Source organism: Canis lupus, chromosome 16 (genome assembly GCF_048164855.1).
Source record: "Canis lupus baileyi chromosome 16, mCanLup2.hap1, whole genome shotgun sequence".
In the NCBI taxonomy this organism is placed as follows: Eukaryota; Metazoa; Chordata; class Mammalia; order Carnivora; family Canidae; genus Canis; species Canis lupus.
Genome location: NC_132853.1, coordinates 18,228,193 through 18,444,136, shown reverse-complemented (window position 1 = coordinate 18,444,136; position 215,944 = coordinate 18,228,193). Strand labels below are relative to the sequence as shown.

General features: G+C 48.3%; 11 protein-coding genes, 2 long non-coding RNA genes and 1 other non-coding gene across 46 annotated transcripts; 5 read left to right on the top strand and 9 right to left on the bottom strand.

Annotated features, from left to right (window-relative positions):
- The first annotated feature begins 506 nt into the window (after positions 1-506).
- Positions 507-24,640, top strand: SLC13A2 (solute carrier family 13 member 2). Its single transcript, XM_072779350.1, has 12 exons — positions 507-841; positions 15,851-15,979; positions 16,794-16,930; positions 17,042-17,241; positions 18,129-18,309; positions 18,427-18,549; positions 20,226-20,444; positions 20,678-20,766; positions 21,050-21,171; positions 22,499-22,660; positions 23,282-23,419; positions 23,932-24,640. Exons 1-12 carry the CDS (start codon positions 740-742, stop codon positions 24,103-24,105), a joined length of 1,776 nt encoding a protein of 591 aa, XP_072635451.1. The 5' UTR covers positions 507-739; the 3' UTR covers positions 24,106-24,640.
- An 8,207-nt stretch (positions 24,641-32,847) lies between these two features.
- FOXN1 (forkhead box N1) lies at positions 32,848-61,342 on the top strand. Its single transcript, XM_072779349.1, has 9 exons — positions 32,848-33,004; positions 47,112-47,263; positions 47,652-48,110; positions 50,405-50,518; positions 52,268-52,398; positions 53,919-54,015; positions 57,432-57,639; positions 57,871-58,362; positions 59,806-61,342. Exons 2-9 carry the CDS (start codon positions 47,141-47,143, stop codon positions 60,114-60,116), a joined length of 1,935 nt encoding a protein of 644 aa, XP_072635450.1. The 5' UTR covers positions 32,848-33,004; positions 47,112-47,140; the 3' UTR covers positions 60,117-61,342.
- Positions 42,487-52,212, bottom strand: LOC140606228 (uncharacterized). The gene is made up of 3 exons (XR_012008599.1): positions 52,004-52,212; positions 48,991-49,066; positions 42,487-42,663 (listed from the first exon to the last, which is right to left on the bottom strand). It is a non-coding gene; the product is annotated as an uncharacterized lncRNA (long non-coding RNA).
- A 4,736-nt stretch (positions 61,343-66,078) lies between the features above and the next one.
- UNC119 (unc-119 lipid binding chaperone) lies at positions 66,079-71,850 on the bottom strand. 3 transcript variants are annotated; one of them, XM_072779348.1, is made up of 5 exons: positions 71,546-71,850; positions 68,007-68,120; positions 67,439-67,541; positions 67,081-67,136; positions 66,079-66,792 (listed from the first exon to the last, which is right to left on the bottom strand). In XM_072779348.1, exons 1-5 carry the CDS (start codon positions 71,769-71,771, stop codon positions 66,680-66,682), a joined length of 612 nt encoding a protein of 203 aa, XP_072635449.1. In that variant the 5' UTR covers positions 71,772-71,850; the 3' UTR covers positions 66,079-66,679. The 3 variants fall into 3 exon arrangements, with proteins under 3 accessions (XP_072635449.1, XP_072635446.1, XP_072635448.1); XM_072779345.1 differs by having other exon boundaries at positions 67,081-67,253; positions 71,546-71,846; XM_072779347.1 differs by having other exon boundaries at positions 67,081-67,253; positions 71,766-71,789.
- Positions 71,851-72,677: 827 nt separating this feature from the next.
- On the bottom strand, positions 72,678-88,033 carry PIGS (phosphatidylinositol glycan anchor biosynthesis class S). 2 transcript variants are annotated; one of them, XM_072779340.1, is made up of 12 exons: positions 87,905-88,033; positions 87,486-87,625; positions 87,289-87,400; positions 81,155-81,244; positions 80,782-80,873; positions 79,224-79,431; positions 78,818-78,960; positions 77,719-77,833; positions 75,918-76,069; positions 75,247-75,347; positions 74,078-74,288; positions 72,678-73,752 (listed from the first exon to the last, which is right to left on the bottom strand). In XM_072779340.1, exons 1-12 carry the CDS (start codon positions 87,936-87,938, stop codon positions 73,477-73,479), a joined length of 1,674 nt encoding a protein of 557 aa, XP_072635441.1. In that variant the 5' UTR covers positions 87,939-88,033; the 3' UTR covers positions 72,678-73,476. The 2 variants fall into 2 exon arrangements, with proteins under 2 accessions (XP_072635441.1, XP_072635442.1); XM_072779341.1 differs by having other exon boundaries at positions 75,924-76,069.
- LOC140607646 (small nucleolar RNA SNORA1) lies at positions 83,517-83,651 on the top strand. Its single transcript, XR_012009605.1, has one exon. It is a non-coding gene; the product is annotated as a small nucleolar RNA SNORA1 (small nucleolar RNA).
- A 1,907-nt stretch (positions 88,034-89,940) lies between the features above and the next one.
- On the bottom strand, positions 89,941-94,323 carry ALDOC (aldolase, fructose-bisphosphate C). 3 transcript variants are annotated; one of them, XM_072779344.1, is made up of 10 exons: positions 94,085-94,323; positions 93,633-93,726; positions 92,445-92,566; positions 92,146-92,357; positions 91,963-92,017; positions 91,506-91,666; positions 91,301-91,384; positions 90,900-91,074; positions 90,575-90,774; positions 89,941-90,429 (listed from the first exon to the last, which is right to left on the bottom strand). In XM_072779344.1, exons 3-10 carry the CDS (start codon positions 92,554-92,556, stop codon positions 90,334-90,336), a joined length of 1,095 nt encoding a protein of 364 aa, XP_072635445.1. In that variant the 5' UTR covers positions 92,557-92,566; positions 93,633-93,726; positions 94,085-94,323; the 3' UTR covers positions 89,941-90,333. The 3 variants fall into 3 exon arrangements, with proteins under 3 accessions (XP_072635445.1, XP_072635444.1, XP_072635443.1); XM_072779343.1 differs by having other exon boundaries at positions 93,633-93,738; positions 94,085-94,322; XM_072779342.1 differs by lacking the exon at positions 94,085-94,323 and having other exon boundaries at positions 93,633-93,785.
- Positions 94,324-94,511: 188 nt separating this feature from the next.
- SPAG5 (sperm associated antigen 5) lies at positions 94,512-115,479 on the bottom strand. Of its 2 annotated transcripts, none has more exons than XM_072779338.1 (24): positions 115,309-115,479; positions 114,927-115,052; positions 110,141-111,231; positions 109,852-110,029; positions 104,327-104,401; positions 103,989-104,081; positions 103,680-103,814; positions 103,376-103,495; positions 103,158-103,250; positions 102,942-103,055; positions 102,478-102,571; positions 102,165-102,312; positions 101,983-102,085; positions 101,641-101,774; positions 101,051-101,189; positions 97,069-97,180; positions 96,815-96,901; positions 96,430-96,550; positions 96,201-96,312; positions 95,731-95,811; positions 95,286-95,441; positions 95,124-95,198; positions 94,912-94,992; positions 94,512-94,710 (listed from the first exon to the last, which is right to left on the bottom strand). In XM_072779338.1, the coding sequence occupies exons 1-24, from the start codon at positions 115,357-115,359 to the stop codon at positions 94,639-94,641; spliced, it is 3,591 nt and encodes a 1,196-aa protein (XP_072635439.1). In that variant the 5' UTR covers positions 115,360-115,479; the 3' UTR covers positions 94,512-94,638. The 2 variants fall into 2 exon arrangements, with proteins under 2 accessions (XP_072635439.1, XP_072635440.1); XM_072779339.1 differs by having other exon boundaries at positions 103,989-104,078.
- Positions 115,480-115,559: 80 nt separating this feature from the next.
- Positions 115,560-132,073, top strand: LOC140606222 (uncharacterized). Of its 4 annotated transcripts, XR_012008596.1 has the most exons (6): positions 115,560-116,310; positions 116,764-116,837; positions 124,562-124,638; positions 125,333-125,438; positions 125,904-126,433; positions 128,169-132,073. It is a non-coding gene; the product is annotated as an uncharacterized lncRNA (long non-coding RNA). The 4 variants fall into 4 exon arrangements; XR_012008597.1 differs by having other exon boundaries at positions 115,560-115,885; positions 125,904-132,073; XR_012008598.1 differs by having other exon boundaries at positions 125,379-125,438; positions 125,904-132,073.
- Positions 117,952-127,978, bottom strand: RSKR (ribosomal protein S6 kinase related). 13 transcript variants are annotated; one of them, XR_012008594.1, is made up of 13 exons: positions 127,663-127,978; positions 127,024-127,272; positions 126,840-126,935; positions 126,670-126,738; positions 126,243-126,312; positions 125,900-126,022; positions 125,684-125,724; positions 125,397-125,424; positions 125,196-125,285; positions 125,023-125,111; positions 124,788-124,898; positions 124,552-124,627; positions 124,219-124,352 (listed from the first exon to the last, which is right to left on the bottom strand). XR_012008594.1 is itself a non-coding variant. In XM_072779332.1 (12 exons), the coding sequence occupies exons 1-12, from the start codon at positions 127,717-127,719 to the stop codon at positions 119,491-119,493; spliced, it is 1,134 nt and encodes a 377-aa protein (XP_072635433.1). In that variant the 5' UTR covers positions 127,720-127,978; the 3' UTR covers positions 117,952-119,490. The 13 variants fall into 13 exon arrangements, 12 of the variants coding, with proteins under 12 accessions (XP_072635433.1, XP_072635425.1, XP_072635428.1 ...); XM_072779332.1 differs by lacking the exons at positions 124,219-124,352; positions 124,552-124,627 and adding an exon at positions 117,952-119,601; XM_072779324.1 differs by lacking the exon at positions 124,552-124,627 and having other exon boundaries at positions 119,783-124,352.
- On the bottom strand, positions 128,123-158,079 carry BLTP2 (bridge-like lipid transfer protein family member 2). 3 transcript variants are annotated; one of them, XM_072779322.1, is made up of 39 exons: positions 157,924-158,079; positions 156,948-157,071; positions 156,398-156,447; positions 155,956-156,103; positions 155,660-155,778; positions 155,363-155,423; positions 154,998-155,181; positions 154,334-154,457; positions 154,045-154,169; positions 153,532-153,599; positions 153,271-153,416; positions 151,406-151,524; positions 151,134-151,297; positions 150,720-150,978; positions 149,997-150,202; positions 147,335-148,427; positions 146,718-146,909; positions 146,389-146,591; positions 146,123-146,241; positions 145,781-146,001; positions 145,086-145,276; positions 144,871-144,970; positions 144,531-144,733; positions 142,234-142,528; positions 139,306-139,463; positions 138,821-139,027; positions 135,381-135,480; positions 134,793-134,975; positions 134,316-134,437; positions 133,673-133,828; positions 133,469-133,590; positions 132,202-132,382; positions 131,074-131,164; positions 130,548-130,654; positions 130,277-130,412; positions 130,042-130,172; positions 129,767-129,868; positions 129,327-129,461; positions 128,123-128,917 (listed from the first exon to the last, which is right to left on the bottom strand). In XM_072779322.1, the coding sequence occupies exons 1-39, from the start codon at positions 157,986-157,988 to the stop codon at positions 128,735-128,737; spliced, it is 6,693 nt and encodes a 2,230-aa protein (XP_072635423.1). In that variant the 5' UTR covers positions 157,989-158,079; the 3' UTR covers positions 128,123-128,734. The 3 variants fall into 3 exon arrangements, 2 of the variants coding, with proteins under 2 accessions (XP_072635423.1, XP_072635424.1); XM_072779323.1 differs by having other exon boundaries at positions 130,548-130,658; positions 131,078-131,164; XR_012008593.1 differs by lacking the exons at positions 128,123-128,917; positions 129,327-129,461; positions 129,767-129,868 and having other exon boundaries at positions 130,277-130,428.
- Positions 158,080-160,376: 2,297 nt separating this feature from the next.
- SDF2 (stromal cell derived factor 2) lies at positions 160,377-169,649 on the bottom strand. Its single transcript, XM_072779321.1, has 3 exons — positions 169,436-169,649; positions 164,956-165,152; positions 160,377-161,051 (listed from the first exon to the last, which is right to left on the bottom strand). The coding sequence occupies exons 1-3, from the start codon at positions 169,584-169,586 to the stop codon at positions 160,764-160,766; spliced, it is 636 nt and encodes a 211-aa protein (XP_072635422.1). The 5' UTR covers positions 169,587-169,649; the 3' UTR covers positions 160,377-160,763.
- On the top strand, positions 169,648-206,440 carry SUPT6H (SPT6 homolog, histone chaperone and transcription elongation factor). 2 transcript variants are annotated; one of them, XM_072779308.1, is made up of 37 exons: positions 169,648-170,057; positions 181,990-182,131; positions 182,911-183,069; positions 183,166-183,242; positions 183,602-183,794; positions 184,222-184,306; positions 184,941-185,214; positions 185,591-185,692; positions 185,941-186,057; positions 186,655-186,744; positions 186,945-187,087; positions 187,768-187,916; positions 188,068-188,166; positions 189,273-189,402; positions 189,487-189,637; positions 189,813-189,967; positions 190,149-190,344; positions 190,730-190,869; positions 190,985-191,102; positions 192,045-192,121; positions 192,371-192,506; positions 192,806-192,943; positions 193,022-193,189; positions 194,789-194,916; positions 196,050-196,257; positions 197,070-197,217; positions 197,838-197,980; positions 198,908-199,048; positions 200,305-200,500; positions 200,905-201,143; positions 201,726-201,839; positions 202,010-202,134; positions 204,044-204,156; positions 204,432-204,509; positions 204,606-204,772; positions 205,147-205,334; positions 205,636-206,440. In XM_072779308.1, the coding sequence occupies exons 2-37, from the start codon at positions 182,023-182,025 to the stop codon at positions 205,820-205,822; spliced, it is 5,181 nt and encodes a 1,726-aa protein (XP_072635409.1). In that variant the 5' UTR covers positions 169,648-170,057; positions 181,990-182,022; the 3' UTR covers positions 205,823-206,440. The 2 variants fall into 2 exon arrangements, with proteins under 2 accessions (XP_072635409.1, XP_072635411.1); XM_072779310.1 differs by having other exon boundaries at positions 169,674-170,053.
- Positions 206,441-207,739: 1,299 nt separating this feature from the next.
- Positions 207,740-215,668, bottom strand: PROCA1 (protein interacting with cyclin A1). 9 transcript variants are annotated; one of them, XM_072779311.1, is made up of 5 exons: positions 215,213-215,668; positions 210,980-211,066; positions 208,997-209,132; positions 208,555-208,713; positions 207,740-208,458 (listed from the first exon to the last, which is right to left on the bottom strand). In XM_072779311.1, exons 1-5 carry the CDS (start codon positions 215,298-215,300, stop codon positions 207,789-207,791), a joined length of 1,140 nt encoding a protein of 379 aa, XP_072635412.1. In that variant the 5' UTR covers positions 215,301-215,668; the 3' UTR covers positions 207,740-207,788. The 9 variants fall into 9 exon arrangements, with proteins under 9 accessions (XP_072635412.1, XP_072635414.1, XP_072635415.1 ...); XM_072779313.1 differs by having other exon boundaries at positions 210,980-211,150; positions 215,213-215,337; XM_072779314.1 differs by lacking the exon at positions 215,213-215,668 and adding an exon at positions 214,549-214,707.
- Between the last annotated feature and the right edge of the window lie 276 nt (positions 215,669-215,944).

Sequence of the window (215,944 nt, the reverse complement as noted above, 5' to 3'; positions counted from 1 at the left end):
CTTTATGATCAACATACCAGAGGTTGTCTAATTTATGCCTCCTAATGGGAAGATATTTCAGCAGAACAAGGAAGTAGTTATTCAGAGAGGTTTAGTCAATGGATCAACGTCACACAGTGAATAAGAGATAGTCAGGACCAGTAACTTTGACAATTTCCTTGATACTTGGAAGGAAGAGGAGGACTTGCTTCAAACTGGCTGCCTTCAATCTTAGACTGGAAACTCCTGGAGGGCCGAGTGTCTCTGGAGGCAGGGCTGCCTCTCTGGAACCAGTATGAACTGCTCCGTGGATAACTGGCTTCGGAGGAATAACAGGAAAGAAGGGAGACTGAGCTGAGGAGGGGGCCGGGGTCTTGCCCCGCAGAGGCCGGCGGTGGGGCTTCCCAGACACCCTGCCTTCCCAGCTCCTCCAGAGGCAGCCCTTCGCAGCCTCCATGCACAGAAGGAGTTAACTTTGGGCTTAACTTCTTGAAAGCACCTGAAACTTTTATTCCTTGATCTTTCCTGCTCCCTTTCTTTGCAAAGTCTTCCTGATCTTCACGCAGGTCCTTCCAGGTCCCTCCTCCTTACTCTCACCTCCTGGACTCCAAAACAGTTTGATTGCCAGGGTGGGTCAATGGTTAACACTCCACCAGCTTTATATAAGCTTGCCCTGGCTGGCCGCCTACCTGCTGCATCGTTCCTCCAGCTCCCTAGATCCCAGAGGCAGTGGCTTGAGCAACCCCCGTAGGTCCACACGATGGCCACCTGCTGGCAGGGCCTGTGGGCCTACCGCTCCTACCTGATTGTGCTACTCCTGCCCATTCTACTGCTGCCCCTGCCCATCCTCATCCCCACCAAGGTAAGCACTTGGGATTTGGCTCCAAAGGAGCGGGGGAAGGACAAGGGAGGACAGTCTGGATGAGGGCTGGGCATCCTTAGGACCAGCACAGTTTTCTCATCCCTCCATATCCTGGAAAGGAGGCTATGACCTCCTGGTCCTCCTGAGACTGGGGGTTAAGAGGTCGGTCACAGGGGGCTTTTGCTTGGCACCCAGGAGCAGCAGCCCAGTGTGAATTGCTTAGATGCATTAGAAATCTATGGCCTTGGGAGATAGGAAGCCAGTTCCATAGAGGGGGTGCAGGTGGAGGCAGCTGGGGTCATCAGCCTAACTGTGTGCTCACCCAGCCCTATGGGTTAGTATGGCATGAGCAGGGCTGACTGCCAGAGAGGAGTGGAAAGGGAGTAGGAGGAAGCTGGCTTCGTTTAAGCAGTTTGTGCTTTTAAGAGTGTAAACAGAATGAGGAAGAGCTCACTTTTGATCCCAAGGGCTAAGTCAGCTGAGGGAGAGGGGTGGGAATTGGACATCGGGACCCAGCCAGTGGGTACAACAGACACCATACCGTGGATGGAGGGAGAGGTGCCACAGCCTCCTGTCTCCCTCCACCAAGCAGCAGGAGCCATAGCTCTGGCTCCCATTTATTGGAGCCCCCACCCTATGCCCTGTACTGTGCACCCAGTAACCCCTCCTCTCATCTTTCCCCTTCCCCTGAAAGACCCATCCTCTCATCTTAAGAGGCAAGACTGACTGTCCCATTTTACAGATGGGAAAAGTGAGGTGAAGTCACTTACCCAAATCCCAAGGCAGATTCTGGTTTCATGGAGCTTGGTTATTATACACTTTTGTAAGCAAAAGAACATAAAATTATGGGGCCTTGGGAAGGGTCAGTTCAGGAGGAGGGTCTTGAAGCTCAGGCTTCGACATACAAATCCCTCTGGCAGGTCATACGGAGAGTGGCAAGGCCGGGGGTGTGGTCTAGCTCCAAAGCTCTATCTTCTTTCTCCCCTGCTGCGGCCTCCTGAAGGCTGAGACTGAATGCTGGCCTGGCCCCACCCCTATAGCCCCAGGACTGTCCATTGAGCCATTTCTTCTGTCACAGATAGGGAAATTGAGGCAGGCTTTTTGTCCATGCCATCCCAAAGGGGTGAGAGATTGGGGATGTAGTGGCATAGCTCCTGAGCCTCTGATACTTGGTAAGTGACAAGGCCTGGCTGATCTTTAAGAGGCCCCTCATCTCTGGCCAAAGCCAGTGACAGCTCTGTGTTGGGGACCCATCAGATGGGTTTTCAGACAGGTCGGGCCAAATGTGCCAACAGCAGGAGGAATGGACAGACAGGGACAATCATTCCCACTTTTCTCCTCAAGAAAGCACAGCCCAGAAAGATTCAGGAACTTGCCCAAGGTCACACAGGAAAGCCTGAGTCAGAAGGAGAAGGCCTCCCAGCGGGAATGATAGGTGTCAGGAGCCCCTGTTTGCTCTGTGTCGCACCCAGCCCTGCTGCCTGCTTTGGCCTCACAGATGCTGCCGGCCCTGTCCTGCCTCCAGTATGGAGTCCAGCCCTTCCACTGAGGCCCTGGAAACCGGCTCCTCTCAAGGACTTTGCTCCCATAATCATCCCCTCTCCAGCCTCATTCATTTTTTCCTCTCCTCCTAATCTCTCCCATCAGCACACAAAACGTGCTGCAATCTCTCTCACGGAATAAACAAACCCACATTCCCTTCACAGAGGCTTGCTTTCTCTGTCTTTTTCAGGATGGAAGGCCTTAAAATCTGTCTGCATGATCTTTCCTTAAGACAGCTCCAGGGGTGCCTGGTGGCTCAGTGGTTAAGCATCTGCTTTGGGCTCAGGTCATGATCCTGGGTTCCTGGGATCGAGTCCCGCATCAGGTTCCCTGCAGCGAGCTCACTTCTCCCTCTCCCTATGTCTCTGCTTCTCTCTGTGTGTCTCTAATAAATGAATAAAACCTTAAAAAAAAAAAAAAAAAAAAAGACAGCTCCAGTCTCCAAGATGCTTTACCTTCCAGCCCCAACTTCACCTCCTGGCTACTCTCTCCCCTGGCCACTTTTCCTGGCCCCCTCTCTGTCCCCACTCTCTTCCTAGATGACCTTCTGCTGTCTCCATGCTGACCACTCCCCAATCTTAACCCCAGCCCTAACCTCTAAACCCTAGTATTACCAAACTAGTACTGGACACTTGCTCCTGAATCTTCTCTTTATAAATAACACACGCTTCTACACTTGCACATCCAAAACAGAACGCTGCTTGCTCATCTTTTCCAGCTGGCTCTTCCTGCCATCTTACCAAGATGTGGCTCAGCTTTCTACTTCTGAGACATTCCTTTAAAAGAAAAAAAAATTTTTTTTTATTTTTAAGTAATCTCTACACTCAACATGGGGCTGGAACTCACAACCCCGAGATCAAGAATTGCAGGCTCTACGCACTGAGCCAGCCAGGCGCCTCTAGAGACATTCCTGATTCCTCTTTATCCTTCATTTCCGTGTGCACCAGTGGATCCAGCTGACTCAACATCTACAAAACACTCTCAATGGAACTGCTTGCCACTGCCTCCTAAGTGGGTCTAGGCTACCATCATTTCTCTCCTCTTCCTGTCCCTCCCCAGACCATTCTTCACCCAATCAATACCTCGTGGAAGCCCTTACACAGGCTTCTCATCAAACTTGAAATTAAACCCAAACCTCTTAGGGTAGCCAGGAGTCACCAGGGCTCTACCCCGGGAGACGCCACAGTCTCTAAAGCCTCATATCCTACTTCTCTCTCATCCACTCTTCTCCAGCCTCACCAGCTTTTTCTCTGTACTCCTCAAATTGCTCATCTCTCTGTCCAGAATGTTCTTTCCCAGATGACTGCTTCTCATTTCTTAGGCTTCAGCCTAAATCCACCTCCTCATAAAAAGCGTTCTCTGACCTCTGCCAGTCATCTGGCATTTGTCTAATACAAAACACTGTTGCTGTATTGAAAGGTCTTTCACTCTCTGAAATGATGTATTTGTTTAGTTTCTATTTATTCTCTGACTCCCTACACTAGAATGTAGGCTTCATGAAGGCGGAGACTTTGTCTTTTTCCCGCAGAATCTCTGGTACCTGGCACATAGTAGGTGCTCAACAAACATCTGTTGAATGAATGCATGCACGTGGACAAAGAGGACCCTGTGTTGAGTCCCAGCTGTCTGTAGTGAACCCCCACGTTTACCTCCATGCCCCCAGCTCCTGAAATGGGAAGGGAGAGCCCCAGACAGGGCTCAGACTGAGCATTGGATATTTTTTATGTGCTAGTTCTTGTGCCAAGCACTTCAAAGTACTAACCCATTTATTTCTCACAATAACCTCTGAGTTACTGTGAGAGCACTACTATTATCTCATTTTACAGACATATAAATTGAGGCCCAGAGTAGTAAAGTAATTTGTCTAAAGTCCCAGCTAGAGAAAGACGAAGTCCAAATTGGAACCTGGCCTTGGGGTCTCTGCTCAAGGCTGTCCAGGTGCATTCCAGGGTTGTGACCCCATTGTGAGTCACCTCTTGAGCCATCTACCCTCACATCCATCCAGCCATCAGCTGGTCCTCCCACTGTGGTGAGGTCAGAGATGTCTCTTGAGCTCCTGCTCTGTGCTAGGGAGTCACTGAAAAGGAGCACATGGTTCTGTGTGTTTACACAGAGGTAGAGCCAGAAGGCTGAGGAGCTCAGAGGAGGGAGGAAATTCTTCCAACTGAGTCAGGGGAGACTCCAAAGCAGGTAGCGTTTGAGTTGGGCCTTGAAGGCTGAATGAGATGCCAATAGTCAGAGACATCCGTAGATGACAGGCTGGGTGAAGGCAAAGGAGCAACAGTGTAAGAGCTGGAATTATAGGGTGCATTCCAGGAATAGCAACAGAATCCTTGAAATGCTCTGGTGGTCCCAGGGGATGAGGGACAGTAGGGCCTGAGGGCTCTTCACTGCTTCCCCAATTCTGCAACCAGACAGCAAAGAAGCACTATCAGTGTGCTCCAAACCTTACACTCATTCATTCATTCACCCACGTGCTCACCCATCAGGGAACACGTACTATGTCAAAGGGGCTGTTCAGGTGCAGGGGGGCAGGGCTGGAAAGAAGCATATGCTGGGAAAACCGTATGGCAGCCTGTGACTATGGCTTAGGGACAGGCTGCTCTAGATGGGGTAGTCAGGGAAGGCTTCCCAGAGTAATGATATTTACCCTAGGACCTGAATGGCAAGTAAGAGGCAGCCAAGCACAGTTCTGGGCTTAAGAGTTGTCTAGGCAGCACACGCGGTGCAAAGGCCCAAGGCCAGGAATGAATTTGGCAAGGTGCAGGCTTAAATGAGGCCAGCGTGGCATGGGGAACGGAGTGAAGAAAAGATGGGATAAATTCAGTTAGAGAGACAGGGGGAGGTCAGCCCATGCTGTCAGCCCTGCAAAGCCAGGGGAAGGAGTGAAGATTTTTAGGATCAAAAATGCAAGTGTTCCCTCACCCCACCATCCCCATCCCAACCCCAGGACCTGATGGGACCACCTGTAAAAACAGTCTCCTAGCAGCACAATGTTTGCCAGGACAGAGCTTAGCTAAAATCCATATTGTATTTACAGAATTTCTTAATCTGAGTCAGCTGCACTCCTAGAATATAAGAACCATACATTGTATACCTTCTTTAAAATCTGTGTAATGAAAATACCCTGACCCAAAGCTATTCCTGAACCCCAGAGATGGAACAGGACTCAGATGATTCACTGTGTTCAGCATGAAGACTGAACATGGAATCTGGACTTCAGTTCTGGGGTCCACCTCCATCTTTTGAGACTTCCTGGCTCTTGGTCAAGAAGGCAGAGTCCAGGGAACAACACAGGGATATTAAATTCAGAGAGAGAGACACCTGGGTGGCTCAGTGGTTAAGTGTCTGGCTTCAGTTCAGGGCGTGATACTGGAGTCCCGGGATCGAGTCCCACATCGGGATCCCTGCATGGAGCCTGCTTCTCCCTCTGCCTATGTCTCTGCCTCTCTCTCTCTCTCTGTGTCTCTTATGAATAAATAAATAAAATATTTACAATAAATAAATAAATCTTTAAAAAATAAAAAATAAAGTCAGAGAGATGTAGGTCCAAATCTACTCTGCAGTGTGTACAGCTGTGTGACCTCACCAACCCTCTCCTCTCTAAGGGGCTGCATGAAGATAAAATAAGAGAACCTGTGTGCATAGAGCCCTGGTGCCCAGGGCTCGGTATGCAGTGGTTCCCTGCGCCCTCTGCCTCTCGTTTGAATTCCTAGCCTCTGGAAAACACAACTAGCCCCGGGCACTGCCTGGACACCTGACTTCTTTTCCAGAGATGACTTCCGTTCATATGAGCTATTGCCCTGACCAGGAGGCCCCAGTATCCCCATTTGTGAATCAGGAAGGTGAGGTGCAGCCGGTCCCCCTCACGAGAGCAGCGAGGTATAGTCCCTAAGTGTCGCCACCACCTGGAGACAGGTTTTCTGGCCTCTAGGGGGCCTGGGAGTAGGATGTGAAGGACCCAGCCTCCAGGGCCAGGGGGATCCCTGGAGGAGAGAGAAGTTTCCCCAGTTTGGACTTTGTTCTCAAATGATCAAATTATGTCCATGCCTGTCAGCACCTGCTAGGGGAAGGTCAGGAATGGGAAAGCAATCCCAAGCACCTGGCTGGCTCAGTCAGTAGAAGATGAGATTCTTGATCTCAGGGTTGTGAATTCAAGCAACGTGTTGGCTGTGGAGCCTACGTAAGAAAAAAAAATGAAAAAGGAACCTATGCAGGGGTGCCTGGGTAGCTCAGTTGGTGAAGCAACTGCCTTTGGCTCAGGTCATGATCCTGGCGTCCTGGGATGGAGCCTGACTCAGGCTCCCTATTCAGCGGGGAGCCTGCTTCTCACTCTCCCTCTTCCAGTCCCCCTGCTTGTGCTCATTCTCTCTCTCTCTCACTCTCTCTTTCTCTCTCTCTCTCTCTTTCGAATAAATAGGGAATGAGAAAGCAGTAGAATCTTCAACAGTCCAGTTTCCTGGATAGAACCCAGCAGCAAAGCCTGGTCTGTTGTAGGGATTGAACCCAAAGAGTGTGAAAATGCTTTGCTCATAGTCACTGCTGCCTGTTTTGCCCTTCAGGAGACACAGGCAGACCTGGCCCCGGTCCAAACTGTGAGTTCAGGACTCTTCCCCAGACATCTGTCTTCTCTGACACTCAGAAACCCATTGTTTCCCTTTGGCCTCTAACTACAGAAGATGATACAACAAATTCATTCACGTTATGGTGCAGAAATAAACAAAGGATCTCCTGAAAGAGATCAGGCAAAGCATAGGAAGGGAGTCAGCCACCACCACTTGCTTTTAGCAGAGCCTCAAAGGTGGGCGGAGGTCGGAATGCTCTGGAGCCGGAAAGGGGAGGCTTCAGGTGCGCCCTGGCTGGAGGCTGTTGCCAGGGGGGCTGGAGGGGCTCCGAGAAGACGGCCATCCCGAGTGGTTGGTGAGGGATACATATTTGGCTTTCATTAGTCTAGAGTTAGAAGTGGGGGTAGAGAGAGGGGGCAAAAATGAGGAAAGCTGGCAGTCATTGAGTAAATCCAGACTGGGCCAAATGCTGTAGAGGTTGTGGTTTCGCTACCCAGACTGGTTCCTGCAGAGACTATAGAAAATATTTTTATACATGGACTGGCCATTGCTCCCTTTGCATATTCAGTCTTCTGAAAAGATTAGGTATTTAGGAGCCTATTATTCCTGGAAAGAATATCACACACCCCAGCCTACTTTGCACCTCCTTCCCCAAGTCCCTTCAGCCCGCCTCCTCTCTTTATGGTCCCTACCATCTAGACACCCAGGGCAGGCACCTGGCGGTGTTCTCCCACTCCTCCTATCCAAGCCATCAGCCGTCACCCAAACCCTGTCTTCTCCTAACATCTCTGGAGTCTGTCCTTCCTTCTCTACTACCATGACCTGCTCTGAGCCCCTGACATCCGCCCATTGGACACGCAGCACGACCTCGTAGGGTCTTCTGGGGCCTCCCGACCTCCCATCTCCTGTCTTCCAATTCACTGGCTACAGTGTAGCAGGTGTAAGCTCCCTATTTCATGTTTATTTTTATTTTTTTTTTAATTTTTATTTATTTATGATAGTCACACAGAGAGAGAGAGAGAGAGGCGGAGACATAGGCAGAGGGAGAAGCAGGCTCCATGCACTGGGAGCCTGATGTGGGATTTGATCCCGGGTCTCCAGGATCACACCCTGGGCCAAAGGCAGGCGCTAAACCGCTGCACCACCCAGGGATCCCTATTTTCATGTTTAGATGAAGTATTTGTTTAATTACATGGCACACTCACATTGTATGAAATTTGACAGTATGAAAGAGTGAAATGGAGGGGTCCTCCTCCCACCCTCCACCCTCATGCCCATCCAGAGGGCAGTCTCATGGGCCAGCATGGTGGATATCCTCCAGAGCAGGGACTCTTCATCCTTGGGAATTTGTGGGGAAAATTCAGGAGATCTGTGAACTTGGATGGAAAAAACCCTATACTTTATCATCAACAACCTCTAAGAAAATTTAGTACTTCCTAACTAAGAAAATTTAGTACTTCCTTCTGTTATGAATGTAGATAACAAGCCACAATAGCATTAACCATATCTTTGGCTTTGCCACCAATAAAAACCACAGATATTATCACATTCATTAGTGCTGTTGCAGGTACCTTGAAATACTGTTTGTGTTCATCATGACTGCAATTACAGTAACCATTAGCCAGTGAAGTTCTTACTAGCTAAGAAGGAGTAACATATATCATTATCTCGCCTATTTTTCATATTTTAACAACTGCATATTAATATAATTAGTTTCCTTTATAATTCTATGTATTTTTCTATGTATTTAAAAACATTATTCTAAGGAGTTGGAAGGCCTTATCAGGCTGCCAAGGGACCCTGGTACAGAAACCCTGAATCAGAGATTTTTCCCATGTACATACAAACACTCGTGCACATATTTTTAAAAATCACATAGGTGGGACATCTGGGTGGCTCAGTGGTTGAGAATCTGCCTTCGGCTCAGGGCGTGATCCCAGAGTCCCAGGATCGAGTCCCATATCGGACTCCTTGCATGGAGCCCGCTTCTCCTGTCTTTGCCTCTCTCTCTGCCTCTCTCTGTGTATCTCATGAATAAATAAAATCTTATAAGTAAGTAAATAAAATCACATAGGATAAGGGGCACCTGGGTGGTTCAGTCAGTTAAGGTCTGACTCTTGGTTTCAGCTCAGGTCATGATCTCAGTGTTGTGAGATGGAGGCCTAGGTTGGCTCCACGCTCAGTAGGGAGTCTGCTCCTCCCTCTCCCTCTGCTTGTGCTCTCTCACTCACTCTTTTTCTCTCTCAAATAAATAAATAAAGTCTTTTTAAAAATCCCATAGAGTAGTAGCATTAATGTAACCTTACTGTTATCACTCTCTCTAAAAATCCTTTAGGGGCCTCACTTTTCACTACTGTCTTCCAGATAAAGTTCTAGATCTCCACCAGGGAAGACAAGGTCTTTTCCAAGCATTACACCCCTCCAAGAATGTATCAAAAAGATCCCTTATGCTTCTTTCTGTTCCCTCTCTATTCACTCCCTTACCTCAACACCTTTTGCCCACCCACCCATCAAACTCCTATTCATTCCTCAGCACCTATTGAGGGTCCCCTCTGGAAGTCGTCCTCAGCCTAGGCAGATGGAGGCTCAGCGAAGGGCTTCTTCTCCTGTGGGGTCCCACTCTGGCCTCACCTTTGCCATGGTTCTTGGCAGGCTGCCACCCAGTATCTCACCTCATTCCCAGAGCCAGTAGTGCTCACCGCCAGCAGCATCTCTACTTACCAGGGCATAGGGGCAGTGGGAAGGACTCACTGTGTGCCAAGCCATCCCCCACCCCTAGGTTAACCTTCAATCACCAGAAGGAATAAGTCATGATACCTCTGAGACTACAGACATATTTGAGCCATGGGCTGCTCCGTGCCTGTCATGCGTAAAGGCCATGATGCCCGCAGGTCGTACACCTTGCCCACACCCTGGGTCCAGAGTCTGCCCAAGAGTCTCTGGCACTTTCGTCTCCACATATGCCTTGTGAATCCACCCTGGTTCCCCAGGAGCCCAGGAGCACGTTCGTCTCCCAACACCAACCCTACCATCTGCTCACTGCCATCCTCTGTCCTTTATGACATATTCACATCCTTTATCCTTATAACAACCCAGGGAGGCAGGTGTTTCTTTCATTCCCACTTGTAGATAAGAAAACTACAAAAATGAGATAAATGTGTGTACAGCTGGAAATGATCACTATTGCTGACAAGAAATAGTCTGAGAGAGATGAAGTAACTTTCTCAAGGACACAGCCATAAAGCCAGGCCTGGGCACATAGATTTTCTGACCTCTGACCTTTGTTTCCTATTACAAAAGAAGCAAGCTGCCAACTTCAGGCTTTGGAAACCCTCTGAGCATCTATCTCTTCTGTCCACTGCTGGCTTTGCAGGGTAGCCTGCCCACCATGACCCTAGGGGCCAGCCTACATGGGGGCACTCAGAGTCCCAAAGGGCCGGAGCTGGGCCTGACTCATGTCTATATCCCTAGTGCCTAGTGCTCTCTCATTCATGTATTCAGAGTGTCACCTCCATAAAGATACCTGATGGGATGGGCCGAAACAGACTTGAGCCTAGCTCCCTAGAGAGTACAGTATGATGAAAAAGTTGATGTTCACCAAGAAATCCATGAAACACAGTGTTTAATGATAGCGTATGATGAGTGCTATGCAGAAGAGGTACAGGGGTTTTGAAATGGGGAATATAACCAAGCCTGGAACCCATGAAGGATTCACTGAAAAGGGAATCCTTGAGTTGAGTAGACATCAACTGGGTGAAGTGGGAAGAGAGGAAATTATGAGCAAAGGCCCTGTGGCTGGGAGGAGGCTGGTGTATTTGAGGAACTGGAAGAGGGCTAGTGTGGCTGGAGCAGAGAGCAAGGAGAGGCTTGAATCAGCCTCGAACTTCTCCTGAGAGCAATGGGATCCTCTGAAGGGATTTGATCTGTTTTGAGGTGAGTGCGTCCGTCCGTGTTGGAGGATTGAGGTGGATTAAATAGATTTGTGACTCAAGATCACTTTGCCTGCAGCAAGAAGAGATTTCAGGGACAAGAGAGGAAGAGAGGTGAATGAGGAGGTGTTATAGAGGTCTTGGTGACAGATGCTGGGGCTTGGACGAGGCGGGTGACTGAGAACTGGAGAGAAGTCAATGGGGGTATTTGAGGCACAGAACGAACAGGACTGCAGACCTGGAGTGGAGAGACTATTTGTCGAATGAGTGCCTGATGAACAGTTCAGAGGCCCAGGGCTTGCTCCCAAGGGGCTCCCCATAGCAGGGACTTCCTGGGGGTTGAATTCAATGGGCGTCCAAACAAGATGCTTCCTGGGTGTGTCACAAGTGGGGAGAGGAGGATTTCTCATCCAGGCCAGCACCAGCCAAAGAGCCAGGGCTCAGGCATGGAGGTGAAGAGACTCTCTCTGTCCTCAGAAGCCCATAAATGGATACTGAGGAGAAGAGCCAAATCTGTCAGAGATGGGGAACACTTCCCTTGCCGGCCTGGGCAAGGGGGAGGCAGTGACAGAGGGAGAAAGAAGCACTGGCTGCCAGGAAAAAACTCATTCTTGCTGTTATCTGAGCTCCAGGAGGGCCACCGCAGACAGCAGTGCAGGCAATGCATATGAGGTTGGTGTGTGCAGTTGTGCAGTGCCAGCAGCCCAGAGGATCGGCCAGTGGCCAGAGCATAAGCCCACATGGTCCCATACCATATAAGCTGCCAGTTGAGCCTGGCCAGCCCAGGTCCCTTCCCTGCCCCCTCCCCCCCAGCCCCCGCAGTGGCAGTAGGGAGAAACACTGCCCCCTGGAGATATGAGGAGGAAATGAGAGAGAACATAGGTCAGGCACCCACCAAACTATGCATGCCTGACCTCTCTGTCTATTCCTCGCTCTGACTCACGCTGCCTTGCTCAGGCCTTGTAGAGACCCCTGCTCCCACTCAGAGAGAAATTTCACTTGGAGATGGACCTAGAAGCTTAGAAAGTTCCCAAGGTGATTCGGGGAAGCCACAATAGTTAGTGCTAGATCATTTTTTTCTTTCCCTTCACCTTAGGGCAGGGATATAACTGGAGCCCAAAGGTGCAAGAGCACTTGGCCGTGAGGGCCCCAAACAGACCGGGCTGGGCCACTCGCTGCTGACAAAACCCAAAGGCAGAGAGAGGTGGTGGTGAAACAAGAAAAGGATTTATTTCAGTGAGGCCAGCACTGGGAAGACAGGGGATGAGTATCTCGAGGACTGTTTCCAAAGTGCTGAGAATATGTCCAGGTTTATATAAGAAAGAGTGGGCCACAGGAAAGGTCTTGCAGGTAGGCAGGAAAGGTAAGGTTAATAACCATCTTGGGGTCAATCACGAAGGTTCTTGTGGCTGTCAGGGCAGTCCCTATTGCTTGGGGGAGTAGTTACGGTTCCCATCACGAGATGCTTTTTGGGCATCTTTTGCCTGAGATGATAAATAAGCTGGAAAGTGGCACAGTTGGTTGATCATCTGATTCTGTTTCAGCTCAGGTCATGGAATCAAGCCCTGCACTGAGCCACCCATTGAGCTCCACGCTCAGCACAGAGTCTGCTTGGGATTCTCTCTCCCTCTGCCTCTGTCCCTGCCCTCCACCCATGTGCTCATTCTCTCTCTCAATAAATAAATAATTTTTTTTAAAAAAAGGAAGAACTTAATCAATTTGACTTAATCAAATTAGAATGTACAGACTGAGGTCAAAATGGAGGTAGCTGAAAATCTCATTCAGGGATTTTTTTTTTTCTTTAAGATTTATTTATTTATTCTAGAGAGAGAGAGCACAAGAGGAAGGGGCAAGGTGAAAGGGACACTACGTGGAGCCCAACCTGGGGCTCAATCTCAGGACCATGAGATCACGACCTGAGCCAAAACCAAGAGTCGGATGCCTAACCAACTGTGTCACCCAGGTGCCCCTCGTTTGGGGACTCTAACTCATTTCTGAGCTATGAAGCTTCTGCCTGTCTGGTGAAGACTATGGGCCCTTCTCAAAATAGTGCTTTAAAATGCACAAAATAGGGCAGCCGGGGTGGCTCAGCAGTTTAGCACCGCCTTCAGCCCAGTGCATGATCCTGGAGACCCGGGATCGAGTCCCACGTCAGGCTCCCTGCATGGAGCCTGCTTCTCCCTCTGCCTGTGTCTCTGCCTCTCTCTCTCTGTGTCTCTCATGACTAAACAAATAAAATCTTTAAAAAATAAATAAATAAAATGCACAAAATAAAATGTATGGGATTACAAAAGAAACCAGTTACTTTGAAATACAGTAATAAAAATTTGAAAAAGCAAATTACCATTGGGAATTATAGGTGATTATGAATGAATTAAATAAGATCTAGTGTTGGTATAACTACCATAATTTCAAAACTAGGGATGGATAGAGACAATACTTCGAGATACATTTTGAGATAACGGCAACAACTGATCTGTGCACGTATCTGATGGCTGACAGTCACCATCAAGGGCCTTGGGACTAGGGATGCATGGGTGGCTCAGCAGTGGAGCGTCTGCCTTCAGCTCAGGTTGTGATCCCGGGATCCCGGGATCGAGTCCCACATCGGGCTCCTTGCAGGGCGCCTCCTTCTCCTTCTGTCTATGTGTCTGCCTGTTTCTCTCTGTGTATCTCATGAATAAATAAAAATCTTTAAAAGGGGGGGAGGGCTTGGGACCAAATCACCTGTAGTACCATTAGCAGCAGCATGGCTTTGTTGCCTATGTTTAGACCCTTAGATGTTAGCACAGAGATGAAACAGTCTTCCCTCAAATTCCTTGGAATTCCACGCCCCAGTTAAGAACCCTATGACCCAGGAAGAACAGGTCAGCAAGTTATGCTAGAACGGGACAGGACTGCCCAGAAGGGGAGGCTGGAGACACAGGGCCAGGGCCATCAGGGCCACGGGAGGCTCCTGGATGGGACTTTGAAACTGGTTTTGGGTTTGATCCAAAGACAGACAGACGACGAGGAGGAGAGGGACTCAGGAAAGTTGTAGAGGGGTAGGGGAGCCATCGATGGCACATGCACCAGAGCTCACAGGGGAATTTCAATTATTACCAGCTCTCTCTGGAACACAGGAATGGGGTCTCAGAAGGGAAGGAACTCACCCCGAGCTTGGTGGCAGGAAGTGGCAGGCCCCAGGGAAGACAGTCATGTGTGAATTCTGAGCCTTGGCCCATCTCCATGCACCCCACAAGTCACAGCGTACCTGAGGCTGGAGGACACCCCACAACTGTGAGGGATGGAGCTCAGGGGAGAGAGAGAAAGCTGAAGCTCAAAAACCAAATGGCCTGGCTTCTTCACTTGCTAACATGTGCCGCTGAGACATTCACTTCATTTGTTTGTGCCTTTGTTTCTGCATCTGCGGAATGGGAACAGTGGTCATTACCTTGGGACAATCACCTGAAGCATGAAGGGCCCAAAGCCTGGCACGGATTAGCCCTCGGGACACTTCTGCTATCCTTAGCAGTGCTTTCTCCTTGAATCAGCAGTGACCATGCACCCCGGCCCCCTCCTTGTCTCTGACCCAAGAATTCCAGGGGAGTTGTGGGGGGAGGGGCAATGCCAGGGTCCAGAGCCGCTGGCCTGCCCTTAGTCCCCGGGGAGGATGAATAACTGGGCCGGCAGTACTTGCAGGTGAGGAAGCTGTGGAGAACAGCAGCTTCAGCAGAACCAGCCTCCCGCTGAGGGGAAGGAGGGGTGGGTCTCTGGGCGAAGGTCAAGGTGGCCCCACCCCCAGGGCCCAAGAGTTCTCATCCAGGGTGAGAAGGGGTGGTGGAAGTTTCACGATGAGAAGGTGAGCCTGGCATCAGGCTGACCTGGCTCTACAGCGGGGCTGCACAGGCTGCATGCTGTTCCACTTCAGGGGTGCCCTTCCCCTAGAAGACCTGGGAAACGCCCTCGGAGCTCTGCAGTCTAGAGGCTTTGCCTGTGTTCCATCCTGGCTCTGACACACCCCAGTTCTGTGACCTTGAGCAAGCCACTTAGCCTCTCCAAGCTCATCTAGAACCTGGAACACACCCACCTGAAAACACCCAGCTCCTAAAAGCTAATGATTCTCCTACCCTCTCCTTCCGGTGGCCCCGTGACACAGGAGGCTGACTCTCTGACTTCCATTTCTGCTCCAGGTCCCCTCCTAGACTCGAGGACCCTGCAAAAGAAAGGAGAGCTTCTGGCACCCAGACTTGAAAGACTAGGACTCAGGGTTTACTCCCCAATTCCCTGCCCAACTTGGGGCTGGGGAGGAACCTTTCACATATTCTGTAAATGTGTATGGAAGCTCCTGGAACTGTGTGATGCAGTGGTCATGCCAGGCTTGCTGGGAAGGAGATCTCCCACTATTCCAAAACTTCCCAGTGGTTCATTCATTCAGGGATTTGCCTTGAAGCCTGCAGGGTCCTGAGCTCCAAGCACCCAGATGCTGTGCTTGGAGTGACTGACTCTGTCCTCATGAAGCTCACCTTCTAAGAGGGGAAACGAACGATAATAACATTGCCATACGGATTCTTGCAGGCTCTGACAAAGCCAGGGAAGGCCAGGGTGCCGTTCAGGAGTCCATACTGGCCACACCCCAGTCTCATCTAGATGAGCCCCCATCTCATCTAGGGGATCCTCACTTTGGCCCCCTGCAGTCTCCTCGGGCTGAGTGGGGCCTGATACCCGACTCTAGACTCTCCGGTCCCTCCAGTGTGGCTGGATTATAACGTTTGGCCTCCCAAGCTCAAAGACAAGGCGATGAGTACCTTGCTTTGTTTTTTATTTCCGTTTTGCGGTGAGACCTTGGACTTAAAAATCAAAGACTGTGAGTTTCACAGGCTGTCCCTACACTGTTACAAATGGCCTGTTTTCTCTGGGGGCAGGAGGTGACATGACTCTGGAACACCAGGCCTACCCTTCCAACAGCTCTGCTACTCCCCTCCCACCCACAGGAAGCCTACTGTGCCTACTCCATCATCCTCATGGCACTCTTCTGGTGCACCGAGGCTCTGCCTCTGCCTGTCACTGCCCTCTTCCCCATCATCCTGTACCCCATGATGGGCATAATGGATGCCTCTGAGGTAAGCCTCCCCTTTCACAAGAGGAATGGCTTCTCCTATGGAGGGAGTCTGCCCTAAAACACTGGTGATGGAGGAAGTCTCATCACAGGGCAGAGCACACAGAAGAGGAGTCCTTGCCTCTGCTTAACAGGTCAGGGAGCACTAAGTGAGGAGTCAGCTAGAAGAGGACCGGGGAGGGGGTGGGTGAGGGTGCATTCTAGAAATGCTGAGTGCATGGTTGGTGTTGAGAGGTCATTCAAAGTGGAACAGGTGTAAGCCAGGGAGGTAGAAAGGCCTGGTGACCCAAGAAAAGGGGCCTTGAAAGTCAGCTAAGGAACTTGTATTCCCCTGGGTCAATGGCTTTGAGACATGAGCGTGCATGTTTCAGGATCACCTGCAGGGCTGGCTGAAACACAGACGGCTCAGCCCTACCCCCAGAGTTTCTGATGCCATAGATCTGGGGCAGGGCCTGAGCATTTCGTTACTAGCAAGTTCCAGGTCGGAGATGATGCCAGCTTATGGACCACACTTTGTGAACCACTGCTGTAGTTTCTAGAACCTGCGCTAAATTCTCTCCCAGTCAATGGCTTGCAACATGACTGGAATCAGGCTAGATTATCTCCCACTCATTCCTGAGGGGAGAAAGAAGGAGTTTGGCAGGCAGAGAGGGACCTGGTTAATTTTAAATGGAACATAATCCAAAGACCATTTCCACTTGATTCTGAGAGCCCAGGAGACCAACCTGTGTTTGTGGGAATGTCACTGACTGTAGCCTTATAAGCCCAGGGACATGGGGGAGACCCCTTTCTGCCTCTTAGCTGTCCCTGCCTGCCAGGTCTGCATCGAATACTTTAAGGACAGCAACATCCTGTTCGTCGGGGGGCTGCTGATGGCCATTGCCGTGGAGCACTGGAATCTGCACAAACGCATTGCTCTCCGTGTGCTCCTCATCATTGGGGTGCGGCCTGCCCTGTGAGTTCCCACAAACCGGACCAGAGAACCTGGAACGGGTGGTGTGCTGGGGATCTGGTCCCTGAAGGGATGCCAGAACACCAACCAGTGTGTCCATCTGTCTGTCCCTAGACTGCTTTTGGGCTTCATGTTGGTCACAGCCTTCCTGTCCATGTGGATTAGCAACACAGCCACCACAGCCATGATGGTGCCCATCGCACATGCCGTTCTGGAGCAGCTCCACAATACAAGCAAGGATGTAGAGGAGGGCAGCGACAACCCCACCTTTGAACTCCAAGAAGGGAGTCCCCAGAAGGACGTGACCAAACTTGGTGAGAAAGATGAAGCCCGCCCCTGCCCTGCCCCAACCCCCAACTCCTGGGGAGGGTCTGAAGTGATGTCCATGACCAGGGGTGGTCATCTTGGAGCCTTCGGGGAAACAGAGGGGAGGCACGTGGTGACCAACTTGTCCTGGTTTGTCCAAGGCTGTCTCTAGTTTTAAAATGAAAAGTCCAGGCAGCCCCGGTGGCGCAGTGGTTTAGCGCTGCCTGCAGCCGGGGGTATGATCCTGGAGACCCGGGATCGAGTCCCACGGCAGGCTTCCTGCATGGAGCCTGCTTCTCCCTCTGCCTGTGTCTCTGCATCTCTCGCTCTCTCTGAATGAATAAATAAATAAATCTTTAAAAATAAATAAATAAAATAAAATAAAATAAAATAAAATAAAATAAAATAAAATAAAGTAAAATGAAAAGTCCCAGGCACCTGGGTGGCTCAGTGGCCGGGTGTCTGCCTTTGGCTCAGGTTGTGATCCCGGGGTCCTGGGATCAAGTCCTGCATCAGGCTCCCCACAGCGAGCCTGCTTCTCTCTCTGCCTCTCTCTGTGTGTCTGACATGAATAAATAAAATCTTTTAAAAAAAAAAAAAAGAAAGAAAAGAAAAGAAAAAATAAAATAAAATAAAATAAAATGAAAAGTCCCGTGTTCTGAGAATCCCTCGAATGCCCGGCAAAACAAGATGCTGGGTCACCTGGGGAGGCAGAAAGCTGGAGTCTGGGTGTGCTGTAAGGGATGCAGCCACTGCACACCCTCTGCTGCCCTCACCCCTAGCCCAGATGGAGGCTGCTCACTGCCAAGGCACCCTCAGAGGCTGTGGAACTCCAGCCATGCTCCCTGGAAGTGGTCCTGTGGCCACCCTCCACCTGAGCTCTCCTTTTTCCCAGATAACGGGCAGGCCCACCCTGCCCTGCCTGCTTCTTCAGAGTCAACGGTGTGGCAGAAGAGGGAGCAGCTCCGCTTTAGCCAGGGCATGAGCCTGTGCGTGTGCTACTCGGCCAGCATCGGGGGCATCGCCACACTCACTGGCACTACACCTAACCTGGTGCTGCAAGGCCAGGTCAACGCGTGAGTGCCTGGGGGCAGAGGCTGGGGGAGGGGGTCTGCACTCTCACTGGGAGGTGGACTGGGCTGGATGGCCACCAGGCAACTACATGCAACAGCCCAGCCCTCATCTCCCTTCAGGCTCTTCCCCCAAAATGGCAACGTGGTGAACTTTGCCTCCTGGTTTGGCTTTGCCTTCCCCACCATGGCCATCTTGCTGCTGCTCTCCTGGCTGTGGCTGCAGATCCTCTTCCTGGGGTTCAAGTAAGTGGTGGAGGACGTGAGAGAAGCCCAGGGGCTTGCCCTTACCCTCTGGGAGGTTCCAGTTGAGTAAGCAGGGAGCCACTGCGGGAGAGGATATCATCACCGTCCTCTTGAGGCCTCTCCCTCGTTAGGTCTCTTGTGCCCGTGGCCCCCCATTTGAGGGATTTACTGGGTGGAGAGTATTAGCAGAGGGCAAACTGAGGTTCCAAGAGTGGGATACAACCATATTTGTCAATGCTCACATTGCAAACTGGGCCTCCTGATGCCAGGCCAGATCCATTCCATCATGCTCCACGGTCCTCTGGTAAATGCTTAAGGAGCACACACAGTGAGCATGGTCAGTTACAGAAGCATTTGTTGTGCTCTTACTGTGCATCTGGCCCTGTACCAGGCACTGAGGATCCTAGAGAATGTGAGGCATGGGCTCTGTCCTTGGAGTGCACCTTCTAATGGGCGACGGTCAGGTGGAGGCCGCGTCAGAGGAAAGCCCGGGTGCCGTGGAGATCCCAGAAGGCCCCCGGAGGACATGATGCCTGAGCTGAATCTTGTAGAACTCAGCCAGGTAGAGAACAGAGTAAAGGCATTCCAGGGAGCAGGAACAGCTTATCCAAAGGTGCAGAGGCACGAAAGAGCATGTGTGTGGGGAAAGTAGTTCTGTTGGTTGAAACGTAAAGAGCTTGTGTGCCACATAAAGGGCTTGGACCTAGTCCTCGAGGTCAAGAGTAGTAAATAGGTTTTCTTCTTGCTTCCAACCCTGGATTGCTGATAGTGACTAGAGGTCTGAGTTGAAAGATCTTGTGAGCCCTTGCTAGAGGCTAAGTTGGGATTGAGTCTGGAATTGACTGGTGATGTCTACTACCAGGACAGGCTGAGATCAGTGATAAGAGTGGAATTGTGGTAGGAGTTCTCTGCCCCTTCCTGCCCACGTGGGGGCAGGGGTGGAGATGGAAGGGGGGACACTGAAAGTTTTTTAAGTATTGTTGCTGTACTTTGGAAAACTCTTTGGGTGGGTGCAAGGCAGCTGGATCAAGGCTGGTGGCTGGTACAAGGCTAGGTGGTAGTCAAAGGGACCTGCATGTGCAAGGCACCATGGGAGATTCAAAGATGTGTGAGATATGGTCTTTGTCATTGAGGAACTCAAAGTCCATCAGAGGAGTTGAGATTTGCCCCAGTGAAAAGTTAAAAGTCAACCTAAGTTAAGCAAGGGGTATGCGGAAGCGGGTGACAGTCTCCTGTGCCTCTAAGAATGATGTGGGTGGGGCTTGGGCAGGCAGGGGATGCCCAGAAGCAGGTAGGAGAGGGAGGGGAGGATTTCCTGAAAGGTTCCTGGAGGAGGGGGGTGGTGAGTTGGGACCAGAAGGAGTCGTGGGGTCCAGGCCTCTAGGTCCTCCTCGCTCTGGGCGAGGGAGGGCTTAACACAAGAGAATCTCTTGGGGGAGAGGGGGTCAATCCAGAGAAGGCTGCCCCTGGAGCCCCAGCCTTGCCTCTGCTGAATAAGGATATGACCCCTTGAAAGTCTTCTGCTCTTCTTCCAGAACCTTGGGGGGGGAGGGTGCAGGGCCAGGGCCTTCATGTGGCAGCCTTGAGTGGCCTTGGGATATCACTGGTGCTGAGAGGCACTTGCTCCCCTGCCTGGTGTGGGGCCCTCAGAAGCTGCCCCACCCCTCTGCCAATAGCTTCCGGAAGAACTTCGGCTTTGGGGGACAGGCGAAGGAAAGAGAGCAGGCAGCCTTCCACGTCATCCAAACAGAACACAAGCGACTGGGCCCCATGACCTTCGCAGAAAAGGCTGTCTCTGTCCTCTTTATCATCTTGGTGGTGCTATGGTTCACCCGGGAGCCAGGCTTTTTCCTTGGCTGGGGCAACCTGGCTTTTCCCGACAAGGATGGAAACAGGTGAGCATTCTTGGGGAAAGGGGGAATACTTCTGGGGCTTGCCTGGCTAACGGAGGAGGGACATGAGCAGGGCCCTGGTACTGCACAGGAGGTAACACAGTGGGGAGGACTTGCTGGGAGAGCTTGGCACCTCTGGGGTGGGGGGGGTGGGGAGGCTCCTCTCCACTGCCCTTCCACCCTATGACCCAAGCAGCCCTAAGTCACTAAGCCTGCCCTCCTCGCCCTGCCCGCAGCATGGCATCCGATGGGACAGTGGCCATCTTCATTGGAATAATTCTGTTCTTGGTGCCCTCCAAGATCCCAGGGCTGACTCAGGATCCAAGTAAGAACCCGGACTGGGACAGGGAAGGGCCTCTGGGCAGCTCCTGCCTTCCAGCATGGAATGTGCCTTCAACCACACTTGACAGGAATAATAAAAACCCAGAGAGGTTGAGAGGACTTGCCAAGGGTTCAGGGACCCAGGGACCAAGTAAGGATGCTACAGAACTGGGGGCCCCTCTCTCACATGTGTTAAGCTCTGATAGAGACCCGTAGAGAGACCCAAGTGGAGGGGAGGAAAAACCTGGTAGCTCTTGGTGACCCATCCTCCTCTGCTTGGGAAACAGACAAACCAGGGAGGCTGAAGGCCCCTCCTGCCCTCCTCAACTGGAAGACTGTGAATGAGAAGATGCCCTGGAATATTGTGCTCCTGCTGGGTGGTGGCTTTGCCCTGGCCAAGGGCAGCGAGGTGAGAAACCCCTGCCCCCTCCCCAGCCTGTTGGAGGGACACCCTATGGCAAGGAAAGAGGCCCCCTGCTTCTATCCCACACAGGGGATCCCCACTTAGGAGCCTCCTGATGGGGACGCCTGAGTGGCTCAGTGATTGAGCATCTGCCTTTGGCTCAGGTCATGATCCTGGGATCCTGCTTCTCCCTCTGCCTGTGTCTCCGCCTCTCTCTCTCTCTCTCTCTCTCTCTGTGTGTGTCTCTTATGAATAAATAAGTAAAATCTTTAAAAACAATTTTTTAAAAGGCGCCTCCTGGTGGGCAGAGCCTTTGCAGCAGCTGGAGAGACAGGTTAGTGCCCCATCTAAGGGAGGGAGGACACAAGCCATAAGGACCTCTGCGTGTTAGGGTTCTCAAAGCCAAAGGGAAGGCAGGCTTCTCTGGTGGGCAAGGACTGTTTTCAGTGACCACTCCACCTCACCCCACTCCACCCGCCTCACCCTCAGCCAGATGGAGACTGCAATAGCTTTAGCACCAGGGAGTAGCTAGTATGGGGTGGATGAGTTGGCCCGCCGAGGCCACCAGGAGGCGCCATGGTCACACCCAGCCAGGCTATGGGGACCAGGGCATCATTCCCCAGAGGTTCCATCCAAGAGAGAAATCCCTGAATCTGCCTGCGAGCCTCATCCACTGTCCAGATAGGAAGCAGCTTCCCTGGGTCAGGGATCAGTGCCAGGGACTCCTGGATCTGAAGCTAGTTCATCATCAAGTATTCACTGACTGTGCCAAGCACTGTGCCTGGTGCTGGGTGGGCAGCTTTATATGAGATAAAGTCCCGGCGCCCTGGGACTCACAGTCCGGCATTACACATGTGGATGGAGAAAGACCTTGGAGCCCTCATGACCCTGTGGACTGTCCCCCATCTCCTGTCGGCCTCTTCCCCAGCCTCTACCAAGCACCCTTCCCCCTTCTCTCTCCTGGCCAATCTGCTGGGTTGGAGGAGGCAGGGAGAGGGCAAAGGATGGCCAAGGAGCTCCCAAGAGTGGTCGGGAGAACAGGAGTAAATGGAGTTAAAGTCTTTACTCCCACCAAGCCCCAGGCTTCTGAAGAAGGCCCTTTGGCCCCATCTCCTAGCCTCTCATCTGACTTCTCATCACACCCAAATGTGCTTCAAAATCATTAGAGGGGCCTCTTGGTTCTGGCTGGATCTCATCTTCTTTCCCAAGCAGACCTGATGCTGAAGACTCTAGAGAGGTATAGGCTGGAGCAGGACCCTCCCAGAGCCCCAGCAGGGAACCCTGGAGCCCTAGGAACCCCAACCTCTCACATACTATCTTCCTCTACCTACAGAAATCAGGACTGTCTGAGTGGCTGGGGGACAAGCTGACCCCACTACAGAATGTGCCATCTCCCGCCATTGCCTTCATCCTCTGCCTCCTGATTGCTACTTTCACTGAGTGTACCAGCAATGTGGCCACCACCACACTTTTCCTGCCCATTCTGGCCTCCATGGTGAGCTGGTCCTGCAGACACACTTCCAGGCAGCCCACCTGCCCACTCCATGCAGGGGCCCCGCCTGCAGCCCATCTGCACCCCCTCTCACTTCTGGGAGAAGACCCCTAGCTTCCACCCTTCCCCAGACTCTTCAGCGCCTTAGGCCCCAAGGCCCTCTCACCCCTGACTCAATCCATCCCTGGTGATGTCACCCCTTGAGTATCCTGAGGGCCTCATCGGTGGCCTCACCCACCTCCCTGGACCAGCCCCCGTTCTGGTCAGTCCTGAGGTGACAGGTTGAAATTATTCCCTGGAGCGTCCCCAGCCCCTTCCTCCCCTGGCGCGCGTTCCCGCAGCCTTTGATGACACCCTGGAGCCCCTTTGAGATCCGTTTTATGGGCCCCTCCCCTCACCACGCCCTGCTGGTCAGGGCTGCACCCTCATCCCCTCCAGAGAGGTCAAGGGGCCCTTCCCGGGTCACCCAGTGCCTTCTGGCAGAAGTGGTGGGTTCGTGGCCAGAGTGTATGTTGTTGGAGGGGAAGTTGTCCTCCAGAGAGGGGGAGTGGGAGAATTGGGGGGCATGTCTTCCTCTCTGGGCTGGGGACTGAGATCAGTTCTGCCCGCTGTCTCCCCATTCAGGCTCAGGCCATCTGTCTCCACCCTCTGTATGTCATGCTTCCCTGCACGCTGGCCGCCTCCTTGGCCTTCATGCTGCCTGTGGCCACCCCACCCAATGCCATCGTTTTCTCTTTTGGGGGCCTCAAAGTGTCTGATATGGTGAGTAGCAGTGGGGCCTGAATGCTTCAGTGCCCCTCCTTGCTCCATCCTTCGTTTCTGGTGGCCCACAGAGTAGCTTCGAGCCACTGAGGCTCTCAGAGTTAAGAATGAACCCTGTTGGGGGCGAGGGGTACAGTGGAAGAGGTGATCACACTGTGATCCCCAGTAGGAGCGTCTTCAGACCCTGCCAACACCAGGCCACGTGAGAGAGAAGGGAGTGGGTAAGGAATTTAGGGAAGGCTCCAAGGCACTAGGCACCCACCACCAGGGAGGTGGACTCAGGGGGAACAAAGCCTGAGGCCCTGAGAGCTCACGAGGGCTCTCATCCCCTTAGTGCTGGGATGAAAAGCCAGGGGCGGGGGCACTGCCCAGTGCTGCAGGTCAGACCGTGGGAAGACTTCTCAGGGAGAGTTTTGCTAGTAAGAGAGCTCCTGAGTGCTGGTGAACCCCTAAAGGGTAGGTTCTGGCCCAGCTCTGCCACTGGTCACTCAAACTAGCTCTCCTTATACCAGGCCCGGACAGGATTCCTGCTCAACATCATTGGGGTGCTAGTCATCACGCTGGCCATCAACAGCTGGAGCTTCCCCATCTTCAACCTGCACACTTTCCCCTCCTGGGCTTACTCCAACACCACAACCAACTGCATGGCCATCCAGACGAACATCACCACGACACCTAGCCCCTAGACCAGCGCATGATCTGGCCAAGACCAGGAAGACTCACCTGTTCGTATCCCTTTGAGCCAGGAGGGGACACCCAGGCTTCAAGCCAAACATTGAGAGAAAGGAACCTATATATAGAACCTTGTATGTGTGTCTGTAAGGAGTGTGCTCAATCCTGCATTTCTGAGATGTGTGTGTGTGTGTGTGTGTGCGCGCGTGTGTGTGTGTGTGTGGCGTGTCATGTAGCTTGAGGATGCCTGAGAGGGTGTTTCTTGTGTGTGCACATGCTCCTCAGTGTGTGTGCTTGGCAGTGGACATATGTGAGTTCACAGACCATACAACATGCCCCCTCTAGCACTCCGGGTCCTTGTCTCCCCAGCTTGGTGGCTGACCAGACCCCTTTGCACTGTATTTATTGAAACTCGGGGTTGGGTAGCCCGGGGAGCAGGGCCTATGAGGAGTTGCTGGTGGGACCAGCCCAGCTACTGAAGTCTCCCCAGCTTCTCAGGTTTGAGGGGAGAGATAGAATATTAGCCACATTAAACGATTTTTAAGTAGAGTCTCGGCTGGTTTTTCATGGCACTTTCCAGGGCAGGTCCACAATATGGTTCAGACCCCAGGTCGGGGAATATGATGGGAGGGGACTTGGCCTCTGTCCTGTATGGTGACCCCCTTGGCACCTCTCCCACCCAAGGGAGAAGGTAATGGCCAGGAACCCCCGCCAAGGCCGATTGGAGTGGGCGCAGCCACCCAGGAAAGCAGCACTGACATCACCGGCCCCAGCTAATTGGGAGCTGCCAGTCCCTGCGTGTCTTTGGGAAAACCGGCCTCCCGTTCCCAGAGCACTCCCTGGGCATTTACATAAAACCCTTTGCCTCTGCCAATTCCTTGCCACCACCGACCCTTCCTCCAGCTTGAAAAACCAGTCCCACCAGACCAGGGAAGGCAGACTGACCCTGCTACATGTCCAGAAAGATGGACCCTTACCAGAGAGGCAGCCTGCAGCAAGAGGGATACAGGTGAGACTCAAGGGAACAGGTTCAAAACTGGCACGGACATCAGAGTCCAGGACCAGACCACACTTTGGATCTTTCTGCCTCCCGACCTCACTGCCAACCCTCCTCTGCTTCCCCACCTTCATGAACTTCAGAGTTCTCATTTATCTGGCAAGGTGGGGGTAAGAGTGGGGAGTGATGACGCCACACCCATCATCCCTTCTAGGAGCTTCCTGGCTGGAAGTTCTTTTTTGTAGCATGTCAGCCTTGAGTTCTTCTGGAAAGGAGTTTCCAGAAGTCTCCTCTAGTTCCCTCTTGCTGCAGTGGAAGAAAAAAGAGCTATTTATTTACCATCACTCTCATGCCCACTGACAAAGGGCACTGAGTCGTGAAGACAAACCAGGAAGAATTCAGTTCTGGATTCCCACTCAGCTGGGCCGTCACTCCATCCTCCCAGAGCTGGAGGTTCGAGTTATGGATGGGAGGGGGCTGCCACATGTGGGAGAATGTGGCTGTCCCCGGGGGACAAGAGATCCTGACAGGACATGCCAGACATCCAGCAGAATGAGGAGTGTCAGGCAAGTAAGTGGCTCCACCCCCACCCCAGCCCCCCAGGCTGGCATTCCTCACTCATGAAGCACCATCATAAATCATGGCTCCCACCCAGACCCACACAGGAGAGACCCACACTAGACCCCCTAAGGCCCTAGGCAGTAGCACCCCCCAACTGGGAGTGGGCCAACCCCTCTAGAATGATGGGATTTTTCCAGTGACGTACCCACAATCCAGTAGGTTCTTAAGGAGCAACCCCTGCTCGTCTGCAAGGAAGACCCTCTGCTACTACTTTCTTCTGGATTCTAGTTGGGTACCCACAACCCAACCCTAGCTGGGGAAGAGGTAGGTGTGCTTCTTAGGGGCACATGTCCCCACCCACTATGCTTAGCTTTCCTTTATACCTCCCCACTTCCCCCTCAGTCCTGCTCAGAGAGGGCCAGATGGGGGCTGAGGCCACACAGCAATCCCAGCAGATGAGGACTGAACTGGCCCTGTGTTCTCTGGGGACAAGGTGGGCAAAAACTGGCCTGACAGTCGATGGTAGGTGCTCTGGCAGAGCATGGGGGCAGGCCTCCCCCAGGTGCTCAGAAACCATCCTTCTTGGCAGGCAGGAGGGTGGACAGGAGGCAAGTAGCACCTGTCGGCCTAATCACCGTCATTAGCCAGGCAATAAAGTGGCACGGACCAGGCCAACCTTTGAAGGAAGGGCCTGTCAGCCCAGGTCTGGTTTGTGTGGGGAGCCTAGCAGCTCAGCTCCTCTTGCATACACTCGGGGCTGTGGCAGGTGGATGGGGCACTGTAGGGACAAGGGGCTGTACCCTCTCTGCTTGGCACCCACATCCTTTCTCCCATGGCTTCCAGAAAGGTAACAGGGCGGGGGGCGGGGGGGGGGGGGCTCCAGGTATCTCCTCTAGAAGCTGAGTTGGTGCAGTGCCAGGACTCAAAAACTCCTGTGGTAGTGAATTCCCTGTTGCTAGAGAAGATAAGTGATAGGCCAGAAACAACTTAAAGACAGTCTGCCTGATGCAGCTGTGTCCCCAGTTCCTAGCGTGGGGCCTGGCCCAGTGACTATCATATGAATGAGTGAATGTATCAGAAGTATAGGAGGGCTTCTTGCTCCCAGAGGGACATTGGACACACTGCCCTCAAAGCCCCTTTCCAGGCTGCTGTGCATGACCTTGAACCAATGTCACCTTTAGGCTCAGCAGATAGGTCCAGATTTCCAAGCCACCTCTTACCTTTTCCCCTGCCCCTGTCACCTAGGGCCCTGGGAGTGTCCTATTTGCCTCACCCCTCCTCCTGCGGGCCAGCCCCAACCCCAGGGGCAAATGGCACCCAGAGAGTCCAGGGAAGACCTATGAAGCCAAGTTTTCAAAGAGAAACCTAGCAGGGTAGAAAGGAGGCACTAGTTAGAGAGATGGAGAAGGTGGTAGCAGGGTCATTGTGCCCACTTTCTGGGTTCATCTTGCCTCGGGCCTGAGGTCAAGGGCAGCTCTGGGGGTTAGGGTCCTCAAATCCAGAATAGGTCCAGGGCATGACTTCTTTGTCTCCCCAAAGTCTCAGATGGAAAGCTGTTTCTTGGAGACAGCGGGGTGAGCTATGTAGGATGGCAGGTGGATGGGGCACTTTAGGGACAAGGAGTTTTAGGGTAAGGGGTAGGGTAGGACTGGGATGGCTAAGGTTCTGATGGGTGCCAGCCTGAAGAGAGGGCCCCATACAGCCTCCACCCCAGGCTGGGCCCCATTAGTCATGTCAACAGAGCCGTGGGGTTTCACTAGGGGCAGGCAGCCAAAAGGGTAAGCCCTCAACTTTGGGGAGGGAGGGAGTAAGGAGAGGACAAAGGGTGAGGACAAGAGGAGCAGCCTGACTAGCAAAGTCAGGACAGGGGTTCAGAGGGTTGCTCTTGGGACACCTGGGTAGCTCAGTGTCGTGTCTGCCTTTGGCTCAGGGCATGATCCCGGGATCCTGGGATGGAGTCCTGCACCAGGCTCCCCATAGGGAGCCTGCTTCTCCCTCTGCCTATGTCTCTGCCTCTCTCTGTCTCTGCCTATGTCTGTGCCTCTCTCTCATGAATAAACAAATAAAATCTTTTTTTGAAAAGTTGCTTTTAAGGGCAGGTAGACCTACACACATGTATATACAGACCCACAGATTCTTACACATGGGACAACTTACAGACACATACACAGGCTTGAGTACCTGCATACACACAGTTACGCACACACATAGACACTCATGTATGCAGTTACTCACAGCCCTTCAGACACTCAGGCATTTACAGAAACACATAGAGACACAGCTGCAGACATTAGTCTGTACACAACCACACACGCACGCGCGCACAATCAGCGTCAGTCAGGCACCTGCAAAAACACAGATGCTGGTGCACAGTATTGGGCCCAAGTGTTCTCGCAATTACATTCACACACATCAAGACACAGATTGTGCCATGGGCACACCCAATATCACAGTGTAGCTTCACTGACTTAATGCACACTCAGAGTGACACATGTGAGCCTGAGAACATAAATGTAAATACTTGCACGCTCACACACAGGTACACCTGTACTTACACAAACAGATGCCAGTGAACACACACACACACAACCACACACACACATTCTGGAATAAGTCTTCCTAAAGCAGGAGGGATTAAGATTCGCCAGGAGAAGCCTGTCCTTCTCACCCAGCAGGACTCTAGCTGTGTCCCTCCCTCCTGAACCCCCCCGCCCCACCACCAAGCCCTCAGCCTGGAAACTCCCTGAATTTCCCAGAGGGTCAGCCAACCAGAACAGGCTCAGACCTCCCAACCTCGCGCCCCCACCACACGCCCTCCACAACTCTGGCCAGTGCTGGCCCAGACCTCTCCAACTCTTCTTTGATATGGGGTCCTCAGGCCTCAGGGCCTCAGGGCAGCTCCACTTAGGCCCAGTTCCTCTGCAAATGTTCTTAAATGTCTTCCCTGACAATGGAGTGAGACTGGGAAGGCCTGGGAGGTGGCAGGCTCAGTCTTGGAAACCCACTTGGGGAAGACAAGTCCAGCTCACGTGAACAGAAATGGACAGAAGTTGGCTAGTCCTGATGTGGGGGTGCATGGAGAGAGCCCCTCCTCCATCACACTGGGGTACTCAACAGTGGAAACTTGCTCTTCCTTCTCCCTGGGGGTCACCAGCATCTTGCACCAGACTGGAGCATGGTGGACATTGGCATCAGGGATTTCCATCCCCAGTTAGGGCTGATGCCGACTCAAAGCAGCCCAGCCCTGGGCAGAGAACCGGTACTGACCTCCAGTCTCTAGAGAGATGGAGCTTCCCCTGGCCCCTGTTTCAACACCCAGCTACAGTCTATCCAGGCCAGAGCCAGCTCAGCTACATCTCCAGGCCCTGAAATGAGGATGCTGGAGTGTGTGAGACCAAACCTCCAGATTGAAGTCCCTTTCAAGGGGAACAGAGCCAACACTGCAGCATCTAGAATTGAGGTTAGACACCAGGACAAGACTTTCGGGGTCCAGGCAAGAACTCTGAGGGGTTGGTATGATGAGAAGGATGGTCCTGTCTGGAAGTGGAGAATGAGAAAAAAAGACCTCACAAATCCCCTTGTAGTCCGAGAACACTGGGATTCCCAAGGCTCCTTCTTCAACTCCCAGATGGCCTGCAATGAGGAAGTAGTACTTCCCAAAGGAAAGAGGGAGCCATGCCCATTCCCGGGGTAGGGGTGGATCGTGTCTCCCAAGAAAAAGAAGTTCATCTCATCATCAAATCAGAGTTTCACTGTAGGAAGGTGAAAACCACAGTCTCTCCTGGCATCCCCTCAGAGCCCCTCTGGGACCTTTGGCCCCCCAATTAATTTGCATTTCCTTGACTTTTAGTGAAGTTAAAAATCTTTTCATTTGTTTATTGGCCATTTGTATTTTAGCCCTGAATCGCTTACTCATGTCCTTGGCCCATTTTTCTATGATCATTTTACCTGTTTAGAGGAGCTCTTTATATATTATGGATATTAATTCTTTGTCTATTTTATATGTTGCAACACTTTCTTCCAGGCTGGTTTTTTTTTTTTTTTTTTTTTTTTTTTTTAATCTTTTAGCTTTGTTTATGGTATATTTTGTTCTAATGAAATTTGTAACTTTTACTTAGTAAAGTCTATCAACGTATTCGTTCATGGCTTCTGGATTTGATGCCATGCTTTAAAATGTCTTCTTCACTCCATAGTTAATAAAATGTTTTCTACATTTTAAAAATTATCCGTATGGTTCTCATTTTATATTAGGTCTTTCATCTACCTGGATTTTTTTTTTTTTTTTTTTTTTATGATAGTCACACAGAGAGAGATTGGCAGAGACACAGGCAGAGGGAGAAGCAAAGCAGGCTCCATACACCGGGAGCCCGACGTGGGATTTGATCCCAGGTCTCCAGGATCATGCCCTGGGCCAAAGGCAGGTGCCAAACTGCTGCGCCACCCAGGGATCCCTACCTAGATTTTTTTTTAATGAATAGTGTGAGGTAGGATTTAACTTTATCTCTTTCAAATGGAAATCCCATTATCCCAAGTCCATTCATTGAATGTTTTTTTTACACTTTCCTGGTGCTTAGAACACTTGTTATTTTATACCGAATACTCAAAAATCCCCATTTATCCTGGACTCTTATCGTCCATTAATTTATTTGCTAATTTGCACCAAAATCACACTATTTTAAGTGCAGAAGACTCATAGAACATTTCGAAATCTAGAAGGCAAGTTCTCCTTTGTTTCCAAAGATTCTAAGCTGTTCTCACATGTTAACTCTTCCCCAAAGTTTAGAATCAACTTGTCAAGGTCAGGGAGTGAAAAATTAGATTTGATTTGAATTACATCCAGTTTATAGATTATTTAGGGCAGAACTGACACCATTACAATATTATACTGACCTTTCCATTTAGGAACATGATTGCCTTTGTATTTATGTCTATCAATAAAGTTCTATTCTTTTCTTCATGGAAATTTTAAGATTTTTTTCTTACTAAGCTTATTCTTGGGTACTATGTAACTTTCTTACTATTGGGAATGGGATCTTTTGTCTCCTTTTATTTTTCTACCTGGTTCTTCTGGTTGCATAGACATGGATTTTGTTTTTCTAAAGTTAGCATATATTCCAGTACCTTACTAAATTTTCTCATTAGTCCTAATAGCTTTTTAGCTGATTATCTTAGATTTCCTAAGTGAACAATCACATCATTTGTAATTTTTGGAGGTTTTGCCTGTTTTCTTCTCATATCTATGTCTCTTATTTCTTTTTCTTAACTTATTGCACTGGGTAGGACCTTCAGAATAATGTTGATTGATAGCAATGGGGATAATGGGGTAAATAGCAATTTACAGCTTTCATGGTTCTCTGTGCTCAGTGTATCCATATGGAAATACCCATGAGTCTAAAAATAGCAATTAGCCCCATATACACCAGTAAGAGCAATTAGCAAATGCACCAGAAGGTCCCGACACCTGTTCTCTCACTGTGAAGCTCCATTGATTATTAGGTCAAGGGAACGGGGTTTTGATTGCTAACATGAGTCCCAGAGAAAGGTAGATTGAGCCCAGGGCCCCCCTTCTAGCCCCAGAACATAATTCTTATGCCCAAGTGGTCAAACCAGCACATCCTCATTTCTCACCCAGCACCATTGGGCCTGGTGAAGAGAAAGGGGGCACATATTTATAGAACATCTACTGTATACCAGAGACTGTGCTAGGAACTTTAAACATAATCTTAGCTAATCTTCACAACAATTCTGCAAGTGAATAGTATTATTCCCTTTTTAGCAGATGAGGAAACTGAGACTCCAGTTGTTAGTATGGAGGATGACACCGCTAACTGTCACTCACAGATGGGTTCTTTATTATCTGCCCCAGCACTCTCTTTTCGGAAATAATTATTCCCTGCCTAGACCAGGAAGTCTCCAAATGTTTAAGTCTACTCCACACTGGTGCCAGATGACCACCACCATCCCTCAGACAAGGTTAACGTTACCTCCTTTTTTGGAATGAGATAGAGTAAGTGGGGAGGAACTACCCTCTCCATACCCTCAGGCCAGGAGCCAAGTCCCAGGCGTTGCTGGGTAGCAGATCTACCACTAGGTCTCTGCAGCCTTTAGCTCCAGGGAGAGGTACAAGTGGGCTTAGAAACCAGGCCAAATGGGGAAGAAGGACGAGGGAAAGATCAGCCAGGAACAGGAGACACAGGTGGGGCAAAGAAGATGAAAAAGGAAGCAGTGAGAGGGAAGTGGGGGCAGAGAAGGGGAGCAGGGTGGGGGGTTCCAATGGGAGCAGTGGAGACCAATTCTTGTCCACTCTCGGTGGACTCTCAGAGGCTAGAATCAGCACCACAACCATGTGGGTTTCTTTTTCTACCCTCCAGAACATAAAGAGTAGCTATAGGATCATGATACAGAACGAAGGGCCCTCCTCCCCATCTCCACCTGCAAAGACATACAGATACACACACAGAGCAAGATTGCTGACCCAGAGCACAGACAGACCAGATGACCTACGGGAGGACACAGACATAGGACATGGGGTCACAGACCCACACAGAAATATGAGGAAAGACGTAGATGCAGATGCATGCCACTCCAGGAGACAAATGTACAGACACATGGAAAGACTCACGTGCCCACAGACACATGAAGGGAGTCACACACACATACACATGGGTGCCCATGCCCGCACACACCCACACACACAGGGAGACTCCCTGAAGGTATCAGTGGGGCTGGAGAGACAGACAGATGGTTGGACTCCACGGACAGATAGTACCTCGCCCTTGAGGGCTCACAATCATTGCCTTTCACATCAGGCTGCAGAGGACCCTGGGCCACCACAGCAGAGCTGTTCCCCAGAATCCCTTTGCAGGCTCCATGAACATACATGTGGTGGCCCAGCTCTCTTGACATATGTGTACATGTCCCAACAGGCCTATGCCCCACCCATGGAGGCTGACATCTCCTCTCTGGGGTGCAGGTGGGGGCCACGGGAGAACCCCCTCCTCCATAGGCCACAGGCCATGCCCGCTGGCAGAGACTGGGGCTGGGGTTGGTCCAGGAGAAGGGAGGGGTTGGGGGGAGCAGGGGTGCGGCTGGGGCGGGCACAGGAGCCGGTACCTGTCAAACAAGAGCCAAGGAGCAAACTAGCTTCTTAGTCACCTTGCTCTTCTCCCCGTTTTGGCAGCAGCCCCTCGGGGCAAGGGGAAGCTGATATCATAATTATTGGCTCACCCAGCAGCTGCCTCCCCTCACCTGATGTCAGCACAGACCCAGGACGGCCAAGCTGACGGACTGACAGGCGGACGGAGCTCCTGGCCCCCCAGACCCAGGCCCCCACGCCGACCTGCTTCACTGAGCAGGTAAGAGGAGACTGGTCCCAAATCAGCCGTGGAAGCCAGCAGGGCAGGGCCAGAGCATGGGGAGGGGGGTTGCCTTTTTAATGGGCCCTGGGGGAGACCGGGAGCACCTGGGTGCTCCCCATCTTCTCACTGCAGCTGAAGGGAGACTCAGGAAGCGGGGTGAGTGCCTGGAGGCCAAGGAGGACCCCCTCATGTTCCTCCCTCTCATCCCTGTCCCAGGCCGCCTGACGTAGTGGGGCTTGTCGTTCTGAGGTTTGTTGGATTTTGTGTGTGGCTCTGTGGCTATGCTTAGCCACCCCATGCTGGGAGGAAATGAGGACTCAGTAATCTTAGGACAGGAAAACTAGAGCTGAAAGCCTGGGAGGCAGATTCCCAATTTTAGTGGCTTTCTAGAGGAGAAGGGGGAACCCAGCTTCGGGGGCTGGGTGGTGCAAGGGGCTGTGTTGATGGAGAAATCGCTCAACATCTCTGGGCGGCCTAGGCTGGGGTTTAGACACCTGAGGGCTAGGGGGAGGCCTGGAGTGCAGAAAGGAGACGGCACACCTGGTGGAGAAGCAGACAGGTGGCAAGCAGGTGCTGTGGCCAGTGCCGGATGCTGAGCTTAAGGCAGCATCCCCCGGAGGGCTAGGAACACCTCTCTCCCTCAAGATCTCTGGAATCAAGAAGCCTGGTGAGCAGACCTGGGATAGGAAGGTAGCTGTACGACCCTTGAAGCCTAGAATTGGGAGTCTGGGAAGCAAAGGCCCTTAGGGAAATGGCTGGCATGGCAGGAAGCACCCTCTGGCTCCCACAGCTTCTCCCCACCCGCTACCCACCAGGTAAGGTTCTGGCATTCCCCAGGGAGTCCCCCAGGCCCTCCCTAAATGTCCAAAGAAGTAAGTCAGATAAAGCACAGACTCTAACAAGTAGGCGTGTTTGCCTCTTCTCTCTGCACCTACAGACATGGGGGGTATGGTGGTGTGGAGGGTATGTTTGTGTGTGCGTTGTGGCCGGGCACAGCCAGCCAGCAGGAAAGGACCTGGGTGAAGAGGGCGCATCCCAGAGAAGTCACTTCACCCATCTCCTTGACTCTATGCCACTTATTCCCCCTGCCAGGCAGGGCTGCCCTCTTCACTTTGCTAATCCTGCAGGAGGACACTTGGTCAGCTCCCTCGAAGTCATGAAGTCTCCACTGCTGCAGAGTCCAGGTCTGCTTAACCCATCGCCTCGGCCTTCCCCCACTAATGAAAGCCAGCTCCTCTGGGCTGGTCTGAGGGTATAGTGGGTGGATGGCGTTGTACTCCAACCCTGTCCCAATAGGCGCTGGCTCAGGCCCTTTTACCACCTGGGTCGTTGCCTGACCCACAGGACGCAGGCAGTAGAAGGCCATCCCCAACTGAGGGGTTGCAGCACCTCCTGTCCCAGACCCTCTCTCATGTGGTGGGCCAGGCAGGGCCAGAGTCAGGAAGGCTGGGGCTGGGGCGGCTCGGGATCCTTAGGGGCGAAGGTGCCACAAGGAGAGGCTCTTGTCCTCCCAGCTCCCCGCCCGGCCCCGCCCGTGCTGCCTCTGCGGAGCTCAGCTCTGGGCTCCAGGGCCTGCTGAGGCATGCTGCCCCCCCAGGCCCGGCGCCTCACTCACCTCCCAGGGCCAGGAACCTGTTCTCCCGGGAATGCCAGGGAGTTCTCAGAGGACTTTATTTCCCAGGGGCTCAGGAAGCCCCAGAATCCTCTCAATTCTGCTGTCGGGAAAAGGAGGACAAGATGAGGGGGGTTTCCCATCCCCCCAACTTTGTCTCATCCACAAACTGAGCCCACATTGCCCCCTACCAACAGCCTTGGCTGTTCATCATGGGAGGGGGAGGAGGCTTGGCAAACTTAAAGATTAGGGAGAAGCTCACAAGGGACACGTGCCTTCTGGGAGGCTGTCATGTGCCAGCCCCCCCACCTATACCCTGGTCTCAGGGAGGGCCTTTCTTTAGCCCCCATGGGGAGTCCCATCTGCCTTCTAAGAGAGCAACGTAGCACCCCTTCCCATGAGCTCTGACTTCCCAGCCAGGAAGTCCTTCCTGATGTTAGGCTCCCTCCTTCAGCCTGAGTCTTCCTGGATCCGCAGAACACCACTGCCTCCACGAGGCTCGTCAATATAGTGACTGTTACTAAGTCACACTGAAGTGTCCTGAGACCTTACGTACAGGGAAGGGCAGAAGGAAGGCCCCTCTGCCCTTCCATTGGTCTCTCAGCTCCATACTCTACTGAGGTGGGGCGGTTGGGAGCCACTTCTGCCCGTCTCCCCTGACTCCCCAATTACAGAGGGCTGCAGGGACAGGGGTCCCGCAGACATGTCCTCCCCTCTCTGTTTCCTAGTCACAGCCCGCCATCCCTGCTAGGCCTGCAGGGGGAGTCCAGCAAGCTGAGACTGGCTTCTGCAGCAGGAGAGATTGACATTGGGACTTCATGACATGTTTCAGTATCATAAATTGAGTTTGGTTGGACTGTGTGACCACAGGAGGTGGTTTCCTGAGTGCGGAGGCAACCATTGATCTGGGATGGGTGTGGTTGGGCTGGCAACATGCCCAGGAGCAGGGAAATGACAAGATGACCTCTGGGAGAGTGCATCTCAGAAGCATCAAACATCCCTGAATAATTTTGGTCTTTCTGATTTATTGCCCCTTCCTCCATCTCCGTGCTCATCTCCAACCTCAACCCGCAGCCTATCCCTAACCCCTTCACCCCAACCCCATCCCCAACTTCACCCTCATCTCCACAATCCCATCCTTCTCTACCTCACCTCCTCAGCCCCACCTCCATCCTCAGCCCCAAAACCATCTTCCATCCTCACCTCCCCAGAACGGATCTCTCCATTCACCACCAGAGATCTCCCTCAAAGTCCAACACCCCTCATCATCGCCCCAGTCAGGTCCTGCTTTGTCCTCCACACTCTCCCAGTATTTAGAAAAAGCCTAGAGCAATACCACTAGAACAAAAAGGACTGGATGGGGTCATCCCCGGAGAAGCTTTCTACTTCCTGATCCTATCCAGGTCTTAAGGGCTGGACACTGGCCAAACAGCAAAAATGAGATCAAGTGCAACAAGATGAGTTGAGGTCTGATGACCAGGTGGACCTCTCTACATGCAGGTGGGTGGCAGGTAGAAGAGGGAAGACGGAGAAACATGCCCAGAGGAATCCAAAAGTAGGTAGTGGCAACCTTTCTTGGCAGGGGGAGCCACAAGTGTAACCAATTCAATTAAGCATGGCCAGGCCCAAAGGAGGGAGATGGACAGAAGGCCTGCCAGGTTGTTTAGGAATGACTGCTGTCGTGAGCATCCCCCGGTCTCTACCCTCCCTGTGGCTCTTGCTTACTCAGCTCAGATTAATGGGGCCGGGGAGAGAATTAGCTGAATCGTGATCACTCAAGGAATTTGACTCGAGAACGAGCTGTGAGTCACAGAGAAAAGGGAACCCTTGCTCTCATGGCTATTCTGGGAGCTCCAGGGGGTGGGCACCCCTCAAGAACCCCTGGATGCACCAAGAGAGCCCACTGGGGCATCTGACCCTCATTTCCAGCCCCTGTTCATGGGAAGATGCATAATCAGTCAACTTTAAGCCCTGTTCCTCTGGCCTGAAACTACTGCTTCTGACAAACTACAGCCAGCTTGGGCAGCAACACACATGCACACACACACACACACACATACACACACCTAGAATGGGGCGTGTCCCTGGAACTGGATCGCCCGGAGACAGTTGGAGATTCCACCTACACTTGTAAATTCCATAGTCATGTCCCAGACTACACCAGTCCATCAGTCTTGGAAGGCATAGGATGTGCTCAAGGATATGCACGCGTGCGCACACACACACACACACACACACACATAGACACATATCACCACGCTTAGAAAACCCAATGATCAGACTCCACTTAGCAGAGCCAGAGTGATTTTTTTTTTTAAGATTTTATTTATTTATTCATGAGAGGCACAGAGGAGAGAGGCAGAGACACAGACTCCTGCAAGGGAGCCTGATGTGGGACTTGATCCCAGGACCCCAAAATCACAACCTGAGCCAAAAGCAGACACTCAACCTCTGAGCCACCCACGCCAGAGTGATCTTAGCAGAACCAGTGCAGCAGTGTTCACTGCCAGAGATGTCCCCAGCTCCTTCAGAGAGAGGTGACTGGAGCCTACATTGGGCCCCACAGAGCATGTGGTTTTGGAGAGGAGATTCCACCTCTCTGAGCCTTCCCCCTGAGCATGCCCAACCTCTCTGAGGTGAGAAGGGTTTTGGAGAGAGAGTTCTTTGAGATGATAATGCCAAGCCCAGAGGGACCCAGTGATGCTCAGGGAGGAAAGGTAGGGACTGGAGCCCAGAAGCCAGATGGGCTTCTGGTGGACCAGAACGTACCAGATCTTGGTATCCTTCTCAGATGCACAAGGGAATAAGTAGAGACTCAGTCAGCTTCACCCAGATGCCTGCAGGAAGGGCTAGTGCCCAGATCCCTGCATAGCAGAGAGCAATCCCTTCTGGGATCCCTTCAGCTTCCCCACCTGTCAAAGGGAGAGGGACTTGGGTGGGAGGGCCTTCCGGTGCTCTTTTCACTCCAGTTTGGTAAATTCAAGCAGTTGGCTTACTGCCTGTCTGTGCTCACACGTGCTCAGGGTGACATGAGGGGGAGGGGCCACACCAGTGTGTATTTGGTACTAGATCCGCATTATTGGTAGTGGTGGCAGAATCAATACCCATAATAATAGACTGGTAATAATGAGCAGGCCTTCAGAAAATAATATGTACAGAGCACAAGAGACCCCTGGCCCAGGAGATGGGGGGCTCCCAAGTCATCCACTAAGGTGGGCAGGCAAAGAGGGGCCCACCAACTGGATGTGAGCACTCTTGACCTACCCCCTGGGGAACACCCCAGGAAGGGCAGATGGTTGAAGGGGCAGATGTCAGCCACCAACCCTTTCCTGAAATCCCATGGGCCCAGGACCTCAGGGAAGGAGGCAGGAGCATGTTTATCTTCCTCTGACCATTTTGATTCTCACTCAGTCCCCAGAATGGCCAGATGAGGTATATATGACAAATATGATCCCCCATAGCCCATGCTGATGGCAGAGCTAGGAAAGGACGCTTCTGGAGTCCTTGGCCAGAAGGACTCCCTGTAAAGGAACAGGGGGGCTTGGCAGGGCAGCGAGGGGCTTCTGAGATAAATGCCAGGCTAAGGGATGGGATAAAGCAAGGCTCTAGTCATCCCTACTGGTCTCACAGCTCAAATCCTCAGCTGCAAATCACACCACAGCCAATGAGCTCCGTGGCTGATTATGAATGCAGCCCGCAGGAGGTGGGATGGGACCACTGGTTCAGCCAAGTGACTTCTTTACGGGGGACTTCCAGACAGGGGCTATAGAGCTAATGGGTGCTCAGAGGCTAGCAATGTAGTCACATCCCCTGGCCCATTCCTTCACCTTCCTACCGGCTGTGGCATGGCTGTCTTGTTGTAAGGGAGAATGAGGCCAGATTTCACAATCTGTGAAAAATCCTCCTGTTCCTTCCATCACTCCCCACCTCATCATCCACTCTTTGGCCCCTTTCAGAACTGGGCAGACTGAGGTTTAGCAGGAACTTGCTTCTCCGGAAGTCAGTGTCTGGGGCCTCAGACCACTGCTTTCTGTACACTGTCCCCCTGGGAGGATTAAGCAGGAAAGAAGTCCCCACCCTCCAGAAGCTCAGCTGTCTAGTCAAGCCCCCAGTGGTTCAGGGTCATTTTGTCTATACAAGTTCTTCCTCAACCTGTGCTCACCATCAGAACCATCATGCCTTTATTTTATTTTATTTTATTTTTTTTACAATTTTTTTTAAATTTTTATTTATTTATGATAGTCACACACACACAGAGAGAGAGAGAGGCAGAGACACAGGCAGAGGGAGAAGCAGGCTCCATGCCCCGGGAGCCTGACGTGGGATTCGATCCCGGGTCTCCAGGATCGCGCCCTGGGCCAAAGGCAGGCGCCAAACCGCTGCGCCACCCAGGGATCCCCATCATGCCTTTAAAAACCCCTGGGGGAAGGTACAGAGTGAAGGGCCCCTCGGGGGAGTTGCCCATCTAAAAGGCTCATGTTCTTGGAATTGAGAATTTTGCTCTGGCTCTTCCTGGTAACCTTGGAGAGCAAGCTGATCTTGCTTCTGGGAGCAAGATCTGGAGGTGGGCTCACTGCCTCGGAGCCTGGGCTCCAGAGTAGGCAAGAGGGAGGAGAAGGCAGACCATGAATGATCCCTAAGAGTAAGAGCAAAAGATCTCTGGATTGGGATGTTTAGGTCTCTGGAAAGGGGAAGCTAAGGAGCAGAGAGAACCCAGTAGAGCCAATCCCTCAGACTAGATGGACAGTCTTTTCTAGGAGAAAAGGGGTCCTGGTAAGTGTTTCTCAGAAAGGGATGGATGGAAATGTGAGGGGTAGCATTCCTTATTTCCTTAAAACCAAGCATCCCTTCCTTCCCGTCTACCAAATGAACAGACAAGTCAAGGATACCTACCTATCTGTCCCCATCCATTCATCCATCTGTCCATCTGTCCATCTATCCAACTGTCTTGATTTCCATCCAGTCATTAGTCCACCCACCAATCTGTCCATTCATCAATCTGTCCACTCCGTCCATCCATCCATCCATCCATCCATCCATCCATCGTCCATCTATCCAGGAAGGTCAGGCCCCAATTGGTCTCCCCAGGGCTGCTGAGAAGGGCCTGTGGTCCTGTGGCATTTATGGGGCATGTGACCTGCCAGCCTGGCCTGGGGAGGCAACCCCGCCCCAGCCCTCAGGCAGGGGGCCGGTCCAGGCATGTGGGAGTATTTATACCTTGATGGAGGCTCCCTGGGTGTTGCTGGGCTGAATGACTCCCCGAAGCTGTGATGGTGGCCATGGCCCCGAGCCCACTGTGAGTGCTTGGATTCAGCTCTTCTGGGACCAGAGCTGGGTGGCTGGGGCTGGGGCTGGGGCTGGGGCTGGGGCTGGGCTGGGCTGGAGAGATAGGAAGCTGTCCGGAGGTAGCCAGGGGTGGCAGAAAGGAAGGGGTGCAGGGCAAAGGAGAGTGGGAAAATAGGAAGCAGTTGGAGTCAGGCATCCACAGCAGAGCTGGGACCTACCCTGGAGAAGGAATGAGTCCACTGCCATTTACTAGCCTCTGGAGGGTCCCTTGGTGGCTGGCAGGCAGAACAGGGCAGGAGGACTAGATGACAAGGGAGATTAAGGTCAGATATCTGGAAGAACTTCCAGTTCAGCCCCAGACATGGAAGATGGCTCAAGTGCTTTATCAGGATGGGCACACTGAGGGATCGTGTAGGACCAGTCTATTTCCAAAAACAAGGGAATGGCTGAAGTGGCTTCCGGGAGAGCTCTGTTTTAGGGAGATGGGAATGGCTCCGCTGCAGGTGTCTGTGGCTCGGATTTGGGGGACAACTGCTCTTCATTCTTTGCTCTGCTCCATTCTGCCCCCTGCCTGTTTGTCCCTAGCTGCCTCTCAAAGCACTTTAATCAGATCTCAGGGCAGGGGCACCTGACCCTTTTCCTGAAACTGAGGCAGGGTGAAGAGCCAGGGGGGCCAGAACTTTAGCTTTCGAACCCCCAACCTTGATGGGATGAAAGGATCTAGAAGTTCCCTCCTTCTCGGCACACTCAGACTCCCGTATCCTGGGGTGCACAAGGCTCAGGAGCAGCCCCTGGGCCCTTCCCTGCACCCCCAACTAGGTAATTACTGAGCTGCTCCAGGGGGGCCCCTCCCAGCGGCCGGGCAGGCGGAGCCCCGGGTGGGGCCACAGGCAGCACCAGGCCCCGGGCCCCACCCCTCATAAAACATGCTGCCGCAGCCAGTGACAGAAACCATTAAGGCGGAACTGCACCATCTCCACCTCTCTCATAAAGGGCGGGCAGGAGGCTGCCTGGTGGGAGGGAGCGTGCAGGGAGCCCGGTCAGGGCCCTCCGTGTCCTCTGTGACTCAGCTGCCCACAGAGGACCCAGCAACAGACCCTCCCAAGGGAATCTCCCACGTGGTCCCTGACCCACTGCTCTGGCTTCCAGAGGTGTTGCTGAGCTGGGGCTGTGTAGTGTCATGGTTAAGCACCTTGGCTTTGAAGTCTGTCTGAATCCTAGGAGGCAGGCATAGTTTGGTAGCTGGGTGAACTCGGGTAAGTCGGGTTAACCGCGTCTATACAATGAGGATGATAATACTCTTCTGGGACATAAGAATTCACCCAGCTGGTCCTGGTCCCCTCGAGGATGTCCTCAGGGAGGTCCCTCCTAAAGGCAGGGCAAGGGTGAGGGCCCTGCTGACAGCTCTGGGGACATGTACACCTCCGCAGGACCCGTATCAGCAAATTTAGAGGCAAATGGTCCCAGCCCCCATTGTACTTATAAGGGAACAGAGGGGACAGCCCTGGTGGCTCAGCGGTCTAGTGCCACCTTCAGCCCAGGGCCTGATCCTGGAGACCCGAGATCGAGTCCCACGTCAGGCTCCCTGCATGGAGCCTGCTTCTTCTTCTGTCTGTGTTTCTGCCTCTCTCCCACTCTGTGTCTCTCATGAATAAATAAATAAATAAAATATTTAAAAAAAAATAAGGGAACAGAGGAACAGAAAGAGGATGCGACTTGGCCAAGGTCACACAACCAGCAAACAGGGTGTCCCCCAGCCCTCAACCCCAGATGGCCCCTTCTGCCTGAGTCCTAAACACTAGAAGAAGAGTCTCAGAGGTGGGGAGATGTGCTGGGTAGAGGAGCACAGGGCCTGGTTGTTTATGAGAAGGGTACAGAGCAAGGATTCCATAATGCTCTTGGTTGCTTCTGCTGTCATGCTTTCTGGAGAATGTCTTCCCATAGTGCTCCCCAGCCAGGTTAGGGAGCAGGGACTCTGCTCTGACTTCTCTCTGACTCCAGGGAAAACTAAGTCTACTTCTTCCATCCCCATCCCTGCCTTCCAACTCTCCAAGTGTCATGGATGCCAAGTTACTGAAATGGTCTTCAGCTCCTTTTTTGTCAGGGTTGCACTCTGGAATGTGTGTGTTTAGGGGTGTGTTTGGGCTCTGGTGACCTAAGAATCAGGAGATGTGATTTTTAATTTCAGCTGTGTGGCACTGGGCATGTCACTTCCTCTCTCTGGGCCTCAATTTTCTCCTCTGAAAAATGGGGTTAATGACCTTGCTCCCCTACTGGTGGTGTGCTGACCAATGTCCACCAAACAGCTCTCAAAAAAAAAAGGCTCTGATTTGTAGTGTTTACTAATGTCCCTGGGTAAGTATTTACACCATGGCCAGTCCAGACTGATTTGACTGAATGAGGAACTGGAGAGAGGTGGGCCCATGGGCCCAGTTGCTCTTGAAGCCCACAGTAGCTGTCTCCAGCACACCACTGCCTGTTAATCTCTGGGGCAAAGGAAGAACAAATGAGCAGACTTTGTAAACTGCAGAGTGCTTTATAGATGTAGAGTTGTGAGGACGATCGTCCAGACAGTTGAAGGGACCCCAGGGCACAGTCCACCACTGAGAGGCCTAGCCTAGCTCCAGCCCAGGAAGGGGGCAGGCTGTGGGTCGGGGGAGCCATTTCTCATAGCTCCTGGGATCTGAGAAAGGAGAGCTGACTGAACCTCCCATGTGGTTTGCTGTTACTTGCACACACACACATCCCATCACATTCCCTAGAATGAAAGCAGGTAGGATAGAGGTTAGACTTCAAAATTCCTTCTGAATGCGGTTGCCAGCCTTAGGACACTGGAGCCATTAGCAAAGCCTCCTGAGCGATCCAAAGCAATAGAGTAGCCCTCCCTGCCCCTTACCTTCCCTGGGAGTTTCTACGGACACTGGCTTTAACATGAGAATAGCTGGAATTGTGTCTGAGGTCAGAAAGTCAAGAGGAGGGAAGTTTAGCCTCTGCCAGTGCAGGAGGATGATGTCATGGAAACCAAGGGGGGAGTTCTTCCCCCACCCCCAGAGCTCATGCTTTCAATTAACTCTGTCCCACTGCTAATTATTACTAATAGCTACTATTTATTGAGCATGTACTATGCATTAAGCTATTTACAAGCAATATTTCATCTAAGCTTCCAGAGAGGTATGTATTATTAGCCCTCTATTACAGATGAGGAAACTGAGGCCCAGGGAAGGAAGTGAAGCACCTTGCCCAACCAAAGTCACAGTTTCTGGAATTCAAACCCAATCCTGACTCTGGAGCTTCTAAGCCAGATCATCCAACCTCAAGGGCACTGCTGGTTACTCCAGGAAGGGTTCTGGGGCCAAGGCAGCCTCCCCCTTCTCCCTACAGTGAGCTCCTCCCTGTGCTAGACAGGAGCCCCTCATATACATCAGTCAGAGCCCCACTGCTTGGCCCCTTTTGAATGCAGTTGGTAGAGGACCCCCTGTTTCAGGAGCTGTGTGGTCTTAAGCAAGTCACTGCACTTCTTCTCCGGGCCTCCTCTCCTCATTCATAAACCAGAGTTTGGGCTGGGGTGACCAGGGGAGTACCACTGAATCAGGAGTTGCCATCTCTAAAACCAAGCCAGAGGAAACCCTGCTCAGAGGGCCATTCCAGGGCTTCTGCATCCTCAGTGCAAATGGACAGGTGGGCCTCTGAGCTCTGTATAGACTCCCTGGTTTTAATCCTATCCCTGTGGGGCTTGGAAGAGGGGGATGGTAGTTTGGCCGAGTCAAAGTGTAAAAGTCATGTCTGTGTGTGAACTAAAGCCTATGGTGAAGGTCTCTGAGATGCTGGAAGTCAACCAGGGCTCCAGATGATGTCCTGGGACATAGAGGCTGATACAAGAATGGGGGTGAGCCAGAGGCTTCAGGGGGCCCTCACCGAAGGCCAGACCCTCAGCAGGATGTGCAGCCCACGCTGGGACTCAAAGAGGCCTCCTCAGGTTCACCTCTCAGAGAGGCAGAGCTGGGGTCTCAGCCCCCTGAGGCCAGGCTGAGTGAAGGCCAGGCATAGAGGGCAGGGGTAGAAGGGACAGCTGCCACCTGGGGGTCACTGGCCTATCTCCCCAGATCTGCCAGACCCGAAGCTGCAAGACCAGCAGGGAAACTAGAGTCTGGAGTCACAGGCCACAGCCACATTTGGCCAATAAGGCCAATGTATGACATGCGTCCTTGAGCATTTTCTTTTTTTTTTTTTTTTTTAATTTTTATTTATTTATGATAGTCACAGACAGAGAGAGGCAGAGACACAGGCAGAGGGAGAAGCAGGCTCCATGCACCGGGAGCCCGACGTGGGATTCGATCCCGGGTCTCCAGGATCCCGCCCTGGGCCAAAGGCAGGCGCTAAACCGCTGCGCCACCCAGGGATCCCCCTTGAGCATTTTCTATGTGCTGGGCATCCTACACACATTGGCTATCTCTCTCTCTCTCTCTCTCTCTCTCTCTTAAAAGATTTTATTTGTTTATTCATGAGAGACACATGAGAGAGGCAAAGACGCAGGCAGAGGGAGAAGTAGGCTCCCCATGAGGAACTGATGCAAGACTTGATCCCAGGACCCTGCATTGGTTCTCTTAACCTTCATGACGATCTTGTGAGATAGGTCCACAAGCCCTATTTATCAGAGAAGCAAGATACAAAAAATTACACAGTTGCTTCAAAATCACACTGCTAGGGATACCTGGGTGGCTCAGTGTGTGAGCATCTGGCTTTGGCTCAGGTCATGAGGGTCCTGGGATCGAGTCCCACATTGGGCTCCCTGCACCGAGTCTGCTTCTCCCTCTGCCTATGTCTCTCTTTCTCTGTATCTCTCATGAATAAATAAATAATCTTTAAAAGAAAAAAAGAAAAGAAGAGAAAAAAAATCACAGCCAGGAAGTGACACAGTCTGGACTCAAACTCAAGTCAAACCAAATCTGCAACCCTTGCTCTTATCCATATACTATCCTGCCTCCAGAGAGAGGAGCAACTATTGCCTCATGGGTTACAAAGTGTGAGACATGGGGGAAAAGGGCCCCCCGCATTTCCCCTGGAGGTGCTGGAGAAGGCTTGGGAAAGCAGCTCTGGGCCAGATCCAGGCGTGGCAGGCAAGCCCCAGCTGTCCTGGAGCTGTCCGGGGAACAGGGGCCAGGCGGGCAGTCATGCGGAGCCAGAGATGGGCTGCCCCGCACCTCGGGCCCCATGCCTGCTCCCCTGTGGTGTCCAGTTACGGCCAGCTCGGTGCTTCCCTGGTCACGCCACATTTAGCATTGCTGAGTGAGCGGGTGCTGGGACATGGAGAAGGGGCGGTAGAGACTCTTGTAGTGGCAGGAGAGCCTCCGGCCGGGCCCCACCCCCAAACCCCCAGCTACTAGCCCCCCTCCCCCATTGATCCCCTGATGGGCTTTGGGCAAATGCCCTCCCTTCCTTGTCCCCATTACCCCCAAACAAAGGGAGGAGGTAGTTTATTTATCAATGGCGTGCCAACCCCAGGCTGGGCCCCATGGGGTCCCAGGAGAGCTCCTGGGAGAGCAGGGCCTGGGAAATGCATGGTTATCCTGATCTGTTTGGTAGAGAACTCAGGGAGGAGGGGTAAGGGTGAACCTCATGCTTGCCTTATTGCTTGACACCCCAGCTTAGCCCACACCCACTCTGGCCCCCCCACCAAATGAAGAAACCTTAAGGGGGTACAGCCAACAGACCTGGGCTTGAGTCTTGACTCTGTTAAGGATTAGCTATGTGATTTGAGCAGGTCATGCAACCCTGCCGAGCCTCAATTTCCTCAACTATAAAGTGGGGTTAATAATGTATCTTTCTTCCCGGTTTGTTCTGACAAACCAATGAGAAAATTCTCCAAATTGTTCACACAGCAGCCAGCCCAGAGCAGGCCCTCAGCAAATGGAGGTCTTTATCAGAGACTACTTGGCAAAGAGGAGTACATTCAAGAGGAACTGCCCTTTGCAGGTGGTGGAGAAGGAAGGCAGACAGCTGAGGATGATACTAGTAAGGCCGTACTAATAATGATATCAACAACGAGAGCCGGCATCTATTGAGCACTTACCGTGTGCTAGGCGCTGTACAAAATGCTTCCTATGCGTGATTTCATTTACTAGAGCATCCCTATGCGGGAGGCCCTACCTCTCTCCCTGCTCTGTAGATGCTGGTGTCGGAGCTCAGAGAGCTTCCCTAACACAGGTAGCAAGAAAAGGCTTAGAGCTAATTCCTCTCAACCTCTGGGCTGTGCTGGGGACAAAGTTCTGTAATTCTAGAAGATCGGAGCAGAAAGGGCCCTAAGCTATCATCTACCACAAGCCCCCTAGTTTTTCAAATAGTGAAACCAAAGCTCAGAAAAGGCAGTGGCAAAAAAAAAAAAAAAAAAAAAAGAAAGAAAGAAAGAAAAGAAAGGGCAGTGGCCTGGGGGATATCTGGCTGGCTCTGTGGGTAGAGCATGTGACCCTTGATCTCAGGGGTTATGAGCTTAAGCCCCATGGGGGGTGTAGAGATTACTTAAAAAAAATTTTTTTTTAAAAGGTCAGTGGCCTGTACAAGGTCATAGGTACTAGATGCAGTCTGGAGGCGGCAAGAGGCCATGCCAGGCTCACAGGGCCACCAGGCAACCAGGTCCCTTCAAGTCCCCAGTGGCACACTGGTCCCACCAGTTCCTAAAGTGGCACCACAGGCCCAGCCTCTATGGAGAGCTGGGTCCCCTGCAGCATGAGGATAACTCCCACCCTAGGCCTGGGCTTGACCCTCTCTCTCCAGCTCCTCTTCTCTCAGGACCACCCACTTGCTCAGCCACCAAGCAGAGGCTGCTCACCATGGTCACCTAGCCCAGTCCCTCACTGGGGAGATCGGGGCTAGAGGCAGGGTCTCCAGGGAATCATCTGCAGTTGAGCTCCAGAGCAGTCAACTCTCCCTCCTGGGGCTGGGGGCTGATGGGGGAGGGGTGGTGCTCACTCTCCCCACCAGCCTTCTCTCTGTGGTTTCTTCCTCTGTCTCTCATTGTTTATCTGCCTCCTTCTGTCTCTGATGTTTCTCTCACTTTGCCTGTTTATCTGCCTGTCTGTCTGTCTGTCTCTCTGTGCCTCACCAGATGTCTGGCTGGAGTGAAGGTTCCAGCCCAGGGATAGGGTGGGAATGGAGGAGGTGAACTTGGGGTTGGTCACCCCAGGACCCTGGTCCTCACTCTCATCACAGCCGACTTTCTTCGAGGCCAGGACTGGGTGATGGTGTCGCTACTCCCGCCGCAGTCTGACGCCACACTGACCGGCCCCACCAGACTGGAGGGCGAGCCCCAGGGGGACCTCATGCAGGCACCGGGCCTCCCAGGCTCCCCTGCTCCACAGAACGTAAGTACCTGGGTGCCTTGGCCTGAGGACTGCATAGCAGCTGCTGGACCAGTCACCCCCACCCCCAGGGACCTCCTGGGATCTGCCCTGTCACTTCCACCAGTGACCAAGTACTCAGTGACTCCAAGATCCAGCAGTGCTCGGATACAGGCTTCTGCTGATTCCTTCAGTTTGGGGCTAGGGCAGCACTGTGCATCCATCAGACTTGGGGTACCTCAGATCTAGGAGCAGTGTGCCCTCATCAGATTAGGGCTTCCAAGGGTGGTCTATGTCTCCTCGGTTGTTTGGGGGCCCTCCAGAGCTCAGCCGCAGACCCCTTTACCCTAGCACAGAGTAGGGTCCTGGTCCAGCCTCTACTCACAGGCTCTCTACCCTCTATCCATCCCAGAAGCTTGCCGGCTTCAGCTGCTCATCATTTGTGCCCGACGGCCCTCCAGAGAGGGCAGCCTCACTGCCCCCACAGAGCCCCAGCGTCGCATCACCAGGCCCTGAGCAAGTCCACTGCCCAGCCGGCCCTGGCCCGGGCCCCTTCCGGCTCTCGCCCTCAGACAAGTACCCCAGCTTCGGCTTTGAGGAGGGCCCGGCAAGCAGCCCTGGGCGCTTCCTCAAGGGCAGCCATGGGCCTTTCCACCCCTACAAGCGGCATTTCCATGAGGACGTCTTCCCCGAGGCCCAGACTGCCCTGGCCCTCGATGGACACTCCTTTAAGACCCCAGGGGCGCTGGAGGCCTTCGAGGAGATCCCCGTGGATGTTGGGGAGGCTGAGGCCTTCCTGCCTGGCTTCTCAGCAGAGGCCTGGTGCAACGGGCTCCCCTACCCCAGCCAAGAGCACAGCCCCCAAGTCCTGGTGAGTACCAGTGGCTGGTGGGCATCCCATCTACCCCCCAGGGGTCCTAGTTCCCAGAATGAGTCCTTTGAGATCAAACTCCACCTTCCCTTCTCAGACCTTTCACTCAGGGTCAGTGTGCCAGGGAAGTGGCAAGCTCAGAAAGCTGGGGTCTCGACTTCATTCTGGCCTCCAAGTCAGCTGGGGAGGGGATGCTGACTTGCCCCCCCCCCACCGCCCCCCCCCCCCACGAGCATGGACGGGGTGGAGTGGGGGAGGCAGATCAGTCTAAGGAAGCTGGCAGCTTCCCAGAGGCTCCTGAGTCAGGATTCCAGTGTGTGACTTCTCTATTTGTTTAAGTGTCAGAGAATCCCCAGCCAGACCTACCCGCCCATATGTAAATGTGAGAAGAAAAACACATTCCAGAGACCTAGAGAGAGGGTTTAGGGAGGAGCCACAGAGCACAAGGTTCCCTCTCCAGCATCAGCGTACATGGTTGAGAGAGCTTCCAGGCCCCATTCTTTGCCCAGAATGTAGCCTGTGTATATTCATAGAAATACCTTGAAAGCACCTTGGAAGGTCAACATGCCCTTCCACTGCCATACCTACACTGTGTGATCTTGGGCAAGTCACTTAACCTCTCTGAGCCTCATCTGAAAAAATGGTTAAGAGGACCAGCCTCACAGTCTTGTTGCCTTGGGAAGAGGAAAGCTAAAGGGAAGTTTGGAGATCCCTGAGGTAGTGAGCACTGAGCGGGCTCAGCCTGGGTTGTGCCTACTTAAGATGCCCACCAGCTCTCCACACCTCTTGCTTTCACACAGGTTCCCATTCCATCCCCAAGCCACCCCAGACAAAGCCTGATTCCCAGGCTTGGAAGATAAGGAAGGGGTTGGGTACCTACCAGGTGTGACCAAGACAGGGACTCTTGGTACTGGAGTCCTTTGATGGCTTCTCCTCAGGTCCATTGAACATGACAGCTGTTCATGGTGAGGGCACAATCGTATTAGCTGCTGCCTTCCCCAAATGTCCACCCAGTGCCAGTTCCTGAGCACTGTGCCAGATGCTTCCTCTCAAGGACCCCCACTTACTCCTCACAGCAACCCTCAAAAGACTTCCCACTATCCCCATTTTGCAGATGAGGAAACTGAAGTTCCATAGAGGTCAAGTGACTTTCCCAAGGTGTCCCTTGGCCTGTAGGAAGTGAGGCTAAGATTTGAGCTCACTCCCTTCCCCCTGCACAGTGGAAAGGAACTCAGGCCCAGGAAACTGCAGCTGCTAGTCAACTCACTGGGTGACCTTGTACACATCACTTCCCCTCAGTGGGCTCAGCCCCATCATCTTCCAAATGAGGAGGTTGGACAACGGCCCTTCCGGGCCTGAGATTCTATGATGGTGGCTATCTCTGCATCAGCAACCCCAGGGCACATCCAGAAAGAGGTCACTGTTGATTTGACCCTCTGGGCCCAGATGCTGGTTCCCAAGGGCCCTTGGGAACCTCAGGAAGAGTGGTCTACCTCCTTCTTAACCTTCCAGTACCTAGCTGTCCAATCTTTCTGACTAGTGCTAGATTCCAGAGGCTCCATGTGGACCTCATGACCTCAGGAAGCCAGAGTCTGGCCACCTCTGCCAGTAGCAGCTGCAGATTCCCTGTGCCTGGGTGAAATAGTGCCATGGGACTCAAGCAGACCAGCAACTGGGTAGACTCCCTGGATCAGAGAGCAAAGGCCTTTGAGTTGAGGATGACCAGGAGACAAAGTGGAGAGGACTCATCAGCCCCCTCCCAGGAGCCTGCTGGAGCTCCCCTGGGCTTTGCAGAGGAGGAGGTGGCAGGGCTTGGGTCACCAGCTGGGCCAACCAGTCTGACCACTTCCTGTGCTCCCCTTACTGTGGCCCCGCAGTGGGAATTCTAGAACACTAACCTTTTCCAGATGTCCTCCACAGACCTGTTCAGCAGCTCTGAACCAAGTGGGCCCCAGCCAGGTTTGAGTGGGATCAGGCACTATATTCTTGTGCTATTCCAGAGGGATCTCTGACCCTACCCAACCTCACTGTGATCATTGTCAAATCTCCCCCACTCCTCTGGACAGCTCGGCCTCTGCCTCTCACCTGAAGTGAGGTGGAGGGGTAGGGAGTACTGTCGATTCCAGCCCTGGCTCCCCCAGGAAAATCCCTGACCTTCTCTGTTCTCCATTTGTTCTCCAGGACTAAGCTTTGGGGGAGGCAGAGTGGAGGTTGCTTCTGTGTAACTTTCAAGCCACAGAAGAGAGGGAGGAAGAAAATCAAGGTCCCACCTGGTCATCTGTGTTTTTTTCCAGCAGGGGTCAGAAGTCAAGGTCAAGCCCCCAGCTCTGGAGACTGGTCCTGGGATGTACTGTTACCAGCCCCCCTTGCAGCACATGTACTGTCCCTCCCAGCCCCCATTCCACCAGGTGGGTCAGAGGCAGGTGGGCATGCATCCCTGGGGCCTCAGCATATTACGTGGTGTGAGGTGTGTGGGCGTGTACATGACTGTGCACACTTGCAATGGCAGGTAGGGGCAGCCCGAGGTCCAGGATCCACCTAGGGTCGGGGGCCAGGGGATAATGAGGAAGGAAGCAATTTCCCTTCTCTAGAAGTAGGTGGGGTTCATCCAACAGTCTTAGACAGAGAGTCTCAGGAAAGAGAGTGGGGCTGAGATTGGGACAGGGTTCAGACATGAACCAAAAAAGAACAGGAAGAGGAGAGCCAGACAAAGGCAGGGGTGAAGAGAAAAGGAGTGTGTGGGGCGACACACAAGACTGAGCAGAAAGGGAACAACAGGCTCCTGTCTGGGTCAGCCACTGTCTGGCTATGTAGCCTTGGCCCCAAACTTCCCTTTCACCTAGACAGGGTGGGAGCAGGCCTAGAGTGAAGGGGCCTTCCCACCTGGAAGCCTCCAAGACCCCATCATCTTTGGCCCTTTCCCTCTTCTCCACCCCACTGCCCAGCCTCAGCTCCCCTGACATGGACAGGATGCCCAAGTAATCGCCCCGCATTGGCATGGGATGCAGGTTTTTAAAAAGAGAAAGAAAAGAGCCCCAGAGCATCCAGGCAGCTCCCAGGAGTCACTGGGCAAGACAGAGCAAGTGGCTGCCCAGAGCCCAGCTCTATCCACCTGCAGCCTGGCACTGAGACAGGCCCTGCCTGTGGAGCAGGTTCCACTCCCAGCTCTTTAGCCTTGGCCCTGATCTTGGCCCTAGCCAGGGAGGCAGGCACGTGGGGGGGAGTGGGGGAGGTGGTCAGACTGCTTGCTTTGGGGCGGGGGATGGAGGGAACCAGAGGGAGCACGTGAGGCATCATCCTTGCCACCATGAGGAGCCTAGCTGGAATGGCTAAAGCCATCCGGCTCAAGGTCTTGAGGGTGTCCCTGAGGCAGCCTGGCCCATCAGGGCCTGAGCCACAGCAAGGTTAAGGGGCTGCCAGACCTTAAATGGCCTCACCATGCCCAGCCCTGCTTTGATTGTTTTCTGAGTTCTGTACCCCCTACCCACCCCCCGAACAAGATGGCCGCACCCAGGGCTTTATAGAGCCTGCAAAGAGGGTGACTCAGGTACTAAGTGTCTCTCGGGTGACCTGGAAAGAACACTTCAGCCTGGAGCAGATGGGGGAGTCAGAGTCTTCTACCCCCTTTGCCCCCATAAAACACCACCCCTGGCACCGCAGCCACTCCCTTTGCCGTAAAAACACCTCCTACCCCCACCTGCCCACCACCATGACCAGCCCTTTCAAAGAGCCACTGAAACTCATAAAAGGTGGCAGTGCCCAGCAAACGAACGCCCAGGCTGGACACCCCACTTCCGACCCAGCTGCTCCAGGAAATGTGGGGGAGGCCTGGAGCACCTCACACTCTCTAGCCCAGCCAGGATGCTTCCCCATCACCATGGCAACCAGAGTACCTAGATGGCTTGGAAGAAAGGCACTTTGAGGCCTCTGAGATCCCAAATTTGGGAATGTGGATCTCCTCAGAGTCTCTCAGATGTCCACACCCTTAGCCAGCCCCCTCAGATTCAGATGGCTCTGCTTTTGGAGCTCATAACCAGGGAGAGAAGAATCTAGCCTCAGCTCCCCCTCTGGATGTACATGAAGTGGGGGGGGGGGCACCACCATCTTGGGAAAGACTGGTTACCATGGCAACCATTCTGCCCCTTTGACCTCTACAGTACTCACCAGGTGGTGGCAGCTATCCCATACCGTACCTGGGCTCCTCACACTATCCGTACCAGCGGATCGCACCCCAGGCCAGCACTGATGGGCACCAGCCCCTCTTTCCCAAACCCATCTACTCCTACAGGTAAGTTTCTCAGTCCCCCTGGGGTGGATGGAAGAGGGGTAAGAGCACCAGTGGGGAAAATGAGGCATGGAATCCTCAAGGTATATAAGGTGATGGTAGAAAATGGAAGTCATACCCAGTAGGTTTTGAGAGGATGCTGGAGAGGAGATTCCTGCATGGGGGCAGGCAGATGGACTAGATCACATCTGACCTTTTGTCTGACCCTGGGGAGCCAAGTCAGTGGCTCTACCTGGCAGGGGCTGGTGCCCTGTGATGGGTCCCCTAAGCTCTAACCTCCTGGGGCCCAGGGCCTGGGACTGACAGTTTAGGAGGGATGCTCGCCCCCTTCCCCGTCCCTTTCCCCTAGATACAGAGAGAAACCCAACCCCAAAGCTCTGCTGGAAATAAGTGAGGGATGAGGCCTGCAGACACAGCTCAGGGGTCCACCACCTGCAAGATTGGAGCTGGGGTTGTAAGCCCCAAGCCTGCAACACCCAATGCCTCTAAGAGACCTTCCCACCTGAACCCTCATTCATCCAGTTAACAGTGAGGCTTCACCTCCTGTGTGCCAGGCCCCACATGGGGTCAGGTCATTAGCCAGTGCAAGCTCAGGGAAGGAAAAGGAAGGCAAACAGCAGCCAGAAGCATGGAGAAGAGTTTTGGGGGAGGCAGGATGATGATGCACACCCAATCCTTGGAGTCCAACAGAACTGAGTTCAAGTCGAGGTTCTAGAATTCACTAGCTATGGGGGCACCTGGGTGGCTCAGTCAGTTAAGCATCTTCCTTCAGCTCAGGTTATGATCTCAGGGTCCTAGGATTGAGCCCTGCATCAGGCTCGCCTGCTCAGCATAGAGTCTGCTTTTCCCTCTGCCCCTCTCTCAGCTCATTATCTCTCTCCCTCTCTCCCTCTCTCTCTCTCTCTCAAATAAATAAATAAAATCTAAAATTCACTAGCTGTGAAGTCTCAGGCAATCTCTCTGAGCCTCTATTCATCTGTTAAAATAAAAAAAAAAGGAACAGCCATATTCGGGCCTTTGGAAAGATTAAGTGAGAGAATACGCCTGGCACATTGTAGGGGTTCAAGAAAACTTAGTTCCCTTCCTTGCTGTCTGACAGTGTGCAACTGGCTGGGGCCTGGCTGGTAATGATGGCTTCCATTTAACGAGTGTCTTCTATGTTCTAGGCATCATCCTTAATCCTCACAACTCTGAGGTAGCTATTACTTTCCTTACTTCAAAGTTGAGGAAACTGAGGTTCAGAGAGGTTAAGGCACTCACCCAAGGTCACACAGCCAGTGAGTGGCCAAGCCAGTATGACAACCCAGGCCTCTCAGATGCCACAAGACCCTTGTGTATCAGTAATTCCCAACGTCAGTAGACACCTTCTCATCCTTCCTCCTTTCAACCTTATAGAGCCTCTCACCTAAGTCTCCAGCAGTTTATTCCTCCTCAACTACTCCAGCCAGGGCAGGTGGAGTGGGAAGGGGGAGACTTCCGGCCTGCTCAGAAGTCCAAACTCTCAAAGTTTTCTCTGCCTTCAGCATCCTCATCTTCATGGCCCTTAAGAACAGTAAAACTGGGAGCCTTCCTGTCAGCGAGATCTACAATTTCATGACGGAGCACTTTCCCTACTTCAAGGTGAGCCCAAGATCCACCCTAATCTTACCACCCCGAGTCCTGGGCTATCCAGGCCTCTCTGGAGCCAAAGGGTTCAGTTAGAAGGCAGAGCAAGGGTCAGAGTGAAAGCCAGGAGAGGGTTTGCCTCCTCCATGCATCCTCTTGTCTCCACTTCAAAAAGTCCTAGGTCATTCCGCCGAGGTTACACAGCAGTCCAGGAGTCAGATCTATGCTGGTGGAAAGCAGACATGTCGGCCCAGATAGGCTTCAAGAATCATCCACCTATCCCAAGTGGAGAGGAAGAGCTTGGGAAGAACTGAGAGACCATCCCCACCCCTGGCCCCAGGATGCTGTAGGGTTAGAGGAATCTGAGTAAGAGCTAGCCAGCCAGGGTGGCATGGGATCCTGGGACCACAGAACCCGCTGCCTTCCAGGGAGAGATTAAGATCTGCCTCTGTGGGTGGCAGGCTCAGCGGCAGTTCTGCCAGAAAGCGGGGTGTGGGCTTCATGGTCTTCAAGTGTCCCAGGGAACTGGGTGGCTCACTTGACCTTCCCAAGTACAGTATCTAGTTCCTCTCATCCACTGAGGGGGCTTCTGAGGGCTCTACTGGACTAGAGGCAGGAAAGATGCCCTTCTCTCCAGATGGGCAAACACATCAGAAGGGGTGATCCACCTACTCAAGGGCACACAACAGAGGGGATCGGCTGTTGGCTCAAGCTGTTTGGCTTCACACATCAACCGCTTCCCTCCCTTCTCTGCATGCCCCCATACCCTCCAGCACAGACCTCTTCTTTGGGGGTGGGGGCAGAGATCAGAGCTTGTGTGTGAGGAGTGTCTTCTCCAAGGTCCAGACCCTGGTGGAGATAATCTTGCCTGCTAACCAGGCAGGAGGTAGATGCTGAGGCCCAGGTCCAGAACTCATCTCCATCTGCCAGTAGGGGGATTTTGCCCCCACTCTCTTCTCAGTTGTCCTACCTGAGGATAATCTGAAGCTGATACTCAAACAAGTTTGTACTTGCTGCATTGCCATCAAATGAGGAGTGGGCAAGATGACCAGAGTGGTCTGGCCAGGAATGGAAAAGTATGGTCATCTTTCTACCAGTGATTCTGGAAGGGAGAGGAGGAGGGAGGAGAGTTGTCTCTGGGATTTGAGAAGCATCAAAGCCAGCATCCAGGGCTGCCCCTATATCCCAACAGATCTAGAGACGAGACCCTCCCTATGCCCTATAGCTTGTGAAGGGTCCTCTATAGGGCTTCACGGGGCCAGGCCAGAGAGAAGGAAGTGAGGGCCCTGCCCTGTTCCTCTCAGCCATTCCTCCCTGCCAACTCCCGGCCTGGCCCCCAGCCCCTCCCTGCATCTCATCTTCCTGGCTTAATTATTTTTTCTGGGAGCCGTGTAATCCCTGTTTTATGGGGCTGAAGAGTGAAGAGGTCTAACAACTTTTTTTTTTTTTTTGGTTCTAGTTGTTGTTCTTAGCCAATTGCATCACTCCCTCACTCTTGAGTTTACATTTGACTTCAGAGAGAAAGCATCTGTGAGGATGGGACGGGCCCCAATGGGGAAGCCAGCACTATAGGGTGACCTGGGCAGGGCCCTTAATAAGGGGACAGAGCTGGAGTCTGGGCTCTGTCACTGCCTCCTGTGTGATCTAGGGCCAGCCTCTTTCTTCCCTGGACCTCAGTTTCCCAATCTGTAAAATGGTCAGGTTGAACCAGTTGGCACATACATTCCTTCCAACTCAGACGGCTCCCCTCTCACCTACCTAAGGAATTAGTTCAAAGATCCCCTGTCCCCTTTATCACTCACTCTTCATTTGAAGGTCATTTTTCTGGGTAAAAACAGAGTGGACCCTGGGGCAGGTGGCATTCATGCCCAAGGCAGCTGAGGTGGGCGTCCTGTAGCCCCATGAGTCAGGGATGTGGGACTGGGGAAGTGTCCAGCCACTGGACATAATTATTAGTGCTGACCATCCTTCTTCCAAACAGGAAGTGGCTGGGGCGGGGGCTGCCCTGGCATCCCAAAGTCACAGATTTATGGGCCTATAAAAAGGCCCAGTGCACATTAACTCTGCCCATCAGGCGACACTGCCTGGACTTCTAGTAGGAACTGTTGTGGGAGTTGACGGTGAATCCCCAGCTGACCAGTCTGGTGGCTCCAGAATCCCTCCTTATGACCCTGCGAGCCTTGGGGGTCATCTCAACCAGCCCCCAGCCCCAGGCCAGCTGCCCCCTGAGAAAGGCTCCAGCAGCTCCTGCCAGCAACTTGCAGTGACGCTGGCATTGGGACCCAGTTCTGCTGGGCGTGATTCAGCCTGGCTGCTCCCTGGGGCAAGGGAGCTGGGGAGGAGGGAGTGGCCGCCCCTCATTATGCAGAAACTGCAGGCTGAAAGGGAAAAGGGACCAGGGGGTGAGGGTATGGGGGCCCCACTGGCTGGAGCAGATGCTTTGCCCGTAACCCTGCTGGGCCCAGGACTATCACAGAGGCTGGAACAGAGCTGGAAGGGGGGGTGGGGGTACCCACTGGCACCCCTGCCGCCACCTCTCACCCAACTGAGTCAGCCTAATGGTTTTTACAACCCTCCCTGGGTACAATTATTGCACTGGTGGTATGACCAGGCCTCCTAATGGGTGTTTATTCTGTTGGCACGAGCCCCCCCCACTCCCCACCTGAGGGCTGGCCTCCCCACCCGGGCACGCCTCCCAGGCACCCTCATGTGAACATTCACACCCACACACACATGCACAATCGTGGATACCCCCACATACCCAGAGAGACTTTCTCACACACAAACATCCTCACACTCAAATGAATTCACAGACCCACACAGGAGACAAGCTTACACCAAGGAGACATACTCAGGGACACATGCGTACACATACACGTACACATAGGCAAGCTATCCCTCCCCCCCCAACCAAAACACACATATACACACAATATATGAGCAACATGTGCACACATCCAAATACAACCTCATCCATTTTTCTTTTCTCCTGAGTTTGCTCAAGCAGGGATGAGGCAGACCCAGGAAAGGAGCATTCCTCAGCTTCCTCCCATTCCAAAGCTGGCCTTGGGGAGACCTGAGAGTTGTGAGGGGTCCTAGCACAGCCTGAAAACCAGGGGCACTGGTCCAACTCCAGAGGAGGAACCAGCCCTCCCTTTATGAACCATCCCAATAATCCTCTGAAGGGTCAGCCAGAGGTGGGGGTGGCATTGAAGGCAGATTTTAGGTGAAAATAATTTGTAGTCAAGGTTCCTGCCTGCCCCTTCCCCACCACTGAAGGGTACCAAGCATGGGCTGGGTGCTGAGGAGGATGACAAGCCCCAGAAAGGGTGGTGGTTCTGTGTCCAGAGGACAAAGAAGTTTTCTGGAGCCCAGACCTGGCTCAGGCTTGTTGACCCTGGCCTGAACTTTGTCTTGCTCTGCTCTGGCAGACAGCGCCTGACGGCTGGAAGAATTCTGTTCGCCACAACCTGTCTCTTAACAAGTGCTTTGAGAAAGTGGAGAACAAATCAGGCAGTTCCTCTCGCAAAGGCTGCCTGTGGGCCCTCAATCCGGCCAAAATTGACAAGATGCAGGAGGAGCTACAGAAGTGGAAGAGGAAAGACCCTATTGCTGTGCGCAAGAGCATGGCCAAGCCAGGTAAGAGGCTGAGGGGGCAATGCAAGAGAGGGCCCAGGGTGCCCCGGAGCTGAGGGGGGTGCAGGGCGGGGAGGAGGGAGGAATTGGGTGGCAGGGAGGGAGAGAGGGAGAGAAGCTGAGCTAGTGAACTGATTAGTGAGAGTAGCCTGAGTGGTTCCAAGGCTGGGGACAGATTGTGGGGAAAGGGAATTCTCATGGTATCCCTCTCTCTTTTCTCTTGGGCCTTTTCAGAAGAGCTGGACAGCCTCATTGGAGAGAAGAGGGAGAAGCTGGGTTCCCCATTGATGGCCTGCCCACCCCTGGGTCTGGCAGGCTCAGGCCCCATCCGACCCCTGGCCCCTCCAGTGGGGCTCTCCCAGCCACTGCATCCAATCCACCCAGCTTCGGGCCCCATTCCTGGCAAGAACCCCCTGCAGGACCTACTTGGGGGGCACGTCCCCTCTTGCTATGGGCAGACATATTCACACCTCTCACCGGGCCTGGCCCCTCCTGGACCTCCGCAGCCATTGTTCCCACAACCAGATGGGCGCCTTGAGCTGCGGGCCCAGCCAGGCACCCCCCAGGACTCGCCTCTGCCTGCCAACACCCCACCCAGCCACAGTGCCAAGCTGCTGGCTGAGCCTTCCCCGGCCAAGACCATGCATGACACCCTGCTGCCAGATGGAGACCTTGGCACTGACCTGGATGCCATCAACCCCTCGCTCACCGACTTTGACCTCCAGGGTGAGCAGGGCTGAGAAAAGGAAGGTGGGACAGGACTGCACAGATGCATCTGGCAGTGTGGCCCATCCCCTCCAAGGCTCCAGGACATGACCTGCTAGCTGCCAGGTTTCTGATCAATGGAAACAGAAAAATCCTGAGCTGGCAAGGGGTGCCAAGGGGTGAAGAGGAATGTTCTTGCCCTATCTCCCTTCTCCTGGTGCCCCTGAACATGTTCCCACTGACCCCATCGTCTAGCCACTCTCAGCTTTGGGGAGGTGGGAAAGAGCCCAGTGTTATATTCCATATTGGCTGTGAGTGACTGCCAGTCTGAAGTGGTTGCATCTTCTCATTCATCTTTTAATGCAGAAGGAGAGAGATCTTCCCCCAGGAAGAGTGTAAGGCTTCAGAACTAGGCAGGTCCTGGAGAGGTTTGGCAGGAGGAGTCCGGGAAGAGGTTCTATCAATTCCATTCCATTTTGCCTGCTTTTTTCTACACGTGGTCAAGCCCACCCATTCAGATCCAGTGCTTGCCCAGGCCCTGGTCCTGGCCACAAGAGGTTTGGAGGGGGTACTGACCCAGGCCTCAGACCCCCCAGGTGCACTGGGCTGGGGGGACATCCACAAGCAGGTGGAGACAGCTGGCCCTCACAGAGCTCCGGGCTGTGTGGAGGAGATGGCTCAGGTCTTGGTAAGCATGTTAGAAACATGCAGCTAGATCCTCAGCCCCGTCCAGAAGTGGGGAGCATGCTCAACACTCACAATCAGCCATCATGCGAGTTGCTTTACAAGTGCTCCAGGCTCCACTTCTCCCCCTCAGGCCTACAGTGGAGGAACCCCAGGGAGCTAAGCACAGCCAGCTCACTGGGTTCAGCAGCATGTTGTTGGAAGATCCTTGGTTTTGGCTGCAGGCGCACTTTCCTTAGGAGTTTGGGCAGGAGCCCCGGGGAGGGGGGCAGTTCCAGGGACGCCCTCTGCAGGCTACTCCAGGGTGCACAGCGTAGGCATAAGCATCAGCCCTTCCTTATTTATTTATTTATTTATTTTTAAGATTTTACTTATTTATGAGACAGAGAGAGAGAGAAGCAGAGACATAGGCAGAAGGAGAAGCAGGCTCCACTCAGGGAGCCTGATTTGGGACATAATCCTGGGACTCTGGGATCACACCCTGAGCCAGAGACAGACACTTAACCGCTGAGCCACCCAGGCATCCCGTGTCAGCTCTTCCAATAGGTCAGCTCTCAAGTCCTTGCCCACTTCACCTCCCTCGAAAAAAAGAGCCCCAGAGATCATCTAAAAGCTATGGCAGAGGAATATGAGAGTTCTAGCAACTGCCTGGTGCCAAGGGTCTGTTCCCCCATCAAGGTAACCCCAATCCTGCTCTCTTTAGCACACAAGAGCCATGGAGTGGGGGGAGACAGGGCTCTTTGGTACCTCCCAGTGACTCCTGATCTCTCTCCCAACTAGGAAACCTGTGGGAACAGCTGAAGGATGACAGCTTGGCCCTCGACCCATTGGTACTGGTGACCTCATCCCCAACATCATCGTCAATGCCGCCACCTCCGCCACCTACCCATTGCTTCCCACCTGGGCCCTGTCTGGCAGAGACAGGCAGTGGGACCGGCGACTTGGCACCACCAGGCAGTGGGGGCTCCGGGGCACTGGGTGACCTGCACCTCACCACCCTCTACTCAGCCTTCATGGAGCTGGAGCCCACACCCCCCACAGGCCCCTCTGTGTACCTCAGCCCCAGCTCCAAGCCCATGGCCCTAGCATGAGCCATGTCCAGCAGCAGCTCCAGCCTGTCTGGCCTGGAAGTCCCAGCTGGCCGCCCACAACGGGCCCACCTTAAAGGTCAAGGAAGGAAAACCATCCCTGTCCCCTATGCCACTAAGCCAACTGCTAGCTGGCAGCCGGGATGAAGAAGACACCACCACTGCCCCTCACACATTTCTGCCATCTGGTGAGCCAGCTCCTCACTCAGGGTCCCGGAAGACCAAGTGTCTGGGCAAGAAAAAAACAAACACACTCTCCTTAACTCACACTCATCCACACTTAAGTAAGGCCTTCTTCATAATATGTGCATGCATATGCACACACACACACAAACACACATACACACAGAGTTAGACACGCCCACACCCACATACCTTCTATCCAGAGGAATCAGAACTCTATCACTGAGAGCTTGACTCCATTTCTGAGGCAGCTGAGGGTGGGGGGGAGCAGGGGGCCTAAGGTCCTCATGCCAGTGCCAGGATCACCTTGAAACCCTATTCTGATGTCCACATTCTCTTCAGGACTGGCCCCTTCTAGTATGTTCTCTCCCAGAAGCCCCCTGTATTTATTCTCCCATCTCCATCCCAGCAGCTGGTCAAGGAGGAGTAGGTGTGGAGCCTCTCCCCAAGTCTTCTGTGGGCCCCTCGGGGGGCTGCTATTAGCACCCACCCTGCCAGGCTCTCCCCATCCTCAGTATATTCTCTGTCTCACCTCCCCCAGAATGACACACAGGAGGGGTAACGGCCACCCCAGGACCAAACTGAGCCCACTTCTGACACAAAGTGTTTGGAAAAGCCCTTGCCCTCAGAAACTTAAAAGTATCCTCTTCACCAGCCCCGGGTGCAGGAAGGGCCCCTCCAGGGCACTACAGTCTCACTCCTTCTCTATAAGAACTTCATATAGTTTAGGTCTCAACTTACTAATTACTTCCAACTGTCCCAGGCAGCCCAGGGAATTCAGGGAACGGGAGTCTGATACAGGCTGGCAGGGATGGGGCGGGGGGTTGACGCCTCCCTCTCTCTGACTGCTGGGCAGACCCAGGATGTCCCTGGAGCTAGGGAGTGTGGCCCAGTTGCCTGCCATGCTCTACTGGAGAGCCAAGCCGGAGTTTCGGCCTACCCTGGGTCTGGGGGTGACAAGAACCCCCAGAGGTTAGCCTGGGTTTGGTAAGGCACAAGCAAATCCCTAGGTGGCCTGACCTGGAACAATAAAGCAAGTACCTGTGGTCTTGGCTTCCGAGATTTCATTTCCGAATTTCCCCTCCTTGGGCACAAAGGCCAGGCCACACTAACTGTAGATGCCCTGCATCTATGATGTCACCCTGACCCTCATTCTGTACCCTGAAGTTTCCAAATCCGAAGAGTGAGGCATCTAGGGGGAATTCCTGACCAGTCTGGAGGAGGAACAGAGGGCAGGTGGGCCGTGCCTCTTCCCAGAACTTCCCATAAGAAGGAAGAGGATTCCCTCCCCCTACACCCTTTCCTACTGAGATTCACTACCTTCCTCCTCAAACCGCTCCATCTCTTCACACAAGAAGGGATCACTTCCCTGTCCAGGCTGTGCCTTCCTGTCCCCAATCTGTCCACGGCTGGGGTGTGGGTTCTGCAGGTGCCACGAATGGAGCCTAGCCTGCTGCTGTGTGCACTGCAGGCCCTGGAAGGTGGCCTCTGGAGGGCCAGGGGCCCACTCCACTGCACTTCAAACTCACCTCCCAGGTACCACCTCCAAACGGACTGCTGTGACCAGAGAGCAGACTGAGAGGGAGCCCTACACTCTGCCTGAACAGGGATGGGGCAGTTGTGGGAGACAATAGCACACATATGCCCTTCAAGTCTCAGAGCAGCCCCACATGGGGACTCTGACCAGAGTTCTTCCAGGGGCCAGGCCTGGAGGCTGGTCAACACCACCTGCCTACCCCAGAGGATAGCTCTGTAGAAGACACCATTAATAGAGCCCCACCCTACAAGCAGCACCCTCCCTATAGCCTAGCCCCTATAGGACAGGGTGGGTGGGAAATGGGAGGAGATATGGCCAGCCAGTACACGGAGAGGAAGACCTGCCTGCCCCAGCCCAGTCCCGACTATAAAGGAAGGGGCTAAGGCTCTCTTACAAAACCTCCCAGCTCAGGTGGCGAATCTCCTCCAGACACTCATATCTCTGTCCCCAGGGCCCATATGGCACACCAACAAGCGAGCTGGCACCCACACAAGCAAGGCAGGTGGCAAACGGAATTGTGGGTCTCGTGTTTGTTTTTGTTTGTAACCAGACTGGCCCTTAAACTTTTAAAACTGGGCTGCAGCTGCTCTGGGAGCCGGGCCCCACACTCCCATTCATATGCTGCCCCCTGCTGGCCGCCTCTCACCAAACGGTCACAGTTTTAGGGTGAGCGGAATGGAAGGACGCAGGTTCTGGAAGAGTTCACCTTTTTTGGGGAGAGGGGACTCTGAACATAGGGTTCTAAACCTGGTTAGCTCATGGGTTCATTAAACTCAATGAAGAGGGGCACCTGGGTGGCTCAGGCGGTTAAGCAGCCTTGAGATGTGTCCTGCATTGGGCTCTGCACTCAGTGCCCATCTACTTGAGATTCTCTCTCTCTCCCTCTGCCCACCCCCACCACCAACTCACACTCATGAGCTCTCTCTCTAAAATAAATTTAAAGAATTTTTAGGGATCCCTGGGTGGCGCAGCGGTTTAGCGCCTGCCTTTGGCCCAGGGCACAATCCTGGAGACCCGGGATCGAATCCCACGTCGAGCTCCCTGCATGGAGCCTGCTTCTCCCTCTGCCTGTGTCTCTGCCTCTCTCTCTCTCTCTCTCTCTCTCTCTCTGTGACTATCATAAATAAATAAAAATAAAACAAAAGAATTTTTAAATTGGATGAAGAAATTATACCTTCACTTTCACTCATCTCGACTTCAAATGTAGTATTTCCCTCAATTATGAATGTCAGCAATGAATCACAATAGCTTTACTAGAATCTGTGATTCTGTCATAAGGTAGAGAAATCACAGATTAGAAATCACAGATGTTTTTATTTTTTTTAAAAGATTTTACTTATTTATTCATGAGAGACACAGAGTGAGAGACAGGCAGAGACAGAGGCAGAGAGAGAAGCAGGATCCATGCAGGGAGCCCGATGCGGGGCTCGATCCCAGGACCGCAGGATCATGACCCGAGCTGAAGGCAGATGCTCAACCGCTGAGCCACCCAGGGATCCCATAGATGTTTTTATATTATATCACAGATGCTGCAGGATAGACATATAGATTTCTATTATATGGTTTTTAGTACCTAAAATATTCAGGATTACCACATATTTTATAGTCAGAAAAACGTTATTGTCTATAGGCTTCAGCAGACAATAACAAAGGGGTCCATGACACACACAAAAAATAAAGTACTCTTGCTTTAGTTGCAGAGTGGTGAGGGGTGGAGGGTGGCTCTTAATGGGAGAAGCCCGGTTAGGTAGGAAAGGGCTGGGGGTTCAGATAGCAACTCTTTACCATCTGGTAGGGAAGCACTGCAATATTTTACAGTGGGTTTGGCACCCCCAACACGCACCATGCAGACCAGCCTGGGTAGGCATGAATAGTGGGTCCCTTGGGCTTTCTTGCCCAACCCAGGCAGTGGGGTCCTCATGACACTCCCAAGAAGCCAAAGCAAACAAATCTGGCCCACTTCAAAGAAGTGAAATCTGAGGTCCAGATCCAGCAAGGCCCACAGACTTTCAAGGTCAATAGCTCATCATCATCAGAGTCAGGACTAGACCCACCCCTACCCTGTCTTCTCCCTCCTTCTGCCCAGGGATCCTCTAGGTTCCTAGAGAAAGTGCCAGGAACCAAATGTATCAAGTTGCAACATTGGCAGCAGGACCAGTGCCAGAGACATGAAGACTTAAAAGGAGACAGGGGGCCAAGGCTTTTCCCAGCCGAGCTCCTCCTCCAGGCCCAAGGGACATAAGACTCTCAAGGTGAGCGCCAATCTGGTACCTGCTCCAGGGATGAGGACCTCAGCCCAACCCAAAACCTCAACCCAGTTTGACTTACCAGGCCCAGTTAAGATTGATACCAGGGTGGTAGTGGAGCATCCTCTTCCTGACAACTGGTGGCCTAAAAGTCCATCTTGCTATAGCTTCTCTGTAGACTTGGTTTTTTGAAAGATTTATTTATTTATTTATGATAGACAGAGAGAGAGAGAGAGGCAGAGACACAGGAAGAGGGAGAAGCAGGCTCCATGCCGGGAGCCTGATGCGGAACTCGATCCAGGGACTCCAGGATCACACCCTGGGCCAAAGGCAGGCCCTAAACCGCTGAACCACCCAGGGATCCCCTTCTCTGTAGACTTGTAACCCCATAAACAACACCTCCAACTCCAATACTTTGTATACCCACACAGCTTCATCTGCAAACCCGCCCCACACCCAGCCCATGCTTCTTCCTCACTTTTGTGACAAGAGTTCCTAAGCACTCGCTTGGTGAAATTTTCTTCCCCCAGCTTCTAACATATACTACTACAGAATAGGCTTCTGCTCCCGCCTCTCTGGCTGCCCTTCCTATCTCCTTTATGGGTTCCTCTCCCTCTGTCCTGCTCTCACTCACTAGCCTTCCCTAGGGTTACATACTCCCATCCAGTGACCCTTAGTTGGGAGGTGTGGACTGTTTGCATGGAGTGCCCCATTAATTGGAAGGCATTTGGCATTCCTGTCCCCTGCTCATTAAACACCAGTAATGCTAGTTGGGCATCCCATAACTCAACCACTATCACAGCGTCAGCAACTGCTTTGTAGCCGCTGATCTCCAAGGATCTCCAAGGATCACCATCTCCAGACTGCTTCTGGTCTTGTGGCTCAATTTCCTGTCTCCTTCCGAACACCCCTTCAGGACATCTGTACCACACCACAGCACGTCCCAACCTGAACTCATGTCCCCCTCGCGCCCGCCTTGATCCAACTTGAGTTCCCAAACCCAGTGACAGCACCCCTTCCTACCCCAACACTCAGGCTGTGGACTGGGCTTCAGCCTTGACTCCTCCCTGTAACATTAACTTTCCCGAAGGCACCTGATACATTTTGCCTCTAGACCTCTGCTTTTATGCTCTCTCCTGTGCCAGAATACTCACCCAATCAGCCTGAGTGCTCCTGCTCCAATACTGCCTCCTCCAAGGATCCTCCCCAGATCCCTCCAAGCAGGACTCTTGCTCCCCTGTAAGCCCAGTCCACCTTATCCCTAGGAACAAGTGTTTGTGTCTTACTCATTTTAGAATTCCCATGGGGCAGCCCAGGGCCTGACCCCAGCCAGGGCTCCACAGAACCCACATAAATTCCAGCACTTCTAGGCCTGTCAGAGGGTGAGGTTAAAGCCTCAGCCTAAAGAGCACAGTCACCAGCCATATCCAAATTAGTGCCTGAGAACAGTGTGAGCTCTCCGCCTCCTTCAGTTCCTCAATTTTCTCCACTAATGAAATTAAGAGCTCTTCTGGGTCTGAGGCAGTGCTGGGGGCAGCCAGGTCAGGGGGTTCCCCCAAGGCAGCTGAGTGCAAGGAGATGGCTCTAGACCTTGGCCCAAACTGTGTCCACCTTGTCTCTCTGAGGAGGGCTAAAAGCACAACATAGCAGTCCTTGTGGTCTCTGGGTGGGGGAAGTGGGCTAGAGATCAGGCCACCTCCCCACACCTCCCGTCCACCCTAGAGTGGAGGGCCTTTGTCCCAGCCTCTGTTTTGCCAGAGTTGGCTATGACTGAGCAGAAGCGTTCCCTCTCAGGGCCTGGGTCTCCATCTTTATCAAAGGAAAAACCCTTTCCAGCTGCAACAGGCACTAAATGCTGACTCTAGATGCTGAATATGATGCCAGAGTGTAAATGATTAGGGGACAGGAGGATTTGGGAGCAATATTATTGGCACACACACCACCACCCCCACCCCCACCCCCCCCCACCCCCCGCTGCCATGCTGGTCCACAGCCAAAGAACAGAAAAGGAGAGAGTTTATTGAAAACTATATACAGTTGGTCCATCCCTACCACAGGCTGCAATCTGGGCCGGTCCCTCCCACATGTCAAGCAGTAGCTCAGCCCCTGATGGTAAAGGCTGGGGCTAGGGCTGGGGCCAGGGCCCCAAACCCCTTGGGAAGCTTGGCAGCCAGACCCCCTCCCCCGATGGATTTTGATCTGTGAATTTACAACTCTAAATGGCCTGTCAGCGGTGGGCAGGGGCAGGGAATGGGTGCCTGCCCTGATCTAGTCAAAGCCTGGATAGGGGAACACTATTCTTTAACTTCGGCCCCAGAGGCCCAGGTAGGCTGTCCAGAAGTCCTGGCTACACCTCTCACAGGAGGCCTCCTGGACATGGAGGTAGACAGCCCTTCTACCACCCCACCCCATGTGCCAGGGCCAATGGGCTTTGGAGACTTGGGCTGGGGACATCAGGTACCCTCCCTCCCATCACTGGCTCAGGGTCCAGGGCTCTCAGAACACTGCCCAGGCAGAAGACCTTGGGTTGAGAGGGGAGTGTTGGGAAGGTCACAGCTGAAGGTCCGGGACCCTCCTGGGGTAGGGGACTGTTTTGGGAGTCAGGGTGTTCCACTGTAGGAATAGTCTGCTTTGTTGTGCATCACCAGCCGGTCATCCACGAAGTAGAAGCTGTCAGACTGTGTTTCATATGGGTGACGGATCATCTCATTGACTGCAAGAGAGGCCCAACCAGTTGGGGCAAAGGTCAGGAAGGAGCCTGAGCCGGGCCACTGCAGAGGCTTCAGGACTGTGGGATGGGGACAAGCTGAACAACCTCAGAACCACCTCAAAGAGTTCCCCCAACCTTTCTGAGCCTCAGTTCCCCTATAGGTGGCACAGGAATGGTAGCTCAATTCAAGAGGCCCAGGGTGGGAGGAAGGGAGCCAGACCCACACTCCTCCCAATGTGGGCTCTCTAGTTCCCCCAACCCTCCACTCCCACAAAGGCCCTGCCCACGCACTCAGCTCCTCAGAGAGAGGGGGGAAGTCGTAGATGTGCTCGCAGGTGTTCTTGCTGCTGGGGATGCAGAAACCAAAGTGGAAGTCAAAACTTTTGAGGAGCTGGTTGCGAAAGTAGTGCCTCTCAATCATGCGGAAGTTGTTGACAGGCTTGTCTCCCACTGTGAACTCCACCCTGACAGATAGGAGGGGGCAGAGCTGAACTTGGCCTTGAAGTCAGCCATCAAGGCTCAAGACAGACACCACTCCACAAAAGAGAGGCTCAGTAAGAACTCAGGAAGGACTCATTCCCACCCTCACCCTTACCCCCAGCCCATACCCATCCTCTCAAACCCTCCCCACCTCCATTCAGTGACTCACGTGGCTCCCACCTGCCTCAGGCGGAGGAAGGCAGGTGTGAACTGGTAGCGGACAAAGCGCCCAGCATTGGGGTCCAAGTCCCGCCGGTTGATGGGTAACCGCTCTGTAATGTACCCCAACTGGGGCTCAGAGGGCTTCAGGCTGGGGCCCAGGCCCACCCAGGGTTCTACCCCAGGACTCCCACCATCTGGATTCTTAAAAATTCCCCAGGAGATTCTGACATTGAGGGTTCAGACCATTTGGCCAAATGGTTCCACTGGGAAAGGGGAGTGGTTTCTAGGTCAGCATTTCACCAATTGTAAGTGAGGTTCCCAGGGCCACAGGAGGAACAGAGGCTGGGGCCTCTGGGACTGTAGTTCCCAGGAAGGCCTGCAGAGGGCAGGCTGGCAGGGACTGAAGGGGCCAAACTGTCCTCCCAAGATGTCCAGCCCCAGAAACAGATGGGAAAGAAGAGGAGAGGGCCACTGCTCTGACTCTTCTGCAGTTTGAGGACTCCCTGGGCAACCCACTTCACAGCCCTCGTCCACCTCATCCCCCTGTCCATAGCCTACCCAACCAGCCCACTCACCTGAGGCTGGGGGCTTCTTGATTTCAAAGAGAACAGTGCCTGAGTCCATGTCTCGAATCTTGAATCTTATGAAGTCAATCTTGTAGATATTCTCCTCGGGAGAGCATAGGTAATCTAGGGAAGACAGGCAGCTAAGCAAAAGAGGGACTCGCCCTGAAGACCCTGCTCAGCCTTGCTGGGACCCCAGACTAGCTACTACTTTCTCTGGTTCTGAAAGATCACACTGCCTTCCAGAAAGTGAGAATGGAGCCCCTGCCTTGAGGATGCACCCAGAATGTGGAGGATACACAGCTCTGTCACTTGGATCTAATGAGAGGCAAACAGCTCTCTCCTCAGAGATCTCTGAGGTCAGGAAGGGCCAAGGTGAGAAAGGTGGAAGATGAGATCACCTCCTCTCAGCGGTTTCTCTCCCATCCTGGAGTTGCGCGGCCTTATTCCAGCCTCTGCCCTGCCAGGGCGAGCTTGGTGACTTTGAGCCAGTTGGGCTCTGATCTAATGAGGAGTCCCAGCACGAGAGGGAAGATACAGCCCTGCTTTTGAGAACCTCATGCTAAAGAGGGTGACATAGCTCTGCCTCAAGATATCCACAGTGCTTCCCTGGAGAACAGCCCCACCTCCAGCACATAGCTGCCCCTGGTGCTACATCTAGGAATGTCAGGCAAGGACTTCCCTGACCTGGGTGGTGCTAGGGCAGGAAAACAACCCCACTCCTGTTCCTCCTCACCCCTAACCCCCTCGTCTCCCCGTAAGCAGCTTATATAAGCCCAGCTCCCTTAAGCAGCTTAGCCAAAGCTCTGCTGACTCAAGCCCAGAGCCTCGAATATTGGAGGAAGGGGGCCACCTTTGCTCCTATCCCCTTGGATCTCCAAGTGGGAAGTCTTAGCAAACCAAGGGAACCCGCTTGAAGGTCATCTACCCAGCCTTAGCTCTGAGCTACCCCCATAGAGAAGAGTACCAAGTTTAGCCAGGAAGAGGGTGTGGCAGGTGCGCGTGGGGGTGTGCATGGGGGAAAGGGAGTCCTCAGGCCCAGAAGAGGAACCAGGAACAGTGGTGAGCTGTGGCTGAGGAAGCTTAGGAATATCAGGGCCTGATCCACCCCTCACTTCTGCACCAGCAACTACAAGTGCTCAGGGAGGTCTTGGCAACAAACAGAAAGAAACACTGTTGGGTCTGGTGCTATCAGCCTGCACAGCATCACATCCTCCCCATAGAGGCCCGGAAATCACCCTCCAGGCCCCTAGGCCACCTCCTATTCCTCTGGGGCAGGAAGAGGAAGTGAATGTAAGGTCACTCTCTCTTCCCTAAGCTTGGGGCAGCCCCCTCCAGGAAGCCCTCCCGGGAGCCTCCTGGCACCCTAAGGTCCAGCAGGGCTTGGGGAAGGGCCTGATCTCTGGCCTGTCCACCACAATCCACAGTGGGGAGAGAGGAAGAGGAACACATGTGGGCAGCCCTGACCTCACCCTGTACACACCTTATTTTCACAGAATGTATGCACTAGTCCCAAGATGTAGAGAGAAGGTGCAGGGCACAAGGAGCAGACTCCAGCTCCCTGGAAAGCCCTTCCCTCTCCACATTCTCGCTTTGGGAGCCTCTCCTGTCATGCAGGAATGAGTGCTTAGAGTCCGCCCTCAGTCTCTTCTACTACACCTTGAATCAGCAGCCCTTTTGTCCTTAGAAGAAGTGAGGGAAGTGGGATGCCCATTGCTCAGAATGCCACACCCACACCCTCCCTTCTGCCAAGGGAAGGATGAAGCCTGCCCGGGGTCAGGGCAGATAAAGGGACAGAGTGGCTTAAGGCTCAGAACAAAACTGCCCCCCCCGCCCCTTCCCTCTGCTACAAATAGCTTCCTAAGCTGGATTCAGGGCTGGTAATCCAGGAAGAGCAAACCTCAGACCTGTGTGATTAGGGTCAAAAGAGACCAGGGGGTGCCAGGATGGAGATCCCTGGAACCCAGGTCTCAGCTTCTATAGAGGAAAGGTTCCCATGAAGCCCCTTCCCCCACTCATCTCCCACAGATGCCCCATCTCTAAGGACTACGGATTTCCTCCAAATTAGGAGACACATGGCAGTACATGGGCTGGAAGCCCCTACAGTTACAAAATAGTCTCTAAAGTTACCTAAGACCCAGACAGGTCAGCTTGACCTCTAAACATCCTATAAGTTCTGCCCTCATTCTAAATGCTGCCATTGCCAGTTATAGCTCAATTGGCACTACCATCAAACTGGTCCAGGACCCCTCCCTCTACTAGTGTCTGCTTGGGCGAGGCAGTTCAGTGTTCTGGGGGCCCCGCCAAGAATGGCTGCTGCCTGGCTCAGAGAGGAGAAGCTGGTCCCCCAGGGACCCAGATGCACAGGCCTAGACCTGCCATTACAGTCCCCTCCACTGCTGTCTGGCAGCCTTGGGCTCTGCTGCTCCTGCAGCTCCAGAGCTCAGGTCTGCTCCAGCACCTGCCCCCTTCCACCAAAGAGGGGTCTCAACAGTGCTCTCACAGAGGGGCCAGTGCAGGATTCTGATAAATGAAACTACATTGGAGGACCACTCTCTCTCCAAATGCCTGTTTTTGAGGCTCAGCCACTGCCTCTGCCATGAGGCTTCGTAGCCCTTGTTCTCTGCCTGGCAACCTCCTCCCTTGTCCTGAATGCCCAGTTATCTGCCTCCAGGCAGCAGCCATAAGCAGTCCTGTGGGGCCTTCAGTACTATTGACAAAAGAGCCCTATTTACAGAGCATGCACAGCATGCGAGGCACTATGCAAAATCGGAAAATTAGTTTTCACAACAGCCCTATATAATAGGTGCCATTATCCCCCATTTTACAGATGAACATGCTCAGAGGTGAAATTACTCACCCAAGGTCACACTGCCAATTACATGGCATAGCTGGGACTTCAACCCAGGCAGTTCAGCTCAGAAACTTAACCACAGTGGGAGACTAGGCCTCCCGGAAGAAGACAGGTTAAGGGGGATGGAGGGCATTAACCTACTCCCTTGAGAGGGCCCAGAGCCAACCCACTGAGGTTTCCTGCCCAGTCCTTTCCTGGGGTTGGAGGATGGCCCCAGACTCTCTGGGTAATCTGGAGTGACGGCATTTAATGATCAGGGCGACTGGAGGGTCTTAAGGTCACCTAAGTAGCTCAGCCTCCTCCTAGCCTCCAGGGTGAGGACTGAGGACAGAATTATTGCAGAGAAAAGCCTCAAAGGGCTCGGAAGACTCTATGAGGAAGGGTTCACAGTTGCAGCTGCTGCCTCACCTCCACCATGGGAAAGGGGGATGGCCTCCTCAGAAAGATAGGAGTAGGGTGAAAATAAATATCTAAAGGGAGAAAAGGCGGGTACAAGGAGATCTCAGGCTGGAAGGCAGAAGGGTAGGGGATTCAAGCGAGGGGTACCCGGGTGGGGGAGGGGAGGCGGGAGTGGGGGGTAGGGCGGGAAAGGGGGCGGGGGCCCAGGCTCAGCGCACGGCGCACAGCGAGTGCCCCCTCCCGCGCGCTCTCCCTCCCGCCCTCCCGCCGCGGGCGGCGCTGCCTCGCCAGTGCTCACCGCCCGTGATCCGCTGCAGCCCCAGCACGTCCTCTGGCCCGATCCGCTGCTTCCTCTGCAGCGGCCCCGGCCTGGGCCCCGGGCCAGCCTCCGGCTCTGACTCGGACCCGGACTCGGATTCCGCCTGCAGCTGCGGCTCGGGCTTGGGCTCCACGCTCGGGCCAGGGGCCCCAGAAGCGGGCTCCGCCCCCGTCCCAGCCCCACCGCCGCCCTTTTTCACCTTCATGGCCTCGCGGGGCCACCGCTCGCTTGCTGCCGCGGCAGCTGCCTGCGCCGGCTGGAGCCGAGAGAAGGGGGAGCGTCCGCAGCCCCGCCCCCGGCCAGGGCCCCAGGTACCGCCCCGCCCCCGGGGGTGGGCCAGGCACGGGCCCCGCCCACCCCTGCGAACGCCAACCTGGGTCCACTCCCCCGGGGCCGGGTGGGGCCTCGCTTTGGGCTTCATTCATTTTTTCCGCTAGGTCCTGCTAGGTCCTTGAAGGGATCACTACCTCTCTTCCTTACTCGCGCCACTCTGTCCTTCTGTCTGCCCCTCAAGCAAGTTCCCGCCTCAGGATCTTTGCCTGGGATGTGCTTCCCCCAGATGGCTTCCTCTTCTGGTCTCAGTTCAAATGTCATTTGCTCAAAGGCCCCCCTCACACCCAATCTAAAGTACTACCCCTCAGTCACTGTCTGATCAGCCTGTTTTTTCCTTCTAATGCATTATCTGAAATTAATTTTACTTGTTCACTGACTCTTTCCCCAAAAGATCAGTTCCATGAAAGTAGAGATCCTGTCTTTGTTCTCTATAATACCTAGCATTTAACACAGTGGCTACTGCAGCCTGTGCTTAACATATTCTTTTTCTGAGTTTATGAATGAGTATTTGAGGGCTTACACTGGTACAAGCTATTGTCTTCCAGACCTCCTGCGAAAAAAAGCAGTATATGCTAACAGCTTTGTTGTGAAACCCTGGACATGCTGAGGGACAACAGCCTAGGCACTTCACTACAGGGCCCACAGGGCAGAGAGGCACAGCCTCCTTGTAGGGCGCATGGCCAGGTGGAAGCAAGGTAGACCTGTGAGTCCAGGTCAGATACTAGGAAACCATTACTTAGACACAAATGAAGAATGAAAGGTTTGCTCATACTTCATATCATTTCAATTCAGTCAACCAATGTTTATTGAGAGCTTACCATGTGCCAGACACTTTCATATGTTTATCACATTTAATCCTCATAACCACCTTGTGAGATATCATTGGTGCTATTTTAACAAGTGAAAAACTGAGGCTCAGGGAGATTAAGAGGCTTATCCAATGCTCCCCAGATGATAAGTGCAGAAGGTACAGAAACATCTGAATTCAGGCATGCTCGATCCCAAGTCTGAAACCTTCTCCACTGCACCACACTACTTCTATAAAAGGGTGAAGGGAAACTCTGCCACATGCGCAGCATCAGGCTACACCCAGTAGGCACAGCCAGCCAGGAGGGAGGGGAGGAAGGGAGAAGGTCCCAGGGGTGACCTGCTCCCTTCCGTGAGAGCAGTGCTAAGGTTCTCCCTGAGGGGTTGGAGAGAAGCATGGAGGGGAAGGGGCTAGAATCTGACCCAGGGCTTTCCCCTAATGCTCCCTCTGAGTGCAAGAGGACTGCAAGGAACAGGACAGAAGCACAACAAACTGTCCCTGCCCTGGAGGGAGACAGGGGAGGGCCTTCAATTTCAAGCCAGATAAGACCCAAATGATGCATCTTCTGGGGGGGGGGGGGGGCACAAAGGTTGGGGGAGAATCTGAGCTAGAGAGATGGGAAGGGAAGGGAAAATGAACCCTGCTTAGAGTGCTATACTTTGGTTATAGGAGCCAAGTCCTTCACGGCAGGCCCCCTTTATGTGCCTCTCAATCTAACACCTTCCATCCTGGCCAGAAAGGAAGGCTTCTCACTGAAATGCTGTCCTGCTCAGTCTATTTTCTCAGGCTTTTTCCAGGACTTGCGGGTTTCCAGGAAGATCTTGACCAAGGACAGGAGGATGGGCACAGCCATAGGCAGGAAGAGTGGGATATAGATGGCAAACTTCTGGTCATCAGGAAAATAGAGGAGGTGGAGGAGCGAGGGATCAAAAAAGGCACGCTCCGAGGATGTCACCGCTTCCTGGCTGGCAATGAAGGCAGAGGCCAGGTGCCCAGAGGCCAACTCCTCTGCCGCCTTCTGGACTGCAGCTACAGCGCTGTACACCTAGGAAGGGGGCAAGGAGTTACCAGTATGTCCCAGGCACCAGTGAGGTACTGGGCTGGGAGGGGGGATGGGACTTACTGTGTCTTCCATCAGCCAGGCATGTTGCCTGGAGTTTGCCCAGGATATGGAGGCCAGCATAAAAGGGCTATGGTGTATTTTTTTAGCGCCTGCTTAAAACTTCACACCCCATCTGGAGTCCTACTGGGGACCTGGCACTGCCCGCTAGAGGAATCTTGGGGCACTCAAGGATGGCATGCCCACACACACCCTGGGCGTTATCTGGCTCTTTGGTTTCACCACACACTGGCCCCACCTGTCCGCTCACCTCAGATGCCACATCGTCCTTGATGACAATGTTGCTGATCTTGCCGAGAAGCTGGGCCAGGGAAGTGAGAGTGGTGGTGGCTGTAGCTAGGTTCTCCACTGACCGAGCCCAGAGCAGCTGGTCAAGCTCCCAGGTCGTTAGCCCTTCACTCTTGGGCCCTGAAAACAGGCATTTTGGAGGCATCTGGGGCTGAGCAATCCCAAAGAGCAGCCTATAGGAAAAGCAAAGTAAGGAAGACTGAGAGTAGAAGATGGCTAAGATTCCTAGAATAATGCCTAAGATTTTCAATCTTACCCAGAACCACAAAAGTCTTAGGAAAGTGCCTCAGGGTCTCGAAGGGTAAATGGCAACACTCAGCAAAACAGAGCCCCAAGCCCCATTTTAACCAGTGTTTTTACTCTTACCTGTCTCAAGATTGGATTTCTAAGATCTTGTTTGAAAAAAGGTCCCATGGCTAAAGTATTTCTGATAATAGCAATCTAGTTTAATCCCCTCACCCTATCTACCTTCTCTTTGGACTTTTAGTTAAGGGATGATCCAGGACTTCTTTTTTTGCTGTTTTTTATTTATCTATTTGAGAGAGAGAAAGTACTGTGCACAAGCAGGGGTGGAGCAGAGGGAGAGACAAGTAGACTCCATGCTGAGCATGGAACCCAATGCAGGGCTCAATCCCAGGGCCCTGAGAATATGACCTGAGCCAAAACCAAGTCAGCTACCCAACCAAGCCACCCAAGTACCCCGATCCAGCACCACTTCTGATAAGCACATGTGCTGTATCTCTAATCCTACACCCAGGGCAGGCATTGCTAATCAATCAGAATTCTCTTTCCTGATGATCCCAGGCACAGGCCAAGAATCCTAAGCACAGGGCATGAGGCAGCCACTATTAATATACCAGTTAGCTTGAGAATTAATAGCTATTTTCTTAAGCATCCCTAATCACAGCCCATGGACCTGACATTCAGGAGGCTGTTTTGCCTAAAACAGTTTTGGTCAGCGAATACTCCTTCTTAGAACATAAAGTGATTCTTAGGAACCTTTCTTGGTTTCCCTGGGGCTCTAGGCACAGTCAAGATATCCCTGCCAGGTAAGATTTCATTCCAGGCAGCTCAGGAGACTAGGGTCAGGCTCAGTGGCCACACCCCCAGGTGCATTAGCCAGGACCTCACCGCAACTGAGCCAGGAACACTTCCATCACTCGCACCATCTCCACTTCAACCCTCACAGGCAGTTCTGAGGCATTGTAGACTGTGGGGTCCACGTTGTATATCTGTGGGGGGAAATGAGGTTGCCTCAAGACTACACCAGACCATTCACAGCTCTGCCCTAAACACTCTAGAGGCTATGAGAGAAAAAGACCTGTTCTGTGCTCTTTAGAAATTACAAACCTGAAGAAGGTACCACTAATATTTTTTGAATACGTATTAGGAGCTTTTCATAAAGTATCTCCATTATCCCCTCAATATATAAATATAAAATATATTTTTATAAATAAAAAATATAATTTTTAAATATAAAAAATATTTTTGTATTCCACTTTAATAAGAGTTCCTACCTATAAGAAACTGCCAGTGTAATAGGAGAAACAAAGTTCCCACCCTTGCAAGACTCCCATAAACAGAGTCAAGATCTAAGATGTATACCAGAGAAATCCTCAGGAAGTGCCAACCACGACATGCAAAAGGGTCATATCATAGAAAACATGAATAGAAATAAGAAGGTGTGGGACTGGCAGAGGAGGGGACAAGCTCCTACCACCCTCACCTCTTTGGTGGTGCCCCTCCCACAGACTGGGCATGGAGGACACAAGAGGAACAACAGAAGGAATAGTCTCAAGTACCATTACCATAATGCCACCCCAGCGGGGACTGTGGAAAGCGTTGGTGGCCACTGGAGCCCCATCCTTGTCCTGAATGTACAGGGGGGAGTGGGCAAGCTCAGGTACGTAGAGCAGAAAGTTGAGGACTGGGTAAAGGGAGGCAGCGCTGGATCCTGTGGTACAAAGAGAAAGAAGGTCAGAATACTAAAACATGCTGGATCTAGAGCTCAGTTCCAGGTCAGCCTCTAACTTTCTGGTCACTCACTCTGGGCCTCATTTTCCCCAACTGATAATCACCAGGTTAGCCTCCAGTCCTGGGTTTCTGTGGTCAAAATCCTCCTCTGAACCTTCTCCCAAGAAATGCCACATATGTGAAGTAGAGTCCTTAGTCCCCAAAAGGCCTCTGGAGTCTCCCCTCCTCTAACAGGCCACCCTTGACTGTCTTAAGACCACTCTCTTGGGGATCCCTGGGTGGCTCAGCGGTTTAGTGCCTGCCTTCGGCCCAGGGTGTAATGCTGGAGTCCCGGGACCGAGTCCCACATCAGGCTCCCTGCATGGAGTCTGCTTCTCCCTCTGCCTGTGTCTCTGCCTCTCTCTCTCTCTCTGTGCATCTATCATGAATAAATAAAATAAAATCTTTAAAAAAAAAAAAAAAAGACCACTCTCTTAGCCAATGCCACATCACACCAATGTAACTATAACCCCATCTTATTTATAAGTGTAAACATGACCTCATGTCAATTCCCTCTTAATCCTTCAACAGCTAACTCTTCACACCCAGTAAAAAGCTCAAGCTACTTAATGTGGTCCTTATGATCTGGTACCTGCCTGCCTTGCCAGCTTCATCTCAGTTACTCCCTCACAATTCTGCTACACTAAACTTCTCTGAGCTTCTGAATGCCTGTCTGTATGCCTGACTCTTCTATATCTAAGCTCAGAGTTCCCTTGCCTGGAATGCCCTTCTATCTCTGTACTCCATACTGCTGGAGGGAGAAAGTGGGGTGGGGGGAGTAACAGAGGGAGGGAGGGAAGGATGACCTACAGCCCCTCCCATATCTTGGTCCACACTGGCCTAGCCTTAGTGTCTGAAATCCCACAACTAGTGATGTACTAACTTTGGTTTGCCTGTATTAGTTTATGGTCATCTATTCTTCGTAGGTACCACCCTCAAAATGAAAAACTGGAATCCTCCCAGCTTCAAACCTCAATCAGCAGAACTATCTATCCAAATTCTGCCTTCATGTATTTTTGCTGTTATGTCTCCTACATGTGTGACCATATCTTTCCTGGATGGCTTGCATGGACAGAGACACAGCCTTTCCATTTATTTATAAAAAAGCAGTGGGAGTCATGTTCAATAAACGTTTTTGGGATCCCTGGGTGGCACAGCGGTTTAGCGCCTGCCTTTGGCCCAGGGCGCGATCCTGGAGACCCGGGACCGAATCCCACGTCGGGCTCCCAGTGCATGGAGCCTGCTTCTCCCTCTGCCTATGTCTCTGCCTCTCTCTCTCTCTCTCTCTCTCTCTGTGTGACTAGTCTCTGCCTCTCTCTCTCTCTCTCTCTCTATCATAAATAAATTAAAAATTTTTTTAAAAATGAACATTTTTGGATAGGATAGTGTGGAATTAAGAGATGTCAATAGAGTTGCATAAAAAGGGAGCCAAAAAAAAAAAAAAAGGAAGTCTAAATGCCCAGCACTTCCTTGATGCCCTCAGACCATCCAACCTGGGAGCCATAAGTATATACTACCAGCATCTAACTCCACACTGAGCCTTCAGGGTCCCTCCCCAGCCTGGCAGACAGACCCTCATCCTCAGCTTACCCAGCCGGGACTCCACTGGGTTGATGACATGGGGGAGGCTGTGTGCGGCCAAGTAGTAGCTGGAAGAAGCTGGATCAAAGCGGGGGTTTACCCCCAACACTGCATAGTAAAGAATCTGTAAAGCAAAGAAGATTATTTTGTTTATTGATTCATACTCCCACTTCATCTCAAAAAGTATTTAAAATGATACACTTAGGACAAGATATGAGACAAAATCAGAGCTGAGAGAAAACAGGTGTAGGATAAAAAATAATAGAGCCAAGGGCAAAGTTAATACACTAAATGCATGCTTTGAAAAACCACATGTTTTACCAGGCTTTTGAAGAGCCTAAACAAAGAGGGAAACAAGAATAGCATAATCCAGCGTCCACAAGATCAACTCAAGCCAGTTACTCAGAAGTACCCTTACTACCAAGACCTGATAAAAATGTCTCCCATGTTTTCCCTAAAAGGACACTGTGTGATACATTCTTCATGAGTAAAAAGCTACATTTCTTTACTGATAATCACCAGGATAGCCTCCCAAAGAGGCCTCTGGGGGCTAAAGAAAACTACATTTCTTTACCCATCTTTACTGTTACTATATTGACATATTTCCGGAAGTCTGATTCTTTAAATAAATTCCTTAAGGATGGCACAACTGGGTGAATACAGTTCTAAAGGGGGGGTGGGGGCCCATGGGGCACCTGGGTGGCTCAGTAATTGAGTGTCTGCCTTTGGCTCAGGTCGTGATCCTGGGGTCCTGGGATCGAGTCCTGCATCAGGTTCCATGAGAGGAGCCTGCTTCTCCCTCTATGTCTCTGCCTCTCTCTGTGTCTCTCATGAATAAATTTAAAAAATCTTAAAAACAAATAAATAAATAAAGGGGGCCATAAGGAAAGTTGTTTTTTTAACAAATATTGACAAGAGACCCTGAGCTGTACTCCATGGAGGTAATGCAGACACTAGAATCTGATATACACACAGGCAAATTCCTAGCAGATCAGCAAGCTTTAAGAGCTGGAAGGACAGACTACACCTGCAAACAATCAATACAGATGGACTTTGAGAAGGACAGAGTGGCTAGGGAAAGGTCTCCCCAGCTTGCTCTAAGCCTCACCTGGGAGTCCACAGAGAAGTTGCCCACAGCACTGAGGGCGCTCAGGAAGGGCTGCACATAGCGCTGGACAGCCCCCTCGATGTCCCAGTGGACGTCATGGGACTTGGGGTCCGGGTTGAGTAAACTGAAGGTGATCTCATAGCCTGTAGAAACAGGAGTGAGGGAAGCCAGAGGCTTCTGGGGCTCAAGGGCAGCTGTACCCCCGACTGAGCTGAATTTGTCTCTCCTCTGGAATGGGCTTGATGGACATCATGGAACCAAAGAGAGGATAAAATTGGGATGAGGAACACTGAGTGTTTTAACTAAAAGGTGGAACCACAGAAGAAAGGAGTAAAGAGTCTGCCCGCAGATTCCCCTCCCCATCATTCATTTCCCTCTCCCTTCTGGCAAAGCCCCATCACCATACCCAAGCTGGACTTGAGAGGCCGCCTCTTATCAGAGCTCCACTTGTCTTCTGGAAGGTGGTCAGAAAGGGCCGCAGCGAGCACGTCCTCAGTCAAAGACATGGCCTGTGCTACTTGGATTACTTGGTGGCCGACGATGTTAAGGGCCTCCCTGTGCATGATCCCTCGCACAACTGCTGTCCTCTCAGGCCCAATATAGCTCATCATGTCCTGTGAAAGGCCAGCAAGGGACAGGATGCCCAGGGCTCAGGGAAGAAAGCAGAAGAGCGCACTGGCTCCTGTCTCAGAGAATCTGGCCTTCTGCCACTGACCAACAGGCCTACTATCTCAGTGAGCTACTATCTCAGCTCAGATATCTCAAATATCTACTATCTCTGACCAATTGGGATGCATGAATGTTTTCATCCATTTCCATTCCTTGTGCCTTCCCAGCAGATATAAGTCCCAGGTATTATCTAAATCTTCACAGGCTAGAAACAAGGAGATGGCATGTGGAAGGACAGCATAATAAACAAACACCTAGAAAGTTTGATATAAGTAGATAGCATGTGGCAAAGAGGCAGGCACAGGAATGCTCACAGCAGCATTATTTCTAAGAGTCAAAAACCGGAAACAATCCAAATGCCCATGAGCAATAGGATGCATAAATTGTGATATGTTTCTATAATGAAACATTAAAAATGAACATATTAGACTCAACTATACATTGATCATCATGGATGACTCTCAAATAGAAATGCTGAATGAAAGTTACAGAAGAATGTGTGCTCTATTACTGTAAGTTCAAAAGTGTGTACAATTAAATATATTATTTATTGAGATATAACATACATGATAAAACTTGAAAGAAAAGTAAAAAAAAAAGACACACACAAAAAATATGGCCACCCTGGGTCAAAAGGGTATACATGGAGACATGCAGGGTTCAGCTATATTGCTAGGCTGTAGTTTGCAAGCTGGACTTAAGTACATGGATATTCATTAAAATTTTCTCTCATCTTTTTTAAGAATTGAATATTTTATCATGGGTGGCGCCTGGGTGGCTCAGTTCATGATCCCAGCCTCCTGGGATCGAGCCGCTCCCAGCTCAGTGGAAAGTTTGCTTCTCCCTCGCCCACTGCCCCTCTCCCCTGCTCATGCTCTCTCTCAAATAAATACATAAAACCTAAAAAAAAAATTCTTTTTAATACTTCATCCTAAGTTTTAAAAGAAAATGGTACATGGCATGGCTCCCACTGAGCCCCTTGCTCATCAAGTGAAAGGGTCAACATGTTGGCCCAAAGCTTCCAAACCAGCTTTTTTTTAATCCTGATTTTCTCCCCTACTTTAAATGGTCATCAGAGCTTTAACCATATATAACTCATGGATTTAGAAAGACCCAGAGCCAATGAAAAAAATCTCTATTTGCATTCTTTAAAAAAAAAAATATTTGTTAAAAAAAATTGTTAAAGAGTTTCTGTAGCAAATACAAGCCAATGGGCAGCACTACTGCAAGAAGGTGACCTAGGAGAGAACGAATTGACGGGATAAGCAAAGCTGCAGCCTCTCTGCTCACCCTACCTGGGGCAGAAGTGAGGAGTGTTCAGAGATCACGTACACAGTCAGAGAGCCCTCTGCTTGCTTCTGCGACTTGGCTAACATGGTTTCTGCCTCTGGGGACAAGAGCAAGAAATGCACCAGGAGCAAAACACCATTCCCTTTCCCACTGGCCCCCAGAGAGCGCTTAAGCCACGGCTCCACCTCCCATTCACACCTGGCTGACACTGTGGTCAGGCTTGGCCCCCCGTGGCCCAGGCTAAACATAAGGTATCTCATTCCCAGCTTTCCCAGAGAGATTCTAAAGTTAAGACAAGGTATGGAAAATGCATGCTTAGAGATTGGAAGAGAAAAAGAGGGCTTTGTGTTCAACTAGCACGATCACCCCTTCCAGTACCTTGCATACTGCCCAGGGACAAGGCCGCCTCCTCGTGCTCTAGAGCCCTCCGATAGGCCTTCTGGAATAGGCATTTGATTTTCATTTTGTCTGAGAGGAACAGGAAGAAGCAAGATGAGAAGTCTAAATAGAGACTCCTGTTCACCTTCCCAGCCCTAACACAGTCTTAGGACAGCATCTTGCTGTTAACTGTTTGCAAAGAAAGACCAAGAAGCTACAGCCAATTCTAATGATTTCTACATGAATGATTATCAAATACATGACACCCCACCTCTTCCACCTAACTAGTTCTTCCCCCTGCCTATGTACACACTACTGTCAACCTAAAGTACCCTCTCAAAGAAAAATCTATTACAGTATTCATTCTATTAATAGATGAAAGGAGAAAAACCATATGATCACTTCAGTGAGTGCCTCAAAATAATTAAATTTGATGAATGTTCTTGATAAAGATAAGATGCACACTTAATGATAAAACACTAAATGCAGTTCCATTAAAATTAGTAATAAGGGGTGCCTGGGTGGCTCAGTCAGTTAAGCATCCAACACTTGATTTTGGATCAGGTCATGATCTCAGGGTTGTGGGATGGAGCTCCACATCAGGCTCTACACTCAGTGGAGAGTCTGCTTGTCCCTCTCCCTCTACTCCTTTCCTTGCTTATACCTGCTTGCTCTCATTCTCTCTCTCCCAAATAAATAAATAAATAAAATCTTTAAAAAAATTAGTAATAAAACAAGGATGCCTGCTATCTCCTCTATTATTCAGCATTGTTCTTTCTGAAGTTCCTGACCAAAGTATTAAGTGAAGAAAGAGACATGACACATGAATATCTGAAAGAAACAAAACGGCCACTTTTTGAAGTAGCATAATTCTTTTCCAAGAAAATCAAGACTGGAAATCAAGAATCAACTGGAAAACTACTCAAACTGGTAACAATTCAGTACAATGACTAGGTATATACAAGCATCAGTAACTTTCTGATAAATACCGGCAACATCCAATTTGAAAAGTTAAGGACTGTGACACCTGGGTGGCTCAACAGTTAAGCGCCCGCCTTCGGCCCAGGGCGTGATCCTGGAGACCCGGGATCGAGTCCCAAGTAGGGCTTCCTTCATGGAGACTGCTTCTCCCTCTGCCTGCATCTCTGCCTCTCTCTCTGTGTCTTTCATGAATGAATGAATAAATAAAATATTTAAAATAAAAAAATAATAAAATAAAATAAAATAAAATAGAATAAAATAAAATAAAATGGGAAAAGCATACAAGGTTCTTAGACTAAATGTTCTAAGGATGTCAATTCTCCCCAAGTTAATCTACACCTATAAGGCAATCCCAAAGGGATTTTTTTTGCCCCACTCACCCCCCACTGAACTTGAGAAGTTGAATTTAAAATTTATTGAGGAAGTTCTTTGTTACAGAAGAATTCCAGGTCATATACACCAGAGAAATTATAGAATTTAAAAATTGCCATTTTGCAACCACTAATGAAATGGATGCTAGCATCAATGGCTGCCAAAACTCTCAGGTCAAAGGTTGACAGGGAATTAAAACACAGACATCAAGCTGACAGTATCTGAATTCACAAAATCATCTTTGTACCACCCAAAGTGAAACAACCAATCATTATATACTTCCTGACATAGGAAGTATATCATATCATTCCTAAAAAGTGAAACTGATTTTAATACAATCTTCAGATCTAACAGTTTATTAAAAATATGGATAGTAGAGGAACAACTTAAATGAAAGTAGGAAGAAGTAGGGGGTGCCCGGATGGCTCAGCAGTTGAGCACCTGCCTTTGGCCTAGGGCATGATCCCGGAGTCCCAGGATCGAGTCCCACATCGGGCTCCCTGCATGGAGCCTGCTTCTCTCTCTGCCTATGTATCTGCCCCTCTCTCTGTGTCTCTCATGAATAAATAAATCAAATCTTAAAAGAAAAAAAAATAATAAAGTAGGAGGAAACAATCTGCAAAATCCAGAACGTGAGGTGTTCCATAAAACAAATGACTTGCTTTATCCAACAAATCAAAGAAAATAAGTATATTGGGATAGGGTAGGGGGAGCAGATGTATAACAAAAAGGGCAAAAGAGGGATCCCTGGGTGGCGCAGCGGTTTGGCGCCTGCCTTTGGCCCGGGGCGCGATCCTGGAGACCCGGGATCGAATCCCACATCGGGCTCCCTGCATGGAGCCTGCTTCTCCCTCTGCCTGTGTCTCTGCCTCTCTCTCTCTCTCTGTGTGACTATCATAAATAAATAAAAATTAAAAAAAAAAAAAAAAAGGGCAAAAGAGATGTAACAAAATGCAATGTGTTGATCCTGATGAGAATAAACCAGCTGTAAAAGAACACCTTTTTGAAAAGCCTTGTTCTAGATGGAAATGGGCTCTATTATTCACGGTGTCCAAAAATTGTTAATGTGGCTACTCTAAGACATAGGTTATGCTTCCATCACAGCAAGTTTTTTGCAGTGCTGACAATGAGACACGTAATATTTTCTGCTAAGCTCATGCAGGAGAGTGTATGTAACAAGACTTTTCATATTAGAATTAAGGGATAATAATTTTAGATCATTTGCCAAAATAGCAATCAGTGTACTTCCTATAATTTGACTTCTAAGGCCCTAACGTAAAGAAATGGGATTCCTTGGGGTACCTGGGTGGCTCAGTCAGTTAAGCATGTGTCTTCAGCTCAAGTTATGATCTCAGGGTCCTCGGATCCAGTTTCATGTTAGGCTCCCTATGGGGAGCCTGCTTCTCCCTCCTCCTATGTCTCTGCCTTTCTCTGTGTGTCTTTTGTGAAAGAATAAATAAATAATCTTTAAAAAATAAAATAAAATCTTTGAAAAATGAAACAAGACAAAATAAAAATCCTTCAATGGCTTCCCTTCTCAGCCAGAATAAGCTGTATGTGAACCTAGGCCCCTTTCACTGCTCTGGTTTTATTTCATTTCCTCTTACTCTTTCCTTCATTCACCTCAATCTCACCACAATGGGATTCTCACCGTTCTGCAAAGGCACCACTTCTGCTCCTACCTCAGGACCTTATACTTGCTTATCCCTCTGCTAAAAATGCTCTTCTCCCAGGTATCTACACAATTTACTCCTTTACCACGTTTAGATCTTTACTTGGAAGTCCTGTTTTCAAATGATGCCTTCCCTGGCCACCCTTTCTAAAACAGTAATGATCTCCTTATCCCCCAAAAAACCCTCCTTATCCCCCTGTCCTGAACTGTTTGTCTCCTGTCACCATCTATCATATACATAATACATTTATTGACTGATTTAAGATTTTAAGTAATTTCTACACCCAATGTGGTATTCGAACCCATAACCCTAAGACCAAGAGTCACATACTCCACTGATTGACCCAACCAGGCGCCCCCTCACTTAAAATATTTTTTTAAAGATTTTTATTTATTTATTCATGAGAGACAGAGAGAGAGAGAGGCAGAGACACAGGCAGAGAGAGAAGCAGGCTCCATGCAGGGAGCCCAATGTGGGACTCGATCCCGGGACTCCAGGATCACACCCTGGACCAAAGGCAGGCTCTAAACCACTGAGCCTCCCAGGGATCTCCCTAGCCCTCTCACCTAAAATACACTTAATTTGTTTATCTTCCTGTCTGTTCTCTTCTTTTTGTCTATTTAGTTTGCTATATCTCCAGCAACTACAACTACAGATACAACTATTGAGTATCTGACATAGATACTCAATAAATATTTGTTGAATAAATGAACAAACCCATCACTACTCATGTTTAAAAGATGAGAAAACCAAGATTTAGAAAGGTTAACAACCTCACTCAAATTCGCACCAATTGGGCAGCCCCGGTGGCTCAGCAGTTTAGCACCGCCTTCAGTCCAGGGTGTGTTCCTGGAGAAGGGGGATCAAGTCCCACCTCAGGCTCCCTGCCTGGAGCCAGCTTCTCCCTCTGCCTGTGTCTCTGTGTGTGTGTCATTCATTCATTCATGAATGAATGAATGAATGAATAACTAAATAACTAACTAAATAAATAAAAATCTTTAAAAAATTTTCACACCAATAGGGCAGCAGCGGTGGCTCAGCAGTTTAGCGCCACCTTCAGCCCAGGGTGTGATCCTGGAGACCAGGGATCAAGTCCCACATCGGGCTCCCTGCATGAAGCCTGCTTCTTGCTCTGCCCGTGTCTCTCATGAATAAATAAATAAAATCTTTAAAAAAAAATTCACACCAATAAGTGGCAGAAACAAGGCTTTTTTTCCTTTAAAGATTTTATTTATTTATTCATGAGAGACACAGAGAGAGGCAGGATGCAGGCAGAGGGAGAAGCAGATTCCCCACAGGGAGCCCAATGTGGAACTCAATTCCAGGACCCTGAAATCATGACCTGAGCCAAAGGCAGACACTCAACCACTAAGCCACCCAGGTGCCCCAGAACCAAGGCTTTAATCCAGCTCTCTTACATCAAATTCCATACTTTTGGCCACTCTACTATATTGCCTCCACGATATGTCCATATTATTGAATGCTGTGTCACTAAATATGAAGAAATCCATGACAAATTGACAACAATCAAGTTGTAAACTAACATGTCAGGTATGATCCTATTTTTGTTTTGAAAAACAAAAACTATGTGTGTTTACATTAGGTTGAACTGTATGAAATATGATTTTTTAAAAAATGCAGGCTCCCCATCTAGTGGGGGGTCCACCACAGGGCTAAACTCACAACTGAGATCAAGAGTCAGAGATGTAGGGGAACCCTCTTGCACTGTTGGTGGGAATGCAAGCTGTGCAGCCACTCTGGAAAAGTGTGGAGGTTCCTCAAGAAGTTAAAAATAGGAATCCTGGGTGGCTCAGCAGTTCCATGTCTACCTTTTGCTCAGGTCGTGATCCTGGGTCCAGGGATTGAGTTCTGTATCAGGCTCCCCACAGGGAATCTGCTTCCCCTCTGCCTAGGTCTCTGCCTCTCTCTCTGTAACTGGGTGACAGGCAATAAGGAGGGGACTTGATGTGATGAGCACTGTTATACTATTTATTGGCAAACTGAATAAAATAAAATAAAATAAGATAAAATAAAAATAAGTAAGAAAAAAAAGAGACAGGTGCTTAACCACCTGAGCCACTCAGGTGCCTCTTGAAATAAGATTGTTTTCTAAAAACAGTGTGTGACCAACGTTAAAAAGCTAGAAAGTAAATGGCATATAGACACGTCATGGTGTGGACTCAGCCTACACATCCAGTCATACCCAGTCTTTCACTTCACACTCCAGAAAAGTAAAACTGTTCATAGATCCCCCAACATGCTGATTCACCCCTCCATGCTTACACAGGAGGCAGTAGAGTTTGTTGGTTAAAAGCCAGAACAATTGAATCAGTTGGGCCTGGATTTAAATACCAGTTCCACCTCTTACTAGCTAGCTGTGTGATCCTGAACATATTAAAATCTCTTAAGTCTGTTTCTTCGTTTATAAAATGGAGATCATAATGTTAAAGAGGATTAAATGAGGCAACATATGTAAAATGCTTCACCTAGTTTCTGGCATATGATGAACAACTTCTTCCCTTCCCCCATTTAACGTGAATTCCTTCACATCCTTTAAAAATCCAGCTTAAAAATGACATCCTCAAAACCTCTGCCTTTCTTTCCTCCCAGACAGTAAAAGGCTCTTTTCTTAGCACAATCTCAGTTTCTTACATCCTTTTACTGTGATTTCTTTATCTAAGTGTCTTTCTCCCCTACTGGACTACAAATTTCTTGAAACCATTATCAATTCCTTATTCATCCCAAAATTCCTGGTACCAGAAAGTACCTAACACTCAGTAAAGTGCTGCATGCTAAATTTAATAAGGCCTGTATACAACTCTAACTTGCTTCCAAACCCTGCGTCCTTTCCACTACATCCCACTTCCTCTCCTATCCCTTAATGAGCAATAATTGCTTTCATCAGCTAGCATAACTGTCTTAAGAATAAAACTATAGCCTTAATGGTGAACACTGAATTTAAAGTTTTCTAACCAATCACACTGTTCATTCAGAGAGGGCTTTTAATAAATTCTTAACTACCTTTAAGTGACCCATGCTCCTCCTACCTAACGCATCTCTGGATTGAGCACAGACCAGAAAGGCAGCTCTGACTCCCCAGGAACTCACATTTCAGGGGGATTTCTCTCTCTTGCACAACGGTGAAAGGCAGCTTCTCCTGGTCGTCCAATGGCACTGACTCTCGGGTAAACACGACAGTGACGGGCACCATGAGCCGCAGCTAAAGGAAGGAGCACCAGGGCCTTCAGCTGAGTCTCCACCTTGCCAGAGGGCCGTCCCCCGGCCATCTCCCACCGAGGTCTCACCTGCAGGGCATTCAGCCCACTGATCTGGGAGTAAGGCAACGGGGCCCGGTAGGTCTCCGTGGTCTTCCACCAGAGCGGCAACCCCAGCAGGATGGCCACCGCAGCGAAGAAGAGAGCGGCCCGCTTGCCTCGGACCACCTCTGGGGGCACGGAGGTACCGACCTGAGGCGCTGGGAGTGGGCTTAGGTGCCCGCCCCACACCTGATGCAGAGGAGCCCCAGCAACCGGCACTCGGAGGCTCTCTGCCCGCGTTCATAGGAATCCCTGTACGAGGGGCCCTCGCCCAAGTCTGAAGGGATCGTGTCTGAAACGACCCCAGACCCCCACTCCGAGGGACCTCTGGCACACCACAATCCCCAAAGACTGCATTCCTCCCTCGCAATACACGAGCCGTGGGCCCCACCCGAATGCCACCGCACCTAGGTCTGTAGCAGCGACCCCGGGAGCCGCCATGCCTGCTTCCGGCTGCTCTAGGCGTCGAGGGGCGGAGCTGCGCAAGCCGCCCCCAATCAGAAACCCGCAAGGAAGGGGCGGGACCACGGCAGCGGCCACAGCCAATCGCGAGCGGCACAGAGAAGGTGGGGGAAGGTCGGAGGTGGGCGTGGCCGCAAAGAGCCGGTTCGCCAGTTTGAAAGGCGTTTATCCCGGCAGCGAGGGCCAGCGGAGGTGTGCGGTTTTCTGTGTGGTTGGAAGACTTCGTTCGTCCTCCGCTTCCTTGTAGAACACACTCCTAGCCCCAGAGATTAAGAACACAAACTCTGCAGGCATTAAATACTAGTTGGGTGACCACAGGCAGCTCTAAGTCTCAGTTTTCTCATCTGAAGAATGGAGACATTTACTAAAATGAGCTCATTAAAGGGCTCCTGGCTCGCCCAATCGGTAGAGCGCTGGAGCCTGATCTAAGGGTCGTAGGTTCCTGCCCAACGTTGCGTGTAAAGATTACTTGAAGAAATAAAATGAGGTCATTCATGTAAAGAGCCTAGCACAGAAAGCTAATCACCCAAATATCACCTGTCGTATTACTCTATCTTCTGGGCACCCTCTCCTCAAGCCTCAAATATGGACGTGGCAAGTTACTAGTACCTTTTTAGCATAATTTGGTTCATTCAGTATTTTTTTAATTAATTTGAATTCATCCCAACTTGTAGAAGTCTGAATACTTAAAATTCTTGAAAATTCATGAGCACAGATTCTGAATCCTGATCAGGATTAAATCTTGACTTCATCACTTCACCTGAGTGATCTTGAGAATTTAACCTTTCTATGCCTGTTTTTCTCATATTAAAATAAGCATAGTAATAGTATCTACTTTATACAGTGTTGTAGTAAATGAGTTAGTAAATGTAGAGTGATTAGAATAGGGCCTGGTCTGCCAGGAGCACATAGTAAGTTCTATAGGGGCGCCTGGGTGGCTCAATGGGTTCAACATCTGATTTTTTATTTCAGTTTAGGCATAATCTCAGGGTTGTGGGATGTAGCCCTGTATTAGGCTCAGGAGAAGTCAGCTTGAGATTCTCTCTCTCCCTCTCCCTCTGCTCTTATCCCTGTTCATACATGCTCTCCCTCTCTCTCAAATAAATAAATATTTTAAAAAAGAAAGTGCTATATAAGTATGATCTATTTTTGTTAAGGGCAGGGGACACTGGACCTACCTTCCCATACAGCAATTATTAGTTGGGTGGAGAACTGGTTGTGTACTTTACAGAGAATGACCTCCTAAGTTCACACAGAACACACCTAGCAGGTTCTCTCATCTTTTCATCCCCTCAGACAGACCCAGGTGTTTGATGTACCCCTGCACCCCAGCCGAGTAGTCAAAGTTTAGCATAAAACCTCACCAGGTCTACACTTGCCCAGACCTTCAAATCAGCCTTTCCTGTGCCCTTATCTACCCTAAATGGGGATGGGCAATAGCCCTTGGCAACCTCCTAGATACTCTGCTCCATCTGACAGTCTTGACCCTTGTGGCTTTTCCATGTTGGGCAGGAGTGCGGGTGCTCCTCCTGCAGTGCCCACCCCCCACCCCCCACCCCCAGCACAATGTGTCAAGCCCCAGCAGAATTCAACACAGAGGACAGGTGAGAGACCTCCATCCTCTTATCCCAGTTTTGGGCTTTAGGCAAAAGCTGCGTTCAGAAATTACACAAGTCTTGCCTTCAGGAATTGCACAAGTCTCGCCTTATTGTATCCTTCAACTGCAGCCCACTGCTTCTGAGTTGGCAGTCCCTGAAACACCTGCCCTCCATACTGCCCACCCTCCAGCCTTGGACCATTCACTAGGAAGAGCTTGAGCTGGGAATAGTGACTGGGTGTGCCCCTCCCCCATAAACTTAAAGCCCAGTAAAACTCAAAACCTACCCTCCCCACCTCCACAGTCAGAGGGCCCAGAGACAGTCAGTGGAAATCAGAAACTGAGATGGGAATTTGATGTGTAAAACAGACAGACGAAGTAGCATCTTTTGCTACCATTTATTTGCTATGTGGTATGTACCCAAGACATGAGTCATGTCTAGTATCCTACTCTCTGATCCCAGGAGACAGGGGCAAGGAAAGCCCAAGGAGAAGCTACCATATCATGGGGAAATGGTAGGGGCTGGTGGAGGCAGGGGGAAACCCAGGCATCCTGCTCTGACTTCTAGCAACTTCTGCCCTCAGTCATGAGGGGCGCCCTATTCTCCCATCCAGTGATCCCAGGTGCAGCAGTGGGAGAGGGGGAGGACAAAAAAGGAAGATGACTCAGTGCTGGATGGAGGCGTCTCGCTCTGCATGGCTATTTGGCTCTGGCCTTAACTATTGGTGAAATGGGGTGCAGGTGGCCAGGTCAAAGGTTGTGGCGTGGAATGCATACTCAGTAGGCATGGTTGGCAATGTAGAGGGACTGTGCTGCAGCTCCACCATCTTCTCCACTGCCTTCATACTTGCCCTGAGCCGCAAGCCCATTCACCTGTAAAAGGACAGGGGGTGAGAGGAAGGGGTAAGCAGGCTGACACAGCCCACAGGCACCAAAACCTGCCTAGGCTATAGCCTCTGGGTGCTGCCCCCTGCCTAGCTATACCCCTCTCCCCTAGTCACCACCTCTAGCTCCCAACCTCAGCCCGCTTGATGAACTCCTCAGTGGCAGCCCCAGCATTGTCTTGTTGCCCTTTCCAGGCATTGAGGGCAGAGGCCTGCAGGGCACGCCCATAGGAGAAGGTGAGGGCCCAGGGTCGAGGAAGGGGACAACGGTTGATGGCATTGAGGTTGAGTGATGCCTCCTCTTCACTCTGACCCCCAGACAGGAAAGTCACTCCTAGGGTAGAGAAGAGAAACTGATTGGTCAACTCCCTATTTTTCCAGGGTATGGGACCCATGAAGGCCACAAGACCCTGAGAATGGGTCTTAGGGACAGGAACAGGTTAGGAAGCAGGGTAGTACCTGGGACAGCTGGGGGCACAGTACGACGCAGGGCAGTGACAGTTGCCATGGCGATCTCCTCTGAGCTATATTTAATGGGACAAGCATGGCCAGGGGTCACCATGTTGGGCTTGAGCAGGGTCCCCTCCAGGTACACGTGATGGTCACTCAGGGCCTTGTACACAGCAGCCAAGACCTGGAGATCAGAGGGGGTTTACTAAGGTTCCAAGCCCCTGCTCAATGCTCTTCTCTTAGGGGAAAGTGGGCATGACTGTGAGGGTCAGTACAGGCTCAAACTCACAGGTATGTGTTCTGGGATGAAGTAAAAGAGTGCTTGGGGAAAGTACTTGCATCTGAGCCAGGGACTACAGGACGTGTCAGGCTCTCCTTGAAGTATGTACCTGGCCTAGGTGTAGACTCACCTTCTCTGTAACGTACTGACAACGTTTTAGGTCATGGTCTCCATCAGGCAGGATTTCAGGTTCCACAATAGGCACAATGCCATTCTGTAGGTAAGAGCAGAGTAACTTGGGAGGGGCAGTAGGGAGGAGGGGAGAAAGCCCTCCTAACCCTCTCCCCACTAGGCACAAGGCACCCATCTGACCCCTCACACAAACATACACACACCTGCTGGCAGATGCTGGCATAGCGGGCCAGCACGTTGGCATTCTCCAGAATAGCAAGTGCTGAGGGTGTGCGCTCACTGATTTTCAGCACACAACGCCACTTGGCAAAGTCGGCGCCATCCTTCTTGTATTGGGCACAGCGTTCCGAGAGCCCATCCAGCCCTGTAGGTATAGGACAGCTCATCACCCTGCCCCTCTTTGCCAGCATCAACCAACCAACAATCTTGCAGTCTTTACCCACCCACCTTTTTTTTTATATATATATATTTTATTTATTCATTCATGAGAGACAGAGAGAGAGAGAGGCAGAGAGACACAGGCAGAGGGAGAAGCAGGTTCCATGCAGGGACCCTGATGTGAGACTCCATCCCGGGACTCCAAGATCATGACCTGGGCTAAAGGCAGGTGCTAAACCGCAGAGCCACTCAGGAATCCCCCTTCACCCACACATTCTATACCTTGAGTGGTGGTTTCTCCATCGGTCCCTGCTAGAGGCACTACACCCTTATCAACCTGTAGAGGAAACACAGGCAGAGGGCTGAACCTAAACAGAATTCCCCTTGTCACCTCACACACACACACACACACATACACACACACTCATTCCATGTTCAACCCCCACTGAGGGCCAGTGGTTGCACCTTGATGCCCACGACAATGCCTTTATCCTGAATGGTACGAACGAAAGGAACACCATTATCGTCCTTCTGGTAAAGTGTCTCATGGAAGAAGATGACACCTCCAATGCACTTCTTCACACGGTCATCAGCACTGAACAGGACCTGGCGGTACAACCTGCGGTTTTCCTCTGTGTTCTCCACTCCAATTTGGCTCAGCCGCTTGGCCATGCTGCCTGGGGACAAACAAAAGAGAGGTAGCAAGCTCATCCCCAGGGCTCTCTGGCCACCTCTACCCCTACCTAGCCACAGGCCCCACCTACCTACAGACTCATCTGCAGCCAGAATGCCTTTGCCTGGGGCCACAATCCGGAGGGCGATGTCAGACAACTCCTTTTTCTGCTCAGCAGAAAGGGCTGGGTACGAGTGGGGCATGGTGACAGCTCTGTGGAAGAGAGAGACAGGATATAAAAACTGGGCCCAGCTACCTCTTTTGCTTCCTCTCCTGGCCATATGGACCAAATGGCCTCCTCCACCCCCCCAACAAGTAGGGAGCTAGGAACAAGGCAGCAGTCCTTGGCATGGGTCCTGTACAACACAGTGGCACCAATCCCTCTGACAGCTAGCAGGCTTAGGGCCCCGGTTCCCACATCTCCTTTTGTCCCTGATGGGCACCCTTCCCAGCCCTGGAGAAAGATGCAGGGTAGGGGTGGGGAAGTAAGCAGCCCTGAAGCTACAGGTCTTCCTGTGAAACTACTGCCCAAAGATCTAGTCCTTCTTTCAGTGAATTTGGCCCCTTCAGGTATGGAATAAGGCCTGGCCTTTCCAATTTCAATATTATCATCCTCAGCAGGGCCTCTAGGGAAAGCGCACTTACTTCCAAGACTTCAGAATGAAGTACAAGTACCTATCACCCTCTGTTCCTCAGCTTCTGGAGGAAAAGTAGGGGAAAAGTGGAGAGTAGGAGTGGCAGAAATAACTGCCATAAGCTTCTGTAACCTCTTCTTTTCTGTATCCCAAACATGACTGCCTTTGCAGCCAGATGGGAGCAGGGGATCAGGGTTGAAAGGAGTAGAGGGCCTGAGAAAGGGAGGGAGCAGGAGGGAGGAGGCCTGTGGGGAGGTGACAGGGAGACAGGCTAACTAGCCAGGGCAAAGACCTAAACCAGGGGTACAGAGTAGGCAAGACAGCTGGACAAGGAACTAGCCTAGGAGAGGGAGCAGGCTGAGATGAAAACGGGCTAGGTGGGAGAAGCTGATCCCCAAGAAAAATCCAGTAGGCAGAGGAAGATCTGAGATTAGAGGAGCTAAGGTCTGGGCGTGAGAGCTAAGATGAAGCGGTGCTGTGGGAAAGGCTGAACCATAGGGTTTCGAGTGGACAAAGTAGAGAGGATGTAAGAAGAGAGCTGAGAAGGCACAGCCAAGAATCCTCGGGAGCCAAGCAAGGGTGACAGAAGGAAAAGCTGGGGAGCGGAAGAGTGCTGAGCAGCTCCCGCCCGCCCAGGGCCTCACCTGTGTGCAGCAAGATGCGCAGCAAGTTAGCAGCGACAGCCACAGGAACACCGCGGATTCAGGTTGGCAACAACTGCGGCTCTAGCTCAGCCTCCTGTAAATGAGGCTGCGGATGCCGCAGAGCTACGTGACTCCCCCGAGGGGCGGGCACATCCCTCCCCTGGCCACGCCCCCTCCCCGGACTGGTGACTCAGCAGAGCCATGCCCACAGAGGCGGGGCGACGAGGTGGAGTGACTACCCTGCCAGGTCTCGGAGCTCTTGTACCCCTCCCTCCCACTTCAGGGAGCCCTACCACCAGCACCTCCCCCACCCCCCGCCACCCCCACTACCCCCTCACGCCCCCACCCCCCGCCACCCCCCACACACACTCGCCGCCACCACCACCCCACCACCACCCCGCCCCCGAGGCAAGAAATGGCCTTGCCCTCATTTCTGCCACCATCGCCTTTACCCTGTGCTGGGCACTGTCCTGGATGTTGGGAACTGCGCCTGGTCTGTGAAGGAGAGTCACCTAAACAGTCACAACTGATGGGGTAAGGAGACAGAGGTACCAACAAAGTGTGGCAGTCCAGTGCAGGGAGTAAGAACTGAGTTTCTCTGTTCTCACCCACCCCCTTATTTGTCTGGAGGGGGATGGAGAAGGTAAGAGAATGAATCCTTGTCTGTCCATTCTCCCCACCGGCTAAGAGCCAGGGAACAAGCAGTCCAGTGCCCAGAGTATTTGAGGAAGCAAGAGAAGGGAGGAGGGGCAGCCAACTCTGGCTCTGGATGCAGTGGGAGGGTTGTATGGAGGGTGCCCAGGCAGGAGAGCCAACAATCTCCTCTAACCTCACCCAACTCCCACACCCAAAAAATAGGATTCATTGAACTTGAAGAAATTCATTAAATATATTTATTTAAATAGCATTAAACATAGCTAGCTCTATGTCCATTGGTCCTGGTGTTGGGGTAAGGGAGTATTGCAAGTAAAAAAAAGGAGTGAAACAGATTCCAGCTTTCAGTTTCTCAGCTCAGAAATTCCAGCAATCCCTGTAGCTCCTTGCAACTCCTCACAACCTCTGGAATGGACAGCAGAGTCTAGGAAGAGACAGAAAAGGTATCTCAGGGTCACATGTTCAAGGCTCCCAGTCCCAGGAATTACCGACTGAGTGAGAGGGGAGAAACCAGAAGCCTGCAACAGTGAGCACAGGCTGGGAACCAGAACGATACTCATCATACTTCCTGGGGCTAAGTCCTGTGCCAGGTGCCTTCACTATATGAACTCCCTCCCTCCTCTACCTCATAAATATGCTGAACGATGTCATCTAGTTTCTTTAACTCCTTGTCAGAGCGCCGAAGGTTCTCCTCTAGTATGTTTCTCTAGAAAATAAATAGGTTGCATTAAGTCCTGTACTCAGAAGAACAGCATAGTGTGTGGGACCAGGAAAATATGGCAGGGCATTTGCTAGTAGTAATGGGAAATGGGCCTAGAATGGCATGGGAATCCTTACATGGCTCTGGAACTTGACCATGAGCTTTGCCTTCTCATTTTTCATCTCCAGGAACATCACCCTCAGCTTTTCCACCTATAGAGATGTCCAGATCAGTAGAGGCACAGCCTTGGTTTCCCACCAGCTGCCCAGCTCCTCTGTTAACTCTGAGTCACCTCTCACCTCTTGGGAGAGCCACACTTTCTCCTGGATCCAGTTAGTGGCCATAGGCTGACAGTCGGGGTTCAGCTGACCTGCTAGGGTCTCTTGTAGCACCTTCGTCTCTGTCTCTGCACGCCGAAGTGAGCGAGTAAGCTGGGTCACCTCTTCTCTAAGGCTCTGGAGATGCGAATGAAGAGGTATCCAGTAGCCCTCAAAGGGCCTCTTTATCCTTTTTTGTTTTTAATTTATTCACGAGAGATACAGAGAGAGAGGTAGAGACAGAGGCAGAGGGAGAAGCAGGTCCCCATGAGGAGCCCGATGTGGGACTCGATCCCAGGATCCAGGGATCACGAACTGAGCCAAAGGCAGACGCTCAACCACTGAGCCACCCAGGGATCCAATTCCCACCAAATTTAAGATTCTAACTACCATGGACGCAGAAGGTCAGGCATCATACAGAACATACTATGAGCTCGCCACTCTTGTCTATCTGCTCTAGTATCTTCTCATTCTGCTGTTGTATCACTTCCTGGAGCTCCTTTTCATTCTGTGAGGGAAAGGAAGGAAAGCCGCACTGGGACAGCTGGCTTTTTAGCAGCCCTTGCCAGGAGATAGGATTTAATGTCTGACCCATGTTTAGCTCCAGTAATACCAATTGATAACAGTCCAATTCTTTCTCTAGGGCTATGTTAGGCAAGGCACATTTCAGTGTTGAGAGAGTTCTGCCAGAGTTCCTGACTTCTAGGTCAGTCTGGGAGATGGGTCAGCCCATAGCTAATTCCCAAGCATGTGAAATGTCTGACCCTGGGAAGGGCAAAACTAGGGCAATGATTGGAAAATTCCCACCACCCAGATTCCTGGAGAGACCATGGGTCCCAGTGGGCCAGTAGAGCTGCCCCAGTTCTTCAACGGCCCACTTCTAGGCCCCTCCTTCACCTTGTAGCGCAAGCACAAGGCCTGGTTCAGCTTCTCTATGTCTGCCTCCTTGGCCTTCTGGGCTTCCTGATGGTGTTCTTCCTGGGCCTGTAGCCTAGCCTGCAGATCACAGCTAGGGGAGGGAAGGATTCAGCATTACTGCTGTCCTCTGAGGCACTGGCTGAGCCCTTGACATAAGGAGCTGTCTTGCTTGATCTGCCCTCTCTAATCAAGACTGCCCTCCACTCACATCTTTCGCTGCAGAGTCCTGACAATTTCTTCTTTAGACTCTTGCAGCAGGGAACACAGGCTTTGAAGCTCCAGAGTCATAGTACCCATTTCTGCCAGACTCTTCTCCATGCCTGGGGTCTCTGAAAGAGCAAGTCCTAACTAGAAGTAGAGCTCTTTGGCTCTGAAAGGAAGAAGATGTATGTAGCCATCATTGCCACAACTCTTATCTTTGTTCCCCACCCATAGGATTTGAATCTCCAGAACACTGCAGATCTCAAAAGGCAGAAATAAAATGAGCCCACGTAAAATTGAGGTTTTTAGAGCAAAGCACTTCTCACTGCTTTAGTCTTTATCATTAGTACCAGATCTAGAAATGAGGCAGGATCCCTGGAGCCCATCCTAACCTGTAGGCTGAAGGGAAACCATTGATGCTACTCGGGTGAAAGCACTCTTGTCACTTCCCAGCAAGGGCACAGGAGCTGCTTCTACCTCTAAAAGAAAAACCAATTGAGGTAGAGGGCCTCTTTGGTGACCCAGTCAAGGGTCTGCCATGACAGAAGCCAGGGAGAGAGATGTCCGTTGGTGAGCATCTTCAACAGCTGAAGATATCAGGGGCAGGGCTGTAACTTTCCCACTCTTAAATCCCAGGGACTCTAACCTTCATCTGCCACTGCTGTCAAGACGCTCCCCAAGAAGGTACTGTCAGTAGGTGGAGGGTATTCTTGGGCAGGAGCACAGGCTGCGCTTACCAGGAGGGTCTCTGGTTCAGCCTAAGGGTAAAGGAGAAACATGGTCAGCTACTCTTCAGGGTCTGTGATTTCCTGAACTTCCAGGTACCCCCTAGCCACCTCCTCTGGAATGCTCTTCTATCTACTCCCTTTTTTCTCTATCAGCAACTTCTCAATTAGCTCCTTTCCCTGAGCTTAATTCTCTAACTAAAACAGTAACAATTAAAAAAAAAATAAAAAAAAAAAAAAATAAAACAGTAACAATTTAAAACAGAAACCTTCTTTTTAACTTAAATCCCATTTTTAAACTGCCATTTCTCTTTCCCTTCCGATTAAAAAAGACTACATTTCCCGCCTAAAATTCTCACCATCTATTTATTGACTCCCTAGCCCCACTACACTCAGTCTTCTGCCTCACCACTCCACCAAAACTCTTTTTACCAATAGCATCCTTACTTTCAAATTCAATGGACAGTTTAAATTTTTTTTTTTTTTTTTTTTTTAATTTATGATAGGCACACAGAGAGAGAGAGAGGCAGAGACACAGGCAGAGGGAGAAGCAGGCTCCATGCACCGGGAGCCCGACGTGGGATTCGATCCCGGGTCTCCAGGATCACGCCCTGGGCCAAAGGCAGGCGCTAAACCGCTGCGCCACCCAGGGATCCCCTCAATGGACAGTTTAAAGCTCTTGTTTTACCTATTTGATAATCGATGACCATGTTCTTCTTTTAGAAACTTTCTTTGCTCAGCTTCTGGGACAGGACTCTCTCCTTCTTAGGTAGGCCTCATACCTTTCTAACAATTTCTGCTCTCTATCCACAGGTCCTTCCTTAAACTGCTGGACTCCTTTTGGCTCATCCTTAACCTTCTTTATACTCTAACCCATTCCCCAGGTGGCCTTGCCTTGGGACGCCACAAAAACATCCACCTCTACATGGTTGACCTTTCAATATATCTCTCTGAAGTATATGATTTTCTCAATCTCCAGACCAAAAGGCTCACCTGCCTGTGAAAAATCTACCAGAATGTTCCATAGTTCACCTGAAATTTAATATGTATAAAGCTGACCTCACCATTTTCCCTGTCCCATCCCATCAAAAATCTATTCCTCCTCCTGTATTTACAATCCTAGAGCAGGAGGGTTGGGGCAGCAAATTACAGTTTGTAATATCTGGCCAGCCACCTGTTTTGGTAAATAAAGTTTTATTGAAATACAGCCATACACATTTAATTATATATTGTCTATGGCTGTTCTTGAACTACAAAGGTGGATTTAAGTAGTTAAGGCAGAGACAACATGGCTCACAAAACCCAAAATATTATATTGTACTTTTTTTTATAAAGATTTTATTTATTTATTCATGAGAGACACACAGAGAGAGAAGCAGAGACAGAGGCAGAGGGAGAAGCAGGCTCCATACAGGGAGCCCGACGCAGAACTCAATCCCGGGTCTCCAGGATCACGCCCTGGGCTAAAGGTGGCGCTAAACCATTGAGCCACCCGGGCTGCCTTATATTGTACTTCATAGAAAGTCTGCCACCCCCAGTTCTAGAAAGTACCATCATCTTTCCAGCAACCTAGAGATCATCATTCACTCTTCCACTTTATACCTACACCAAATTGATCACCAGGTTATATTACTTCCATTTTCTAAATATGTATTGAATTCATCCAGTCCATCCTCTCCTCCCTACCCCTTCTATAATTGTCATTAGTTCAAGCCTTCAGGCCTCCTGTCTACTTCTCTAGTCTTGTCTCCTTGTTTGTCATTCTTGCCCCATATACCTCCTATGCTCCAATTATGAAGAGCTGGCTTCCCAGTCCCCAAGCTTGCCAAAGTCCATATAAGCAGGGCCTTGTCTTGTTCACCTATAGCCCCAGCACCTAACCCAGGTCATGTTACAAGGTAGACACTACGAAAAAGTACACACAGTGCCTCTCTTTCATACACCATCCACTCTGCCTAGAAGGTCTTCCTATATAACCTACCCTTGCCCTACCCTATAAACTTCCAAATCTCAAGACTCTGCCCAAGGATCACCTGCTTTGAGAAGACATGCTAACTCTCAAAGGTATATTTCTCCATGCAGACATCTGTCATGATCACAAGTCAAGATGTCAGGTTTACACTCCTCTTCTTGCAAGACTGTGGAATCTTTAACATTTCCTGTGCTCAGCACACACTAGGGTCAGATCATAAGTACTTTCAGAGTTCTGGATCCTGGTTGTAACTTTCACTGTTGAATAAGCTAAATAACTCTATTCTAAAGATATCAACAATTTATTGTGTAGGGTGGACTGTAGGAAAGCCAAAGAAGCAATGCTAAATTTCTGCTTTATTTTTTAAATTTTTTTAATTAATTAATTAATTAATCAAGTATTTTTTAAAATATTTTATTTATTTATTCATGAGAGACAGAGAGAGAGGCAGAGACACAGACAGAGGGAGAAGCAGGCTCCATGCAGAGAGCCCGATGCGGGATTCAATCCCAGGACTCCATCCCAGGACTCCAGGATTATGCCCTGGGCCGAAGGTGGCGCTAAACCAATGAGCCACGTGGGCTGCCCTAACTTATTTATTTTAGAGAGATAGAGAGTCTGTGTGAGAGAGAGTAAGTGAACGAGTGCAGGGGGACGGACAGAATGAGAGGGAGAGAGAATTTCCAGCATACTACCAGCTGTGAGTGGACCCCAATGCAGGACTCAATCTCATGACCCTAACTAAGATCATGACGTGAGCTGAAATCAAGAGCCAGATGCTTGGTATCCCTGGGTGGCGCAGCGGTTTGGCACCTGCCTTTGGCCCAGGGCGCGATCCTGGAGACCCGGGATCGAATCCCACGTCAGGCTCCCGGTGCATGGAGCCTGCTTCTCCTTCTGCCTATGTTTCTGCCTGTCTGTGTGTGTGTGACTATCATAAAAAAAAAAAAAAAAAAAAAAAAAAGAGCCAGATGCTTAACCGAATGAGCTACCCAAGCACCCCATCTACTTTCTTTAAATATTGTCTAATTGGGGAAGCCTGGGTGGCACACCGGTTGAGCATCTGCCTTCAGCCCAGGGCCTGATCCTGGAGACCTGGGATCGAGTCCCACATTGGACTCCCTGCATGGAACGTGCTTCTCCCTCTGCCTATGTCTCTCTCTCTCTCTCTCTCTCTCTCTCTCTCTCTCTATCTCTCATGAATAAATAAAATCTTTAAAAAAAATAAATAAAATGACATTGTCTAGTTGAAGAGAACAGACATCCAAGGAAAACTAATGCAAGTACAAAAGCAGAGTAAGTTCATGAGGAATATAGCAGGAGATCACTGAGTCCATGTGATTCCGGAATATTTCAAAGAAGGTGCAATAGGGAGAATAAGGAAAGGAAAAGGTATTTCCAGTTTGAAATCAGAGGAAAATGGGCATGGGAACAGCCCAAGTCTGGGTGTGATTAGAGATTGGGCATGCCAGTATACAGACTAGTTGGAGTAAAGAGTTCATAATAGAGAAGCAGGAGACAGATGACGAAAAGTTTGAGTGACAAGATGAAGAATTGCCATAGGTGACTGAAAGTCAGTGAAGGTCAGAGATAGAATAAGAATAGCATTTTAGGAAGACCATTCTATGCAGTAGATACAACTGGAAAAACTCTTGAAAACTAGGAATAGAGGAGAACTTCCTTAACCTACAAAAGCCTACAGCTAACATCATACTTAATGGTGAGAAAGTTCAAGCTTTCACTCTAAGATCAGGTACAAGGCAAGGATGTCCCCTTATACCCTTCCTTTTCCACATCGTGGTGGAAGTTCTAGCAAATGCAGTAAGACAAGAAAAGGAAATAAAAGGTCTACAGATTGGGAAGGAAGGAATAAAACTGTCTTTGTTTGAAGATAGGATTGGAAGGAAAGAAAAGGAACCTCCAGATCCTACCTTCTCCTTTAGTTTTGTCTGTAGGAAGAAGGTGAGTCTCTGTAGTTGCTCAGTCAGCACCCCTAGCTCTTGCGAATACTGGCGTGTCTTCTCCAGATGTTGTTCCTGGCTCTCTGCTATGGTGCTAGCCAGGTTAGCCCTGAAATAAAGAGAGAAAACAGTCAAAGACCAGGCAACCTCTGAACACCTCTCCCAAATCCCCACACAGAGCTGCATTCAAAGAGGAAAAAAAAAACAAAAATGACAACAACAACAACAACAACAAAAAGAGGGAAATAAGGGGGCTCCTGAGTGGCTCAGTCATTTGGGCGTCTGACTCTTGATTTCAGCTCAGGTCATGATCTTAAGGTTGTGGGATCGAGCCCCTGGCTCTGCACTGAGTGCAATCTGCTTGTCCCTCTTCCTCTACTCTTCCCCGCCTCATGCTCTCAGCTCTTTCAAATGAATAAATACCATCTTTAAAAAAAAAAAAAAAAAAAAAAAAGAGGCTGTGGACCCTATTACAATTCTCTTCTTGGAAACTTTAGCTTCTCAAAGTGCTCCTGGGAAACATAAACAGTAGGTGAAGCACAGAAAGGTAGAAATCTCACTTCAGGTTCTCTACAGTATCTTTGAGGTCCTCACACTGCAGGCTGCGCTCCCGGAGTGCTTCCAGTGTGGTTTTCAGCTGACATTCAACCTGGCCCAGCTCTAGGTGAGCAACCTGGTTCTCTTGGTCTGCAAACTGGGGACACAGGAAAAGGAAGGGCGGCAAAAAGCGAGACAGGGAGGGGGGGAATAAGGCTAAGTAAGAAATCTTAGAGCCCTAAGTAAGAAATCTTAGAGCCCTGGGAACAGAGGCTTTTTCTGGTCCACAGTCTCAAACCTTACTTCAATACCATCAGAAGAGTCACACTCCTACCGGCTCCCTGGCCCCATGCCATATTCCTTACCTCCAGGGTCTCTTTCAGGTCTTGTACCTCCTTGGTCAGGACAGCCTGTTGTTGCTGCAGCTCTGCCTGCAAGTGTTTTAGTGCCACCTCTTCCGTTTGCCATCTACCAGAGACCTTATATTAGATTCCACTGGTCCTATTTCCTGGGTGCCTCCTGCCACAATAACCTGATAGTAACTCACTGAGCAGCCTGCTCCTCATTGCTCTGGGTAAGCTGGCAAAGCAACTCATCCTTCATGGCCAGGTCCTGGGTACAATGGGCATGCTGACTCTGTAGTTCATTTAGCTGACTCTCCATGCTGGCCAGAATCTGCAGCTGAGCCTGGAGATCTAAACCAAAAGTATCCTAATGATACCATGCAGTCATCAGGCCAAAACCTCCACATTCTTCTGCTCCAAAACAAGTGCTCTAGAGCACTTCCTTGCTTTACTGCCACACCTCTAGCTTCAGCAGGGCACAAATGCTTGTGCATGCATGTGCACACATACCCCTACCTGTTGCTAGGCAACTGTTTTCCAATTCTAGTTGTTCTATTCGGCCTTTGCAGTCCTCTAGATGGGTAGTAGCTTGTTCCAGCTCCCTGGAAACCTAGGAAGAAAAGACATATTTTTCTCCTCTGGTTTTTCCTAAATCAGGAATCCTAGGATTCAGCCCAGCTTCTCTTTCTGGACAGAACAGCAAAGCAATTGCTCTTGGGAGGCAACACTACAGAAATAAGGCTGGTCCTCAGTAAAAAGAAGAAAGAGGAGAAAAGTAGCTGAAGAAGGTGCTGAAGAGCAAAGGAAACAACTGGGCCCAAGGCCATCTATAATGAAGGGAACTGGCTGGTCTCCAGACCCACAGAGTGGAAAAAAGACAGGTCCAGGGTAAGAAGCTAATGATACCACTCATTAGAAAGGCCTTCTATAGAGGAGGAGTAGTCAACCAAGCCTAAAAAGTCCCCACTCCTGGTTTGTACCTGCTGCTTTTCCTCAATTGCAGCATCACGCTCCTGGAGGGCCTGCCGACTCTTAGCTGTGAGTTTCTCTGTGAGTTGTCGAGACCGGCTCAGCAAAGCTGTCCATGTTATGTACTACCAGAGGAAGCAAGCAGGTCAGGAGAACACATTTGAGGCAAGGCTCCTAACAGGGCTGGCTATGAGTAAAGGAGTGATATGCTGGCCTCAAATACTCACATCCAATTGCATGGATATCCAGTCCTGTTGTAAGTTTGAAGTCAGACTCACTGTCTGCTGAGCCACCTCTTCTTGCTCAGTATGAAGCCCTACCTACACAGAAAGATTGCTTATGGAGAACATGCCCCTTCCCTCTGGATACAACAAAATGGGGGTATATGGCCATCCTCCCTCTCTATTAGCATGGATCCCAGGAAAAGAAAATGCCTTCAAATTACCAGTTGGGTCTGGGTCTCCTTCAAAAGGCCTCTGAAATCCCCCATGGATGCCAGGTCCTGTTCTAGCTGGCTGATACGCTGGCTGGCGTGTGCACAGAAAGCCTCTAGCACAGCCTCTGCCTATTGAAGGAAGAGGTGGGCAGAGGGGCAAAAGAGCACAAAAAGCCCTGACTCTCCACACCTGTGGTTTAGTTCATTATTCCCCAGGGCAAGCAGTCATCTGTGTCTCAGGTGAATTTGTGTTCCTGCAGGAACCCTGAGGAAGAGACCTCTCACATCCAGGAACAAAGGCATGGCACCTTACCGCATCCTTGCCTCTGAGGGCCATTTCCTCTTTGTGCATTGCCTCCTCCTTTTCTGCTTTGAGGCTCTGGAGCCTTGCCTTCAATTTCCTCAACACATCACAACAGCAGGAGACCATAGTTTCTATACGCCGAGACTACAAGGTAAGAACCAGACACTGCATCTAGTTACCGCCCCTCTCCCCCCCCACCCCCCCCACCCCCCCCCACCCCCCCCACCCCCCCCACCCCCCCCCACCCCGGCCGCTTTTTTTTTTTTTTTTTTTTTCCATCTCACCAGAGGCCCCTGCCTTCACCTTCATGCTGCTTACCTCCTGACTCAAGGCAGTTTTATCTTCCTCGAAGTGCAACAGAGATAGATGAAGCAAGGATATCAGCTCTTTAGAAACCAGCACCCATGACTGCTGTGGAGGGAAAGGTGGTTAGGCTAGATCAAATAAAGTCCCTAAGCAAGAAATAAGCAAGGACAGTGGGACGGAAACCACTGACCCCAATTCTAAGCTCCCAATAGGGACATGTCCTTAACAAAGGTTTGGAAACCTCCCTTCACTACCATGGCTTAGTATCACCATCTGCTAACTACTCAGGATTCTCCATTCTTTATCTTCACAGGAGACCCAGAGATAATATAAGGTCAATCAAAGCTTACCATGACATTCCTGGCCTGCTGCAGAACCTGTCCAATCTCTTGACTCTCCTGAAGATGCTGAGGTTTCTTATTTATCTGGGTGGAGAAACAAAAGCTGTGCCTTTTGCATAGACAACATGCACCACCAGCACTGCATTCCCCCTCCCACCCCCTGAGATACAGGAGCCTCTCCTATTAACAGTAGGAGCAAAGCTCACAAGCTCGATGAAGCCAAGTCAGAAAAAAATTGAGATACATAAAAAATTCATTTTCAAGATAACTTTTTTTTCTAATTAGAAGAATGAAACTGGGCAGCCCGGGTGGCTCAGAGGTTTAGCGCCGCCTTAGGCCCAGGGCCTGATCCTAGAGACCCAGGATCGAGTCCAAAGTCAGGCTCCCAGTGTGGAGCCTGCTTCTCCCTCTGCCTGTGTCTCTGCCTCTCTGTCTCTTATGAATAAATAAATAGAATCTTAAAAAAAAAAAAAAAAAAGAACGAAACTATAAGAATGTGCTTAATGTAAAATTTTAGAAACACAGAATTAATAAAATGGAAAAAGAAACCATTAATAATTTCACCACCTGGAGCAACAATTTTTTTTAAAGGTTTTTTTATTTCAGAGAGAGAGCATGAGTGGGGAGAGGGGCAGAGGGAGAGAGAGAAGCAGACTCTGCGCTGAGGAGGGAGCCCCATGTGGGGCTCAATCCCAGGACCCTAAGATCATGATCTGAGCCAAAGGCAGCCGCTTACCAACTCAGCCACCCAGGCGCCCCTACTTAATTTTATTATACTAATGTTATTTAACCCTGAATTTATATTCACTCTCCTCACTGAAATAGCCTGAGACTGGAAAATCTGCTTTAGGGAGACCTATCAAAGCGGACTACTACTCATTTTTTTACTTCTGATGATACTTTACCTCACCTTAAAGCCTCTCAAAGATTATCTGAACTCTGATTTCCTTTCTTTAAAAAACCATGACTTATGTTATACTTCCTTTCCCTGTTATTAAAAGCTCTTCATAAGCACATAAAATTAGGTTGCAGATTATCCCATCTTACGGTGTATCATTTTTCATTACACTTTTTTCATTATTTTAAAAAAAGCTATCAGTTTTATGCAGCTTTTTTTTTTTTTTTTTTTTTTTTACCCTAAGGATACGTCCCTAGAAGTAGAACTACTAGGTCAGAAATTCTGAATTGCTTTAAGGGTCTTACTTAAATTACTTGCAAAAAAGGTTAAGCCAATTTATATACCTTACTAACAACAGGACAATACTTACTAGCATTATCTATTTTATTTTTGCCATTTTGGTAGACGAAAATAGCATCTCATTGTTTTAATTGGCAATTCTCTTGATCACAGTAACCTCCCCATATACTCCTTTGTCGTTTTCATTTTCCCATTCTCTATCTATTCGTTATCTTAGTGCAGATAAAAATTAGTATGCTACATTGAGTGGAAAAGTATGATCTCAAGGCAGCAGAGCCATACAAAGACTCAAGTTCTGAGACAGAAGCAGGAGCCATCATTACTGCTGAAAGGCAGCCATCATCTAAGACAAAACCTACTGTGGGAGCAGCAGTGCTGAGTCACGATGTTACAGCAGTCTGGATTTAAGGGGACAGAGCTTGTAGAGTTCACTGTTCCCCTCCCGCACAGAGCAGTCATGATTCCCTACTGCATCATGTAGTAAGGCATGGAGGATGCCATGAGCCCCAGACAGGGGACGCATGCTGCTCAGAGCTGGGCAGCCAGGCAAGTGATGAGATTAGTGTGAAGGAAGCAGCCACGCGGCAAGGACAGGGCACTGCGATAGAGAATGGCAGCCGGTGCTATCATTGCCTCTATTTGGCTCTGCCTCAGTGGCATCCAAAGGGATTTGGCGAGCTTCAGGGAAAGAGGGTACGAGGTCAACTCAGGGATGGGGAACAAGGTCAGGATTTTGGCAAAAGATAGTCATTATTTTGAGAATATTTTCAACTCAAGGTCTTTGGGCATTTGGAGACCATCTCCTCTTAGCAGCAGCCACCCATTACCTCAAAGGCCACAGGACTGAGGCTCTCAATTCCTCCCTGGATACCATTCCCTTCCTTCCTCAGCTTATGCTATCACAACCAGAGTCCTCTAGAATAGTGGTCTTTTTTTTTTTTTCCTAAAAATTTTATTTATTTATTCACAAGAGACACACACAGAGAGAGAGGCAGAGATGCAGGAAGAGGGAGAAGAAGGCTCCCGATGGGGAACCCGAAGTGGGACTCTATCCCAGGACCCCAGGATCATGATCTGAGCCAAAGGTAGACACTCAACCTCCAAGCCACTCAGGTGCCCCAAGAACAGTGGTCTTTAAACTGTTTTCCTGGGATCCCTGGGTGGCGCAGCGGTTTGGCGCCTGCCTTTTGCCCAGGGCACGATCCTGAAGACCCAGGATCGAATCCCACGTCGGGCTCCCGGTGCATGGAGCCTGCTTCTCCCTCTGCCTGTGTCTCTGCCTCTCTCTCTCTCTCTCTCTCTGTGTGACTATCATAAATAAAAAAAATTAAAAAAAAAATAAAAATAAAAATAAAAATAAAATAAAATAAACTGTTTTCCTTTCATATCTCCAGAATAACTTTGAAAGACTGAATATTGAGGTGCCTGGGTGGCTCAGTGGTTGACATCTATCTTTTTTTTTTCTTTTTAAAGATTTTAGTTATTTATTCATGAGAGACACAGAGAGAGGCAGAGACACAGGCAGAGGGAGAAGCAGGCTCCTTGCAGGGAGCCTGGTGTGGGACTCGATCCTGGGTCCTGGGATCAAGTCTCATATCGGGGTCCCCTCGTGGAGCCTGCTTCTCCCTCTGCTGCATCTCTGCCTCTCTCTGTGTCTCTCATAAATAAATAAAATCTTCTTAAAAAAAAGACTAAATGTATTTTTTAAGATTTTAATTTATTTGCGAGAAAGAGCAAGAGAGAGAGCTCTAACATGAGTGGGGAGAGGGGCAGAGGGAGAGGGCGAAGCAGACTCCCCACTGAGGAGGAAGCCTGATATGGGGCTTGATCCCAGGACCCAAAATCACAACCTGACTCCATGACAAATGCTTAATCAACTGAGCCACCTATGCAACCCCCAAAAGACTGAGTACTGTTTTGTTTTCTTTTTTAAAGGTTTTATTTATTTATTCATGAGAGACACAGAGAGGCAGAGACATAGGCAGAGGGAGAAGCAGGCTCCATGGAGGGAGCCAATGTAGGACTAGATCTTGGGACTCTGCTATCACACCTTGAGCTAAAGGCAGACGCTCAACCACTGAGCCACGCAGGCGTCCCAAGACTGAGTATTTGAGGTTTAAATTATTACAAAGGCTGTAATTTCAAACCATACTATAAATATTGATAGTTTGAGGGGCACCTGAATGGCTTAGTTGGTTAAATGTCTGCCTTCAGCTCGGGTCATGATTCCAGGGCCCTGGAATTGAGCCCAGCATCAGGCTCCCCACTCAGCGCCCTCACTCGCTCGTTCACTCTCTCTCAAACAAATAAAAAAATTTTAATAAATAAATCTTGATAGTTTGAAATAAAACTGTTAAATCACTCTTAAGTATATCCAACAGTATAAATAGTACATATACCATAATTTTTTTTTAATATTTTATTTATTTATTTATGAGAGATAGAGAGAGAGAAAGAGGCAGAGACACAGGCAGAGGGAGAAGCAGTCTCCATGCAGGGAGCCTGACGTGGGACTTGATCCTGGGACTCAAGGATCACGCTCCGGGCCAAAGGCAGGCGCCAAACCGCTGAGCCACCCAGGGATCCCTACCATAATGATTTAATACCTATTTGATAACATCAAAAAACGTATAAACAGGGGCTCCTGGGTGGCTCAGTTGGTTAAGTGTCCAATTCTTTATTTCAGCTCAGGTCATGATCTTAGAGTCCTGGGATCAAGACCTGCATCAGGCTCCACACTTAGCGGGAAGTCCACTTGAGGATTCTCTCTCCCTTTCCCTCTGCCCCTGCTTGTGTGCACTCTCTCTCTCAAATAAATAAATCCTTTTAAAAAATGCACAAACAAGCTCTTCCTAAAAGTCAGACATTTTGGGGCCCCTGGATGGCTCAGTCACTTGACTTTGGCTCAGGTCATGATTTCAGGGTTGTGAGATCAAGCCCTGCGTGAGGGTCCACCCTCAGTGGGGTGTCTGAGTTCATTTCTTTCCTTTTCCCTCTCCCTCTGCCCCTCCATGTGCTCATGTTCTCTCTCTCAAATAAATACATCTTTCAAAAGTAAGAAATTTTTTATCATTCCTTTTTCTCCTTGAACCTGTATTTTTACTCTTCTCAGAATTTTATCCTAATGTAACAAATTTTAGTATCTCTATATATCTATAATATAAAGTCTATTATTATTAATCAATATATCTGCAACAACAGAAATCCATTTTAGTCAGTAAAATTTTATTGCAAATCATCTATTAAAAAAATGGATGGTGCTTCTTATTAGTTCATGTTTCTGTGGAGTACTGTAATGCCTATACTAAGACATGGCTCAGCAACAATTCCATGCTGATTTTCCTTTCTTATGAGATTTAAGCACTGAGAATCCTCATATAAATAATGGGAATAAGTAAGAATGGAGGAAAAGAAAAGGGCACATCACCCAATTCTAGGCGCTCCTTTGGAGATACATGCCAAAAATCTCATATTGAACTTCTGTCAAAATGTTTAATGATCCACAAATATAACTAAAGTCTTCCTTCAATTTCATTGAAAGCATGCAAAAATGATATGTTACATAATCATCATAGTCATTTGCTTTCTTAGCATGGACACAAATATTTTCAATTGTCCTTTGATTACTATTCCTTGACAATGTAAGATTCAAGATAGGTAGTAAATACACTGTTTGTTAGTAAAGTGGACAGGGGCAATTGAGAATGGGGAAGTAGGAAAGAAAAGAAATTAGTCAAGAGTACATGTGGAGGACGCCTGCATGGCTCAACCGCTGAGCCACCCAGGTGTCCCGAAACTGACTCCTTTAAAACTTTCCTGGGGATCCCTGGGTGGCTCAGGAGTTTAGTGCCTGTCTTTGGCCCAGGGTGGGATCCTAGAGCCCCGGGATCAAGTCCCACATCGGGCTCCCGGCATGGAGCCTGTCTCTCCCTCTGCCTGTGTCTCTGCCTCTCTCTCTATCTAGGTCTATCATAAATAAATAAAATATTTTAAAAAAATAAAATAAAAAAAAATAAAACTTTCCTGGCTTGGGACACCTGGGTGGCTCAGCAGTTGAGCATCTGCCTTCGGCTTAGGGCATGATCCTGGAGTCCTGGAATCAAGTCCCACATCAGGTTCCCCTTGAGGACCCTAGTCTCCCTCTACCTATGTCTCTGCCTCTCTCTGTGTGTCTCTCATGAATAAATAAAACTTTCCTGGCTTATATTCCCTTGGAAAATCTTGATGTATCCCACGGGTATAAATGAGTACCCACAGCTTTAAGGGATTATCCAGATCATCACCTTTTACACATATTCTAAGGAAGAGGGCCCACTGGGAAGAAGAACATTCATACCCCACCGGGAGATGTGCCAGTCTGTGTGCTACTGTCCTGAACTTCTGAGTGAGGGACAGTCAGCTGGCTCTTCCAGTCCCGCAGCTGGCGAGAGAGAACCTCCAGAATGACAAGAGAGTTCAGCAGGTTATCTTCCAGGTCGTGTCGAGATAAGGCAGTCAGATCTAGAGGACGGTTGCTGTGGCAAGAGAACAATATGAGAAGAGAAGAAAGAAGAAAGGGGAAGAGAGGGGCACAGCAGGTCCAGGCTAACGAGGCCCAGGAGGCACAAAGATATAGGGACACTTACCCCCATAGGAGGTGCTCTGTCTCAGAAGTACCATCCTTGACACCTGCTGGGCCTGTCTGGGAGGTGTTTGTACTCTTTTCCTGTGCTACTGGGGGAGTAAACCAAGTCCCTACAGAGCAGGTAGGGAAAGGGGTAGTGCTAATCGCAGTATCCCGAAGCATAGAGGGAAGAGATAAGCTCTGGCGGAGATTTTCCAGCATGACTGAAGTATTTATATCCTTTTCCAGCCAGGCCAGTGGAGACATCCAAGGCCCTGTATCAGAGATGAGAACCCTACCAGTATCTTCTACTGTTGGGCCTGCAGCTGTCTGGGATTCCATTTCTCTTGGATTTGGGGTCAGGCATGTGAATGGAGTAGCTTCCATATTTGAGACAAGTGCTTGATCTCCTAGTTCAACCTCCTCCGGGAGTATGGGAAAGCTAAGTTCTTTTTCCTCTACAGATCTGTGCTCTACAATTTCCTCCCCTGGGTCCACATGACTGACAAGGAAATCTGTTGCTAAGTCAGTTGAAGGGGAGAGCCAGAACATGGAGGAAGGCAAGGAGGTATTACTTTCAGAAGGGACTAAGTCCTCAACCACAGCCTCAGTCCTACTGCCCCTAAAGCATTCTTTGGAGCAGTGTGGTTGTTGCTCAGAACAGGTATTTGGTAGATACTCCAGGATGTGGGATGGAGGATGCTGAAATGTAGGTTTCTCAGGCATAGTAGGAACAACTTCTTTAAGGCTGTCTTCTAGGCAGGCCGCCACCCCCTCTCTTAGCAAATCTCCTGGGTTCAAAGGCTCATCTGGAGAGGTGTTATTTGTCTCTGCCATGGTATCTAAATGAGCCTCAAGTGTGACATCTTGCTGCTGCCCCACTGGAGAGGGTACAAGGAACATGGTTTTAAACACACTGTTGTCCAGTGGATCTGCTGCTTCCTCAGATATTCTGGGAGTAGAGTTGGTTTGGGGATTCAAATCTAGAGACTGTTCATCTGATTCACGATGACAAGCTTCCAGGCACTTTGATGGATGGCTGAACTGTTCTGAAGAGGAGTCTGTCCTCTTGGCATTGACAAAATCCAGTGGAGATGCAGTGTTGCTATCTTCCTGCCAAAGAAAACAAAAGTAGTTGGCCAAGGCAGTCAATTCAGGTTCCCAACCTACAATTATGAGTACAGAATACTGTCTAAACTCAAGGGAAGATTTTCCTCTTTCCTTTTTTTTCAAGATTTTATTTATTCATGAGAGACACACAGAGAGAGAGAGGCAGAGATATAGGCAAAGGGAGAAGCAGGCTTCATGCAAGGAGCCTGGTGCAGGACTTGATCCCAGATCCTGGGATCATGCCCTGAGCCGAAGGCAGATGCTCAACCTCTGAGCCACCCAGGTGTCCCAAAGGAAGATTTTTCATTACCTCTGTTTAAGTAAAGACTTGGCTATGCCCTGCTCTCACTAAAGAAACCCTAAACTAAACCTAACTAGGGCAGCCTGGGTGGCTCAGCAGTTTAGCGCCACCTTCAGCCCAGAGCCTGATCCTGGAGACCCAGGATTGAGTTCCACGTCGGGCTCCCTGCATGGAGCCTGCCTCTCTGTGTCTCTCATGAATAAATAAATAAAATCTTTAAAATAAAATTAAATAAATAAATAAATAAATAAACCTAACTAAACTTTAACTAAAGCTGGGAACCCATCTTATGTCCTTGCAAGTGAATCAGCCTACAATACAAACAAGGCTGAGATAATCTATCCATATCCTGGAGGTGATGGTAGCTTAAATGTGACCCCACTCATCTTCAGTCCTAATTCCATTAGAGGAATGGATAGGAGAGATCCCTAGGTAAGCTCTGCCAAACTCTAGAGTTGCTCCAAGATTTTCTCTCTTCTGGGACAGATGAGAAATTGGGGACCAGAGTTAGTGTAATGTTTTGCTGGGGCCCACAGAGATCCATGGACCCTAGGAAAAAGGGCAACGTCAAATAATGAGCACTGACTCATATGTTGTGATCTTATCAATAAAATAATAATGTATGTTTGCATATTATTAAAAGAACACAGAGGAAAATATGGAAGGATATAAATCAGGATGTTAAAATGGACTGGTTACTTGGGAAAGGCAAGGCATGTGTGGAAAGAATTAATTCCAGAAGAGGGGTAAGAGAGATAGGAAACATGGAGCTAAACAAAAAACAAGAAACAAAAAAAAAAAAAAGGGAAGAGGCAGAGAAAAAAGAAAAAAATTGCCTTTATAAAAATATATTACAATAATATATAGATGAGTGTGTATGTACATACACACAGATTCACAAAAGAAATGTAAGAAAGGGGGTACCTGGGTGGCTCAGCTGGTTAAGCAACTAACTCTTGGTTTCCCCTTGGGTTGTGATCTCAAGGTGGTGAGATTGAGTCCTGCATGGGGCTCTGAGTTGGGCATGGAGCCTGCTCAGGATTTTCTCTCTCCCTCTCCCTTTGCCGCTCACACATGTGTATGCATGGGCACGATCTCTCCTTCTCTCTCTCTCTCTCTCTCTCTCTCTCAAAAAGTAAATTAAATAAATAAATAAAAGAAAGGCAAGAAAGGATTTTCAAATATGATAGTTATCTAAGATAGCAAAAACATACCTTCTTTCTTATATATTGTTTGAATGTTTCAAACAATGATCATCTATTATATAATTAATCAAAATTTAAAAAGCAAGGGCAGCCCAGGTGGCTCAGTGGTTTAGCACTGCCTTCGGCCTAGGGTGTGGTCCTGGAGACCCAGGATCGAGTCCCATGTCAGACTCCCTGCATGGAGCCTGCTTCTCCCTCTGCCTGTGTCTCTGCCTCTCTCTCTCTCTGTCTCTCATGAATAAATAAATAAAATCTTTAAAAAAAAAAAACTAAAAAAGCAAAAGTAATAGTATTTTGTTGGGGAAAAAATTCTTTTTGTCTGTGAAGCTGACTATATCAGAAGGTAGCAAAAGGGAGACCTAAATTCCATTCTATTCTGCTACTGTGATTAAAAGGCTGTGGTTCAATTTTATAAGTTCTATGAAGATCAGTTCCCTATCACTTCTTGGCCTTTTGGCTAAGATCAAGTGTATGAAGATAAGTTCCCACTAAGTACTTTTTTTTTTTCTACCTAAGCTGTACGGTTTAATATGGTAAATTAAAATTAAATAAAATTTACTTCCTCAGTCCCATTAACTACCTTTCAAGTGCTCAACAGCCACATAACTCATAGCCACCATATTGGACAGCCCATGTTATCAAACATTTCCATCATCCCATAAAGATCTCTCTTTTTCTTCCAAGATTTACTTATTTATGTGAGAGAGAGAGAGCAGAGTGAGGGGCAAAAAGAGAGGGAGAGGGGAAGCAGACTTCACACTAAGGAAGGAGCCCACTTGGGCTCAATCACAGGACCCTGAGATGATGACCTGAGCCAAAACTAAGAGTTAGATGCTTATCCAACTAACCCACCCAGGTGATTCCCAGAAAGTTCTACTGACCAGTAGGTGTTAGATTGTTTTCAAGAAAGGCCACCATCTTCATACATCTGTTATTCAGGATATCATGTTTTTATACATTCTTTTTTCCTCCTATAATCTATTTTATTTATATCCTATCTCCTCCAAGAAATAATTCAGACTGCAAAGGGGCTGTGGGCTGGCTTAGTCAGTGGAGCATGCGACTCTTGAACTTGGGGTCATGACTTCAAGCCCTACATTGGCTGTGGAGCCTACTAAAGAAAAAATGAATATAACTAAAAATAAAAATATTAAAAATAATTCAGACTGCATGAAAAAGAACAAATAGATCCGGTTAATGAAATACAAAATCACAGTCAAAAAAGAAAAAGGAAGCAAATCTTCCTATTTCAAGGAGTAATCGTAGCTTTATCTGATGATCAAATTTGACCCTGAGCTTTCTAGAAGCCAGAGCAAGAAGAAAAATATGGCAAACTACAGGTAGCTCTCTGTATCAGAAAGAGAAAAGGACAGCAATTTCTTTATGAAGACAATTTTCCAGGCAGTTAAGCTCTTAAAGAAATTTCTTCAGGGCATCTGGGTGGCTCAGTCAGTTAAGTATCTGCCTTTGGCTCAAGTCAGGATCCCAAGGTTCTGGGATCAAGCCCCATGTTGGGCTCCCTGCTCAGCCCCTGGCCTCTGCTTCTTCCTCTTCCTCTGCCCCTCCGCCTGCTTGTGCTCTCTCAGTCTCTCTCTCAAATAAATAAATAAAATCTAATTTTTTTTTCTTCAAGGAACTTTTAGAAGGGTCAGTTAGTTTCCTTCTCTGGCAAGTTTTTACAACAACTGAAAAGCAGTTTCTACAGGGCTACTTCTCTCAAGACTTTTGACAAAAGCACAACTCAACAGGGCAATTCTACAATGGGCTAGTTTAAAAGATGGTCCAAGTACCTTGACTTTCAGTGGGGTAACTTGATCCCAGGAAGAGTTCTGATTAACTCTTGGAATGGATGTGAATATTGCCTCACTATGGCAGCTGACTGATGTCTACGTGTGAGCCCACGTTAGGGGAAAACCACTAAGCAAAATGATGGTATTTCTCAGTAGTTCGGTAAAGGTTTAATGAGGGAGGAGGTGATAGAAACTAACAGCTAAATAGAGGTCTAGGTTCTCGGTGGATTTCCTTTAACCACCCTAGGGCACCTCTCTGTTGGCCTGAATAGCTGTAAATGGATGTCACTAAGGTAGAAGACTTCATTATGGTTAATTACGTTCCAGCCCTGGCCCTCTGTTCCTCTGAGCGCTCGACCTCGGCAAAGAGCCCAATCGAGAAGCCGGCCAGGCGAATCTCACCTGCAGTCCCAGCTTGTACAGTGAAGAGGTTGGCGAGTGGCATACCGGGGGCCCTTTTCCAGAGGTGGTGAAGGCACCGGGCTGCAGGACAAGTTCTCGGAGAGGAGTTCTCATAGCTGGTTTTCCCTGAGAAAGCAGAGAGTGTGAGAATGCCTGCGCTGGGCCAGCCCGGCCCTTCTCCCCTAAGAAGTGGGTCCTGGGGCAATAGGAAGAAGGGCAGACTTCCACCCCAGTCGCGCCGAAGCGGCAGAACCAGTAACAGACTCCATACACAGCCCCTTCCCCGGGCTGGGCCCAGCTTTCCGGGACCCTCGGCGTTGCCGGCGTCCCCGCCCCGAAACCCCGGCCCAGTTGTCTCCGTCCCTGAGGCTCTCCCGCTCACCGGTTGGGGCGAAGGCGACCCGCTAACGCTCAGCGCTTTCACCCGCCACATTTCCACTACAGAACGCCGATCGATCCCCTCTCACACCCAAGAGCAGACACCACGTTCACCCGCCGTCTTTATTTGAACCTGCGCCGCGCCTCACGATTGGCTGCGGGGGCCTGGGCGCGTCGGCCTGGCGGTCCGCTCCGGGCTCGAGCCCGGCGGGCGGGGGCGGGGCTAGGGCAGGCCACGCCCCCGCCGCCCGGCGGTCGGCGCGCGCCCGCTGGCTGGACGGACACCCACCAACAGCACTCGCGGCGCAGGAGCCGGCTGGGGGGCTGGAAGCACACCCCGGGCCAGGCCGGCTTTGCGGCCTCACCTCGGCGCCGGTACCCAGACAGCTGGAGAGTCAGCTACCTCCCGCTTGCAGTGGGCCACCCTCACACCCTGTCAGAAAAGTTGTCTCGGTTGCCTGGCCTGAGGAGGCCTCTCCTCGGGTCTGCCTTAGTTACCTGGCGCCTTAGCCAGACCGGAAAGAGCCTTGGGGTGCGCGGAAGGGAGAAGTGATGGAAAGTCCTGTAACGAACGAGGCCAGGTGGGTCCGCGCGTAGGCCCTGTGTCGGGGTGGCCTGAGGTGGCCTTGAGCTGGAATGTAGGCTCTTCGGACTGTCTCGTGTTTCCCTGGGACTTACCTCAGGGCCTGCTACAAGTTTACGGGAACGACAGCTAGCAAGTATTGAACATTTATTATGTACCTGGCACTTCCAAATGCTTTCTCTATAGTAACTCCTTGAACCCTCCTAAGGACCTATGAAGTAGGTATAAATACCACCCTTTTGCAGACCAGAACCTAAGCCCTAATAAAATTGGCCCAATGCCCCGCCGGTAGTAAATGGCAGAGTCGAGATTTCAACCCACCACGCCACCAACTATAGGACTATATTCTTCTGTCGGCTTGAATCCCCTCCGTGGAAAATCTAGCCATGGAAGGTGGAATTGATTTTTGGAAACAGCCTAACGGTAAGTACTCAGAGTTAGAGTCTGTGATAAAGTGTGTTCCTTGCGACACTCACTGTACCTTACTTACACTCTGAAGTCTTAATGAAGTTGGAAAAGGAAATCATACAAGGAGGAAGAACTATAATCTGTCATGAACTGTAGGCATGAGCTTCCGTAGAACCCTGTGGTCTGATAGCATAGCCACTAGCCACATGTGATTCTTGAGCACTTCAAATGTGGCTAGTCCAAACTGAGATGTTTATAGGTGTAAAATACAAACTGGGTTTCGAAGACTTTGTATGTAAAAAAGAATATAGAATATTTTTTAATATTGATTACATGTTGAAATTATATTTTAGGTGTATTGGGTTAAGTAAAATACATTAATTTCACTTGTTTCTTTTTACGTTTTTAATGCGGCTACTGGCAAATTTAAATGACTTACAGAGCTTATATTATACTTCTATTGGACAGCACTGCTCTAGAAACATGACAGTCCCAGCCTACAGATAACAGTTGCTTGAATGGAAAACTGGAAGAAAGACAAGGTAAAAACACAAACTTGAGCCTGGGGTTTCCCAAGACTCGCAGAGGGAATCCCAAGGTCTATGTACTTCTGGTCGATCAAAAAGATTCACAAATAAAATAAGAGTGGAAAGTGGCAGAAGAACCAAAACAAAACTAAGTGCTACTGGTAAAAACCTGTATTTTTTTAAAAGATTTTATTTATTTATTCATGAGAGACACACAGAGAGAGAGAGGCAGAGACACAGGCAGAGGGAGAAGCAGGTTCCATGCAGGGAGCCCACCGTGGGACTCGATCCTGGAACCCCAGGATCATGCCCCGAGCCGAAGGCAGATGCTCAACTGCTGAGCCACCCAAGTGTCCCGATAAAAACCTGTATTATAGAAATGTGTCGATTGGAATGCTTATTCTTTGTCGCAGGTGGTATGTCAGAGCTAGGTGAGTAGCCAAAACGATATGGTGCTTCCAGCAGCAAATCAGGACAGATATGGAAGAGTAGATGAGTGGGAAAATACTATTATAAATAGGTAACAAACAGAATATTAGTATTGTTTTGCATAATTTTTAAAACTTGGGTTTTTTTTTTTTAAGATTTTATTTATTCATGAGAGACTCAGAGAGAGGCAGAGACACAGGCAGAGGTAGAGGTAGTAGAGGCAGAAGCAGGCTCCATGCAGGGAGCCCGATATGGGACTCAATCCCGGAGCTCCAGGATCATGCCCTGACCCAAAGGCATTCGCTCAATCCCTGAATCACCCAGGCATCCCAAATTTGGTGGTTTTCAAATTATAAAAATAATCGATGCCTGTTATAGCAAGTGAAACAATGCAATGCAAGCGTGTTTTAAAGGCAAAGCCTCCCCCCTCCATTCTACCTGCCTGAGGTAATCAATAGTGTGTACACCTTTGTAAAACATATGCATACACATACACAGGTTCTGTATGTCTATTTTATACACACATTTTCTCCCCTAAAATTAATTAATATGTAGAATGGGGTCTCTGGGATTGAGGGCCAGTGTCTTTTTTCTCCACTTGTACTTCTCTTTCCCATTTTTTCATTCTCTGTGACACACATGAAAGGGAAGAAAGTATTGAAGTCTTTACAAAAATTACACCATTTCTTATACTTCTGCATTTTTCCCCCTCATTCAATGTCTTATATAGAGCCTTCTTCTTCTTTTTTTTTTTTTTTTAAGTGAACTCTACTCCCTCCTAACATGGGGCTTGAATTCACAACCCAGGATCATGAGTGGCATGCTCTACCAACTGAGCCAGCCAGATGCCCCTAGTAAAGACCCTTCTGTGTCAACGATATAGATGTAATTGATTCATCATTTCATATTCCTTGCCCTTTTTAAAAAATAGGTTATGTCTGTTCTAATTTGCAAGGGTTTGTGATGTCATCACATTATGAATTTTTTAAAATTTGCTTTTGTCCATTGACTTTATTAATAGTATCTTTGGCCGTACATATAGGACTTTTATGTGGTGGAGTTAAGAGCATCTTGATCGAGTCATTCATTTTCCAGATTTTTTTTTTTTTGAGATTTTATTTATTCACAGAGACAGAGACACAGGCAGAGGGAGAAGCAGGCTCCATGCAGGGAGCCCGACGTGGGACTCGATCCACGGTCTCCAGGATCAGGCCCTGGGCTGCAGGCGGCACTAAACCGCTGCGCCACCGGGGCTGCCCTGTTTTCCAGATTTTTATGTAAATATGTTTTTATAGTGTTTTCATTTTCTGTTTTGGTTTAGTTATCTCCTCCATCCCTTGATTGTAGGTCTAATCTCCCAAATGTTCTTCTAAAACTTTTAAATGTTTTGACAATCACATTTAAATCCTTAATGTAGGGCAGCCCCGGTGGCGCAGCGGTTTAGCGCCACCTGCAGCCCAGGATGTGATCCTGGAGACCGTGGATCGAGTCCCACGTCGGGCTCCTTGCATGGAGCCTGCTTCTCCTTCTGCCTGTGTCTCTGCCTCTCTGTGTGCGTCTCTCATGAATAAATAAATAAATATTTAAAAAAATCATTAATGTATATGGAATTAAGTTTTATATATATATGAAGTAGGGGTCCAAATATTTTTAAACACTTGTAGTTTTACTTTATTTTTAATCTCTGTGCTTAACATGGGACTCAGACTTACAATCCCAAAATCAAGATTCACATGCTCTACCGACTGAACCAGCCAGGTACCCCAACACTTGTAGTTTTTAATTTTAGGATTAGAAAAAAAAATTTTAGGATTAGAGATTACTTATTTTGTAAAAATCTAAATAAACAACCCAAATCAGCAGCTCTGTGAAGTACACACCAGGCAGTTCTATGTGAATTCAAGAATGAAACTGGAATTAGTAGCCCTGCTACAATGTATGTGTATATGATGTGTATGATGGGAGTACTGAACAAAGGAGGCAGTGTGACAGCTGCTAATCAGTGGGCTCCATAAACCAGCAAAACTTTATGGAAATAACGATGTTCTCAGAACTATAGGGAAGAAGCTAGCATTCTTTTTTTTTTTTTTTTTTTTTTGTAAATAATCATTCCTGATTTATCTATTAGAACTCATCATAGCAGTTGTATTTGCTAGGGTTGCTATATAACAAAGTACCAGAGACTCAACAGAAATTTATTTTCTCATAATTCTGGAACTAGAAGTCTGAGATCAAGGTGTCAGCAGAGTTGGTTTCTTCTGAGGCTTTTCCCACTGGCTTGTAGATAGCTGTCATCTCCCTGTATCTTCACTTGGTCTTCCTTCAGTGTGTGTCTGTGTCCTAATTTCTTCTTTATAAGGACATCAATCATTGGATTAGGGCCAACCCACATGACCTCACTTTAACTTAATTATGTCTTTAAGACTATCTTCAAATACAGTCCCATTCTTAAGTACTGGGGGTTAGGACTTCAACGTATGAATGCAGGGAGGGGGAGTGCAGGGGAGACATAATTCAGCTCGTAACAGGAGTTAATAATGCAGTGAATATGATTTTATTTAGTTTTGTTTTTCAAGATTTTATTTATTTATTCATGAGAGACACAGAGAGAGAGAGAAAGAGAGAGGCAGAGACACAGGCAGAGGGAGAAGCAGGCTCCATGCAGGTAGCCTGATGTGGGAGTTGATCCCAGGTCTCCAGGATCAGGCCCTGGGCTGAAGGCGGCGCTAAAACGCTGAGCCATTGGGGCTGTCCTATGATTTTATTTTGAAAAAGCTTCGACAAGATTTTTACATTGAAGATTCTATGTAAAGAAGTAACTAAGTAAGGAACTGTGATTACCAATTTGTTAAATCAAGAACAGATCAATATATGGTGAAGAAACTTAGAGGTAAAAAACAACGGGTAGAACTACAAAGATAGTTTTCTAGAAGAATATAAGGATTGGTGTTAAGAATAATCTTACATTCTTAGAAAATATAGAAGGGATATAGCATAAAATATCTAAACTGATAGGTATATTTGATTTCTTCTAGGTAATGAAAAATCAAAGCATAGAGTTAGACTTAAATGATATCAGGTTGTATATAAAAATATTTTTTTTTAAATTTATTTATGATAGTCACAGAGAGAGAGAGAGAGGCAGAGACACAGGCAGAGGGAGAAGCAGGCTCCATGCACCGGGAGCCCGATGTGGGATTCGATCCCGGGTCTCCAGGATCGCGCCCTGGGCCAAAGGCAGGCGCCAAACCGCTGCGCCACCCAGGGATCCCCTATAAAAATATTTTTAAGTGAATTTCATGTGGATAAGTAAAAGGTATTATATTTATAGGTTAGTGATTCTAAACAGGTGGAGGGACGGCAGGAAAGAATGCCTTTCAGGGATGAGCATATTAAAACTGGGGGTGAAGACAGTGCTTTTTCAAATTATACCTTTTGAAACTTTGATTTTCTATCACCCCTTCCATTCTACCCTGAGAATAACTGCTATAGTGCCCCACTGATTGAACAGAATACATTAAAAAATGTCCACATGTGATAAATTATTCAAACTACACTTATAGGACTATGGTCTTAAAGCTACCTAATATTACCTAAGAAAGGGACCTTAGTGACATATCACCATGTCTGAAAGACCTTAAACCAATATGCTGCTGTGACCAAAGAAGCTATATGTTAAGTGACCTGAACATTAATTAATACTGGACCACAGGACACCTGGGTGGCTCAGTGGTTGAGCGTCTGCCTTTGGCTCAGGGCGTGATCCCGGGGTCCTGGGATCAAGTCCCACATCAGGCTCCCCTTGAGGAGCCTGCTTCTCCCCTCTGCCTGTCTCTGCCTCCCTCTCTGTGTCTCTCATGAATAAATAAAATCTTTAAAAAAAAAAAAAAAAAAAACACTGGGCCAGACACACAGTACCATAAAATTATCTACATTTGCCCTTTGAAAAAGCATCACAGAACTCTGAAGCCCATCCCCCAACAATCAAGAACCAGTGATTATAACCCCTTCATTCTATATATAGAATGGGAAAACTAAAATCCAGAGAAGTTAAAATAACTTGTGTAAATACTCTGAGATAGTGGTGGATCCAGGCACCTAATACTCTTAACTACTTTAGAAACCATTAGTTCCTATTTCTAGTATTTAGGGCTTTTATCCAATATGCAGTATGTTCACTACAACTTAAAAAAAAATGTAGTAAAGCTAAAAAAGGGTCTAAAGAGAAATGAGATAATCAAAAGCATTAACGTTACACTATTCATTTATATCCCAACCTCGTCCAAAAAGGCTTACAAAGACGGAGATAATAATATAGTAAGAAAAAAGATTAAAACAGAAAAAAGAAAATAAAGGTAGGAAAGGAAGATGGAACCAAGAATGCGGCTAGCATACAAAACATTCAACATGAAGTCCTAAACACTTGATGGAAGTGGACCACAAATTAGGCTCTACTTGGTTTAGCACTGATATGAAGAGAAAAATACAGTCTATTGACTATTTAGTGTCTTTAAGGTAAAACCAAACAGCAATTCAGGAAAAGCACAGCTGGGTCCAGAGGAAATTTCTCCCATGCATCATTAAACAGAACATTACGAACTATAATGATGAACACCGTTTACAATATCCACAGCAATTAATTAAATTTCATAGGGATTTTCCTACAGATTGCCAAAGTACAATCCAGAAAAAGCAATTTGCAGAGGCCAATAAAATGCCAGCTACGTACAAGGAAAATCTGGCTTAATCCAGGGAACAGAATTAATAAACACAAGTATACTGAGTACTTTCCAGACTCTCTTTGGTCTGTAAAGAGAGATCAGATATAATTGAAAAATAATAAAAATGAAGATTTTGAGGGGCACCTGGCTGGCTCAGAAAAGCATGAAACTCTTGATCTTGGGTCGAGTTTGAGCCCTACATTGGATATAGAGATTACTTAAATACAAATAAATTGTTTTTTAAAAAATGAAGGTTTTGAGAAGTTAAAAAATAATGAAAAGTCCTAAAGGCCAGAAATGTATATAAAGTTAAGGTCCAGATGATTTTCCTTACTAAAGGAAAAGGTTTTTTTTGTTTTTGTTTTTTTTTAGGAAAAGGTTTTTGAAATACATCTAACCTTAAATCTTAAGATTGATGTCATGCCTCTTAATCTCTTGGTTTGCCCATCAGAAACTGAATCCTAGGGACACCTGGGTGACTCAGCGGTTGAGCGTCTACCTTCATTTGGCTTAGGTCATGATCCCAGGGTCCTGGGATTGAGTCCCACAGCAGGCTTCCCGGAGGGAACCTGCCTTTCCCTCTGCCTACGTCTCTGCCTCTCTCTCTGTCTCTCTCATGAATAAATAAATACAATCTTTTTTTTTTTTTAAGATTTTTATTTATTTATTCATGAGAATACACAGAGAGGAGAGAGAGGCAGAGGGAGAAGCAGGCTCCATGCAGGGAGCCCGATCCAGGATCCCAGGTCTCCAGGATCAGGCCCTGGGCTGAAGGTGGCGCTAAACCACTGAGCCACCAGGGCTGCCCAATAAATACAATCTTAGAAGAAAAAAAAAAAAAGAAACTGAATCCTAGGCTCTGTAGGGAAATGATCAATTTAAGAACTTTGTTCTTTTTTTTTTTTTTTTTAAGATTTTATTTATTTATTCATGAGAAAGACAGAGAGAGAGGCAGAGACATAAGCAGAGGGAGAGGCAAGCTCCTTCCGGGAAGCCTGCTGTGGGACTCGATCCCAGGACCCCGGGATCATGACCTGAGCCAAACAAAGGTAGACGCTCAACCGCTGAGTCACCCAGGCGCCCCAAGAATCTTAGGTCTTTTGAAGAGGTTTTGTTTTGGAAAAAAAAATTCTATAGCTATTCCAATTAGCCTTAGAAGACATTTAACCCACACTTGTTTCTGTTCCTATTCCTCACATTAGGCTGTTAGATTCACTTTTGAAATTTTTAAAAACTGGATTACAGACTGGCTTTGAGCCCCAGATCATATGTCTTAGCTGCATATTTAGGGGTTAAAATGCCAGCTTTTGAGACGTTTGAAAAACATTCATACTGTTTCCAACAAGCCTATTAAACACATAAATAGCACCTTGAGACCCCATGAAGTATCATTATTGCTCAAGAAAGGAAATGTGGGAATCCCTGGGTGGCTCAGCGGTTTAGCACCTGCCTTCAGCCCAGGGTGTGATCCTGGAGTCCAAGGATCGAGTCCTACATTGGGCTCCCTGTGTGGAGCCTGCTTCTCCCTTTGCCTGTGTCTCTGCCTCTCTCTGTGTGTGTGTCTCTCATGAATAAATAAAATCCTTAAAAAAAGAAATTAAAAAAAAAAAGAAATATGGCAGGGGCACCTGGGTGCCTCAGTCAGTTAAGCATACGACTCCTGATTTCATCTTAGGTCATAATCTCAGGGTTGTGAGCTTGAGCCCCAAGTTATTGGCTCTGAGCTGGGCATGGAGCCTGCTTAAGATTCTTGGTCTCCCTTTACCCCTCCCCTATAATAAAGAAAAATAAAGAAAGGAAATATGGCAGAGAAACAAGGAAAGGGAAAAGTAGAATAAGCCTCTGACTGAAAGCTTCAGGGTATGAGCACTGGAGAAATGAAGCAAAGGAAAAGGTCAACACTCTGAGATGTTGAATTGAGAGCTGGGTTGTTATACTCGCTTCGGCAGCACATATACTAAAAAAAGAGAGCTGGGTTGTATTAGAGGGTGGGGAGGGATAGGGCCATTGTGGCTGCCAATAGCAGAATGTCCAAGATTTGAACTCTGGTCCAATAAGTAGAACAGAATGGTAACTGGATCATTAAGGTAGTCATACTAAGTTGGCAATGGAGAAATCCTCAGGTTCCCAGATGGGCCCCAATCTACAGTAGAGGGGCTCAAGCAAGGCTGGGATGGTTCAGGTAGGACTCCAGGTTACAGTCAAAATCCTTGAAAAGCATGGATTCCGATGGAGTGGGCTGAGTAGCTTGTGTCTCCATGACAAAGTTCATTGGCTGCTTCCGGAGGAGCTCTGGGTCAAAGGCCACACCCCGAAAGAAAGGGTGGACCTGGAAGTGATGCAAGTAACGTAGTCGATGGAGGGGATTCTGGCATAAGAGCTGAAGGCAAATAGAAATGAAGGATGAGGGACTGGAATGGGAAGGGGGCTAAACAGAAAACTGGAGAAGAAGTTCACAGAGCTGTGGAGGGCAGGAAGAAGAATCCAAAAAAGGATTTGAAAGAGAGAGAAACAGACTAATTTGGGGGCAAAGGTGGGAATAAAAAGGTGCTGTATTGACTGGTAGGAGTAACACTCGCCTTCTTTCAGAAGTGATCTGTTCTGGATGGGGAGGATACTTGAAGGATGAGGAACTCAGAAGTCAAATCTGAAGTGCTGTTTAGAGGGTAAGTGGTGAGGGTGGTACTTGATCAAAATGGAACACACCCCCACCCCACCCAGATTATTAGAGGAATGGGGAAATATCACTTCAGCAATAGGGAAGGAGAGAATGAATGGTTTGGTAGTCAAGAAGGAAAATTGTGTTCACCCTTACCTCATGGAGCAGGAGTGAGAGCCCCTGGTTAAGAGAAGATGGGATCTCAGAATCATAGTAGGTCACACTTGACAACATGGCCACATGATCTCTCTCTGCAGCCACTGGGAACTGAGTTAAGGGGGAGGGGGCACGTATCACTGCTTGGCAGGAATAAGGCAAGATTTCCTAAGGTCTTCTTCCCACTACAGGGAAAAGCCTCTCTCTTTGCCCGACATCCCTACCATTCTCTCACCTTCCCAGTTGCCAGAGAGAAAAGCAAGACACCCAGGGACCACCAATCAGCAGCATGGTTGTAAGGCCCTCCACTCAGGACCTCTGGGGCTAGATTTGAAGGACAGTTGTCACTGGTATCAATTGGCTATCCTCCAACCAATGCTTACCCACCAGCTTTAGCCCCTCTCTCACCCATGTACTGAAGAGTGCCACAAATAGTATAGGCTCGGGCTCCCTGGGGTAGGTGGCGAGACAGACCAAAATCTGTCAGTTTCAGATGGCCTGTGAAAGATAAGGCAACAGCACCACTCTGTTCCTCCCCTTATTAGCCATGACTTATTCCCAAACTGAGGGTACCTCTCATTCTGGAGCTAGGAAAAGAAAAGGACTTACCTTGTTCATCCAGAAGGATATTCTCCATCTGAAAAATCACAGGTGAGAAGTTATTAGTCATCCTCTTCCTTCCAACCCTCTTTCATCATGTATACCTACCTCCCAGCTGAGAAAGATGCCCTATTCAGCATTCAAGCCTATACTTTGATGGCCCTTGCCCAAATCCTTAGTGGCTTATGAGGGCCCTAAGGTCAGCTGTTCTCAGCCCCTCCCCCCTCCGCCTACTTAGATCTGTTGAAACTTCTGAGGCCCCACTTTAGATAAAGAAAAAAAGCACATAACTCTACCTTCACATCTCGATGGATAATGCCCAAGTCATGGAGGTAACCTGTGGATGACAGCAAGTATGGGGTGTGCTAAAGCTCTCCTATGTTTCCAGATTCCCTAATAGTTCCCATCCCATTCCTATCCTAGTTCTTTGACCTCCAGGGTTAATATCAGTTCTCTCTGCCCCTCCCTCTTAATTCTTCCCTCATTTCCATTACCATTCCTGTTTCACTTACACAGCACCAGAACCAGTTCAGCAGCAAAGAGGCGGATGGAAGCCTCAGCAAAGCAGCCAACAGAGGACCAGAGGGAGTACAGATCTGTACTGCAGTAGCTGCACACTGCAAAGTACCAGAAGTCTAGGCAATATTAGAGGGTTACTGTGTCTGGGCTCAAAGCATTTTATTTTAGGCTTCTTGCCCAAACTCATGCCACCTATTGTTCCCTCTCCCTTTGAGAGATAAAAGTGCTCTGGGAAGGAAAACAGTGCAAAGGGAGAACAAGCCAAAGGGATGGGTAATCTCAGGTGGAGAGTACAACAGAAGGACTCTTGGGAATGAGGAGAAACCAGTCACTCACTAATGAAGAGGTGCCGTTTTCCCTGCCAGCTGTCCCCCAAACTGTGTACAAAAGGATGCTTGATCTGTCGCTAGGAATGAAGAAAACAGGAAGTTACGGAGGAAAAAGGTCATTGGGGATCAAGGCGGCCAAGAAGTCAGGATTTACCTAGTTGTGCAGAAAAGGAGCTGCTGCCCCACCTCTTGGTTCAGGTGAACTAAATCCCAAAACCAGCAGGATACTGAGAAACACCTAAGACATGCTGGAGGGACATACTAGACACGGAAGGACCTAGAATTAACTGATAACTACTTTTCCCAGGATCTACTTTGGTTGAAGCAGAGGGAGGGGACAGAACCAGGAAGAGCAGGACAGTTGGACCGGAAAGGTGCTTTCTCCACCTGCGGTTTAGTTCTTCCTAGGATCCATTCCTGGGCTCTGTGCATACCTGGATGCTAACTTCCTCTTTGCATTGCCTCAGGATGTCTCTCTGTAGGACCTTTACCTTGGGCACCACCTATAAAAGGAGAGGAGTGATGACTCCTATAGGTTATGCCCACCATACCTTTCTGAAATCAAGATTGGAGGCAGGGACTAGAGAATGATGTGGAAGAGTACCTGGATCCCTACCTTCACTGCAAATACTGCTTTCTGGCCACAATCTAGCACTTTGAGGACTGTTCCAAAGGAGCCTTTAGCCACAAGGCCTAAAATCTGTAGAGAAATGGAGTAGGGCTGTTGAAACTCTAGACACTTCTAGATATCTCCCCAAGACTGATACCCCTTCCAGGGACTGACCTACCTTCAGCTGGTGATGCCCCCTCAGGGGCCTAATGGGAAACTCCGGCAGAAAAAGGTTGACGAACTGAGGCACTGGCCACTCAGACAGAGGCTTCTCTATTAGCAATGGGGCCAGCTCCGGGGGTTCCTGGTGTAGGCACTGATGTCTCCGTAGTCCCCACAACTCTTCCAGACCTGACCTGGTAGTCCCCACACCTGACCAGAGGCTCTTCCAGCCTCGGACCCAGGCACCCTGGATGTTGCCACCCTGCTAAGAACCAAGGGAGCCACTCTAAACCTCTACCCTTGAGGCATTACAAGTTCTGCCCATCTTAGAAGGTATACCCTCAAATCCCAATCTTAGAGATATGTTTTTGAGCACCAGGCAAATTTACCATTGCTCTTGCTTTAGGCCAAGGCCTAGATTTCCTGGATATGATTCAAATCCTGTAGAAAAGCAGTATTTGGACACTTTCCCTTTGAGGCATCAGAAATTCAGCCTGTGCCTCTTACTATGGGGTTGGGATATTTTCACAGCATAGCCTCCTGTTCCACCTCCACTATGGGCATCATTAACATTCTCCGCACCAGTCAGTTCCTAGGCCTTAAGCCCATACCCCTTCACCTCCCCTAAATAGGCTGCCAGAGCCCCACAGCCTACCTTATGAGAAGCAGCCACCGGGGCATGTTGCCCCTGCCGACAGCTCACTGTTCCCATTCAAAGCCTCTGCTTCCTCTCTCCTCCTGCTAAATCTGCTGTCTGTTACATAAGCAATTCCTCCCCTTATGCTACATTACACATGAGCCCCGCCTCTTCCTTGTTGTTCATGACTAGAGATGCAAATTGCTGCAGCCTAACCCCACTCTTATCCTCAAATCCTATCCCCCACCCCCACCCCAGTTATGAATAGGCTCATAGCCAGCACTAAAATGTGCAGAGACCTATTAGGGGGCCAGCGTCAAACCAGAGCTGGGAAGTATCCATGATATAGTTTCACAGGAGGGAAGAGGCCATCCTCAGAGTAACAGCTAAAGGATATGTCTTGGGTTGATGGGGAGGGACGGACACAGGTTGAACCCATATGCACTTAACACACCAAAAAAAAAAAAAAAAAAAAAAATCAACTTTAAATATATTTTTCTCTTTGTTTTCTTTCCATTCTCCAGGACATACCCCAAGGGGACCCATGGCCAGCCCTGGCACCTATTGCCATCTTCCCAAGTGAACTTGGCACAGATTGAAAAGGGGCTGATTTCCCCCCAGAACCCTAATACCTCTCATACAAGGCAGTGAAATGAGGAACAGATCAGCTCCTCCCCTCAAGTTTCCAGCACAGAGGGAGAGCAGTTACACTTAGAAATATATATTTATGTATTTATATATAGGTCTATAAAAATTTATCACACTTGATCAGAACTGTCCCTCCCACCCTTTCAGTTGCCCCCAAGGGAACCAGATCCTGATCCTGGACCCATTCCCTGGGTCTTGCTCTCTTGATGCCTCTGGCCCTTGGCCTGCTGATCAGTGTGAGGTAGAACTCAGCATTATTATCCACCGTATTCTGCAGGGAACAGGCCAGCTGTTAAAAAAGCACTGCCTCTCTCCACAGTACCCCGTGGTCTCCCAACCCCCCCAAATCCTGATAGGTGAAGGGAGACGCCTCCCACCCCACAAGTCCCTGGGGCCTGAGCCAGAGTCAGATCCTGTACTGCAGCCACTCTTGGATGCTGGATCACTTGCGCCTGCCAAAGATGGACTTCTTGCCAGGGTTCTTGTTGCCCACACTTAAACCGATGAGGAGCCGGGCTTTCTCCTCCTCTTCTTGCTGCTGCATGTTGAGGTCTGATTTAGTTTCTAGCTTTCCTCGGACCTCAGACCCTGTTGCAGGCTTCAGCCTTAGCTTCTCTTTGATTACCTAATAAGTTAGGAGAAGGGAAGCATTAGTGGGATAAGCAAAATAAATCAATGTGAACCAAATCAATAAAGATTTATTAAGCTTACATGAAGACACAATGGGGCAATTCAAATTATAAAATTATCTCTGCTGTTAAGAAGCTTACAGTCTAATTAGAACCCATTCTGAACCTGAAGTTGCATCAGCCCTCAGTTTCCTAAAAATCAACAGTAGTTAACATATATGAAACACTCAGTAAACATTTAATTTAGTCATCTGACCAAAGTCATGGAGAGGGCAGCTCACTTCATTCACCCGTCCATTCCCAAGGCTGCTTGTCCTACATATGTCCTACAATGAAATGCTCCTGAGCCCAGGATCTGTTTGCCAGCCCCTGCTAACCAAAGAGCCATGAATTCTGCCGGGATACCTGGGCAACTAGGGCTTTGCGGCTGTCCCTCTTGACAGCCATGGCAAAGTCTAGCCATGTCCATGTGTTGTTATGGTACTCCAGACAGGGCAGCACCAGGTTAAGGTCACCCCAATCCACACTGTTTTTCTCACCCTGCAAGAGAAGGAGGGGAAGAGGACAGAGAAAAGAAGAATGAAAAGATACATTAGCTGCCATTTTTAGTTCAAGCTAGTACTTGAGTCGGAAGTCTAGTACTTTCCTACAGCAGCAATTTACAGATACTGATTCCCCTTACCTCATCCTGTAATGGTACTGACTCCTGAAGGCAGTAGAGGGAATAGCAGATTATCACCCATAGACCAACTTCACAAACCAGATTGTCCATGACTAACTTTAATCTCTGATCTTATCTGGCTCCCTTCCCACCCTGTTCTAGAAAGTACTAGGGAGGAACAGACCTTGTAGCTGACACACAGAGGAACCTGTGGAATCTTTATGTAGATGAAGGAGTTGTTCATGGCAGCTCGCTCTTTCATCTTGTCAATATCATCCACAGGGTGCTAGGAGAGGCAGGAAAGGAGTGTGAGTCCCTGAAACCATCAGAAGAAACTCAGGAAAGGAGATGTCTCCATCTCCTTTCATCCCTGGAAAAGACTGAAAACATCCCCAGCTGGCCCAAACAGAGAACCTCAGGACTGTCCCATCTCTCCATGATCAGGGGCATGTCTGGTACCTCAGGTACTTTCCGAAATGATCTTCTGACACCAGAACTCCGGTTTAAGCCTTGTGCCACACCCTTCCCAGGGCCCAGTGGTGCTGCATCATCTGTAGCAATCAGCTGCCGAGGCTTCACCACTGGTATTCCTATGAAAATGCAAGCATACCAGCTGCTATCCTCTTTTTGAAGCTTTAGCTATCTCTGGGGCCACTACCCCAGTCTTCTGGAGCTCCACCATAAAAGTTCTCACCAGTAGTCACCAGTTTGGACTTATCTTCTTCATCACCAACCTCATCATCTTCCACACTTCGGCCAGGAAAGAAAAAGCCCATTATTCTATGAAAGAACTGGTGTGTCAGCTGGATGGTGAGAGGCACCACATTTACCTAAAGAGGAAAAAGGCTGAAGAAGCAATTAAGCTCAGATATCATCCCTCAGTTTACCTACCCCTAACATAGTATAACAACACACAGCTTTTGAGTGCCCTTTGTTTCTGGATCCCCAAAGGACTATATATTAACCTCAAAGTGTTCCTTAACAGAAATACCCCCAACAGGGGGCCGGACTTTGCTGAAGAGGCGGAGGGCGAGCTGTCGCCCAGACTGGCAGGAACTCTGGGGCCGCAGGACTACCTGTAGGATAAAGAGTGATAAATCAACCCACAAATCCATGCAGACTAAAAGGAAAAGCAATAGTCTTGCTAAGCTGGACAAACGTTCAACCTCTCAGATCACCACACTGTTTCCCATATTGGATTTATGTGGAAGGGCCCTTACAAATGGGCCCCTCCCTGTGTTAGGGGGCGCCTGGGTGGCTCAATCAGCTAAGCATCTAACTCTTGATTTCAGCTCATGATCTCAGGGCTGAGATCAAGCACCACATTGGGCTCCATGCTGAGCACAGAGTCCGCTTAGGATTCTCTCTTTTCTTCTCACTCTGCCCCTCCCCTCACTCATGCTCACTCTCTCTCTCTCTAAAATAAAAAAAATCTTAAAAATGCCCTATGTTAGGAAGCATGAGAATGGGATAGGAATGAGGAAATAAGACTTGCCTTATAAACTGCATTGGGGAGGAGGTTGTTCATAGTGAACCAGCCCAACTCCAGAAGATGTTCTGCTGTGTCATCAGACTTATTCACCTATAAAGACAGATTTCCACACACACACATACTATAAATAAGCCTTTTATCAGGAGCTTGCTAGAGGATTGCTACATGTTCTGTTTTCAGGTTCTCCATATGTTTAATCCCAACCTTTAGTATCTCTTTCAATTCCATACAATCAACTCACTCTTTAATCCAGAGTTTCTCGTGGGCACTACTGGCAAGGCCACTAAATGCCAGTAGTACTTCCCAGTCACTGTGATATTCAAAAATAGTCTCACATTGGGATCCCTGGGTGGCGCAGCGGTTTGGCGCCTGCCTTTGGCCCAGGGCGCGATCCTGGAGACCCGGGATCGAATCCCACATCGGGCTCCCGGTGCATGGAGCCTGCTTCTCCCTCTGCCTGTGTCTCTGCCTCTCTCTCTCTCTCTCTCTCTCTCTCTCTCTCTCTGTGACTATCATAAATAAATAAAAAGATTAAAAAAAAAATAGTCTCACATATTTCCAAACTTCCAGAGGGAAAGGGTACAGAATAATGAATCATGTTTTCTCCTCCATGCCATTGGTTACTTATTGCAGGAAAGCTGAATGTCAGTATAGAATTAACAATTCTATTCCAGGGTAGCCCGGGTGGCTCGGCGATTTAGCGCCGCCTTCAGCCCAGGGAGTGATCCTAGAGACCCAGGATCTAGTCCCACGTCGGGCTCCCTGCATGGAGTCTGCTTCTCCCTCTGCCTGTGTCTCTGCCTCTCTCTCTCTCTCTGTGTGTCTCTCATGAATAAATAAAATCTTAAAAAAAAAAAAAAATTCTATTCCAAGTTGGACTTGGACGATTACTTCCCTCTGGGCCATATTTCTAGGGATAATCTTATTCGATGAAAGAAGCATTTGTTCAAACTCATCTATATCTGTATTATTTTATAGTATAAACAGTTGTGTCCAAGAGGGATCTGTGCTCATGTCTCTATCATTAATATCATCATTAGCCTCTTTGTATCTCTTTCTGTAAGACTTCTGAGATAAATCAATGCCTTTCAATATGCTGCTTTTGTATGACCATATATACCCGATACCTTGCTGTAGAGGAACCGCTGCAGCTCCAGTTCAGCAATTCCTAGCTGTCCATCTTCCTCTGTCAAGCGCCATCGTGCCTGAGCAAAGTAGAACTCAGTGCGACGGACCACACTCACATCTTCTTGTTGCTTTCGCAACTCCATCTTATTGGCCTGCTGCAATTGGAAGTCCTTAAAACACCTATAAATGGACAGGAGGGCCAAAGCCAATAAGGGTAACGGCATTTGGGTCGGGAGTAGAGTGGAATGAGATAAACCCAGAAATGGACCTATTTTGGAACAGGTATTCCCTAAATTTTTTTCACTGGATTCATTGCTTCTCACATCTGGGGCCTGGAAGAATAAGTTCCATCTTTTAGTTCTGTAGCTGCTGCTGTTTTTTTTTTTTGTTTGTTTTTTGTTTTTTTAAGTATGCTCTATGCCTAATGTGAGACTTGAACTCATGATCCTGAGATCAAGAGTCACACGCTCCACTGAGCCAGCCAGGTGCTCCCCATAGCTAATAAAGTAGTCTCTGCCTGTTAATAAACCCCTACAGGGATCCCTGGGTGGCGCAGCGGTTTGGCGCCTGCCTTTGGCCCAGGACGCGATCCTGGAGACCCGGGATCGAATCCCACGTCGGGCTCCCGGTGCATGGAGCCTGCTTCTCCCTCTGCCTGTGTCTCTGCCTCTCTCTCTCTCTCTCTCTCTCTCTGTGACTATCATAAATAAATAAAAATTTAGAAAAAAATAAAAAAATAAACCCCTACAATTGTAACTGCAATTGTGTTCCTTACTGATCAACTTCAAGTCATTTTATTTTCAGAGACACTTGGGTGGCTCAGTTGTTGGGGGTCTGCCTTTGGCTCAGGTCATGATCCTGGGGTCCTGGGATCAAGTCTCACTTCAGGCTCCCCACAGGGAGCCTGCTTCTCCCTCTGCCTATGTCTCTGTCTCTCTCTCTGACTGTCATGAATAAATAAATCTTAAAAAAAAAAAAAAGACATTTTATTTTCAGTTCACCTGCATAGTTGCAAGGCCACAAAAGTGATCTTTCCAAACCATCTGATTTTCCCCTTTCCCAGGAGGTACTCTAATAAGAAGACAAAGGAAGGGCTCTCCTGTTCTCAATTCTTGGCCAAGTCCAGCAAGACTCATTCAGGAACTGCCCAAATCTACATCAGCCTTTGATAATGCACACTAGACCTAAAGACTATCATAACATGGGCAAAGAAGAGAAATCAATCCTAGCTGGCGTTCTGGAAAAAGAGAAAGAATGCTGTGGCACCTGATGAGAATATTAAGCTCTTCACTTTCCAGCTGTAGGCTAGCCTTCTCCTGGTTTAGCTGCAACTGGAGCTTTTGGTTCAGGTCAAGCAGGTTCTCATTCTTGCTGTCATCCTGCAAAGACTAGGGAACCAGGACAGGAGAGACTGAGAGGAGATCTCCCTTGTCCTAGGAGAACACCCTCTCAGACTGCCCTGATAACTACCTTCATGATAGAATATATCTGCTTTTCCAGCTGCCGTATCTGGGCCACATGCTGCCGCACAGCCTCTTGCAAATGTAATATGCTGCTACGTTGTTCCTCAGGATTGCTAGATATCTCAAGCTGGAACCTGACCCGCTGCTTCTTCTCACTGTGTTCCTGAAGGAATGGAAAAGGAGATGAACAAGATTTTTTAATAGACAAGTCTTGCAGTAAAGTGAAACAGAGAAAGAAACAAGGAATAAGGATCTCTTCTGGAAAGCTTACCTGTATCTGTCACCATTAGTAACAAGTGTAAGGGGTAGGCCAATGCAGAAGTAGTAAAAATTTCACAGTAAGCCAGTCCCACAGGGTAGGGATGGAGGTGATAGTGGGAACTAGTTACTGTTCTTAGAGATATTGAAGTGACTGAGTAGAGAACTAACCAAAAAAAAAAAAAAGGTAAACAAGCTCTATAGTCTTCGGAACACTCAGACCTTTCCTAGATAAGTGAAATTTCAATGGCTGCTGTTGACTAACAGGATGTACCAACCCCAAGGTCCTTTCTTCAATTTGAAGCATGGCTTTTCTTACTGGACACCAAATATAGCACAAGGTCAATGGGTTCCTATGGCTAACTGGCATTCTACAGGGGCACATTGCTCACCTTCCGCTTGGGTTCTACGTGAAGCAGCAGGTTGTTGACAATGTCCAGGATCATAGCATACTGAGCCGGGTTGGTAGAGATTTCCAGCTCATGATGAATAAGGGTGAAGGTATCCACAGCCCCTATGTAATTGTTAGCAGCTAAGTAAGAAACTCAAGTTTCTATCTACCCCACCTTCTAACCCATATTTGGAACCACTCCTGTTAGTTAACGCCATAGAAATGGATCAGTGAGAGATCCTTATGGGTAGGAAATATGTTTGCTTATTTTAGAATCAAACAATACCAATTTACCCCAGTTTCCCTCCAAGAGTACAGTTTATTGTCTTATGGCAAAACTTACATAACGTAGAGCAAAGTGAAAATGTTAATGCCCAGTCCACAGTGGGACTTTTAATAACACTACTAACTCAAAACCACTAAGGAAATAACACGAGTTCCCTAGTTCCCTTCTAAAAGCCTTTCAAGCCCTAAATACCTTCGTGTTTCTTTAGGAGATCTTCCTTTTCCTGGTTCTCATGGACCTCAGGTGGCTTAATCTGAGTTGCTAGTTCAGGATCAATGTCATGGCTGTAACTAATATAGTACATTCGGCAGCTACAGCGTGAAATGATCCGCTGGACTTGCTGGGCTTGTTGCGCCTCAGCTGGCTGGTTCCAATCTGGGAAGAGGTGGGAAAGAGAAAGACATTCTCAATAGCAGTATTGTAATAGCCTTCAGCTCCGTGTGATGTCTAGAGAACTCCAAACACTTGCTTTCAACCTAGCCTAACACAAAATGGTCCTACTCCAGCATATGGTAATCTTAAGAGCACATAAGAAGATACACGTGAGGGATCCCTGGGTGGCGCAGCGGTTTAGCGCCGACCTTTGGCCCAGGGTGCGATCCTGGAGACCCAGGATCGAATCCCACGTCGGGCTCCCGGTGCATGGAGCCTGCTTCTCCCTCTGCCTATGTCTCTGCCTCTCTCTCTCTCTCTCTCTCTCTCTCTCTGTGTGACTATCATAAATAAATAAAAATTAAAAAAAAAAAAGATACACGTGATGGGGAATAAGGGAGAACTGACCTGTGGTCGTGGTAACCATGCCTCCCACTGCCTGCCCGCTCTCCATCAGCTCCTGCACAGAATCCAGACTACGCTGCCGGTGCTCCTCAATATTCTTTACCTGAAGACAGAGATACAGGTACCTTTAACTCCTGGCCAACTGGGTCATAGATGCAAGTAGTTATATTTACCATCCAAATTTCTACTGCCTGGAATAGCTTGAAGGGTCTCCCAGGGTAGAAGACATACATGACTCTCTCTTGACCTAAACCACCCAAATTCTTCAAAGCCAAATGAGTTACATGCACATTTTACCAGACCTGCAGGCCTGAGGCAAGAAAGGGAAGCTAGATTAAAATCAAATCCTGGCAGCCTAGGTGGCTCAGCAGTTTAGTGCCACCTTCAGCCCAGGGCCTGATCCTGGAGACCTGGGACCAAGTCCCACATCGGGCTCCCTGCATGGAGCCTGCTTCTCCCTCTGCCTCTGTCTCTGCTTCTCTCTGTGTGTGTTTCTCATGAATAAATAAATAAAATCTTAAAAGTCATGGAGATGGATGGTACTGATGGTTGAACAACATTATGAATGTACTGAATACTAATGAACTTTACACTTAAAAATGGTTAAAACAGGGACGCCTGCATGGCTCAGCAGAGGAGCACCTGCCTTTGGCCCAGGGTGTGATCCTGGCATCCCAGGATCAAGTCCCACATCAGGCTCCCTGCATGGAGCCTGCTTCTCCTTCTGCCTATGCCTCTGCTTCTCTCTCTTTGTGTCTCTCATGAATAAATAAAATCTTTAAAAAAAAAAAAAGTTAAAACAGTAAATGTTATATTTTACTATATAAATATATTTCTATGTATATGTAAATTTCATATGTTTTACCATATACGTACTTATATATGTATAAAATATACTACATGTATTTACAATTTTAAAAATTAGGGAAAAAATCAAATCCTGTCAAACACAAAAAATTTCATTGAAAACAATGACTTTCCCACCCACTTTGATATTTATGTGTTTGTGTTCTTGCTGTTTTCTGTCTTCAGACAACCACTCTGATATTGTTGCCATGGGGTAAAGGAAATGAATTATTTTGACTCTGCCAAGCTGAAGTCAAAATGAATAATAGAATGAGTAATATGTTTGGAAGGCCAAAAGCAAATCTGCCAAGTCACAAAAAAATTCATATAGAAAAGGCAAGATCAAAGTCCCCTCCCAACTCAGTGAAGGAAACCATAAGCAAGATGCAAAGGCCACCTACTGAATGGAAGATATTTGCAAATAATATATGAGGAACTCCTACAACTCAACACCAAAAAAAAACTAATCCAGTTTAAAAATGGGCAGAGGACCTGAGTAGACATTTTTCAAAAAAAGACATAAAGAGAGCTAACAGTCACTTGAAAAGATGCTCAACATCACTCATCATCAGGGTAATGCAAATCAAAACCACTTCACACCAAAGTGGCTAATATCAGGGCGCCTGGGTGGCTCATTTGATTAAGTCAACTCATGGTTTCAGCTCAGGTCATGATTTCAGGGTCTTGGGATTGCGCCCCACATTGGGTTCTACACTCAGTGTGGAGTCAGCTCGAGATTCTGTCTTCCTCTCCCCTTACCCTTACCCCTGCACCCACACATGTGCACACTCCCTCTCTCTCAAAAAAAAAAAAAAAAAAAACACACACAACAAAAAGTCCCTCCCACCTAATCCAAAGACATTCTACTCTAATGCTAGTATCACAACCTGAGGGGGGAGAAAAGAGGTTCACATGCAAAAGAAGGCATGGCTAAAAGAAGCAGAGGCCCAGAAAATGCTAGTCAGATCTTACATAGCTCATCCTGCCTACCTCTTCCTGAATAGTTAATATCTTCTATGCCTACCTCCTGAGTCTACTGATAAAGAATAGGGCTTGCTTGAACCACAGCTGTAATATGACCTCTCATATTACCAATAACCTGACCCTTACTTGGCTTAACATCTGATTAAATGATTACCTTGTATGTAATTACACCTGAGGTTGCTTGGATTGAGCCTTAAGGTTGTTAGAGTTAAGAAACACCAGGCAAGGAAGAGGGAAGAGTAGGATTAGCTTTTTCCTCATTGAGTATAGTGGCAAATGAAGTTATCATATTGGTGTTTAACAGATGTAGCTGGATCAGTAACTCATTTGGGTGTACCAGGCCCAGCACAATGTGGACACTTCACACCCGTGCAAGTAGTAACAATGCAGAATTATTTGCTAGATACATTTTATAAACTATCAGATCTCGGGATCCCTGGGTGGCGCAGCGGTTTGGCGCCTGCCTTTGGCCCAGGGCGTGATCCTGGAGACCCAGGATCGAGTCCCACATCGGGCTCCCGGTGCATGGAGCCTGCTTCTCCCTCTGCCTGTGTCTGCCTCTCTCCCTCTCTCTCTCTCTGTGACTATCATAAATAAATAAAAAATTAAAAAAAAAACAAACTATCAGATCTCCCAATAATTCTGATATTATATCCTAGAAATTATAATGCAAATTCAGTTTTACTAAGCTGAAAAGAAAGAAAATCTAGTCTAGTCCCTGCCAACTGCTCATAATTTCACCATCTAACAAAACATTATCTTGACACACAGTGAGACCTCCCCTGACATAACTTTTTAAAAATGGAATGATTATTTTCCTTCTAAATGAAGCTTTATATTTTTCTTTTTAAAGATTTTATTTATTTATTCATGATAGACATAGAGAGAAAGAGAGAGGCAGAGACACAGGCAGAGGGAGAAGCGGGCTCCATGCCGGAAGCCCGACGTGGGACTCGATCCCAGGACTCCAGGATCGTGCCCTGGGCCAAAGGCAGGCGCTAAACCACTGAGCCACCCAGGGATCCCCAAGCTTTATATTTTTCAAAGCACTCTCTCACTGATCCTTTCATCAATCCTGTGAGAGGGAAGTATTAACTCAATTTTACAAATAATGGTAATTCACTCAAAGGCTTATGGCTACATAATAGCATTAGAACTCACATAACCTGACTCCTAGACAAGCAATTTTTCTATTCAACCTTACTGCTTTGCTGAAACAACCAATCAACCATCTTCATAAGAGAAATCAGAGAAAGGATAGAAAGAGAATTTATCTAAAGTCCTCAGACTTACTGCCTGTTTTATTGGCTGCCCATTGATTAATATGATTTATTAGCAGGGGCCCATTTTATTCTAGTGCTGGGAAATGAGAGTTCCCTTTGCAATGAAAAAGAATAGAAAGAGATTTAAAAAAAAAAAAAAAAGCACTCTGTGCTCACAGACCACAGATCAGAGACTACCTAGAATTCCTACATTCAAGGTGTTACCAGCTTCATTATTCTGCTAAGCTGGTAGCAACAGGTACTATCAGAAATCTTTCAAGTAGTCTGCTGGAAGGAGCCAAATATGGAAAGCTGGGAATATAACGGGCCTTCCCAACCCCGCTGACTAACCTCTAACCACAGCTGTCGGCCATCCTGCTCAGTGGGGCTGCTTTCAGTGGTGGCAAAGTACTGCATGCCATCCAGTAGGCAAGTCCAAGATGTCTTTTGCTTCAATGTGTCACCATACCAGGCTGGATGGTGTTGGCACTGCAGCAGCTGAGCTTTGGCAGCTGATACAATGACACAGCCTTCTGTCTCTGCTCCACGAAGAACCATCTACGCCGTAGGCAGAAGCAGAATCACAGCACAAGGGCCACCAGAGAAGATAAGAGAGTTAGTGAAAAGGTTGTAACAATAACTATAGATGGGCCTAATTCTGGCTTACAGAGTGAACACTATGGTTTTAGATATGAAAGTGATTATCCTGGACACTTGCTGGAAGGAATAATTTTTTGGAGCTCTGTCTGCCCATTCTTATTTGGTGGTGGGAGAAGGTGAACACATATCATTATGATCTAGCCCAGTGCTGGGGTGTGCTGGTAAAGAGAAGTTACCTGGCAGTTAACCAGCTCAATAAGGCAGTTTCGGTTATATATGTCATCCGTCTGGCAGGCAGCAATGCCACACAACTGGTCACTCACACCTGACTCCTCTTCTGTGAACACTACAAACCTATCCGTCTCTTCAATCAGCTTCTGCAACATGTAGGCACCTGGCAGAGAAATAGGAAGTGGGGAAAAGTCATAATCTCAAAGGGATAGGGAACACATCTAGGGCCAAACTGATCTTCCTTCAGTATGTCTAGAACATATTCTGCAACCTGCAACTCCAACCTACTCACTCCACCCCTTGATCCCTGAGGACAAAATAAAAGTTATCAATTCATTTTTCCCTCAATTTAACAAAAGTAATAGATTACCAAGAAAAACTTAGAAATGCTATGTAAGTGGCAGGATTTTTTTCTCTTAGGTATATCAAGCTCTAAATTATTCTAGAATCTTTTTTTTTCATTTCATTTTGTTCCTTACGTTTTTCATTTCATATCATCTTAAATGTTGTTTGTTGATCACTCCTTTTCACAAGAAACCACTCCCTTGGGATCCCTGGGTGGTGCAGCAGTTTGGCGCCTGCCTTTGGCCCAGGGCGCGATCCTGGAGACCCGGGATCGAATCCCACATTGGGCTCCCGGTGCATGGAGCCTGCTTCTCCCTCTGCCTGTGTCTCTACCTCTCTCTCTCTCTCTCTGTGACTATCATAAATAAAAAAAAAAAAAAAAAGAAAGAAACCACTCCCTTACCATCAGTGCCTCAATGTTTTCATGGCTCTACTGTTTCCTCTGATTATGCCTCTAAATCCTTTTCTCCCAGGTCTTAGAAATAAGTATCTCCTAAGGTCTATCCTGGACATGTTCCTTCTCTTCCTCTTTCTTCTAATGAGACTAACAGTGTATTATGGTTAACAGCAGCCTCCAGAATCAGACTAGTCCACTTATATTTAAGAACCTATCTCTGCCAGTTACTTGATTGTGACCTTTGGCAGCTTGCTTTAGCCTGTCTCAGTTTCCTTGTCTGTAAAGTAACAGTAACTGTCTCACAAGGTTGTTGAGGGAGTTTACTGCAACAACACATAGAAGTATTTTGCAGAGTATCTGCCACACAGTAAGCAACTATTATTATCTCCTTGGCGTTAACTCTTAGCTCTATGCTGAAACTCCCAAAGTCTTCATCTCTAGGACTAAGCTTTTAGGTCATCATCTCCAGCTGTTAGACATTACCTAGATGTGCTGCTTGTGCCACACACTCAGCATGTCCAAATCTGAACTCAACAACCCTATACCTCCCCAAACTTGTCTAGCCTCTGGCTCTCCTATTTCTGATATTAATGTTACCATCATGCCAGTCCTAGGCTTAAAGCCTCAGTCGTTACTGCTTTCACTGTTTTAACTCCTTCCAACTAGTTGTCAAATTTCATACACGCAATAACATTTCAATCCATCCCCTCATTTCCATTCCCACTGCCTCTACCAAGTTCAAGCCTCCATTATATGTTGTTGGGACACTATTATAGTTACCTTATACTTCTTATACCTCTACCTCCAGTTTCTTCCCCTCCAGTCCTCCTCCACAGCACTGCCAGACTTACCTTCCTAAAAGTCAAGTCTAATGATGACACATCCCTATTCAAAAACCTTTAGTTAGTTCACCACTATCTACTGAGTAAGGACAAAAACTCCTTAGCCTTTTATGAGTTTTGATAGTCTACATGCAGCTTTCCTTTCCAGGATCTTCCCTCACTCCTCACCTCAGCTACTCTTTATGCCAACTGAAATAAGACTGCTCTTCTTTGAACATACTGGCCTTTACTAACTTCACTCCTATTCAGGATACTCCCTCTGCCTTGAATGTCCTTCCTTCCCACTTCCACGTGTTCAAACCGTATCACACTAAGCCTTCAAAGTCCAGCTTAAATGCTACTTCATCAATAAACCTGTCCCTGATTGCATTCCCTCTTTTAATCCAGTCAAGAACTCCCTCCTTACTCCTTATGCTTTCATTTCTCACTTGTGACACACACCACTTTTCACCTTTTCTCAAAATCACCATAACCTGCGTTCCTCTGTACTTATTATTCCTTCTCCCTAAAATGCCCTCTCCTTTCTCCTTATTTGTTGAACTCTTATTCATCTTTTAATACCTATCTCAATTATCTTTTCTGGGAAGACCTTTCTAGATTTACCTATGCTGATTTAACTACTTTCTTCTTGGGGTGCCTGGGTGACTCAGTCTGTTGGGCATCTATCTTTGGCTAAGATCATGATCTCGGGGTCCTGGGATCGAGCCCTGCATTGGGCTCCCTGCTTGGTGGGGGAGTCTCTGTCTCCCTCTGCTTCTGCCTGCTGTTCCTCCTGCTTGTGCACCCTCTCTCAAGTAAATAAATAAAAATAAATAAATAAGTAAATACTTTCTTCTTGAACATTCTTATAAAATGTTTTCATAATGAAATAATAATTTACGTGTCTACCTACTAGTTTCTGAGCTTCCCCTCATTTTATATCCCTAATGTCTAGGTTTATGTCTGATATATTATAAACCCTCAATAAGGTAAATGAATCTATGAATGAATAAGTGGTGAGTGAATGAATGAGCTAATCATGAATGAGCTAATGCCTGGGTGGCTCAGTCAGTTAAGTGTCAGCCTTTGGCCCCAGGGTTCTGGGATCAAGCCCACATAGGGCTCCCTGCTCATCCAGGAGTCTGCTTTTCCCTCTCCCTCTGCCCCACCTCTCCACTCATGCACTGTCTCTAATAAGTAAAATCTTTAAAAAAAAAAAAAAAAGAGTGAGGTGGTTTAATATGGAAAAACAATAGCTTTCATTTCTATACCTAGATGAAACCATCTGTGATAGTCCTTCCCAATTCCTGTCCAATCCCATGTACATATCCTACAACTAACCCGATGAAATCTCATCTTCCCCAGCTTACCTCCTGATGACCCCTTATCAGGCTGTCCGCTAAAGCTGGGAGTGCTGACAGGAGGCGGGGTTGGGGCACTGGTCAGAACACTCTGCTTTGGCTTTTTAGCTGGCATCTGGGGATCAATCTTTAACCCCTTCAGGGCCTCAGTAGAGAGATTACGTTTGAGTACTGCTGCCTTTTTATAGCCATCATATAAACCAAAGGCAATGTCCCGATTGGTGGTTGTCCAGGAAGCCCGTAAATCTACCAAGTGCAGCTGGTGTGTATGAAAGGCAGGATCCCCAACTCGAGTAGAGAGCTCCTAAGAAACAGGAAAAGAACCACGAGGTAGCATGGAAATTCCCACAATTGTTCCTGGACCATAAATGTAGAGGAGGAAAACCACCTTGTTGAATAAGAAATCTATTCTTGGGGTACCTGGGTCGTTCAGCTGGTTAAGCATCCAGCTCTTGATTTTAGCTCAGGTCATGATATCAAAGGGGACTGAGCCCAAAGTTGGGTTCTGCACTGGGCATGGAACCTGCTAAAGATTCTCTCTCTCCCTCTCCCTCTGCCCCCACTTACCCAAAGAAAAAAAGGAAAAAGAAAGACATCTGTTCTGGGAGAGACAAGAAGACCCTGGAGAAAGAAAAACCTAAGTGGTCTTAATATGTGCACTAGAGGGCAGCCTGGGTGGCTCAGCGGTTTAGCACCGCCTTCAGCCAAGGGCATTGATCCTGGAGACCCAGGATCAAGTCCCACCTTGGGCTCCCTGCATGAAGCCTGCTCCCTCTGCCTGTGTCTCTGTCTCTCTCTCTCTCTTTCTCTCTCTCTTATGAATAAATAAATAAAATCTTAAAAAAAAAGGTCATTAGATTACACTCAGACTATATCCACCGTATTTTACATGATTCAGAAAATTTCAACATATGGGTAACCTAGCTGGCTCAGTCGGTTGAACATTTGACTCTTGATCTTGGAGTCATGAGTCCAAGCCCCACCTTGGGCATGAAGCCTACTTAATCAAAAAAAAAAAAAAAAAGAAAGAGAAAAGAAGAAGAAGAAGAAGAAGAAGAAGAAGAAGGAGGAGGAGGAGGAGGAGGAGGAGGAGGAGGAGGAGGAGGAGGAGAAGAAGAAGGAAGAAGAAGAAGAAGAAGAAGAAGAAGAAGAAGAAGAAGAAGAAGAGGAGGAGGAGGAGGAGGAGGAGGAGGAGGAGGAGGAGGAAAGAAGAAGAAGGAGGAAGAAGGAAGAAGAAAGATAATTTCAACATAAAATCTTTTCTTAATTGGGGGAAAAAAAGACATCAAATAAGGTGCTAGGAAATAAGTTTTACTCAGTTTCCTGAAGGGCAAGAGACTATGTTTAGAAGGTGAGGGAGAAAAGGAATTTTCTTTTTTTTTTTTTTAAAGATTTATTTATTCATGAGTGTCACAGAGAGAGAGAGAGAAAGAGAGAGAGAGAGGCACAGACACAGGCAGAGGGAGAAGCAGGCTCCATGCAGGGAGCCTGACATGGGACTCGATCCCAGGTCTCCAGGACCACACCCTGGGCTGAAGGCAGCGCTAAACTGCTAAGACACCTGGGCTGCCCGAAAAAAAAAAATTTTCAGAAAGAGGGACAACTGGTACAGCTGACAGTGAGTTCATCATATGGTAATGATACATATGCTTGGAATATAGTTAGAAACGTTACCCGGAACTTAGCCTGAAACCTACTGCTATAGACTGAATTGTTCTGCCAGCCAAAATTCATATGTTAAGACCATAATCTCCAGGATGCCTGGGTGGTTGAGCGTCTGCCTTCGGCTCAGGGCGTGATCCCAGAGTCCCAGGATGAAGTCCCACATCAGGCTCCCTGCATGAAGCCTGCTTCTCCCTCTGTCTGTGTCTCTGACTCTCTTAGTGCCTCTCATGAATAAATAAAATCTTTTTTTTTTTTAAAGGAAAAGACCATAATCCCCAATGTGTTAATATTTGGAGATGTGGCTTTTGGGAGGTAATTAGGTTTATATGAGGTCACAAGGGTAGGGCCCTTATGATGGGATTAGTGCCCTTATAAGAAGAGACACCAGAGAGCATAATCTCTGTTTTCCTGCCTTGTAAGGACAAAGCAAAGGCAACTGTCTACAACCCAGGAAAAGAACCCTCACCAGAATATGACTCTGCTGGCACCTTAATCTTAGACTTCCCAGCCTCCAGAACTGTGAGAAATAAATTTCTGTTGTTTAAGCCACGCATTCTTTGGTATTTTGTTATGGCAGCCTGAGCAAACTAAGACACCTACTGATACAAAAAAGCTAGTAAAGAGACTGCATCAGGTGGTACCTCCTCAGCTGTGCGATTGCTATGCCGCTGGTAGGTGAGGGAGGACAGGCTCAGTAGGTGGGTCTTTGTTACCAAGGGATCAAGGCAGTGATCAGCATTCTCTTCAGTGGGCGAAGCCATCAGGTGAACAGTCACCTGACTTAGGTCACTAACCATCTGGGTCACACTCCAGTCAGAGATGAGGCGCCGCATCACTGTGCCTGCTGAGAAAAGGAAGCATACAGAGGCCATGAGGATCAGTACAGAAAAATAGTGTGGAACAGAAAGAGGGAAGAGAAAGGAGAAGGGTGAAGAGGGCAAGGATTAGGATAGGAGAAATAAAGGCAGTTTTTGAGCTTACCTTGAGGTATAAGCCGCTGAGTTCCCCTAGTGAAGACATGGCCCTGACTGCATTCAATCTGGATGCCCCGTTGCTGGGCAAATGAGGCCCAGTAATGCACCTGGCAACAAGAAAGCTTAGCTCTGAACCATGAATGGCATCAGAGCGATGATTAAGATAAGAAAAAACAAGAAAACTAGGGAAGGACAATAGAACTGAGGATGTCAGAGCCTGACCTGCAGCTGGGGAAAAAGTGCAGTATAGGAAAGCTGCTTGTAGTGCTGGCCAAGTTTCTTCTTGCTAGGTTTCAGGTTATTGAAGAGCTTTCCCCTACAGATAGGCCTTGTAACACTAGTCCAAGTTGCCCAGAAGTTTTGCATCCAGCGCAGGGTGCTACTATATAACAGAATCCGGGGCTGGGATATTGCTGTAAAAAAGAGGAAAAGACACTTCCTAGCTGTGATTAAAACAGAGATGAAGTTAAATCTATCCCTAGCTTCAGCTTTTAGAGGTTTGAAAACCCAAGCAGCATTCAGTCTCAAGAGAACATCCCCAACACCTTTTCCGTCTAGAGATCTAAGCTGGGACGCCTGGGTGGCTCAGCAGTTGAGCACCTGCCCCTGGCTCAGGGCGTGATCTGTGGTCTCAGGATCGAGTCCCACATCGGGCTCCCTGCCTGGAGTCTCTCCCTCTGCCTATGTCTCTGCCTTTCTCTCTCTGTGTCTTTCATGAATAAAAAATCTTAAAAAATTAAAAAAAAAAAAAAAAAAGATCTAAGCTTTGTTTTCACTAACCCTCTCTCAAAAAAACATCCTAATCCAAATCCTCCCTTGCTTTCCCTAACCCCTCCCTAGAGGGTCAGGTTGAAGTCCTTGGTGTTTAAGCCCATCCTCCCAACCCTTCCGCCCACTGCCCCAGACCCAAGCCTCACTCCCACTGTGCCGGGTCAGATCCATCTTGATGGAGAGATTGAGGTTCTCAGAGCGGAATGCCCGGTAGGAGTCATGAAGCTGGCCCAAGGGCACCTCTGGCAGAAACTCTGGGGCCCGCAGAGTGACACTGTGGTGATCATGGGGGTTCCCATGGCACAGCCATTGCAGGTCCAGTGTCATGCAGAGGTCAGGCAGGTGAAGGAAACAGCAGTCATCATACCTGTCTCACAACAGAGTCCCAGCCCTCAGTGTCCTGGTCACTTGCAACCCTCTGGCTCTTCCCCTCTCCCTCCAACCAGAGTCCCTCACCCTATTGAGGCCCCACCCATCACTTCACTCACTTAGAAGCTGTTCTCACGTTGACATCCAAGTCACCCCTGAACACAAACTGACCAGGTTTCCAATGAAAAGACAGGTGGCTCCACTCCCAGTGCATATTTTCTGTGGTGTTGTACGGGTCCTATAACCACCCCCAATAATTTGGTGAGATCTGGTAAGAGTATCACCCAAATCTCCCAAATGAGTACCTTTCTCTCTTCCCCCCCATGTGCTATAAGCCCCAACCAAACCATCCTAATAAGAAAACAACTCCTCTGGAACCTCTCACCTCAGTAGCCAACTGGTGCAGATTTGCCTGTTCAATATCCATGTGCCAGTCCCCATGGAACAGAAGACGGCTCTTGTCCCACCAGGGCAAGGGTGGGCTGGGGTCAGCTGAAGGCTTGGTCAAGAGGTCCACAGACTGGCTAATCAGTGTCCAGGCTGGATCCCAGCATGGGCCCCATACTACTGTGTACTGAAAGATTTCCGCTGTGATGGAGGAAAAGGTACAACTTGTTACACAACTTCTTTCTTCACTCCAACAGGCCTCAGCTCATCTCCCATCCCAGCCATCACAACATCCCCCGGCCAAACCAGCTGCCCTCCTCTACTCACAGCGGAAGTCGTGGTAGAACTTGAGTGGAGGCATGTTCCTCTCTACTGCCACATTACCCCATGGAAGCCCCAAGTGCAAGATCTGACGCCGCCGGGAGCAAGGCTGACCACTCTGTTCGGTGCCCACAAGTCGACCCATCAGCCGCCAGTCACGTATCTCAAACAGGTACCGGGGATAATCTCTTATCCGAACTGTTATTACAGGGAGGATATATGCTGGCTATTCAGAGGACTGTCTCAACATGCCTCGAGCATTCCCTGCCACTACTTTTACCCATCTATTTAACAAGGTCAACTGAGAAAACAAGATCTGGCAGTTGGAAGAAAAGCTGGAAAAGGGCATGGAGACACTGAGCAGATGGTGAGGGGAATAAAACCAAGACCCAAGAGACACACTAACCCTGAAGATGACTATGGTAATTGTCCTTTACAGTAGCCAAGCAGTTTCAGGGTGAAATTCTGGAACAAAGAAAGGAAGAGGGGCCCACCTCCCACTCCACTCATCCAAAAACCACCACAGTTCCCAATATAACTGAACTCCTCTGTAGTCACTCAAAGAGCTTTCTGAAGCTCTGAGGGCAAACACCACACTCTGCAAATAAGCAAGTACTACTTACCCAAAAACGTCTTAACACTGCACTTGAGCATACGACACCACTGAATGACGAGATCTACTCCTTCAGCAGGAAAAGGGCTGCCTGGATCAAGCTCTTGAACTTGCTCTACCACACGCTCAGGCCCATGGAAGGAGGCATCTGCCAGAGCTACCAGCTCTAGCCCTGCCACGCTCCAAGTGAGCAGTGCCCGGCGCATAGGTGTGTTGCCATAGAGACGACGGGAGCGCTGAATGTAAATTTCAATGTTTTTATGTTCCAAAGAGGCATAGAGCTCCTCAATTTTACGGGCTGGCAATAACTCCCCATGTTGCTTCCGAAGGGCAGCCACCTTGGCATCCAGCAACTGCAGCCTTTTGGCACTCTCCTTACTTTCATCCTTCATTAGTTCATAGTTATCACGAAGTTTCACCTCAAAAATGTCATCAAGGAAAACCCATGAGAAGTGCTGAACCTTTAAGAGTAGATCAGGTGGGAGTGGGGCAGGCCTTGGAGAAGCCTGAGCATGAGTTCCTCGATGCAACCCCTTCAGCCACTTCTGTACTCCCACAGCCTCATCCAGAGTTCGAGAGAAATCATACTGATAAGGAAACTCCACCGAGACTGAGCCCAAGGAGAGGAGCCAAACACGATTCCGGAGGGTCTGCAGCACAGGGAAAGGGTTCCGGTGGAGGATCATCTCCTCCAGTTCAGGTAACAGCTGTACCTCCACTTCCTTAAAGTTGAAGATGCTATTACCATCAAAGCCAGCAGCCAGCTCCGGGCAGTAAGCCTGTAGTGAACCCCCATGCCGGCTCAGTGACACACTCTCTGCAGCCAGGGTAATGAACTTGTCCTCAGCTACAAAAGCTGTCAGCTTAGCTGTGTTCACCTCTAGTGTTAGGTTTAGTAGACGCTTTGGAGGAGATGGCTCAGGGAGAAGGTCTTCCAGTTCAGACACAGTCTCTGGAGTCTCTAGTGCAAGGAATGGAACAGACTCGGGAAACAGAGTGGCTCTTAGTAGGTCTCGGCAATGTAGGGTAGCCAGGACATGCTGATACAGGTACATGTGATCTGGTGGGCTCCAAAGTAAGGTCAGCCCTGTACCACACTGAACCTTCAGGGAACAAGAGAAAAAGATCTGTCAGTTGCAATATCCCAAAACAGGAGAGATGGCTGGGATTATTATTATGTACATGCACACCTGGGTGAAGAACCATTTCCATTCAGAAGCATTTCCTGAGTAACTACATTAATTACTCCCTTGCCTTGTTTCCCTAGCATGAATATACAGAACTAATAGTTCTTATTTGTTTTGTTTTTGGGTTTTTTTTCAGGTCTTATTTATATATAAGAGCACTTACACTTTTGAGTTCCCAACTGGATTTTAAATTATCTGAGAGTAGAGGCCATGTGTGTTGATTCTTAATATCTACCACAGGATATGAATTATATACAGCAAATACTTATTAAGTCATGTGGCTTTTTGTTTCTGTTCATGAAATACCTTTCTATAATGGCCATGTTCTGGATAATAACCACTGCAACAATCAATTTAAAAATGTTTTATGCATTAATTGCATCTTGATTTAATACTTTTTTTTTAAAGATTTTATTTATTCATTTTAGGGAGAGAGAGAGGGTACACATGAGCAGGAAGGGGCAGGAGAGGGAGAAAGAATCTGAAGCAGACTCTACACTGAGTGCAGAGCCTGACATGGGGCTCAATCCCATGAGATCACAACCTGAGCTAAAAGGTCAGACACTCAACCAATGGAGCTAGCCAGGTACCCCTGACTTAATTCTTAAATAAAAGTATAAAAAGAACTGACCACACAAGTCAATACAGCAATTGACTCATACGAAATTATGCTTCAAAGAAGGGAATCTTTGTAAGCTTGAAAAACGAAATCAATCCTGAATAGTTACACAAAGAAAATTTAAATCGCAGAACAGAAAAATGCCTTTGAGCTCCAGCCTCTGAAAAGACAACTCCTCAGTTTCCAAAGGAAGCTGAAGTAAGACAATTAGAAAGATATTCCATTCCCCTCCTAAGAGGGTCCCATATCCACCTGGTACCCTGAGGAGAAAGATCTTGAAAAGCCTCTTAAAACTTGCCAGGGTCTCCATTTTCAGTTCCCTTTCAGACTTTTTTTTTTTTTTTAAAGTAATCTTTACACCCAACGTGGGCTCAAACTTTCAACCCCAAGATCAAGAGTCACACATTCCACAAAGTGAACCCACCAGGCACCCCTCCCAGCCTTTTAATGTGCTGTGTGCTTCAGCGAAATAACACCAGAAAAAAAAAAAAAAAAAGCCCCTTATTTTTCAGATATATGCTGAAATATTTAGGGTTGAAATTATATGTCTGGTATATATCTGCCTCAAAATAATCCCAGAGCAGGAGGCAGGGGCGACTGGTGGGTCATAGAACTGAAACAAACTGGTCATAAGTTGGTAATTACTGAAGCTGGGTATGGATACATACAAGTTCAAATATCCTCCTTAGTTCTGTGTATATTTTACATTCCATAAAGAGTTAAAAATGTACAGAACAAGCCAAGCCAAAAAGAACACAAGGTATCATATTTCTTATAAATGTTTTGCAACAAACTCAGAAGGCTGGGAAATGTTCTTTAGCCTAGGAAAAAAACAATCTGACTTCACCTCCCCATAGAAGCTTTACCTCCAGAGAGCGGATGCTGCTGTGATAGGTGATGGAGAGCATGGAGAGACTGAGCACAGGAGTGGGGATGTCAGGAGCTTTGCAGCAGGGCTGCATCTTCTCTGTGACTGACTTCACTAGGGCAAGCACAAGTCCCTGGACACCCACAGTGGAGGTTTCAGCACTTCCCAGGATGGTCAGTGTGTCTAGTCGGACCTCTGAAGCACCTAACATCCAGAAACCACATTAGCATTGGCTCTCAGCTCTGGCAACTTCAGCCCTCACTCTCCTTTCTTACTCATTCCATTCATTCTAGTTTTCTTTATTCCCTATACCTACCTCTAAGTTCATTCCTCATGTTTCAGGGAAATTTTTCCTTTTCTATCTTAACCTACCTAAATCAAAGAAGCTCTCTAACGCCTACAAAGTTCCAGAGATAAATCTGTTTCTAGAACTAAACACACATGGAAATTAAAAAACTACACATCTCAGTTTCTTGACCAACTATCAAGGCTTTTTTTTTTTTTTTTTTAAATAAATCTTGCTTAGTAATATCTTCTATAAGCCTCTAAGAAATTTCAAGAAACCCAACAGTTATGTAAAACCTTCTAGCATCTCATGCCTTTAAATTAGAAAAAATTCAAATAATCAGCTTCATTAAATAAGAAGGGAGTATACTGAACTAGCATAATATGTTTAGGTCACAAACTACCCACTTAGGTATAGACTCCCTGTCCCACTTACCAATCAGGGCAGAAAGAGTGAACAAGTTCATGTCCTCCACCTTCAAGTCTACCTTCCACAGCAATGACACAGATTCCCCAAATGAAGATTCTCTAGAGACAGCTGACTTCCCAGACTGTGTGTCCATCAAAGATAAAATGCGAGAGAGACATTGGGCACAGGTATCTGATGCTTCTACCTGCAGTCCTCGGATGGTACAATCCAGAAAGAGGGTATCTGACTGGTTACTAGACAGGCCCAAAGGCTGGTTATAGCTACCCTAGAAAAGAAGCAGAGGGAGCCCCCTTAGAAGCATGCAGACACAGTTCTATAACACCCTAATGCATCATCTTTTGCCAAAAAGATGATCCGTGCACTAAAGCATGGCAAGACAAGGAAACCATATGGGCTCCGTTCATCAAAGTCCCCACCTACCTGTAGTGTGAAGGAGTCCAGGACAAGTGCCTCACCCCAAACATGCATATTGGGTGGGTGGGGTGCTCGCTGAATGTGGGAGTCACTGCCCACCCTCCAGCAGAGATGGTCCACAGTTAGGACACCCCGCTGATGGATACTTTGTGGCCTCAGGTGTTGGTAATCTGAACAAAGAAGGTAAGAAAGACTTCTATGGAGCCACTGTAAACATCAATTGGGCTTAGCTTCACTAATGGACAGATTCTTGTTCCTTTTCCATCCCGAAGTCTTACCTAGAGAGATAGCATTGAATCCCAAGGCAAAGGGTGGTGTATCACCAAGCTGAATGGAAACATTGACATTGGAGATGGAGGTGCTAAAGATGATGGGAGCCAGGATTTGGGGGAAGGTTCTGCATAAGGACAAAACATTATTGTTCGATAAAGAAAGAACTGCAGCTTCCTATTACGGAACAGGTACGTGAAACTCTCAAAAGTCAGGGTAAATTTTGCTGTGATTCTGAGACACCTGGGTGGCTCAGCAGTTGAACATCTGCCTTTGGCTCAGGGCATGATCCCAGGGTCCCAGGATCGAGTTCCACATCGGGCTTCCTGCATGAAGCCTGTTTCTCCCTCTGCCTGTGTCTCTGCCTCTCTCTCTGTGTCTGTCATGAATAAATAAAATCTTAAAAAAAAATTTTTTGTTGTGATGCTTAAGATGGAATGCAACTAAGACCAAATTCATCAGTTTGCCATTCCCAATGGTAATCTGCAGGAATTCAAGAAAGATATTAAATAGAACCATATGAGATTGCCATTTCATAAGTCAAATATGAACATCAGTAGATCATATGATTCAACCTAATACAACAAAGGAACACTGCTTCCAAGCCATTATTAACTTTAAGTTGTCTACGCAACAAATGCACAGAGAGATGACACGGTTGACCTATCACCTGATAATCTAAAGTAGATAAGATATTGTGGATCACTTAAACTCAATGTAACAATTATATATTTTGTATAATAAGGCACTACGCTGGGATCCCTGGGTGGCGCAGCGGTTTGGCGCCTGCCTTTGGCCCAGGGCACGATCCTGGAGACCCGGGATCGAATCCCACGTCGGGCTCCTGGTGCATGGAGCCTGCTTCTCCCTCTGCCTATGTCTCTGCCTCTCTCTCTCTCTGTGTGTGACTACCATAAATAAATAAAAATTAAAAAAAAAAAAGAAAAAAATATCTTTTAAAAAAATAAAAAAATAAGGCACTATGCTGGCACTGAGAACATAAAAACAAAAAAGACTTCATCATACTGTCAAAAAATCTAGTTTAATGGGGAAAATATATAAAATAGAAATGCTAGGGATCCCTGGGTGGCGCAGCAGTTTAGCGCCTGCCTTTGGCCCAGGGCGCGATCCTGGAGACCCGGGATCGAATCCCACGTCGAGCTCCCTGCATGGAGCCTGCTTCTCCCTCTGCCTATGTCTCTGCCCCTCTCTCTCTCTCTCTGTGTGACTATCATGAATAAATAAATAAAATCTTTAAAAAAAAAAAAATGCTATTAGGGCACCTGGGTGGCTCAGTCAGTTAAGCACCCAACCTTTTTTTTTTTTTTTTTTTTTTTTTTTTTTTTTAAGAGAGGCAGGTATCCCAGAGCCTCACACCCTGGTGATTCTTGTTTGCCTCTTTATTTATATATAATTTTTAAGATTTTATTTATTTATTTATGAAAGACACAGAGAGAGATAGAGGCAGAGACACAGGCAGAGGGAGAAGCAGGCCTCATGCAGGGAGCCTGACATGGGACTCGATTCTGGATCTCCAGGATCATACCCTGGGCTGAAGGCAGTGCTAAACCGCTGAGCCACCAGGGCTGCCCAAGCACCCAACTCTTGATTTCAGCTCAGTTTGTGATCTCAGGGTCACAGGATCAAGCCCCAAGTTGGGCTTGGAGCCTGCTTGGGGTTCTCTCTCTTCCTCTCCCTTTGCCCCTCCCACTCCCATGCTCACTTGCTCTCTTTCAAAAAAAAAAATAAAAATAAAATAAAAAAGAATTGCTACTGAAGTAATCAAATACATATTTAACACAATATGCCACTTTAATCCAAAAGAATCTGGGAATCTACCTGATAAGATGGTGGCTAAAAAGATTACACTGACCTTTTCTTTCTTTGTTTAAAAACAGATGAGCTAGACCCTTGGGTCTCCAGTGCTAGCATGTGCAGCCAGTGAGAGAATTCCTGGTGCCGGTAATGAATAATACAAGTATTCAAAACCAGGGAGGCTGAAAGGTCAATAGTGGTCACCTGGAAATAAGAACACCAGAACTGTCGGCTTGGGTTTTATCCCATTAACTCACAATGCAATGATACAAGGAGAAAGCAGAGAAAGGAATGATTCTTGGTATCACAGTCATCATACCTGCACAATAGCCTTGAGGGAGTTGAGACAGACAATGCGCTGGCGGCTCTGGGACAGCAACAACCCATCTGTGAGGGCAAAGAGCAGATCAGAGAAGAACACTGGGAAAACAGAAGGCAAACTAGAGGCAGGCAAGCAGACTGAACAGACTGTCACCAAAACTCATGAATTGGGGCTATATTCTCTCAGTATGTTCCCTCCTCTCCATCCCCAATTACACTGATATTAAATTAAGAAGGCCAAATGGAGGGCAGCCCGGGTGGCTCAGCGGTGTAAAGCTTGCCTTTGGCCCAGGGTGTGATCCTGGAGATAAGGGATCGAGTCCCATGTCGGGCTCCCTGCATGGCGCCTGCTTCTCCCCCTGCCTGTGTCTCTGCCTCTCTCTCTCTCTCTCTCTCTCTCTCTCTCTCTCGCGAATAAATAATAAATAAAATCTTAAAAAAAAAAGAAGGCCAAATGGAGCATGGGAGAGAGTGTCTAATCATCTCGGTACCAACATCCCCACCCATGAACCTTTTAGTATGAGTTCAGTGTTCATCTGTGCCAAATCCGAGTTTGCTGTGAAGCTTCGAAGAGGCAGCTGATCCTCATCACGGTGGTACAGGAAATACAACAGCTTCAGTGTCCAATTCAGGTGCCTGAACCAGAGACAAACTCTGGCTCAGGAATGCATGGAATGTCATTCTTACTCCCTTTCTCCCCACAGACAAGCTCAGTGCAGTGCAGCTACTAAGCTAGTTACAAAGACCTGAGCATATAGAGCATATCACTCTCCACACTTCTGCGTCAGGAGAGAGCCTACCTCTTTTGACTATTCATGGACAGCACCACACTTGTGATCTCCATTTTCACCTTGACCTGATCTGGCAGCTGCTGAAGGAGGTACAGGCCAGGCAGAGTTGGCTCAGCCAAGTTCTCCGTCACTTCTGAAAACATGAATGAATAACACAAGAGCCATCAATCTTTAACACATTCAAGTCCCCAAAATACCCTATCCTCTTTGGCCAAATCTTCCCACATAAAGTAGGCTAACCAAATGCCCAATCTTAGGCCACAAAGCAAATATCCCAGAGATCCAGTTACCTGGTGTACTTCCTTCCCCAAAATCTAAAAAACAGTAGGGAGAGGTTAATATAACGGAAAGAATTTGGACTTTAGAGCAAAATAATTGATGTCCCATTTTTACTACTGACTAGCTCTATGACCTCAGTCAAGTCACGTAGCTGCTCTTCCTGGGCTTCTGTTTTCTTGTTTGTGAAATGCTGAGAATTTAGTGAGAGACCATATGTAAAACTAATACTACAAATCTAATTCATGACAAGTAAATGCCCTATTTCCTTTAGCTATCCTCAGGATCAAAGGTCATGCTAACAAATCACATCTAATGAATAGTGAGACCCCTATTTTTATGTACTTCCAGAATAATCGGAGAACAAGGCAGCCAAACTTACTGACCAGGTCTTTACCTGAACAAGGTTTGGGTGCCAGGCTTGGGCCCTGGCGTAGCAGCTGACTATGAAAAAGGCCTTCATGCAGTTCAGCATGGAGTGTCCACATATCCACAGTGATGGCCTTCAGTTGCCGACTGCTGATGCCCACCTCTAGACACAACTTTAGGGCCAGTGAGAGCTCCGCTAAGCAGGTGTCCTCCTGCAGGGAGGATAAAAGCCTCTAAGGTGATGTAGGGAGTCTGGGGGTTATGGGCCAAAATTCAGTCTAGACCACCACCTTGAGAGACACTTCCCCCCATAAGAACATGGAATCTAGAATGTAAGCTCCTTCATATCTTATGCCCAGAAATAAGGCATCTAAATGACCAGGGCATACTCACCAATTGGCCACTCTTTAGAACTTTGCTGTTGATCTGATTTAGGCCAACTTCACATTTCAGCCTGGGAAAGGAAAAAAAATTAAGAGCAGTTGGCCCCTTTCCTCACTGTTTAATTTCAGTCAAGTTTTACTGGCTGAAAGGAACAAAGCAAATAGAAGTACCTAATCTTAGCCTCTCCTCAAATTGCTACATAATGAGAACTTGACAGCTTAATAAGAAAACCCTGACATCCACCCACCCTGAAACAACTGTAAGGCAAGAATGGGACTACCCGACCCTCTTCTACCCAATGGTTACCTTTTCCCATCACAATCCAAAAGAAAGCTGCTTTCTCTGATTTGAATGTGCCACAAAGACTCAGAAGTAGCCACCTTGAGAACCATGATGTTTATAGAATCTACATGAATGGAGAATAGCTAGAAAGAAGCAAAGAATAATCATTAATGTCAAGGCACTGCTATTCCTTTCTAGTAGAGAAAGAATAAGAGGCATCTCTTGGTATTATGTTCCCAAAACAGTAAAAAAATCCACCTATGACTCTACAGCCAGCCATCCCTACTATATAGTCCAGGAAAGTGGGAGAAGTATCTCACCTGACAGAAGATCTTCAGTAAGGATGGACTGAAAGACAGTTCCTTTTGATGTACCCCAGTGCTTTGGGAAAATGGGGCAAAAAGGCCAGAAACCTTCTGTAGGTCCGTCCTGATACGTACTTCTCCAAAGCACAATGCCACATAGCGTCTGCCCAGAAGAGAAATCTCACTGCCATCAGATCCAGCCCTTCCCTAGCAGTCTCCACCCCTCCGTCACATTCACTCTCCCATCCTCTGTAAAAATGTAACTCAAATCACGGAGAACAGTCTCATAGTAGTTGTCGATATCTGTCTCACAAAATAATAGCTTCCAGGCTAACTGAGAGATATCAGCAAAACCCCAGCCCCCTCCTTGAGCTGTGAGGCCTCCGTAGAATGACATTCTGCGAACCCCAATCCCAAAATATTCCCCAAGAGAAGAGTGAGGATATAGGGTACTCACGGCAGATCATGGCTAAGGAGTTTGCTGGAAATCCACAGGCTATCAATTTCCTAAAACAGTGGAGAAGAAAGCTTTGTGAGCAGCCTGAAGCCAGGAAAGGTTGCAAGAAGAGGAGGAAGTGCGATAGCCCCTCCACTAAATATTCTCACTCTATTTCCACCAACTTCTCTCCTCAGCACTGTATCTGCTCCTGACAATGACACTGATTGAACTTGCTTAGTATTTCTCTTTCATGACTATGTTGCTATTTCTCCTCTTAAATTAGAACAGTAAGCTTTTCTATTTCCTATTATCTTTTTTCTGTGCTTAGTTCTGTATCTTTCTTACTATACATACCCTGAACACTCTGTGCCTTATAAGCATTTTTAACTCAACAACTTGCATCAGTCCCAGTGTTTCCAAACTCACTCTAAGATCATCTTGACAAAGAGGTGACAAGGCTGGGTTGCCTAGGAAAGCCACCCAGAATTTTAGGAAAAAAAGAAATAAAAAGTTAAAATTTAGCTGAGTCCACTCCACATACATACCCAGGGAGTTCCCCAAGACTCACCACAGTTTGCTGGTGTTGCTGAAACTTAAGGCTGACATTCTGGATCCAAAAAAAGGAGCCAATCTTTAGCTCCGCCTGCAGCTTTCGCTGACACCACTTGGTGACCAACCGGACCACAAACCACCTGCAGAAAAATCCCTGTAAGTCCACAGGACCCTCTCCCAATGTTGGTTGTCCTCACCCCTTCCTGGTCCTAAAACGCCTGGCAAAAAGGTCATGTCCTAAAGCTGGATCTACTGGGCAACTCTCTGGTCTCCCAAAACAACACTGTCACACTCAGCCACAAAGATCAAGACCCTACCTAGCCCTGGACAGTCCTCCTCCACCCAGATGAAATCAGACAAACTACAGCCCACTTCCTAAGTAGGGGACAAATAAAGCAGTCCTTGCAATCCTTAGGAACACCAGAGGAAGAAAGAAGAGGCCCGAAGGGGAGTGGAAATACAGGCAGCCCTGTGTCAGATGTGCCATCATCACGCACTCCCCCACGGGGTCTCTGTCTCCGCTCTCCAGACAGGTGTCCGCGAGAAGGCACTGTGGGTCACACCCGGCCGGCTCAAACGCCACTCTCCCCTGGGTAGCCAGACCTGTTCCGCCTCGGGCGAGGCTGCAGGTGCCCTCTGCGCTTGGTGAAGGGGACACTCAGGCGCGAGTGACGGGGGGAAGGGGAGACCACCAAGCCGGGCCCCTCTTCACACACCTATGCAGCTCCCAGTCTCAGCATCCCCTCAGGCCTCGCCCGCTCTCAGTCTCCCCTACTCCCAGTTTCTAGCTGCCAGCTCGGGCCGTACGCCCCCGCTCCGGCCCCCCGCGCGCCGCGCGCCCCTTCCGCGGCCCCCCTCGGGCCCTCCCCCTCCGCCGCCCGCGCACCGTCCACTCCAGCCCCCTTCCCCTCCCGCGCGCTTTTCAGGCGAGCGCCCCCTCCTCAATCTCTTGCTTCCTCAGTCCCCGGCCGCTGTGGCCGGGATCCCCTCACCGGCCTAACAGGGCGCTGAGCACGACCAACAGCAAGGCCAACAGCGCGGAGAAGAACAGGGGCATCCCGGCCCCGGCCCGGCCTGGCTCCGGCCCCCGCCCTGCCGGGGCCCCCCCACGCCCGCTCCGCTCTGCGCCGCCGCAGGCCGAGCAGCCGCACGCACAGGAAGGGCCCCGGACAAGGAAGCGTTGGCGCGCGTGCACCCCGCCCCCCACAGCCCGCCAGCCAGCCAGCTGTCTCCCGGCCGCACTCCTCCCCGCCCGCGATCTGGCAGGGCCGACTGGCTGCCTGCGCGAAGTCGGGGCGTGGCTCCAGAGCAGACCGCGGGGGTGGGGGGCGGAACTCGCGCCGACTGACACTCAGGCGCCGCCCCTGGACCCACCCTTCCGCACCCGGAAATGCGGAGCCCGGGGCTTACCCGAGACCGAGTCTGAGCCGGTTCCCGGGCTGGCTACAGACTCCGCCGTCTCATTTCGTCATTTCGGCCGCGGCGCTCCACTTTTAAAGCACTTTCCTAGGGTGATTATAGAGTCCGCTTGGCCACTTAGGGTCCGGACTGAGGGTACTAGTATAACCCTGGGTCACAAGAAGCAGCTGCCCTTTCATACGAGCCTTATCTGAAAATCATTGAGGAGGAAACCAAGAACTAAAGGACATCAGTTAAAATTCCCACCTCATTCTATCCACAAAGGAACGAGTTTTTCATTCATTTTACTGTTTGAATACTGTTCGAGTCAATTAACATGTACTGACCTACTGTGTGAGCAACGCAATTTTCTGGACCCTTCATAGGACAAGTTTTCAGTGTCTACAGTATATATAGCACAATCTGGTCAGTGGGCTGGGGGAATACGACAGAACTACAGAATACTGTTCTTGTCTCTCAGCAACAAATACTTTACCTTGGAAGCAAACTTAATTGCAGGAAATAGGCCATTCAGGATCAACATCATTTTGCCTGTTTCCTCCTCTGTGAAATGAGGAAACTGGACAAAGGTACCTTTCAACTCTAGTACACGCTAAACATTCCGAGGATTTCAAAATAAGCACTTCATATTCCTTTGCTCTTCCATCCTAATCTCCATAAATATCCTCCAAGATTTTACTTGGAAACTTTTTTCAATTCCTTCAAAAAAGCATCATTTCAGTTTTCACATTGGGTTGCCCATAGTTTTAACTCCAACTGGTTTCCTTATCTAGTCCTCTCATCCATCATTTCACCTCTCCCCAAAGACTCTACCATGTTTCAAATTCATACTTATCTCTCAAACACTGTAATCTGAAGCCTCCTAACAAGGTAGGCTTTGTCTGTAAACCCTCAGGAAAGGCCTGACAACTCAGTGAAAACTGTTCAAACCAAGTTGGAGTACCTTGCAACACACCTCCATACTCCCATTCATCTTGTCCAATTTGTTCCCTTTATTCAGCTGATTCCTATCACTTCCTTTCTTCTTTCTCCCCCAGACTGTTTCCAGCCTAGTTCCAGTATCTCAATAACCTTAAATGTTGATTTGTCTATCTTTTTTTCTGGAAATATCCCAAAAGATCAATGTAAATGAAATAGGAAAAGCAGGGAGAGGATGGAGATGGAGCTCAACTAGTTCATGGTCTCAATTTCCTGAAACAAGTCCTTGTGAAAGAGACTAAGCCTTTTAATGCCATGGTTTATGTGTGGCACAGACCGGGTATCCCCAAAAGTTTAATGGTATGTCCATATAGCAAAGGAGGGAAAAAAAAATCATTCTTTCTAAAAATAAGGATGGCTAGTCACTGAAATTCCAGCAGATGTGGCAGACACCTCTGTTCACCACGTCCATGCTCAAAAGACCTAGGAGCAAACTTTCTGGAATTGACCAGCAGACAGGAAGAAATGAGGTAAAGAGAGGACAAAAAGTCTTCTACCCCCTTTTAGAGAAAGATATCCCTACATTTACCAAAAAGAGATGATAACAGAGCAAAACACAATTGCAGTGTAGTAAAAAGAATGCGAGCCAGACACAGCTAGATTCCTATTCTTATTTACTAGCTTTAAGAATCCAGGCAGTTACTCAACCTCTATGTTCTGTATTGTAAAATCTGTATTATTTTACTGTAAAATTGACCCTGTATCTGTGAAGATTAAAGGAGGTAAGATCTATATATAATACAGCATCTAGTATTTAGCAGACAGTGAATATTGGTTCCTCTTTCTACCCCTACACCTTTTTCTCAACTGCAGTTAACAAATCCAAAAAACATTTCATTGGCTATTTATTAAGCTGTATTCCTTCAGGGTCTTTGGCCATAATTAGCCAAAATCTAGTAAAAGTGAAGTGCTAGGAGAAAAGTGAAAACAGAAGAAAAATCTGGATGCAAGTAAGGCTCCCAGCATCTCTAGTGATAGCAGTGACTTGTGTAGGACTCCAGGGCCAATCAGATTATAAAACAGCACACTTAATAAATGACAACATTGGTGACTAATAATGAAATTCTTTATCACTTTGGAGAAAGAGTAAAAGTCACACATTGATAATCCATGATGCCAAGCTTCTGAAGAGTAAAAATTTCCCAACGAAGAGAGGTATCTCCCTTAGTTTCTGTTTTATCAATATGAATAAAAACATCTGCTCCTTCACCAGCAAGTCCGGTACTCAAAAAGAACTGACCGAAAGTCTGGAAGAACCACCAATTCAAGTGTGAAGGGCTAAAGCTTCCAAACACAGCCACTGTTTTCTGTCACGCATCTTCATCTCAGTGGGGACATGGCCACTGCCCAGGGAACCTGTGGCAGGGATCCCAAGGTGGAGCAGCAGCAGATGTCATGAACACTGTGTGGTAACAGTGGCTTACAGCTTCCAGGCTCATAGCTCTGCGTGATGAGCTTCTGCCTTTAACAACTCACTGGGCTTCATGAAGATGCCTTCCATGGCTTTCCAGTAGTTGTTCTGGCTTGGCTGGGCCATGCCATGTACCTCCTTTTGCCCACTAATAGGTCGACCATATTGTTCTCCTGTGACGGACAGCAGAACTTCAGTGGAAGAGTGCTTGAACCGCACCTCACCATCCCTCACCCAGTAGGGCCCATTACAGAGCACAGTCCAGTCATCCAGATAATCACCTTCACCTTCCTCACCAAAAGCACTCACTTCCTGAAAGACACAAATGGTAGCAATATTAGCATGACTGACACATAGGCTTGGAAAGGAGAGGGAAAAACTAGGAAGAAAAATAAGAGGCTTTCCAGTATTTAAAAATAAACTGGGGGAAGGATGCCTGGGTGGCTCAGCAGTTGAGCATCTGTCTTTGGCTCAGGGCATGATCCTGGTCCTGGGATCGAGTTGTGCACTGGGCTCCCCGCGAGAAGCCTGCTGCTCCCTCTGTCTATCTCTCTGCCTCTCTGTGTATCACATGAATAAACAAATAAATAAAATATTTTAAAAAAGAAAAAAGTCAGCTTTTAAAAAAATAAAATAAAAATAAACTGGGGGAAAACTTTTAAAATAATAAACAAACTGTGGAAAAAGATAAAAAGACACAAAGGACATGAAATCAGTTGCCCTAGGATTATGTTCCAAATACTAAGTTTGCAAGTAATCCTGTATTTGCCTTATATCTTCTCTTACAGTCTTACTCTTGCTATTTGACTTTAAATATTTCTGCCTCTTTATATTTTAAGAGACCCGGTGAGCAACACAAATTGAAAGGGGGAATGGACTGTGGAGACTGGCAGATCTTGAATCTCCACTCCGTGTAATTCCTTAATTTTCTCCTCTAAAAACTGATGACAGTATCACCTTTACAATAATTTTGAAAACTAAATGAAGTAACAGAATAAATAATAGCAGAGTCCTTCCACTTGTCTTTTAATCCCATTACCCTTAAGGCCAAATATTCAGTTTCTACTGCAATAAAAAAGTTATGGAGTATTTCAGAAATAAATAAATACACGCTAAGCTATATAAACTATATAATTTTAAAGATATTTTTATTGGGTACCTGGGTGGCTCAGTGGTTGAGCATCTGCCTTTGGCTCAGGTCATGATCCCGGGGTCCTGGGACCGAGTCCCACATCAGGCTCCCTGCAGGGAGCCTGCTTTTCCCTCTGCCTATGTCTCTGCCTCTCCAAGTGTTTCTCGTGAATAAATAAATAAAATCTTAAAAAATAATAAAATAGGGGTAGCCCTGGTGGCGCAGCGGTTTAGCGCCGCCTGCAGCCCGGGGTGTGATCCTGGAGACCCAGGATCGAGTCCCACATCGGGCTTCCTGCATGGAGCCTGCTTCTCCCTCTGCCTGTGTCTCTGTCTCTCTCTTCGCTCTCTCTGAATGAATAAATAAATCTTTAAAAAATAATAATAATAATAAAATAAAGATATTTTTATTTTTTTATTAATTCTTTTTTTGGTAAAGATTTTATTTATTTATTCATAGAAACAGAGAGAGAGAAAGGGGGGCAGAGGCACAGGCAGAGGGAGAAGCAGGCTCGACTTGGGACTCGATCCAGGGTCCCCAGGACGCTGCGCATGGGGGCTGCCCTATTTTTATTTTTTTGAGCAAGAGAGAGAGCACAAACTAGGGGAGAGGCAGACAGACGGGGAGAAGCAGACTCCCTGCTGAGCAGGGAGCCGTATGTAGGGCTGGATCCCAGGACCCTGGGATCATGACCTGAGCCAAAGGCAGATGCTTAACCGACTGAGCCACCCAGGTATCCTCCAAAAACCTTTGTTAAGTCTGATCTAATCGTAACAAAAACATCAGACAAATCCAGAGAGGAGCACCCTATAATATACTTGACCAGCATTCCTCAAAACCGTCGAGGTCATCAAAAAGAAGAGTTTGAGAAACTGTTACACCTAAAAGAAGCCTGAGGAGACATGACAACTAAATGTAATATGATATCCTGGATGTGCTCCTGGAACAGAAAAAGTACAGTAGGTAAAAATTAGGAAATCAAAATAAACTATGGAATTTAGCTGATAACAATGTATGAATACTGCTTTATAAACTGAAGAAAATTTACCATACTAACATAAGATGCTAATAGGAAAAACCACGTGCAAAGTGGGGGTGGGAGGGAAGCAGTCATTAAGGGCTATCTCCTAAAACCTCAAGGCTTAAAAAAAAAATGGCATAATATTGGGAGGCCTGGCTGGCTCAGTAGGTAGAGTATGTGATTATTGATCTCGAGGTGCTGAGTTCAAACCCCACATTAGGCATTGAGCTTATTTTTTTTTAATTAATTAAAAAATAAAAATTAAGGGATGCCTGGGTGGCTCAGCGGTTGAGCATCTGCCTTCAGCTCAGGGCGTGATCCTGGGGTCTGGGGATCAAGTCCCACATCGGGCTCCCTGCAAGGAGCCTGCTTCTCCCTGGGCCTGTCTCTGCCTCTTTCTCTGTTTCTCTCATGAATAACATCTTTAGAAAAAAGAAATTTTTTTTAAATTAAAAAAGTGGGATAATACTTAATTCATTTTCCTAATGTGGTTAGTTGGCATCATTTAAAATAATAATCTTTTTAAATCTTTATTTTTATTTTTTTATTTAAAGATTTATTTTTATTTTATGATAGAGAGAGAGACAGACAGGCAGAGGGAGAAGCAGGCGCCATGCCAGGAGCCCGACGCGGGACTCGATCCCGGGACCCCAGGAGTGCACCCTGGGCCAAAGGCAGGCGCAAAACTGCTGAGCCACACAGGGATCCCCTCTTTTTAAATCTTTTATTTATTGATTCAGGAGAGACACAGAGGCAGAGACATAGGCAGAGGGAGAAGCAGGCTCCATGCAGGGAGCCCGATGTGGGACTTGATCCTGGAACTCTGGGATCATGCCCTGAGCCAAAGGCAAATGCTCAACCACTGAGCCACCCAGGCGTCCCTAAAATAATAATTTTTATTCAAAATTTAGAAAACGTTTATTACAAGTATAGTTGACACACATTGTTCTAGCAGTTTCAGGTGTACAACATTGTGATTCAACATGTCTATACATTATGCTATGTTCACCGCAAGTATAGCTACCACTGGTCACTACACAATGCTTTTACAATTATCACCAACTACATCCCTATGCTGTACCTTTTATCCCTGTGACTTCTTCATTCCATAGCTAGAAGCCTGTTATCTCCCATTCCCCTTCATCCATTCTGCCCATCTCCCCAATCCGTTCCTCTCTGACAACCATCAATTTGTTCTCTAATAGGTCTGATTCTGCTTTTTGCTGTTCATTTGTTTTCTTAGATTCCATATATAAATGAAGTCATACGGTATTTGTCTGACTTATTTCACTTAGCCTAGTACCTTCAAGGTCCATCCATGTTGTCACAAATGGCAAGATCTCATTATTTTTTTATAGCTGAGTAATATTCTGTTGCATATATATGTATACACCATATTTCCCTCACCCATTAATCTACTGATGTACACTTAGGTTGTTTCCATATCTTGGTGATTTTAAATAATGCTGCAATAAACATAGTGGTGCGTTTATCTTTCCAAATTCGTGTTTTCATTTTCTCTAATACTTAGTACTAGAATTATTGGATCATATATTTCCATTTTTAATTTTTTGAGGAACCTCCATACTGTTTTTCACAGTGGCTGCACCAATTTACATTCCTACCAACAGTGCTCAAGGGTTCCCTTTTTTCCACATCTTTGCCAACACTTGTTATTTCTTGTTTTTTGATTGTAGCCATTCTGTAAGGTATAAGGTAATATCTTACTATGGTATTGATTTGCATTTCCCTGATGATTAGTGATGTTGAACATCTTTTCCTATGTCAACATTGGGTTTCTTTACTGCAGAATTTATCAAGATGACTTATGATATGCTAACACATACCTTTTGTCTTTCCTCATTTCTTGATTTCATCTAGATGTAAAGTCTATTTTGACCAGAAACAATTTCCTTCACACTTATGAGACAAAGGCATTCTCCAGGTCTGCACACACAAAAAAGAGTATCTACACCTTGAAAAGAAAGGGCTAAAACCAAAATATTAGACAACTCAACTGAGTTATGCACAGGGCATCAATGATCCACAGGATGCCATCTCACCTGGTTTCCAGAGAGAGGTGAGGTGAAGTGGTGACTATGAAGGTTTCGGCCAGTGTTGACATGTGTCAGCCGGATGGGCTGGCCACATCTGATGGGGGTTCCTCTCTCACACACTGTAGCTGTTTTCCCCCGTATCCTCCAGTAACTATTGCTGTCATCCACAGAGGTTACACCTGTCACTGACTGCTGCCCACTACCTGCAGTTCAAAAAAAAAAAAAAAAAAAAAAAAGGTAAAGAAAGGAGAGTGAGCTCAACCTAATCCCTCTCTTTTCTAAGGCCAATAATGCGTCCTGTGTCATAAAACAGGTTTGAAGGAGTGGAGAGAGGAAACTCTATGCTTGAAATTTTTTCATCTACAGCATTTAAATATAAGTGAAAAATAATGTTTATATTTCATATAGTACACATACTTAAATATATGTTATTACAATAATACATAAACATTATTATTTTCCGATAAATTATACTTAAGACTGTAGCATATCAGAAAACTAAGAATTTGCATCAAAGGGCACTAAATAAATTAACTTATATCCATTTTTTTTTGAAACACAACTATTAGTCACCTATATACAATAACCTGGATAGCCCCTGGTATATGCCAGGTGTTTAATCACATAATAGAAGTATGTTTAGGGATCCCTGGGTGGCGCAGCTGTTTAGCGCCTGCCTTTGGCCCAGGGCGCGATCCTGGAGACCCGGGATCGAATCCCACGTCGGGCTCCGGGTGCATGGAGCCTGCTTCTCCCTCTGCCTGTGTCTCTGCCTCTCTCTCTCTCTCTGTGTGACTATCATAAATAAATAAAAATTTAAAAAATAATAAATAAATAAATAGAAGTCTGTTTAATATTATTCAATGCTTACTATGTATTACAATCAAAACCTTGTCACATTTCACAATAAAAAGGAGACCAGCTTTTGCTTTTGCTGTCAACTTTAATCCAAGCAATTAATCACTGCAGGTCCTGAATTCCCCATAAGTTATCTATCAATAGGTTATAAAAGTATTTATAAGGGGACATCTGGGTGGCTCAGCGGTTGAGTGTCTGCCTTCAGCTCAGGGTGCGATCCCAGGGTCCTGGGATTGAGTCCCACATCAGGATCCCTGTATGGAGCCTGCTTCTCCCTCTGCCTATGTCTCTGCCTTTCTCTGTGTGTCTCATGAATAAATAAATAAATAAATCTTTAAAAAAAGGAGGGGTATTTATGGGGATCCCTGGGTGGCTCAGTGGTTTAGCACCTGCCTCCAGCCCAGGGCATGGTCCTGGAGTCCCGGGATCGAGTCCTGCATCAGGCTCCTGCATGGAGCCTGCTTCTTCCTCTCCCTGTGTCTCTGTCTGCCTGCCTCTCTCTCTGTCTCATGAAAAAATAAATAAAATCTTAAAAAAAAAAAAAAGTATTTGTAAGTCCTCTAAATTTGGTTAATACTGCTTAAAGAGGTACAATTCTTCAGGTTAAAAGGCACCAAGTTAGGGCAGCCGAGGTAGCTCAGCAGTTTAGCGCCTGCCTTTGGCCCAGGGCATGATCCTGGAGTCCCAGGATCAAGTCCCGCATCAGGCTCCCTGCATGGAGCCTGCTTCTCCCTCTGCCTGTGTCTCTGCCTCTCTCTCTCTCTCTCATGAATGAATAAATCTTAAAAAAAAGAAAAAAAAAAGGCACCAAGTTAAACACATAGCTACAGGCTTAAAAAGGAAAATATACAAATAATAATTGGTAGTAGTCAGCTAATGTGTACTGAGCACTTTCTAAATGTGAGATACCAATCCAAACCTTTTGCCTGAATATTCTTATTTGATACATGTATATATTCTCTAAAGTAGGTATTATTATTATCATCCCCAATTTACACTGGAATGTCAGAAAAGCTGAATAGTACACCCATGGTCACACAGCACCAAGAGACAGCGCTGGGGTTTGAACATAGATAGCCCAACTCTAGAACTCCCACAAAGCTTTACTTTCTGTCGTTATATCAGAAAGACTACTCTCTCATATAAACTCTGGGGATATTCTATTCCCTAAACCTTCATCTACTACTCAATTCTTTAAAGGCACTTGACAGGGGCTCCTGGGTAGTTCAGTGGCTGAGTGTCTGCCTTTGGGTCAGGTCATGATCCCAGGGTCTGGGATCGAGTCCCTTACCAGGTTCCCTGCAGGGTGCCGGTGTCTCTCATGAATCAATAAATAAAATCTAAAAAAATAAATAAAGGCACTTGACACTTTCCTTGTTACTCTCTCTTTTTTTTTTTTTTTTTAAGATTTTATTTATTTATCCATAGAGACACACAGAGAGAGAGAGAGAGAGAGAGGCAGAGGCACAGGCAGAGGGAGAGGGAGAAGCAGGCTCCATGCAGGGAGCCCGACGTGGGACTTGATCCAGGGTCCCCAGGATCAAACCCCGGGCTGCAGGCGGCGCTAAACTGCTGCGCCACCGGGGCTGCCCTGTTACTCTCTCCTGTTCTTCCTAGCTTTGCCTTCAGTCAGCCTGGCCTCACCTGACAGCCTTTTAATGACACCTTTCACACTTAACACATTACACCTTGCACCACAATTATATGGGTGAACGTCTGTAGCCAACCTACCAGCTTCTCTCTATTGCCTCTTCCACTCAGCTCACAATAAGTTTGTTACATCTTTTTTTAAAAAAAAAAAAAAGAGGCAAACCAAGCCTCCTTCCTTACTTCTTGGTTATTGCCTTACAGCTCACTTGGTCCTGGGTTATTATCATGTATCATTAAATTATAGTCCATACTTTGCGTCTTCTATTTTTTCAGTTTTATTCAACCCTTGACTTCCTCTCCCCATGATTCAGAGATCAGACAGCAGATGGGACTGCATTCAGAGTGGTATGGCTGTAGACTCCTCTCCCACCCTTAAACATTGGGATCACTCAGAGTTCAGTCCTTATCCACTCTATACATATATATATATGTATATATATATATTTTTTTTTTAAGATTTTATTTGCTAGAGAGAGAGAGAGAGAGAGAGAATGAGCAGAGGGAGAAGCAGACTCCCTGCAGTCAGCCTGATGCGGGGCTCGATCCCAGGACCCCAGGATCATGACCTGAGCTGCAGGTAGATACTCAACCCACTGATCCACCCAGGTGCCCCTTAAATACTCACTGATCGGAGATCAGGACAAAAGCATTTATACATGCTTCAACAGGTTTTTCAAGTGATTCAAATCGACACCAGATTGAGAACCACAGTTCATTCTGGGCAATCGCAGGTACTCTACCCACATCTTCAATTCCCCCCACCCCCAGTACAATGATGTTGTACTTAACTCTACCTCAGGCTCAGCACAGATCTCTTTTGAGCTCCAGACCGAATCTGGTTCTCAAATCTAGCTGCCCATTACAAGCACCGGAAGAAGTTTTCAAATCTACAGATTCCTATTGTCAGACCTCTCTCCCACACTGATTTAGTAGAATCAAACTAGGAAACTAGATCAAGTTAAAAAGTAACAAGCTAGACACACAGCAGGTGTTCACTGAATGGCTGCTAGGATTATAAGACATCCCAAGGACAACAACTCAGTTCCTTTCCTAGTCTAACTGGTCAGACATGTTTTGAGAATCATAAACCACAGACTAGCCCCCATGCTCTCTTAGCTAATAGCATCATCAGTCATCTAAGATAGAAATCTAGCAATGATCCTAGATGCATTGAGTATCCTCACTAACTTTTCTCTTTTTTGTCAGTTGTTTTCCTGTAACTTGCTAACTGGCTCACTATTGTATCTCCTGTGTCTAGAACAATATTAGGGACATAAGAGTTTATTAAACCTACACTGAATGAATGAACGGGTCAACAAACTGCTAAATTATAAATGAACCCACAAACCAAGCATTTTAATTTCCTATGTTATAAAGCCCTCTAAGCGGTTTCCTCTCAAATTCCAATGAGTGCTTAAAATTCTTACAAGTAGGGTAAAGTTTGAATAAAAAGAGGCCAGAGAAAGAGTTGAAGAGCGAGTTTAAGATGCAAAACAGCTAGAATAGAAAGATACAGTCAAAGAGTGAGGTCTTGGAGTTCAAGACTTCTTTGGTACAGCACTTACTGTAATTTTCTACATGTCTGTCTCTCCCGCACTGAGTAGTGCCACCCTGGAGTAGCTGAAAGCAGGGTTTGAAACTGGACAGATTTGGTTCGAACCCCGCCTCTGTCATTCACTAGCTGCAAGGCTCTGAGCATGCGATTTGAGTTTGTTTTCTCATCTGTAAAATGAGGATAACAATCGTCTCCTCCTCGTAGGAATGTTATAAATCCTAAAAAGTACATGTGTAATGTGCCCGATACGTAGCTCACCGGATAGAAGCTGGTACTACGCCCAATTCTCCGCCTCTAGACCTCAGGAATCTCCCCCGAGCTCCTCTAACCTTCCCAAACCACACCCCTCAGATCTTCTCTTGGCTCCGCCCCCTCCGGAGCCTACCAGGCCTTCCCAGCCCACCCGAACCCGGGCAGCAGTACCTGACCCATAGCGCACGTCGTGTGAGTGCAATCGCACGTTGTGGCGCGTATTGAGTAGCTTCACCACAGAGCCGCATGTAACGACAGCCAGATTGGACGCCCCCACAGCATTCCACAAACCTCCCAACAACAGTAGCGACACCACAGCCATCCTAGCTGTAGCGCACAGCCCCTAATCTTCGGAGAAAACTCGGCCCCTCCCCGGAACCGGAAGCTGCGGACGGAACCACAGAGAGGAGGAAATGAGAAAGCCCTCGTCTAGTCTTTATGGTTCCTTTGGCTAGAGCGGCCTGAGGAAGCCGCGAGGCCTGACGTTTCCGATCCCGAAGCTCTGTTCCCAAGTCTCTGTGACACTTACCTTCCTGAACCGCTACGGCAAGTATTCGCGTCCTCCCAAACGAAGCCCCGAGAGCCGGGTGAGAGAAGAGAGAGCAAGAAAGAGCCCGCCCACTCCCAGTGACAGGGAGCCGGAAGTGACGTAGCACGTTGACGCAGCAGCGGCGGCGGTGGCGGCGGAGGGGCCGTGCGGTGGGTCCGTACTATCCTTTCCCAGTCTCGGTTCGACGACTCCATTTTCCTCGGTGGGGGCTTAGCGCACCGGAGTAGCGGCGGCTTCAGGCAGGTAAAGTTCGAACTGGAAAGCGTGTTCCTCTAAACCGGTCAGGTGAGGAACCAGGCTCCTAGGGCCTGGTCCCGTAAGAGAAGAGGTACTGGGGAGCCGTATGCGGGAAGAAGGGGGCCCTCCGGGCCTTCTCTGCTCTATGAGGGGGAAAGGAGAAGGAAACCAGAGTAGTTGCCTAGAGTCTCAGAGCTTTTCCTAACCCTGTGCTACCCGAAACCCGTGAATTGGGTGCCCTGTTGTATCAACAAGCTTCCTGGGATTCCGTCCTTCTCCCGAGAGCTTGTGAAAATTGGGCCACGCCAAAGGATTGGGAATGGAAGGACTTGGGGCTTCTGAGTCAGGATCAGGTGACCGAATTTTTTTGTTCTGGTGGTGTTAAATCTACGGATCTTACAGCAGCTCGGCCATCAGGCTACAGGGCGATGCCAAATACCATCTTTTTCGGTATTGTTAAAAATAAGATTAGAACTTTTTATAGATGGCTGCCTCCATCAGTCGCCTACCACAAACATCAGAATAGGCTATTAAGTCAAAGCTTCATTTTCTTCCAGTTTCTGCCTTTCTCTCCAGGCAGTCCCTTGCTGGAGCAGTTCGTTCCTTTTGGTGGTTTCAAGAAGTGATACTTATTTTTCTTTAAGAGGAGGCCTAAGCTCTCTGATAATATGTCCATGGAAATTCACTGTAATATCAGAAGTAGCAAGGGAGTATTGAGTTACACCGCTGCTATTAACGAACATAGAGAGTGTAAACAGTTTTGAATTTGATTAATTTCTTCGAGAGAAAAAAACGCCTACTTGCACTGTTTATTTGGAAGTGACTGGTTCTAAAGTGTATTGATTACAAAAGTGTGATTGTTTCCTTATCCTCTGAATTTAGATCCCTTTTCTATCACTTGTGTCCCTTCAGCCAGTACAAATACATTCTTCTTTAGCTGGCTTGTATGGCTACAAGATAAGATAAGCATAGTTACTCCCTAAGAGGTTTAAATCTCATTTAGAGGTTAATCACGTTTAGAAGTGGTGCAGTCTAGAGAGGCTCAGTCACGTTTCACAGTTGTCCCTCAGTAGCCCTTCACAAGAAGGGGCTATACTGGAAACGGTCTTTGGAGGCAAGTAAATTTGCCCTTGGTCTTAAGTTCTTGATCTCAGTAAGTGGCACTGTGATCAGGACCCTGTGTAAAGTCCTTGGATTCTTCCTATTATTCTCCAGTAAAATCAGTCACCCAGTCCTACGTTGCCATGACATACACATTATGTTCTGGCATCCCCCTTATCCCCCTCCAACTATCCTCCTACTTTTTTGATTTCCCTTCAAAGTCAGATTTCTCTGTGTGTCAACTTTCTTGAATTTTATTCATTCTTCGGACTCTACTAGTCTGGTATCTCTTATAACCACTTGGTTGAAATTTTTCTGGTCAAGGTTACCAGTGATTTCTGTATTGCTAAATATCATGGATACTTTGTTCTTTCCTCAATCCCTGAAATATGCAACACAGTTTACTCTTGTCTTGCAGCTTTCTTCTCTTGGTTTCATTGACACTTCACTACTGAATTGTCTCCATTTCTCTGGTTGCTCCTTCTCAGTCTCCTTTGCTAGGCATTTTTGCTATCTACCTAGTTTCTAAGTGTTGAATTTCCTTCAGAGTTTAATCTTGGGCTCTCTGCCTACTTCCTTTAGGTGATCCAGTTTCATGGCTTTAATTACCATCTGAAAGCTGGCACCTGTCAAGTTCAAATCTCTAGCCAGCCTTTTCTATATTCAAGAATCCATACACAGAATGCCTGTTTAATAGCTCCATTTGGATGTCTCTCAGACATCCCAAACCTAACATCATAATAAAAATAACATTTTAACTTTTTTCTTTTAAAGATTTTATTTACTTATTCATGAGAGACAGAGAGAGAGGGAGGCAGAGATACAGGCAGAGGGAGAAGCAGGCTCCCTGCAGGAGCCTGATGCGGGACTCAATCCCGGACCCCGGGATCACGCCCTGAGTCAAAGGCAGACGTTCAGCCATTGAGCCACCAGGCATCCCTCAAAAAGAACATTTTAGTTTTTGCATCATTCCAAACCTGGTTTGTACTGTCTCACTAGTACTCTCGTCCACATGGTACCAAGGCCAGACCTCTGAGAATCCTCTGGGATTCTTTTCCCTTGCTATCCTTCTCCCCAAGTCTTTTGGTAAGTCCTGTCACTTCTTCCAAAATATATTTCATTTTTTTTTAAGATTTTTTATTTATTTATTCATAGAGACACAGAGAGAGAGAGAGGCAGAGACACAGGCAGAGGGAGAAGCAGGCTCCATGCAGGGAGCCCGACGTGGGACTCGATCCAGTGTCTCCAGGATCATGCCCTAGGCTGCAGGCGGCGCTAAATGCTGTGCCACAGGGGCTGCCCCCAAAATATATTTCTAATCTGTTTTCTGTTCTCCATCTCTGCTTCTATCCTATTCCAAACCACCATCATCTTTTGCCTACAACAGTGGTATCCTCAGTTTTTCCTGTTTCCATCCAGATCCCACTGCAGTTCATTTTGCAGGTAGCTGGTCAGTCTAATCATATCACCTTGCTTTAAACACTCCAGTGGTTTTCCATGGCCTTCAGAGCCTCCACTTAAACAGGCCCCTCCTTCTGCAACTCTACTGCCTTCACCATTCTCTGGTCACATTGTCCTTGGGACATTGCCTACCATATGCCAAGTTCTTGCCCACCTTTTCTACTAGGAATCTCTTCCTTTGGCTCTTTTTTTTTTTTTTTTTTTAATTTTTTATTTATTTATGATAGTCACACACACACAGAGAGAGAGAGAGAGAGGCAGAGGCAGAGACACAGGCAGAGGGAGAAGCAGGCTCCATGCACCGGGAGCCCGACGTGGGACTCGATCCCGGGTCTCCAGGATCACGCCCTAGGCCAAAGGCAGGCGCCAAACCGCTGCGCCACCCAGGGATCCCTTCCTCTGGCTCTTGATACCACATCCTACTCATTGTTGACATCAGCCTAAACTCACCCTCTCAGAGATGAGGGTATTTATTTCCTTCCTCGTAATTACACCAAGGTTTATTTTGTTTGTGGTTTGTCTCTTACACCAGAATACAAGTATTCTAGGAACAAGGACTTTTGTTTTCTACATGCTTGACATGTAGTAAGCACTTATTAAATAAATCTTTGCTGAATTACCAAGTAAACTAAGTCAGTTCTGTTTAAAACCCTGCAGGGAGGACGCCTGGGTGGCTCAGCTCTTGAGCACCTGCCTTCGGCCTGGGGCATGATCCTGGAGTCCCAGGATCAGGTTCCCACATCAGGCTCCCTACATGGAGCCTGGTTGTCTCTGCCTCTCTCTGTGTGTGTCTCTCATGAATAAATAAAATCTTTAAAAAATAAAATAAAATAAAGCCCTACAGGCGCTTCCCAGCACCTTTTAGGGTCCAAAATCTTTAACTTACCCTATCAAGATCCTTAGAGCTTCACTCCAACTCATTATGAACCTTTCTCCCTCTCTCTAGTCAAACTGGCTCTCACTGTCCCTGCTACAGCATATCCTGAGGCTTCTGCTGGAAGTACTCTTCTCCAATACCACTACTCCTCACATGACCACCAAAGAAGCCAGTTCCTTGGCTAATTCCTCCACAATCTTACAATCTTTATTTAAAGTCACTTCCTCGGGGATCCCTGGATGGCTCAGCGGTTTGGCGCCTGCCTTCGGCCCAGGGCATAATCCTGCAGTCCCGGGATTGAGTCCCACATCAGGTTCCCTGCACGGAACCTGCTTCTCCCTCTGCCTGTGTCTCTGCCTCTCTCTCTGTGTCTCTCATGAATAAATAAATAAAATCTTTAAAAATAAATCAATAAATAAAAATAAAGTCACTTCCTCAAAACCGGATTGGAGTCCACTCTTACAGGCTCCCATGGTACCTTGATCATCAGTTCTTTCAATTACTCCTTTAGTTCTAGATCAGGGGTCAATAAACCAAAGCTCCTTGGCTAAATAGGCCACTCCCATTCATTTACATATCATCAGTGTTAGATTTTGTGCTACAGTGGCAGATCTGGCCCTCTGTGGTTTGATGACCCCTGTGCTAGGGCAGGAACTATATATTCCCCAGTGTGTGTGGCAGAAAACTCAGTAACTTATTCCCTCCCTGTGTTGCAGGGATTTTGACTCTGGTTACGTATTTCAGTTTCTGCTCCTCTTTTGTCCTTTCCTTATTCTGCAAGGAAACGTGGAAAGAAAAGAGATAACTCATATTTTTAAATAATTACTTATGTAAGTCATCGTCAACAATAATGTTTTTTATACTGTTATTTAAAAAATCATAAGATTGTTATTTCCTATAAATGTGGTGTGCACATTAAAATGACGATAGGTAGAGTAACTTTTTCTGTATATTTTTCAAGTAATCTCTATACCCAACATGGGACTTGAACTCACAACCCTGGGGTGAGGAGTAGAGTTGCATGCTTTACTGACTGAGCCAGCCAGGCACCCCCTAACTTTTTATTTTAACATCTTGATTTGGTTTGATTAGGATTTTTCTTAAGGAGTAGTACTAAAGTTTAAAAACTTGTCTAGGGATCCCTGGGTGGTGCAGCGGTTTGGCGCCTGCCTTTGGCCCAGGGCGCGATCCTGGAGACCCGGGATCGAATCCCACGTCGGGCTCCCGGTGCATGGAGCCTGCTTCTCCCTCTGGCTATGTCTCTGCCTCTCTCCCTTTCTCTCTCTGTGACTATCATAAATAAATTTAAAAAAAATAAAAATAATAAAAATAAAAAAATAAAAATAAAAACTTGTCTAGGGGACGCCTAGGTGGGTCAGTGGTTGAGCGTCTGCCTTCAGCTCGTGGTGTGGTCCTGGGGTCCTGGGATCAAGTCCCACGGGCTCCCCTCAAGGAGCCTGCTTCTCCCTCTGCCTGTGTCTCTGCCTCTCTGTGTCTCTCATGAATAAATAAAATCTTAAAAATAAATAAAAACTTGTCTAAAGTAGATTCTGAATACTTCACGTATTAAACTTTCAGGTTTTTGGATTCCACATTGGATTGTCATTTCTGAACACTTTTGGAATAGCCCTGGGCTTTTGCTCATAAAATACAGAATATCTTCTCGTTGAAACTCCACACCAGACTTGTGGGTCTGTTCCCTATACCGCTAGGCCCGTTCAGACCTAAGACTTTGCTCATGTTGCTATTTCCAGGTTATCTGCTTAACTCTTCTCAATTTAGGCATCACCTTTTCTGAGGCATTCTCTGACCTTTCTCTCCTTATATTGCTCTCAGTCCTGGTATATAACTATAATACAACATTCATTATGCTTTGTCATAACTTCATTTATAAGTTTTTTGAGATAGCTTTTGAACTCTATCAAAGTAAAAAGCATATTTTACTCTTTTTTATATACCTAACTTTTAGCACAGACCTTAATTCTATATGCGTGTATATGTATATATATATATATACACATATACACACACACACACACGCACGCACATAAGAGTAAATGTTAATTGAAGCTGGCAGTGGAGAGAATTAACAGACATCTTGTTTTGCTCTGGTCTCCTTTTAATTGCCTCCTACATCATCTTGTTCAAAAGGAGGGACCACCAGGGGCCTCCCTGTGGCAATCTGATCCCAGCTCCATTCCCCTTCCAGAGAATGTCATGGTAACCACCACCCTCTCCCTTTGAGCCACATCTTGTACTGCAGCTTTCCTTCTGCCTGGAGAAACTTCCTTTCACTAATCCCTGCTCCTTCTAGACCTATTTCAGTAGTAAATTTAACTTATGGTCTGAATATAGGGAAAATTCAGGAGCATAAGTACTAAATAAGAAATTTAAACTCCGCTGGGTTCATCCCATATCATATGTTAATAATAATAATAATCATATGCTAATTAGTATTTTTGTTCTGGAATAGTTGCTACTTGCCAGCCTCAGCCTGCAGTGCTGCTGCAGCGCCCTCCGCACATCTAGCTCCTGCAAGTTGCAGCAAGTCAGGCTTGCTTCTGGCACACCTCTTTTAACTGAAAGTCTTGGCAGTGAGCTAGATTGGAAGCATTCCCCGCTATAGCACAGCATATACTCTATTGCTAACCTAGGGAATGGGAGGAAAGCTGCGTGTAGCACAGAGCACCAGCTGCCCCCCCACCCCCCGGGACTGGAAAAAGCTGTTGTTTTCATCAGGTAGGCTGTTTCTCTCTAAGTAGACTGGAAGGCATCTGGTCTGTAAGAGCTGGCATTTAATGTGAAGATGTTGAGGATTTATAAGACTGAATTTGTGGGTCTGATAGCCTAATTCAAGCAATGTGTGGAGGCTGCTGTACCCAATAATGGCTTAGTTCCGCGGGGGGTGGAGGGGTGGTGTCAAGATTAAAATTAGAGCAGGAGATTTAATTAGCAGTTTTTAGATACTCACTATTGGCAGTTGTCAAAGTAAATTACCTTAAGGACACAGAAATCTTGGGGGAAAAGGAGCATCAGTCTAACCGCAAGACTTTTATCACTGCCCTGTGGGATGTCTCACAACTATATAGCATAGCAGCTCTCAAATGTTTTAATCTTGGGACACTTGTACACTCTTAAGGATAATTTAAAATTGCAAAGATGTTTTGGTTATGTGAGTTATATCTATTGATATTTATGATATTTTCATATTTTAATGTGTCATTTTGATTTGATAAGAAATTCAAATTGGGTATATTGGGAACCCTGGGTGGCTCAGCGGTTAAGCGCCTGCCTTCAGCTCAGGGTGAGATCCTGGAGTCCCTGGATCAGGTCCCACATCAGGCTCCCTGTATGGAGCCTGCTTCTCCCTCTGCCTGTGTCTCTACCCCTCTCTGTCTCTGTGTCTGTCTCTCTTTCATAAATAAATAAATAAAATATTTTTTAAAAATTGAGTATATTCATTTTACAGTCATAATAAAGCCAGCACCAAAAAAAAAAAAATATATTTGGGAGTATACAGGTATATTAAACTAATAAATTATACATCCTTTTTTTAAGATTTATTTATTTATTTATCAGAGATCTAGAAAAGCAGAAACATAGGCAGAGGGAGAAATAGGCTCCCCAAGGGGAGTCTGATGCGGGACTAGATCCCAGATCCCGGGATCACTCCCTGAGCCCAAGGCAGACAACGCCCAACCGCTGAGCCACCCAGGCAGCCTCACATTATACATCTTAAACTTACACAATGTTTTATGTCTATTATATGGCAATAAAGCTGTGTGTGTGGGTGGGGGGGGTGATAGTAAGTCCTCTACATCTTAATATAAATAATGCTTTTATGAAACCAAAACAAAAGTAGTGAGAAGAGCAATGTTGTTGTTTTTTTTCCCCAAATCTTTTTAAAGATTTTATTTATTTATTTGAGAGGGAGCATGTGCATAGGAGTGTGAGGATTAGGGGGAGCAGAGGGAGAGGAACAAGCAGACTCCACCCAATGCAGGGCTCAATCCCACACCACAAGATGACCTGAGACAAAACCAAGAGTCAGATGCTTAACTAACTGAGCCACCCAGGTGCCCCACCCCCCCCATCTTTTTAATGTCTGTCTTAATAGAATATAGCTGGATTTTCATATTTGTTTTTGCATTCAATGTTGTGATACAACACATTATATTACCTCTGGAAAACTCCACCGTATGCTCGAGAGAAGGTGGTCCCCGGACCATACTTTGAGACCTGCTGATATAGTAGAAACAACTGTGACTTTGGAATCAGACACACCTTAACTCAAACCTCAGCTTTTGTGTTGGATATCTGTATCAGCCTGAACAAGTGATTTATTTTGTCTCTGTCATCTCCTTTGTTGAATGCAGAGAGAAGTGCAGTATAACTCCTAGGACAGCATAGGGGTTAATAGGTATTCTTAAGTGTCTGGAACCTGGTAGATGTGTAAGTACTGTTCCTCTGGGTACTTTTTTTTTTTATTTTTTTATTTTTTTATTTTTTTGCTTTAAGGAAGTGCCTGTATTAGTCTTGCTTGGGTTTTGTGTGAGTGTTGTGGGTTGGTTTCTAATTCTTTTCCCATGCCTATTCTCTACATATAATACATAAAATTGTTCTATGGTCATTATTTTTTTAAAAGATTTTATTTATCTGACAGCATGCACAAGCAAGGGGAGCAGGAGAGAGAGAAGCAGACTCCCTGCTCGGCAGGGAGCCTGATGCAGGACCCTGGGATCAAGCCAAAGGTAGACACTTAACCAACTGAGACACCCAGGCACCCCCTCTGGTCCTTATTTGTTTTCATATCTCTCTCCCTCTACCAGAAATCCACTCCTCAATAACAAATAATCCTGTTTTCTCCTCGAATTCCTAGGTCCTAGCAGAATGTATGTACCTGGCAGTCATTCAGTAATACTTGAATAACATCTAAAACCTCAACCTGAAATTGAACATAAGACCATATCATTGCCCCTCTCTCTCCACCAGAACACGGTATCTTCAGTTTTGTTTCCTTGAGTTCAGTCAATCTTAAATTAATTGGTTGTGGTATCAGTTGATATCACTAAGAGTAATTTTCAGAAGAATTAGAGCCCTAGCACTTAAGGCTCCTTCTAGAGCTCAGACCATTTCTGGTAACTGTTACCCAACCTCCTCTTTTCTCCCATCCCACTGCCATCTTTCCTTGGTTAGGTGGCAACAGTATGAGAAAGTAAGTAATTTATTTAACAGATATTTAGTGGTTCCTGTTTTGTACAGGACACCTAGAAGGGTGCAGCTTACATAGTACAGAATCACAAAGTGCCGTGGGATGCCTCTTGTGTTGCCATTTGTTTTCATGGGGTTTTTTTAGCCCTTCTGTTAGGTAGGGTCTCTAATTTCCAGAAGCTTATGGTTTTTTTTTTGTTTGTTTGTTTGTTTTTAAGATTTTATTTATTTGGGGATCCCTGGGTGGCTCAGCGGTTTCACGCCTGCCTTTGGCCCAGGGCGCGATCCTGGAATCCCGGGATCGAGTCCCACATCGGGCTCCCGGCATGGAGCCTGCTTATCCCTCTGCCTGTGTCTCTGCCTCTCTCTCTCTCTATGTCTATCATAAATAAATAAATATTTTTTTAAAAAGATTTTGTTTATTAAAGGGGGAGGGCAGAGACACAGACAGAAGAAGAAGCAGGCTCCGTGTGGGGAGCCCGATGTGGGACTCAATCCCGGGTCTCCAGGATCATGCCCTGGGCTGAAGGCGGCGCTAAACCGCTAAGCCACCGGGGCTGCCCCAGAAGCTTATGGTCTTAAGTGTGAAAAACAGGCACATACACAGTGGACCATAATTCAGGACAAGATGAGGACTGATGCTGAGTTTATCAACAGCCAGCTTCAGGTTTCAGGATAGGATCTTGATGTTATGATGTGTGTGATGTGTGCTATTTTTTAAAGTCCTGCAAAGCCTGAGGCACCTGGGTAAGCACATTCAGTTAAGTTTCTGGCTCTTGGTTTCAGCTCAGGCCCTGATCTCAGGGTTGTGAAATCCAGCCTTGTATTGGGCTCTGTGCTCTGTGCTCAGTGCAGAGTCTACTTCATATTCTTTCTCCTCTCTTCCTCTCTCTGTCTCTCTGTCTCTCTCTTTTGTCAAATAAATCAATCAAATTAATTAAGTAAAATAAAGTCCTACAAGGCCCAGGAAACTCCATGTTATGGTTCTGCCATTTCCAGGCTCTGGACGAGTCTGAAAGCAGCGAAGTAGAAGACAAAATTGGGATTTGTTGGTACAAAATTGTAGAATGCTGAGGAAAATTAACCCCAAGATTCAAAATCAGACTCAGTTAACATTTTTTGAAACTGTAAACTAGGTTCTTTCCCTCTGTGTTATGTAATAGTCTCAACTACTCGGCAAAGTAGGTAGCACTATTCCTGTTTTCCAGATGAGGCTGATATCCAGACAAATTAAATAATTGGCTTAGTTTATATATCTAGTAGATGTTGGGACCAGGTTTATTTATTTTTTTTTTTTTAATTTATTTATGATAGTCACACAGAGAGAGAGAGAGAGAGAGGCAGAGACATAGGCAGAGGGAGAAGCAGGCTCCATGCACCGGGAGCCCGACGTGGGATTCGATCCCGGGTCTCCAGGATCGTGCCCTGGGCCAAAGGCAGGCGCCAAACCTCTGCGCCACCCAGGGATCCCTGGGACCAGGTTTTGATCTCTACTCTTGAGCCCAGCAATCTTTGTATTTAACTATGTTGCCTTTATTTTGTAGACCATGAAAGTCACATTCAAAGTTTTTTTGCTGGGAAGGTAAATGTAAAAATAGGTTTATGAATCTAATATTTCTAAAAAGACCCCCTTTTCACCCAAATGCTCCCAACTAGTAGTCACACAAGTGGGCTCAAGTTCATGAAATATTATTTAATCTGTTGAAAAGAATTTTCCTTTTGACTCTGTCAGCAGCCAGGTATAGTGTGTATGAAAGTGCCTGTCATTAAGTTGGCACTTGTTTCCCAAATTTCTTATGAGCAATTCATAGAATCTCCCTGCTGCCACCAAATGCCTACCTACATAATCATTAAATTTTTTCCTCATTTGCCCTTGCCCCTAAATGATGAGTGAGATAAAATTCTTTGGTATACAGTTAACCCTTGAACAGTGCAGGAGTTAGGGCACTGGCCTTCCATGCAATCAAAAATCTGTTTATAACTTTTTTTTTTTTAATATTATTTATTCAGGGATGCTTGTGGCTCAGGAATTGGGTGTCTGCCTTTGGCTCAAGGCGTGATCTCAGGGTTCTGGGATTGAGTCCCATCGGGCTTCCTGAATGGAGCCTGCTTCTGTCTCTGCCTCTCTCTCCCTCTGTCTCTCATGAATAAATAGAATCTTAAAAAAAAAAAAAAAGATTTTATTTATTCATTTGACAGAGAGCACAAGCAGGAGAGCAGCAGGCAGAAGAAGGAGAAGCAGGCTTTCCACGGGGCCGGGAGCCTGATGCAGGGCTCGATTCCAGGACCCTGAGATCATGACCTGAGCTGAAGGCAGATACTCAACTGACTGAGCCACTCTGGCACCCCAAAAATCTATATAACTTATGACTCCCCAAAAACTTTACTAATAGCTTACCATTGCCTGGGATAACATAACACAACCTGAATAGTTCATTAACACATATTTTGGGCATTATATGCACTATATACCATATTCTTAAAGTAAGCCTGAGAAAAGAAAATGTTAAGAAAATCACATGGATGAGAAAATATATCTACAATACTCTTATTTATTGAAAAAAATCAGTAAGTGGACCCATGCAGCTCAAACTCCTGATTTTCAAGTCAGCTAGCTATGTAGAGAGAAGTCCGGTGTAATCATTTATCTTTTTAAAGGCACACGTAGGGGATCCCTGGGTGGCTCAGCGGTTTAGCACCTGCCTTTGGCCCAGGGCGCGATCCTGGAGTCCCAGGATCTAGTCCCGCATCAGGCTCCTGACATGGAGCCTGCTTCTCCCTCCTCCTGTGTCTCTGCCTGCCTCTCTCTCTCTCTCTCTCTCTCTCTCTCTCTTTCTCTATCATAAATAAATCTTTTTTAAAAATTTAAAAAAATAAATAAAATAAAGGCGCACGTAAGAGGAGTAACCATGGGAGGAGTGGAAAATGGATGAAATGGACCCATCTGATTTTTTTTTTTTTAAGATTTTATTTATTTGTTCATGAGAGACACAGAGAGAGAGAGAGAGAGGTAGAGACACAGGCAGAGGGAGAAGCAGGCTCCATGCAGTGAGCCCAATGCGGGACTCGATCCCGGGACCCTTGGATCACGCCCTGGGCCAAAGGCACCAAACTGCCGCGTCACCCAGGCATCCCAACCCATCTGATTCTTAACTGTCTCTTCCTTAGGTGGGAATGATTGAGGGGGCAGAGCAGTGGCTTGTGGCTAAAAGGCTGTTTGTGGAAAGAGTTAAGGACACTCTGTAAAGTCATGTGTCTCATTTATCCTTATCTTCCTTCCTTCTTTAGTCATCCTTAGGCAGGCGGTGAGAAGCTGCAAACATGTCTGATTTTGTGGAAAGCGAGGCCGAGGAGTCAGAGGAAGAGTACAATGATGAAGGCGAAGTGGTGCCCCGAGTCACCAAGAAATTTGTGGAAGAGGAGGATGACGGTGAGGAGGCCCCAGCCTCAAGCTTCTCCCCACTATTGCTAAGCTTTGGATAGTTGGATTCTTGCTGATGAGAGGCTCAGGCTGAGCACAGAAGTTATCACACATGAGGTACCAGCTTGAGAATTTTCAGTAATTTATAGCAAATACTTACTGAGCATCTGACTGCTGTATGCCAGGCACTGTGCCTAGAATTGGAGTATGAAATAAAGACCCTGCAATCATGGAGTTTATGTTAGTGGGAGGGGACAGAGAGTAAACCAACAAATAAATATATACATAATGTTTTCCTCTTTGAGAGACCTAGCAGTGTTGGTATTTATGTGCCCAGTTTTCTATTTCTCTGGCCAAACCCAACCATTAGGATCCTCAGCAGAGTAGAATCATGAAATGGCTTTAAAGACAGAAAAGTAAATACAAGTTTTATTAAAAGAATTATAGATAGAAGAAATCATATGGCTGCTGAATTTATAAACTAAGATGGAAACAAAGATTATTGGTGGCTCTAAAACTCCTAGTAGGACTTTGAAGAGCCCAAATAATTAGGAGGATCATCTTGCCTAAAGACAGATGGTGAACATAGAAAGGAGATACTACTTTTCCAGATGCTGCTGCTCTAAGTTAGTGATCATGTTTTATATCTTCAGGTGAGACTGAAAAGTTAACATGGCACCCATATCATTAGGTTTAGAGCAGAAAGAGAATCACAGTTTAAGCAGGTGGCCCTATCCCACCCCAACCCGTTACCCAAACTCTATGCTTCAAACATACATGTTTTCCAGATGAGGAGGAGGAGGAAGAGAACCTAGATGATCAGGATGAGCAAGGCAATCTGAAAGGCTTTATCAATGATGATGATGATGAAGATGAAGGGGAGGAGGATGAGGGTAGTGACTCTGGTGATTCAGAAGATGATGTTGGCCACAAGAAGAGAAAACGCAGTGAGTAGTCTCTCCTCAGTCAAGTAAGGCTGGGGTGGAAGTTGCAGTGGAGAAGGGGCCTCCACATCACCATGGGTAACACTTTGTTTTCTCCAGCATCTTTTGATGACCGCCTGGAGGATGATGATTTTGACCTCATTGAGGAGAATTTGGGTGTCAAAGTCAAAAGAGGAGTAAGTGTCATTCTTTGTCTCTGTCCCTGGGGATGAAGGAAAAAGCCCTTGAAATTGAGTGATTTGGGGGGAGAAGACACCTCCAGAACAATTTGGGAAGCATCAGAGAAGAGAATATTGCTCCGTGTCCTTATGCCATGGAGACTAGAGTTGCATCCCACGTCTGGGTGCCTGTTAGAAAAAGGCCTGTCAGAGTTTCAGGGGTGGGCCTTAGTGCTGAAAGAGCATAACTTAATGTGTTCTTTGCCATCTCCCTTGGTCAGTGGAACTATGGTGGGGATATGAGAATGAGACTAGAAAACAAGCATCATTATGCTAGTCTCCTCAGGCCCTGATGAGACAGGTTTTCCCACCCCTAGCAAAAATACCGACGTGTCAAAAAAATGTCAGATGACGAGGATGACGACGAGGAGGAATATGGCAAAGAGGAACATGAAAAAGAGGCTATTGCAGAGGAAATCTTCCAGGATGGGGAAGGGGAAGAAGGGCAGGAAGCTGTGGAGGCCCCCATGGCTCCTCCAGAGGAGGAGGAGGAAGATGATGAAGAATCAGGTATGTGACATCAGGCAGGAACGCCTGTGTTTGGGTGGGTGTTGGGATTGCATAGACCCTAAGAGCAGGATGGGAAACCATTCTTCAGCTACAGGGCTTGCAGCATTTGACAGAAAGTTCATTTTTAGGAGCCTCCCTATTCTTCTCACTGGCCTCCTACATGGTAGGAACTAAAGCCATTCAGGGGATCCCTGGGTGGCGCAGCGGTTTAGCGCCTGCCTTTGGCCCAGGGCGCGATCCTGGAGACCCGGGATGGAATCCCACGTCGGGCTCCCAGTGCATGGAGCCTGCTTCTCCCTCTGCCTGTGTCTCTGCCTCTCTCTCTCTCTCTCTCTCTGTGACTATCATAAATAAATAAAAAATTAAAGCCATTCAGTCCTGGTTCATGCTCTGCCTCTGAGCACTAATCCCTTCCTTCCTTGCCCAGACATCGATGACTTTATTGTGGATGATGACGGACAGCCCCTGAAAAAACCTAAGTGGCGGAAAAAGCTACCTGGATACACAGATGCGTGAGTGGGGTCTGGTACAGGGTGGTGATACAGACATCTGAGTAGGTACAGTCAGGAAGGAGGAAGTGAGGTTTCTGCCAAAACTGGGACATCCCAGCTCTTAACTGTTTGGCTTCCTTGCCTTAGATAACCTTTACTAGGCAAGAATTTCACACTGCTCCTAGAAGCCCTGAGAGCTCTCTACATTATAGGGCCGCTGTGGAATCAGGGTGGAGTCACGTGTGTAGGCCTCCATCCAGCCTCCCTCTGCTCCTGTAGCTCCATGTTTATTCATTTAAACATTTGCCTTCTAAGTGTAATTTTCTTCTAAGAAAACTTTTGCTCTAAGAGGATACTGTAATGCCTTAGCAGAAGATATATCTGCTGAGCAGAATATGGACCTACCTGCCCTTGTTCTGTTTGATTTCCCAACACTGGCACATACCAACCATGGGCTTTTATCTTCCATAAATAATAGTTTTCCCAGAAATCTTCCCTAACTAAGCCTTTATTGCACTGTAAGTATGCTTTTTAAGATTTACCTTTCTCTTAACATTCTGGGTTTCCTTTGGGGCAAGCAGAGGATCTCTGCATGGGCTGCATCTGTTTCCTCTCACTAGAGCCTAAGCCAAATGCCTCTTGCTGTCACCCACAGGGCCCTGCAGGAAGCCCAGGAGATTTTTGGTGTGGACTTTGACTATGACGAGTTTGAGAAATACAATGAGTATGATGAAGAACTGGAGGAAGAGTATGAGTATGAGGATGATGAGGCTGAAGGTGAGATCCGAGTGCGCCCCAAGAAGACCACCAAGAAACGTGTGAGCCGCAGGAGCATCTTTGAGATGTATGAGCCCAGCGAGCTGGAAAGCAGCCACCTCACAGATCAAGACAATGAAATCCGAGCCACTGACCTGCCTGAGAGATTCCAGGTAAGAAAGCTTCTTTCCTTCTGCCAATCTGTCATTGCCTGCCCTGAGCCTCCTTGCTCCTGGGGTTGTAGCAGAGAAATAATCTAGTAGTAATCTGATGTTGAATGGTATATAGGAAGTTGGCTTTGAACCCCATCTGACCAGGAAGTGCAGGGAGTCTAGGTTTTAGAGAAGGCTCTTGTGCTGCTTATGCTTCTTGAAATGGCACTCTTTCTTTAGTAGGATATATAAGGTGTCTACTTCGTGCCAAGACGGTGCTGGAAATGTGTGTGTGTGGAACACACATTTGTGTCCTGAAATGGTATATGTAAATGGTATATGTGTTTCCTACACGGGATACAGGGTAAAGTCAGTCTCATTGTCTTATCCCCTGCAGCTCCGCTCCATTCCAGTCAAGGGGGCTGAAGATGATGAACTAGAAGAGGAAGCTGACTGGATCTACAGGAATGCCTTTGCCACACCAACCATTTCTCTGCAGGTACCCAAAAAAAAGATCCTCATTTTAACATGAACCGGAAGCCACTTCATCAAGCTGAAGACCTGCTCCTCCCATGCCCCAAACATCTCTGTGCCTAGTACAGGACAGTATGGGTGTCTGCAGGTGTATGAGAGATTTTTCTAGATTTTATCAGACAAAGTTATCCTCTGACATGAAATAGTTTCATGTGTGGTAAGACAAAACAAGTAACAATGTTATTGCTATTTCTTTCTTTCTTCTGGCTCTAGGAAAGCTGTGATTACCTAGATCGAGGGCAGCCAACCAGCAGCTTCAGTCGAAAAGGGCCCAGCACAATTCAGAAGATTAAAGAAGCCCTGGGCTTCATGCGAAATCAACACTTTGAGGTAGCATCTGAAGCTCTCTAATGGCTCATTGGTTAGAAATTCAGTGGGGGCAGGGTGGGTAGTGGGGCTCCTAGGTGGCTCAGTCAGTTGAGTGTCCAGCTCTTGATTTTTGGCTCTGGTCATGATCTTGGGATTGTGGAATCAAGGCCCGCGCCAGCATGAGCCTGCTTGAGACTCTCTCCATATCCCTCTACCTCTCCCACACCCCCACTTCTCCGCTTGTGCATGCACGTCCTTTCTCACTAGCTCTCTCTCAAAAAAAAAAAAAAATTTTTTTTTTTTTTTTTTTTTTTCAGCTAAGGGATGAGGGTAAGGGGAGCTGCCTGTCAGGTAGAGAGCCCTCCTGTCCTCACATATGTCCTCACATTGGCTCAAAGAGTGTGAGAAGCAAAGGAGAGAGACTCTAGTGATCAGGAGAATGATGCCACCTGTCTGCAGCATCATCTTCCCCTATGGGGGAGAGCAGGTGCCCTTGATGAGCCTCTGAGGGAGGCCATGTTTCCAACTTGAATTTTCTGGAGCCACTTACCCCTCTGGCAAAGGAGCTTCTTATAGATCTTTCCACTTTGGTTGACTGCGGTCTCCTTGCAACCTTAGGTGCCTTTTATTGCTTTCTACCGTAAGGAGTATGTGGAGCCTGAGTTGCACATCAATGACCTGTGGAGGGTGTGGCAATGGGATGAAAAGGTAAGATGGATCCGTACCCTCTAAGAAGCTGAGGTGGGGACTGGGAACCACTACTTCAAGAGCCTAAGCCTTCTGTATGGTGGCAGCCCAAACCTCTCTATTCTGTCAAGCTCTCCTCAGGGTCTCCCAGTAAAGAATAGAGCAACTTTGGGTCTCCAGGGCCAAACACCAGCCCTTACCCCTGCCCTATCTTGTCCTAGTGGACCCAACTGAGGATTCGCAAAGAGAACCTAACACGGCTATTTGAAAAGATGCAGGCCTACCAGTATGAGCAGATCTCCGCTGACCCTGATAAACCTCTTGCTGATGGCATCCGGGCTCTGGATACCACTGACATGGAGAGGTAACATGTGCAGGGTTTATTCCATTACAAAGAGCCCTCAGACCTAAGATGGGCCCCCAGGGAGCAGCATAACGTACGAAATCCTCAGCACAGGGCCCATCCTTTAGAAATCCAATTTGTCACCACATCAAAAGTGATCTTTTTGGCAAACAAATTCATCTTAGTTATCTATATTGTTGAAAAAGGTTAAAAGAATAAGAATGTCATGTTTGCTGATCTGAAAATTCCCTGCATATAAAGTTACTTGGAAACCAAATTATAACCAGAAAGTATCTTGATGAGCCTGCAATCAACAAGTATGGGAGGGGAGCAGATGACTTTAGTGGCCAGTGTCATGAAGCTGGTGGAGTAGGGGGACAGGCCATCTCAAAGACTCTGAACTTTGCTAGAGACATGATGCTTCAACTATCTTTCCCTTTTTTTTTTTTTTTTTTTTTTTTTGGTCTTTCCCTTTTTTTTATCCATTTCTAATGATCATCATTTGACATACTCCTTTTCTCAGATACCTTAGTTGAAAGTAAGTCATGGTCTGGTGGTGGTGGTGTGTATCTCTAATAATTGAAGAACATAGGCACCATTCCAGTTGAGATCTTGCTTCATGGGAATTGGGCTTCTTGTAGCAGAACTGGATTTATTCTACTACTCAGTGACAATTGAGATCTTATGTCTCTTTCCTCCAGGCTGAAGGATGTACAGTCAATGGATGAGCTGAAAGATGTCTACAACCATTTCTTGCTTTATTATGGTCGTGATATCCCCAAGATGCAGAATGCCGCCAAGGCCAGCCGCAAGAAGCTGAAGCGTGTACGGGAAGAGGGAGATGAGGAAGGTGAGTGCTGGAAAGGAAAACCTGGGGAGGCTTGATGGCCACAGCATCCCCTAGGATGGCCTGGGCTGAGTGCCCTTTGGGGCTTCTCTACAGATGTCAGGTCCTTGGGAGTGACTGGAAACTAGAACAGTAACTCAGGATTTCTTCCCAGGTGAGGGTGAAGAGGCAGAAGATGAGGAGCAGAGGGGCCCAGAGCTCAAGCAGGCCTCCCGCCGAGACATGTACACCATCTGCCAGAGTGCTGGGCTAGGTAAAAGCTAGCTGCTTTGTATCCTGTGTATTTAGCCCTGAGCAAGGGGAGTTCTTTGATTGCCACTAGTGGGCAGGAAAAGGATTTAGTCATTTCAGCGATTCACCAGTGCAATTCTGAACACTTGCCCATATTACCAACACCCAGCCCACAGTAATAGTCCAACCTTTCCCTAACTACCTGAAGGAATGAGAAGCTCACATGATCAGAGGGATGGAGTCCATCCTATCTTTGAGAGGTTCTTCCATTAAACTGTAACTTCCATCTTAGTTTTGAGCCCAGGAGTCAAAGAAAATTCCTATTTCTGCTGCCTGATAACAGCATGTCGGGTGCTTAAAGGCAAATTTTTTGTGTTTTGTTTTGTTTTACTATTTATTTTTTAAGATTGGTTGGGGTTTTTTTTTAATTTTTTTTAATTTTTATTTATTTATGATAGTCACAGAGAGAGAGAGAGAGAGAGAGGCAGAGACACAGGCAGAGGGAGAAGCAGGCTCCATGCACCGGGAGCCCGATGTGGGATTTGATCCCGGGTCTCCAGGATCGCGCCCTGGGCCAAAGGCAGGCTCCAAACCGCTGCGCCACCCAGGGATCCCTGTTTTTTTTTTTTGTTTTTTTTTTTAACAAAGTTTATCCTTAAACATATAACAGGATATAAGACAATACTTTGTTGTCATAGGTGCAACAGATGCTGTGACAGGGAATCCAGATATTTAAACAGGAATGGAATTAAGAGTCATCATTGCCTTGGGCACAAAAAACAACTTAACTTTTTGCCAGATTTCTTAATTCCACCTGTAGGTCCCTTCCCCGAGTCCTTCACTTTTAGCTCCTCAAGTTTCTTCTGCTCCTATTTTGGTTTCTGCTTGAATGCTTTATCTTTTTCATCCATCTTTTGGCGCTACTGCTAGTCACCTTCATGACTGGACATGGCACCTGCTGCCCTTTCCCCACACCCTACCCTTTTTCACTATCCGTAAACTTCCTGGTCCTGCTTATTTGTGACCCTTTTACAGTTTAGTTCCCAAAATTGCTGCTCTGGACTTAGAGACCAAAGACATTTGTCAGCCTAGCTGTTGTCTTACCTTTCACCCTCCTGTTTGCTTTAGATGGTCTGGCCAAAAAGTTTGGGCTTACTCCGGAGCAGTTTGGGGAAAATCTCCGGGATAGCTACCAGCGGCACGAGACAGAGCAGTTCCCTGCTGAGCCTTTGGAGCTGGCCAAGGATTATGTCTGCAGGTAGGCATACAACAAGTGGCTGGCAGGAAGAGGGGCCTGGGGGCCAAGGCACTGTCATTCTGCAGCTGCCCCGTTTCCCCACAGCCAATTCCCGACACCAGAAGCTGTGCTGGAAGGTGCTCGCTACATGGTAGCCCTGCAGATTGCCCGAGAGCCCCTTGTCCGACAGGTGCTGAGGCAAACCTTCCAGGAGAGAGCCAAGCTAAATATAACCCCCACCAAGAAAGGCAGAAAGGTGAGCTGGTTGAAAGGTTTTGATCTAACATGTGGTCCAGCTTTGTGTTCAACTGGATTGAATTTCTTACTTTTGTGCTCAGCTGAGCTGTCTGCCCATGAGCAAAGAGGCACTCTTTGCTCCTATGGTCAAGCCAGCCTATTAGTAGGCTGATGATTCCTCTTGCTGTACACAGGATGTCGATGAAGCCCACTACGCTTATTCTTTCAAGTACTTAAAGAACAAGCCTGTTAAGGAACTGAGAGATGACCAGTTCCTCAAGATCTGCTTGGCTGAAGACGAAGGGCTGCTCACCATTGACATCAGCATAGACATGAAGGGGGTAGAAGGGTAAGCAAAGCTTTGAGCTGGGGACTGTTTGGGGGAAGGTTTGATGAGGGGGGCAGGCCTTCAGGAATGTGAATCACAGTTTCAGAGTCAAGCAAGCCATTGTCCCTGGCTCACTTGTGTTTGGGGACATTTGAGTATCCCCTCTCTTCTCCACCCTGACACTACAGTGTTCTCTCCTCAGCTATGGCAATGACCAGACCTATTTTGAAGAGATCAAACAGTTTTATTACCGAGATGAGTTCAGCCACCAGGTGCAGGAATGGAACCGACAGCGCACCATGGCTATTGAACGAGCTTTGCAGCAGTTCCTCTACGTGCAGATGGCCAAGGAACTCAAAAATAAGCTGCTGGCCGAAGCCAAAGAATACGTCATAAAGGTTAAGGCAGAAACTCATGGTCTTTAGGTCCATGGTTTCCCCAAACTAGAGTGGAGAGCACAGGAACCCCTTAATAGTGGTCTTCTCCGGGTGGATAGAGTGTAATCAGGGGGACTGCAAACAAGGCTACAGATCACTCCAGGACCTCCCCATTTGAGGACCCTTTCAGCTCCCACCCCCAATCCAAATGTTTTTGGCTTATATTGTTGTCCTCTATATACTCCTGTTTCCAAAAGCAAGGTATGCCTTCATACCAAAAGTTTGCCAAGGGCTCAGAGCATGTGCACATGTCGTTAAAACCTTTGCACACACGTGCCCACATCTGTTTCCTTATTAGCACACTTGGTTAGCCTCTTGGCCATAGATCCGTGTGTCTTCTCCTCAGGCATGTAGTCGAAAACTCTACAACTGGTTGAGGGTGGCACCATACCGGCCAGATCAACAGGTAGAGGAAGACGATGACTTTATGGATGAGAACCAAGGGAAGGGCATCCGAGTCCTAGGCATTGCTTTCTCCTCTGCCAGGTAACTGCCCATTCGTGCTTGCCTGGCCTCACCCCTTCCCTCTCTTAATCTCATTCTTCTCTTATTTATATTCTCTTATTTCTGATTTATTGCACTGTTCTGGTCTGGTTGACAGAGATCATCCTGTATTCTGTGCCCTGGTCAATGGCGAAGGAGAAGTGACAGACTTCCTTCGGCTGCCACATTTTACCAAACGGCGAACTGCGTGGAGAGAGGAGGAAAGGGAAAAGAAGGTAAGTGGCTGGGATGGGGTAACCAAGTGTACATCTTAAGTGCATTTCACAGTTGCACTGGGGATACATGTTTGTGGTCTATACAACATCCTATACAAGACCCTGATAATCTCTACCTGGTTGCTGAACTCTGGAGTCCTAAGATAAGTCTCACTTTCATAAGCAGTAGATGGCACTCAAGTTCTGGGGCAGAATTTACTTCTGGCTAGAGGCCAAGTCCTAGACCTTGTGTGCATCTGGGAGCTGCCATTCTGGCCTCTGTTCTTACTAGCATCTGGGTCATACTGTTCCAGGAGCTGAAAGCCAGTGAGGCATTAAGCCAACCTTTTCCCAGCTTTAGCCTTTCAGTGTGTGTTTTTTTTTTTCCCCAAGGAAAAAGGAATTTGAATTCATCTCAGGTATATGTTTCTGATTTTATTTAACATAAAGATAACTCCGTTTTGCTGAAGAGGGTTGCATCCTAAAGTAATTTTTAACAATCCTTTTTTTTTTTTTTAAGAAAAAAAAAAACGTTGAAATGAGATTAGAATAGCCCTAACAGCCAAACAGTGGTTTATGTTAGCAAAACCTAAATATGTTTATTCCTGGCTGGATCAGTCAGAGGAGCATGCCACTCTTGATCTTAGGATTATGAGTTCAAGCCCCATGTAGGGTGTAGAGACTACTTCAAAGAAAGGAAGAAAGAAAAGGAAGACCCAGGTGTGTTTGCTCACAACTGAGTACAAGCCAGAAGCGTAGTAATTTTAGGAAATGTTAATGGATATATAACCAGAGGTCTTAGTCTCCTGTTTGTGTTCCAGTTAGACAGTGTGTATGTATCATATACACTTGTAGCTTACTTTTCTCTGGTCTTATAAGGTCTTGGGATTACTTAGGGAGAGCAAACTTTTAGAAATCTCCATATCTTCAGAGCCATTCAATTCCAATTTTATTTTAATCCAGGCTCAAGACATTGAAACCCTAAAGAAATTTCTCCTGAACAAAAAGCCTCATGTGGTGACAGTCGCAGGAGAAAACAGGTAGGAACACCAGGGGATCAGACTAGACCTAGCTTAAATTCATTCATCCCTTCTTACTGAATCTGGTATGTGCCTCTAAAAAAGTGAGCATGTGCCTCTGTAGACCCTTGGTAAATTTCCTATCCCCGGGGAGTATTTTGTCTTCAAAGCCTTTTCCTCCCCCACCTTACCCGCATCCCAGCCATAAGTCTGCCTATCCCTGAGAAACAATTCAGAAAGAGCCCCGACCAACACCCCTCATCCCTCCAGGGACGCCCAGATGTTGATTGAAGATGTGAAGCGCATTGTGCATGAGCTGGACCAGGGCCAACAGCTGTCCTCTGTTGGGGTGGAGCTGGTTGATAATGAGTTGGCCATTCTCTATATGAACAGCAAGAAATCGGAGGTAATGCTGGAGCCCCAGTCTTAGGACCTGCACAAGTGAGAGTTGTCAATCCCAGGGAAATTCATTAGGGAAATGAAGGTGACCAAGGGCACAGGACTGCACTTACTCAACCCATCCCAGGATGCTTCATTTTGCCAGTCATGGCTCAGATTAGGAGCCCTGCAGATTAAATTGGCCCCAGAAAAACAGGGCCCCAGAGGAAATGAGAAAGTCACTTAAAGTCAGAACGCTTTGGACTTCCTTTTGCTGTTGGCACCTGAGGGAACTTAATGGTCCTGCTGGTCCTCATTTGACTCTAGGCAGAGTTCCGGGATTATCCTCCAGTGCTGAGACAGGCCGTCTCCCTGGCCCGGCGCATCCAGGACCCTCTGATTGAATTTGCCCAGGTGTGCAGCTCTGATGAAGATATTCTGTGTCTCAAGTTTCATCCCTTGCAGGTGAGTAGGGTTTGACAGATAAGCCTAGGCAGGCAGAAAGGCACAGTCATCTTATCCCTGCCTGCTGTGTGTCCACAGGAGCATGTGGTAAAAGAGGAGCTGCTCAACGCCTTGTACTGTGAATTTATCAACCGAGTCAATGAAGTTGGGGTCGATGTCAACCGTGCCATCGCTCACCCGTACAGCCAGGCCTTAATCCAGTATGTCTGTGGCCTGGGACCTCGAAAAGGGACCCATCTCCTAAAGGTAGGGTTGGGTTGAATCAGAAAATAAGGAAAGTTCCCATTTCATTGAGTCTTTACACTATGCCAGTATGATTTGGCAAAAGGCCAAAGTTAGGTAAAGAGACTTGTCCATAGTCATTCAACTAGTGAGAGTCCAAGTCAGACTTTAGACTCAGGTGGCCACAGCTGTGCTCTTCACTACTATAGCAAATGGCTCATGGGAAAGATAGCTGTAAACCAGAATTTAAAACAGATGGAAGAGGGAACCCCAGGTGGCTCAGCGGTTTAGCCCCGCCTTCAGCCCAGGATGTGATCCTGGAGACCTGGGATTGAATCCCACATCCAGCTCCCTGCATGGAGCCTGCTTTCCCTCTGCCTGTGTCTCTGCCTCTCTCTCTCTCTCTCTCTCTCTGTCTCTCATGAATAGATAAATTAAGAAAAAAAAAAAAAAAACAGATGGAAGAAAGTAAGAAGGGCACCTGGGTGGCTCAGTCAAGTGTCTGCCTTTGCCTCAGATCTTGATCCCAGGGTTTTGGGATCAAGCCCCAAGTCGGGCTCCTTGCTCAGTGGGGAGTCTGTTTCTCCCTTTCTGCCTTCCATTCCCCTGCTTATGCTCTCTCTCCCTCTTTCTCTCTTTTTCTCAAAATATCTTTAAAAAAAAAAAAAGTGGAAGTGGGAAAAATACTAGACACAAACCTCAGGACAGTGATTTATTCAAGTGGTAAAGATTTCAAAATAAAATCTTAAAAAAAAAAAAAATTAAGGGCAGCCCCAGTGGCGCAGCGGTTTAGTGCCGCCTGCAGCTCAGGGCATGATCTGGAGACCCTGGATCGAGCCCCACGTCAGGCTCTCTGCATGGAGCCTGCTTCTCCCTCTGCCTGTGTCTCTGCCTCTCTCTCTCTCTCTCTCTCTCTCTGCATCTCTATGAATAACTAAAATCTTAAAAAAAAAATTTTTTTTCAGTCAGGAGTTGAAAGGGAATGCAAGGAGCTTTAGAAGCATGGGTAATACTCTTTTGCTTAAGATGAGTAGTGGGGTTGTTGGATATATGTTTTATCGTTAACTTTTTTTTTAAGTTTTTGTTTGTTTTAAGTAATCACTACGCCCAATACAGGGCTGAAATTCACAACCCCAAAATCAGGAGTCACATGCTCAGAGCACCTGGGTGGCTCAGTGGTTGAGCATCTGCCTTTAGCTTGGGTAGTGATCCCAGGGTCCTGGGATCGAGTCCCACATCAGGCTCCCTATAGGGAGCCTGCTTCTCCCTCTGCCTCTCTCTGCCTCTCTCTCTGTCTTTCATGAATAAATAAACAAGCCTGGCTCTGTGGCGCAATGGATGAATAAATAAATAAAATCCTTGAAGAAAGAAAAAAGAGTCATATGCTCTTCTGACTGAGCCAGTCCAGTGCCCCATTATATCATTTTTAAGCCATACGTTAGTTACCTTTGGCAAGTGTAATATAGTTCATTAAAATAATTTTTAAAATAGTAGGGTATAGTGTTAGATATCGAGGCATGGGGAGAGACTTCCCATCATAGAGGGTTTCCCAGAAACATGAAAGCAGGCAGGGAGGGGGGAGGCCTGCCTACTGCTCTGGTTCACCCCACACCTCTCCCCTAGATCCTGAAGCAGAACAACACCAGGCTCGAGAGCCGGACCCAGCTGGTCACCATGTGCCACATGGGTCCCAAAGTCTTCATGAATTGTGCTGGCTTCCTCAAGATTGACACAGCCTCCTTGGGGGACAGGTGATGCCCTCTGCCTGGGTGGGCCAGGAGGAGGTCCCTTGGGCTTTGCTTTGGGGATTCAGAGAATTAGGGCTGTCAAAGGGCCCAAGGTATTTGAATTGAGAAATATTTTAAAGCAAAGGTGAGGAACCTCTATTGAAAGTCAAGAGCCTCTGACCTATGGAAAAGATCGGTTCAATTATGTGAAACTTTTTTTGCGTGAGAAAATCATAAAAAGAACCAACTTAACTTCATAAATTAAGGCCAGGATACATACAAGACTTCGTTCAGTAAACACAAACATGTTCTCTTATTACCATCTACCATGGCTAGGTAAGGGTGGGACTGGCAGGGGCAATGGAAAAGGAGTGTGGGGGTATGAGGAAGTAAGGAAGGGGGAGAGAGATTCGGTATGTTTTGAGATGATGTTATTGAGAGAAAGTTCTATTCACTTGGACTTTGGACTTCACCATTGACCTCTTCCTCTCCAGAAGTTATCAACTCAGTCTTTGGAGGATCTTTTCCACGGGCACATAGCTCCTCATTCAGTAATGGAAATCAGTGGGGAAATAGGCTTCAAGTTCTAAAACTTCATTTTCCACCCAGCTTTGCTGTAACACTCCACGAATAACATAGGTCCATGTGAGTGCACGGGCAAGACCAGCCTGGGAAGGCTTTATGGGGGAAAATAGCTGCCAGCAAATTGTCAGAAGTCTCTTTCCCCCTTCTTGTTTTATCTTACTGTAACACTTATTTAAGTTCATTATAAAATTCATTGTATAGCAGTATTATGCAGAAAGTGGAAGTCCCCCATAATCCCACCCCCCAGAGATAACTACCATAACGATTTGGTGTATACTACAACGTTCCTAAATTTTATTTTTGCTATGCATTTACTAACTACCCATTTACTACGAAAATGGGATCATACGGTTCATAGTGTTTTGCAGTGCATTTTTCACGTATCAGTATATTGTGGCCATCTTTCCATGTCAGCACACATAGATCTACCTCATTATTTTTAATGGCTGTATAGTATTCCATTGTATGGAGGTACCCTAATTTATTTAACCAATTCCCCATTGGTGGACATTTGGGTTGTTACTAGAAGCTTCTTGTTTTATATCCTTGCCCCTTTTCTGCCTTGCCTTCAGCACTGACTCATACATTGAGGTTCTTGATGGTTCCCGAGTCCACCCTGAGACCTATGAGTGGGCCAGGAAGATGGCAGTGGATGCTCTGGAATATGATGAATCAGCTGAGGATGCCAACCCTGCAGGAGCTCTTGAAGAAATCTTGGAAAACCCAGAGCGACTCAAGGACCTGGACCTTGATGCCTTTGCAGAAGAACTGGAGAGGCAGGTGAGTGACAATGGAGAGGCCTGACACAGAAATCATGGCCTAGTTGGGAGGAAACTCAGGCATCAAATCTCCAGAAAACTTCTACTGTTAACATGTGAGACTTGATCCTCTCTTGTCCCTCCCCAGGCTATACTGGGTTTTTCTTTTTTTTTTTTTTTTTTTTTTTTACTGGGTTTTTCAAGGAAGTGTTCACTCTGCCTCTTAAGGAGCCAAGGGAGTCTCAGACTGATACAGTCACTACAAGGGGGTGCGGGGTAGGGATTGCTGTCAGTCAAATTTCCTTTTAGACCTTGTCTCCTCCTTTCCTATTTTTTAAGATTTTATTTATTTATTCATGAGAGACAGAGAGGCAAAGACACAGGTAGGGGGAGAAACAGGCTCCTCACAGGGAGTCTGATGCGGGACTTGATCCCAGGACCCTGGGATCACACCCTGAGCCAAAGGCAGGTGCTCAACCCCTGAGCCATCCAGGCGCACCTCCTCTCCTCCTTTCCAGTAGCACAGCTTTGCATGTGTCTATTTCACACATCGGGATTCTGTGAAGCATTTTTATTCTAGAACGTTGCATGGTTAAGAGAAAACTTGAAAACTTCCTATCTTAAATGTTGAAAGGGAAGAAGAGAGAAGCCCTGATGGGGGCCATTGAAAGCCCTTGTTGGGATGCCTGGGTAGCTCAGTGCATGAATGTCTGCCTTTGGCTCAGGATGTGATCCTGGATTGCCAGGATGGAGTCTCACATCAGCCTCAAGAAAGCCCTTGTGGCTTCAGTCAGGAATGGTTGCAAGGCTTTTCCTGATGAATATCTTTCCCAGGGCTATGGTGATAAACACATCACCCTGTACGACATCCGAGCGGAGCTGAGCTGTCGGTATAAGGATCTCCGGACAGCCTACCGCTCTCCCAACACAGAGGAAATCTTCAATATGTTAACCAAAGAAACGCCAGAGACCTTCTACATTGGTAAATTCTGGGTCTGGTTTTTAGTTGGAGGAGGATATGTAAGGGTGGGGGGGTGCATTAACATTCAAACCAAGCCATGATTCCAACAAAATGAGGCAGGTTTGTAGGTAGAAAGGACTGGGGACATTTAAGAAGATTATAAAGTCCTGGACTAGAAGTCAAAACTAAGTCCAAGGTCAAATTGTGTCTTTAACCTGCTGCCGCAGGATCTTTAGGGAGTCACTCATAGGCTTCATGTTTCCTTGTCATCAGATCAGAAGATTTCCCTTCTCAAGGAAGGAGGTGAGGGAAACCACCTCCTCCTATAGTGGAGATGCTATAAGACAGATGTTTTTTTGTTTTTGTTTTTGTTTTTTTAATGATAGTCACAGAGAGAGAGAGAGGCAGAGACACAGGCAAAGGGAGAAGCAGGCTCCATGCAGGGAGCCCGACATGGGATTCGATCCTGGGTCTCCAGGATCGCGCCCTGGGCCAAAGGCAGGCGCCAAACCGCTGCGCCACCCAGGGATCCCAAGACAGATGTTTTGTCAGGAAAATATCAGTGGAAGGAGTCACTCCTCCAGTTCTCTTAGCCTGTTCCCTTTTCTCTTCTTTCCTTCCCTGTCCTCCCTTTCCCACAGGAAAGCTCATTATCTGCAACGTCACTGGCATTGCCCACAGGCGTCCCCAGGGTGAGAGCTATGACCAGGCAATCCGCAACGATGAGACAGGGCTATGGCAGTGCCCCTTCTGTCAGCAAGACAATTTCCCGGAGCTAAGTGAGGTAGGTGCTGCAGTGTTATTATGGTTACTGGATTTCTTCAGTCAAATGTTCTCTGCACTCTGGAAAGGAGTCGAGAATCGAGCTGTTACATGCTTTTTGTTTTGCTTTGTTTTGTTTTCTATTACATGCTTTTACCGAACAAATACGCAGAGAGGGAAGAGGGCTGGAACACATACAGGTCTAATGTGAAGTCCCTTTGTATGCTGGTCAGAAATCGGTGTGTTTCCTTCTATTCTGGCTCAGCCTTTAACCCTGTTTCCCATTCTCTTGGAATCTAACCAGATTAGAGACGTGAAGTCGTATATTATTACAGGCTAGGAATCTCCCTGTTCATTCTAGTTAGAAAGTATCTGTAGGTTCTCTTTAATTTTTCCATCTTCCACACACATTTTAATTTGTCCCAAGTTCTTCTAGACACTATCTGCCTTTCTAATGGTCAGAAGTCATTACAGCCACTCTGAAAGCTTTTTCTGAGTCTTCAAATGTTAACAGGCAGTCTGTGAAGGTGATAATTTCTGAACTGTACCTAATAAAAGAAGCTGATGGGATTTGTCCGGGTTACAAGAAAGTCAAGGGGGGCCTGGTTCATTGAAACAGGTTGTTCTGAGGAGACTGATGTGTTTATTTCTAATGTCCACTATGTCTGAACAAAATGTGCAAGAGGGCCTCAGTTGCAACTAGAGGGATGTACAGATTAGATTAACATAAAGGATTGATCTGATGGCCAGTGGTGCCAAACATCAGTTATGAATTAAGGAACATTAGGGATGTTCAAAATCTATGTTGGTGGGTGGCTAAGTCATTGTGTTTTCAGACATGTTGCCAGGTGTTATGATAAGATAAATTACAGTGTCCCAGCAGCTCCTTTTTGAATGTGTGATCTCCAGAATCCTAATGACCAAGCTCCTATTCTGATGCACTTTTTAGGTCTGGAACCACTTTGACAGCGGTTCATGCCCAGGCCAGGCCATTGGTGTCAAAACACGGCTAGACAATGGTGTCACCGGCTTCATCCCCACCAAGTTCCTCAGTGACAAAGTGGTAAAGCGGCCGGAGGAGCGAGTGAAGGTAGATGAATGACCAGGCTAAGGCATCTAGTGCAACTTACAGTTGTCCAAATTGTGCTTTCCGGAACTTTGGGCTATGCCCCCCTAGAAGTGAAAGCTCTGTTCCCAGTGCCTGCTGGTAGAGGGAGAGTGTCAGGAGGATTTATAACTAGTTGAAAGAAGCCAGGGTGAGAAGCATGTGAATGAGTAGCAGCTTTTGTTCACTGTCTTTGTGAAAGTTCATTGGGTTGCCAAGCCCTTCAGGAGAGGGCTCTCTCTTCCTGTGTGGGAAGCTGTGCTTTAGACTGCAGGCAGGAAGCAGGACCCAGCCTTACATGCTGTGAAACAAAGGCTAAGGTCTCTTTCTGTTCTATATTCTTCTGCCAACTGCCATTTATTCACCCAGTAGATACCAGCACTTGACATTACATATGCTGTCTCTAGTCTCACAACATGGTAGGGAAAGAAATATTACCTTCCTTTTTCAGGCAAATTTGACCGCCTTTTCGGGGATCACCCAGTTAGTTGATGACATGGCTGGTACCAGATCTGCCAAATTCTCTCGTTCTAAGTGTCATGAACCCCTAAGAACTGTAGAGTTAGGAAGATTGGAGAAAGACCCTTCTAAAAAAGAAGCTAGAGGGATTTTTTTTTTTTTTTTTTTTTTTTAAGATTTCATCCATTCATGAGAAACAGAGAGAAAGAGAGGCAGAGACACAGGCAGACGGAGAAGCAGGCTCCATGCAGGGAGCCCGACATGGGACTCGATCTGGGGTCTCCAGGATCAGGCCCTGGGCCAAAGGCAGGCGCTAAACCGCTGAGCCACCCAGGCTGCCCTAGGGGGATTTTTTAAAGGAGAGCCATGCAATGCAATGGGCTTGTGCCACTGTTTAGATAGAAAGGCTCAAGTCAGAGGGAAAGAACAGAAAGCACTTATTTGCCTCCTCTCCAAAAAGGGCAGCCAGACTTTGATTGCACCCCAGGAACAGTAATTAGGTAACTTTATGGGAGAAGGGAATAGTGCCAGTGGCAGAGTAGATCCCAGGAAGCTCCTGTTTGGTTTTCCTGCCTAGAGTAAGAGGCATCTGTGCCGACCATGGCCCGTAGTCTGCAGACCAGACTCCACACTGAACTCCTAATCTGCTACTTGCTAGCTGGCTAGCTTTGGGCAAATCACTCTCCATCTTTTGGCCTAGACTTTGGTTTTCTCACATGTAAAATGGGGCATCGGGCTAGATCATCTTTGTCCCTTCCAGCTCAAATGTTCTGTGGATCTAGGTGGGAATGACCGTTCACTGCCGCATCATGAAGATTGACATTGAGAAGTTTAGTGCCGATCTCACCTGCCGAACCTCAGACCTCATGGACAGGAACAATGAGTGGAAACTGCCCAAGGACACCTACTATGACTTTGATGCCGAAGCAGCGGACCACAAGCAGGAGGAGGACATGAAACGGAAGCAGCAGCGGACCAGTGAGTGTGGCCTCCACCACACTTCTGCAGCCCGGGTCTTGGCAGCCCGCTCTCTGCACTATGCACTTGCTGATGGCTGTACCTCGGGGCGGGGGGAGTGAGTGCTCAGCTTTGAGGTGCTCAGGCCCAGAAACATCGTGGCTGGAGTCAGTGGCCAGGCTGGAAGCCAGGGTCTTTGTGGGTCACGTGTTCTTTGGTAATGCACTATGACTCTTAGAGCTTCATTCTCTCAGCACCTTAGAAAGCCAGGTTCACACATCCTTCACCTCAGAGAACCCAGGTCTGGAGAAGGTGAAAGAGTCTCAGAATTTGATAGCGGGTCAGAAGTGAAGCCACAAGTTGTCCTGCCGTTGTGGGGTCTCAGTCCCCTCACCCAGTGTGTACTCCTTTCCTGCCCTCCTCAGCATACATCAAGCGAGTGATCGCACACCCGTCCTTCCATAATATAAACTTCAAGCAAGCAGAAAAGATGATGGAGACCATGGACCAGGGTGACGTGATCATCCGCCCAAGCAGTAAGGGTGAAAATCACCTGACTGTGACCTGGAAGGTCAGCGATGGCATCTACCAACATGTGGATGTACGGGAAGAGGGCAAAGAAAATGCCTTCAGCCTGGGGGCCACACTGTGGATCAACAGCGAGGTGAGAGCTGGCTCCTGCCCGCTCCCCATCACCTCTCCTTCTCTTGGAAACAAGCCATTTCTGGCTACTCTGAGCTGATATAGTGGCTTATGTGCATTATATGTAGTTTAGCTGCACAGAGCAGTGGAACAGGAGGTTGATTGTGAAATGAGTCATTTGATAACACTTTTGTATGTTTTGCTCCTTTCTCTGTGTTCTCCAGATTTTAAAATAGACTACCTTGAGAGCATCAGCAGAGAAATAGAAGAAAATATACATGTAGAAGCACGTGGTTGTGTACACATACGCACACACGTTTCTCATTTTTGTTTTCAGTAGAGAAAAAATTGGGGAAGCTCTCTTGTTCCCAAGTGGCAGGGTAGAATCAAAGTTATGGTTTAAAGAATTTTGTGCCTTGTAAGCTCATAAATCTGGGCATGACTCAAACAGATAATAACTTGAGGGGTCTTTGCAGTGAAGTGAGGCTACAGCAGGGCTGGGAAGTCCATGTCCTCCTCTAGATCCTCTTTTGAGTGGATTGGATGAAGGGCCAGGAGTTTCAGCTCGGAATGTGACACACGGGGCCTTACCATCTCCCCACAGGAATTTGAAGACTTGGATGAGATTGTTGCTCGCTACGTCCAGCCCATGGCATCCTTTGCCCGGGACCTTCTGAACCACAAATATTATCAGGACTGCAGTGGTGGTGACCGTAAGGTGAGCCCAGGGCTCTTCCAGGCATGACCTTTCCCAATGACTTCAGGATATGATTTCCCTTCAGTGTAGGGGATGTTCATCTGGTGAAGGAAGTGTACCTCATGTATGAACCAGACATTGTGTACCAAGCATGCTGCTATCCCAACCTCTCCCCCTCGTTCTACCCCCAGAAATTAGAGGAGCTGCTCATCAAAACTAAGAAGGAGAAGCCCACCTTCATCCCTTATTTCATCTGTGCCTGCAAGGAACTGCCCGGCAAGTTCCTACTGGGATACCAGCCCCGGGGTAAACCCAGGTGAGCACTGGTGCTGAGAAGGTGCTGCCACTGGGGTCCGCAGATAGTCTAGCAGGGGAGTTAGAGACATCTGGAGCAGTATTCTCTCTCTGGTTCTGCTTAACTGTCTTTTGCCTTTTATCTGTTTAGACCAGCAGTGGAGGTTGGAGCTGGGGAGAGAGGGTGATGATTTAGAGGCAGAAGGGAAAGATTTGGTAAAAAAGATACTTTCCTCAGCCCTGTGAGAAAAAGTTTTTCCTTTGCGTCTTCTGTCTCCCAAGGAGTAATGGAAATCACCTGCCCCTGTCCACCTGACTAGCAAAGGTGGGGACCAGGACACAACTCTTTTTACTCTCCACTTCACCCTTGCCAGGGCGAGTCAGCACATGATGGCTCACTGTCACTGTTGTATGCCAGATAACTTGTGCCTGTTCCGAAGGGGTGGGTGAGAAGAGCTTTTCTTCTTCCTACCATCGAATCCCCCTCTGCTCCCTTTTGTGTGTGACTGACAGGCTGGCCTTCCTAGATATTCCTTTGTCTGGGTCCCTTTAGAGCTCACTCTGAATTAGACAAAGTCCCATTTTTTCTAGATTTGCTTTCTTGTCTGTTACTCAGGCTGATCATTCTTCCAGCCTTCTCTATGCCCCCATCCTTCCTTCAGCCCCTTGGCCAAGGCCAGTGCATTTCTGCTCTTGTCTCTATACTACTTGCACATGATAAATAGTATAGATTATTAGTAGGGACTCAGTGGCTAGGTGACAGGAAGCTCTAGACTCCAAACTCTACACCATCTTGGGCATATGTAGAGTATTGTTTCTGAGAAACCATTTCTGACTCACCATCACGCTTCCAGAGGATGACAGCCAGGGCTCTTGGCTGGACACTGTCCCATGAGGAATAGTTGAACAAACAAGTGACTTTTTTTTTTTTTTTTTTTTTTTATTTATTTATGATAGTCACACAGAGAGAGAGGCAGAGACATAGGCAGAAGGAGAAGCAGGCTCCATGCGGGCTCCATGCAGGCTCCATGCACCAGGAGCCCGATGTGGGACTCGATCCCGGGTCTCCAGGATCGCGCCCTGGGCCAAAGGCAGGCGCTAAACCGCTGCGCCACCCAGGGATCCCACAAGTGACCTTTAAACAAGGGAATAGAGGCAACATGATAACTTTCCGTGGGAAGGTGTGCAGACTCCTTGTGTTGCAGAATTGACGATACTTCAGTGTCATTAGGTTTAGGAAGCAGGGTTCAACTTTATAAATGAGAACTTTATATTTGTCATCGTCTGTGGGTAAATGACAGTTATCCTTAAGTCAGCAGAACCCTATTGAGGCATTGTGCTAAGTGCTTCCCATGCACCATCTTCAGGTATTTCTTACACTCAATTCTAAAGGTTTAAGTGTCATTTCTCTCATTTTTCAAATGAAACGGAGACCCAGGTTTAGTAACTTCATATAAAGTCATCTAAGTGGCAAGTGACAGAGCCACAACTGGAACTAGAACTGGTCTGAACCCAGAACCCATCCTCTTATGTACTCCCTACACTACAGTGTTGAGTAAGGTCAGACTAACCACCTTAACAGGGGTGCTTCCAGACTCCCGGTCTTGGGAATTGTTTTTGGTACCCTGGCCCCTCCAACCCTGACACTGCGACCTCACTCTTACCCTCACCTGCAGTGTGCTGCCATCATTCTGCAGCCCAGGATGGTGGCCCAGCCCCCAGCAGGCCTTCCTCTGGCAGCCTGTACACCAAGCTCCTGGCCTTACCTGTGCTCACCTCAGAGTGCGGCCTCCTTTGACAGGGTCAGGGATCTTTCATCTCTCCTTTCCCCCAGCACCCAGTGTGGCTCCTTCACAGGGTGATCTGTTCTGGCCGCTTCTCAGGGCTGGCCCCAAGTGGTATCTGACACATGTCTCCTTCCAAAATCCCAGGATAGAATATGTAACAGTGACTCCAGAAGGATTCCGGTACCGGGGCCAAATCTTCCCTACTGTGAATGGACTTTTCAGATGGTTTAAGGATCACTACCAGGATCCTGTACCAGGTGAGTTCTGCTCTGAGCTCTGGGGTGTGCTTAGGACACATAGGCCCTGAATCAAGGTGATCACTTGCCATCTGTGGAAGGGATGAGGCATGGTCTCTCACCACAGCTGTCTCACTTCTGCTCCAGCCTCTTGGCATCAAGGAAGTCCTCCATCTACTCTGCCGATGCAGCTTCCCTTCTCTCCACCCACCTCGGGACCTCCTCCAGCCCCCTACATTGTGAAACCAGAAATAAGTTTCTGGAGGGACAGAACTAACTTTGACCATTTCCTATAGGCATCACTCCTAGTAGCAGCAGCAGGACACGGACACCTGCTTCTATCAATGCCACACCAGCCAACATCAACCTTGCAGGTAAGGAACCCATGTCTGTGACTGGGAGCTGGAGGGATGGTGCTAAAAGGACTTTGACCTCTAACATGCCCATCCTCCACCTCTCTGTGCTTACAGATCTGACACGGGCTGTGAATGCCCTGCCCCAGAACATGACCTCGCAGATGTTCAGTGCCATTGCAGCTGTGACAGGTCAAGGACAGAACCCTAATGCCACCCCAGCCCAGTGGGCCTCCAGCCAGTATGGCTATGGCGGCAGTGGAGGAGGCAGCAGCGCTTACCACGTACGTGGCTTGGGGGCAAGGCTCTCTGCGGACGGTAAAGAAGACTGAAACAGAACCATCATCCTTTACTGACCCATGACCATAGACTGGCCTCTGGCAGTGTCCACCACAGTGCCCATATGTACAGATGGGGCTCACAGCCTTAGGAACTGTGTCTGACCCATAGCCCTTTTTTTCAGGCCCACTTGAGGGTAAAGGGAGTAAGAGAAGGTCTGATTTTTCCATAGTCCTTTGCGATCTTTGGGACCTTCAAGCAATCAGGGCTGGTGGGCTCCATTGTTGTGCCAGGTCCCATCCTGCTGGCCTCTCTCTACTGCTTAGGACTGCACATGCTCAAGAGACCCACCCCCATTTAACTGTTCACCTTTCTCCAGGTGTTCCCAACGCCAGCCCAGCAGCCAGTGGCCACACCACTAATGACCCCCAGCTACTCCTACACAACCCCCAGCCAGCCCATCACCACACCACAGTACCACCAACTACAGGCCAGCACCACCCCACAGTCTGCCCAGGCCCAGCCCCAGCCCTCCTCCAGCTCTCGGCAACGGCAGCAGCAGCCAAAGTAAGTATATAGTTGGTGACAGAGAAGGTTATTAGGGGCAGGTGTTGTCAAGAGGCCAACAGGCTCAGCATAGGCAGGACCCTGGACCTTGTGAGGGCCGTGACCCCAGTGATAGCCCAGGATGACTGCTTTCTAGAAGACAGAAAAGGGCAATGTGGCAGCTTACCACGACTGCTACTGCTACCCAAAACTAGGAAGTCCATTTCTGTAAGGATGGATGATCAGCAGTGTTTGGTGAGATACCAGATACTCTGGTGAGCTGCAGAGTATCCTGATCTCAGGCCCCTTCTTCCTCTCCCAGGTCCAACAGCCACGCGGCCATCGACTGGGGGAAGATGGCAGAGCAGTGGCTACAGGAGAAGGAAGCAGAGCGGCGGAAACAGAAGCAGCGGCTGACACCTCGGCCCTCTCCCAGCCCCATGATCGAAAGCACCCCCATGTCCATTGCTGGCGATGCCACCCCACTCCTGGATGAGATGGATCGGTAGGGGGCCTGCTCCTAGGACTCTAGTTACCTCTGAGGCTGGGAGAGGCCCAGCCGCCCACTGCCTCACTCCCTGCCCCTCCTTTTCTGTCCATAAAGTGACGTGAATTGACGTTCTCTTTGGTGGTCAGCCTGGATGGGTGACAAGCTGGATGGCCTTGGGAATTTGAGCTCAGTGTACGCTAGGTGACAATTCTTCCACTCCAGGCCCTCACCGACCACCTATCCTGGGACCAGGCTGGGAGGGGAGTGTGGCAGGGAGGAAGAAGAGGAAGACGAGAATGAGAGTGGAACAGTTTTGTATTCTACTCCCTACAAGCCATTTTTGAGCTTCTGCCCTCATCTGACTCTGGGCTGTGACCCCGGGGCACCAAGCTCAGCACATGAGTCTCCCCCAACTCTTGTGGGGAGAGGAATGCTATTTATTCAGTTTGGGGCAGGAGGGAGAAGAGGGAAAGTATTTCTGACCCTGATGCCGACAGCTCTGGTGGCTAGCAAAGCAAAATTGCAGGGGACAAAGGGGAGCAGTGCTAACCTGCCCAGCCCCCACCTGGCCGCCTTCACCCACCTGCTGCTGCCTCCGCTTCCTGCCTGTCATTTGAATAAACAGTGTTTCTACAGAGCACTTGGCAAAGCCTCTCTCTCCAACACTCCAGCTTTTGAAGGGTGGCTTTCAAAGCAGTGTGTGTGGAGCTCTCAGGGCTCCCTCTGACTCCTTCCAGGCCATCAAAGAGGCAGTGACTCAGAACAGCAAGCAGCTTCTGAATCTGACTACCTGGGGCCACATCCCTGCTCTGCCTCCGAGCCCTGTGCCTGTTGTCTCTGAGCCAGCCATCTTCTCTGTAAAGTGGAGTGATAATCTGCCTCATCAGGGCAGCCGGTAGGATTGAGAGAGGACATGTGAGCGCTCCGCCCAGGGCCTGGGACCTCATGAGGCCCCAGTACCCATTAGCTGTTGTTACTGCATTCACAGGTGGCTGTCCCATCCACTGTGCCCACTAGCCGCTTCTGGCGCAGTGAAGAAGGGCTGCAAGTAAATTTTGGTTTCTCAGTTTGAGCCCCTGCACCTCTTTCCCCACTCATTGCCAGCCAAGGCTTGATCTGTGATAGCTCTACATGAGGATGTCTGCCCCAGGATGGGCCCCAGGCTTGCCCTGGAAAAGAAAGTGCCAGGCTGCTACAGGGGAGGCTGGCCTCCCTCTTATCAGCTTGGGACCAGCCAGCTCCCTTGGCCCTAGCCCCTGCTCCTGGCCCCACTGCCTGTGTGTATTCCAAACTCCTGGTCTCCCCTGTTTCTTCAGAAGGGCCTGGTCTCAAAGCTTTGTGAGTTTGTGCTAAATGAGGCTTTCCTCCTCCCTCTCCTCTGCTTTGGGGCTCAGCAGAGAAATCACTGCTGCCCAAACTCCGTGAGCTTCCCATCTTGACTTCATTACATCATTCAAGATCTCTTTGGCTGTTGGCAAGAGTTGGGAGGGAAGAGCCGGTCTTCTGTCAGGGACACAGCAGCCAGGAAGACCATGTTCCCTTTGGTGCCACCAGCATCTTCCTAAGGGCCACTTAGAAGAGGGAAAGGCCAGGCACAGTGGCACAGAGTGGGTTAAAAGGTTCAATTTATTAGGGGTATCACTGCAGACAGCACTGCCTATCCCCGAGTGGATTTCACAGACCAGTCTCCCAAAAGATGGGGAGCCTCCTTCCCACCCCATCCAGATGTGCTCTGCCCTGAGCCTAGAATGTTACAGAGAAACAGGCTGTGCCCCGCCTCTGCCCTCCCTTCTGTTCCCATGGACTCCGTCCTGAGGAACAAATTACTCTTCCAAAACCCCAGTAGCCCCTGGCCCCTTGACTCCTGCTGTGCCCAGAACCCACCCCCTCCCCTGGGAAGGGACAGGTTGGAGGGAGAGAGAACAGCAGCAGGGGGTCAGCTACAGGCTTGATCGCATTTATTCTTCACCCTGGATGCCCTGGCCTCAACTGAGATTGGGATTTGATGCTGGGGGAGATTTCCTCTTGACCTTCTTGACTGGTGAGGCCCTTGCCCCAGGTTTCTTAGTCTGGATGGTGTTCTTCTCTCTCTTCCTGGGGGACGAAGACTCCAAGATATCCTCGCTAGAGGGCTCCTCCCGCCTGGGGTCATTGTAACTGTCCTCACTCTCCAGGTCTCCCCGGCTATCTGGGCTGGACTCTGACATCCTGGTCAACTCTCTCGGGCTTACTGACCGGCTCAGGTCTGGAGGTGAAGATTCCGATTTAACTGGGCTTTTCTTCTTAATCAACTTGCCCTTCTTGACTTTTTTCTTCGGCTTTGGCTTCTCATCTGTATCCTCTTCCTTGTCTTTCTCTTTCTCTTTTTTCTTCTTTACCTTCTTGATCACCTTGTGGCCCTGGGACTTCCCTGTGGGGCTCTCAGAGCGCCAGATAGTGATGGGAGCTGCTGAATCCGGGGTACTTGTGATTGTGCCCATAACTGGGTCAGCGGGTGTGGTGGTGGTGGTGGCCGGCCCCACCTGGGTCGGAATGGGGGGCTTGCTTTCTTCTTCCTCCTCCTCCTCCTCCTCTTCATTCAGATTATCTGCCCCACAGTCATGGTGGATGGGATGGTGGATCACGGCCACAGAGACAGGCCTATAGCTTTTGCACCTGGGAGGGAGGGGGGGACAGGGAAAGAGAAGATTGACAGAGAGTGGGGGGGCCAGTGCCCCTTAGTGCCGCCCTTGTCAGCCTGCCAGCACTCACCAGCCATACCAGAACCGTTCCACACACTCCTCCTCTGGGATGAGCTCAAAGCAAGGGGACTGGATGATGTTGAAACATGTTGAGCCCTCATCTCGGGAGCAGGCTGGGCCCACATCTCGGGAGCTGCTGCTATTTGTCTTCTCTGAGCAGTCCTTCAGCCTGCCACACAGAGGACTCAGCCTGGCTCCCAGGCCTCCATGACTCCCCCACACACACCAGGGTCCCAGAGTCAGAAGGACAGCTGGCTTCTACCATGCTCAGTCCAGGCTGCCAAGAGAAACCTCCTCCCCCTGGCTTTGGGGCAGAGCCAGGTCTATGAAGCAGAAACTGGGCTGGCAGTGCCAGGTCAAAGCTGAAGGGGGAACCGTGGGGAAATTGTGGGCCTTGCTCTGCCCAGGAGTGTCTCTCGGGCTGTGCGTCCCCCAAGGAGGAGGGCCCTTACCTAGAATCACAGTCGCAGTGGCTGACAGAGTGCAGGTGCAGGTTGTGGTGACCATAGTCAGAGGTGAAGGGGTGGATAATGTGCCCAGTGCACTGCTTGTGTTTCCAGCAGCACCTGTCCGGGTCCTTGAATTCACCTGAGAGGGCAGGAGTCTGGGTCATGCAGGGATGGCAACAGCAGTACACCTCTGGGTCTCCCCTCCCATAGCTCAATCTATCTTCACCAGACCCCTCTGCCACCCCCACCCCTACCTTCCCTGGCACCTTTCTGCTTCTGAGTGGTAACCACCCAGTAGGAACTCAGCACTCCCCTTGCCCCTCAGGCCCCCTGCACAAATCCTCCAACCAGACTCTCAGGAAAATGTATCAGCAAGTTTCCCTTGCTCCCCTCTGATGCCTGCCTATCATGCTGGGGAACTCCGCAGGCTGCCTGGGTAGGGGAAGGCCCTCAGGCCAAGCAGACCATGGAGCCACATGGCAGAGAGGAGCACCACTTCAGAGTTCCTAGCCTGCCCTGCACCACCAGGAAGCCCCCATCCCTAGCCCTCAGCCTCAGGATCACTCCAGCCCCCAGACTTGCTGTGGCCTGGAGGCTCAAGCCTGGGGGAGAGATTTGGTCTGTCTCCTCAGCTTCTCCTGACTCTAGTGCTTGCTTTCCCTCTTCTTCGCCAAGCCCCTCCCCTCCCTTCTGACACCTTCTTCACTTTCTCACCTCTCTCCTGTTCTCCATGCTCACTCTTCTCTACTCCGTACTCATGGCCTCCTTCCCCATCCCATCTCCTTAGAGCCACAGACTTGAACAACCCGACCCCAGCCTGAGCCCTTCCATCCCTTGTATGCAGCAAGTTCCCTTTCCCAGGACACAGTTGAGAAGCTGCTGGGGGTAAGGATTTGGGATTTGGGGGAAGCCCTGGAGCGAGCCTTCACCTCGTTTGTTCAGGTGAACATAAGCCCTGGACACACTGGACACTCAGCCTCTACCCCCTCCATCTCTAGTCTACCAATGGCTCTCCCTCGGGCCACCGCATGAAGTGACTTCCATGTGCCTAAGGTCTCACATACTAGGACAGAGAGAGCAAGGCACCTTCTTGCAGTTCCTCCCCCCTCCCCTGGACTCCAGTTCTACCCACCCCTGGAGGAAGTAGTGGGTTGGCACTGATAAACTCCAGGACAGCCTGGTAGGGGGTGCAGCAGCTGGCTTACTCCCTCAGGCCAGGAGGACTGAGCCTTTATCCAGCCTCTACAAGGGTGGACCTGGGACAAGACGTCACACCGGCCCCCAGCCAGGAGTTACCAGGTTAGGCGTGTGTTAGTCCAAGTGGCCTTAAAAGTACTTGAGAGATGGCACAGCAGCTTGGTAAGAGCTTTGCCCCACATTTCTCCTTCCTTCCTTTTCCCCCACCAGGCTGTGAGGGTCCCAGGTGCCCCATATGCCCCTGTCCCATTTGGTGGCCTCCATTTTTGCTTCTCCTATGCTCCTTTTCCATTCTGGGGGGAATAAGGCATGTGAGGCTGGACCTTGGACCACCGCCACCACCACCTTCTTCAGCACTGAACTAGGGACAGGGGGCAGTATAGTGTCAAGTGCCCTGAACTTGTAGTCAGACAGGCCTGAGTACAAGTCCCAGCTCTGTCACTAGCTGGATGTCCCAGGGCAGATTACTTCTCTGCACCTTCATTTCCTTATCCACAAAATGGGGATGGTGGTAATACCTATTTTGCAGAATTGTTGAAAGGACTCAGTTCACATATGCCAAAGAAATTTGTGCACCATAAAGTGCTACAAAACACAGGGGTGACTTATGGCCTCCAGAGAAAGGGCCTTCCCCGCCTGGCAGGGGTATGGGATGGGGTGGGGCTGGAGCAGCTGGGGTCCCCCCTTTCGGGACCAAACACTTCACTCCCTCCTGCCTGCCACCAGGTATTAGTTTTCCCAAATGAGAGGTGGTGGGGAACCCTGGGGCCAGAGATTCCCTGGACCCACCTTCAGAGGAGAAGGTAGATGCATCCGTGCTAGACGCCACGCCAGCCAGCAGATGTCCTCTCTCCCAGCTGGGTAACCTGTTTACATCTGAGAGAGTAGAGTGGCAGTGGCAGCAGCCCCTCCCCATGCCATTCACTCATCACAGACTTCCTGAGAAGCCCCACCTGTACCCTGGAGATGCAAATTAAAAAAACGATCCAACACGCCCCCTTCTCAAGGAGCTGAGGGATGGGGTGAGGAGGGGGACTCCAGAGGATGAGCAGTTCAGGCAAAGAAGTGGGGGGGAGGAAGGCCTGTGGGAGTTAGAACAAGGGCATCTACCAAGGAGTGCAACAGTGCTAGGGGATGAGGAGAGGTGATGAGGAAGGCTTCTTGGAAGAAGCGTAACAGGAGCAGAATGTGAAGTAATGAATAGGAGTAAGCCAGAGCCTAGGCAAGGAGGGACAATTGCAGGAATTCCTGGGGCATGTGGAAGCTGGTCAGAGGGTGTTCCTGAGCTGGATAGGGCAACAGTTCCATCAGCAGCCACAGGGCAGAGTCTGCCGCTTGCCCTTACTTCCCACAGCTAGCTTTGTCCTTTGGGGCATCAGAGCTGAGTCCTGCTCCTTTTTTTTTTTTTTTTAATTTTTATTTATTTATGATAGTCACACAGAGAGAGAGAGAGGGGCAGAGACATAGGCAGAGGGAGAAGCAGGCTCCATGCACTGGGAGCTCGACGTGGGATTCGATCCCGGGTCTCCAAGATCGCGCCCTGGGCCAAAGGTAGGCGCCAAACCGCTGCGCCACCCAGGGATCCCATGAGTCCTGCTCCTTAAGCTGACTGCTTGGGGGATCCCTGGGTGGCGCAGCGGTTTAGCGCCTGCCTTTGGCCCAGGGCGCGATCCTGGAGACCCGGGATCGAGTCCCACGTCGGGCTCCCGGTGCATGGAGCCTGCTTCTCCCTCTGCCTATGTCTCTGCCCCTCTCTCTCTCTCTGTGTGACTATCATAAATAAATAAAAATTAAAAAAAAAAAAAAAAGCTGACTGCTTGGGGGACTTCAGTGGCACTTGGTCATCTTTCTACAGGTCCCTGGTCAGCTCTTTCTATTTTCCACAACACAGTAAGTACCCAAAATTTATGGAATGAATGAATGAATGAATGAATGAATGAATGAATGAATGAATAACTTCCAGCACCTTCCTGGAAACTCCTACCCTGCTGCTGTTCCTTTCAGATCATTGTACCAGCATTGCCTGAGGCTGCTCCCCCGCTCATCGACTCTCCCCCAGCCTGGAGAAGTATCCCTCCACCTTTCTCCTGCCCAAAGCCCCTGAATCCTAGGTCCCAGTCAGAATTTTTACCTTCTCCTTCTTTACTGTTTTTTTTTTTTCCCTACAAGCAATGACTATCTTTAAACAAAATACTCTATGAACCCTGCTTCTCCCTCTACCACTGCATATCCCACCTCGCTTCCTTTTCAATCCAGGTTTATTCACTTGTTCATTTAACAGACATAATTGATTAGCTTCACCAGGCACCAGTGGAGGAGGCCAAGTCCCTACCTTCAGTTAGCTCAGAGTCTCCACCTCTCTTCTCTGCCAGCCACATACATCATGGCAGCTACTGGGCCTTTCTATCAAAAAAGCCCAGGCAAAGGCCACCAACAATTTCCTTTTTATTTATGTATTTATTTATTTAAGCTTTTATTTTTTTAAAGTAATCTCTATGCCTGATGTGAGACTCAAACTCATAACCCCAAGATCAAGAGCCCCCTGCTCTACTGACTGCAGCAGCCAGGCACCCACCCCCTCAACAATTTCCTAATAACTAAACCCAGTGGCCTTCTTTCTTCTCTTGACACTGTTGACCAATTGATCTCTTTTCTTCTGCAAACTGTTCTTCTGACCCCCATGACTGACCTCTCTCAACTCCTCTGTCTTCCTTCTCTGAGTGGCTATTTAGTTCTTTCCTGACTTCTTTGCAGTTTCCTTTTCCTCTGCTGTACCCCTTAAATTGGTAATTACCAGGGTTCTGTTTGACCTCCTTCTCAAAGACTCTACAGACTTCTCTTGGATAATGTCATCCACTTACATGGTTTCAACATCCATCAAAAAAATGACATAAATCAGGGCCTCCAGTTCAGACTGCTTTCCTGAGCACAGAATCAATATTCTCTAGGACATTTGCAAAACATCTTAGACCAGCACATCATACACAAATCTATCTTCTCCCTGCCCTCCAGGAGCCATCTCCTTTTATCTCTTTCATTTCAGAAAGGAATGGACACCTTGGCTAGAAATCTAGGGATGGTTCTTTCCTTCACTTCTACACCCAGTTGATGACGAAGTCTTACCATGCCTACCTGCCCCCCACATCTGCCTCTAACTTGGTTCAGAACTTCATTATTCCTAAGACAACTCAAGAACCTCCAGCCTAATCTCCCTGCCTTCTGTTTTACTACCCGCATGCAGACAATGCAGCTAAATTGAGTTTTCCAACCAATCCACCACGTTCCTCCTGTTTAATAGCCTTCCACTACCTTCAGGATGAGGTGCAAACTCCCTATCATGACATAACTGACCCCCCAGGACCCAGCCCTGGTTCCTTCCTCAGTTGTTAAGTTTTTCTCACTCATCTTTCCTCCTACCCCTCTCTCCTCCATTTTTTCTCTCCTGCCTCTCACTCCCCAGAAATACCTGTTTATCTTGGAAAGAACAACACTCTCTCTCCAAGCAGAATTGGTCACACATGTCTTGTGTCCTTTTACCCTGCCATGGTACTTTATGCACTTACTCTAGGGCAACTTGAGAACAGGCCCATATTTTATCTGCCTCTGTATCTGCAAGTTCTGGGACATGAAAAGTGTCCCATAAATGTCGGTTGATTGAATAAATACATGAGTAGAATAGAAAAAACCCTATTGGAACCAACCATAAAGAAGCCACAGCACTGGAGATTCTGTCCAGGGTTCAACACTGAGGACTTTTCTAGAAAAGGAGAAGTGGCCCAGGATAAGCATCTTTCCAAAGTTAGGCACTGTGCTGGGCTTTTATTTTTTTTTTTTAAGATTTATTTATGAGAGAGAGAGGCAGAGACACAGGAGGAGGGAGAAGCAGGCTCCATGTCGGGAGCCCGATGTGGGACTCGATCCCGAGACTCGATCCCAGGACTCCAGGACCGACGTCCCGGGCCAAAGGCAGGCACCAAACCGCTGAGCCACCCAGGGATCCCCCTGTGCTGGGCTTTTAAAATATGCCTTGGATCTGAAATCCTCACCACAATCCCTTCTATCGGTGGGGGACTCAGAGAGTCAGGATAAGAAAGTTGTCCAAAGACACAAGTTAATAAATGGATCAAAACTCTGCCAAGGGGTGGGACTTGGTAACTTCAGGTAGGAGGAAGACAACCTGCTCTCTAATTTCACAGATAGGAGAGCTCCTACTTAGGAGCAGCAGCAATTGTGGCCAGACACAGGGCAGACTTCATAATGAAATGAGTAGAGGGACGGCTTGAAAGGAAGAGGGAGGCTTATGGTGGTATTCTTGGTGGGGCATTCAACCAGGTGCAGGGGCCTAACTCAAAACTCACAGGTGATGCTCATTTGTACAGAATCCTCCCAGTCCTGCGGGCTGAGGCGCTCCCCCCGCCCTTGTGGCACAGGTGGTGGGGTTCCAGGTTGGGCACCAAAGCAGCTGAATGGGGGAGGAAGGGAGAGGGGGAAGGGAGAAAGGAAGGGAAGCAGGGAGAAAGAGGGAGCTAGACAGCGCAGTGTGCACTGTCTTCTGGGAAATACCGCCCTGGCCCCGCCAAATCTGACAGTAATTGTGATGTCACGCGTGGAACCTCCAGACTCCTTCCTCCTCTGAGATTCAATGGAACCGCCCGGCCCAACCTGGCGACTGGGTGGGCGCTGGACCAGGCGCTCTGGCCAGGCCCCGCACTTCTTAGGCAGCGGCCAGGGCTCCGACTGCAACAAGGCAGCACCTCCCACTCCTACTAGCTCGGGGCCGGCCGCTCTGGCTCCAGCAGGACCGCCCGGCCGACCCCGCAGGCACTCTCCAGGGCTCAGGACCCCAGTCCTCAATCATTGGCCCACGGCTCGGCGTGAGCCCGCCCCTAGGCCCTAACTCCGCCCCGGCCCAGCCCCGACCCCGCCTCCTTCGCCAGGCTCTACCCAGTTCTAAACCCTCCTTGAGTGCCACGCCCCTAGACCGAAACCCACCCCCAAACTCCTGCCCCGCCCCCTGCTCACCAGTGCTGCTCTCAGCCCAGAGGGTGGCATTGTCCTCAGTCTTTTCCTTAGTCCACCTTTCGATCGTCAGTGTCGTCCTGACCCACATCGCTCCCAGCCCAGTTCTCTCTCTACAAGACTTCCTCGCGGAAGTCCAATCCTGAACCTCAGCTTGGCCGAGCCAGCCGTAAACCTCAATGTCAGCCTCGCCCCGATCCAGCCCTTAACTCCGCCCCATGCTTCCCAATCTCTCCCTCCACCCTCCCCTTGCTCTGCGTTGTTTTAGCCCAAACCTAAGCTTCAGCCGCGCTCTTCATCCGGGGCCTCCCACCTCCTTCTCGCCCCTCTTCGTCCCACCTGGAACCTTAGTACCGCCTCTTTCTCTCGGGCCTAAACCTTAGCTCGGCCGCTCAGGCCCAGCCCCCTCAGTCCCATCCCTAGCTCCTCTCCAGGCCCCGCTCTTAGTCCTACCCCCGGACCTTAGCCCCGCCCCCACCCCGTTCTTAGCCCCGCCCCAGCCATTCTCTCCACCTCAAGCTTCCGCAGCAATCCAGCCCCTCCCAAGCCCTCGGAACCCAGCGGCTGCCGGGGAGCCCCGCCCGCCCGCAGCCCCCACCCCCACCCCCGCCCCCACCTCCCTCACCCTCCCCCCGGCGTCTCCGACCGAAGCGGCTCGGGAGCCTGGCTGGGGCCGGCTCGCTGGCGTGCGCGCGCGCTCTTTTCCTCGTGCCCCCAGGCCTCTCCGCAGGAGCC

What these genes read in the sequence shown, in the direction of transcription:
- SPAG5 (XM_072779338.1), bottom strand. Translation starts at nt 115,359, where the DNA reads ATGTGGCGGGTGAAAGCGCTGAGCGTTAGCGGGTCGCCTTCGCCCCAA. An exon ending in AGCAGGCCAGGAATGTCATG is followed by an intron (nt 104,082 to 104,326) that starts GTAAGCTTTGAT and finishes TTCCCTCCACAG; the next exon opens with CAGTCATGGGTGCTGGTTTC. An exon ending in GATACTGTAGAGAACCTGAA is followed by an intron (nt 101,190 to 101,640) that starts GTGAGATTTCTA and finishes TCTTTATTTCAG; the next exon opens with GGCTAACCTGGCTAGCACCA.
- ALDOC (XM_072779344.1), bottom strand. Translation starts at nt 92,556, where the DNA reads ATGCCCCACTCGTACCCAGCCCTTTCTGCTGAGCAGAAAAAGGAGTTG. An exon ending in GCATTGTCGTGGGCATCAAG is followed by an intron (nt 92,018 to 92,145) that starts GTGCAACCACTG and finishes TTTCCTCTACAG; the next exon opens with GTTGATAAGGGTGTAGTGCC. An exon ending in TGGAGAAACCACCACTCAAG is followed by an intron (nt 91,667 to 91,962) that starts GTATAGAATGTG and finishes CTATACCTACAG; the next exon opens with GGCTGGATGGGCTCTCGGAA.
- FOXN1 (XM_072779349.1), top strand. Translation starts at nt 47,141, where the DNA reads ATGGTGTCGCTACTCCCGCCGCAGTCTGACGCCACACTGACCGGCCCC. An exon ending in AGCACAGCCCCCAAGTCCTG is followed by an intron (nt 48,111 to 50,404) that starts GTGAGTACCAGT and finishes GTTTTTTTCCAG; the next exon opens with CAGGGGTCAGAAGTCAAGGT. An exon ending in CCCAGCCCCCATTCCACCAG is followed by an intron (nt 50,519 to 52,267) that starts GTGGGTCAGAGG and finishes TGACCTCTACAG; the next exon opens with TACTCACCAGGTGGTGGCAG.
- UNC119 (XM_072779345.1), bottom strand. Translation starts at nt 71,771, where the DNA reads ATGAAGGTGAAAAAGGGCGGCGGTGGGGCTGGGACGGGGGCGGAGCCC. An exon ending in GCTGCAGCGGATCACGGGCG is followed by an intron (nt 68,121 to 71,545) that starts GTGAGCACTGGC and finishes TGTCTTCCCTAG; the next exon opens with ATTACCTATGCTCTCCCGAG. An exon ending in CAAGAAGCCCCCAGCCTCAG is followed by an intron (nt 67,542 to 68,006) that starts GTGAGTGGGCTG and finishes GGTACATTACAG; the next exon opens with AGCGGTTACCCATCAACCGG.
- RSKR (XM_072779324.1), bottom strand. Translation starts at nt 127,719, where the DNA reads ATGGGAACAGTGAGCTGTCGGCAGGGGCAACATGCCCCGGTGGCTGCT. An exon ending in AAGAGGAAGTTAGCATCCAG is followed by an intron (nt 126,313 to 126,669) that starts GTATGCACAGAG and finishes CTTCATTCCTAG; the next exon opens with CGACAGATCAAGCATCCTTT. An exon ending in TGAACTGGTTCTGGTGCTGT is followed by an intron (nt 125,725 to 125,899) that starts GTAAGTGAAACA and finishes TGTCATCCACAG; the next exon opens with GTTACCTCCATGACTTGGGC.
- PIGS (XM_072779340.1), bottom strand. Translation starts at nt 87,938, where the DNA reads ATGGCGGCTCCCGGGGTCGCTGCTACAGACCTAG. An exon ending in GTCCCTGGGCAGTATGCAAG is followed by an intron (nt 80,874 to 81,154) that starts GTACTGGAAGGG and finishes TCTTGTCCCCAG; the next exon opens with AGGCAGAAACCATGTTAGCC. An exon ending in GCCTCTCAAGTCCAGCTTGG is followed by an intron (nt 78,961 to 79,223) that starts GTATGGTGATGG and finishes CTGTTTCTACAG; the next exon opens with GCTATGAGATCACCTTCAGT.
- BLTP2 (XM_072779322.1), bottom strand. Translation starts at nt 157,988, where the DNA reads ATGCCCCTGTTCTTCTCCGCGCTGTTGGCCTTGCTGTTGGTCGTGCTC. An exon ending in TTGGATTGTGATGGGAAAAG is followed by an intron (nt 155,424 to 155,659) that starts GTAACCATTGGG and finishes TTCCTTTCCCAG; the next exon opens with GCTGAAATGTGAAGTTGGCC. An exon ending in CATGGTTACCACGACCACAG is followed by an intron (nt 134,976 to 135,380) that starts GTCAGTTCTCCC and finishes ACCTCTTCCCAG; the next exon opens with ATTGGAACCAGCCAGCTGAG.
- SLC13A2 (XM_072779350.1), top strand. Translation starts at nt 740, where the DNA reads ATGGCCACCTGCTGGCAGGGCCTGTGGGCCTACCGCTCCTACCTGATT. An exon ending in CCCGACAAGGATGGAAACAG is followed by an intron (nt 20,445 to 20,677) that starts GTGAGCATTCTT and finishes CCCTGCCCGCAG; the next exon opens with CATGGCATCCGATGGGACAG. An exon ending in GCCTCAAAGTGTCTGATATG is followed by an intron (nt 23,420 to 23,931) that starts GTGAGTAGCAGT and finishes TCCTTATACCAG; the next exon opens with GCCCGGACAGGATTCCTGCT.
- SUPT6H (XM_072779308.1), top strand. Translation starts at nt 182,023, where the DNA reads ATGTCTGATTTTGTGGAAAGCGAGGCCGAGGAGTCAGAGGAAGAGTAC. An exon ending in AAGGGACCCATCTCCTAAAG is followed by an intron (nt 193,190 to 194,788) that starts GTAGGGTTGGGT and finishes CCTCTCCCCTAG; the next exon opens with ATCCTGAAGCAGAACAACAC. An exon ending in CACTGTGGATCAACAGCGAG is followed by an intron (nt 201,144 to 201,725) that starts GTGAGAGCTGGC and finishes ATCTCCCCACAG; the next exon opens with GAATTTGAAGACTTGGATGA.
- SDF2 (XM_072779321.1), bottom strand. Translation starts at nt 169,586, where the DNA reads ATGGCTGTGGTGTCGCTACTGTTGTTGGGAGGTTTGTGGAATGCTGTG. An exon ending in CGACGTGCGCTATGGGTCAG is followed by an intron (nt 165,153 to 169,435) that starts GTACTGCTGCCC and finishes TTTGAACTGCAG; the next exon opens with GTAGTGGGCAGCAGTCAGTG. An exon ending in CACCTCTCTCTGGAAACCAG is followed by an intron (nt 161,052 to 164,955) that starts GTGAGATGGCAT and finishes TGTGTCTTTCAG; the next exon opens with GAAGTGAGTGCTTTTGGTGA.
- PROCA1 (XM_072779311.1), bottom strand. Translation starts at nt 215,300, where the DNA reads ATGTGGGTCAGGACGACACTGACGATCGAAAGGTGGACTAAGGAAAAG. An exon ending in ATCTACCTTCTCCTCTGAAG is followed by an intron (nt 209,133 to 210,979) that starts GTGGGTCCAGGG and finishes CTGCCCTCTCAG; the next exon opens with GTGAATTCAAGGACCCGGAC. An exon ending in CACTGCGACTGTGATTCTAG is followed by an intron (nt 208,714 to 208,996) that starts GTAAGGGCCCTC and finishes TCTGTGTGGCAG; the next exon opens with GCTGAAGGACTGCTCAGAGA.